The 244,010-nt window shown below is 50.5% G+C and overlaps 1 protein-coding gene across 12 annotated transcripts; it reads left to right on the plus strand.

Annotated features, from left to right (window-relative positions):
- The first annotated feature begins 86,640 nt into the window (after positions 1 to 86,640).
- CTBP2 (C-terminal binding protein 2) lies at positions 86,641 to 243,497 on the plus strand. 12 transcript variants are annotated; one of them, XM_041743242.1, is made up of 12 exons: positions 86,641 to 86,852; positions 87,170 to 87,404; positions 134,936 to 135,037; positions 195,651 to 195,810; positions 231,221 to 231,375; positions 231,637 to 231,781; positions 235,760 to 235,966; positions 238,429 to 238,643; positions 238,962 to 239,092; positions 239,468 to 239,595; positions 240,227 to 240,344; positions 242,085 to 243,497. In XM_041743242.1, the coding sequence occupies exons 4-12, from the start codon at positions 195,753 to 195,755 to the stop codon at positions 242,263 to 242,265; spliced, it is 1,338 nt and encodes a 445-aa protein (XP_041599176.1). In that variant the 5' UTR covers positions 86,641 to 86,852; positions 87,170 to 87,404; positions 134,936 to 135,037; positions 195,651 to 195,752; the 3' UTR covers positions 242,266 to 243,497. The 12 variants fall into 12 exon arrangements, with proteins under 12 accessions (XP_041599176.1, XP_041599181.1, XP_041599175.1 ...); XM_041743247.1 differs by lacking the exon at positions 87,170 to 87,404; XM_041743241.1 differs by lacking the exon at positions 86,641 to 86,852 and having other exon boundaries at positions 87,082 to 87,404.
- The last annotated feature ends 513 nt before the right edge of the window (positions 243,498 to 244,010 follow it).

Consider the following 244,010-nt stretch of genomic DNA (forward strand, 5'->3'; position numbering starts at 1 on the left):
AAAGGTCCTAGGAGCCTGAGGGATGTGCAGCTGCCCTGAAAGGGTGATTGTTGGAGGGGCAGGGAAAGGAGAGGCAGGACAGGGTAGACAGGCAAGAGGGGGGCAAGAGGCCGTGCAAAGCATAACGAGGTGTTCTAGTAACTTCTGAAGTTGTCATATTCATCAAGTGCTGGGTGCAAACAAATCTTTAATGGAAGTCAACAAAGGAGACTGAGCTTTGTGTACAGGTGATAGGGAAAGAAATAAAATGCAATGTGCCAATTCAGTCAGGGATACTGAAGGAAGCTAAGGAGAAGATGCCACATTCTCACAGGTATGGTCCTAGGGGTCAAGCCAGCTTTACCTAAATTCCTGCCTGATAGAAAGGCCTTGCTCTCATCAGGTGACACCAGAATCAGAGCTCCAGGAGAGCGGGGGACACATCTGCAAAGGGGGATTTGCCAAAAAGCCAACAAAGCTTGACCTTCAGGGCCTCTCGCTCACGTGGGCCCCTTCAGAGGCAGTGGGATGCCCTAACAATTTTGTATTTGTGAGTGCATATTCTTTGTAAAGAAAGACCCCCAAATTGCATAAGCTTTAGGTCACATAAACCTGGGGCCTCTTCTGCTCAACAGCCTTATTCACCATATATTCTCAGTACCTACTACCGCTGTGCCTGGGTACACAGCAGGGGACTTAAATCTGTGTACTAGAGAGGTGGGTGGATGGAAGGACAGAAACACTATTAGTCAGATAGTTGGATAAAGGAATAGAGGGAGGAAGGAAACATGAATGAACCATAGATGGTTGGATGGAGGGAGGAAGGAAGAGAAAGATAGATGGAGAGATGGACAGATGGACAGAAGGGAGGAAACATGGATAAAAAGAGATGGATGAATAAAATAGAGAGGTAGAGTGGGAAGGAGGAAGGGAGTGAGGGATGGGTGGTAGGAAACATGGCTTCATGGATAGTCAGTCAGATGGGTGGGTGGGTAGATGGATGGATGGGTGGACAGATGGGTGGATGGATGTGTGTATAGGGAGGTGGACGGGTAGGTGGATGGATGGGTAGACAGAGGGGTGGGTGGATGGATGGATGAGCGAGTCAGATGGATGAGTGGGTTTATGTGTGGACAGATGGGTGCATGGGCAGATGGATAGGTGGATGGAAGGATCAAAATGTGGACAGATGGGTGGGTAAGTGGGTGGTAGACAGGTGGGTGGATGGATGGGTGGATGGATGGACAGGTGTATGGACAGATGGTTGAGTGGTTGGATGGGTGGGTAGGTGGATAGATGAATGGATGGGTGGGTAGATGTGTGGGTGGACAGATAGGTGGATGGACAAGTGGGTGGATGGCTGGCTGGATGGAAAGGAGACAGGTATGGATGAAACAGTGGTGGCCAATTTAGAACTAAAGAGAAATTGAAAGCACTTGACAAAAGTGCCATTTTAATCTGATTTGTATAATGCCAAAAAAAAAAAAAATAGCTAGGAAGGGCCTACAAAACATGTAGCTCAAATTCCTCCATTTTCACACACGAAAATACTAAGATCTTCATATGATAGAGAATTTCCAACACAGAACCACCGCCAAGGAGAGAAGTGCTTACAGAGAGGCCTCCACAGCCACAGATAACATCAACTCATATTCAGAGCTGGGGGAACAAGCTACAAGTTCTGTTTATATTCCTGGATTCACGGTTTGCTGTTTATTTTTAAAGTTTCCATCTTGATGAGTTCATTAACCACCATTAGCAAATTTAGAAATGCTTGAATTTCAAGAAGAATGTTTTCTCTCTCCAGCCTACCATGACATACCAGACCTTAGGAGCAGCAGGAAGTGTCTTGTGTTGACATTTTTAATGGAGTTGTAACCAACAGCAGAGGCTTCCTCGTTCACACCCACAGCTCCACGAAGAGTTGAGCCAAAGGTGCTAGGATGCTTGAATACTCTTCCCTGGTTGTTTTGCCCTTTGTTCCTAGGTCTTGAGAGGAAATCTGAGGGTTTCAAGAGAGGGGAAAGACCCCATCTATAGTAACCTTCAAAAGCTCTACCTGGGAAGTTATGCTTCAGTGGATTGAACCATGCATTGCCCCTCAAAAGATATGTCCTGAATATGATCGTATTTGGAAGAAGGGTCTCTGCAGATATAAATAATTAAGGTAAGGATCTCCTGATGAGATAATCCTGGGTTAGTCTTAAATCCAATGAATGTTCTCATAAGAGACAGAAAAGGAGAAGCCATGGAGACACAGGCGAGAAGCCCGCCTGAACATGGAGGCAGAGATGGAGCCATGCAGCCATAGCCCAGGACCACCCAGGGCCACCAGAAGCTGGAAGAGGTAAGGGAGGATTCTCCACTTTGGAAGGAGCACAGCTCTGCCAACACCTTGACTTCAGAATTTTGGTCTCCAGAACTATGAAAGAATAAATGCTGTTTTGGGGTGGGTAAGGGAATGGGGTAATTGAGTGATGGGCATTAAGGAAGGCATGTGATGTGATGAACACTGGATGTTATAATACACAACTGATAAATTATGGACCACGACATCTGAAACTCAGTATGCACTGTATGTTGGCTAATTGAATTTAAATAAAGTAAATTAATTAATTAATTAAGCTGTTTTAAGCTGCCTAGTTTGTGGTACTTGATTGCAGTAGCCCTGGGAGGCTTATACAGATATTTTCTCTAAATTGACCCAAATGAAAACCCTCTTTCCTCCTCCCCTATTTCCTTCTTTGGTGGTCAAGTGTCTGTCTAAAGGAAATGGAAATTAGATAAGTAAAATGGCGATTGTGATCAAATTCCTTCTTCCTCTAAGAAAGAAAATCCCAAGTAGGTAGACAAATGTCAACATTTGGAAAAGATGGTTCTGTCCCTGTCTTCCCTAGATATTCCCTACCGCCCTGGTCCCTTTTCATATCCGCACAATCAGGCTGATTCTTATTTGAAATGTGCATTGATGTGATTGTATCTAATAAAGCATACATTCTTACAGAGTAGTTGCAAGCCATATGGTACCTTGTGCCAGGTAACTACTCAATAATTCTGTATCCTACCAACCATGGTTCAAGTGACAGTCACTTCAGAAATGGTATCTGCCCCTTCACCTTATTCACCAGGAAAAGAGAATCCAAAATTTTAATTTAAAACTTAGGGAAAATACATATTCCTTTGTAGGAAAACAATCCCATTTTACTGGAACCATGCTTTCCAGGCTTGAAATTAAATACTCTGATTCGGGGGGAAAAAAAAAAAAAGAAGAAGAAGAAGAAATCTGAGATAATTTCCAAGTCATCATGCATTAGGTACGTTTAGCAACAGCATTAGGCCTGAAAGCAATCATTAGAAGATTCTAACAGCAGTAACCAGAGTCGGAATAGTAGCTGCTATTGTTCGATCATGAGTTCCACAAAGTGCAAAGCCAAATGCTCTACCTATACAAGGGTTCAGAGCTGGGAGGGACTTTGCCCCAACCCCCAGGGGATATTCAGTAATGTCTAGTGACAGGTTTGGATGTCACAACTGCAGGGTCAGGGGTAAAGGGTGTGCTAGTGGGTACAGGTCAGGGATGCTGCTAAATATTCTGCAATGCACAGGACAGCCTGCCATAACCCAGAATTATCCAGCCCACGGTGTTCATTGTGTGAGAAACCAAGCCTCCCTGTGTCCTATAATGTCAACACAGGCCCACCAATGGTCCCCAACTGGCCTAGTCAACAGATAAGGACACTGAGTTTCAAGAACAATAAATAATATGCCCAGGGGCACCCAGTGACACAGTTGGATAAGTGTCCTAACTCTTGGTTTTGGCTCAGGTCGTGATCTCAGGTTCGTGAGATCAACTGTGGAGTCTTCTTAAGGTTCTCTCTCCCTTCTCCCTCTGCACCCTCCTAAAATAAATAAATAAACCTTTAAAAAAATAATAATAGTAATAGGCCCACATTCCCATAGCAAGTTTGGAAATCAGTGGTTTACTCCACAGGGATAGATAACAAAATAGCAACTATTTACCAATAATAGGAACCTGGAAATGGATTAAAGACACAAAGACTTTATAGGGATTTTGGTTAAAGAGACACAGTAATTTTCATGGCTGTGCATGTTTCTGGGCATTGACCAGGAGCAGATCCCGATACCAACAGGGGAACACATTCTTTATAACCTGCCGACCCGTGTTTGCCTCTTTTCTGATTTTTTTCTCTGCTTTATCATCCATAATTGGATAACTTTTCTCCAATTTTCTCCTTGGAGCAGTGAAGATAAGGTTTCTGTTTAATCATCCTCCTCGAAGCACTTGCAATCAGGCAGGATATTGCTGCTTTTAAAATAAGACAATGACATTTAATGACTTTCATTTCTTCCTATACAAAAGATTAATTTATATGCTGGAGCCATCGTTTCATTGGAAAACTCAGCCTATTCTTTGTGAAATGCTGCAATATGATTAACAGCTCAATCCCACCCTTATATTTTTAATTTTGTGGCTTTCTCTGCGTCTATTTACCTTCACAGTCTAATTGAGCCTTTGCTTTTGCATTAGGATAAACTTAGCCAACGGAGCAGAGCAGTGGGTGCCTCCAGGAGGTGCCTCAGGAATTAGCCTTCCCATCTCCAGGCATTGCTGCACATCGAAGAGACTAGGACAGTCACGGTGAGTAGATGGGGCACCTGGGACCTTGCTAGAGGCCTGCTGAGCCCAGCCTCTGTGATCTGACCCTAGCACCCCCATTGCATCATTCCACACACCCTCAGCTCTGGCCACACCAGGCAGCAGCTCCTTTTCCCCCACACATCCAATGTAGCCCCATATTTCCACATCCCTTTTCAAGATTTTCCCTTTTACCTGAACACTCTCTCCATCTCTTCCAGCAAAATCCTGTCTACCCCTAAAAGTCCATCTCAAATGTCCTGTGCCCAAGACCTTCACTGACTCCCCAGTAGAAGTGACTCACTGCCTCCTGGACCCACAAGGTCCCTTTCTATGGAGGATCCTGGTTCAATTATGTCTTTTATCATGGTGCAAACAGCCGCCACTTGCAGGTCGCTCTCTTGGTGGCCAGCTACCATGTTATCACAACAGCCCTGAGCTGCTGAGTCATTCGTGTCATGTTACAGATGAGGAAGTGAAGATTTAGAGAATGTGAATGTTCTAAGTTCACACAGTTATTAAGAGGGTGTGGTGCCCTGTGGAGTCAAACTCCAAAACTTTTTTTTCTTTATAAAACTCAAGGAAGAGGAGCACCTGGGTGGCTCAGTTGGTGAAGCATCTGCCTTTTACTGGGGCATGATCCCAGGGTCCAGGGATCAAGCTCCATGTCAGGCTCCCTGCTCAGTGGGGAGTCTGCTTCTCCCTCTCCCTTTGCCCCTCCACTCATGTGCACACGTGCACACACACACTCTCTCTCTCTTTCTCTCAAATAAGTCAATAAAAATCTTTAAAAATAAAGAAATAAATAAAACTCAAGGAAGAGCTCCTTGCAGTAATGCAAGAGAAGGGTGTGAATGAAAATTTCCCCAACAGAGAGAGGCCAACTTGGCTGCAGCCTGATGCCTCCATAGGCAGTGTGGGCCACCTCTCCCAACACTGCAAAAGGTGGGCCATAGTTCTCCCCAGGCTCCCCGTAGACCTGTCTCCAATTAGAGATTGCCACATTAAACATGCAGTGGAAAACCCTCTAAGACGGTGCGATGAATCAATATTAATGTGTTTATCTCTCACCCACAACGAGATTTTCCCCACCAAAAACATCACATCACTTCATGTCTCAAGCAAAGAGAAAGGGTTCAGCCGATCCTCAGGCCAAGTCCTGGCCTCAGAAACTTGCTTCTAATTCTTCCTGATATTAATAGTTAGTGTGACCTGTTTCCTAAGAGAAAAGATGCCCTTTTGGAATGGAGTCTTATAGTTCCCGTGGTCCCTTGTGCTCACAGATGACTTGATCCATTGTGACAACTTCTTGCTGCCCCCAAAGCTATACATTTCAGAAACCAAGAATTCTTACTGCAAAGGGTTGAGTAGATGCTGTCAGGAAAAAGACATCAGAGTTGTAACAGTTTTGCCTGAGAAGAGTAACTGACTCATCTGTGCTGCAGAAAGCCCCCACCCGCCTCTCTCTGCTCATTCCCGGATATGACGTAACCCAGTGATTACAGATGGGAGAGTAGTCCCATCTTGCCTTCCAATGCCTTCCCACCCCCCTCCCTCTCTGGCACAGAGACAACTTTAACTACACCCTTTCAGCTCAGTGCCACCCAATATAAACTACGCCCTCCACCCGATTGCCTGTGGCCCAGAAAATCATGACAGGCAAAGCTATACTGCCTTTGGAATTATGTTTTCAGTGACTCTTAATCTTTTTAGGTTCCAGACACCTTAAAGAATTTGGTAAAAAAAAAAAAAGAAAGAAAGAAAGAAAGAAAAAAAAGAAAAGAAAGAAAGAAAAGAAAAGAAAGAAAGAAAAGAAGAAAGAAAGGAAGAAGAAAGGAAGGAAGGAAGGAAGGAAGGAAGGAAGGAAGAAGAAAGAAAGAAAGAAAGAAAGAAAGAAAGAAAGAAAGAAAGAAAGAACAGAAAAGAAAGAACAGAAGAAAAGAAAAGAAGAAAAGAAAAGAAAGAAAAGAAAAGAAAAGAAGAAAAGAAAAGAGAAAAGAAAAGAAAAGAAAAGAAAAAAAAGAAATGAAAAGAAAAGAAAAGAAAAGAAAAGAAAAGAAAAGAAAAGAAAAGAAAAGAAAAGAAAAAAGTTCTGGTCCTCTCCCCAAAGGCACACATACATACAGGCTTACAGTCTACAGACCTACAAAGCCCAACCACAAAGGTCCATGGTTGAAAACCCATGATCCAGTCCAAGAGAGACCCAGAAAACCATCACAACTGGCCAAGATCTTGTAGCCAAGGACAGAAGTAAGGCAAAAATTCAGATCCTATTCCCTGGGGCAGTACTAGTAAAGCTGCTCTGTGCTGCCCCCAGTCTCCCACCATGGTCCCTCCCAGCACCATCCCCCACCCTCATAGTCCCGTCAGACTGAATCAGGCACACCTCTTCATGATCATACATGGGGTCACTTATTAAGCTCTTTAAAGTAAACTCTTTTTTAAAAAATTATTTATTTATTCATGAGAGACACAGAGAGAGAGAGGCAGAGACATAGGCAGAGGGAGAAGTAGACTCCCTGCAGGGAGCCTGATGTGGGACTCCATCCCAGGACCCCGGATCATGACCTGAGCCAAAGGCAAAAGCTCAACCACTGGGCCACCCAGGTGACCCTAAAGTAAACTTTTTAATGAAGAATTATCCACATGCCAAAAAGGACACAGCTCAGTAAATGTTCACAAGACAAGCACACCAACCAAATCAACACATAGCACAGTCCGGGCATTCCACAGTCTTCCTGACAACCCCTGGCAGTCACCCCCGTTCAGGAAAATAAACACTATCCTGATTGCTATCATTCTAATTAGCTTAGCTTATTTTTGAAACTTTATGTCAATGGCATCAAATAATATGTGCCCTTCTGTGTCTGGATTCTTTCCCTCAAAATCATGTTTGGGAGAGTCATCCATATTGTTGTATATAATTATAATTTGTTCTTTCTCATCACTGTAGAATGCTCCATGGTATGAATATGCCACAATTTAATTTTCTGTTCTATTGTTGATGGACATTGAGTTATTTCCAGTTCAGGCTATTACAGATTGTTCTGCTGTGAACTTTTTCATGCATATCTTTTGATGAATAAATGTACTTAACTATTTTAAGCATATACGTAGGTATTGAAGCAGGGGGTCACAGACTATATCTAAGTTCAAATTTAGTAGGTAATGCCAAAAACTATTTCCAAAGTGGACATCCCAATTTACATTCCCACCAACAATAAATAAGAATTCTAATTGCTTCACATACTCTCCAACACATGGTAGTATTGGTCTTTTTAATTTTAACCATTCAAATGGTTATTTCACTGTGGCTTTAAAATCTATTTCCCTGATAATTAATATGGTTGAGCAACTTTTCAGATATGTATTGGTCACTTGGATATTTATTGCTTTTTTGTAAAACATTTTTTCAAGTCTCTTTGCTCATTTTTCTTTTTTTCTTTTTTTTTAAACAAAGCTCAGAAGGTATTAGGGACAAGCTTGACACATTTGAATTTTTTTTTAATTTTTATTGATGCTCATTTTTCTTTTTTTCTTTTTTTTTAAACAAAGCTCAGAAGGTATTAGGGACAAGCTTGACACATTTGAATTTTTTTTTAATTTTTATTGATTTATGATAGTCACACAGAGAGAGAGAGAGAGGCAGAGACATAGGCAGAGGGAGAAGCAGGCTCCATGCACCGGGAGCCCAACGTGGGATTCGATCCCGGGTCTCCAGGATAGCGCCCTGGGCCAAAGGCAGGCGCCAAACTGCTGCGCCACCCAGGGATCCCTTTGTTCATTTTTCTCTTGAGTGGTTTATCTTATTGGTTTGTGGGGTTTTTAAAAATATATTCTAGTATGAGTCCTTAGTCAAATATATGTATGACAGGTATCTTTTCCTACTCTGAGGCATGACTTTTTATCCTTTATTAGTGTCTTTTGGTGAGCAGAAATTTTTAAATTTTAATGTAGTCCAACTTATTAATCCTGTTCTTTATAATTAGTACTATTAGTGTCATATTTTAGAAATCCTTGCCTAAGCCAAAGGTCATAAAGATTTCTCTACATTTTCTTCTAGAAGACTTATTAATTTATTTTTCACATTTAGATCTATAATCCTATCTATGGAATTGTTTCTCATGTACAGTATGAGATAGGAGTCAGGTTGGGTTGTTTTTTGTTTTTTGTTTTTTTTCAAATGGATATCCAGTTGATTTAGGATCTCTTGTTGAAAAGACTTCTTTTTCCCTAGTGTACTGCAGTGCCATTCACCTTTGACATAAATCACTAATCTTAAATGCATGAGTCTGTTTCTGGACTCTATTCTCTTTCATTATAATTTTTTATCCTTACCCTAATGCCATGCTCTCTTAATTATTGTAGCTGTACAATAAGTTTTGATATCTAATAATATAAGTCTTCTAACTTTGCTCTTCTTCAAAGTTGTCTTAGCTCTTCTGGGCTTCTCCATATAAATATAAGAATCAGACTGCAACTTCAAAAAAGTCATACTAGAATTGGATTCAGATTGCATTGAATCTATAATTTGGGGAAGATTCGATATCTTTATAGTAGTGAATTTTCTAATCCATGAAGATGGTATATATACCTTCACTATTTGTCATATTTAATTTCCTTCATTAACATCTGATACTTTTGGGGGGCACCTGGGTGGCTCAGTGGTTGAACTTCTGCTGTTGGCTCAGGTTGTGATCCCGGGGTCATGGGATCAAATCCCACATCAAGTTCCCCATGGGGAGCCTGCTTCTCCCTCTACCTATGTCTCTGCCTCTCTCTGTGGGTCTCTCATGAATAAATAAATAAAACATTTAAAAAAAAAACTTATACTCCTCAGTGTTGAAGATTTACACATTTCTCATTAGATTAATTCCTAGAAATTCAATTTGGGTTTTTTTAGTTTGAGATATAGGGGTGAAAGGGGCTGGTGCTACTGGAAGTGATTATTTTATTTTGTGATCTTCTCTTCTTGCTGCCGGAGAAAAATACTATATATACATATGTAAGATCTGGATATATGTATATATATATCCAGATCTTGCTAGGCTAATTTGTTAATTCTAATAATTTATATATTATTTTCGTTTTCTACGCAATCATGTTGTCTATAAATAAGAAGCATTTTATGTCTTTTTTTTTTCTTTTTCTTTTTCTTACCTTATTATATTGGCCTGGACCACCAATAAAATGCAGAACTTGTGTTAGTGGCCATCCTTGTCACTTAGACTATTTCAGAGAGAAAAATGTTTATATTTTACCATCAAATATGATGTTTTACTATAGAGTTTTTACCCAGCTTAAGAAGTTCTATTCTTACTCCCAGTTTTTACTTTTTTGTCACATGCTTTTATTGCATTTTGTTTTTCTCCTTTATTCTGTTAATGTGGTGATTACAGTGATTAATTTTTTAATATTATACTAACTTTGCATTCCTAGATAAACCCAACATAGCTTTTATACATCATTGTATTCTCCTAGATAAACCCAACATAACTTTTATATATCCTTGTATTCTATTCAGAATATTTTGTTTAAGATTTTTATGTTCATGAGAGAAAATAAGCCATAATTTTCCTTTTTTGTAATGTCTTTTATCAAGCTTTTGTGATATTATGCTAGCCTCATAAAGCAAGTTGAGAAGGGATTCTTTATCTAAATTTTGGTACAACTAGTTGGCTATATCTTCCTTGAATGTTTGAAAGAATTCACCAGTGAAGCCATCTGAATCTGGAGCTTTCTTGGTGAGAATAATTCAATTACAAAATAAGTTTCTCTGATAGACATAGGACCATTCAGATTGTCTATTTGTTTTTGAGTAATTTGTAGTTAAGTGTTCTTTTTCTAATATTGTCTGTTTTGCTAATTTTCAAATATATTGGAATATAATTGTTCATATTACCATTAATATCTGTAGAATCTATAGTGATTTTTCTCTTTTTTTTTTAACATTTTATTTATTTATTCATGAGAGACACAGAGAGAGAGGCAGAGACATAGGCAGAGGGAAAAGCAGGCTTCATGCAGGGAGCCCGATGTGGGACTCGATTCTGGGACTGTAGGATCATGACCTGAGCCAAAGGCAGGTGCTCAACTGCTGAACCACCCAGGCTTCCCTATAGTGATTTTTTTTTCAATCCAAATTTCTGTACATTGTGCTCTCTCCCAGTCCTGCTAGACAGTTGTCAATTTTATTAGTCTTTTTGAAAAATGAATATATGGTTTTATTCTATGTTTGCTTTCTATCTTGTTAATTCCTGCTGACCCTAGACTAAATTATAGTCTTTGTAAAGTTCCAGTTTCCTCCATCTAAGGTTGTAGCCTTCCAGATGTCCAGTTCAGAGTCTGGAGTATTTACTAAGACCACCACCACCACCATCCCCCACCTTCCACATGTCTCCTGTGAATACATACATTTCTCACCCTAGTACCACAAAACTGCCAATAACTTCCTATTTTTTCAGCCACCTCTTTGATTCTTAGCATCTTGCCCTGTGTAAATACCTAAAGGTGAATATTGGGCTTACTTCTGTTCACTTCTCTTTGTGATCTTTGTGATCTTGACTGTCTAGTTCTGGCTGCCTAAGCAATCTCAACCTCTAATGTTTGCCTTCCCAGCTCTACAGGATTGCCAAATTTTCTGCTGGCTTCTCTGCCTCTCAGCAAGGGCCTTTTAGCAAGCATCTCAGCTTCTTGTCACAACCAAATATCAACAAAGCACCCAAAAGGAAAAGTGGCAGATAGAGTGTTGACCTGCCCTCAATGATCTCTTCATCCTAAGACCTCTTCTGGCTGCCTTCACAGCTTTATGATGCCTCCAAACAGATGCTTTGGGGGCTTTTGTTTTTTTATTTAATTTTGTGTGGGCTTTCTAGCTGTTTCCATGGGTCTGCTGGTCTGATAAAAGCTACTCCATCAAACACAGAAGAGGAAATCTTGTTTTTAGCTCAGCCTGGAATTCAGGATCTAAACAACATCCAAGGCCCCCAGGCTTCCTGCTAGTTTTATCTCCTAGTTTCTCCCCAAATGTGAAAGTACTCTACTTTCCCTCTCAGCACTTGGTCCTGCTATGTTCTTTACCTGAGATGCTATCACTTGCCAGTTCCACCTATCAAATTCTTGGTCACATCCCAAGACTTGTCAGAAATGGCACTTCCTCGGGGTGCATGGGTGGCTCAGTCATTTAAACATCTGACTCTTGGTTTCATCTCAGGGTCATGAGCTCGAGCCCTGCATAGGGCTCTGCACCCAGTGCAGAGTCTGCTTGAGATTCTCCCCGTCTTCTGCTTTCCCCCTATTCACATGCTTTCTCTCAAATAAATAAATATAATCTTTTTAAAAACAAAAAAGTAATGTCACTTCCCCATGAATCCTGTCCTTATCCTGCCAGTTGAATGTGATCTTTTCCTTCCCTGACCACCATCCTACCTCTGCCTTGTCTGTGGGACATTGAGCTCCTACCCTAGACTACAGATTCCTTGAGGGAAGGACTAGACTCATGTATCCACCTGCAGTCAGTGCTAAGCAGAGATCTTATCCCATTCACATAGGCTCAATGGCTACATTATCCATTTAGATCCCTGAATTGAGTTGAAATTTAGTATTACTATAGTAGTGAGGACTCTTGTATCTAAGTGACAGGAACCCAAATCAACCTGGCTTTTAAAAATGTATATATTTGTATATATAATATATTACATATAATTTATATGATATTACATTACATTATATTACAATGTATGCATGCTGAGAAGGGAGAAACCAGAGCCTCCTGTTGAGGTGAGAGCCCAGAAAGAAATATGGTGTCAAAACCAGTTCACGAATTATACCTGGGGACCCAGCTGTTCCCTAATGAGTTGAAAAGAAACAGCTTTGCAGCCAACCTACTGCTCACCTTCTAGGGCTGGTATCCCACAGAATGACACTCAATGAAAACCCAACACTCTGTAAACTGCCTGACTGAATAAAGCTTCTGGAGCCTTCTATGATCATGGTTCCTGCCACAATGCTACTACAACCAGCTCTGTACAACAGCCACTTCTTTTATAAAGCTCCAAATCCTGTTACTCTATCTTGACTAAATCACCTTCAACAGATAAAGAGTCTTGGCTGGCTGCCCTCCCCACTGAGGATTAGCTGTGGTTTGGGGAGCAGTTGGCAGTTTCCTCCCCAGGGAGCTGTGACTCCAGGGTCCTTTCGTCATTTTCTGTTTCTGCTCTTGGGATGGAGGCTGGTGTCAGCACTCACCTTTATCCCTTCTTGCCAAGAAGATGTTCTACACAAATACTACAAGTGCAGCAGATTTGTCCCAAAGCAATTCACTTGTTTTACCAAGGAAAATGCTATTCGTAGGAGGAATAAATGGTAATGTTTATGTGCATAACCTTTGACACAGTATCCCCATATCTAAGAATTTATCTTAAGGAAATTATGAGACATGGGCAAAGATGCGTGTAGAAAGATGTTCACTGAAGCTTCATCCTTAATAGCAGAAAGAAAACAGGCAAAGAGCCTAAATTTTCATTAGTAGTGAAAAGACTAAAGAAATGGTGGTCTAAGCTGAGTGATAGAATCTTTTTCAGGCATTAAAAGTCACATGCTGAGCTAGTTGCTGACTTGGGAAAGTATTCAAAGTAGAGTAAGTGAGGAAAGGGCCAAAAAGTAATAAAGTCCAGTTTGTGTTTTGAAAGATTAATCCTTATGTATAAAATACACATCGAGCTGGTCTAAAAAGACACACTGAAATATTCCTGGTGGCTATTGCTGCGAAGCATAGCGATGGTTGACATTAAGGTTTGTATATAAAGAACCATCATTTCATTTCCTTCTCAGGGGGCAGGGAATCTTCTACACCCATCTGAATAGCCAGTGCCTCGTTCACATCAACATTGGACCACAAACACATCTGTTTTAAAGACTCTGCTTCTGTTAACTGGGCTCCTAAGGACAATTGTATTTTTTAAAGCATTAATATTAGCCTTGAACATGGTTTTATTGGCAGCACAAAAAAAAAATGTAATGCTATAATGTTGGGAAGGGACCAACTTCCAAGACCAGAAGCAAGCTTTTGAGGCCAAGAGTCCCAGCTTGGACATAAAAGCCAGAGGCAGGCCTCCCATTGGGCTAGTATTTGAGACAGCTTGTCTTCAGCTGCTAGAGTGATGGGTGATTTCCCTCCTGTTTCCCAAACTCTAAAATGTTATTTCATTGTCTCTACGATAATACATTTCTAAAGGATAAAATATGTGACATAGATGAGGCTCCAAAGGTCCCTTCCAAGCCCACGGTCGGCTCAGAGATGATGCAAACCCCACCAAACTTGGCCAGAAAGCCAGGGAAAGTGAAGAGGGACTCAGAGTATCTAGACAGCTTTGTGCAGGAACCTACAGGTGATGAAAGGCACCAGGCGGGAATTTCCTCCTCATTTAAATATGTGATTTGACTCTCCCTGGATGCCTTTATTTGTTTTTCCTGCTTCTTGCTACATCTTAAATTTGAGCATTATTTTAAGCAAAGTTGTTGTATGTTAATTTACTTTACCAAATGCACACAGAGCTGTCTCAGGAGCTGGCATGATAGATGGTAACTGCGCTGGCTATTGGCCCCAAAGGCGGTAATTTGTGTTTTGAAATTCCTTAATTATATATGTACACAGCAACTCTAATAGCCCCCATAGAGGCACTGGGCCCGGCCAAAGTCCCTAAACACTGTCACAGAAACAGGAATAAAAACTTATAAAGGAAGAGCTTTAAATCAGTAATGGGGATAAATTGTATAAAAGAAAATCTGTAATGTAGTGTACAAGACATTCTAACCACCACATCTATAATTACAAAGAAGAATAAATCACTAAAAGAATTAAGTGTCCTTGATACAATAAAAAAGAATAATTAACTTCTAACTCGGAGCTACCATCCCGATGCTGGATGACCCCCACCCCAGCTAATCCTTGGGAAATGTAAGGGTGACAATAGAAATCAAGTTTCAGAACTATGAGGAGAGTGCTAGTAGCTTCCATGGGGGTTCATATCTTGTTTTTACACAGCAAGACAAATAAATGCCTCTGAAATGATCATGCATATGAGAGTGCCTCTATGTAAATACTCAAATTTTAAAAATAAAAAAGCAATTCCATTTTACAATGTACATACAGTGTAGAGTGTATGTCTATTCACAATGCACAAAGCATTTTCACATAGAACTGTTGGTGTGGACTTACGACAGCCCTATAGGCCCAGCTGGACAGACAGCATTGCCCCATTTTTACAAAAAGAGGAAACCAAGGCTTGGTGAGTCGGTGTCTGGCATACAGTCCCATGGTCAGAAGTGATGGAGCCAGGGCTAGAAATCCAGTCCTCTAAGCTCTTCCCCACTGCATAAAGGCCTTCAACGCAAAGAACAGAAACGAAGCCGTGTGTGTGGTGGGGGGTGGGGGGGGGTCAGCTGTGTCCCTGGGGACTGGTCTAGGCAGGATGACAGGCAGAGAGGCCCCCAAAGGCTGGAGTTCAGAACCGCTGGCCAGTGATGATGAGGACCAGTGAGAAAAAGCAAGCCCCCACTCCTGCTACTGGTCCCAACTCTCCTCCAGGGAAGTGGGGACATATCCCAGTATTGCCATTGTCCCCTAGGACATCATGGGTGACACACCTTACACTTCTCTAAATAACAGGTTCCCCTTCTTTGCAGGCGAGTAACTCATAAAATTGTTGCCCTGCATAACTCACAGATTGCTGTAATGATGACATGCAGAAATTCATGCCGAGTACGTAGGCCCAGAGGAACAGTTGGCTCCGTTGGAAGAAGAATGGTGGGTCCTGAATTAAGCATGTGGAGGTGATTGTGAACCACAGTCTTCAACAGCTGAAAGGCTGTTGTTATCATTTTGTCAACAAATAGCATTGAGAATATATCACTTGCTCTGTCCTGTGCTGGGTACTCTAGGGGATGCAAAGGATCAGACAAGGTGCATTCCCCATCCTTGGGGAGCAAAGCTTAATGCAATGAAACAAAAGTCTGTAGCCTGTGAGTGTCGACAACAGCAGAAACCAAATAAAAAAAGACATGGTGCTATATAAACAAATACCCTAAAAGATCTCCAGTTCCACATGTAAGGAGCTTGGATGTTGCCACTTCATCATCACAACCAGCAAAAAGTTGAACTTATTGAACAATCCACAACTCTTCTCAGATCTGTAAGAGAAATGAGGTCACAGAGCCAACCGCTGCCCCCAAAACTGGAGACACAACCAGATACAGAGAATCCCAAATTAATGTAGCAGAAACTGCCACAGAACCCAGGGCAGTTAGGGAAATAGGAACTGTCACCAACAAACTATCATCAACAAGCGCCGGGGGCTCAATGGGAACGAGTCCCATTGACTTAAAATTCCAGAAGGTCCCTATCATAGGAAGGGTCCCATGCTTTCATGAGTTTAATCTCCAGGAGCTCTACCAGGTTCTTACAGTAAATATCAGAGAAAAATCCCCTCATGTTTCTGGGAGGTAGAGAGGAAAATGAAGTTTTTCCGAAATATGCCAGAGCACTCTTAACAAGGCCAGCCTTCAGGAGAAACTAGTTATCCAGTACTTAACTTGCCGGGGGTTTATCATTTAAGACCTACAGAAATAGAAATTCTTAACTCCAGTCCAATCAAATATCGTGTATCACCTAAGCAGGGAGGAGTAAACAAACTGAAAAACACTGAAGTTCACAGCCCAGAAGCACAGGCTCACTAATAGGCCTTCCCTCTCCCCTCACAACCACATTACTAAAGACCTATTTACAGCAATCCTTTTACCCAGTACATCATATCTGAATATCAATTTAAAAATTATAAGGCATAGAAAAAGACAAAAAAGACAGTTTGAAGATACAGAGCAAGCATTAAAACAAGACATGGCAGGGATTATCACACTGAGAATTTAAGACAACTATAATTAATATGCTAAGGGCCATCATGGATATAGTAGATAGCATGAAAGAGCAGATACACAATCTAAGCAGAGAGATGGAAATCCTAAAAAGAGCCCAAAAGAAATGCTAGAGATCAAAAACACTGTATGAGAAATAAAGAGTACTTTCAATGGACTTAAAAATATTTAACATGGCTGAGAAGAGAATCCTTTATCTTGAGGATATGATGACAGAGATGGCAGAGAGGCCCCCAAGGGCTGAAGTTCAGCCTTTGGTTTTCACCAAAGACAAAAAAAGACTGAAAAAAGAACAGAATGATTCAAAACCTGTCGTATAGCCTCAAAGGTATAACATATGCACAATGGGAACACCAAAAGAAGAGGGAGAGAGAAAGTAACAGAAGGGATATTTGAAGTAATAATCACTGATAATTTCCCCAAAATTAACAACAGACATCAAACCACAGATGCAGGAAGCTCAGAGCTCACTGAGCAGGAAAAATGCCAAAATACCACACCTAGACATATCATTTTCAAATTACAGAAAATTAAATATAAAGAAAAGATCCCAAAAGAAAAGAGAAGAAAGAAAACCTTGCCTACAGAGGTGAGAAGATAGGAATTGTATCCAACATCTCAGAACCACGTAAGCCAAAAGAGAATGGAGTGAAATATTTAAGTGTTGAGAGAGGAAAAAACCCCCACCAACCTATAATTCTGTACCCTTTGAAATTATCCTTCAAAAGTGAAGGAGAAATAAGACTTTCTCAAATAAAAATTGAGGGAATTACCTGCCTTGCAAGAAATGTTAAAAGTTTTTTAGTGAGAAGGAAAATAATATATGAGAAATTCAGATCTACACTAATTAAGGAAGAGCATCAAAGAAGGAATAAGTGAAGGTATAATTAAAACATATTTTCTTATTCTCAATTGACCTAACAAATAGCAGTTTGTTCAAAATAACAATAGCAGCAATGTATTTAATTATGTATATATCTAATGTATCTATTACCACATATCTATGTATCTACTATTTAAGTAATCAAAAGAAACTGGAGTAGCTACAGTAATTTCAGACAGAGAAGAATTTGAAACAAAGAAAGTTATCAGGGAATAACAAGAGTATTACATAATGATAAAGGAGTCAAATCCCAAGACCTAACAATCCTTATGTGTATGCTCCTAGCAACAGAGCATCAAAATATATGACACAAAAACAGATAGGACTGCAAGAAGAAATAGATTAATACACTGTTATAGTTGGAAATTTCAACACCTCTCTATCACAATGAAAAAATCCCACAGGCAGAAAATTAGTAAAGACATAGTTGAACTCAACAACATCATCAATCAACTGGATATAATAATTCTCTATTGACTATACTATTTCATTCGACAACAGCAGAATATGCATTCCTTTGTTTTGGGGGGGGTGTTTTTTTAGAAAGAGAGCAAGAGCATGAGCAGCAGGAAGCTGATAGAGGGCGAGGGAGAGAATCTTAAGCAGGCTCTACACTCAGGGCAGAGATCTCATGACCCTGAGATCATGACCTGAGATGAAATCAAAAGCCACCCAGATGCCCCCAGAATACACACTCTTCTCAAGCTCATATGGATCATTCACAAAGACAGATTCCATTCTGGGCCATGAACCACATCTTAACAAATTTAAATATATAGAAAATATATAATATCTGTTCTCAGACCACAATTAGATCAAACTAGAAATCAATAACAGAAAGATAACTGGAAAATCCAAAACATGTGGAAATTAAAAAACATACTTGTAAATAACATGAGTCAAAAAGGAAATTTCAAGAGAAACTAAAAATACGTTTAACTAGATAGATATGTTTTGTGGAATGCAGGGAAAACGGTGCTTTGAGGGAAATTTATAACATTGAATGCATATGCTTTGGCAAGAAGAAAGATCCAAAATCAATTATCTAGGGACACCTGGGTGGCTTAGTGGTTGAGCAACTGCTTTTGGCTCAGGGTGTGATCCCAGAATCCTGGGATTGAGTCCCATATTGGGCTCCCCCCATGAGGGGCCTGCTTCTCCCTCTGTCTATGTCTCTGTCTCTCTCTCTGTGTCTCTCATGAATAAATAAAATCTTTTAAAAAAATAAAATCAAATCAATTATCTAAGCTTCTGCCTTAGGAAACCAAAAAAACCCACAAGTTAAACCCAAAGTAAGGAGAAGAAAATAAATAATAACAATTAGAGCAAGAAATCAGTGAAATTGAAAATAGGAAATCAATAGAAAAAATCAAAACAAAAGCTGATTCTTTAAAAAGATCAATATAATTGATAAGCCTTTAGCTAGGCTAACCAAGGGAGGGAAAAAGATTAAGGACACAAATTACTAATAACAGAAATGAAAGAAGAAACATCACTGCAGATTCCATGGACATTAAAAGGATAATAAAAGTTACTATAAACAACTCTATGGCCACAAATTTGATAACCTAGATGAAATGGACCAATTCCTTAAAAGACACAATCTGCCAAAACTCACACAAGAAGTAAATAATCTGAATAGATCTATATCTATTAAAGACATTGAATCAATAATTAGTAACTTTCAGAAACAGGAAGTCTAGGCCTAGATGGGTTCAGATCTATATCTATTAAAGGCATTGAATCAATAATTAATAACCTTCAGAAACAGAAAGTCTAAGCCTAGATGGGTGAATTTTATCAAACAACTAAGGAAGAAATTATACAAATACTCTACAATCTCATTCAGAAGTTAGAAGCAGAGGGAATACTTTGTAGCTGGTTCGGTGAGGCCAAAATCATCTAAACACCAAATCAAAGACATAACAAGAAAAGAAAACTACAGACCAATACTTCCCATAAACATAGAAGCAAAAAAGTCCTCAAAAAATATATTAGCAAATTAAATCCAATAATATATAAAAAGAATTATATATCATAACCAAGTGGCATCTGTAAAGCTAACCCAAAAACAAATCACTATAATCCATCACATCAGAAAGTTAAAGAAGAAAATCAGAGCTCCTCAAAAAGTTGAAAATAGAGCTATTCTACAACACAGCAATTGTGCTAGTAGGTTTTTACCCCAAAGATACAAATGTAGTGATCCAAAGAGGCACCTGCATCCCAATGTTTATAGCAACAATGTCCACAATAACCAAACTATAGAAAGAGCCCAGATGTCCATCAATAGATGAATGGATAAACAAGGTATGATGTATATAAACACTGGAATACTACTCAACCATCCAAAAAATGAAACCTTGCCATTTGCAATGACATGGATGGAACTAGAGGGTATTATGCTAAGTGAAACAAGTCAATCAGAGAAAGGTGATTATCATATGATCTCACTCATGTGGAATTTAAGAAATAAAACAGACGATCATAGAGGAAGAGAGGAAAATAAAACAAGATTAAATCAGAGAGGGAGACACACCATGAGAGACTCTTAACCATAGGAAAAAAACTGAGGGTTGCTGGAGGGGAGTGGTGGTGGTGGTGGTGGGGTAACTGAGTGACGGATATTAAGGAGGGCATTTGATGTTGGAGAGGATGTGGAGCAAGGGGAATCATCCTGCACTGTTTGTGGGAATGTGAACTGGTGCGGCCACTCTGGAAAACTAGGTGGAGGTTCCTCAAAGAGTTAAAAATAGATCTGCCCTACGACCCAGCAATTGCACTGCTGGGGATTTACCCCAAAGATACAGATGCAGTGAAACACTGGGACACCTGCACCCTGATGTTTATAGCAGCCAAACCGTGGAAGGAGCCTCAGTGTCCATCGAAAGATGAATGGATCAAGAAGCTGTGGTCTATGTATCCAATGGAATATTCCTCAGCCATTAGAAACAACAAATAACCCACCATTTGCTTCGACATGGATGGAACTGGAGGGAAATAAGTCAATTGGAGAAGGACAAACATTATATGGTCTCATTCATTTGGGGATTATAAAAAATAGTGAAAGGGAATAAAGGGGAAAAGAGAAAAAATGAGTGGGAAATATCAGAAAGGGAGATAGAACATGAGAGACTCCTAACTCTGAGAAACGAACTAGGGGTGGTAGAAAGGGAGGTGGGTGGGGGGTGGGGATGACTGGGTGATGGGCACTGAGGGGGGCATTTGATGGGATGAGCACTGGGTGTTATTCTATATGTTGGCAAATTGAACACCAATAAAAAATAAATTTTTTTTAAAAAAAGGGCATTTGATGTAATGAGCACTGGGTATTATATAAGACTGTTGAATCACTAACCTCTACCTCTGCAATTAATAATACATTATATGTTAACTAACTGATTTAAATTTTTTTTAAAATTTAAAAAAAAGAAAAATCAGGGGCACCTGTGTGGCTCTGTCCACTGGGCATCTGCCTTCAGCTCAGGTCATGATCCCAGAGCCCTGGGATTGACCCTCTCATAGGCCTCCCTGCTGAGCAGGGAGCCTGCTTCTCCCTCTACCACTCACTACCTCTTGTGCATTCTCTCTCTCAAATAAATAAAGTATTTTTAAGAAGAATAAAAATCATGTGATCACAATAGATGCAGAAAAAGCATCTTTTGACAAAATCCAATACCCATTCATGATTTAAAAAAAAAAACTCTCAGTAAATTAGGAATAGAAGGGAACTTCTTTAAATTGATAAAAAAAAATATCGATGAAAAACCTACAGCTGGGGCATCTGGGTGGCTCAGTGGTTGAGCATCTGCCTTTGGCTGAGGTCATAATCCCAGGGTCTTGGGACTGAGTCCCACATCAGGCTTCCTGCAGGGATCCTGTTTCACCCTCTGCCTATGTTTCTGCCTCTCTCTGTGTCTCTCATAAATAAATGAATAAAATCTTTAAAAAAAAAAAAAAACTACAGCTAACATCACAATCAATGGTAAGAAACTTGAGGTTATTTCTACTAAGATTAGGAACAAGGCATGGATGTCCCTCTCAAGACCCTTTTCAATATCATTCTGAAAGTCCTAGATAATGCAGTAAGACAAGAAAAGGAAATAAAAGGTATACTTATTGGGAAGGAAAAAATAAAACTTTTGCAGATGACATGATTGCCTATGAAGAAAATCTGAAAAAAATCAACAACAAAAAAATCTTGGAACTAATAAATAATTATTGCAAGGCCATTGTTACAAGATGCAAAAGTCAGTTGCTTTCCTATTTGCCAACAATGAACAAGTGGAATTTGAAATTAAAAGCACAATACCTATTTATATTAGCACCCCAAAAATGAAACACTGAAGTATATACCTAATAAAATATGTATAAGATCTATATGAGGAAAACTATAAAACTGATGAATGAAATCAAAGAACTAAATAAATGGAAAGGCATTCCATGTTCATGGATGGGAAGACAAAATATCGCCAAGATTTCAATTCTTCTCAACTTGAGGTAGAGATTCAGTGCAAACAAAATCTCAGGAGGACAAACAGTGTATGTTCTCATTCATTTGGGGAATATAAATAATAGTGAAAGGGAATATAAAGGAAGGGAAAAGAAATGTTGGGAAATATCAGGAAGGGAGACAGAACATAAAGACTCCTAACTCGGGGAAACGAACTAGGGGTGGTGGAAGGGGAGGAGGGCGGGTGTTGGAGGGGAATGGGTGACGGGCACTGAGGTGGACACTTGACAGGATGAGCACTGGGTGTTTTTCTGTATGTTGGTAAATTGAACACCAATAAAAATTAATTAAAAAATAAAAATAAAAATAAATAAAATGAAGTGAAAAAAAAAATCTCAGGAGGTTATTTTGTGAATGAGCTTATATAATGGGGCAAAAGAATAACCAGCACCATACTGAGGAAGAAAAACAGTCAGAAGACTGACACTAACTTGACTTCAAGACTTAATATAAAACTACAATAATCAGGGGATCCCTGGGTGGCGCAGTGGTTTGGCGCCTGCCTTTGGCCCAGGGCGCGATCCTGGAGACCCGGGATCGAATCCCACGTCGGGCTCCCGGTGCATGGAGCCTGCTTCTCCCTCTGCCTGTGTCTCTGCCTCTCTCTCTCTCTCTCTGTGTGACTATCATAAATAAATAAAAATTAAAAAAAAGTGTAAAAAAAATAAAAACCTTATTAAAAAAAAAAAAACTACAATAATCAAGACAGTGTGGTTGGTATTAGTGAAATAATAGACAAATAGCTCAATGGAACTAGGTAGGAGAGAAACAGACCCACGTAAATATAGTCAATCTATCTTTAATCAAGAAGCAAAGGTAATATAATGGAGAAAAGATGATCTTTGCAGCAAATGGTGCTGGAACTGGACATCCACATGTAAAATAATAAGTATAAAAAATTAAAATTAAATAATAAATATAGACACAGCTCTTACACTCTTGACAAAAATTAACTCAAGATGGATCATATACCTTAATGTAGGTGCAAAACTGTAAAACTCCTAGAAAATAACAGGAGAAAATCTAGATGACTTTGGGTTTGGAGGTGACTTTTTAGATATGACAACAAAGGCATGAAAGAAAGAATTGATAAGCATAACTTCATCCAAAGTAAAAAATTCTGTTCTGTGAAAGACACTGTTAAGGGAATGAACAGACAAGGCCCAAACTGGAAGAAAATATTTGCAAAGACACATGTGGTAAAGGATTGTTATCCAAGATATACAACTAAACAATAAAAAAACAAACAACCCACTTAAAAGATGCATCAAAACCTTAACAAACATTTCACCAAAAAAGATATCCAGAGGCAAATAAGCGTACAAAAAGATGCTCCTTATCATGTGTTGCCAGGGATATATGAATTAAACCAATGGGATACCACTACACACCTACCATAATGGACAAAATCCAGAACACTGACAATACCAAATGCCGGTGAGGATGGAGAGGCACCCTGATTCATTGCTGGTGGGGATGCAAAATGGTGCAGGCACTTTGGAGACAGTATGGCAGTTTCTTATATAACTAAGCATACTTGATCCAGCAATCAAGCTCCTTGATATTTACCCAAAGGAAGTGAATACTGTGTCTACACAAAAGTCTGCACTTGGATGTTTATAGTGGCTTTATTCATAAAATAGTGATAATTAAACACTCACTTGAAAGGGCTATTAAAGAATCCACTGGGATAATGCAGAATCATACCCCAAAATTACTGCTATCAACTGTACCCCACACTGGCCAAGAGGGAAGCCAGTGCTAACTTACCCATATAGGTCCCATAGGGCAGAGTTGTCAGCTGAAGGGTCACATCTGTGCTGAAGCCTGGGGAGAAGCATTGACAACGGAACCACCTGGAAGCCCAGATGATCAGCTGAGGTCAGGGGCCAGAGAAGAGGCACCAATGAGGAGGTTCTAAAGGTGAGGCCAGGGTAGGCACTGAGGGAGGCCACCAGCCACTGAAATCCTGTTGGTCCTCAACCTCTGAAGGGTGCCACTCTGACCTTCCACCTAGAGTCCCCACCCTCAGCTCTACCTCCTTCTACCCAGACTGCACACATGGCAAAGCCAAACCAGAATACAATGGAAAGAGCAGCAGACGTGGCCTTGAGGACCTGGGTTTGCAGGCCAGCTCTGTCCTGAGCCATCTTTGAGGCTGTAAAGGTCAAGGCCAATGCCAAAGTCACACTCAAGTCAGTGCATATACCAAGATCCACCCAGCGTGGACCCCAGAATGGACATCTTCCTTCAGACTGCACAACAGGCCATGCAAGCTCACTCGTGTGCTCTCACTGCTTGGACTGGGGGGCTTGTGCCCACTCCTCTCAGACTCCCTCAGATGCAGCCCTGTGCCCACAGTTCCTTGTACACAGACGACCCGCCAAAGTCTCGGTAAACAGAGGCATGATGGCCTATGCCCGAACACAAGAATTCGGAGACAGGACAGAATGGGGCCCAACTGGCCACAGAAGTTGTCCCACCCGGAGGTTCCATAAGCCTCCCCACACCCGCCCCCAAGCCTCTCCTCCCTTCCCACCAATGCTTCCAGGGGCCTGGCTCTGATCTGACCCAAACCCCGAGACCCAGTGGCCCAGAAGGCAGAAGGTGCCGATCAAAATTGCTATCACAGCTCATTTAGTCTAATTGTGAGTCTTTGCAGAGAAGGGGGGGCTGAGGAGGGCGCTGACGTGAACAGTAAATCTTTTCTGCAGAAAGGGGAGAAGCTTCCCTTGGAAATTAAGGGACGGCTGTTGACAGGCCGGACCATCAGAACGCCAGCTGCCTAATGAAGCAATAAAGGCCTTTGTTCCCCCACTTCTCGCTGCCCTGCTCTTACATGTACAATTATTACAAAAATCAAAGAGAGGAATGTTGCCTTGAGATATGATTTCCATATTGGTATGGATTTTATTATACAAGCCGTACAATACGCGCTATTATCATTTTGATTATATGCGCCTTTCATTTGCACTATTGGACCATTATCTGCAGTACATTCATTACATTATAAGAAACTGGAACTCCATCCTTAAGATGAATTGTAAAAAAGGATTTCTATTTTTGCAGATTGATATTTCAGGGGAGAACATTAAACAGCAAACATTATTTGTAAAGTTTGGGTTTTTTTTTTTAACGTAAACTCTTAAAAGAAGGAAATAACCCTGATATTTCTAACAGACAGAAAAGCCCCAGGCTAGATGCAATAAATGATTGCAATTTAGAATGCGTGTACTATTAGGGACTCCTGATTAAATTGTAAGTTCCTTGAGAGAAAGGAAGTCAAACAGATGAAGCTGGGAATTCAGTCCGGTGCCCGGGTGAGAGCAGATCTCATACTTGGAGAAAGGAAAGATATACCTGCCGCTCTGGCCTCCAGGCTGGGAGGCTAGGCTCACAGAGAGCAAGGGAAGTTTTGGGGGACGGCGGGGGGTGGGGTCCTCATATCCCTGAGTCTAGATGGAATGTTGGAGGTCACCAAGTTCATTTCTCTTCGGGACGGAGACCCCCAGGAGAGGGGTCAGCTGGCTGTGATGGCAGGAGAGCCTGCTGAGGTCTCTTGGAAGGGCTCACAGCCTCACTTGCCCCTAAAGTGCCCAGAGCATCGGCCAGAGAGGTGCCAGCAGGAACACTGGGGTGGGGACAGCTGGAGAGGGAAAGCAGAGGGGAAGAGCCCTGTAAGGTCGATGCTTGCCCCCCAAACCCTGGCCTCACCCCATCAGCCAGAAGTGAAACAGAGCCCAGCCTGGTGCTTCCTGCCTTGGGGGCCCAACGGGGCTGCAATCCAGCCAGACTCAAGCCCAGACTGGGTTCTGCTGAAGTCTGGGAGCTGTGTGTCCTTGGGCAAAATCCTTTACCGCTCTGACTCTGTTTCCCCCTTGATAAAAAGCAGCTAATATCTAACTTGATCAAGGGTTTGCTAGGACGATCCAATAAAACTATAGGCTTGGAAAAGCCCCTTGAGAAGAAGAATGCCGTTTACCACATTAATAATATCATGTATACACTATTACAAATATAGTTACTCTTTCCGGCTCAGCCTGTCTAAACTGCAAGCTCCAACCATCATTCAGGGCCCAGCGTGAATGCCACCTCCACCCTGAGGCCCTCCCTGATTTCCCCCCAGCCAGAACAGCCCCGCCCTCCTCTCTACTCTCACCCGTGGCACTTTCTTGCTCTTAAATCACTTTTCACTTCTGCCCTCGTATTAGATCAGAATTTTCAAACTTCAGGTCACTGTGCATGAGTAGCGGGTCATGAAATCAATTTGGAGGGTAGCAACCAACTCTTACTCTTTTTCAATAAAATAGGCTAGAATAGAAAACAGGGTGCATCACACGAAGTGAGAATAAATATTGCTTCATGAGTTTTTTTTCCAGACCATGTACGGATGTGCGCTGGGCCACATGCCATAACGTGCGTCTTCAGAGGGGCTTGGTTAAAAAATGTGAAAGCCACCCCCTCAGAGTGTGGGCTCCCCAAGGGCAGTGCTCCTTCCTCGTCAGCTTTCTGTCCGGCCAGGTGTCACCGAGCCCAGCCCCTGACCCACTCGAGGCACCAATCCCACACGTTTGTTGAATGAATCTTCGTTACTGTAGTTTCTATCGTATCTACAGATTGGACCCGTTTGGGGTCAGGGAGAGTGTGCAATTACCGTCTCGGCTGATGGGAAGATCCAGCTTTTTATCATCTGTTCCTGCAGAGGCAATTAGAACTCTTTAGAAACAGTTTTTGCACGTGCATCAAGGAATCACCCAAATACTCCCGCCTCATTAGCTGCACGCCGGAGAGGATTAAACACTCTCCTCTTCTGTTGCTTACTGCTGCCCACTTGGCTGTGGATGGGGCTAACTCAATCTTTAGAAGATCCTTTTATACGCTGTTATATTGATTTTTAAAACATTTTTAGTAGACACAATGAAAAGCTCACCCAGGGGTCTTCCTTCAACTTTGAGTTGAAATCCATACCTTAACCCCTCACTGCCCGGATCCTACCCTGCTGTACAGTGACTCTGGGGGCTGCAGCCACACCAGATTTTCCTCATATGGTTCTCTAACCCCTTTTAGGGTAAATACATTGATTTTCGAGTTAACATTTTCATTTCCCCGTTCTCTCCAGCTTCCTAATTGCTTGACACGGAGCCTCACGGGGTGTGTTGCATGTTGATCTTCACCTTATTTTAAAAAATAAATAAATAACTGGTGTTATTTTTAGAGCTCCTAGCTCTTTATTTATGTGAACCTGTGTCTCAAGTACAAGTTCATCAATTACTTTAATTCCCAGTAAATGTGGAGCTGGGTTTCCAGTGGTGCCGCAAGGTTAATGCACCCTTTTAGCTTGCTTTAAATCTTGATGGCGGTTGGAAGTAAAGGTTCCCACCCTTCCTCTGCTTTAGCCCATTGCCAGGCCCCAGGGCCCAAACCAACACGGCTTCTAATTCCTCAGGGAGGACAGGCCAGCCTCAGGGACGAGGAGAAGTCAGGGAGAAGGCAGCCCTGTGGAACCTCTTTACCTTCGGGGCATCTGGTGCAGCTTCCACCCTGCCCCGGGGCTCAGGACATGTGGCAGCCTTGCAAATAGTGTCCCCAGCCTTCCAGCCTGTGCAGATGATGCTCTACCCACACCATCTACGTTGAGTGGTGCACACCACCTGCCCTGTTGCTAGCCTTCCCCTGCTCTCCAGAGCCTGCCTACCTGACAACCTTCTCTGCCCCACCTGCACCTCCATCCCCTGGACTGAAACCCAGAAATTATAGACAGAGAGGGAGAGAAGACTGCAGTGCATAGGTACTGAGCGCCTACCACATGCCAGGCTGGAGTGGAGCTGAAAGGCATGGTCCCTTCCTCGAGGGGGAGATGGTCATGGCACCCCTGACTAAGACCAGTGTTCAGGTAGAGGTAAATACAGGGCTCCGATGTGGGGCTCAGGGAGGATCCTGGAGATGGTGACCCTGAACTGAGGGAGAGCAGGATGGCAGGGGGTTGCATCAAAGGCCTTTCAGGCACTGCCAGCGGGATGATGACTCAGTTGGGAGGGTGCCAAGTCAGAGGAGTCAGGGCTGGGGCAATGGGAGACTCAGTAGACCAGCCGGATCTCAGAAGAGATGGTTGGACCCTGGACTTGGGCTCATGTGCATAGAGGAGGTCCTCCCAAGAGATTAAGCAGAGGGAACCAAGAGAAGGATTCAGGGCAGAGGCAGGATGGGCCCAACTTTAAAGGGCCAGCCTGGGAGGGGAGCCTGGGAAGGGGCAGCCACAGAGGCAGGCAGCCTGGGGAAGGGAGAACAGGAGCCAAGGAGAAGGAACACTGTAGAAAGCTGCTGGCCTAAAATGGCACAGACGGGTCAAGGGACACAAGAGCAGAAGAGTCCCCTTAGGTTCAGCAATCATGAGACAAGAGCGTACGTCTCTCCTGTTCAGCAGTTTGTCCATTTTGCTGATTTCCTTCTCTCTGCAAAAGCTTTTTGGTTTAATTTAGTCCTGGTTGTTTATTTTTGCTTTTGTTGCCCTTGCCCGAGGAGACAGATCCGTAAATACTTTGCTAAGATTGATGTCTAAGAGCTTACTGCCCACGTTTTCTTTCAGGAGTTTTATGGTTTCAGGTCTCACATTTAGGTCTTTAATCCATTTTGAGTTTATTTTTGTGCATGCTGTAAGAAAGTGGTCTGGTTTCATTCTTTTGCATATGATCATCCAGTTTTCCCAGCATCATTTGTGGAAGAAACTATCTTTTCCCTATTCTATATCTTTGCCTCCTTTGTTGTAAATTAACTGACCATATAATTGTGGGTTTATTTCCAGACTCTTTATTCTGTTCCATTGTTCTATGTGTCTATTTTTGTGCAAGGACCATGCTGTTTTGATGACTACAGCTTTGTAATGTATCTTGAAATCTGGGATTGTGATTCCTTCAGTTTTGTTTTTCTTTCCCAAGATTACTTTAGCCATTTTGACTCTTGTGATTCTATGCACATTTCAGTATTATCTGTTCTAGTTCTGTGAAAACTGCTGTTGGTATGCTGACAAGGATTGCACAGAATGTGTAGATTGCTTTGAGTAATGTGGACATTTTAACAATATTAATTCTTCCAATCCATGAGCATGGTATGTTAATATCGAAAATATATAATGAACTCATACAACTCAACAATAAAAAAGCAAACAATCCAATTAAAAATGAGCAGAGAACCAGTTTAGATATTTTTCCAAAGAAGACATACAGATGGCCAACATACCAACAGCAGTTTTCACAGAACTAGAACAGATAATATTAAAATTTATATGGAGGGGCGCCCAGCTGCTCACTTGGTTCAGCTTCTGACTCTTGGTCATAGTCTCAGAGTCATGGTATTGAACCACATGTGCAGCTCCATACTCAGCAGGGCTCTGCTTCAGATTCTCTCCCTCTCCCTCTGTCCCTCCCTCGCTAAAATAAATAAATAAATAAATCTTTTTTAAAAAAATTGTATGGAACCAGGAAAGACTCCAAATAGACAAAGCAATCCTGAGAAAGGAGAACAAAACTGCAGGAATCACAATCCTAGATTTCAAGATGGATGACAAAGCTGTAATAACCAAAGTAGTGTGGTACTAGCACAAAACATGAAAAGATGCTGAATGTCACTAATCATCAGGGAAATGCAAAGCAAAACCACAATAATATATCACCTCACACCTGTCAGAGTAGCTAGTATCAAAAAGACAAAAAATAACAAGTGTAGGGGGCACCTGGGTGGCCCGGTGGTTGAGTGTCTGCCTTTGGCTCAGGTCATGATTCCGGGGTCCTGGGACATGTGTCTCTGCCTGTGTCTCTGCCTCTCTCTCAGTGTCTCTCATGATTATGTAAATAAAATCTTTTTTAAAAAATCAAATGTGTTGAGGATGTGGAGAAAAGGGAACCCTTGTGCACTGTTGGTGGGAATGTAAATTGGTGCAGCCACTGTGGAAAACAGTATGAATGTTCCTCAAAAAATTAAAAACAGAATTACCATATGATCCAGCAATTCTACTTCTTTTTTTTTTAAGATTTTATTTATTTATTCATGAGAAACACAGAGAGAGAGAGAGGGAGAGAGAGAGGCAGAGACACAAGCAGAGGGAGAAGCAGGCTCCACACAGGGGGACTTGATGTGGGACTCGATCCCAGGACTCCAAGATCACACCCTAGGCCAAAGGCAGACGCTAAACTGCTGAGCCACCCAGGGATTCCCCCAGCAGCAATTCTACTTCTGTGGATTTACCCTAAGAAAAGGAAAACACTAATTCAAGAATATATATGCTCTATTTATTTATTGAAGTGTTCCTTATAATAGCCAAGATATAGAAGCAACCCAAGTGTGGTATAAATGAATGGATAAAGATGTGGTGTACACATATATACAATGGGATATTACTCAGCCTACAAAAAAAAATGAAATCTTGCTAACATGGATGGAGCTAGAGAATATTATGCTAAGTGAAATACAACAGAGAAGTGCAAATACTGCATAATTTCACTTACACATGGAATCTAAAAAACAAAACAAAGGAACAAACAAACAGAAACAAACTCATAAGTACAGAGAACACACTTCTGTACACACAACAACTCTGGTGGTTGCCAGAGGAAGACAGGTGAGATAGCTGAAGGGGAGTAAGAAGTGCAAACTTCCAGCAATTAAATAAATAAGTCACAAGGATATAAAGCACATCATGGGGAATATAGTCAGTAATATTGCAGTAACTTTCCATGATGACAGACGGTAACTACACTTATCGTGAGGAGCATTTAATAATGTTCATAAATGTCAAATCACTATGCTGTACACCTGAAGCTAATATAATGTTGTATGTCACCTATACTTCAATTTTTTAAAAGCTAATTTTAAAAAAGGAGGCAATCGTGACCTTTGACCAGTTATTTGACCAAAACAAGGAGAGCAAAAGCTGTGTTGTTGTGTTGGAGAGAAGACAGAAGCAATTCAAGGTGTATTGAAGGGTGGTCATCCCACCAGCATGAGGGGAGCTGACCGTTGGAGCACCTGGTCACCAATCATTGAACTACCTCTGAAAGGAAACGTGACCTATGGTTCACCCAAAAGATTGGCTGCCGCTCCAGTCCCCTGACTGGCCTGGGTCACCCTCAGCCTCAGAACTCTGCCTTCTTGCCTTCATTCATTCATTCACTCAACAGATATTTGGTCATTTCTGTCCATGTGCTGGGAAGGGGACAGACACAGTTGTGCCTGCGCAGAACCCACAGGCTACAGGGACTGCTGCTGGGAACTAAAGCCAGGTCAACAGGACCATAAAGAGAGCCCAGCGCAGTGACAGGTAGGCAGGCCATGGAATAACAGGGAGCACCCACTCCAACCCAAGGGACTCGGAGGAAGCTCCCAGAAGGCCAAGTGCATGAGCAAAGGTGCAAAGAGTGCATATTGGCCAGGGAGAGCATGGCTGGGGGAGGGGTCAGGTGTGAGAAGCGGCGGTGTTTTGATGTCCTGGGAGGAGTTCTGACAGCAGAGTGGGACAGGGGGGTAGCTGTGATGAGGCTGGAGTGGAGAGTGAGGACCTGGATCTGCCAAGGTTTGGATTTTGTCCCCAGAACATAAGGAATCAGCTAAGGGCTTTAAGATGCTAGGTGACGTAGTCAAATTCACATTCTTTAAGTGTCACTTAGACCAGAGGTCAGCAAACTTGTCCTATAAAGGACCAGCAAGTAAATATTTTAGGCTTTATGGGCCGAGAGGCAAAATCAAGGTTATTATGTAAGGATATATAAACATGAAAAGAAACACGTTCCACAAAATGTTTTATTGATGAATGTTTTGATATACTTTTGTAGCTCAAGTCTACAACTGAGAAGAATGGAATTCTTTGGGAGAAGATAGCATTTTGCTTAATTGAGGTTCAGAGCTAGTGTTCCCTATTTTATCGATTGCGTATTTTCATCTGTGAAAATCATTCTCAGCTCACACAGGAACAGGCAGTGGGCCCAGCGTTACAGCACGGGCAGTGAAAGATGGGAGAAACTGCTCGGCCCTCTAGGGGAGAAGGGGCCACGAAGCTGCAATCCTGGGACCGGCAGAGTCAGCCAGAGGAGGTGTCCAGGAAGGCTTCTCAGAGGAGGCAAGATTCAAGCAGAGGTTCAAGGTCAATGAGGACAGTGCAAGGCCAAAAAGGTGGGAGGTGGAGACAGGGAGAAGGGACAGTCTGCATCCAAGTGCAGAGTGAGTTGGGGGTTGCAGCCAGAGCGCCAGGGGCTCATGAAGAAGGGACTGGCTCTGCAGAGTTCTCAGAGCAGGATGGGGACCCCGAGTCCCCCCGAGAGCTGAAAAGCCTACCTCCCTATTGTAAGCAGAGAAGGGGTCCGCTCAGATGGGCACCTTGGAAAGATCTCTGGGGCTGCAGAATGGTCAAGGAACCGAGGGGGCTGGGGCCAGGGTGCAGGAAAGGCTGCGCCCCAGTCTGGGTGAGCGGCTAGAGCCTCAATGATGGCAGGGGCCTCGGGGCTGCAGAGGAGTGTGTGCTCCCCAGGGAGAGGGCAACCGTCTCCATCTCCAGCGGAGACCCTGGGGCACCAGGGACACCAGCTCAGGGGGTCCCAGTGGACACCTGGCCATGCAGGGCTGAAAGTCAGAGGAGAGAACTGGACAAGAGACACCCAGCAGGGCCCTTCAGCAGAGAGGTGACCAGTGACACCCCCCCCCCCCAGGAAAGGCAGAGAGCGTGGAGGAAAGAGGCAAGAGAGCCAAGGGAGGCGAGGGGGCCTCGGAGGGCACCGGAGAAACCAAGAAAGGGAGGTGAGGGAAACAGGAGTTTGCCAGAGGAAGGAGCTGCCAGCAGGGCTCCCTCCACAAACAGGAGGCAGTGTGGTGCCCAGCACCCAGGAGGCTGTGCAAGAGGGGACTGCCTCCAGCGGGAGGGAGGACGCGGAATCATGACGGGGGCCAGGCCACAATTTCCAGAAGCTTGCCTCTGAGAGTAAAGTAAGATTCTGGTGTGTGGAAGGGCGGGTGTAAGCGCTGACGGTAAGCCAGGAGAGAAGGAGGACAGGCCATGGAGTGTGTGCCACATTGTTTTCTTTTTTTCTTTAAGATTTTATTTATTTATTTATTTATTTATTTATTTATTTATTTATCTATCTATTTACTTATTTATTGAGAGTGAGAGGGGGAGGGGCAGAGGGAGAGAGAATTCCAAGCTGATTCTGAGCTGAGCGTGGAGCCTGACATGGGGCTCGATCCCACGACCCTGAGATCATGACCTGAGCCGAAACTAAGAGTCAGACACTTAACTGACTGTGCCCCCCTCAAGTGCCCCCATGTGCCACACGTGGATGTTGGGCCCTCATCTCGTACTGGAGGATGCCCAAGGCTCCACCAGCCCAGCATGGCCATGGGAAGCTGAAGCACCAAATCTCACGAGATCTCCTAGGTAGCTGAGTAGCATGTCCTCCTTTTGGGGGGTTGTTGTTTTGCTTTTCTTTTGAGACAGTGAATTTTAAAACTCCAAATGCCCCCCTTTTTGCTTTGGCCACCGGGAAGCTCAGTGCTAACTCAGTGGCACAAAGTAACAGTAGGCGGAAGAATGAGGCTTGCAGTTAGGTCTCGCCCCCCTTCACCTTACACACGCTTCTGCTTGTATTCTCTGTGGTCCCTGGTTCCATTTCTTTTATTTTTTAATCTGTGTCTATGTTCCCCTGTTTTCTTCTACTGTGGCTACTTCAGATGTGTTGTTGGAACGGGGCAACGTACCTGCAAGGGATCTTGTTTTCACCAGGACCCTTCCCCAGAAACCCCAGTGGCCTCAGAGTGAGCCGAGGCCCGAGCTTTCCTGCCCGCGCCAGGTGCCCTGGGGACAAGCTGTCTGATCCCGGCCTGCGTCCCCATGACCCGCCTGCTCTCTGAGCAGAGCTGCTGTTCTCCTATTACTGTGGACATGTTGCTGAGCAAAAAGAGGGATAAAGCCAGCGCAATTTCTAACTAATCTTCAATAAGTCAGATATAGGGTTTTTTTTCCCCCACCTCTGGGAAGATTGTCAAATGAAACAATGTGGCTTTGAGCTTCTGACAGATGCTAATGAATTGTTGTTTACATTTTTGATTTACTGCCTAAACAAAGATAAGACATGCTCTTGAAAACACATTGAATGCACAATCCAAACACATCCATTAAATCTGTCACAATAAACATGACAGCTTTCTTCTAACCTAACAACTGGCATGCCTCATTTGCATATTAATGAGAAAACTGGGATCAGCCTGCACAAATTACTTATATCTCATGAAGGGGCTGCTCCTGATGACAGCAAAGCACTTGGGGTGTAAATACACCAAGTTAATACCTTTGCTGTTTTGATGCCTTTCCCGGCTCTTTGCTTGGGCAGCCCTGGAGTCCTGGACGGCTTGCCCCTGTCAGCTCTGTGGGTCCAGGGATCAGTGAGGAGCATCAGTGTGGGCTCAGAAGGAGCTGCATCTACCTCTACTTCCGTCAGCACTCCAGGGATCCTTACTGAGCATCTACTATGAGCTGGTCAGGGCTTCCCAGCTGAGGTGTAGCTTGACCATCAACTGTATCAGAATGAACCGAGGGAAAAATATGAGATGTTTATCGAGTACCAACTAGGTATAAGGAAGCTTCACACGCATCATCACATTTAAACATCCACAGGAAGCTTCACAGAAGCACAGGGGTGCATACTCCACCCTGCCCTCCCTCACCGGCAGCAGGCATGACTAATCAGAGCCAGACCCCTCCTTGGGTGTGTAATCAAACTTCTAGTCCATCCACACAAGCCTCCAGGAGGCTGCCGCCATCCACAGTGGTCCACGCAGGCAATGACACCCATCAGTGTCCCTTAGAATGGGTATGATTGCTGCCTTTAGAGAAACGAGGCAAGACACAGTCAGAGAACACAGGTTATCTAGAGGCCTGTCCAGGTAACCCAGATGGTAAGAAAAAGTTGAGATTCCAGCCTGGATCCTCCAGCTGCTGGCCCTGTCCTCTCTTCCCTGATGTCCCATGGCTTCCATGAGCATCTCACACCTCCACTCTCTACAGGGCTCCAGCTGGCCTGCACTTTTAGAGAGAAATTAAGCTGGTCATGATTGAGATCTTAGCAACAAGATAACTCCAATTTACGTGGCCAGGAAAAAAGGATCCTTCCAGGAGGGCATAGTCCAGGTGCCAATACAACACTCCAATGACTTCTTCAGTGTCACCACGGCTGAAAGTCTGCAGGAAGGTCTGCCCTCCCTGCACATCTCGGACAGTCTTGGGTTGGCAACCTCAGTCTGGGTGACCTTGGGCAATTTACTTCATTATTCTCAGCCTCACCTGTAAAAGGGAAAAAAAGAGCTCACTTCCTACCACTGTTGTGAGCCTACAAGAGATCTTGTTCTAGAAAAGGGCCTGGTACATGGGATGTGCTCAATGTGCTAAAGCCAAACCATCAGAATCTACTGACGACAAGATCCCAGGTTACAAGGTGGATCAGGCCAAAGGGATTCTGCAAGAAAGGATTCTCTGGGGCTGTTGCCGCTGGGCATTTAATTCCAGACTTTTCTATCCATCTCATTTCACAAGACAAAAAAAAATTATATTCCAATTAAACTAAGATGCAAATGGAAACATAGCTAGTGATATTTCTCTTCCCCTTCATTAATTCTCTTTACCATTTTCTTTCTCTAAGATTTGTTTATTCATTAGAGAGATAGATGTGAGCTGAGGAACGGACAGAGGGAAAGAATCCCAAGCAGACTCCGTGCTGAGCAGGGAGTCCGATGTGGGGCTCAATCTGAGGCCCCCGAGATCATGACCTGAGCCTATTAAAAGTCAGATGCTCAACTGACTGACGCACCCAGGCACCCCTTCTCTTAACTATTTCTTGAGGTCTGTGTGCTAGACTCTGTGCTGGCTGCAACATGTTATAGAGGGAAACTCCTAAGATGGACCCCAATGTCCCCCCACCTCCTGGTTTTCACACCCTTATGTAGTAATTCCCTTCCCTTGAGTGTAGGCTGGACTTGAATGCTTGCTTCTAACAAGTAGGACACGGCAGGGGAGATGAAACATCACCTCCAATATTAGATCATCAAAAGACTGTGGCTTCCATCTTGGGCTTTCTTGCAGATTGCTCACTCTAGAGCAACAGCTCCTGTGTCCAGAGGCAGCCCTGTAGAGAAGTCTACACAGTGGGGAACCCGAGGCAGCCTCCAGCCAACAGCCAGCAAGGAATTGGGCCTTCATTCCATCAGCTCCTGCCAACAGCTATGGATGAGTGCATAGCGATGTTGCAGCCCAGCTGTGGGCCCCCCTCAATCGAGTCTTCAGATGAAACCGCAGCCTTGGCATCAGTTTAGCTCAGCCACACCTGGATCCCCGACTCACAGAAACTGTGAGTTCATAGATATTTGTTGCTCTCAGTTGCTAAATTTGGGGGTAATTTACAATGCGGGAATAAATACCTAATATATATTAGGTGGAACTACGTGAAATTGCTGTTTATTAAGTTTAAAAGATAGGTAAATACCAGCAATTTTCTATAGGTCAAACTCAATGCTGTATCCTATTCATTGCATAGAACATCCTGCAAGCTACAAACCTACTACTGAAACTCACTCCAAAAATAATAAAATGGACTCTGAGAGGCTAAGTGATTTCCCAAAAGTTACAGTCTGTATGGGCTGCAGCCCGAACGCAAACCCCTGACATCAAGACCCACCTTCCCAACCACAGCACGGGCAGACAGACCCAGCCCGCCTCCTCTGTGCCGAGCGTCACAGTAGGCACCAGGGGACAAATGAAAGGGCCACTGTCATTGCCATTCAGAAAACAGAGGGGCTCCCGAACAGGCTTTAAACAAAGAGAAAGCCAGAAGCAGTGGAGCAGAGTTGATTTGGGGATCCCAGCAACAACCCACGGACCGAAGGGTGGACATAAAACATACAAACATCTGAATGTAATGATCCTGAACAGATCAGACCTGCGACATTTCTGCAAGGAGGCCGATCCTGCCTCGATCTCTCCCATCTATTGCTCACTATATCACAGTTATTTTGCCTTTTCTAATCAGCAAGCAGGCCTTTGAAGCCCGTTCTTGAACACATTTATCATCCAATACTATGTGGAGAGAATCAATTTTATTTTCCCTCGCTGAGCCTACCAGCACCTCGTTTGTAATTAGAGAAGTGCACGTGAGGAAAAGGATTTGTTGTTACTAAATTAGGTCAAATGTGCTCATCCTTGGAGTGTCTGGCATGTTTGGGATGTGCCCTGGATCGCTGGCTGTGGGCGGGCTCACGCTGCCCACCGCCTTCCTTCCCTAAATCAATACCCATCATCACTTTTCCTACTCAAGTCACTTCCAGAATTGTCTCCCTGGCCCCCAGCCTGTCGGAGGGATCCACCGATGGAAGGAGATTGTTCCCGATATGCCAGGGCTAGCTGTGACGTCGATCTTGCCAAACCCTAGTAGAAGCTCTGCTGGCAGGAAGAAATCAGGAACCGGTGACAAAAGCAGACTCAGTGGCCCCAGAACAGTGACAAAACGCTGGGAAGCAATGCCACTTGTAATGCTTCAAGTATCCAAGTGGTCACGTCCTTGGGGACCAAGAGGGCTCCTCTAATCACAGTCAGATCCCCCAGGGAGCAGAGAGGAGGTTCCATCGCCTTGAACCCTTGATGACACAGAACTCCTCTGCTTTGCCCTGAAAGGAATTGTAAAGAGCTGCTCGGCTCGGGGTCAGGGCTGGCCCACAATATGACCCAATCTGTGTTCTCACTGCCGCCTTTCTCACCCTAACTTCCCACAAAGAGTGGACAGCTGGGCTCGGGAGCCACACCTCTCATGGCTCTTTATCTGGGGAGTGCGCCAGGGAGGAAAAAATGGGAAACACGTCCTCAGACATCACAAGAGAGGATGATCCAGCAGCAGACATCCCCCCACCCCGCCCCCGTTTTCACATTAAAGTCATACCTGACAGCTTGCCCCACGGAGAAACCTCATAAAAATTAAGATATTCCAGATATTCTTAGGAAAATGAAATATTGAAGAATGGCTCCCTGAGCTGATAATGGTAGTGCATTTGAAAAATAGACCAGAGCACCGTGTTTAAAAGCCTGAAGTCATAAAAGGTATTATGAATGGATGGATTGGGAACCTCTACAAGCAGACTTCATTGATGTCACCGTAAACGATGAATGCTGTCACTCTTTTTTATATATAACAAGAGGATATGCTGCTGCACCCAGATCTCATTGTAGAAACTGTCAGACTCACTGAAATGGCATTGCATAAGCTATTTATGACGATATGCGGGAAAATACAAGGTTAAGAGATCTTTATCTGCTGTCTATGGAAATGTGCTTCCACGCTGAGGCGGGTGCACGAAATAACCTTCGGGATAACCCATGACATTGGGGGAACTGAAAAGTGAGATTAACCATCGGAGACACAGCTGCATCCAAATTATGTTTCTGCTCACCCTGGTGCCTTGGTCTCGGGAACACAAGGGTTCTAGCTTTCTCTGTGCATCACTCTCTCGAAATTTTATAACATTCGTTGGGTGACAGATTCACAACAAAAAGTTCATGCTCCTCCCACCCCCTTACAGAAAGCAGAGAAGGGGACACCTGGGTGGCTCAGTGGTTGAGCGTCTGCCTTTGGCTCAGGTGTGATCCTGGAGTCCTGGGATCGAGTCCCGCATCAGGCTCCCCACAGGGAGCCTGCTTCTCTCTCTGCCTATGTCTCTGCCTCTCTCTCCATGTCTCTCATGAATCAATAAATAAAATCTTAAAAAAGAAAGAAAGAAAGAAAGAAAGAAAGAAAGAAAGAAAGAAAGAAAGAAAGAAAGAAAGAAAGAAAGAAAGAAAGAAGAGAGGTTTCTGGGAACAGCTGTCCAGTTGGGAACCACATTTCCTGACTCCCCTCACCTCAGGCATAACTACAGGACTGGTTTCAACTGATGAAATGTGAGTGGAAATGTCGGGGCGGGAGGGGGTCACTTCCAGGCCACAGTGTTTTAGAAGCAGGTGTGCTTCTTTCACAGCCTCTCTCTCTCCTTCCAATGTCTGGAGACAGAGAATTCCCAGGCTCTAGAGGATAGTGGAGTTACAACATCCTGAGCCCCTGGATCACCCTATGAAGAAATGGCTGCAAACAACCTTAGGCCACCCACATTGTCCTTTACATAAATGAGAAGTGAACTGGCACCTCACTGCTAAGCCAAATGAAATTTAGAGGTCTGTTTGCGACAGCAGCTAGGGTTATCCTCACTAATATAATTTAGGACCTTTTGAGGGGTCTTATTCATTCATTTGGTAACTGGAAGGAACCATGGCACAGCAGCCTCCAATAGGCAGGGAGTTAAGTCTTATTTCTGCCACTGACCAGTTTGTGACTTGGGGTAGCTAGGGGAAATTGCTTACTTTCTCTCAGCCACCATATCCTTTGTTGTAAAAGGAAGATTTAAAAAATCCTGACCCTTTAGTATCCATTAACAGGTAAATGGATATGGGATGCCTAGATGGCTCAGTTGGTGGAGTGTGCAACTCTTGATCTCAGGGTTGTAGGTTTGAGGCCATGTTGGCTGTAGATTACTTAAAAATAATTTCAAGGGGATCCCTGGGGTAGCTCAGCGGTTTGGCGCCTGCCTTTGGCCCAGGGTGCGATCCTGGAGTCCCAGGATCAAGTTCCACGTGGCATGGAGCCTGCTTCTCCCTCCTCCTGTGTCTCTGCCTCTCTCTTTCTCTATATATATCTATCATGAATAAATAAATAAATAAATCTTTTTTAAAAATAATTTCAAAAAAAACAAGTAAAGGAATAAACAAAACGTATATTTTCATATGGTGGAATATTATGCAGCCATAAAAATGAAATTCTGAAACATACTACATTGTGGATAAACCTTGAGGACATTTATGCTAAGTGAGAGAAGCCACACACAGAAAAACAATATTGTACAATTTCACTTATGTAGGGTCCCTGGAGGAGTCCACTTCAACTCTCCGTTTCTGGAGAGTTCTCCGTAACTTCACCAGAAACGGAGAGTTACTATTTAGTGAGTACAGTTTTTGTTTGGGAAGATGAAGAAAGTTCTGGACATGGATGGTGGTGATGGCTGCACAACGATGTGAGCATGTTTAATGCCATTGGACTACGCACTCAGGGTTGAAATGCTAAATTTTATGTTATGTGTATTTTACCATAATCAATTTTAAAGTCTTGAACTTCTTGGGGCACCTAGGTGGCTCAGTTGGTCGGTTGAGTGTCAGATTCTTGATTTCAGCTCAGGTCATGATCTCAGGGTCTTGGGATCCAGCTCTCCAACCCCAAGTTGAGCATCTTGCTCAGCAGAATCTGCTTCCTCCTTCTCCCTCCCCCTCTGCCCCTCCCCCAGCTCCCATGCACACACACTCTCTCTCTCTCAAATAAATAATTTTTTAATGAAATTTATTTTTTTAAATTTTTCTCTTCTATTTATTTTTATTTTTACTTTAAAATTAATTTAAACTAAAATAAAGTATTGAACCTCTGGGGTCAATGTGAATACAAATTCAATAGTATACGTAAAGCGCTTGCCAGAGAGTGTGGGAGCACAATTAAAGCTCTCTTTAGAGCGGTAATTATTGTACGCATTAAGTGCCTACTACCTGCCCCACACCGTGCTAAATTCTGGGGACGCAACAGTGATGGAGACAGAGATGATCCCCACCTTCACAGCTGGGGGAGGGCAAGGCCAGGTCAGTGACAGAGCACAGGCTGTGCGGCCTGGTCTGAAAGAAGCAAACACTGGTTAAGGGCTGGAAGCTCGCAGCAGGGGACCCAGGTCAGCCTTCCTGCCTGGGAAGGCTTCCTGCTGAGGCCTCAGCACGCATGTACCTCGGAGCATTCCAGAAACAGCAAGCAGCTTGCTGGAGAGTCCCCAGGATGGCTTCAGATGTGCACCTGTCACATGTTCTGGGGCAGAGGGGCCAAGCATCCCTCTCACCCAGGGTCCCCAGCCCTGGCCCAGCACCCAGGACACAGCAGGCTCTCTGAAGTGTTTCTCTCCCTCAGTTTATTTCTCGGTTGCCCTCAGAGTCTTCAAGTTTGTGGCATTCCTTAAAAGCAAGATTTCTACCTTCAAGTTGAGCCTTGAGAAGCCAGATCAATATACAGATAAACATTGTAACACACAGCATCCATCAAACAACCTTCCTAATCCAGGACTCAGAATTTCCTGGGAGGAGAGAGAAGTGCCTGTGCGCCACTGGAAGGCCTGTCCCTGCCCCCCGGGGCCTCCTGGGCTCCCAGGGTGGGGGGAATGATTAAAATTTCGCAGGAAAATGCTTCACAGGGACTCGGAGGAGGGACCAAGGGAGGCGGGGAGGAAGGGGGAGCAGAGAAGGCAGGGTCCCCGGGGAGCCGTGCCTGTCCCCACACCCTCACTTCCCAGGGATGCCCGAGGACGCACCTGCTGGCAGAGGGCCCCCCTCCTGGAGCCAACTGCGCCCCGGGCTGCGAGGATGCGGAGGGGCCTCCCGCCACAGGGGACTCTGTCCTCGCAGGAATGGGAGCCGCCCCAGCTGCACCCACACCCGCACCCGCACCCGCACCTGCCAGTGGAGACCCACGGGAGGCCTGCACCCCACCTGCCCGCGCCTGTGGGCTCCCCTGTTTGCCCAGCGCCTATTCAGAGGGAGTTTCCATAACTTCCCAATCCTGTTTCTCACCCCGGGCAACCAGCTCGGAGAACTTGGACTTAGGAAGCATCACAATGACTTAATATTCACATGTGTGGGGTCACCCTGCGCCCACCCCCACCCACCCGCACCCACCCCCACCACCACCACCACTCTTCCTGGGACTGACTGAGGGGTTTCCAGGCTAAAGCCGGGCCAGCCCCGGCAACTCGGGTGGGCTGTCACCCTGGATCACTCCCACCTGCCCTCACCCCCTATTCCCAGCCGGGGCTGCACCTGCTCGCCTTCCCGGGCAGAAGCAGTGGACCCTGGGGAGGTCTTCGGGCCCTCCTGTCCCTCCTCCTGCTGCTGAGGGCACTCAGCCCGCCACCCTGGTCTGTCGTCACCCTCCCGGGGACCCATGACCCGCAGAGCCCGGGGATCTGCAAAACCAGAGCTTCCCAAGTGCAGGCCAGGGCTGCCGAGGGACCATCAATCACCCCGCGGGACCGTTCCCACCCACCCCCGTGGGCGCTCTGAAAGGGGCCACTGACCAATATTTTCCCCACACAACCAGTGAGTGTTGTTTTTTTCCTGGTGATTCACAATTTGCTATTTGATATCGAGACAGCAGATTGTGGGCAAGAAGCTTCTAGAAAACAGGGTTCTTTCTACCTTCCCATTCCACCAGCCTCCATTAGGTCTCGTTGATTGTGGTACAAGGGAAACAGCTCATTTCATAGTCTCTTCTGCAGCCCCCAGAAACACCCGGCCGTGCCTCCATCCTATGACCAGGGAGTCAGCCTCTCAGGGCCAGGAGACAATTTGTTTAATGGGAGAAGGAGTAGGAAGGGGCAGATGCCATTTTAGCAAGAGGACAGGAAATGAGTGTGGATTTCCTGCTGGAAACCTCTGCAGGCGGACAGAGCTAAGCTCTCCCACTTTCAACCATCTCTTTCCCTTGCTTTCTCTGTCAATATGCTATTATCTCCAGTGACTCCTGCCCTCCCAAGAAAAATGAGGCAGGAAATAGACAATATAATGGGAAATATGGCAAATGCACATTTCCTGTCAACAATATGCCTTACTAATAGATCGTCAGATGAGTATTTTATTAGAACAATGATTATGACAGCTACAATATTTCCAGGGACAAACTAGGGCGGGTCTGAGTTAGAGGAACGTGAAGGAGCTTTGCCAAGACACAGCATGAGTTTGGGGCTTCGCTGTGTATCTGGAGGCCAGAAACCTACCCAATCTAATCTGAGATCTGGCTCTGATCGCTGCGTGGCCTTGAGCGGGGACGCAGACGCTCTGTCACCTCCCTCACTCCGGTCTCTGGCCTGAGGTATAGGACCCTCCAAGAGGCTGGGAGATGGGGGAGCCCCAGGCAGGTGACCCTGGAGACGCTGAGGGCTCCAGAGGCAGCTGGGAGGGGTGGGCTCCCGCAGGCCGGCTGTTCTTCCTGGCTCTGACTCCTGGTTGCAGGGTGGCTGAGCTCTGCCTCAACCAGACAGGTCCCCCGCCACTGTCCCGCCCAGCCGGGGCTCCACGCCCGGGCCATCTCAGCCTGCTCGCAGCCCACGCAGAGGGATCCCAGCCAGGAACACAGATGTCTCCAAGTGCGGTGGGAGGGGCTGGAAAGGGCAAAGACTTCATGAAAATGCCTCTGTTTTGTGTGTGCTCCTTTCCCATCCTTGGCACCCCGAGTGCCTCAGAAAGCAGCTGGCGTTGTCCCCATTTTATGAAGGAGGTTGCAGAGGCACGATGATGAGGGACCCACTCACTCCCAGAGCTAAATTCGGAGCCCGGGCCCTGGTGGAAGTACTTACCACAGTTTAAAATATCACTTGTGTGTTTTTTTATAAATGCCCCCATTCCTGTCACCCCTCATGGGACTGTGCTTTCCATGAGGGCAGGAGCCGGCTTCACTTTACTCATCACTTTTCTCAGAGCCTATAGCAGCACCTGGCACCTACTAAGTGCTCCATAAACATTGACCGAATGAATGAATCTGTGAATCCATGAAGGATCTAATGGAGCAACAACCCTGTGTGGTTACAGTTGGGAACAGAGAGTCTCCTATCATCTCACAGAAGGGACAGCCATCTACCATGTGTCCCCAACCTTAACACTCAGAATACAAGTTTTCACCTTCCCAGAGGCAGGGTAGGCTTCTTTCTCCACCCTGGAGGAGGACCACATACCCAGAAATCAGTGGATTTTTTTTTTTTTTTTTTTTTTTTTTTTTTTTTTTGCCTCTGGAATTAATAAGGTGTAAGGTCCTTTGCCAGGGAGAGGCAGCAGTAGGTGGGGCAGAGTGTCGGCTCACTCCCATCAGAATTTAGAAGAATGAGCAAAAGGAAATGACTGTGCCCAGGATTCAGAACCGTGAATTGAAATGAAGAATTCGTCTCATGAGTACAGAGCCAAGAAGAGAGCAAAGGGCAGAGAACTATTCAAGTCCGTGGGGATCTTAATTTTCCTAATAGCAAATTTATTTAAAAGGCTTAATCATAAAGTGAGGATTGCCTATGCATGTTCAATTTCAAACTTCATCAGATTCTGAGACGATAAAGCCGTCCTCATCAGGTTAGCAGAAATATAAAAATGAAAGAGACAGGGAAGAAGGGAGATGGTCTGAGGGTTTTACAAAAAAAAAGAAAAAAAAAGGAGAAGTGTAATCTCCAGAGCAGAATCTATAAATAGACCCAAAAAATCAGCAAGAAATGAAAATCGATAGTTAAGCAAAAGCAAGAGTTAAGTTCTTAAAGAAAAAAAAAAGATTTTGTAGAGCAATCAACCATTCAATTTATGGAACCATTTCCAGATGAGCAAATGGAATGACCAGGATTGAGTGCCTGCCAAGGGCTGCTTGCCCCTCACTGACCACCTGTGCTCTGTGAGGCTGCCCCCTGTGTCGGGCATCCCCTGCCTGGGTCCTTCTGAGGCACAAGGATCCCACAGCCCGCCCCTAGAGCTGATTTCAAAGAAAGCTAATCCAATTCCTTTAACTAGTTAACAAGGCCCTACACTATCTCCAAAGATGGACTAAGCTTTTAGGGCCCCCAAAAGTGAGCTAAAAAAGACAGTCTATGTCCTTGAGGGGTTTATTACCTGATAAAATGGAGACAAGTATCCCCCCAGATTGTAAATCAGGGCAGGAGAATTTCTCCATAAGAGATATGCAGAGCTCTGTGCTTTCTTTTGAAGAGAAAGCAGTTTAATCTCAATCAGAAAGGCAATATGAATAGAAAGCTAGAAAAAATAGAGATCATGCAGGAGAAATTTTAAATAATCTGTAAACTACCGACTAGAGATAATCACTGCCTACCTTTTAACCTATTTCCCTCCCGCCTTTGTGCCTATATAAAATAACTTGTTTTATAAATTGCCTACGCTGTTCGGATATTATACCACAAGCAGGTTCCCATGCCATTGGATACTCTTTGGAAACACAATTTGTATGCAATTGCATATTTCATCACAGGGACACGCTGTGATATATTGGGCCACGACACTCTCGATGAACATCGAGAGTCGAGAATGTGCACCGTTTCCATTTAGGGAACATACAAGTAACACTGCAGCACATCTTCTTATGTAGGAGTCTCTGATGGCATTTCCAGTGCTTTCTATAAAATAGACTCTTACAAGTGGACTTACTGGGCTTATGGAGAGAATTCTAAAATCTGAATCACAGGCCAAATTGGATTTCTGAATGATTATATCAATTTAGACTCTACAGGCAATACAAGAGACTGTCTGCCCGCTGCCTGCTGGCCAAGTTTAGGGGCTATCGTTGTTTTAGAATCCTGGACTATGAAAATTTTAAAGTAGAAGAGGTTCTTCCCGATTTGCATCATCAGGAGTTTTCTTGGAGAAAGATGGATTCAAAGTGGGAGGGTATCGTGGTGGAGACATGCGGAGGTGGTGCTCTGGGTGGAAGATCCTGTAAGCAAACGGTCAAGGGTGGAAATGGCATTCACATCCAATGGTGGGTGTCCAGTGTGGCTGTTAAGGAAGGCATAGAAGGTGGACTGGACAAAAACGCTGGACAGACAGGAAGGGCCTTTAAGGAAGGGCCATCGTAAGTGGGCAGCTTGCAGTTCACTCACAAACAATGGTGAGACATGGAAGCTTGGCAGGGCCATGCAGTGAATGGCACTTCGATCTGGAAGCTTCGTCTGGCCAGATGTGCTGGAGAGACCGGAGAGGAGGGGAGCTAACGGCATGGAGATCAATCCTGAGCAGCTTCAGTGGTCCAGGGAGGAGGTGATGACAACCACGTCTTTGGGGACGGATAGAGACCAGGAGCATGTTCATGCATGCGGACATACTGGTAGATTGATGTGCGTGTTTTCTCTCTGCCACAAAGCCGTTAGCTCCCCAGGGTCAGGGATTGGGTCTCACTCTCTTTTATAGAGTTCCTAACACCAGGCACACAGGATGCATTCAATACATCCTCACTAAATTGAGAATGATGGCTCCATCTGGTTTCATTCACTCAAGAAACACATAAGAAACATCAGATGAGCCAGACACTGTACCTGGACCTCTGAGGACCCAGTCACAGGCTCTGCCCCCAAGGAGCCTCCAGAAGGGGATGGCATCTTGAAGCCTAAAAATCTGCATCTGCACTTCTACCATGGGCTCCATAGGCACAGGCAAGAATGGGGAGGTGGGGAGTGATTTGGCTGGCTGGCCCCTTGTGATGGTGACCACAGCCATTGGCAATCAATACATTCTTTCTCTGGGTGAAAGCCATGGTCAGAGAGAAGCAGGGACTCATGTGGAGGTTTTGGAGGAGAGGAGTGTTGTTCAGTATTTGTTGGTCAAAGGGGGCTGCTACCTGTCCCGAATGCAGGCAACATGAAAAGGGCCCTGAATTGTGGGGGTGATAGCATAGAGCAGAATGGAGGATGGCTGCCACGGAAGGGAGTGGGAGAAGGTGAGTTACAAAGAAACAAAGGAAAGAAGAGCAAGCAGTTGTCCAGTGGAGTCAGGTGCAGCGTGGACCTGGGGAGAATGTGCTAGAGATATGAAGGATGGACTAGAGAGGGGATAGCGGGCACACAATGCATGAGCCAGCACAGGGCAGTGGCAAAGTCAACCTGAGGGAGCTCAAGAGGACCCAAAACAAATCTCTTACTTGAATTGCTTGAGGAAGTCACCAGCCTGTCAGTCCTGGTTGCCAGTGGGGCCCTGCCCACAGAGGAGTCATGCATTCTGGAGCAGAAACCCCACTGCATGGGCCCAACCTCTTGGAGAAGTTCTTAGGAGCTCAACATGAAAGCAGAGAGGTAGGACTTCCTTCCTCCTCTACTCTGGCTAGCTCCAATTCAGTGACCCATTTCTGAATCTACACCCCTGGACCCTTTTCAAATCACATCATTGTCTCCCGTCGACACCGTCTGTCTAGTTGACAAGTTGAGCGTATGCATTATCTCAGTGAGGCCAGCATAGCTGGCCTCATTTCTCAGATTAGGAGACCAGGGCTCAGAGTGGAACCAACTTGCCCACAGTCCCCCAAGGAGTATGACAAGATCCAAACCCAGGCCCTCAGACCCCAGATCCCATGCTCTATCCATGCAACACCCCACCTACTGGAACCCAACCAAGATCTGATCTCCAAAGGAAAAAGTACCTTCGGCTCCAATTTTCCCTAGAGGAGGACCTTGTGAGATGTCAGAGGAGCGATCCTGTTCCCAGGAACCAGACTGGGATGTGGTGGTAGTGGCAAGAAGCCTTTGAAGAGAGAAAGGAAGACATGCTAAATCCTTGGAGTAAAACTGACAGAAAGTGAAGAACACATCATCAATATACAATAGAATCAACTTGTTGTCTCCAAACCCGAACTTGCCAGCTCCCCTGGTCTTCCCCTCCAGCAAAGCCTCCTCCACAGCAGGAGCCCAAGCATCTTCCTTTCTTTCTTGTCACTACAGCAAGCTCACAGGCCAGGGGGTTTCTAAGTCTACTGAGTACCAGAATCACACGGATTCTGAGAAAAATTCAGATCCCTCCCTACCACCTACCCACCTCCAGGATTCTACCATTTTTAATAAGGTGGGGGACTCAAATTTGGAGAAATATTTCCCTGGTCTCCCCACTTTGGGTGACTTCTCCAGTTAAAACCCTGCAGGGACTCCTCTCCCCTAAAGGTGAAGTCGAAGCTCCAGGACACAGCCTACAAGGGCCCCATCTCTCACCACTAAGAAGTGGTGCCCCTAATTTCTGGCCAAACCAAGTTGCTCCATCACATCCCAGCCTGTCCTGGCCCCAGATCATCCATATTCTGTGTGTCCATGTAGGTCTCAGTTCAACGGCAGCTTCTCAGAAGGCCTTCCCAGACTCGCCACCACCCCAACGATGAAGACACCCACTCCCTGTTCCTTTCCCCTGTGTGGTCCTCCCCGTGGGTGTGGTTGGAGTCTGTCCCGGGGGGCCTCCCAGTCACCTGCAGGACTGTCCTGGGCCTGTGGGTAGGCCTGGCCTTGGCACGTGTAACAAGCACTTCAGGTGATCCTGTTGGAAACTCAAGTTTGAGAATCACTGCCCTTTGCCCTAAAAGGCAAGACCCTGTTTTAATAAGAAGATCTAGCATTCATTGAGTATCTACTATGTGCTGAATGTTGTACTGAGCACTTTCTGTAAATTAGTTTCTGGAATCCTCACGATAGCAATTTATTATCCCCCGTGTACAGGTGGAGAAACTGACTGGAGCCAACCACTTGAGTAGAATCACACTATCACTGTGTCCCATCCCCCAGCAGGGCAGATGCCACCCAAAGTGGCCATGTCAGGAGAGTTAGAAGGGGCAGTTCACAGACATGGGGCCACGATTTAAGGGAACCAACAAGAGATGTACAGTATCTTGGGCTGGTGACAGCAGGAAGACCTGACCACCCCTAGGCCTGAAGGACAGAAGGGTAAGAGCCTCTGGGACCCACAGCGGGGTAGGTGTAGACAGAAAGCCTCTGGAAAGCAGCTTTGGTCTACAGTGTGTGGGAGGAGGGGAGCACAGCCAGAAAGGAGAACCCGAGGAACCTTCTCCCACTCTTGTCGCATGTCACATCTGGTCAGTGCCTCCCATAGGCTCAGGTTGACCAGAAGCTAGAGCACAAGAAAGCCTACAAATGTGGCCCATTCAGGCCAGCGCCCCAGGGCACAGAGCAGAGTACAGTGGGGCAGAGTGGATCAGGAGAACCAGCTAGAAGGTCCAGCCCAATCCCACCGCCAGCAAGTGGTAGTCAGAGCCGGATTGTCATCTGTATCCTTCCTCACTGCCTGGCCCCATCCTGGTGACTCTAGAAGAATGCAGTGCCTGGGATTCCGTAGAGTCTCAGTGACCATTTGATTTGAATGAATGAATGAATTGCTAAGTGGAGTGCATATGGATTTAGGAATCAGACCTCAGGATGGAGCTTCACCACTTCGAACTGTTGTGACCTCACGTCTCTGAGCCTCAGTCTCCTCGTCTGTGATTTATGGGTGATCATACCACCTCCCTTAGAGCCCTGGTGTGAGAAGCATGCGACCTGATGCATACAAAGCACCGGACACTGAGCATCGATAAATGCTAACAATAGTTATTATTGGTGATATAATACATAATTAAATGCAGATATTGTGTCTGGGGGATCAGGACTTAGCTGGTCATTTGCTCCACTCATCTGCTATTTGACAGAGGGGAGGTGGGGAGAGAGAAGAGAAGGGTAAGTGGAAGGAGTCCCCCCAGGCCAGTGTCAAGGGCGGGCCGAGCCCAGTGCTTTGTTCTATGTATGAAGAGCCCCCTCTAACTTCATTAGTCATAAGCGTGGCATCAAGCAATAAGTTAATTTCTAACTGTGGCACTTGATAAATTTTCCATTTATCTCATTAGTTTTTACAGCCTGCAATATTGGTGAGAACACTTCCAATTAACCATATGGGAAGCTTCAGTATGGAATCACAACAATTTTTTTTTAAATGTGTTATTTAACCAAATAAGAATCACAGCCCCCAGAAATAAAGATGCTTGGTACCAGCATTGAAGTCCCAGGGAAGAAGTGCTTCCAGAAGGCTTGTCAGTCAGGGTCCTGAGTTGAGGGGCTTACCTGGAGGGGAGAGGTCTGAGCGGGGTGTTCCCCCTCCCATTCCCTCAGGGCCTCAGGGAAGGAACCAGTAAAGGAATTCAGAGGCCTGGCATTGAGGCCAGACGGTGAAAATTGGGTGTCAGGGGACTCCATTCCAAAATCTAACCGGTAGCTGGAGAAACTCCTTGGTTTAGCTAGTAAGCATTTCTCAACTCCTCATCTTATGTGATGATCACAAAAGTCTGTGCCACAGGAAGTGATCTCCCAGTTTCATACCTGGGGACATCAAGAACCAGCCAGATTCCAGGGCTGCCAAGATCACATGGGAGTCCACGGTCAAGCCGGGGTTCATCTGGACCTTCCAAAGCTGACTCCTCTTGCTGCATCAAGGAACCTAGGACAAGTCCAGACCTGTCCCCTGAGGGACCTGCCCCATTCCCCAGGGACTCTGACTGTGGTGCCTGCAAATTCTCTGGTATCAACTCCCCGGTCCCAGACAGAGTTTTTGGTGAAGGCTGGGCCAGCAGACATCTCAGTCCCATGACGCCAAGAGTGGTCCCAGCTGCGGGTGTAGGATTCAAGTACATCCCTAGGAGTCTTCATCCGGGATGGAGAAAGGAGCATCTGGAATTCTGTCCTTGGGCTAACCTGGAGAGGCCAGCCTGAAGACAATGGAAGCCTCATTCTTGGGGATCCCTGGGTGGCTCAGCAGTTTAGTGCCTGCCTTCGGCCTGGGCCGTGATCCTGGAGTCCCGGGATCGAGTTCTGCGTTGGGCTCCCTGCATGGAGCCTGCTTCTCCCTCTGCCTGTGTCTCTGCCTCTCTCTCTCTCTCCCTCTCTCTGTGTGTCTCATGAATAAATAAATAAATAAATAAGTCTTTAAAAAAAAAAAAAAGGAAACCTCATTCTTGACCACAAAAGAGAATGCAGCAAGCTTTGACAAAGCCGCCATGCAGGGGCCAATGGGTATGGGGAGAGAGAGAAAGAGAAAACTGTTGATGCCAAGGATCCAGACATCCCTGAGACCAACTCTGTCCCCACCTGTCCCAGTTTTACCAGATGAGCCAGTCAGCCCCACCTCCCCCATCACACAGGCTACTTTGAGTGGGATTGAGTGGGGTTGAGTAGGGTGTCTGCACTGCAGCCAGCTAAGAGGGAACCTACTAGTCTCAGTTTCCTTGGCTCTGAGCAGACTTGGATGAGCAAAATCAGTTGTCTTCAAATCATGCTCCCGGAGTGCTGGGAAGATTCTCAGCCTTGGTAAAGGATGGAGAGGGGGGTACTTGGGGCTCCCAACACCGCTTTGGGTTCCCAAGCCAACTTTTATTTGATTCTGAGTCTTAACAAAATGTGAAAAACACTGGCCCAGGTATCATCCAGCTGATACCCCAGGAAAAACCCTCTATCAGTGGTTCCACTGGGGGGCGGCTACGCTCCCTTCCCTCGCCTTTCACACTCTGCTGTGAGCTACTCAGAGCAAGTTTTCTTTTCAAGAATTTGGGGCGTGTGGCCTCGCCAACTCAAGACCGGAGTTCCACTGTGACTCGTTCATGTTCTCACTTTCACTATTCTGCCGAAATGTGGACACCTTCCCCTGCAAGTGAGCCGCAGGTTCGGGTTTTTGAACCCTTAGCTGTCTGCTGCCGGCAGAGTGGCCGATGGGACTCCAAGGTGAAAGGCAGGGGTTCTGGCTCAGATTTAGCTCCAACACAGAGGCTACTTCAGCTGCAAGAATTGAATCTGCTCAAGGCCATGTGGCTTTAAGAATGGAGACCTTTCTAATCTCCAGGACGAGAGATCCAGTAGGAGGTAAGGGGTAAGGTGCAGACTGGTGCATGGCTCAGAAGGCACAGGGGCTCTCCTTTTCCTATGCCCTCCCAACCTCAGTGTGGTGACAGGGTCACTGCTGTTTGCTCCTGCACCCATTCCCTGCTGGAAGAGAGGTTGGAAAAGTGAGTAATCCAGCATTTTTAATCCCTACAATGTGAGACGGGCTTGTCAAGCACGAGAAAGGGAGCTGGGCAATGCTGTGGAGTGAGTGACCAACCATGTCTACCACACTCACCTGGCCAAGTCACTTCCTCCCTCTGGGTCTCAGTTTCCCCATCTGAAAAATGAGGGACTTTGGTGATTAATAGTGTCCATATTCTTTAGAGCCCTTGTCTTCCAACAATGTGCCTTAGGGGCCACAGCAGGGCCACTGCAGGAGACAGGGAAATGGGGTCTGAGCAGGTGTGACTCTGCCCCCACTTCAACAAAAACAGTTTCATTTGAGCTTCATAAAAATGAAAAAAAGAAATAAGAAAAAAAAATCTACTGGGTTCGCTGATTTCTAATATCCTTTGTGGCTCTCTCAAGGACCAGGATTCAAAGTTATAGATCAATTTATAAAAAACGAGAAAATAACCAGGATGATGTTCTTGCAAAGGATGATCCATTAGCTCTGGGGGTTATTCATAATAAACTTTGGAGGTTGATTAAGCTCCTTGGCTTTTTGCCAACTATTAACCAATCCCCATGATGCTGCGGACTCTGTGCCACGGAGCAGAAGACATTCTCCCGGAGATATTCTTGACTCCCTCTGTTCTCTTCAATTATGAAAAGGCAAGCCCCTTACATATATACAATTATTTAAAACTATTTATCTTGCACAGAGGAATTGATCTTTGCAGGTCTTTCTCGCCAGCCTTGACACTGACGAATCGCCTCGGAGATGGTCTCAGAAAGGGAAGACATGCCCCAAATAGATGGCTTTTCTCATCTTAATTTTTCCCCTGGAGGGTCCTCTCCCCTTGGAACCTTCCTTGGCACCCTTTGCGGATTTAACTCCGTGAGTGCCATGCCACAGATAGCACCCACCTTACCTCTGTTACCAAGGGCCTCTTACGGGTCAGAGGTTCAAAGGCACGGGCAGGGAAGATGGGGGAAAGCCTCAGAAACCCCCCAGCTTTTGCCCAGGCTTCATCCTTCACTGATAACTGTCGACAGGTATCTTCAAGGACCAGCTATGGAGCTTATTGCTCTGTTACCTGCATGATCAGAAAACAGTTCTAGCCCCTTGGATCTGTAGCCTTTCACACTCTCTCTCTTACCTAGGTGTGTGGGCTCCCTGAGGCTGTTCTGTTAACACCCCCTTTACAGATGAAGAACCTAAGGCCCAAAGAGGCGAAATGGTTCAATGTCTCCCCCAGTGTCACACAGGTAGTGAATGGCCAGGTCAGCGATCGAACTCAACTCTGGTGATTCTGAGTCGAATGCTCACATGAGGACAGACACAGGAGATTCTCAGTACACCCCACTTCCTCCTCCTCTCTTCCTCTCTCCTCGTGGCTCCGGGCTTCCTCCGTGAGTTCAACGGAGATGGAACAGGTGGACCAAGGGGGGCCCAGCCTTCTTGCAGGCCTCACGGAATTTACTGGAGCCTGTGTTACATGCCAGCTTTTCTTTTTATTTTTTTTAATATTTTATTTATTCATAAAGACACACACAGAGAGAGAGAGAGAGAGGCAGAGGGAGAAGCAGGCTCCATGCAGGGAGCCCGACGTGGGACTTGATCCCGGGTCTCCAGGATCACACCCCAGGCTGCAGGCGGTGCTAAACCACTGCGCCACCGGAGCTGCCCCAGCTTTTCTTTTTCAAGAGCTCATGCAAAACAGAAGTACAGTCTGTCTTAGCTCAGGCTGCTAGAACAAAGTACTAGACACTGGGCGGCTTCTGAACAAGAGAAAACTACTCCACTCAGTTCTGGAGGCTGGAAGTCTGAGATCAAGGTGCCAACATGGTCAGGTTCAGATGCAAGCCCCCAGGGGTGCAGACGGCTGACCTCTTATTGTATACTCCCAAGGTGGAAAAAATAGAGTGAAAGCAAGCTCTGTTCTTAGGAGGGCACTAATCCCATTCATAAAGGCTCCACTCTCATGACCTAATCACCTCCCAGAGGCTCCGCCTCCTAATACTATCACATTGAGGGTAAAGTTTCAACATATGGATTTGGGGAAACACAAACATTTAGCCCCTAACATGATCTCATTATGAAATATTCAAATGACACTGATAAAATAATACAATTAATAGTAAAACAAATAACACAACTAAGTCCTTAAGAAACTTACCTCTGATTCCCGTTCCCTCCTCAAAGTCCCTACTGGCATTTGTGTACCATGGATCCTTGCAGCTCAACTTCTATGCGTTTATGGTTCTGTGCAGATGAAAATAGCATATAAAGAAATAGGCAGTTGAGGTTTTTTAATCTGCTGGGATTTTATCATTTAAAATGGTGGTGGTATCATGCCATACACATTCATCTGCAATTTGCTTTATAGAATGTTCCAAATCAGTATGTACTCATTGGCCTCATTTGTCTTTTTTCTGTGACTGGTAGTCCAATAGTTAGTATGGATGTGTTGTGGTTGGGATAACTAGTTCCTTATTGAGGGACAGAGGGGTTTTTCTAAAGTCTCACTATTAATAACAGTGCTGCAATGGGCATCCTTGTCTTGGTTTCTTGTACATAAATGAGTGTCTCTGGAGAAAAAGTGAGCATTGCTGGAGGAAAAAAATAAACCATAAACTAGGTTAAAAGAGAAGCCAATTGGGAGCACATATTTGCAAAGTATACGACAAAGTATTAGCAATCCAGTTACATGAAGAGGGGCCTCAACTTTATACTGAAAAGACCAACAACCCAATAGAAAAGTGGGTGAAGGATACAAAGAGCAATTCAATATGCATAGGAAAAGTTGCTCTACCTCACGAGTAGTCAGGAAATAGCACAGTAAAGCAACCGTAAGGTATCTTTTCTGACTCACCAGAGTGGCACATGTTTTCAGTTGAGTAAGGTCCGTGACTGGCAGGAGTTTGGGGAGATGGCAACTGTCACCGTCAGAGTGCAAGCTGATCCTGCCCTTTTGGAGGGCAGTTTGGAAGCATCTTTCGGGCCTTCTAATGCCCTTACCCACCCACCCTGCAATATCACTTCTGGAGTGCTGGTCGCTTTATGCTGGTTTGTCCTTGTCACACCTAAGTGTGCTATCCAGGTCAAAGGCAGGCCAACAGGGGCCTGGAAGGGAGCTGCCCAGAACTGCGTGGGTGGTTGAACAGGCCAGGGTGACCATGACCCAAGGGCCCCTCCGCCATCCCTGGCCACAAAAAGCCCAGCAGCATTTTCTACCCTGTGCTGGACCCTGGGCCCTTGAGCAAATGCTCATGGCGCCCAGAGGGGACAATGACACTATAGGATGGAGAGGCATTACCTGGGGTGGATGAGGTGGTTCTGAAGACCACTCACAGAGTGATCATTCTGGCATGTGCTGGGTTTACCTTGCAACGCTGCAATCCGGCCTGAATGATGGGACCGGGTCCAGGGCACCCTCAGTGTGTTTCCCCAGTCTGAGCAAGGCCTCCATGACTCCCACACAACTGCAATCCTCTCGTCTCTGGGCAGTTCCCTGGAATGAAATGCATCCCTGTGGCAGGCCTGGCATCACGTGCTACCACCATGTACAGATGTGGCTTTGGCCTAATGCCCCACGTGGCTCCCAGAGACTCTGCCCCTTACAAAGGACTTGGGCTCAAAGGGCATAGCCTTCAGCTGGCTTTGCCACTCAGTCATTTTCCTCAGGCCTTCAGATCCTCCCCTGGCCAAATCACTGGAGGATGGCAGTCCGGCCCGGGGCCCATGCAACCAAGTCTTGCAAACTCCATATTGTACCACTTGAGTCACATCAAGCCTTGGGAAAGCCATTTAGGGGCCTGGTTTATGAACTTGAAATAATTCAGTGACAGTGACTCAGGGAGCAGAGGTAAGAGCCAGTCTTGCTATTTCTAAATGTTACAGGCCTTTCCAATAGGACGGGTAAAGATAAAAGTCAGCTATGGCCATAAAGTCCATTTATGTGAGTGGAATGACAACCCATAAAGTCGAACATGAATAAACAGCTTGAAGCTTAGCAGGGCTGGAGGTCTCCAGCTATGAGGACATTGGGGTGCAGAATGGACAGACACGGGACTCAGGGAAAGTTCCTTCCTGGGCTCCCAGGACTAGCCTGGGGACTCCCCGTCCTGCCCAGCCCACTTGCTCTGATGTTTCCACAGCCCCGTTCCCTCGACACGCTCCCGTCCCCCGCCTTGACCAGGAGGCCAGAAATCTGGGCTTCAGTTGCACCGCCAATATTAGATTCTCTGCAAAAATAGAATGATTTTGGGCAGCCCGGGTGGCTCAGCAGTTTAGCGTCACCTTCGGCCCAGGTTGTGATCCTGGGGACCTGGGATCAAATCCCGTGTCAGGCTCCCTGCATGGAGCCCGCTTCTCCCTCTGTCTCTCTCGCTCTGTGTCTCTCATGAATAAATAAATAATACCTTTAAAAAAAATAGTGATCTGAACTATCCCTGCAAATATTTCCTATTTTTAATAACATGGTATCAATTTGCAAACGGAGTAATGATCTCTGTTACTTTTCAGGAAATTATGTTTAATATACTTTACTAGAGCCAAGGAAGAACAATTTAATTGAAAGAGCTGCTTTGAACCATATTTAACCTCAGATGTGCTAAATGGAGTGTCTCAGAGATAACTTATGGTTTTTAATTTAATGTAAACTATTCCGCACATAAGCACTGTGTTTTTGCCACTCTAATAACAACTGGTTTGGGTTTAGGAACTAGTTTTCCCATCATCTCTTTCCTCCCACGAATACTCTGGTGACCATTAAGCCCAACCAGGAGGTTTTCCCACGTAGCACCTGAATGAAAGGGCCTGGGAGCTCCGCAGATTCCACTGTCTGGGGACAGCCGTGCCTCAAATGTGACACTTCTCACAACTAGAGAGGATCTGCAGGTTTTTGAGAAGTGCCCATATTTCACTGGCCGGGCTGATCTGGTGCCTGGCTGGCTCCTTCGCTGCTCTGATTAATGGATTCCAGCCACCGTACCAGCACTTTAAATGAAGTTTCGTGCTCACCAAGATTAATTGCCGAATGAAAAATATTGAAACTTTATTATTCACATAATTCATTTGAGGGGATGATCCCAGGAAAATGTAGTATGTGGTTGAAGTTCATCATTTGACAGTAATCGGAGGGAAGGAAGATAGAGAGAAGCACGTGGTGGGATGGCACGGCCCTGCCGCCCGCACTGCTGTGGGCACGGGGGAGCTGGCGCCAGGGTGTTCAAGAAAGCTGGTTACGGGGGCGCCCGGTGGCTTAGATGGTTGGGCGTTGGCCTTGGGCTCGGGTCATGACCTCCGGGTCCTGGAGTCCAGCCCTGCATCCAGCAGGGAGTCTGCTTCTCCCTCTCCCTCTCCCTCTGCCTCACCCGGCTGCTCATGCTCTCTCTCTCTCTCTCTCTCTCTCTCTCTCTCTAAGTGAATAAACAAAATCTTAAAAAGAAAAAAAAAAGAAGAAGAAAGCTGCTTACTCAGACCATCATATGGTCGATCAACACTTGTTCCTTGGGCCCCTCCTGTCCCAGCACAGGCCGTGACGCGTCCTATGGCGACCAGCCTGCTGCCCTGTTTTATTTTATTCATAAATCTTCTCTCGTTTTCTTATGCTTGCTTGTCAGAAAGAGTTTTTATTGTCTTTTTTTGCCACCAGGTCATCTATCGCCCCTCATTTGGGTACGATGGTCAATTTCGCTTTGAGAAGCTGGCGGCTCCGCACTCGGGGGGACTCTTGGGGAGCACGTGCGAGCAGGTGTGAGCCAGGGAGCCCGCGATCTCCTGGCCGCCGTGGTTTGCTCAGTGGCCCCTCGACCGCATCAGGACAATGCCAGGCCTCAGTCTGTCCCCTCTTCCTCTCTGCTGTGAAAGCTGAGCGTGCGGGAGGCTGGCAAGCAGGAGCCCCGGTGCCAGCACGCGGGGACACCAGCCCCGCACGTGGGGGGCGCCCACCGGGGCCCAGGGAGAGGCCGAGTCCAGGTGACCTCACCTGGGCCCGCAGCTAGCTCTGCTTCCATCCGTTGGGCTTAGTTTTGTGAGCCATGTGGTCTGTCTTTGCTTAAGCCAGACCGAGTGACCTTTTCTCTCAGGGACCTTAGGTCTTGAGTGAAATGACAAAAGAACAACAGCAACAAAAAGTCAGCCAGAAGGCATTCATTCCAGTGGCTTCTGACAAGGTGGATTAATTCCTGCCCTCTAGACTCCTGGACTCCTGCCCTGTTACTATCTGTATCTGCTTTTCTCTTATTTTTTTTTTTTTAGATTTTATTTATTTATTCATGAGAGACACAGGCAGAGGGAGAAGCAGGCTCCCTGCAGGGAGCCCCATGTGGGACTCGATCCCAGGACCCCGGGATCACATCCTGGGCCGAAGGCAGGTGCTCAATCACTGAGCCACCAGGTGCCCCTCTGCATCTACTCTTAAACCCCCTCCAATAACTTACACTACCTGATAGCCTGTCGATAAATTCGGCTTCCACTTTAAGTTAGCTGGGTACTGGCTTGGCTGCTGGCCCCTTGAGGTGCCTGATATAACACAGAGGGCGTGGTAGGGACAGTTCCCTGGCTCCAGGGCTCTTTTTCTCTCAGGCTGCAGGTGCCCGGGGCCTCCATCACCTGGTCCATCTGCAGACCAGGATCTGTGTGCATCACTGTGGACACGGCCCAAAGACAGCCAACTGGGTGAAAAACTCATGTTGCACAATGGTATCATTGACGAGTGTATCAAAAACACACAAAATTCCATAAATTGTTTACAGATGCATATATATGGAATAAGATTACTAAGGATGAATGGGACAGAGGCACACCAAATTTGTGTGGGTCACGTTACCTTGGATGAGGGGGGCGGTATATTAAGAAGTTGCTTCTCTGAATTTTTGTTCTAATAAATCATAAAATGAAAAGAAAACCCTCCGAGTACTCAGGCGCAGAGAGCAGTTGGCTGAGATCCTGGCTGGGCCACCGGGGGACCCGGTGGGATGTGGAGAGAGACCCCGGCCTCCAGCAGCTCACAGCAGAAGGACTGGGGGGTCAGGACAGGGCAAACGAGGAGGCAGAGAATGTGGGCATGTCATCCAGGAGGACAGAGAGCATGGAAGAGCCGGGGGGGGGGGGGGCGGATGACCACGCATCGCTGGAGGGTGGGCACAGCAAGGGTCAGGAGCTAGGACAAGACCCTGGACCACGACCAGACCCCTGGTCGTGGTCTGAAGGACACCTTGTGTCTGGACACGCAGATCAGTTTGCAGAAGGATACACCGAAGCGCCTGGAAGCACACACATTATTCTCCTGTCTTGTCTTAACCTTGCACATTTTAAAAATAAAAGTGAAGAAAAACTAATAAAAAAGGAACAAGACTGAAAAAGACAAAGAGGAAAATGACCACCCATAATCTCATCATGCAGATATAAATAACCACTTTGAACATTTTAATGAGGCTCCTCCTGTCTTGGCTACACAAGATAAATATTCTGGGGCGCCTGGCCGGCTCAGTCGGTGGAGCATGCAACTTTTGATCTCAGAGTTGTGGGTTTGAGTCCCGCGTTGGGTGTAGAGACTGCTTTAAAAAAATTTTTTTTTTTATTTTTTTAAAAAGATTTTATTTATTTATTTACTTGAGAGAAAGAGCAAGAGAGGGAGAGAGCACAAACAGGGGGAGAGGCAGGAGGAGAAGCAGACTCCCCGCTGAGCAGGGAGCCCAATGCGGGACTGGATCCCAGGACCCCGGGATCCTGACCTGAGCTGAAGGCAAATGCTTAACTGACTGAGCCACCCAGGTGCCCTTAAAAATAAAAATAAATAAAAATAAAAGATAGATAATTCTCCCTGAGTCAGGAAGCAGCGTAAATAGAAAACGTTTTGCACAAAGCCTGTGGGCTACCATTTGTGCAGCCCTTTTTCCTTTGGAAACAGGTTTGTGGCCATGAAGGACACAAGAGATATGAGAGCAAATTCTTGTCACGTTGACTGTGGATTTGCCTTCTTTATATACGCTGACCCAGACCATCCTCACAACCCCCAAAGGAGGTTGCTATTAGGAATTCCCATTCTGAACCCTCTTACACTGTTGGTGGGAATGTGAACTGGTGCAGCCACTCTGGAAAACTGTGTGGAGGTTCCTCAAAGAGTTAAAAATAGACCTGCCCTACGACCCAGCAATTGCACTGTTGGGGATTTACCCCAAAGATTCAGATGCAATGAAACGTCGGGACACCTGCACCCCGATGTTTCTATCAGCAATGGCCACAATAGCCAAACTGTGGAAGGAGCCTCGGTGTCCATCGAAAGATGATGGATAAAGAAGATGTGGTTTATGTATACAATGGAATATTACTCAGCCATTAGAAACGACAAATACCCACCATTTGCTTCAACGTGGATGGAACTGGAGGGTATTATGCTGAGTGAAATAAGTCAATCGGAGAAGGACAAACAGTGTATGTTCTCATTCATTTGGGGAATATGAATAATAGTGAAAGGGAATATAAAGGAAGGGAAAAGAAATGTTGGGAAATATCAGGAAGGGAGACAGAACATAAAGACTCCTAACTCGGGGAAACGAACTAGGGGTGGTGGAAGGGGAGGAGGGCGGGTGTTAGAGGGGAATGGGTGACGGGCACTGAGGTGGACACTTGACGGGATGAGCACTGGGTGTTTTTCTGTATGTTGGTAAATTAAACACCAATAAAAAAAAAAAAAAAAAAAAAAAAAAAAGGAATTCCCATTCTACAGATAAGAAAACTGAGGCCCTGAGAGCTGACTTGGCCCATCCAAGGTCACCTGGCTGATGGGTCTCTCTGGGTTTCTAAACTGCTAAGTCTGGCTCTGAGGGACGTTCCCGTGATCACCCACAGCATCGCCTGTCAGAGAAGCTGACGTCTGCGGAAAACTCAGTCCGTGTGGCCCGCGCTCCTCCAGCTACGCAGCAAGGGAGGTGGGTCAGCGCTGTTTGCTTGCTCCACAGGTGAGGCCCAGGCGAGGCTGCTCAGCTCCCGGTGCTGACTGGGGGGGTCTGGCCACCCTCGGACCCCAGCCTTCCCCTCTGCCCGACCCAGGGGCCCTCCCATCGTCCTCCCCAATCCAGCAGGCTCCTCACCGTCACTTGAGGAATTTCCCACGCTGAGCCCAGCAGCCGGAGACACTTTATTTCTTTTCACACGTCTCCTTGGCAGCAGCTTGCACAGAGGGTGGCACAGACCCCTTCATTGCAGGCCTCCTTATGCCAGCAAGTTCATCTGAGCACAACTTTGTGCATCCAACCAATGAATAATAAATTTAATAATTAAAGAATAATTAATTACACCTGAAACTTCTCACTTGGGGGTACAATTAGCCTCTGGCACCTTTAGAATGAGTTGCTAGTGACTAATTGTGCCCTCAAGGAGGCATTTGTAAGTACAATTAATTGTGTGCAAAATTGAACCCACAAATACTTCCCAAGTATTTATGTTCCCAACATAAAAATCATTCCCACAAAAAGAGTTTGTTCAAAATCCAGACCTTATTATTATAATTTTTTTTTTTAAAGAGGGCTGTGGTGGGTTCCCCCAGCAGAATCCAGATGTGCCAAGGTCTCTGTGGGAGGTCATCCCTCCCCCAGCATGAGGGTCACCTGAGCCAGAGGCTCTGGTGCTGTGGGAGCCCCGAGGCAGCCACACAACAGGGCACAGCATTGGCCAGTGAGTTAGTTAACTATTTAATACAAAGCCGTGGAAATGGAGAAGCAGGATGGAAAAACCAAAAGTTAAGGGGCCAGCCTTCCTTCTTTGTCTCTTCCCAGCGGGCAAAGTCCACCAACATTGGAGAACTGGCAGCCAAGTCTCCCTGGTCATGCCCTCACCTTCTGAAATGCACCTGCCCACACCTGGTTCTCCGTCAGCTTCTGCAGAGCAGCCTTTGGTTGTAAGGGTTGATGTCGGGTGTCGGACCCACTCTGGCCATGTCACTCCCTTACCCAGAGCTTCAGTGATGCTCCAGAGATGGAGTCCTGGTTCCTCGGCTGTTCACCGAGGAACAAATGAACTCAAAGACTTCCCATGTGCTCCCAAACCTCACACTATTACCTAACCAAGCCCCCACCCCAAAATGGCCATCTAATGATCTCTGTTTCCATTCTATGGTTTCTCGTCCTATGCTGTCCCTCTGCCCCCTATGCCCTCCCATTTACACATACGCATGCATACGTGTGTACACACACAAGACATATACCCACGTGCATGCTGCTACGCCCATACACATATACATACCTGTACACACAGACATGGACACACATACACACAGGTATATATAAATGCATGTTTATATACATATGTACCTGCAAATGCACACTCACCTATATATACACACATTTACACACACGCACACGTGCCTGTATACACAGATGTTTACACACACATGCTCTGCTCACACACATATACACACATACATCCACACCTGTTCATCCATATACACCTATGTTCACACACACATAAAGAAGCACATGCATGTTCATACACACACATGTGCACACATACTGCCATGCATCCTAATTTTAACCATTTTATTAGACTGTCTTTTTTTTTAAGATTTTATTTATTTATTCATGAGAGACACAGAGAGAGAGGCAGAGACACAGGCAGAGGGAGAAGCAGGCTCCATGCAGGGAGCCCGACATGGGACTCGATCCGGGGTCTCCAGGATCACAACCTGGACTGAAGGCGGTGCTAAACCGCTGAGCCACCCGGGCTGCCCCAGAGTTGGGAATATTTAGACAGAAATGTTTTCTATGTCTCTTGATGTGTGTTGCCAAAATAGCTTATAGAAAGTTATACCAACTTATTCTGTCCTCGACAGCATTTGCTTGTTTCCTATTAGACTCTCTTCTAATGCCGTGTTGGCCGTATTGCCTTCCTTCCTCCCTTAGTCAAGCTCTCTCCTCCCCTGGACGACCAAGCTCTCAGGCCTTCTCTTCCTGTGACCAGCTCTGACTCCCCTCTGGCCTGGAAGGCCCTCAGGATAGGACTGCTGACGGTACCCGAGGCTCATCACAATGCCTGACGCACGACACAGGTTCCATATGTGTCTGGCACGTGAATGAAGTAATAACAGAACGAACAAGGAATGAGTTTGGGTTCTTGCATTTGTATGAGAGTCTTTCTGGAATCCCCTTTGGAACACACCAGTGGAGGGCAAAGAGGCAGCAGGCACTGCCTGAAGTTGGCCCAGCGAGTAGGAGGAAAGACCAGTCAGAGAGCCACTAGGTAATTCCCCCAATTTGGTGAGGGGGTCCCAGGGGCTGCTCATTGTTCCCCAGCAAAGGGGAAGGCATTGCCCTCACCCCTGGGGAGCACTCATCCCCAACTGGAGAGATTCCTCCAAACTTCCATGAGCTTCCCCTGAACTGGGTGCCAAAGGGGCTCCCTAGGTGACTACCACCGAGCTCACAGTCTCAGAGGGGAGACAAGGTAGGAAGAACCCCAGAAGGGGTACATGGAGGAGGAGAGCGTTCCAGACTGTGGGCAAACATATGAGGTTGGGGGAAGGAGGAGATGACAGATGATACCATGAGGAGTTACACTGTGGATGGCCTTGAATGAGGAGTTTGTACCCGGCTTGGTAGCACTGAACCAGGGAAGCCACTCCAGAGAGGGGAGCCTTCAACGCCCGCAGAGGGATTTGGACTGACCTTGATAAGTAGGGAGCAGCAGATGCACGACCTTCTGTCTGTGCTCTTATCCTGCTCTTATTCCTCCTTGTCGCGCACGGAGACACTGCCAACCCTTCCAAATTCCACTCGGGTGCCACACATCTTCCAAGATGGCAGGCTACCTCAGAGGCCTTTGGGCTACTGAGGTGGCCCTCCTGTGTCTCCTCCGGGCGCTGGCTCCTCGGGAGAGAGGAACCTGACCTTTGTGTTCTATCCCCTGGGCCAGCCAATGTCTGGTGAGGCAAAGGTAGAAATTTCTGATTCCAAAGGTGGAGAAGAGAGTACCCGGAGGAGGTGGCATTGCACTCACTGCTTGCATCCTTGCCCGCAAGGAAGAACAGCTTTACGAAGCCGAAAGCTTTTTCCTGGTTATTTTCCTATTATTTCTAGAAGGCGAACCCCCTTTGAGGGCACAAACATTGTGTGCCCTGGGTCTCTGCTTAAAGAGATTTGCATTTCTTTATTAGATTTTCTTCTTGATGATCCCTCAGTATGGTGCTCTATTGTCTTCTGGTGCTGGTGTGGGGTCCTACAGGCTGCCAATCATCTAGAAGCCCCTGGAAACTAACCACAGAGCAGAACCATCTGCCATGCTTCTTGTTTGCAGTTTCAGGGCACTGGGAACTTTAATGAATCCTGGGTATGGGTTCAAGTGCATTAATGGGGCCAGCCTGTTTATAAAAGCCTGATATTCTGTGACGTTCTGCTGTTCACCAAACACACAGGACACACCTTTGAGATGACAGATCCTGGACAGGATGCTCTAGGTACAAAGACGGGTAAGATAAAATCGAATCCCAGAAGCTCCCAGGCATGAGGTGGGGATTCCAAAGCAATGGGAACAGTGCCATGGTGACACTGGAAAGCCCCAGACAGGGAACACTGACCTCTACCCAATGGGGCAGGCGAACCTGCCAGAGGAGGTGTTCTCTGAAATGGGCTCCATCAGATGAGTAGGAGCTCAACAGAGGAAAACTGGGGAAACTGGAGATACAGGGGGAGGAGAGAAGAAGGGGTGAAGTTAAGGGCAGGGAAGAGAGGGAGCAAGAGGGAAACCGAATTCCAGATAAACAGTGACAGCCCCAGGAGGAGGAGCTGAGATTGCAGGCGTGGGACGTGGGCACATGTCTACATGCCACATGGATTCATGTCGGCTGTTTCTCAGGTTAAAAGCCGGATCATTCATTCTTGGGTTCGTGTCTTCCTTCATTCATTCAACAGGCATTTCCTGGGCACATCTGTCGGGCCTGCCCGCAGGGAAGCCCTCCTGGAGCCCGTGGGCCCACTATGGGCCGTTTGCTCGGTCACGGCCTCAAGAGCCTCGGTGGGCATTCCGGGCCCTGCACTTCCACTTGCAGACTCTAGGATCAGAACCGGCCACCGCAGCTGAACACCTGTGTGTGGCTCCCTGCCACACTCTTTCCCGTTGCCAGCTCATCCAATCCCCATGACAACCCTGCGGGTTGTGCACTGTGATTTCCATAGAGCAGACAAAGCTGCAGCTCAGAGAGGGAGAGTGCCCAGGGCCAGTGCTGGCTCCGGAACGAGGTCTTCTCGTAGACACCCACGTACTGCATCAGGCAAGACACAGTGGGTGTGTGTGGGTGTCTGTGTTGTGTGTGTGTTGAGACCGAGAGGCTCAGGCTTGTGAATCAAAACAAGACTCCATTGGTTTTGCCAGCTTTCTCGACCATGGCACCCAGGGCAATGGCTACTGGCCCGAAGAACTTTCTTTTCACGGATGCTATCTGCTTTCCCACAAAACAGAACAGAAAAAGGAAAGGCCACAGGAAACCCTTGATGTATAGGAGAAAACCATGATTTCCCGATGGTTCTCGCTCCTAGATGTTGCCACGTGGCACGGTGTCCCTCCTCCCAGGACCTCAGCTAGGAGTAACCGACACCTGACCAAGGACAGAGCGTGCTGTGTTTGCCAGACAGTGCTTTCTTCTGTGTGTGTGCCTTGGAAAAGGAGTAGGATTGAAAAGTTCACAAATTAAGCCCAGTCTTCCAGCCTTTCAAGTGAGATGGTGGGAAGCCTCCCCCAGAACCCCCAAAACCCCCTCCCGACCCCCACCAAATCCCTCCAACTGCATCCCAAGCTCCCCTCCTGGGGTGGCTCAGTTCCCTGGAGCAACAGAGACCGCGGTTGCACTTAGGAGGCCAGGTCACACGCAAAAGCAGGTGATCAGAGGCCCCTCCAGCCCCGTAGTTGGCCTCGATGGAGGTGTGAGCTGGGGTGCCCCTGATATCCTACCCTCCTTGCAGGCAGAGCAAAGAATGCTTCCCTGGCGTGGGTGCATGCCATCCGTACGTGACACGCCCTCCGCCTGCGGGCACAGCACAGATCTGTGTGTCTCCCTGTCTGACCCTCAACATCTCAATTTTCAGTGTGTGTTGGAAGTCCTATGTAATTAGGAGGCTTCCTGCTTCCTGTGAGACTGGCCTTCTGGGCAGAGTTCGTCATCAGAGTGTTAAGAGTAGCACTCTGTTAACTACAAGAATCGTGATTCTTAGATTGAGTTAATTAGAGTATCTGTATGCCATGTTCCCTCAAGATGTTTTGCATCACAGTAAATAAACCCCGATCTGAATTCAGAGACGTGACCATAGGTTTTATAAATACATAATTGTATTTATGGAAAGCCACAGTCCTCCAGGGTCCCTTCTCCAACCCTCTTTCAACCTACTATTCAGAAATAAGCCAACTTCCACAGAAGGTAAGCCACCATGCTTCTTGCCCACTCTTTCAGACGAAGCAGCTAAACCTCTAAACTCACCAGTCAAGATTCTTGGCACACCACTCTTTGCTAGAAATGTCTCAGTAAAAAAAAAAAAAAAAAAAAAAAAGTCAAACATTGCAAATGGCTTTCCTTGGGTGTGAGAGGGATTGTCACATCCTGACAATAGAGTGGATATTATTGGTATAAGCCATTTGGAAAGTCTTTGGATAATAGGAGTCAAAGCCTTAAAAGTGTCCAACCTTGGGTTCATAAAGAATAAGACCCTCCCTACCAAGGTGCGCTATGCAGCCCAAAAGATTTATATAGGTCTCTAGTAAATTATTAGGAAAATATTAATAAGTTAGAGGGGAACAGGTATAATTATTACGTATATTATATGATTATATATGCACATCAGGAAAGAGCTGGAAGGACTGTCAACAGTAATTATCCATGATGGATTTGCCTGATAGGTTTCACTCCTTCCTATCTTTCTTTTACCTGAATCATTTATATTCAGTAGGTTTTTCTTTTACCATTAAGAAATGCCATTTCATCTTGAAAGAAAAAGGAAAAAAAAAGAAAAAATATACCAGCAACATAAAATAAAATTTGATCAAGAAGGGACGCCTGGGTGGCTCAGAGGTTGAGCGTCTGCCTTTGGCTCAGGGTGTGATCCCAGGATCCAGGATCGAGTCCCACATCGGGCTCCCTGCATGGAGCCTGCTTCTCCCTCTGCCTGTGTCTCTGCCTCTCTCTCTGTGTCTCTCGTGAATAAATAAATAAAATCTTTTAAAAAAAATTGATCAAGAAGAAGAAAAAAAAAACAGTGGAAAATGTGCACGCCTTTGACCTAGCGGTTTCATGTATAGAATCAGTTGCAGGGAAACCATCTGAATGCAAATAGAGCTTAATGGCATAAAAATATTAATTGTGGCCATACTAATATTAATAAAATTGCCAACGACTTTGATGGCAACCAAAGGAATAATTTACAGCACAGTCATATGATGGGATCTTATATACCATTTTGGAGGTTTTTGAGGAATATGTACTAACATGAAAAATATTCTTATGTCATGATAATAAATGAAAGGCAAGATGCATTTGCCCTAAGAATGGAGAGCCATTTAGAAAGTACAATATTAACTTAAAGAAGTAAATTAAACACCTGGACAAGTTTAAAACAGACCCCTCCCCGTCTCTGATTTCCTTCAAGATGATCCCGGCACCTTTTGTCAGAGCTGAAATTGTGCCAAGCCTGAAACTCCTGTGATGTCCTTCTGGGCTCTTAACTGTTCCTTTGCAGGTAAAGCCGGTGGCGACTCTGTTTGTGCGGTGAATAGGCTTCTCCTTCAAGTATGTTGACAATACAGTTGTTAGTGAATAATATGAAATTCTTCTTCTGCACACTTGGGCAGCTCTCCAAAACCCAAACACCTCCTTTGGCAAAACAGAAACATCTCCCTGCGTTCTTTGCTGCTCGGTGAAGTCTAGATTCTGAAAATGGACAGCTGCACCCATTGTACAGGAGACCTCCCGCTCGGTGCTCTTCCACGGGAGGTGTGCAGCTCCTCTGCTTGGGGGGTCAGGTCCCTCTCTAGTCCCCCCTAACCCTTCCCCGAGGAAGGGCTTCTTCTGCCCAACCCTGTCCACCCAGGCAATCAACTCATTACCACAGCTATGGATGTGGAGGACACACCACCCATGGCCTGGAACTTATGGAACAGTCAGTGCCAATCACGAGGGCTTCTTTCCTGCACTGTGAGCAGGCGCTTTTTGTACTTGTCCTTGAAGCCATGACCCTGAAAAGACATCTGGTGGGTTTGGAATGGAAAAGATGGCAGCTCCTGCACTTGGACTTCATTTTTTTTCTTAAGATTTTATTTATTTACTCATGAGAGACAGAGAGAGAGAGGCAGAGGCACAGACAGAGGGAGAAGCAGGCTCCATGCAGGGAGCCCGATGTGGGAATCGATCCCGGGGCTCCAGGATCATGCCCTGGGCTGAAGGCGGCACTAAACCGCTGAGCCACCCGGGCTGCCCGACTTCATTCATTTGAGAGAGAGACAGAGACAGAGCAAGGTGGAGGAGCAAGAGTCGGACGTGCAACCAGCTGAGCCACCCAGGTGCCCCCATTCTTTTTAAATCGCAAAAGTAATGTGTACCTGTTTTTATAGAGAAAAGTGTAGAAATTGCATAAAGTAGCCAAGGAGGGTAGATTCTCAACTGCCCCAGTATCACCTCCCCAGCATAATACTTTTAGAAATCTATTCCTCTTCTACTTTTTAAAAACTGTATTTTTAGGATTTTATTTATTAATCATGAGAGACACAGAGAGTGAGAGAGAGAGAGAGAGAGAGAGGCAGAGACACAGGCAGAGGGAGAAGCAGGCTCCATGCAGGGAGCCTGATGTGGGACTAGATCCTGGGACTCCAGGATCATGCCCTGGGCCAAAGGCAGGCGCTCAACCACTGAGCCACCCAGGGATCCCCAAACCTGCTTATTTCTGATTACAAAACTGGTGCATGTGCTTGTCAGGGGATCCCCACACACAGGGATACACAAAAGTCAACACAAATCCTGGTGCCCAACGAGGACTCCTGCTCTTGTTTTGATATCTATCTCCCAGCCTTTATTCTATGCACTTAAATTATTGCAAAATTAGGGTCATACTATAACCCTACGTTCTGATGTGCTTTTTGACTTAATATGTCATCATTTTCCAATGCCACTGGATAGTCTCTTATGACTGAACTCCATTGGATGATATATGATACTTTGTCTTGCCCCTGTTACCAGATATTTAGGTTGATTCTATTTCTTCGCAGATGCACGTCATGCTGTGACATACCACCTGTGCAGAAGACCCTGAAAGCCTCTGAGGACACATTTCAGACACATGTCTCTGAGGACATGGAAGTTCATGGACAAAGGGTAAAAACATTTTTGAGACCTTTCTAAAAAACTTTTCTTTTACTTTTAATGGTGCCCACAAACACCTAGATTTAACTTAAATTAGCCATTTTTAAGTGTACAGTTCAGTAATGTTAAGGATAGGATATTCACGTCGTTGTACAACAGATCCTTAGTACTTCTTCAGTGTGCAAAACTGTCTGCTTCCCCATCCTTCCAGTGTTGGCAACCCCCTTTCCTTAGCATTTTTATGATTTTGACTACTTTATAGATCTCGCATGAGTGAAATCGTACAGTCCTTTTGTGTCTGCCTTATTTCCCTTGGCATAATGTCCTCAAGGCTCATCCATGTTGTAACAGGTGTCAGAACTTCCTATTTTTAAGGCTGGATAATAGTCCATTGTGTGGATGGACCACATTTTGTCGATCTGTTCATCCATCAGGGGACAGCTGGGGTGTTTCTACCTCTTGGCTATCGTGAATAACGCTGCAAAAAACACGAGTATGCACTATCTCTTCAAGATTCTGCTTTCAAAAAAAATTTTTTTTTTCAAAAAAAATTTTTAAAAAATAAAAAAATAATAAAAGATTCTGCTTTCAATCCTTGGGGGGTAAATATCCAGAAGCCGAATTACTAGATCGTATAGTATTCCATATATTTAATTTTTCAAGGAACCTCTATACTGTGTTCCCCAGAGGCCACACGTACCATTTTGCATTCCCGACAGCTCACAAGGGCTCCAAATTCTCCACATCTTTGCCAACACTTGTTATTTTCTGTTCTTTCCATCGTGGCCATCCTATTGGGTGTGAGGCAACCACTCTCATTGTGGTTTGATGTGTATTTCTCTAATGTTTACTGATGTTGAGCATCTTTTCATATGCTTGTTGGACATTTTTTTTTTTAGCTTTTTAGTACAAATTGCTAAAACTTCTTCCAGAAATGTTGTGCCAGTTGAAACACTCACTAGCAGAGTGAGGGCATTTCTCCTTGCTTCTAGCCAACATTGAATATTCCTGAAGGTGTAAACTTTCCCCAAACAATGTAGATGAAATATTAAGCAAGGCATTTGCATTTGCCTTGTAACGGCAGCAGCTAAATGCTATCCTTGAAGATAAAATTTCTGTGAGCTGGGCAATGCTGACCTCAATTTTCTTCTTCTGCCCGTAACATGGGATCCAGGTCTTTGTTTTGTTGGGCTTTCAGTATCCTTTTCCTGTTCTAAACAGTTGCCCGGCTCCTGAGTTTTATCATTAAGATTTAAATTGCAATTGGATTTGGGGCATTTTGAGCATTCACATCAAAGATTGCTCCAGAAAGAAGCCCTCGGGTTTGAGTGACAAGCTGAAGAAAACCTTGCCTTGTTATTTGTGGTCCTCCACACGGGCCCATTGTCTCACTCTGCTGTTCCCGCCAGCTCCTCCATAATACAGGAAAAATCAAAGCCTTAAGTAATAGGAGGTTATTTGCAAATGGTATTCTTTTTTTTTTTTTTTAAATAGAGCAGTTCCTTGTTAATAAATGAAATTTATTGAAAACTCTTTTGAGAATCCTCATGAGTAGGCACAGGCTGGACAGTGTTCCCAGCCACCAGGGGTGACAAGATGAAAGCAAGAAAACGGCTCTCTGTTGGCTACTAACATCCTCCCAAGGAGCCCTCTTTTTAAAATTAGGGTTTTGCACATTTCCCAAGTGTGTCTTCATGTGAAGTTACAAGTTATGGCCACTTTTCAGTCTGGCCATGCACTACGACTTCCACCCATATTTACTTGGGCCAAGCGAAAGTAGAGACTTCCAAAATGCAGCCAAGTGCCAGGCTCTCTCTGGGGATTATTTCCAGAAACAGCAGGGTTGAAGGGTGTGAAGGGCCCCCCAAGAATTCCTGAAATCATTCAGCAATGTGGTAACAGGCAAGAGTGGTAAGGAAGAGCCACCCACCAGGTTTCATGTTATCAGCAAACCTATCATGTATTCATTTCTAGCCCAACTCATTGTGAGAAAGTATGTGAACAGTATTATAGAAATTTGTACAAAAAAGAAACAGTGGATGAGGAAGCTGGGTGCTAGTCAGGGTCCCGACAGCACACAAAGGCACACTCCAAATAGGATCATTTGAGGAGGGTTTAATTATAGGAACGTGGGTACAGGGAACCCGCCATGAGGCGGCACAGCCGCCGAGGACTCATCACAGCAGAGCCGTCACCGTCCCTAGATCCAAAGGGCGAGGAAAGGAGGAAGTTACTAGAACCCAGAAAGGGAGATATGTGGAATGTCACAAGGAAGCCTGAAAGAAAGGAAGTATTGACGCCTGCTGTGACATGGAGAAACCTTGAAACCGTTATGCAAAGTGAAAGAAGCCAGACAAAGGGCCACACACCTTATGAGTCCACGTATAGGAAATGTCCCAAATAGGCAAATCCATGGGCGCAGAAGATAGATTTGTGGCTGCCAGGGGCCGGGAGAGGGGATTTGAGGAGTCACTGCTGATGGGTTCCAGGTTTCTTTTTGGGGTGATGACCATGTCCTGGAACTAGATAGCAGTGATCGTTGCACAACTCTATCAATATACTATAAAGCTCTAAAATAGTGTACATTAAAATGTTGCAATTTATGGTATGTGAACTATATCTTAATAAATCTAAAAAAGGAGCAGGGACTATGACCTCTGGTAGAAAGGCAGTAAGCCCAAGGCCACCTTGGGTGGTGGTGGGAGGGAGGAGGGGAGTCTAGGGAACAAATACACTGATCTTGCTTGCCTCTCTCCCTCTGGTTGACTGAGGCTCCCCATTGGCCAAACCTGACAGGAAGCCCGTGGGCAGGTGAACATTGGTACAATGTATATGGGTCGGCCTGCCACGGTGGAGAGCAAGGTAGGAAGGGGTGCAGAGTGGATTGAGAGGGCAAATGGAAGACATCTGGCACACCAGAATAAAAGAAAAATAAGAACACATAAATGAGATGAAGCCAGGGGTAGTGAGAGTATATAAAATGCACCCTATGAGGTCCGCTCTTGTTAGGATTAGTTCAGATTTGAGATATGAGCTTCCTAGAAAGTAGCACAGACAGGGGAATCTACCAGAAAGGAGGTGTGTGGTGTCCATCGGGTAAAAACAAGCTCCAGAGAAAGACATTCCGCCGAAGAGTGGACACAGTGGCATATTCTCAGTTTATTCTCGCTGTCGTTATTATGTGGTAAAGGTGCAAAAGGAAAGTAGGCAAAGAATTTGCTGCTCCTCTGCTAGCTCAAGACTCACAAAGACTTCCCTCCCTACACTCACCTGGTGGACGGCTGCTCCATTTAAGGGGCCTCCCGAGATGGCAAACACGGAAGGAAGGTGGTCCAGCGCACCTGCCAAAGGGCTGGGTCCTGCGGTCAGACTGCTCGAATTGAAATCCCAGCTCTAACAGTTAATTCTCTGTGACCTATGGAAATGGACTTACTCATTCCACACCTTAGTTTCTCAATCTGTAAAACGGGGATAATGAAAATCCACACCTCATAGGGTTGTTGTGAAGATTAAGTGAAATGATGCGTGAGAAGGACTTGGCACAGCTCCTGGCACACAGTAAGCACCTAATAAATGTCTAGGTTGACTCTGTTGACCATAATGATCTAAGAGTCGACGAGCCCTGCACGATCATCTCGTTTCATTTGCTCATTTTTCCCAGGGAGGAGAAGGAGGCCCCGAGAGGGGCTCGATCTACCCAAAACCACATGGTTAGAAGAAAGGCAGAAAGAAGGAAAGAATCAGGCTTCTGGGCTTATTGAGCCACGGCGATTCTTAGCTGTGGCTCGAGTGTCTATGTTTTGTGCCTGGGAACAATTCTCTGGGCAGGCCATTTGGGCTGCAGATGTAGAAAAAGCAAAATCTCAGTACAAATTTCCTACTGTGCATGCAGTAGGCACTCATGCCATGAACCCGTCAGTTTTTGTCGCCGGTGAGGGCACACCAGGAGCTCTTGGAGGCAAGGCCTGTGCCCAGGTCTCTGTCCCCTAGAGTCCGATAGGGGACCCTGGCATAAATAAGGTGCTTCGTGAGTATTTCACACGTATTAATCATTAACATCTGTGGCTATTAATAAATAGTTACATGGGAAAAGCCCAGTTGGGATTATGGCCTGTATCAGAGGTTTAAATTCTCTACCCACCTATATGGCTGCAGTCTTCCCCGGGGAGTCTGGCTTCCTCACAGTGACATAGATGTGAAAATGCCACATAAGGTGACTCATGAACTGGTCTTAGAGGAACAGAGTATCCTTTGGTCTGAGCTGCCTTATTCTGTCGGTGGCCCAAGGAAAAATCAAGCCCTGGCCCCAAGTGTTATGCGTCTACTTTAAATCAATCCCACTCTCCATCTGTGATGGGTAGAGGGCCGTCCCCTCAACTGACATGTCAAGTCCTAACCCCTGGCACCTATGAATGCAATCTTATGGAAATAGGGCCTTGGCAGGTATAACCAAGTTAAGATAAAGTCATCCTGGATTAGGGCCCTGATCCAATGACTGGTGCTGTCCTTATAAAAAGAGAAAGTAGAGAAGCAGATACAGAGGGAGACAGAGGCAGAGATGGGAGGGATGCATCTATGAGGGACGCCGAGGATGGCCGGCAATTAACAGAAGCTGGAAGAGGCGAGGAAGGATCCTCCTTCCTTGCTTTCGGATTTCTGGCCTCCAGAACTCAAGAGAACACATTCCAGTTGTTTCAAGACATCTAGTTTGTGGTCCATCCCTGTTGATCTTAACATTTCCTGTCGATTTCTGCCGATGGAGCAACTGGACAGGTAAGATGGGGATTATACCAACAGCATCTACCCCTCACTGAGCTCCTGTTATGCACCAGGCTCTGAACCAGATGTTTCCATAACTTACCTCCTTGTATCCTGTCAATAATCTTATGAGCCAAGTGCTCACTTGTTCACGAACACACAGTCGTGGAATGCTCACCATTGAAACTGTCTTAGCATGATGCCTTCCCCAGAAGCAGAACTTCAATGTCTTGGGTGAAGGGATTTTTTTGGGGAAGTTATCCCAGGAAGCAGGAGTGAGGGTGTAGGAAGGAGGAATGGGCATCAGGGGCTCGGTTATCCTGGAAACTCTGCAAAGTACAGAACCCATTTCAGAACGGTATATCCAAAGAGCAGGAGCCCAGAGCATTTACTCATCAGCTCTTGTCCCCCTGATGGCAGCTGCTTGTGGGAATTCCACACACACACACTTTATCTCCCCTGAACTTCGGGGCTGTATTTAAGTGCAGGTGAATGTGATTCTTTGGTATTGGAGAAGGCTTGGGGCAGAATGTAGCCTATGCATGAGGCATGTGCTGTCAGTATGGGGGAAGCCTGAGCTTGCCTCTCCCTATGCACCCATCTGCTATTAAAATCAGAAGCGGGTCAGAAAGATTTGGGGGAAGGGGTGCAGGTCTGGCTACATAATTTGCAGGGCCCAGTGCAAAATGAAAATGCGTGGTACCTTGTTTTAAAAATTATTAGAAATTTCAGGGTGGCTACTGCAGAGCATCAAACCGGCACAGAGTCCTTCTAACTGCTCACATTGCAGCCTTGAAGCTGGCCTGTGGTCAGGAGCCCAGGGGCATCTACTCTAAGTGCCTGCTAGGGTACTTATCTGTCTATAGCTTTTCGAACTGAAATTTCTGCAGGCCCCAGAGACCCTCCCGGATCCAGGGCCCCTAGTACTGAAGTTACTGGCTCTAATCCGGGCACACCCTCAAGTTCCAAAGAGAAGCAGGAAGATGGCTCAACGTCTGCTTAGAAAGCCTGCACACCTCATGGTGACTAGATGGGGTGTGTGAACCTCAACTGGATCCCAGATCCACAAACAAACAAACAAAAATCTACAAAAGACAATTGGGGAAATTTGAAAGCGGTCTGAGAACTAGTGCTTCCCCAACGATCTGTGGTGATGGAGGAGTTTTTTCGCTTGTTGTTTGTTGGTGTGACCTAGACTGGTGCTTTTGTGAGATCTAGTAACTGTGAATTTCTGAAAAATAAAATTAAAAGTATACAAAATGTAAGCTCAGATTTTTATTAAACTGAACAGATCTGAAATTGCCCTGTCAAATCGCTATGCATGTTTCTAAAAGCTGGCTCTCCATTTTGTTATTTAGCTCGCTGCAGACCTGCTACAAAACGTCTGTGGGTTGGCCCCGGTGTGCTGATCATGTATTGAACAGCACTGAATTGAGAGCCCTGGTATTAAAAGGTATTGTTAATTTTCACAGGTGTGATAAGATATTAGGATTTTGTAGTAGAAGATCTTTCTTCTTTAGGACTTCCACGCTGAAGTTTTTAGGGGTGAGACATCAGGATGTCTATAACTTACTCTCATATGGCTCAAGAAAATAGCATCTGTGACCACAGAGAGGAAAAAGCTAAGCAAATGTGACAAAATGCGAACAACGGATTCCAATAGGTGGTGGGCCTGTGGGTATTTGTTGTACTGTTAAAACAACTGTTCTATAGATTTGAACAATCTTGAAATGAAAAGTTGGAGCAGGGGAGAGAAACTAGCAGACCACCGCTTCATTTCTTCCTGGCACAAATTCAATGTGAGGGCCAGTCTCCAGAGAGACACATGGGCCTGGGGTGGTGGCAGAGAGGCGGCGGTGGGGGTCCTGAGCACACTTACCTTCCCACATCCCAGCAAGAGCTGGGCAGGCCTGGCAGCAAGGCCAGGAGAGCCTGGGAGGACCCTAGCCCTGCAGTGTCAACCCAGGCATTTTGTCTGTTGAGAGGCCTTGGCCAGTGACCCAAAGTTGGAGCCTCAGCATCGTCATCTGAAATGCAAGGGCCTCCCCAGCTATGTAAATAACGATGTTCTTCTGGGACCCGAGTACCATGAATGGTGGCTATGGGCAAGCCGGGCTCCCCTGACTAGCTGACCTGATGAACATAGCCCTCATTTGTAGATTTTCAGGGGAAAAAAAGTGGATGAATGATTTTTTTTTTTTTTTAAGTACAGAGTTCCCCAGGGAGGACAGGCTCTTATGGAAGTCAGCTCCATCATTAGAGCATTTTACAGGTGATTGAACTGCAGCTACAATCCAGAGCTTTAGACCCTAAAACCAACTCTAGTTGGAGCTAAATAATTTCCTTTGATGATGGAACTCCTTTCCCCTGCATACAGTAATTCCAGGAAGCTGACTGTCCCCACTCCCAGCCCTCCTTGGCCCTTCCCCTGCCGTGGCCCCACCACGGCCCCACCGTGGGTCCAGAGACACAGGCTGAGTCAACATCAGTGGCTGCATGACTCTGGTGTTAGTCACGGCTGCTCACACATCTGAGGGTCTGGGTGTCATGGGCCTGCCCTGCTGCAGGAAAATGAACATTCCCAGCGGAGGATCAATGCTGGACATGTGACATCACAAGGCCAGGGGACGTTTTAGACTCATGCTGGCTTCAGTTTGATGCCATGGGCCACTAAGAGAATTCTAGGCTTTCCCACGCTGTGTTCTACTGTGCAAGAACTGGGCCTATTTTATCTAGCATTTAAATGAGTTTCCCCAGGTGGTTGAAATGCAGTGAATTCTGAAGTTTTAGGAACCACCCTGTGGGGGTGCCTGGGTGGCAGAGTCGGTTCAGCTCAGGTCGGGATCTCAGGGTTGTGAGATCGAGCTGAGTCGGGCTCCGCACTCAGCACACCCGTCTGCTTGAGGATTCTCTCTCCCTCTGCCCCTGCTGCTGGCGTGCTCCTTCTCCCTCTAAAATAAAGAAGTCATTAAAAAAAAAAAAAAAAGAACCACCCTGCACATCAGATCTGCCCCTTGCTGGCTGAGGGACCTCGGGCAAGACACTTAATCAGGAGTAGCTGCATAATTTGTGGGGCCCAGTGCAAAACGAACACCCAAGGCCCCTTGTTCAAAATTACATAGAATTTCAAGAAGGCAACTGCAGAGCGTTAAACAGGGCGTGGGCCCTTCTGTATGGGAGGTTTGTGTGACTGCATGGGCCACAGCCCGTGGATTTGGCCCTGCACCTAATCCTCTGGGAACTTCACCTTTGTCATATGGCTGTGGGGTTTCAACCCCATCTCGAATTATAGTGAGGATTAAATGAGATGATACTTGGGCCAACACAGCATCCCTGTGATCCTCTATCCTTGGAGGTGGCAACCAGCTCAGGTGAATCTTTGTACCAAGGGCCCAGCCCAGGCCAGGCATGGAGCAGACCCTCCTTCAATGTTTGTTGAGTAGAAGGAGCTCAATATGTTTGTTTATTTCCTCCGTATGTTACACTACAGATTCACTCATTTCTGTGGATCTGCTTGCTTGTTTTTGTTTTCCTAGGACTAGAGACACTGTTTTTTCAAAGAATTCAGGCAAAGTGTGTGTGTGTATGTGTGTGTGTGTGTTTAATTAAAAAATAAAAGTGATAGGGGGGAAAAAAGGTGATGGGCTTAAACCCAAATGCCAATTAAATCTTGAAACGGAGAGCTTCACCCACTCTGATCCGTACCCCTCACCCATAGGGCACGAGCATAGAGTTTGAATGCACAGCTGAAAAGGGCCACAGCATCTGTAAAGCAGTATGTAGTCGCTGATTAGATTAATTATGGATCACAAAGTGATTATATTATAGCCACAAAGAGCATAGCTATGTTACAAAATAGTGTGGCGAAATTCCCACCTCCACTCGGGACAGCAACTGAGCGCTTCAGATAATTGTGCTTCTGAAGTGAGCTGGATCCTAAATAGCCCAGCGAGGTGAGTGACAGGGCAGCGGAGTCCAATCCCCAGCCACTCTCGCTGCACAGACCCTTGAAATACTCAAGTGCACACAACTAGTCCATTTTATTTCACAAAACAGTTGCAGTGAAAGGACCCACGATTATCTAGGGCCACTATCTTTTTTTTCTGCAACCGTTGGTTCCTGGAAATGAAACAGGAGAGAGATAGGGAGCTGAGAAATAGGGACGTCAGTTGGAGGTCTGTGATTATGGCAGAGGGAAAGCTCTAGCAGCGGGTCTGTCCCAGGGGCCTTTTACAGGCCCCCGGTTCCAGAGACATCAAAGCCGCTCCGAGGGAGGGACAAAGCAGGGAAGGAATTATGCCTTCCTGTTTAAAGGCTGCTCAACGGAGAAGTAAGTGCCTTACAAACTCTGCACTTCACGCTGGGGCTGTGGATGTCATTTCACTGCTTCCTCAAAAACTTTGCATTCTGAAATAATTTCTAAATTTGCAGGTAAGGGACGCCTGGGTGGCTCTGTGGTTGAGCATCTACCTTCGGCTCAGGGCGTGATCCTGGGGACCTGGGATCGAGTCCCACATTCCCCCCCCCACTGGGGAGCCTGCTTCTTCCTCTGCCTCTGTCTCTGCCTCTCTCTCTGTGTCTCTCATGAATAAATAAATAAAAATCTTGAAAAAAATAAAAATAAAATTTTGCAGGTAAGTTGTTAGAACTCCCACGTATCCATCACTGCAATTCACCAGTTTTTAAATTTGCTATATTTGCTTTATGTACGTATTATTTTTTTCTAGTTGCAGACGTCCCTTCTCTTTGCCACTTTGCTCTTTAAATTAGAAAAGTAACATAACAAGGGGCATCTGGGTGGTGCAGTTAGTTGAGCGACCACCTCTTAGGTTTGGCTCAGGTCTCCAACTCAGGGTTGTGATCTCAGGGTCATGAAATTGAGCCCCACATGAGGCTCCATGCATGGAGGGTGCTTGGGTTTCTCTCTCCCTCTCCCTCCTCCTCTGCTTCCTCTCCACACACCCTCCCCCGCAGGACACTCGATAGCTCTCAAATAAATAAATAAATCTTAAAAAAATAATACAACACAATAAAGATACAAAATCTTTAAAGATAACACCAAATCCTACCTCTCTAATACCAGTATATCCAGTTAAAATTTGATTTTTTTTCACTTGCTTTTTTTTTTTAATGTAAGCACTTCCATTTATACGTGCTAACTTTTATTTAGGGTTGTTTTTTAAAATTTTTATTTATTTATTCATGATAGAGAGAGAGAGACAGAGAGAGAGAGAGAGAGACAGAGAGAGAAAGGCAGAGACAGGCAGAGGGAGAAGCAGGCTCCATGCCAGGAGCCTGATGCCAGACCTGATCCTGGGACTCCCAGATCACACCCTGGGCCAAAGGCAGGTGCTAAACCACTGAGCCACCCAGGGATCCCAGGTTTTTTTTTTTTTTTTTTTTTTAAGATTTTATTTATTTATTCAAGAGAGACACACACACACAGGCAGAGAGACAGGCAGAGGGAGAAGCAGGCTTGATGCAGGGAGCCTGATGTGGGACTCGATCTTGGGACTCGATCTCGGGACTCCAGCTGAAGCAGACACTCAACCACTGAGCCACTGAGGAGTCCCTAAGATTATTTGATTCTCTTGTCAGTTTGCATATATGACTTTTGTAAAGCTCAGATGTCTTGAAACACATTCACGGAGCCATCCACCTTCCATCCATCCATCCATCTGTCCATCTGTCCATCTGTCCATCAATCAAAGAAATACTTAACTAAGTACCTCCTATGGTCCAGGCCCCATACAACAGATCAAATTATCACATGAGTTCATGGTTACAAAATGTGATAATGGTCACTGATGGCAATTCTTGTCCTTGCCATGCCATTTCACTCCTAAAAAAAAAAAAGTCCTTTGCCCTAAGCCAGGGATGTCAATATGATTGGGGTTTTTGTCATATTTCTTAATAATTTCCCACCAACTTCCAAAAAAGGGTAGTTTAGGTGGTTATAGTAAAAACATGTATACAGGGGTGCCCGTTAAGCATCTGCCTTTGGCTCAGGTCATGATCCTGGGGTTCTGGGATTGGATTCCCTGCTCAGCAGGAAGCCTGCTTTTCTCTCTCCCTCTGCTGCTCCCCCTGCTTGTGCTCTTGTGCTCTCTCACTCTGTCAAATAAATAAATAAAATATTTAAAAAACAAAACAAAAACAAAAACAAAAGCATGTCTACAACCCTCCAGTTAATCAGCAAGTCAAAACAAAAATCAGAAACTCCTTCTAACCATTTCTCAGTCCCGTTTTTTCTTTTTCTTTTTTTTTATAGTATCTGTCTCATACTTTTTTTTTTTTAATTTTTTTATTTTTATGATAGTCACAGAGAGAGAGAGGCAGAGACATAGGCAGAGGGAGAAGCAGGCTCCATGCACCGGGAGCCCGACGTGGGATTCAATCCCGAGTCTCCAGGATCGCGCCCTGGGCCAAAGGCAGGCGCTAAACCGCTGCACCACCCAGGGATCCCAGTCCTGTTTTGTCAAGTATAGGAAGTGTTCCTTATGTTATCTGTGTATCACCACCAAGCAAGAAGATTTTATTCAGTTTCATTTCCCATAATTTGTATTATCAGAACAACTGTCTTCCAGATATAAAATTATATGATGAAAACATTTAAGATGCCTCTTCAAAATCTTAAAAGATTTTATTTATTTATTTATTTATTTATTTATTTATTTGAGAGAGAGAGAGAGTGAGCGCACACAAGCAGGGGAAGGGGCAGAAGGAGAAGGAGAAGTAGACTCTGAAGAGCAGGGAGTCCAACACAGGGCTCGATCCCAGAACCCTAGGATCATGACCTGAGCAGATGCTTAACCAACTGAGCCACCCAGATGCCCCTTACACGCCTCTTCAAACAGCACCCCGCTCCCACAGGAAGTTCAGAATCACTTTTCATAGAGGAAGGAAGATATTTCCTGGAACATGACAATAGGCTGCTTGGCATCCTTGAGCAGTACATTTTTTTTTTTTAAGATTTTTTATTTATTTATTTATTAGGGACACGGGGGGGGGGGGGAGGCAGAGACACAGGCAGAGGGAGAAGCAGGCCCCATGCAGGGAGCCCGATGTGGGACTCGATCCTGGGTCTCTAGGAGGATCACGCCCTGGGCGGAAGGCGGCGCTAAACTGCTAAGCCACTGGGGCTGCCCTTGAGCAGTACATTTTGACTTTGAGCTTCCTGGGAGCCAAGGCAATAAGGAATCATGATGATTCACACTATTTTAATTATCTGTTAAGAGCACACCATTAGTTCTTAGATGAACTTTATTTTCTTTTGAAGGACTGCAGAGCAGAGATCCAGGAAGTCCCACGGATTAAGGGGGAATCCGGACTGGCTCTTGCTGCCTGCTGCCCCCATCCCCCCTTTGTGTCTGCAAAGTGGGGAGGGGTGGCCAAAGGAAGTGACTGGACTGACGGCCTGTGGTAGGATGGAAGCCATGGCTTCTTGGAGGGCACAGAACGCACTTGAAAGTTAAGAAGTCCTGTGTATCCCTGGGGGAAGGTGGCCCTGTGGGAGAGGTCGGGGAGTATGCCCTGGAGGATACTGGTAGCATCTCAGAGAATAGCAGTGCCAGGCCTACCTCAGGAGGGGAATGGTTGTGGCCTCAGGAATAATGTTCCTGCCCTGTCGGTGCTGAGAGCTATACCTGTGTCACTTATACCTGCCCCTACACTGCAGTACTGGGGCTCCCCTGGGCCAGATCCCTCAACTGGAGAACTAGGACCCCTCCCCCAGAGCCTTAGAGTTGGAACCTGCCCCGGGCCCCATCTAAATCCCAAACTCGTACCCAGAAAGGAAGAGAGACTCCTTCAACAGGGGAGAAATCACTTTGATGAGGAGTTTGAACCTGATGCATCAAAAGAGACGGTGAACCCAAAGAGCTGGTTAACCCAGAAGAAACAATCAAACCAGAAGACACGAAGTTACCTTTGTCCACATCAAGTGGGGACGGAGGCTTCTCCGTAAGTGAGTTGAATTCTCTAGAATAAAGAAAAAATTTCCCTACATCCTGGAGAAGTGTGTACATTTCAAACTCCTCCCATTTTGGAAGCTTGATTAATGAAATCATCTGAACAAATGAAGCATTCCAAGAGATTGGATTTTTCTCTGACTCAGACCACCAGGAAAAAGTGATTCTGGCTCTTCTACAAGGAAAAAAAAACCCTGTTAGGTGTAACCTTTTTGAACAGTTTATATTAATTCTTCTTCCTCAGTATTATGTGGAAGCCTTATTTTCAGTAACCCAAAGTTTATTTTCCACTTTCTAGATCACAGCTTCGTGGTGTTGTTCTGAAACTGATTCTCAGGAGCCTTAAAATCCACTCATCTTGGTCCTTTTATTCTGTAAGCAGTGTCTGACAACACATTTAATTCTTGGGCTTTCTTTTTCTTTAACCCCCTTGCTAAAGATTAGATTGCAACCACATTAGTAAAATAAAAACAAACCAAAAAAACCCTTTCTTTTTAAAAAGATTTTATTTATTTATTCATGAGAGACACAGAGAGGGAGAAGCAGGCTCCATGCAGGGAGCCTGATATGGGACTCGATCCCGGGTCTCCAGGATCACGCCCTGGGCTGAAGGCGGCGCTAAACCGCTGAGTCACCCGGGCTGCCCTCCCCCCAAAAAAACCTTTTAAATAAGATACTGAAGATATGTTTCAAAAGTAACTAATTTCGCCTTTTCTGAGTCTGTGCTAATGAATATATATGTATGTAAGAGGAAGCCCTTCTTGAAATAGAGGAGAAGGGTAGTTAAAATAAGGCAGCAAGTGTCCAAGCCTCCCTCCTTGCTCCCCAGCCGCATGACCTTGGGGAAGTCGGTAAGTTTTTTGAAGCTCAGTTTCCTTCATCTGTAAAATGGGAATAATGCTAATATTTCTCTTAAGGGTCTGCTATAAAGTTTAAAGATGCCTGTTGATGGCTTAGTCCAGTGCCAGGTACCCTAGTGAGCCATGGAGGAACATTTGTTGCTGTGATTGTTATTTTTATGACTCCTTTTTTGTGTCTGTCAAAACCCATGTTGGAACATCAGAAATTGAACCTGACAAATAGGATTAGATGGGAAGAGATCATGGAGAGCACTGAAAAATTAACGTTTCAGTATGATATTCTATAATGGGAACACAGATAAAAGTTGGTAAAAGGCATTTATTCTGTAAATTAACTGAAAGGTACTTAAAAATATTTCCTCTGTATCTTAATGTTTTTTTCTTACTGAAAAATACCCTTATATCTAGTAATAAAAATAAACCAAGAGGTTTGTAAGGCAAAAGCTAGTTTGCAACACTTAAAAAAATACTATGGCAAAACGTACATAACATAAAATTTACCATTTTACCCATTTTAAGTGTATAGTTCTGTGGCATGAGGCATATTCACAATGTTTCACAACCCACTTCCATCACCTGTTTCCCGAAGTTTTCCTCCAAACACTGTGGTCATTATATAATAACATCCCTTTCTCCCTCCCTCCAGCCCTTTGGTAATCCCTAATTTATTGTGAATTTGGCTATTCTAGATAGCTCATATAAGCGGTATAATGTTTATCCTTTTGTGTCTGGTTTATTTTCCTTAGCATAATGTCCTCAAGGTTCATTCCCATAGGAACAGGTGTCAGAACTTCATTCCTTTTGAAGGCTGAATAATATTCCATTTCACATACATAAATGTATTTTATCCATTCATTCTTGGATGGAGATTTGGATTATTTCCACCTTTTGGCTATTGTGAACAATGCTATGAACATTAGTGTTCAAAAAAATATTTTTGAGACCTTGTTTTTCATTCTTTTGGGAACACCTAAAATTGGAATTCCTGGATCATATGGCAAAGCTATGTTACTTTTTAAGAAAGTACCCCGCTGTTTTCCACAGTGGGTGCACCAACTTACATTCTCACCAACAGAGTACACATTTGCTCATTTCTCCACATGTTTACCCACACTTGTTATTATGGTTTATAACAGTCATCCCTATGGATGTGAAGTGGTATATACTGTGGTTTTGATTTGCATTTCCCTGATGATTAGTGATGCTGAGCATCCTTTCATATGCTCATTGGTCTTTTGTATATCTTCAAGAAATGGGTTTGCCCATTTTTTAGTAGGGCTGGGTTTTTGGCTTGTTTTTTTTTTATTTTTTATATTTTATTTATTTATTCATGAGAGACACACAGAGACAGAGAGAGAGAGAGAGAGGCAGAGACACAGGCAGAGGGAGAATCAGGCTCCATGCAGGGAGCCTGATGTGGGACTCGATCCCGGGACTCCAGGATCATGCCCTGGGCCAAAAGCAGGTGCTAAACCGCTGAGCCACCCAGGGATCCCCCTTGGCTTGGGTTTTGGATCATTAGAAAACAATTTGAGTTTGAAATAATTCATATGCTGGGGATATATGCGTTTTTATTCATTTATTTTTAAGATTTTATTTGAGAGAGTGAGAGAGATAGCAAGAGAAAGCATGAGCAGGGAGGAGAGGGAGAAGCAGGATTCACGCTAAGCTGGGACTCCAAAGTGGAGCTGGATCCCAGGACCTTGAGATCATGACCTGGGGGAAGGCAGAGGCTTAACTGACTGAGCCACCCAGGCACCTAGTAAATGGGTTTAATATCTTAAAATACAAGGTGTCCAATTAAAGTGAAAAATACTTTTTTGGCTCCAAGGATGCTTTCTTTTTAAACACTCTCAAAACAAGAAGATTCAGGTCATATTCGTAAATGAGATCGCATTCCTGTTAGACAAGAAAATGAACAAGTTATAGGAAAAAACCAGCTGACTTTTTGTGGTTTCTGGGTAAGAATAGAGGACCACTCAGAACCAATGATCATCTGGGAAATAAGGAAGCAGAAAATCTTTAGTTACGGTTATTTATAGTTTATGCCTAAGAAACAAAATCACCTGCTGGCCGCCCAGTAGCCTGGTCTTGGGCGGGTCCCACAACCCAGAACTATCCTAGGCCCCATGATCTTTCCGAAGGACAGCTGAGGAGCCCCCCTGACGATGTCTGTGACGCTTTGGGATCGCCAGAAGATGGAGACAACTGGGAGGGCACATCTGGGAGCTTTTTGACTGAACCACAGACCCAAGAGCTACGCAGCTGGCCTGGCCGGGGCCTACCATTCAGGCCAGGTGATAAAGCGGCCCGGGACACCTTAGCATCTCAGTTACTGAGCCAGCGGCTGTGAAATGCCGGGGCCGTGCTGCCATCACGTGTGGGAGGCCTTCCATAGAGTCTGAAAACCTTAGTGTTTGATGATCAAACAATCATCAGGAGTCAAGGCCCCCACAGGGCCAGCCGCTCTTGGACATCGGGGTGCGCTTTGGCAAACCGGCCGCGGGCACCTCTCCCCTGCTGCGGGCCGGAGCAGGAGTTTATTTTTTTTATTATCATTATTTTTAAATATTTTGTTTATTTATTTATGAGGGACACAGAGAGAGAGGCAGAGACACAGGCAGAGGGAGAAGCAGGCTCCCTGCGGGGAACCCGATGTGGGACTGGATCCCAGGACCCTGGGATCATGACCTGAGCAGAAGGCAGATGCTCAACCCCTGAGCCTCCCAGGTGCCCCAGAGCAGGAGTTTAAACCTGTTCCTAGACGCACAGGGACAGGCCTGGCGCAGCTAGTCGCTCGGGCGGGCAGGAGGGGATCCTCGGCTCTCCCTCTGGCCCCCGGGGCCCACCTTGATTCCTCTGCTCAGTGGGGTGTGGTGCCCTCCCGGGGCGCCGGAGGCCCTGCACGGCCCTGCCCCTGCCCGCCAAGGCCCCACCTCACACCCCTCCTCGTGCCTTTCCTGCTCAACATCTCAATCCAGTTGGTAACATCTCAATATAGTTTTAAAACGTCGACACTGGGGGCTCTGTTCAGCCTCCGCCGGGGCTCTTGCAGGGCGCGCGGCGACTTCGGGGGGAGCGAGAAGAGCTCGAGGGGCTCTGGGGCGCAGGGGGGAAGAGCCCTCCCGACCCCAGGCCGGCTGCAGCGCCCCGGGTCGCGGGCACTGAATGCAATCTAGGTGCAATCTAGGTGCAATCTAGGTGCGGCCTGACCCCCGGCTCTGGCGTCCGGACCCCAGGCTGGCGGCGTCGGGGGCCGCGCGAGCCCGGGACCCCCTACCCCTGGGCCCCCCAGGCCGCCGCGCGTCTGTCCCGCGAGGCCCCGAGCTCCCACCCAAAGCAAGGCTTTAAAAATAGCCCCGGCGAGATCCAGGCAACAGGAAGGAACATTTTTTTCTTTTCTTTTCTTTTTTTTTTTAATGTGTAAGAAATGTTTTGCCTCTTGTAGGGAGCACAACCGCTGCAAGTTCCAGCACACGGGGCCCCTCCCGCGCACCCGCAGCCGTCGCCGCCTCTCGGGCACGGCGCGGGCCGCGGCTCCCGGATCCGGATCCGGGGAGCGCAAGTGCCCCCTGTGGCCGGCCCGCGCCTGACCCCGCGGGCCCGGGAAGGCAGGAGCAGCCGGCGCCGGGCCCGGGAGGAAGTTGGCGCCGCGGGCCCGGCGGGGGCCCGGGCCACCCCGGGGCGCTGCGCCCAGGCCGGCCCGGGCTCGCGTCCCCCCACGTGGCCGGCCGCCCGGGGCCCCACGTGGAGGAGGTGGAGGGGGTGGAGGGGGTGGAGGGGGCGGAGGGGGAAGGAGAGTCGAGGGAGGGCCGGACTCCCCGCCGCCGCCGCCGCCGCCGCGGCCCCCGGGCTCCGCGAGGGCCTCCCGGGCGGGGCTCGGCCGGGGAGTGCCCGCCGCGCCCGGCCCCCTCGCCCGCCCGCCCGCCGCGCCTGTGTGCACTTTCGCGGAGCCACTAATCCCCCGAGAGAGCCGATTTGTAGTGAGGAGTATCTGTAGGGGGCGAGGCCGGCCCATGTGGGGTTGTGTCATTGGTTTGCAAAGAGAGACCCCGCCTTTGCCCAAAAAAAAAAAAAAAAAAAAAAAAAAAAGGGAGCGAGGAGTGAGCGAGCGGCGACCCTCACCTCCCTCCCGCCTCGCTCCTGCGCAGCCGGCGGGCACCGGGCGCCGCTTCTTTCCCTTTCTCTCCGCTTTCCGCCTCCTTCCCCGGAGGAGAAAACAAATAAAGAAGAGCAAATAGCCCGGAGGCGCGAGGCATCCAGGACGCTCCCTCCCCCGGTCCAAGTTGGAATTAGCATCCTCGGGGGTGAGCGCGGCGCGGGGCGGGCGCGGGCGCGGCCGGGGACCCCCAGCGCAGCCCCCTCCCCGCGGGCGCGGGGCCGGGGCCGGGGCCGGGGCCGCGGCCGGGGCCGGGCGCGGAGGCTCGGGAGCCCGGTGGGCGGAGGAAGGGGGTGGGGTGGGTGGGGAAGTAGGAAGAGGCTCGGCGGCTCGGGGAGGAGGAGGAAGGGAAGGGGAGGGGTGGGGTGGGGAGGGAGGGAGGGGAGCGCGGGGAGGGGGAGGGGCGGGGAGCTGGAGAGATTAAGTTTTTGTGTGTGTGTCCCTGTGTGCGTGTGTCATTTTAAGGTGGCCCGGGAGCGGCCCAGGGAAGCCGGCGGCGGCCCGAGGAGCGAGGGACCGAGCCGGGAGCCATGCCGCGCTGAGGGGGGGCCGCACAGCCGCCGCCACCGCCACCGCCGCCGGGTGGGGTGGGAGGGGCGGGAGCCGCCGCCGCCGCCGCCGCCGCCGCCGCCGCCGCCGCCGCCGCCGCCGCCTCCCGGGTGGGCGCCCTTCACCGCGGACGCCGGCGGCCCGGGACCAGGTAAGAGGGGCCCCGGGGGAGGGCCGGGCCGCGGCCGCCCCCGCCTCACCTGCGGCCGCGGGCTGGGGGCGCCGCGCCCGCCTCACTGCGCCACTCGCGGGCGGGAGGAGGGCGAAGGACACGGGGCCGCCTCCGAGGACGCCTCTGCCTGCGCCCCCGGGTCCCCGCGCGGCGGCCGGGGGCGGGGGCCGGCCCGGAGGTCCCCGCCCGCCGCCCCCCGCCGCCCATCGCGCCCGCCGGCGGCCGATCGTGCCAGGATTTTTGTTGTTGTGATGAGAGTTGATGAATGCGAAGTAGGCGGTCACCTTCCTTCCCATCAGGATCGGCAAAAAAAAAAAAAAAAAAAAAAAAAAGAAAAAAGAAATCCCGAGCGCGGCGGCGTCCGGAGGGCAGCGGCGGCGGCGGCGTCTCGGCGACGGTTTCCTCGGCGCCCCCGGCTCCTGCTCCCCGAGGCCGGTGGGTGCGCGCGCGGGGGCCGGCGGCGACCCAGGCCGAGCGCGCGGCGCGCCGCGGGGACAATACGGCCGGATCCCCCGGGACCGGGAGTCCGAGCGCGCGGGGCCTGGGCGTGCGGGGCGGGGGCGCGGGCGCGGGCGCGGGCGGGGCGCGGGCGGGGCGCAGCGGGGTCCGCGGGGAGGCCGCGGCGCGCGCGGCTCGGGGCCCCCGGGGGAGCGGCCCCTGCCGGCCGGGGCTCCCGCGCGGCGCCCCGGGGGCGCGAGCGAAAGCAGGGAGAGGAGGCGAAGTGCAGCCCTTTTGTTTTGCCGGCCCCGCATTGTTGGCTCCTCCGGGCGGCCGGGCCACATCTGCCGCCGCCGCCGCCGCCGCCGCGCCGGGCTCGGCCCGCCAAAGTGGCCGCGGGGCGGGGGCGGGGGCGCGGGGCCGGCGGGCGGCGGGCGCGGGCGCGGGCGGGGGCCGAGCGGCCCGGGCATTTCCTCTGCCCGTCCGCGCTCCCGCGGGCACCACTTCCTCCTCGCCCGCCGCCGCCGCCGCCGCCGCCGCCGCCGCGGACCCGCGCTGCCCGCCTCCCCCTCCCGGGCCGCACTTTTCGGGTGGGGCGAGCCAAAAAGAAAAAGTTTCGCAGGAGGGGCTGGCGAGGGCGCGCCCCGGGCGGCGGGGACCGAGCGCGGCGCAGCGACAGCCGGGCCGCCGCGGCCGCCTCCTCCTCTCCTCCTCCTCCTCCTCCTCCTCCTCGTCCGCGGCGCAGGACTGACCCGCGAGGCCGAGGGGAAGCGCCTTCCTTTCTCTCGCTCCCGCTCCGCGCGGCGCTCCGGGGCAACTTGGGCAGAGGCGCGCGGGAGCCGGGGCGCGCCGGGGCCTTCCTCCGGCCCGAGGCCCCGCAGCCCGCGCCGCGTCCCGGCGCTCGGAGGCCGCGGGCCCGGGAGCTCGGCGCGGTCACCGGCGGCCGCGGCCAGACACCCGCGCGCTCGCTCCCGGCCGCGGCGGGTGGACCCGGACCCCGACCCCGGGTGTGCGGGCGCGCGCCGGCGCGGGGGCTGCCCCCTGGCGACCCCGAGCGCTCGTCCCGGAGGCGGCCCGGAGCAGCAGCGGGCCCCAGGGGTCCCCACGGTTAGTGTTTTGCAGGGGAAAGGAGAAATTCTCCGTGGAAGCCCCCGCTCGCTCCGCGCCCTTGCGGTGCAGGCTGCTGGCGGTGGCCTCCGCCAGAGTCAGGCCGGGCTCCCTGGCCCCATCCAGGGTCAACAGACCTTTCTGGATTTTTTTTTTTTTTCTCTCCACCCCCCTCCCCACCTCTTTTCCTTTAAAGATTGGAGATCAGGTTAAGTTCTTAGAGAGTCAGATGTGAGTGGCTTGAAGGGTAGACAAGAGAATTGTATTCTATAAATATGCATCGGGAATTTAAAATGCTAAGTGCCTTATTTGCAATTCTGTTGGATATTCTAGAGACTGGTATATTTTTATCTGACATGGATAATTTGGAGGGGACGTATATTTTGGTTAGTTTACAAAGTGATTTCTGCCTCCCGACTTTGGCGACACGTATTAAACTCTCCTACTACTCTTTCAAAGAAGAGTCTCTCTGTCTACTGGGTGCTTGGGTTCAAAGCCGGTTTTAAAATTACCTCGTGTTCAGTACCTAAGACTGCTGTTCTGCCTCTAGGGCTCTCATCGGAGAACTAGTTAGTTTTCGTGTACTTTGGAGAATTCCAGTGTTTTGAGAATTTTTTTAAGTAAATCCTTTACGTTTTGAAGTAGTGGTACTTTAAAGGATCTTGTTTTTATAGTCGTTTGATTTCAAAGAGTACTTCTTAGAGCAATTATAAAGTGATATTCAGAATGCTAATTAAACACTGTAAGTCAGAGCAGCTTTAATATTGAAAGAATTTCTTCTTTTCTTCTTTCTTCTTCCTTCCTTCCTTCCTTCCTTCCTTTCTTTAAGTATCAGGGACTATATCCTAGAGTTGAAACACTAAAAAAATCCTTTTGTCTGCCATCAGATCTCTGAACTGCTGTGACACTCTCCTGTAAAAAAACAAAAAAACAAAAAAAAACAACCCTGGTGCCCTTTTTATTGCCCCCAAAAGAAAAGTTAATGAGATGGTAGGTTTCAAGCAAAAAAGCAGGCCCTCCTTCTTGCAAAATATGCTTACAGTTGCCATTGAAGTTGTATGTTAGCCGTGAATGCACTTGCCTTTAATGAAGCCAGTTTAATCGTTCACACTTGATCAAGTATAACAGGACCAAACAAAGGAAATAAGCCAGCATATTTCTGTAGAGCGTTGAGGGGTTTAGTGTAAGTGTTGATGTCGGGTCAGTCCCTCCCCCCACTCTGCCCCCAGTGCAAGGGAGTGAGGGTTGAAGGCAAAATGGGATTTATGGCACTGATTGGTTTTTCTGTGCCCCAGGGGTAGGGGACCCCAGTTTGTCCTTGTAGAAAGCAGTTATTAGAGGGAATTTTAAAATCTTGGCTTTGGAGCTTGTTTTGAACCTGACAGGGTGCTTTTTGGTTTAATCCTTTTTCCTGTTTGGGAAGATAAGGCTAAGGCTGGGGGTTGAGGGGGGGCATGTTGTCTCCCTCATTTCTAATTGTACCTTAATAAGGCTGAGTGGTGAGTGGTGTGGCTTTGCAGTTTGAGTTCCAAGCCCTGTGTTATTTATGACTTCACTTGGGATCTTTTGAAACTGGCCCTTGAATGGGTGTTCTCTTGGGGGGAGGGGCAGAGTGAATTACCTTTTCTTAACTGTGATTTTTCTAAAAACCCTCTTTGTCCCTAAAATGTATTTCTTTGCTAAGCACAAGTTGCAACTTTTCCTGGGACTTAGTCATCAACTCGAGGAAGAAATATCTGCCAAGTGTGTCTTTTTAAGGTTAAGAAAGTAGAAAAAGTTTGGCTACTTAAAAACAAACACGACTAGCCTGGTAAAAATACACCAGTGACATACTTTGTGAGATATTTTGGCCTTTTAAGACTCAGGGCACACCTGTTCCTGTCCCTACAGGGTCGAGTTTGCTTTCCTTGGCATTGTTAATCTGGTCGTGTACACAGATGAAACAGGAAAACTTGGCTATCTGTATAATCATTAACTAGCCAATCAGTTATCCTTTCAGGGAATAATCGATAACTTTACTCTCGACGTTTAAAAGCCCCCGAAAGAAGTGGCATCTGTAAGTCTGGCAAGTGTTTTAAAGGGAGAGGAAACACAGCCACCACCACAACAAATAAATAAAACTACAAAATCAACCTGCAAACTCTTTCAGCGTTCCGAGTAGCTAGCTTACAAGGTCAGTAAATGATGAGTGTATAAAATCGGTACTGAACAAGCAGTGCTCGGCGTTTGAAAAGGATATTGTTGGAACTGTTTAAATACTATAGCAAAGGGAGCTCAGGATGGCTCACACCACTTGAAATCCTTGAGATTCTCGGATTAAAAACAAAAAGTGCCTGCATCTCAGGCTCGGGGCCCCCTCTTTGAGATCTAGCATCAGAATGCCATTTGCCAAGTCCTTTTCCTTCGTGAATCACTTTTTGAATGCAGAGTTACACCCTTTGCTTTGAACGCTTTCTCTAAGTGGAACAAATTTAAAGAGTTGCAGCAACGGTGGAATGGCCATCCCTGTTGTCATTTTTTTTTTTTTTTTTTTTTTTTACCACTGTCACTTTAATCTAGGAGGGCTGTCATCATAATGTATGTGAGTGCAGCCTGGGTCCCTCTGTGAATAATCTTCCTATCAGTGACAAGCAGCAGGCTAAGTGTCCCGCGTCCCTGATATAGGCCACAGACCATATATTCATAAAGTACATGATCAGGAGAGGAAATTTATCTGGTGGGCAGGGCACACAACTCAGGTAATATTTCCACTGGCTGGCTGATAGTTCCATTACATAGGCCGCAACACGGTTTAGTAGTCATTAAAAAAGGGGGAGTGCGGTTTGCGTGACCCTTTGAAGAGAAGTACTTAGCAGAAGTGACACCGTCTAGGGAAATATCTGGGTGCTTTCTCTTCCAAGATCTTCCCATGAATTACTAGCTAAGGAGTGCTCGTGTGGACTACTGAAAACTTTTAGTAGGCTCATGAAAATGCTGGAATGGATATACAGTCTGAGGCCGCACTGCCTGGGTAGATATATATCAGTTTTCTCCCTTACAGCTGGTGAGCATGTCCCAGTTCACACTGCTGCAGTTAGAGTTACAGCACACTGGGGAAGGGGGAAAACGCAAGCCTTCTCCCCACAGAGGGTCTCCAGAAGTTAATTTCATTCTTCAAGTCTGTGTCTGATGGAATATATATCAAAGACATATGAAAGGTTTGGTTTGGATTTAAACCCTATCTCTGGATTTGGAAAATTATATTTAATCATCGCTAAAAACTTCAGAACCATTTTCAAGGTGGTCAGTGTTTGTTTTGATCGAGATTGAATGGATGGCATCCAAAAGCAATCGATGTGACTCGAATGATACCCACAAATTAATGTTTGGGCCAGCATCTGCAGTTGGTTTTTGGATATCATTATAGATGTTTAAAGCCTAAATTTATGGCTGCACTTGGGCATTTAGGACTTCCCCGGTGAAAAGGACTTTGCACATTGTGCAAAAAAAAAGGGGGGGGGATTCACAAATGAATACAGAATGTACAATAGGGAGAGAGCCAGGCTATTGTTTGTGTGGAATGTTGACAACGGGAGCCAAGGGGCAGTTTGGCCTTCATTCTTCCAACTGCTCGAGAACACAGAAACTTCAGGAGCTGCAGACAGGATGGAAACCAGAGGCACATTCATCTGTCTTTGCCTGGCATGGCAGTCTGGGCCACTGGTCTACTCCCTTTCCAGAGTTTTCTTAGAAGGTGGTCTTTTTTTCGGACTGTGGGGACCTTTGTGCGCTCTTCTCAGTAATCTGCTTTTTTGAATCAAGATTCTAAAAGCAGAGAGAAGCGTTCTTCAAAGAAAAGTGTAAAAAGCAGACTCCCCCCCCCCCCCATGCAGTTTTAGGGAATCCGATTCAACCCTTACCAGAAATTGAGGCATTTGGAGTTGCAGGAAGCTGTTGTGTTTATTTTTATTACTCCTCATGTTGAAGTAGTTTTTAATCCGTTTGTAGCGTTAGGGAAAGTACAGCTAAAGTGAGTATTTGTTGGGTTTTCGTGTTTGGTTGTACGGCCACTGCCTTTTCTGAAAACCCTCCTCTGTATGCATCTTTCTCCCCATTCACAAAGCCCTCCTGCCTCCATGTGACAGCTGAGGTTCCAGAGCGGAGCCAACTCTGTAGTTCAAGTGACAGGCATTACTGTGCCCTTTCTCCTTAGCCCCTATCCTAAGTGGAATCCGTATAGACATTGACTACCATTGGGGGCTGATCCCTGTTTGGATTTTATCGAGGTACACTTGGCTAAATCTGGGGGGCCAGTTGACCTTTCCATCCGTATCAAGCCTCTCCTGTCCCTCCTGGAGTGTTTCAGAGATGATCTGCTTTAACTGTTTCTATAACTTATTCATGGGGCAAGTGATGCTTTTGATTTTATGAGGAATTGGGACTTCTATCCTGGATAATAACAGAGCCTTCGGTTTTTCTCGGTGGTGTTAAGAGGATGTTAATCCCCAATAGCTGTTGTTGTCTGAACTTGGTGGGCCGGACTTTGTTGTTTTTGGGGCGACCAAAAAAGTCAGAGGGGGGGTTGGAAGGTGGGGGAGGGCAGTGCTTTTCATCCGTTTGGTTCTTAAAATCTTTCCCACTTGTAAAATGCAAAAAAAAAAAAAAAAATGCACCTTCCTTTGTGTTGTTGCTTTAACTCCCTTCAAAAGCAATCTATTGATCAGCAGAAATGTGCTTTTTGCATTAAAATAAGTCCTTAATTACGACTTGAAAGACACTGTTACTGGCTTGAAGATTGATTGGAAATAGTGGCAATATTTCTGCCTCTCATCCCAGCCTACTTCGTGGCAGGGAGTGGAAGGGCCTTTTTTAAAAGATGTGTTAACTTAGGTGGCGAGCGGGTTCTTCTGCAGCGCCGAGGCTAGCCAAGGGGTTGTAAACTCACTGCTGTGCTCCAGCCAGGCCTGAAATCTGGCCTGCAGCAATCTGTCCAAGCCCAGGACAAACAAAAACTTCATTATGGTGTCAAGGAGTCCCAGGAAGTTTCTTTGGAAGGAACTGTAGACCAAGACCACAGAGGTCAACTTCTCTGGCCTAGTGGGATGTTTCCCTCCAGTATGGCAACTTGAAAAGCCTTCCTCATGGTGTGGCCTCTCAGAGAGCCCGTAGAGAGAGGAGTAAATGGCCGGAATCAACCTGGAAGTGCTCCTAGTGTGCCTGCCCCAGGTGTGTGGGAGGGGGACTGAGGAACAACAGGTGAAGTTCCTTTGCTGTAGGGGGTGTGTGAGGCCAGGAGAGGGTTTGTGCACCTTTCCTGTTGAACGAGCTCTGTCTGGGACTTTATTCTTTTGTTGATGGATGTCTTTAGTGTGGTAGGCCTAGAAGCACAGAGGCATAGTTTATTCTCTGCGTATTCAGCCCCAGGTGGGCCTCAGGAGGGGGTGGGGACAGTGCTTTTTTGGATGGTGGAGAGCCTGTGGCATGTTGCAGCTCCCAGGCTGTGCCAGCAGTGAGCAAGGGAGGGTTCTCAAGAGCTTTTGACACCCTGTCCAGGAATTGTTGAGGGGACTGGGAATGTTCCACCTGGAGGGGAACAGCCTCACTTGGTCACATGGGCTTGCTTTGCCAGGAGGGACTGAGTCCTGGTGACACCAGGGAAGATTTGCTGGAGAAGCTGCCAGGCCAGATGGCTGCATGGGCTCCTAGCACCGGCTGAGCTTGGCTGACCGCTGCGTGAGATGTGAATAGGTGGGACAAAGCTTTCTAAACACTGGAGACCACCGGGACAGCCCTCACTTGGGGACACTTGCCTAATGTACTGGGTGGGGCCTGGGAGAAAATGCTGCATTTTCTTCCCAGTGGGGGTGACAAATATTTTAAAAGTTTTTTTCCTATTCCTTCTCCAGACGTTGAACTGTGGTCTGCAACGCTGGCCGATTGCTCCATCTGCTCTTCAGGGACTGGATGGAGCAGGAGGCCCAGCGTGGATGCCAAGTGGGAATGACGTTTCTGCCCAGGAGCACTCAGATGTACCTGATTCCTTTTTCTCTGCGCTTTCTGGTTTTGGGCTAGAAGTCCCTCCAGGAGGGCAATGAATAAAGAGTATATGTTTTGCTGCACGGATATCAGTATGCACATATAAGTGCCTACAAGTAGAATCTCAGAATGTTTTTGATCTTAAAACCATTTCGCAGTCATTAATCTTCACGAGGCTCCTGCGGGCTAGGTAAACAGCAGCAGAGCAGTCGCTGTGCTACCCGGCGCAGAAGTAGTGGATCACCTCCCCCAACTCCGAGGAGGCAGGTGTCCGCCTCTGGCTTCCGTGGGGGGGCGGGGAGGGATGGGGGGGCCCGGGAACCCCCGCGTTCCGCCCACACTGACCACAGGGCGACTTCCTGTCTCCTGCCTGACCTCCTGATGCGGGAGGGCCAGGCTGGGCCGCCGCACCTGGCCGCCCGCCGCACCTGGCCGCGCTCTACCTGGAGGGGCGGGGCCTGGCCGCCTTGCCCCGCGCGCGCCCGGCCTGGCGGCGCCTGCGGTTCCGGGGTGCGGGGACCCCCTGACCTGGGCGCCCTGACCTCGGGGCCCGGCCCGCCCCTCCCGGCCCGCGCACCTGTGCCCCGCCCCGCACCTGCGCCCCCCCCCGCCCCCGTGACACCCCCGGAAGCGCCCCTCCCCTGGCGCTGGCCCTTTCACTTGTAAATGCAGCTGTTTCCCGCCGTGGGGAAGCCTTGGAGAGGTGCGAGAAATGGCCCGGCCCCCCGGGCCCACTTCCTCCTTCCTCCCACAGGCCATTGTGTGGGGTCCGATCCCGGGCGGCGGGGGTCCGGCCCGACACCGCCCACACCCGCTGGGACGTCCCCCCCCCTCGGAGCCAAAGCAGGTACCTGGCGGGACCGAGCCCGAGACCCCCACCCCCAGCCCCCCAGCGGTCGTAGGCTCCAGGGATCCCCACCTGGGGTCTCCTTGGTCCTGTCTGCCCCCCCTGCTCTGCGGGGGGCCCCCCAAGGGGCCAGGAAGGTCTGCTGGTTCAGGGCAGTGGCCACATCCTCGCCGCTTGGCTGGCCCAGCATCCGGTCCCCTGGAAGGTGCTGGCTGGCCCTCCTCTTGGAACCTTCCAGGCTGGGTGTTTTACTTGTGCTAGCAATTGCGCGGTGGTCGTTGCTGCCCGGAGCCGCCAGGGCCACGCAGGCCTTCCTCACCTCCAGGACAAGTGACCTTGCCCGGCTTGTCACACTGCAGCCCCCTCCAGTGAGTGTAGCCGGCGATAGCCTGGGGCGTTTACAAACTTTGCACCTCTCTTGCTGGAAGAAGCTCTGTGTGTTGACCCTTCCTTTCCTGGCTGGCTTTAATTTGAAACTCCGTCCACCCAGGCCTTTTAAATAATACTCTTATTTTTAAGGTGACATTACAACTGCAGTTTCATTGAGCATTTACTTAGTATCTTTGTTTACTCCTTAGCTTGGTGTATGTTGCCATCAATCTTGACGGTGAGGTGGGGCGATAGCAGCCACAAAAGGCCCTTGGGCGACTTGCCTGTCAGCCCCTGCCCCAAGCGGCAGAGCCGGGACTCTAGGCTGGGCCGTTGGCGGTGGGGTTCAGGCAGGATTCCTTGGCAGACGAGAACCTCCTCCTGTGTTGGGAGCCTGTCTTGTCACCCTGATTGCAGAGGGGAAGTGAGAATTCAGGCTTACCCCAAATCTGGCATGTTCTCCCCAGGATTCACATGAGCTTCTCAGAAACAAACCTCTTTCTCAGGCCCGGGGTGACTTCCAGATCACATGGGGCTATGAGAAATCTGGCTTGTTTTAAGTTTCCGTCTTTGATTAGTGATCTTTTGTTAGGATCTCACAATCTAATGCCGGGGAGGAATTTCTAGATAGTTTCCTGGACTAGGCCTGTTTCAAATTCCCTACACTTTTTGGGTTAATGAACAGCATGGCTCCTGATCAGAAGCCTCAGGCAGGCTTAGCAGTCAGGGGCCCCCCGTTGGATGCGTGGGGGGGAGCTCTGCCCTCGGGATCACAGGCTCTGTGTGTAGGCGGAGAGCAGGCATCCGGAAGCACCTCAGGAGCCGGCACAATGCTGTTGCTCCAGCCACGTTCCTTCTCTCCCGGGTAGAAGTGAGGGTGGTGGTTTACCAGTGAAGAACCCGCCGGTCAGGAAGGCTAAGGAACCAAGGGAGCCGGAAGCTTAGTTTCCCGGTGCATCTTGAGCTGGTGTCTCTGTAATTGATTGAGATGTTTGGCTTTTGGTTGGGACTTGGGTACAGTTGGGGATGGCTTTGCCCTGATAGCCAGATTAGACCCCTTCTGTGCTCTCAAATCTCATTTTCTCCCTTGCTTCCTTCTGGGTGTCTGATGGAACCACCCCACCTCCTCCCAACACACACACACACACACACACACACACACAGGGATTATGTGGATAGCTTTCACAGTGCTTAGGGTTTTTTTTGTGGTAAAATTGGATTTGGTGGCCACATATCTTTATCAGACTCAAATGTCCAAGTTTGTGGTCTAGGTTAGTGATCTCAGAGTTTTTTTTAAAGCCAGTCCCCCTTCCTGGTGTGTGCCCCTTTGGTGGGGAGGGGCTGGAGGTGGTGGGTGGATGCTCCCTTCCCTCACTGTACTCTGGCTGCTGCTCACTTTCCAACTGGATTCATTATGCCATGGAGTTGCTTTCTGTGTTCGACACAGGGGCATCTGGGAAGAGAGGCAGGAAAGATGGGGAGGATTTCACCTAATTGGAATAGTCTGTTTGCACCATTCCTGTAAAAACCGGCCAGAAACTTGATTCTGCTGGGTAAACCTCCTTTGGGTTGCTGCCCTGCGTTTGTGTTGGCCTTAGAAAGGAATTTGAAATCATACTCCGGAACAAAAGGAGCTGCCTTCTTTTCAAAGAGTCTATCAGAGAACTGAAAGGGAATGACACAAAGTTGGGTGTGTCCTGAAATCTGGAGAGGAGCCTGCTTGGGTGATTAACTCACCTGAAAGGCACCCAGAGCAGGTGACGCGAGAGGGCTGGCTGACCTTGGCTTCCTGCAGGGTAAGGTCCCCACAAGGTGGAGATTTTCCTGAAAAACAGGCTTTCCTTTACTTTCCTACTCTTCCTTTCACCAACACGTGTGTGCTTGGGAAATCCCTGACATCTTTGCTGGTGCTCCAAGGCCCCCTGTGGGGGCTGCGGGTGGTCGGGGTGGTGGTGGGGGTACCCCGCAAACACCCCGTCTCACTCAGCTCTTGGGTTCGGCCTGGTCTAGAGGGCTGAGGGCAAGGCCAGGAAGCAGGGGGTGTCTTGATCAGCTGGTCCCATTAGCCACAGAGTGCTGGCTCAGCTCTAGCTTAGGTAGTGATTGTATTATTTCTATTTTAAGTCCTCCATGTGGTTTTCAGACAGGTCTCCATTGGGCTTCAGTCCCCACCGCAGAGGGCGGTGGGGCTTGGTCAGACACCTGGATGGGACAGGAGCAAGGGAAAGGCTGCTTCGGGCTACACTGCCTGGAGAGTGGACGAGGCTGGGGCGTCAGGCATCCACGCATAGATGACGCTCCAATCGATGTCCCTTGTAGCTATGTCAGCCTTTGCTGGCTGGTCCCCCCCTGCATGCAGGTTCTTGATGGGAGCCGGGGGTCATGGGTGGCCTCAGAATCCACGTTTGGATCTGTGCTGTAGAAGGCGTGTGTGTCCCTGTGTGTCAGGGTTCCCTGGCTCTGCAGAAAGGCCCCTAAGCTTAGCATCCAGGGACCTCTGGCAGGACACAAGGGCCATCTGATTAGTGCCCCACATGCCCGTGTTGATGCCGTGGTGAGTACACCAGGTTTCCCGAGACCCGATTTTTCTCTGCCTTGGCCTCTGTGCAGAATAATGTCTATTCTCCAAGATGCTCGTTGCTTATCCGACAGGGCTGAGGATTTTTTTTTTTTTTTTAAATACACATCCTTTCTTCTCATTTCTCAACTAAGCCTGGGATTAAGAACGTGGCTTCAACTGACAAAAGCCAGGAGATTTCAGAATTAAAGTTGGAATTCTATCTGTAATGATGTCTTCCTGAGTATTTAAGGAGGACTTTGAACCGTGGGTAATTTTTTTTTTTTCTCCTTCCTGAACTGGCCAGATGTGCTCCCAAGTAGTGGGCAAAGGAAACAGCTCCACACAATTTGAGTTTTCTTGGTGATAATTGTGAGCTTGCCTTATTTGAGTCTCCCGGGTCCCAGAAGATCGAAGGGAGAGGCTTGGGACTGGCCGTTGTTTGGGTTGTGTTCTTACTGTGTGTGTCACACGGGGCCTGAGAGCTTCGAAGCTGGCCCCCCTCCCCAGCTCAGCCAAACCACTTGAAACGCACTTTGCCAGTATAACTCTAGTTCTTTCAATTGTTTCTCCACCAGGGATTAAAAAGTTTTTTGTTGTTGTTGTTTTTTTTTTTTCCTTTTGTGATTCTTTTCATCATCTGGGGCAGCAGCAGGCAGGCTGGGGGCATGGAGGGAGAGAGAGACTGGTGGGAGTCCGCCCTGGATTCTCTGTTAGTGGGGGAGGGACAGCGGGGTCAGTGCCAGGACCACTTTTAGACCTTGCCTGTAGCGGGGAGTTTTACAACCTGGTGATGATCACCTGGCATGGCAGGCTCCAGGGTCAGATCCAGAAGCTTTGCCCTGGGCCATCCCAGCAGCCCACTTCAGAGCACACGCAGGGTGACCTGTGTCCTCCGCCCGTTCCCTCTGGTGAGGGAGAGGAGAGGCCCTATGGAAAGATCGGGAAGTGAATGTCTTCCTTCCCAGACTGATGCTGGGCCCTAGGAGAGCCACCCCTGACCTCAAGACCTTAGAATAGGCAACAAGATAAATCCGTACTCACCCCCTGAAGAGGCATCAGATTGGAGAGACAGCTCAAGGAAGTGTGTGGCAAAGGAGGGAGGGAAAGTTGCCTGATTGTATTAGGAATCTTCCGAGGCCTTGGAGAGGACTTCTGTCTCTGAGTCTAGAATGAAGGTCAGAATTGTAAACTGCTTAGAATAGGCCTGACATATCATGGATATTTGTTAACTTTTTATTTTTTTATTTTTATTATTTTTTTAAGATTTATTTATTTATTCATTCAGAGAGAGCGAGAGAGAGGCAGAGACACAGGCAGAGGGAGAAGCAGGCCCCATGCAGGAAGCCCGATGCGAGACTCGATCCCGAGTCTCTAGGATCACACCCCAGGCTGCAGGTGGCACCAAACTGCTGCGCCACCTGGGCTGCTCAACTTTTTAAAAATAAATAACTGCTTCTGCCCCGAGGTGCTGTATGCCCACTGGAGCAGGTTCCTCGTGCGTCCCTCACACGGACTGGGTAGAGATCACAGAGTCCTGACCTTGGCAGTGGAAAGAGGGGTTCCCCTTGGGTGTTGGGGGACAGGAGAGAAGGCTTCCTGGGCTTTGAGATGGGGCTTGCTAGTCACAGATGTCAGGCCATGTCCTAGGGGCCATGTCCTAGGGGAGCAGTCCCATAATGGATGGGACACCCTTTGCACGAAAAGGAAGGGTGAATTTTATGGAGCCTGGTGAAGTGTTGGGTGGAATGGGTATGTAGTGGATCCTGTTGAGGCTTGGAGATCCGAATCCTTACGCTGTTTAAAAAAATACAGGGATATGGGGGTCGTGATTGGTTAGGTTAGGGAGCAACCCATCGTCTCCATGATTCCTGGGGCCAGAGTGATGCTCTGAAAACTAGTTGTTTTTAGACTGGAATGTTCCTCTGTATTAGGTCACTGAGAAAGGCCCAGAAAAATATTTACTTTCCATTTAAGAGCTACTTGCCCTTACCAGAGAAGGAAGAAAGAGTCGCGTTGGGTGCTGCCTACCTCTGCCTGAGGACGGCCTGCAGGGGAGGTCGGGGGCCCCTGTTCCAGCTGCCCTGGACAGGTGGGCCCGCTGGAGACCCAGCCCCGTGTGTAAGTCAGCACCACTGAGTGCTCCGCACCTTCTCTACAGAGTTGATGGGGCACAGTGCCCGTGGGCCTGGCTGGCCACGTTCCTAGGGGAATCTGTTTAGGAGAAGGCATGACGGTCAACCCCCTTCCCTGCAAGCATTTGCCTTCACGTGCTCCCATCCGATCTCCAGGTCCTGAGTGGACAGTAGGAGGGTCATGCCGGTCCCAGAGAATGGCTTTGTCGGGGTTGCCTTCCTGGCAGCGGTGGACACGGCGGTCAATAGCAGCTCTGGTGACCGGCCCAGGTCCCGCTTAGTGACCAGTTTGCTGCTTGGTGTTTCCCGACCGTGGCCCTGAAAATAGGATGGTACTTGGTCATCTGCTCCCAGGGCGGTCATCCGCTCGCAGGGACTGACCCGGTGCCCACTGCCCAGGTGCGGAGCGGGTGTGCACACGACCACCCGGCCCGTGCTCTCGCTCTGCACTTCGTGTTGGGCTGCAGGTTTCGAGTAGTAGGGTCCTGTGAGTATGAAATGGTGAGGGGGGTCCCTGGGTGGGGGGACTATGTTCAGGAAGATGTCCTCCTGGGGTCTTGGAAGGAACAGTTTGTTGCCTTCAGGGCGGGTGGGTCATTTTATGGACTTTGGGCTCAATTTGTGCCATTAAAAAAAAAAAAAAACAAAAAAAACAAACCTCACTTGGAAAGCAAGATGATCCTTGAAAATGCCCTTAGGAGGCATCTGGTGCTGGAATGAGAGGGCATCTTGGAGGTCAGGGGCCGAAATGTCATATGTCCATGTTTGCAGCTCCTGGGGAGTGGTGTTCAGTGCCCTAAAGGCTGATCCGCGTGGGAAGTGCTCTGATGCCATCCCTGTAAAACATAAAGTTGGAAGTAGGGGCTCTCCTGGGATCCCGGAGAGGTCTTGGTGCCCAGCCCTGTTAACCAAAGTGCCTGCACTCCTCCACCCGCCTCACCCCACCCCACCCCACCCCAGGCCCTGCTCCGCTCTGGGAGGGGAGGCCAGGGATCCAGTGCGTGCGTTTAGTGGTAAAAAGCTGGCTGTGGGCTTGGTGGTTTTCACATGAGTGATTCGTGCCCTCCCTGGGGAGGGCCTGCGCTTAGGTGGTTTAAGAAGAGGGTGGCCTCTGGAGCAGGGCTTCTCTGGGCACACCTGGCCAAGAGTCTGTCTCCTGGAGCTCGACCCAATACACCGTGGGAGAAGCTTCAGGTGGGGCCAGAACATCTGTATTTTTAGCAAACTGGTCCCTGTGGTTCCTAGTGCAGCCAGCCCAGAACCTGCCAATTGCACACAGACCCTTTTTCTTGAAAAACAAACCACTCCCCAGCACACATCCATACACTTGAGTCTAGTTATTGAACATTTGGCACGACAAATGATTGAAAGATTTTATATGTCTTGAATAACCCCCTCCCCCTCAGAATCTGAATGAATAGATTTGGAAATGGAAATATGGATTTCTGCCCAACCCAGTCTTTTTTTTTCTTGGTTTAAAAGGGATTCTCCACCCCCTAGAACAGCACCAGGCTTTCCTAGGGATGGGCGGGAAATTCTGCAGGTACCTGTTACTAGGGGACCTGGTTCCATACACAGATGCACGCACTTGACCCGAAGGGGTTATTTTTATTTTTTTAAAGATTTTATTTATTTATTCATGAGAGGCACAGAGAGAGAGAGGCAGAGACACAGACAGAGGTTGAAGCAGGCTCCATGCAGGGAGCCTGACATGGGACTCGATCCCGGAACTCCAGGATCATGCCCTGAGCCAAAGGCAGGTGCTAAACCATTGAGCCACCCAGAGATCTCCTATTTTTTTTTTAAGATTTTATTTATTTATTCATGAGAGACAGAGTGAGGCAGAGACCCAGGCAGAGAGAGAAGCAAGCTCCCTGCGGGGAGGCCAGTGTGGGATTCGATCCCAGGACCCCGGGATCACGCCCTGAGCTGAAGGCAGATGACGCTCAACCCCTGAGCCCCCCGGGCGTCCCCAATACGTATGCTTTCGACCAGTCAACAGAGTTCACTGAGGGGGTGGGCTGAATGTCATCACAGCATGCTAGCCAGGGGAGAAACTTTTTGCAAATTAAGTTTCAATCCAGTCTGAGTCACTTTTTAGGGAAGCACACTCCTTGTGTCCACAAGTCCAAGACGGGCGCGGCGACTTTCAGGGTGGCCTGTGTGAGCGTGACGAGGGGGCCTGTACCACCAGGTGCGTGTGTCCTTATGCAGGTGAACAAATCAAGCTCCGGGTGCCGATGGCATCATTTCCCTGTGTTGCCAAACCCAGATTTGGGAGCAGCACTTTCTGTTTTAGAAATGTAAGTAAACACATTTTTGTGGCAGATCCTTTTTATCTTGATCAGTGAATTTATTAATTAGTAGGCTTCACTTGAGGCTGGTAGCTTATGTTTTCCATAGAGATGACAACCCACCTTTATTCTGTTTGTAGAAACTCCTTATCATACGCGAGCTTACTTTGTTTTTAGTGACAACCCTGATAGGAGATAGTGAGGAGGTGTGGTTACTTTCCACTTGTGGAATCCCCAGAGGGGGTCTCGGGAAGCCAAGCAGATGGGCTCACAGTTCATAAATGGTGGAGCTGGGTCTAACCTGCCTCTTCTCTACCAATACTGAGCTGACTGAAGAGTGGCTTTCTATCCAAATACCCCAACTCTTTTTTTTTTTTTTTAAGATTTTACTTATTTATTTGAGAGAGAGTATGCACACATGTGTGCATGGGGTACATGAATGGGAGGGAGGAGGAGGGGGAGAGGGAGAAGCAGACTCTTTACTGAGTGCAGAGCCCAATGTGGGGCTTGATCCCAGGACCCTGAGATCATGACTTGAGCCGAAGTCAGGTGCTTCACTGACTGAGCCACCCAGGCGCCCCTCAGATAACCTGACTCTAAGGATGAGGATGTGTGTACAAATTTAAAGGCAGGGTAGGGATGTGGGCAAGTCCACCCAGTTTGCAGAGTCTGGAGCCTTTGGCATGAGTTCTAGGTGCTCGTTTCAAGGTGAACTTGAGGGACATGCTTGGTGTCCTCAGAGGAGTGATTTACGGGGCCCCTTAACTCCTTGAGCTGAGGTTAGGTCGTTAACTGGTCTTGAGCAGAAAAGATCGACCCTTTCTGGACCCTTTCTGGTTTAGGTAACTGCTTTCTGGGGGAAGTTTGGGATACCCTTTGAATTGCACACAGAGACATTACTTTGAGAGAAATTCTAGCCATTACCTTAACCGTTACCTGGCCAAGTGGCCCAGAGATAGATGTCTGGGGCCACAGGTTAAGAGACCTCCAACTCTGCTTGAATATGAGAAGTGGATTTGGGTCCTAGCAGTTCCTTTTGGGGCTGCTTTTGGACTTGGGTTAGCAAAGAAATGACTATGATGTATGGTGTTTATGAAGACTAGCGTACCTATCTGTTTTCATATAGACATCCTAATAGAGATTAAATGTAAAATAAAGCAGAATGCATGAACAAAGATATGCCCATAAGCAATATTGTAGTGTTAGGCAGTGTAATTACGTTTTGTACACTTCCCAATTAAGCAGTTATGCATTACTGGAAAAAAACCACCTTTAAGAGATTTAGGAAAGCTTTATAATTTTGTAGATCAAATAAAAATAGATGTATCATATTTTATGCATAGGGTTTAAAATTTTTACGCTATATGATAAAGGAACTCAGTTTGGATTGATTTGTGGAAATTTATGCAGTGACACGGAAATGAATTTGCTTTTTCTGAAAATGGCCTGTTGAACAAAAATCTGCTTCTTCAGCAAATAGAGCTCCTACTGTGTGCCAGCCTCCAAGAAGGAGCAAGGAGGGTTTATCCTGACGTTCAGCAAAGCCGTGGTGACCATGAAAGAGCTGGAATGGGCTCAGGATGCTGCACCAGTGCATGGGCGGAGGGTAGGTCATTCCTGGGCTGAGGGCCCAGGGAGGTTGGCCCGCTGGAGGAATTAAAAGACATTTGTAGTGCTCTCTGACCACTGTAGACGTGCTGTGTAGAGCTTAAGAACATAATCTCCAGGGGCACCTCAAGTGGCTCAGTTGGTTAAGCATCTGCCCTAGGCTCAGGTTATGGTCCTGGGGTTCTGGAATCGAGCCCCACATTGGCACCAGGGAGCCTGCTTCTCCTTTTCCCTCTGCCTGCCGCTTCCCCTGCTTGTGCGTGTTCTCTCTCTCTCTTTCTCTCTCTGTCAAATAGATAAATAAATCTTTAAAACTAACAAACATATGTGGACTTCCGGTCCCAGGACACCAGCCCCCTGGTGAAATCCTTGGGAAGTGACCCCACGTATGTGCCTGAATGTCTTCACAATGGGCCGATGGGTGCTCAGGGAATCTGTGAGGGTTAAACGACTTAATGTATGGCAAGCCCTTGACATGCACCTTGAGGAAGATCTCCCATGTGGGCATTATTACTATTCTTATTCGTAGTCGGAGCAGTAGTGGTTATTGGAGTTGGAGTAGAGAGAATGAAGTGTGGTGGGAAGGACTCTGGGTCTGAAGAGGCAAAGAGAGGGCCCAGAGGGTTATGGGGTGGCCCTGAGTTCAGATCAGTATCGCCAGGCATGGCCTTTTAGGGCAATGTCGAGGGTGGAGGAGCTGTCAGAAGAGTGTTTGGTACTCAGACTAACAGGCCCAGGTGCCTGATGGGTGGTGGATGGACAGGGGGACGGTGGGTCAAGTACTTGGGCTACATATATGGTAGGTCACTCGTTGGGGGTCTGCTCAAGTCCTTGGGCTACGTGGTGGGTCTGTCATCCTTTTCACCCAGCATATGTTACACCAGAGCTTGAGTGTCTGTTTCACTCTGAGCTCCTGGACATGAGCCTGCTGTGTCCCTCCACAGAGAAGCCCAGGTGCCAGGATAGGGCTGAAGGCAATTTTGTCACTGTCTCTTTATCTTCTGCCCCACACTGGTCATCTTCAGGGGCAGGGGTGGTGGTGATCCTGTTTAACGAAGGAGCAGCAAGGGAAAGCTCCGGTCTTGTCCTGGCTCTGATCTTGAGTGACCTCCAGGGCTGCTCTTCTCTCCTTCAGTGGGGGATCCCTGGCTTCTCTGGATTGAGGCATGCTTGCAGTCCCAACACCTACTGATGGGGACTTGTTGGGCTGGGTGTGGCCTCTGGGGGCTCTCAGAGGGCCATGGCCTTGCCCGTGCATGCACGTCCCACGCTTCCCCAGGATGATTACCACGGGTGGGGCCACGGGTAGCCTGTCCGTTCCTGGCTTGATCGGATGGGTCCGCAGTTAGAATAAAGGGACCGAGACGAGGCTGCCTGGGATGGAGGAGACTGCAGGGGCAACCAAGGAAGGGTACTTGAGGGGAGTGTCATTTCTCCTTTCCTGGCTACCGAGCTGCTGGAGGTAATGAAAGGGTCTCCCCTGACAAGATTGTGTGATGTGCAGCTGAGTTTCAGAGACGCTCTGTGGAGACGTCGACACTCTGCTGGGTGTTGGGATTGGGACTTTGGGATTGGGACGGAGGTGCCTTCCTGGGGAGAGCTGGAGGCTGAGGTCACCGCCTGGGACTACAGGAGAGGATACCTTGTTTTATTATTTGTTTTGGTCCTTCGTGGGGATCGATGTTTAGAAACTTTCACACAGGTGTAATTTCCATACAGCTCCGATTCACCCTTTCCACCTGCAGTCCTGCAAGTTTTGACAAAAGATATGTAAACACCAAGTGGCTGCAGAACCAGTTCCATCACCAAGGAAAGTTGTCCCATGCCCCTTGGTAGTTATGTCTCGCCCCTGCCGGCCACTGATGAAATCGCCCCTTTTTGTCGGCAGAAAGGCCAGCCTAGGAAGTTTGGGGAGGTAGGCACCGGTGTCCTGTGAGGCGCCGGGATTTCCCAGGACATCCAGGGGTCTCACTTGGCTCAGGGGGACTTCTCCAGTCCCAGCAGGTAGACTTGCTTGGGTGTGGCACTGCCCGTGCCGTCCCAAAGAAGCCCAAGACTTAAGCATTTAGCTGGATCAAAGGCCAGTCCCTGTAGTTGGAATCTTGTCTTTTCTCTGCCCAGAGGGGCTGGTTCCAAAGCCATACATACAGGCCTGGGTGCTTTCTCAGGCCATTGTCCCCGGGCTTCCTGGGGACACGCACGCAACAGCTGCTCACCCTCCTCCACACAATGTCCTGCCAGCCCTTCTTGGAAGGTGTCCGGAGACAGGTGCTTCTCTGTCCACCCAGGCTGCTGGCTCCAGGTCCAGAGGGATCGCGAGTGACCACCACGTCACTGGCTGCTTCCTCCTTTCTCCTCCTTGGGGGAAGTGGCTTTGCAGCAAGCAGGCAGTGTGGCCATTCGGTGTTCTGTGACTCCGGGGGGCACGGGGCAGCAGTGGGGTGCCCTCAGGTTCCCATTTGCCTTCCTGCAGGCAGAGGCCAACCAGGCCAGCCACCTTCCTGTGGTCAAGAAGGGCAAGAAGGGCGGCGTGGGGAAAGCCTGGAGGGACCAGAGGGCTTTCCGGTGGGAAGGTCAGCAGCTGGCGGATCCAGCAGTGGACCACCCGCTCAGCATCCCACCCTAGTACCTGCACCCCAGGGTCAGGGTCTCCCTGATGAGGGATGCTTAATGAGGTGGGGCTGGACGGGCTGCAGAGCATTCCCTGTCACTGCATGGGCGCCGACATCGACTGGCTTTCTTCATAGTATTTAATATTCTCCTGTTTCCGTTCAGTTGGGGGGGAGTTTTATGAAATGAATCTGGGAGTTTTTAAAAGTGCTAGCTGGGGATTGCTGCATTTATTGACTTTTCTGATGGCTGCTGGAAATGTCTTCAGTGCTGGTTCTGTCTTCAGTGCCTCCCCGCCAGGGCCCAGCTCTGAGGGTGGGAGAACGCGCTGCTCGAGCCAGAGTGGTTCACAATGCTTCCTGGGTGTGTTAGGAAACCCCCTGAAGCCTGTGAGCTCAGACTGAACCTGACCTTGTCCTGGCCTGAAATTCATGTCTAAGCATCCTTGGCCTCTTGGAGGGTGGTCGTGTATGGGCTGCCATTCAGGGAGGGAGCAGATGGAGGTGCAGACACGTGCATATAGGACTTTGGGGGGCTTCTCAGTGCAAGGAGACTGGAGCCAGGGTCAGTAGCAGAAAGGTTGGCATTCCGTGTCCCAGGACGGCTTCAGAGGCCAGTGGGACAAGGGCTGTTTGAACTGGCGTCCGGGACCTTGAGCAGAAGTTGTCTGTATGCGGCCACCAGTCCACTCTGGCCATGGTGATTTTGGAGGAGTCGCTTCTACCCACAGGCAGGGGGAAGGCCCAGATTCCCCCAGCCTGGAGAGCCTGCGAGACGTGGCTGCTGTGAGGTGCCCGGGCACATACCGCCAGACAGCCTTGTGACACCAGTTCCCTTGCCTGACCCTTGCCAGGGGGAAGAAACTTGCTCAGAGGCTGGAGTTTCTTAGGGCAAAAGTTGAAAGCACAGAGATAAGAGAGAAAAGTGTTTTATGGTCCGAAGGGTGTCAATAAGCATCTGCTGTGCTATGCACAGCAATCAAAGCTTTTCGTGTGGCTGTGGTGCCCTGCTGTGACCACAGTAGGACCGCGGTTCCAGGCAGCCCAGCTCCTGCTTCTGTCCTGCTCTCCGGATGCCTTCTGTCTCCACAGGGCAAATTCTAGGTGAGAAGCCGCTCCCTTGGGTGGATCCTAAAATTCCAGCTGACTTGGAAGGAAGTGAATGGGGAGCCACTCTGATTTGCCTGAGGGGTGAGCAGCTTGCTGTTATTGTATGCCTAGGCCCAGCTGGAAAAGAAAGAGAACATTCTTGAGGTGTGCACATCGTCAAATGACTCTTTCAAAGGGAGCCAGCTAAGAAGGGCCTTTGCCTGTGCTCAAGAATACTAGAAATACATTCATTTGGTAGATAAATAAGAATATAGCTGCTTTTTGTTGAGTGCCAGGAATGGGCCAAGGAGGACAATATAAAAATAAATGGATCTGGCGCATCCCTAATAATACAGCTAAGTGCCTCTCACGGGCTGGATGTTCTTGAGTTGGGTTAAGCTCGGGGCAGCTCGGTGGCTTGCAGGGACACAGTTCTTGGTGACAGCTGCTGCACAGGAACCTCAGGGGGAGTTGAGACCAAAGCCCCGTCCTTTGCAGAGCTAACTGTCCGAGTGAGCCTGTGGATGTGCACAAGTAGGTTTGGGTTTCCTGAGTCATGCATCTCACACCCAAGAATCGAGGTCTTGCAGTGAAGCTTCGAGGCTCTGGAAGCAGACAGGCATTTCAAGGGGGTGGTGCTTTCTGAAGACACATTTCCATTTCCATCTGGGTAGTGGTTTGCTGGTCAAATTTTTTTTTTTAACCTTTTGGCTTGGAGAAATTTTCCCTCTGGTTATGGTAATTTTACTTTCCTGATATGTAAATTGATTACAGCAGCTCTTTCAAGTCTTGCACATTTGATTATCCACGAGCCTCCTCCTGCCTCTTATTTAAACTTATTTTTAGCATAGTCCTTGAAACCTCAGTGTGAGACTGTCCATCTTCCCCGCTCTCAGAGCTGCCGAAGGTCATTTTAATCAACCCCATCCACCAGTTGCCTTGCAAGTCCTGCGAATGTGGTGGCAGTGGGGCCTCGTGGATGGGTTTAGGGATGCCAGGAATCCGTGAACCTCACCGGCAGGACAGGGATGCATGAACTTGACCAGCAGCTGCCTGCATCCTGCAGCTCTGGCCGATGCTGGGGTTCTCAGGGCTGGCCGCAAACACAGCCAGCGTTGACACCAGCTTACCCCCAGGTGGGCCAACAGGCCACAACTTGTCAGCCTGAGCATGATCTTGTGTCATTAGGCGTCTGTTTCGGGGTTCGGCCTATGGTGTGCTGGAGATTAATGCTGAGTCCCTGGCTCCGTTTGTGAAGCTGACTCCTGACCTGGATTTGGTGAATCGGGGGGAGCTGTGTGGCTGCATTTGGGGGGTGCAGAGGTAGCCCTCGGCCTGCCCCCTGGGGCCTCCCCTGCAGCGGATCCTTCTTACAGGCGACCCCAGTCAGCGGCCCGGTGACTCCCGGGTATTTTCTGAGCCTTACCTCAATAAGAATAAAAATGTCTCTTTTTTTTTTTTGGTGCTTGATTGGATTTGTTTGCTAGAAGATTAGTACAAAAGCAGGAAGGAAAAAGAATGTGTGGTGGAGGTGATTGCTAGAGACTGGCAGAAGGTTATTTACGGATTTTTGCTGACAGTCCTTGTTTAAAGACTTCCCTGTGAGATTTATGAAGCCTTTCCAATTTATTGTCTTTCCAAGTAAGGTAAGCAAATAAATAGGTAATTCTCTTTTATTATAAACCTAGCCAATGCGAGATTAAAAATAAGAGGAAACCGGGCTCCATTTTTCCAGCCCAGTGTGTTTCTGGAATTTGGAAAGCATCTTGGAAAGGCTTTTTGTTTTGTTTTTGGCTCAGGCACACTGTGCATTTAAAAGATAAAGTCTGACCCTTGATATTGTGTGTGTGCTGTTCGCCATCCTTGAGGGGAACCGGCTGCTCGCTGGCTGCCTGGTGGGGGCTGGAGACCGTGGGGACTGGGGGCTGGATGTTGGGGGGCAGGGGTTCCCAGGCCCTGCTCTGGGTTTGGTCTCTGCAGCTGCACCCAGAGGGGGAACACCCGTCTCTGTAGGCTCGTATCGTAGCCCCTTGTAAAACACAGAACCCGTTCTGATCCAGCAGACCCGTTCCTCCTAGACCGTCCTTCTAGTGCCTGATTTCCACGTCCCTTTTTCTTTTTAGACCCTTCCTCTGAGATCGTTGGTGCTTTCGAGGTTTTGGTGAGTTGTGATTTGGGCACCACTGGTATGTGAAGACCCAGAAGGGGAATTTATTATTTTAATTAATTAATTAATTAATTCGAGAGAGACAGAGAGGCAGAGACATGGGCAGAGAGAGGAGGCTCGCTGCGGGGAGCTCCACGTGGGACTGGATCCCAGGACCCAGGGATCACGCCCCGAAGGCAGAAACTCAACCACTGAGCCACCCAGGTGCCCCCAGAGGGGGAATTTAGATTTTTAGCTAAGCAGGAACATGAGACCTTGTTAAAAATAAACATCCCATATCCTGGAGGTGATGTCACGCGGGTGGGGAGAGTTTGGTGACCTGGCCCCTCCTAGTACCCCCCTCCTTCCCCCCGCGCCTGTGCCCGCAGCCCATTTGAAATCATTCCGGCCTCTTTCAAGGCCACGGGCAGCACCTCCGCGGGGACGTCCTGTTAGCCTTTGGGGAGGACGCGCTGTGTGTCTCTGTCCCTGGGTGTCCGTGGCCTGGCGGAGGTATTTTGGAGGGATTCGTAGCCTGTGTTCTGGACGGTGCCTTCTAACCGATTGTGGGTGCCAGTTCCGCAGCCCCGGCCTGTGGTAGGGACAGGGTGGGGGTTCAGGGAGCTCTGCAGGGGTGGTTTAGGCGTGAATCACCCCTGGCTAGGGAGGCTGGGAAGGTGCTGAGCACCCTCATTCCTGGCAGAGGGGGTTCGCTTTCCTTCTTGCCTCTTCCTTGTCTGGCCACACCGAGGGAGGGTGGGGGCCTTTCCTCCTCTCAGGGACGGCAGCGGGGACAAGCCTGACGAGGTCCTGCCTGCAAGGAGCAGACCTCCCACCCAGAGGGCAGCCCCAGCAAGGGGACCCGGGCTCCGGTCCGCGGACACTGAGGTCAGGGAGGGCGTCAGGAAGGAGGTGGGCTGTGCGCTGCGGGTGGCGCTGGGGAGGGGCGGCCTGAGTTCCCTCCAGCATCCCCGTCTGGACCTACATCACCTGGGGGCTTTGAGGAAAGGGTCTCAGCCCAGCCCCACCCTCAGAGGTTCCGAGTCGGCGGCCTCGGGGTGGGACCTGCCGCGGGTAATTGGCGAAGCTCCTCGATGATTCTAACGGGCAACTGGAGAGAGCCACTGCCCTGCCTCGCCGCCCTCAGCTGAGGCCACTTGGCCCTTTCTGCCCGTGGGCCAGATGCCCTGGGAAGTCATGAGCCAGAGGATCAAGCGAGTCCCGACCTCCCTGCCCCACAGACGGGGGCTCCGGGCAGAGAGAGGCTTCCGGGGAGCCCAGCTCCTCGACCGTGTGTCCGATGCGACAGGTCCCAGGTCCGACGGTGCTGCAGGGCCAGACAGCAGGTGACCCAGAGCTGCTCACGCCCAGTGTCTCCCATCAACAGGTGAGGGCCTTTGGGGCTGTGCCGTTTTCTCTGGGAGTGAAAGTGGGGTCAGGTTGGCAGGACAGGTGCCTGTGAGCACGTGAGGCTGAGGGTGGGGGTGGGGGAGCCCTAGCTGCTGGGATCCCATCGGCCTCAGGGCCCCTCCTGCTTATAAGTCAGGAAAGCTGCGTCTCCGGCCTCCTGAGAAGTCACTTCGAGGAGCCTCCCGGTCTTCCTGCCTCGGTCAGTGGGAAGGACAGAAGCTGGTGGCAGGGCTCGGGCCCTGGACCTCTCAGGGCTCCATGCTCCGGGGTGGCTGTGAGCCCCAGGGGTGGCGCTAGTCAAGGGGATGGGGTGGGGAGGGTCCTGTATGCATTTTTGTAGGACAAGAATCCAACTCTTGGCAGTTCTTGCAGCAGCCTGGGAACTCATACTGTTCAGAGCCCCTGCCTGGGGTTCTTTGTCATCTGGGGTGGGGAGATGTGTTCTGATCCTCCAGGACAGGAGGGAGAGGGAGGAGGTCAAGGCTGCAAGGGTTGCAGGGTGGGTGCTGAACGGGGAACAAAGGAAGCCCTGGAGGAGCTGCCAGGAATTGTCTTGCTTTCAGGCCACCGGGCTGGGGGCGGGGATGAGGGGTGCTGGTGTCCCCACAGAGGAGGAAGTGAACTCATGGTAACTGATTCCTGAGTCAGGGAGAGGCTTTCTAGCTGGCCTGAGTGGGTGGCAGCGCCCCACAGCCCACTGTGGGATGGGATCCAGCTGCCTCCCCTTTATTATGAAAGGGAAAGGGTTTGAGACTCTAAACATCACAAGGTCCTGGGTGACTGAGTGGCGTTGGGATGAAGCCATTGGGGGTTCAGGGGTGGGGCAGGGGCAGCTGGCCAGCAGGCTGGACTGAGAGGCCCCAGCTGGGGTCAGGGGGAGGGCTGTGCCTGACTTGGCTTCCAGGCTGGGGAGGGGAATGAGGGAAAGCCTGGAGGTTCAGATGGGATGAAGCCCTACCGGTCTGATCCTGTCGGCTGATTGCCTCCCTGAGCTCTCGTGGGTAAAGAGCTGGCACCTGAGGGTGAGGGTGCCGGGGGCTTCGCCTTCATCAGCTGGGGACTCCTTGCTGTGCAGAACTGGGTATCTGGGACTGCTGTGGCAGGTGGCACAGTTTTCTAGCCGAGTGTTTTGTGATCTTTCGTCTGCTTTGGGAACCTGGCCAGCTCCCTTCTCATTGAGGAGTCGCCAGTAGGTGATGGACCATTAGGGTCATGGGGTCTCGCGGATTCCCCAGTCCCTGCCTGGGGTTCCTGGATGGGCCCTGAGCTCAGAGCTGGAACCGTGTTGTCTGCTACCCCCTCTGGCCACCTGGCTGAAGGGGGTGGGGTGGCCAGAAGCACAGAGTCCTAAATTCTCCATGGGGGGGGTCCGTCTTGAAGCCTGATCCCATTTCACCTTATTCTTCCTGTCCTGTTGGCCTTCCGCTGGTTGGGTTTGAATCTGCTTTTGCGCTGTGGACTGTGGCATAAGGCTCAGAGCCTCCACCTCCCTCTTGACGAGTTGGGAGTCATAACAATTACTTGATGGAAAGGCTGCAGGCCCAGAATAGGTGATGGATTTAAGAGCTCCAGCTGCATGAGTCTGGCCATTGGGGGCTACCTTGATCCTTGGACTCACAGCAAATGAAAAATAATGTGTTTGTGGCTTTCACATGTTTTTATTTGTTCCTGCTGATGACATGCTTTTAAAATCAGATCTTGTTTCTTGCTTAAAATCATACCAGTGAAGTCTTAAATGCTTTTCTGTGCCTTTCTTTTTGGAACCGAACTTCATTGTCCATGCAAAAGAAAAAAAACAAAACAAAACACAAACTCCTATAATCTTGGGGCCACGGCCAGGAAGTATCTGTCAGACACTCAGAATCCAGGTAATCGTGTGTTGATTCCCACATGTGAGGCTCCAGGAGAAATAGAGTAATAGGGGGCCACTTCCTTGTCCTCACAGAGCTCGCAGTCTGGAGAGACGGGTACACTTGTTTTTTAAAGGGAGCTTTTTTTTTTAAACGATTCTGAATTTGTTAATTGTCCAAGCTAAAACATCATTTCAAAAGACCAGTCCAGCCTTTTATAGTGGTTTATGGTTGACAGTTGTGTTTAGACATGTTCCAAGGACAGCTCACCAACAGCCGCCGTTTTCCGATGGAGAAGACAGGGGCCCAGACGCCTCTTGGAAGAGATGGCTCTGCCTGCGTCTCTCCAGAGTATCTGTTTCCCTGTCTCCTGCTTGCTCACTGCACTCTTGAGTTTAACCAAGTGCTAGTAAAGTCACTGCTGAGGTTTAACCTGGGCACCAACCCCTTTCAGAGGGCCCACGGGATTCAGACACACCGTAGAGGATGGTGCGGAGCTGAGTAGGGCTGTGGGGGAGTCTGGGCCTGTATCCTCTCCCTATCCTCAGACATTTCCTGCCCTTGATTTGATGCTGGGGGCCCTACTGAGTTTGATCTAGAGACAGGAGCCTGCTCTCGGCAAGAATATGACCAGAAATCTGTGCAGTGTCTTTTGTGACGGCTGACCCACCTGCTGTACCCATATTTGCATGTGCCAGACACCTGGTAATCAGATTGAGCAGTTTGAGTAGGATTCAGGGGTCTAGAGTTCCTCCACTGGCTTCACACACAGTCCGGGGAACTGTACATGGGCAGCATGCCCAGGGCCAAGTTTCAGACCCACCAGCCATAAGTGGACCTTTTGCACGGAGTCCTCTGTTTTGATTTTTCTCTTGTGGTATCTGTCACTTGCTGGGAAGAGTTTGCTTTCTGGGGCTGTCATTCAAAGAATCATTTTGTGCCATACCATTAGAATTTTCAGAGCGTTTGCTGATTTGCGTTTATTGAAACTAAATTCATTAGGATGATGTGAAAATAGCGCTCAACTGTTTACCAAATCGGATTCTTGTTTTTGATGTTTCAGTACATCATCTGTTCTCACTCGAATGTTGCGGAATTTGTTGGTAAAGTGTCATGCAGATGAAAATCCGTATTTTAGTGGAGTGGGTTTTTTTTTTTTTTTAATTCAAATGAGTTTATAAGAATATTCCACCCAGGGTGCTTGATTTGCCATTTGAAGGAGAGTCTATATGGATGTGAGGATATTGGAGCGTGACTGGTTCTGTGAGAGTTTGCAAATGGGCTGGGGCTCGACACAGGTGTAGGTGCTAAGCCAGGCTGGTTGGAAACTGACTCCCTCTCCCCAACCGGCTACGTAACCTTTGGCAAGTCACCCAACCCAGGACAGAGGCTGGGGCTCCCCGTCCATGAACTGGTGATTTCTGTGCTGCTTCCTAGGCTGTTGATGTTCACCATTGAGCATGTCTGGGATTGAGCAGTCACGAAATCGATACATGCCATAGTTTAATGGACAGTATTATTTTCTTTCCTAGTGACTTATGAAATAATGCTCGGTGTCCGATTTGATAGTATCTTAGACTTGGTGGACTTGAGAGCATTTTGCAGACTTTAAAAGTTTTAGGGTTGGGTCTTTTAACTTAAAACTTTCAGTTGATGAGTAAAAGTTGAGTTGCGATCAGACTTCTACTTTACTGCTGTGGCAACAGGAATATTTAATAGATGCCTTTCTGGAGTGGGCATCTCTTTTCAGGTTAGGTCCTATGGTCAGATAGCCTTGGATTCTTGTGTTCAGAGAACCAGAGCCTATATTGCTTCCAAAATAAGCCTGTCCCAAGGCTGAGTTGGCAGGTGTGTGCGTGGAGGTGACCAGATGTTCATTAAAGGCCCACGCTTCCCTTCACTGGTAGGGACTTAACACTGGAGCGGCTGCACTGCTGCCATCTGGGCATCTACCAGAAGTCCCAGGACAGTTCGTGGCAATGGAGTCCTGGTTGGAATAGGTGGCCCTTCCTGGCAGAAGTAGTTAAGAAACCAGTGTCTGTCCCTCCTTCCCCTCCCACCCCCCGATTGTCCAGCAGAAGGTAACCTAGCATCCTGGGTCCCTGGATCACCCTGTGAAGAGTTGCCCATGCTCAGGAACACTGATCTTTGTGTGATACAGAAATAAGCTTGTGTTGTGTTGAGCTGTTAACTCCGTTCTGGGTTTGTTGAAGCAGCGTTCATGTAACTAACGCCCTAGTTTGGGAAATTCATTACCTTGATGGTCAATCCAAGCCAACCCTGCGACACACTCTGCCTCAGTGAGAAGGTGGCCCTTCTCCATCCCCTCATGTCCATTTAGGTGCTTCCTCCTGGAGACTGTCTCCCACTCCCTTCTTGTTTGCTGTTGGGGTAGCGGGTGGAGGCTCCCACTAGGCTGTGAGTCCCTGAGGGTGGGTGTCCTTGCAAGGCTCCCTGCCTCACGCTGCCAAATGCCATCCACCCCAATGCTTTGGGTGCAGCCGGGTGGCCCTGAGAGGGGATCATCAGTCTTTAGAGAAGTTCACAATAAAATCTTGGGTTGTAAAACTGTAGACGTGATCTGGTATGGGGTGGCAGCCTTGAAAACGTGCCTCTCTGGTATCTTCCGCTCCTGGGAATGGATTCGACTGGTGGCCCTAACTACTGTGTTCTGCATCTGGAATCCAGCTTGGCACTCATAGAGCCTCTGTTCTCACAGGCTGCCCCCAGCTGGGGCCTGAGCATGGCAGGGATGCCAGGCCAGCTGGCCTGGTTGGCTTGCTTCCTTGCTTGCTTTCTTCCTTTCTTTCTTTCTTTTTTTTTTTTTTTTTTTTTTTAAGGTTTATTTACTTGAGATGGGTGGGGAGAGGTGCAGAGGGAGAGGAAGAGCAGGAGAATTTCAAGCAGACTCCCTGCTGAGCGTGGAGCCCAACAACAGGGCTCAATCTCATGACCCTGAGATCATGACCTGAGCCAAAATTACCAGTTGTGAACACTCAAGCCACTGAACCATCCAAGCACCCCCAGGCCTTTTCTGTAAGAGTTGGGACTCCTCTGAGCAGCCAACTGATTATGCCTGAGCATTCTCCTCTGCCTTGAACTGTACACAACAGGCGGAGGTCACCCCCCCCGCCCCCCATCTCCTTTGCCAGAGTCTGACCCATATCTCCCTCTGACTGCCTTTTCGTGTTCCCTGAGAAGTTTCTTGCACAGCTCATCTTGTCTGGCGTTGTTTTTGGAGGACTCTTCACACACTTTGAACTTTATGAAGTAGGTCAGAGGGATAGTGCCCAGGAATTTCTTCCAGTTTGGGCAGCAAGCCATATGTCCTCTCCCAGTGCGGTTTGTCTGACTCTTTAAGTGCGGGGCGCGTGCCTGGTGATTGCCAGGAGTGGCCCAAGTCCGAGCACCAGGGTTCCATCGGGGTCCTGACTCCCTCAGCCTTGCCTTGCTGCTGCTCATGCCTCTCACATGTGCTTTTATTGTAGTTTGCCCACCATCTGGGGGGAGCAGCAGGAATGAAAGGGGAGTGGGCGGCCTTTCAGAGGGTCCATGCTCTATTTCACCTGGGAGCTTGTGGGCCCTTTCTATATATTTAATTCTTTTTATTTATTTATTTATTTATTTATTTATTTATTTATTTATTTATTTATTTATTTATTTATTTATTTATTTATTTATTTATTTATTTATTTATTTATTTATGATAGTCACAGGGAGAGAGAGAAAGGCAGAGACACAGGCAGAGGGAGAAGCAGGCTCCATGCACCGGGAGCTCGACGTGGGACTCGATCCCCGGTCTCCAGGATCGCGCCCTGGGCCAAAGGCAGGCGCCAAACCGCTGCGCCATCCAGGGATCCCTATATTTAATTCTTTAAAAGTCTCTTTGGTGATATGTGGGGCTGGTATGTCCAGCCCATGTGGGGGCATACCTTGAGACTATTTTGATAGGACATGATCCTTCACAACGTTGTGTTACAGCCGTATGGCATTTACAGTGTGCTTCCAAATGGGCCCTAGCTAATTGTTTTGCTCTTTGGAAGCTATTTGTTGGCAAAAGGCTGTACTGGCCCTGAAGGGGCTTGGAGAGGGAGGGTCTGAAACCCTGCTGGCTGCTCCAGTGGCTTGTCCCCTGGGCAGGGGCTTCCTGATTTATCAGTCTGCATTAGCACCTGGTCCTAAAAACGGCCCTGGCCTTGGCTCCTTGGATTCATGTCTGTTCATGGAAAGAGTGGGCGTTATTTGGGTGCATGGTGATCCCACACTTGGATTGGGAGTGGATCTCCTACCTGGGCTGCTGGGATTCCCGCTCTGGGTGGGCGAATGGCCCCTGCCTCTCTCGGTTCCCGTGGGCCTCATTCCAGAGACAGGACTTGTACGGATTGCCATGAGCGAGAGGCTCCCCATGTGGACGTGATTCTGCAGCGAGCCCACGCTTCCACCCCCGCCTGACTGCTGAAGCGCTCTCCTGCCCTCTGCCCATCAGCCTGTCTTTTACTTGGCAATGTTTCTTGGCTACCTTTCCGGATCCTGCTCACCTCTACCCCTGAGTCTCTCAGCGTGCATCTCACTATCTGACGTTGACTTGCTTGTGTTACCCCTTTGTTTTGTTTTCCTCTAGAGGTAAAAATTAGGGGGAGGGAGCGGGGGGCATGCGGTAAAACGAAAGGCTTAGATCCCTAAGTGTGCCGATCACTTCGCTGGCAGATTGCACACACCTGTGCCCTCGCAGGAGCTAGAGCATGCCGTTGCTGCAGAAATTTCTCTTCTGGCCCTTTCCAAACAGTCCCCATTCCTGTCTCTGATCACCTCAGGCAACCCCAACCTCCCCCCCCCCCGTCCCATGATTAATTTTGCTTGTTTGTGAATACCATACTATATAATATACATACCTATAGGTTATGCATTCATGTATGTTATACCCCATGTACCTTTTTGCAAAAGCTTTTTCTGATTCAGCATAATGTTTTTTGAGCTCCTGGCATGTTTTTGCTTGGATCAGTCACCTGTTCCTTCTTAATGGCTGTGTAGGATTCCACTGTAGGAATCGGTCACACTGTTTACCCATTTACCTGTTGATGGATGCTTGGGCTGTTTCCAGCTTTTGGCTGTTCTGAATAAAGCTGCTATGGATCATTCTTGCACATGTCTTTTTATGGGCCTACATTTTCATTTCTCTTGGGTAAATTCCTAAAAATGGAATTACTGGTTATAGAATAGGTATATTGTTTAGTTTTCTAAAGCAGTTATAAAATGTTATGGAGCTACCCATCATGGAGGGAAAGGGAGCTGTTTTTGAAACCATTTAACTGAAGGCTGGCTTTCTGCTTGATGGTGGTGCAGTGGGAAGGAGGACGAGTGGGTGGCTGGGGGGGGGGGGCATCCTCCCCTCCCATGGTCCTCCACTAACAGGACAGATGCAGAGTCTACACCATTTGCTCTGCTGACAGTGGGCCGTGGAGTTCACTGGCTCTGGAAAAAGGAGCCATGGGCCCACTTGGCTTGGCTTGGCTTTCCCTGGATATGTAGAAGGATCATTGATTGCCCCTCTCCTGCCTCTCCCGTGCCCTGTGGTCTCCCCTCCCTGCCAGATACTCAATGAAGCATGGGGGTCAAGGTCTTTAGTTCTTGGGTCTTAACATCTATGCCAACTTGTTTGCATTTCTGACTGCCAGAAGTTGATTTTTGGAGCCCACTGATAAATTACGTGGTAGCACATGCATTTCTAGTCTTTTCAGTGTGAAGATACTGGTTAAGAGGATATTCTGGAGCTGTACCTGCATATCTGCTGCCTTGTGGGCAGGGCCTAAAAGACCCAGCAATCTGGGTGTGCTGGCTTTATTGGCCTTCGAAGCTTCTCCAAGTTTCTCTCGGGCCAGTGCTTTGCTTTTTTTTTTTTTTTTTTTTAAGATTTTATCTACTTATTTTGAGAGCTAGAGAGCACACAGGCAGGAGAGAGATGCAGAAGAAGAGGGAGAAGCAGATGCTGAGCAAAGGAGCCCCTTCCACGTGGGACTCAATCCCAGGACCTCAGGATCACGACCTAAGCTGAAGGGAGACACTTAACCCATTGAGCCCCCCCAGGTGTCCCTGGGGACAGTGCTTTTGAAGACCTGGTTTAAAGGGCTACTAATGTGTCCTTGGGCAGATTCCATTTACTTATTTATATCTTACCTCTTTTGAGAAAGTACTTGGACTCCAAAAAAAAGAAACCCAACCAACCAATAGGCTGTTGTAAGAGGGGATGAGAGCCAGAGTTGGTAAGAAATGCAAATACAGCAACCGTAAATTTCAGGACAGTTGGCCGTGAACAGCTGAGTTTAGGGAGACCATGTGCGTCCTAGAGCTGACCACAAAGAGAAATGCTCCAATACAGGGAGTGGTGTACAGGGAATAGTTACCATCACCCAAGGTCTGGTAACCCCCACACCTGTCAGGCTGCGGCTTGTGCCTGGGTCCAGTGGAAAAAGTCAGAAGCCTGTTGAGGGACAAATTAGAGGAAGCTGTTCTGTGAGGAGACCTTCTAAGGTTGTCATTTGATTTGGGATGGAATTTAAAATATTGAAAGGACAAGGCCAGTGGATATCGACCAGTTGAATTGGACTGTCGTTTTCTCCAAAAAAAAATACTAATTCTGCTGGGCTTCTGACAGATGTTGTAGAGATGATGCTTAGGAGTTTTACTTCCTGCCGCAGAATTGGTAACATTGGGATTACTCTCCAGTCCGTCAGACATCGAGGTGAACACACATTAGAGGCTGGCCTGGTTGGTTCCAGGAATACGCACTAGAAATCAGGGCAGGTCTGGGTTTGTTTTACTCAGAATCAGGAACTCTCAAGTGTCAGGGCAATGACGTGGGTAAGCTGAGTTTGAGGGGCAGGTGGGACATGCCGATGGGGAGGAAGCGACTAGAAGGCAGGTGTGCGGTGCGCCAGGAGGTTCTGGGGGAGACTGACCTGGGAGCATCTGAATGGGAGTTCAGGCAGAGGGACCATCTACTCTTTCCTTCTTCCATGCCTGCTTCTCCAGCACGAGGCATTCTATTCTTGTTCCTTGTTGGAACTCCTCGAAGACAAGGGTAGGTTTCAGTTATCTTTAAATCTTTTTTTTTTTTTTTTAGACTTAATTTATTTGAGAGAGAAACAGCAGGAGCAGAGGGAGAAGCAAACTCCCTGCCTGATGTGGGGCTGGATCCCAGAACCCACCCTGAGGTCATGACCTGAGCCAAAGTCAGCTGTACTTAAACAACTGAGCCACCCAGGTGCCCCTAAATCTGCCTCTTTTAATAGTATCTGCTTCAGGTGGTGCAGTATGAGCGCATAGGGGTGTGTGTGTGTATGTGTACACATGTACACACGTGTGTGTGCTGTCCTGGGTGTGTGGGGGGGTGTATACCAGCCAGGAAGATAGATGGCAGCTGAGAAAGGGCTGTTGGTTTTTGTTTTTTTTTTTTTTTTAATTTTTATTTATTTATGATAGTCACAGAGAGAGAGAGAGAGAGGCACAGAGACACAGGCAGAGGGAGAAGCAGGCTCCATGCACTGGGAGCCCGACGTGGGATTCGATCCTGGGTCTCCAGGATCGCGCCCTGGGCCAAAGGCAGGCGCCAAACCGCTGCACCACCCAGGGATCCCTGGGCTGTTGGTTTTGACCGTCAGGAGTCCACACCAGATTCTTGGGGTGTCCGTGTTAATATGCTGTCATCCTTGCTGGCTGCAAGATTGGGTGTCAGTCCCTAGTGCCAGGGTTTGGCAGTTAGGGAGCGCTTGCATCCCCTTTGGACACTTGGTAGGCCACATGCTTGTCACCCGCGCTTAACTGGAAGTCATTAGCCGTTTTCTTTCTGAGCACTTGCTATTTGTCGGGGAGTACTGGGGAGGCAGAGGAGAACCAGGCTTCCTCTTGCTTATGTTCCAGCGGAGATGCTACTCACAGTTGCTTTTAACAAAAATGACACTTGCTCCCTTACTAAAATAATGGAGACACAGACCCACGCGCGTTCCTTCGGAGTTCCACAGACGGGTGATGCTGACTGGGGTTACCCTCTTTCAGTTGAGGGGAGGAGGCCTGGGGTGGAACGCTTATCTGCATCACTAACGTTTCAGGAGAAAGCTATATCCGTGCTCTATGTTTAAATATAGCACGGTGTTTGCTACGGAGTTGGATAATAAGCAATTGAATATGTAGGTCATTGACTTAAGAGAATGAGTTTGGAGTTTTCTTTGTATCTGATTAACACGGTCTTACAATTGGGCCCTTGATGCTTTGCCAAAATTGGGTTACCTGGAGTTCAGCGAGGTATCTGGGAGGGAAACCGTAGAATGGCAGGAAGATACCTTTGCCCCCTTAAGGCGTTAGGGGTGTGACTTGGTGCTGGGCCCAGTGGTTTGCAGCCGGCCGGACACTGAGCATGCACCCCGGGGTAGTATGGGGGGGAAGGACAGAGGGACAGGTGCCGGCTCCTGAGCAAGTCCATCAGGAGCAGGGGTGCGGACGCTGTCCTTAATCAGGATAAATGCCAGCGGTGTGTTTTAATAACGTACTTGATTCGGAACGCACTGCTTGGAATTGCATATTTAAAAGGAAACTGCCATCCCCTTTTGAAGGTATGTGACATTTAGAAGATCTGTAGCAGAAGGTAGGTTTGACAGCTTCGAATTATATTTGAAAGAGTTTTTCTTTTAAGAACGAAAATGATTGCTTCTATTTTAAATGTCATCACAAAGACATAAACACGTTTAATCAAATTATATATTTAATTTATGTAGAATGTAATTTTTTTTATTTCCGTGGAAGGGTTGCTGGTTATTTCTTTAGCAGCGTTGAAGCTGGGCAGTGTTGGAGATTTGAAAACATTCAGGTTTTTTAAGTAAGTGGCTATTTAAGGGTTTCTAGAAGCAGAAGAAAGTGGCGTTATTACTGAAATACTTCTCAGCTGTACACTGTATCTAACGGCACGTTTTTGGGGGGAGAGGGAGATGTTTTTGTTACTGTCTCCGGGAGATATGAAGGATAAACTGTCGAAAGAATCAGGGGAAAAAAAAAGTGTAGCCCTGAAGACAATAAAGGCAGAAACAGCAAAGACGCTCTTGCAATTTTCTTCCTTGGGTTCTTTGAATCAACAGGGAGGTACCGGCGAGTGTGAGGAGTGAGTGTGCCAGCTTTCCTTAAAAGGGAGGCCACGGGGGATCACGGGAGGACAGACAGGACGCAGCCAAAGACCTTTCGGTTGATACAGTGTGATTAAGTTTTGTCCCAGAAGGCTGCTGGAAGAGCAGGAGCGCAGCGGTGGGTCTGAGCAGGCAGGTGGCTCGTCTGACCCTGGTGATCTGCCCAGACTCTTCAGCTCCAGAACTTTCTTTGAGCGAGGTGGGTGCAGGAAAGTAGCCAGCCCAGCGTACAACCGTGTGTGTGTGTGTGTGTGTGTGTGTGTGTGTGTGGGTGCGCGTGCCAAGGACGGTCTTGGCCTGTTCCAGCCTGTTGCCTGTAGTTTCGATTTAGCCAGGCTGGGTTCAGGGAGGCCTGGGTTTAGTTCCCCCCCCAGTGTGCCCACTCACCCAGCACAGGCCAGCTCAGGGTGGGGGTGGGGGGGTGGTTTCTCTCCAGTCCTTTCTAGGGCTGCTCCGCCAGGGAAGGCGCCCTGGTCACTTGTGACCTGGGGAGCCCCGGGCGTCCCGCAGCAGCTGGGAGAGGGAGAAACCAGTCAGGTGTGACTATTCCCAGGAAAGAACTTACATAGCAAGCATCTTTGCCGACTGCGGCGGCGAAGGTCAGGGTTCAGGAGCTGGGAGCTCTGGCTTTTGAGAAGCAGGCTGGGCTCGTGGGCCCAGGCAGCCAGAGGAAGCCGATTCCAGTTCAGTGTGTAAATCCTGTTACTAGGGTTGGTCCTCATGGCTCCTCTTCTTGTAAACACAGCAATCCACAAAAGAAAGGAATTACCCTATCTGTGGTCCACATGAGCCCAACTAAACCCCCCAAAAACAGGGCAAACCTAGTTGTTAAGTTTGTAATTAAACTTATTTTGAAGTAATCCTCAAATCACATGTAGTTGTAATAATACCCTATCTAGGCTCCCGCAGTGGTAACATCTTCCCAGACAATAGTACCAGTTAACCGGGAAGTTGATATTGATGCAATCCCCAGATCCCCTTCAGATGTCCCCCAGGGTTCATGTGTTCGTTTGAGTGTGTGTTTACTTCTGTGCCATAGTGCACGTGTTGGTGCCAGCATGCCCCACTGTGGTCAAGACACGGAACACTTCCACCGCCCCAGAGATGTCCCCTGTTGCCCACTGACAGCCACACCCTCTTGAGGTGGCCGGCGCCTAGCTTGCTCTTACACTGTTCTAGGGTTGGCGTGTCCTGCCCCCTTCCCAGTCCCTAACCCTGAGAACCACTAATCTGTTTTTTCATCTCTGTAATTTTGTCACATGAGGATGTTAACATACGTGGAGTCAAAGAAGAGGTGGTCTTTTGGGATTGAATTTTTTCACAGCGTAATTCCCTTGGATTTCCGTTCAAGTTCTTTTGTGTGTCCCTGATTTGTTCCTTTTATTGGTGGGGAATATTCCATCCCAAAGGTTTCTGACCCAGTCTTAGACCAGAAGTGGGGAAGAGGAAACTCTAGTGGGGGACCTGCGTGCTGAAAGCTGCTCCCGACGCTCCTCCCCGCCAGGTCCCCCACTTGCTTGATGTCAGGAGGACCTGGGCATCCAGGCCTCCTGTCTCTGTGAACACCCATGGAGTGATGCGTGAGTGGCTGGTGCCAGGTGGGCTTGGCTCGGGAGTTTTGTCTGGTGTGTGCTTTTGCATAGTGCTCGGTGACTGCAGGATGTGAAGAAACAAAACTTGGGATACGGGTCATCAAATTTTGAGGTTTTGTTTATTAGCAGCTACACAGTGACAATAGTGACGTGTGGGGCGCAGGCCTGATGCGTGAAGTGGGGTAAGGCAGCGTCAGCAGGACCTCAGGAGTCTGTGTGGGCACCTGGGGCTTTGGCCTGTGTTCGTGACGACACACTGACAGGTTCTGGGAACCTGTGTTCGTGACGATATACTGACAGGTTCTGGGAACCTAATTTCAGAGTTGAGGCATTTGAGCTGCTGCCATCCCTTCAGGAAGCACATGTACACTGTGCTGTGCACATACATAAGCGTGTATTTACACACTCATCTTGTAAGACAGGACAGCACTCAAGAATTATTGCCCGCATGACCATCCGTGCTAAAAGGTTGCCTGTACTTTGCAAATTAATGAAACACAACTGAGGAATCAGGGGTGTGGAAGTGAGTTCAGGATTCCCAGGGTTATTGACCTGATGTATATGAATCGATAGGTAATTTAGGGGCTTTTCCTAAATAAGACTGCCCTGTCATGATGCTGCTTGATACCTGGGAGGCGCCTGCACTGAGATAACCCCTGGCTCTTGGGATGGGGTCATACAGTGTGGGGAGGGGGCCCCTGGGCTGGGCTGGGCTGGTATTTGGCTTTTCTCTCCTGGTCCTGGATTCCTTGGGATGAAGAGGGTCTGATGTCTGTATCAGGGATCTAGTCTGAGCTGGGGTCACAGGTGAAGAGGCTATCCACCAGTTGAGGGGCTTTACCCCACTGCCAGGTGTTCTGATGGCGTGTTGGGGTATGAGTGGAAAGGACCACGCCAGGGACCCCAGTGGGGGCTCAGTGGTTGAGTGTCTGGTTGAGTGTCTGCCTTTGGCCCAGATTGTGATCCCGGGTCCTGGGATTGAGTCCCACATCGGGTTCCCCGCAGGGAGGCTGCTTCTCCCTCTGTGTCTTTGCCTCTCTCTCTCTCTCAGGAATAAATATATTAAAAATCTTGGGGGGGGGGGGAAGGAAAGAAAAGAAATAGGAAAGGAAAGGACCAAGCCGAGCTAGATTTTTGCCTTTGTCCCTGATTGGCCAGGTGATCCTGGGTCTTGGCTTACCTTCGAGAGGATCTCATCTGACTCTGCTTTAGTCTTAAAAATAAAGGTTGTTGTCACTAGAGGAACTAGATTCTGGACCCATAAATTCTCAGACCCTTGGTGCCTCACTTGTGTTTATCTGTGCAGGGTTTCCCCACGTGCTAGTCTGTCACATGCCCAGCCTTGTAAGTGGATTTTAAAATGTAAGGTCCTCTCCTCTGTTGCAGGTACCGCAGCTGCTCCATTTGATGGCAGTGATGTACTTCATTTTATACTTAAATCCTCCCTGAACCTTGAGGTTTGGGTTTGAATAAATTTGCTTTGAAATAAAACAACCTAATTTCCTGCAGGCTCACCCTTTATTTCCTCTGTTCCTCTCCTCTGTGTCTCTCCTCTCCTCTCCTTCCTTTCTCTCCTCTCCTTCCTTTCTCTCATCGCTTTGACTCTGGATTCTTGAATTTACCCAGTCAGGTCACTAAAGACAGCATTTGTTAAATGATAGGCCCGCTCCAGTGCTTCCACCCTGCTCCCAGCCCCCTGTACCCAGCCCCACAGTATCCCAGGAATCCCCAACAAACGAGGTGCTAATGGTTACATCCTGGGCTCATGGGAGGAAGGCATTCTGAGGATGAGCAACTCTTCCAGGACCACATACAGCCTCCTTCTACGGCTCTTAACTCTTGCTTAAGTCTACAACAACGTTAAAATCCAACGTTAAGTTCTTACTGGCATGGAGCTGACCAGCTAAACCAGTTACAAAACAAGCACAGCAGTGATTGGCTTCTCTGGTCTATAAAGGGGGTGAGGAGGGACAGCAGGGGCCTGACGGGCTGTTAACTGTCCGCATGAGTTTTACCCACTCCACTGCCCTGCTCAATATTCCGCATGGAGCCCATTGATCAGTAGTGTTGCTATTGAAAGCTGATCACTCTTCTTGTAAGTAATTCTCTAGGGGTTGAGGACTCCACTCTAAATTCTCCAGTGCTTCTCTGTTCATTCTTCCGTGGTCTGATCTGTGGCCAAGACCTTGGCGGAGCCTGCTGAGCAGTCTGCCCTGCTCTCCCGGCCAGTGCTGGCCAGTGCTGCGTCATTCTCCAGAGGCCCGGGTGGGTGGGGGTGGGTGGCCAGCTCCCCGCTGGAGCCCAGGGACCCCCGCTGTGCTGGTGTCTCCCCCACCTCCTTCCATGGATTCTCTGGCTTAGGTTGCTTGGCCATTGGAATTCAAACTTACGTTTTGGAATCCCCAAGAGGGACACCCCGTTGCAGGTTGAACTTGCACCAGGATGTGGGAGCGACCTTACTTGCTTCAAAACCCACCTAGATAGTTGCTGCCATGACTTGGGGCCTCCTGTCCTATATCCCCAGCTCACTTCCCAGCATCAGGACACCCCCCCCCACCCCCCCATCTTGACAGAGAACCCACAGCATCTTCACTATACATGTTCTGTTCTTTGCAGGAAATGGAAAAAAGCAAAGAATGAAGAAAACGAAATGATTTTCATAATCCGAAAGACTTAGATTTAAAAAATCACCTCAGTCGGTTAAGCTTCTGCCTTTGGCTCAGCTCAGGTCATGATTTTAGGGTCCTGGGATCGAGACTCTTCTCCCTCTGCCTCTGCCTGCTTGTGTTCTCTGACAAATAAAATCTTTAAAAAAAAAAAAAAAACACCTTTAAACTTAGTGTAGCTAAATAACATTTTGAATATAAATTGTCTCTTATATTAAGTATATACAAAAAATGAAAATAACTATTTTTAAAAAGATTATTTATTCATAAGAGACACAGAGGCAGAGACACAGGCAGAGGGAGAAGCAGGCTCCATGCAGGAAGCCCAATGAGAGACTCGATCTCGGGACCCCGGGATCATACCCTGAGCCGAAGACAGACCCTCAACCACTGAGCCACCCAGGTGTCCCAAAAATGGCTATTTAAAGAATATTTTAAAGTTATGATTGGATTATTCTATGTATTTCATATTTCTTTTTCCACTTAACCTATAAGTATTTTTCCTATGTTAAATATTTAAAAATATTTTTTGAGCCAATCTTTGATACAGGTGGTGTAGTGCACAGATACAGGCACAGCAAATATAGGTGTGTATCTGTTGTGTTTCATGAGCGAGAGTTATCTAGCTGTTGGGGGCATCTTAGATGGTTTCTTATTTTTATGTAAATGCTGGAAATGGAGTGAAGGATGAAATCTAAACCTCTCAGAAAAGGAGCCCTCATATTCCCACAGCAGCATGTGGAGTTGTTTGGCTCTCTGACTCTTCAACATTCTGCTTTCTCATCGGTGGATTTTATTTTAAAGACTGTCAGCCTGTAAGTTCGATGTTGTGGTGGTACTGAGCCTCAGGAAACCCCTCTGCTTCCCCCTGCCCTTTCATCACATGGGGTTTTTAGATGGGGTGCCTGGAGGAAAGGCATTTAGATAGAACCTCTTCCTCTTCGGAGCCTGCCACCCTACCAGGGAGAAAGCTCAGGCCTAGGGTCTCCCTACCAGGTGCCCTGATAGGTTAGTGGTTCCACCAGGTGGGCTCTGTCCTCAGGGAGCCCATGTCTGCTTACACTCCTGGCAGGTTCCAGGCCCTAGAATACAGAGGAGTATGTGCCTTGGCCTATAGTTTCCTGTTCACTTAACTATTTGGAACCACGGGAAGCCACCTACAGGTGTCTCTGACTTGCCACAGGGGGTCATCATCTCATTTCCTCCCTTGCTGGAAACTGGGTCCTGGTACTTTTCAGCAGAGGCCTCAGTGGCCGGGCTTCCTTGTGAGCCAGGCTGATCTGAAGGGGGTCCTGGCCCCCTGGCAAGGATTCCTTCCGCTCCTCTGGTCTTTTCAGAGTTAACAAAGCAGCTTCACCGCTTGTCTGACTTTTCCTACGGGCTTCTGTGAGCTGAGAGGGTCAGACTGCTCAGGCCAGCTGCCTTCCCTCCCCTGGCCAGCTGGGCAGTTTGGGGTGTGGGAACACAGCTTGAATTCACAAAATGACGTCATTGTGTGTGGGGGGTTGATGCTTATGGATCTACTTTTTTTCCCAAAAAAAACCTTGGCCTGTGCCAGGCCTGATGAGCACCCATTTATTAATTTGCTTTCCCTGGTCATTTTTACAATTGTTTCCAAGTACCACCCCCGCACCTCACCCCCCACCTGGCACCTTCCTGTCCTTGCTTATTTCGTACTTCGTGTTCTTGTTTATTTCTCCTCTTGCTTATTTCTCCAGCGCACTAGCCTTGGAGAGAGCATTGTGCAGCACCCAGCTAATGCTACAGGCCTGTGCTCTCCTGCTCACCTAGCCCGTCTCAAATCTTCAGGCTTTATAGGATACAGAAGTTAAAAAAAAAAAAAGAAAAAAAAAAGCTGAAAACAAAGCAGAGAAAGGGACAAATTAATTGACTACATCTGAGACAACACTGAGAAAATATCCTATTTTGTTTTCCTTAAAAAAATGGCAGAGTTCCAAGGCTTCCCTTACAGTTTTCCACTGGCTGCCCTTATATTTGAAGACAAGAGTTTTAAAATCTTGGCTGTTGGGCCTTTAACTTTCTTAAAACTTAAAACCAGCTTGAACATATTTAATATTACAAAATTTCCATAAACATTCTCCACAAAGACTGTGTATGTAAAGTTTCGGCCTGGAGGGCATTTTTCTTATTGAAGCTGAAACTCTTGGACATCGTGGGATTATAACGAAGTGTTGATTTGACCTTAAGTGTCTCAATGCCAACGTGGGCTGTATGGGGACCTGGAAAGAATTAGCTTTCAGGGTTGTGGGTTTTTTTTTTTTTTTCTTCCCATGAATAAAGGCTAATTGTTTCAAAGCTAATTAATATGGTTTATTTATTATTAGGCAATAGTGAGTGGAATTGAATCCTGGGGAGGAATAACCTGGCTGCGCCGAGGTGATGGCATCTCAGATCACACTGTGTTAATTCTGTCGTCACCGATGTGAAGGGAACATTTTGCTCTTGGGTGAATGTTGTCCTTTCCTTACTTTTTCCCATGTAACAGCTAAACCAGAATTCTGTACTGCTTCATGCCGGGGGCCTCATGCCGGTGGGCTGGGCCTTTCTGGCATGAGTTAACAATTGAAGTCTGGGCGGGCAGAGGGGTGGGGGTGCCATCCTGGGTCACTTGGGCTGTATATTGCAGTTGGCCTGGCATCCTGACGGGAGCGCAGATCCCACCTGTGGCCCCGCGTGCTCAGAGGCAGAAGGCTGCCCCCCCCCCCGCACCCCCACTGCTGGCCCGTCCTGCCCCCATGTTGCTCCCCAGCAGCTCCCCAGGCATGTAGATCGATCGCCTGGCTCTGCCCAGGCTGCTGGGGGAGCCCTGATGCCATCTCGTTAGTCTTGGCGGATTGCTTTGCCCCCCACAAGCTCACAGTGACCCTGAAGAGAGTGGGCCAACTGGAGATGGGAGTTCTTGCCCTGAGAGAACAGCTGAGGTGGCCAGGGTATGAACCAGGGGCTGGTAAGTATAGGACCCGGTGTGGAGACAGAGAACCAAGTGCCCATCCATTGTCATCGTGGAACAGGGGCCCAGGGCGCTCATGGCATCCTGTGAGATGCTTTCCTGGTGTTGGCATGTGTTTATCCACCTGGTCCAGAAGGACTTGTGACCCAGGCAGGTCTGTTTTACAAGGCGTTCGGGTTCTCCATGAGCTTCTAGGTTCCACGTCTGCCTGAGGCTTTTCCTTGTCTGTTGCCTTTGAACTTGAGACTGTTGAGGGGACCTGCTGTGTATATCAGGGAAAGCCCCTGGCTGGCACCCCCTTTCTGTGCCTTCATGTCACTATTACGGTCCCATCGCTAAGGGTCACTGCCCTCTCACACTGAACAGCAATAGGGGCCTCAGTCTGCAGCAGGAGGGGAGAGTAGATTGAAACAGGTCTTGCATGAGGAGTGGACCCACGGATCTTCGGGTCATGAGGGGCTCCCCGGGACCTACCCAAGGCCCTTAAGAGAAAGCTTACGGCTTTTGTTTCTGTTGGTCCTTCCTGTAGCCCCCACCACCCATGGCAGGACAGGATGGGCATTTTAAAGCCTCGATGACCCGAATATGAGGCAGAGCAGAGAATCCAGATGGGGTTCAGGTCGGCCCCAAGTGGTAACACGAGCTGGCGTGGTACATCAAAGCTGAGATGTACGAAGTAGCGTGCGAAGTAACATACAGAGCAAGTGCAGTCTGGGCCTTTTCCGTGGAGGATGCGGCAGGTGGTGGGAGAGCCCAGGCTGAGCCGCCGTGTACTCCCCTTACTGCAGTTTGGATGCTGGAGGGCAGGACACAGGAGCCCTTGGGAAAGACACTGAAGTTGAGGCAGGACAGGTCCTTCTGGAATGAGGCAGGACAGAGCCTCGCGGGCCCACTGCTGCACCAACCTTTGTAGAGCTTGGTCTGGCTCTTCGCAGATTTCCCAGGTTTCCATCTCATTCCGGCTCAGAAAAGTAATCTTACTTAACTGTATACCTAATAGTAACTTTCATAGGCCTGACTTCCTGTGGAAGGAACTAGAAATCCAGGAGGAGAAGTTCCTTCTAGGCCATGTGTCCTGAACTGTCTGTTCCCATCTGTAGGCAGCCCCAGGACATGGCCTGGCTGACGCTCCCCCAGATTTCTGGGTGCTGCTGTGCCCTCCGGTGTGGGCGGGGTGCTCGCGAGTGCATGCCCCCGTGACTCCCCAAAGGTGGGCGGAACACACTTGCCACGGGATGTAGAATAGCTTCGCCCAGATGATGGCACAGGTGAAAAATAGGAGCCTTTCACCCCGGCCTGATGGGGGACCTGACTGGCATTCACCCACCGTGGCCAAGGCCCTCAGTGGGACCCCTGCTTGGGCCCGAGGTTGCCTGTGTAGGAGCCGTGGTGATTTTACGCTAAGTCCTTCCTGTGCCTTCATGCATCCTCCTGAAAGTTCTAAATCATGACAGGGTCTGCGTGGCACTCTGGTGCGTTGTGCTGTCCTCGAGTATGCATGGAAACGGGGGTCTGTGGATTCGTAGCCTTTCCGCGGCTCATGGTTGTGTGTTTTTTTTGTTGTTGGTGGTGGTGTTTTTGTTTTTGAAGGTTTTATTTATTTGACAGAGACCGAGCCCAAGCAGGGGGAGCAGCGGGAAGGAGAGGGAGAAGCAGGCTCCCAGCTAAGCAGGAACCCTATGGGGGACTCGATCCCAGGACCCCTGGATCATGACCCGAGTGGAAGGCAGACACCCATCAGAGCCACCCAGGTGCTCTCTGGGGCTCCGGCTTTTAAAAGTACTTCTTTCCACCTCCAAGTAACAGAGGGCCCCAGCTTTCAACATCCTGGCAGTCTTCCAAGCCTTTTTTTCATGTTCTCGATCTGCTGCTACTAAGCCGTCCCTGTCGGCTTGGGCCATCGCAGGCTCTCCTGAATTTGTCACCTCCTCTGTGAAGCCTTCTAAAAGGGCAGAGTTGTCTGTTCCCTTTTTAGTTTCACTATGAAGTATCTCAAAGTAAAAATCTACCCCCCCAGGTAAAATGTTACCTTGTTAGTATATTTTTCTTCAGACCTTCCTTTAAAAACAAGAAGTCTTTTTACACCCTGCTCAATTTCACCTCCCCAACAGCTTTTCTTTCCCTCCTTCCTTTCCAAAGGGGAGCTCTTCCTATTGTTACATAGTCAACCCCTGAACTACTTGGGGACACCCCCCCCCCCCCCGCAGTCAAATCCACATAGAACTTTTGAGTCCCCCCAAACTTAATTACCAATAACCTATGATTGACTAGAAGCCTTAATAATGATATAAACAGTCGATTGACACGTTTCGTATGTTACTTGTATTATGGGCTGTATTCTTCTAATAAAGCAAGCTTGAAAAAAAAGTAAGAAAATCATCAGAGAAAATAATGTTTACAGGACTGTACTCTGTTGAAAAAAATCCACGTATAAGTGGACCCGCACACTTTACTCACTCCCATGTCATCCAAGAGTCAGATGTGTGTATAATTTCCCCACGTTTTTGGAAACGCATCATTTATATGTATCCATATACATTCAGTTGTCTGTTGTGTAAGTGCTGGAAACAGGAATGAAATGGGAGCCTGTGACCTACTAGGACAAGCAGTACTAGACTGAGGATATAGATTCTGTTACACAGTTAAATATTTGATTTTTTTTTTTTTCAGCTATGGTCCACACCTGGAGAAATTTAGATATGAATCACATATCAAGACATTTAACACTGAAGAGACTTGGGATGGTCAGGGTATGAAACAGCCTGGCAACTGGAGCAGGAAGGTGTTACAGAAGATAGATATCTAGGAGATGGGTTTTGAAGGGTGCACAGGAGTTAGCTAGGCAAGCTCTGGCCTCCTGAAAATTTCAGGATAGTTCCTAGGTATGGTAAATCATACCCTGATTATAGAGGTCCCCCTTTTTCCGGCTAGTTCTACAGAACCGTGCCTGCCCTTGACTCAGTTCTAGTTTTATTGTGGGATCTGGCTGATGTTGGAGCACCCAGATCCTCTGCTATGTTGTGCTGAATAGAGAACACAAATAGGTTCTTTTGAATGGGTAGTGGGGGGATCCCCGGGTGGCTCAGCGGTTTGGCGCCTGCCTTTGGTCCAGGGTGCGATCCTGGAGTCCCGGGATCGAGTCCCGGGATCGAGTCCCGCGTCAGGCTCCCGGCATGGAGCCTGCTTCTCCCTCCTCCTGAATCTCTGCCTCTCTTTCTCTCTATGCCTATCATAAATAAATAAATAAATCTTTAAAAAAAAAAAAATGAATGGGTAGTGGATGGACTTAGGAGGCCCAGTGGTTCCTTTCTCTGACTGGCTGTGTTATTGAGCAGGTTATGCCACAGGATTGGTTATGCTAAGAGATAACCCCATTGTTTTAAAGGAGGAGAAAGTGAGGAACCTGGGTGTCTTGGTTGAGCATCTGACTCTTGACCTTGGCTCAGGTCTTGATCTCAGGTTGTGAAATCAGACCCCTCGTTGGATTCCATGCTAGTTGTAGAACCTACTTTAAAAAAAAAAAAATTAAAGGAGGGAAAAGTATATTAAGAAACTCTTAACACACACACAAACTCTAGCTTCTCAAGACTCGAATGGTTTGAAAGTAGAATGTAGCCGGGAAGCTGGTTTCCGTGATATCATACCCTTTTTGAAATATTAATCAACCACCTGAATCCTGATTGATTTTAAGATGGGCTTGGGAATGGTCAGGGTTGGCTGCAACAGTTCATTTCCAGGACGCGTAGCTCTCCTTTCTCACGGGACTTGAGAAATACTACCTTGAAACATGGACAGTCAGGTTGCATGACAAGTGCAGTGTTGAAATCCTGTCTGTTCTTCATGGGAAAGTCACCGAAGAGGCACTTGGACACACTCGTCCGGGTGCTTGCCTGTGCTGCCTGCCCCAGGAGTACCTTCCCCACCTGCCCCTCTTATGACTCCGTGCATATAGGAAGTGGTTCAGATAAGCGATGGTACCGCAATAGATTTCCTCTTCGTCCCTTGTATAGTAAAATAAATGTGAGTGCTGTTTAATGCATCACCTCATTTCATATTGCATTTGCCAAGAAAGTGCAATTTTATTGAACATTAGGATTGAATTCTTAACTGAGTAATCAATTTCAGTAGTAAGTTAAAATGCCTTCTATTAATGGACAACTGCAACCGTTAATCAGAGTTACAGTGGATTAACAGTTGTCAGCATTTATGCTAATAGCACTTATAAACCATGGGCTTATGAATTGCACTTTATACTTCCATATTTCTCAAACAGTTGCTAATACTTTTTGCTTGCAGGTATTGATTGTGTTGTCCTTTGCTTGCTACTTGGAGATGTAAAGAGATGTAAATGACATTTTCACGGTGATGACACAATATCACCTTCTGGTCTTGCACACTTGGCTTTGTGTCAAAATAGATGGAAAGGGTTCATTTGTTCTGGTGCTCTACTGTTTAATTTGATCTGGTGTGTGACTAAAGCAAGACAAATAGTATTTTTAATGAAACCATTTAATAACCTCTGGTAGCTTAGAATCGAAGGCATTGGAAAAATGCAATTAAGGAATGGCTAGATGTAAACAACAGGAAAAAAAAAATCACTGCTTCAGCTCCACTGACCCAATTCATTGTACTTTCAGACTTTCATCGCCTTAAATGGTTTTGAACCAATGAAGCTGGATTCCCTTACGAAGACGGACAGCCCATCGTGTGAACTATAGTTTGTGGACAGATTTATATTGGTGAGTTATTATAAAATATCTCCAGGTAAAAGCTCAGGTTTCTTAAAACCCCTCTGGAATGCGTTTTCAATTAGTTGATGACTATGGATTGCCAGCAGGCTCTGGATGTTTCATTGCGATGTCTAATAGCAGGATCCTATTGATTGTCTTTCAATTAATTGCATCTGGTATTTTCATTTATCAAAAGCAAAATACATGTAATTAACTCTGAAGCAATATAGTTCAGTGTAAAGTGATTGTTTCTGCTGTCGCTGCTGCTACAGAGATAAGTCAACGGAAATTATACTACTAGGAAACTCAAGGCAGAATGGAAGTCGTGTTAGGACTTCTCGACGTATTAATTACAAAGAATAAAAATGAATTAGGGAAATAGTCTCATGCCACCCCAAAGACGCGTGAGTAAAAAGGTAGATGGATGTCTTTAGAAAGAAAGCAGTTTGCTGATGAAGGCATAGCTCTAATGAGCTTAGATTTTTAGAGTTACCAACCTCTAGAATGTCTTGAACATGAAATGATTTTTTTTCTGGTGCAGTTGACTGGGGGTGTGGGGGTGTGCAGAAGAGAGCATTCAATTTTGCCTGTGCTCACTCCGGAGTGTGGCTGAGAAAATCTCGATCGATGGTAGTTCAATCCTTTACCCAGAGCAAGGTTTGGAGGTCCAGGGTCTAGTCACAACACGCCACTTGCCATTTTTCACAAAACCTGCATCTTACTCAAAGTCTCAAAATGGCAACTTCTCAGAAGTGATTGATGTTTCTCTTGCTGGAAAAAAATGTTTTCTCCTTGAGCTAACAGCGTCATTTAAAAGCAAGAAAAAGAGTGTGAGAGCAAATTTTCTCGGTGTCCTTTCTGTCAAACCCCTGGGCGTGTTGCCCGAAGTGTTAGGGATAGCATCAAGCCTCTGGTTTGGGGAATGGGCAGGTGTACCCCTGTGGGCTTGGCCCAGCTTCCTCGGAGCTGGGCTCTGTTAGAGACCTCCAGGGCAGTATTCCTCTATAAGCACCAGTGGGTGGGAGGTTGAACACAACCACAGCCTGAACCTAACTAGCAGGGAGGGTTGTGGCCCAGGGAAGGGTCTCCCTGTGTGTTTCTCCATCCGCCTGTGGGATAGAGTCAGGAGGAGATCCTGATGTGAGCCGACCTGGGACCTGGGCCTGCTTGCCAGCGGTTACCTCTTCCAGGCATTTGGAGGTCGTAGGTGTGAATTCAGTAGTTGGACTCCGATGATCCCCAAGATCCCCCTGTCTTTTATGACTAAACTTGGTGTGGACGTCTGGAAGCCACTCCCGAGAGTGACCCAAGAGGGCTTGCCCGACCAAAGGCCATAGTAGAGTATATAGTTCAGAGGACTGCTTATCAGAGGAGACTCCATAGTCTTGGAACAATTCCAAGAATCTCAGCATCGGGGAGGACGAGAGACTAGAAATACCGAACATTCTTTGGGGGAAATGAGTGTATTTATTATTAAGTCATGATAGCCACTCTGAACTGTAGACACTGAGTTTTGCCTTTGGGGCCAATGTTAATTCCTTTCTTTCGCCCATTCTTCTAAGAGAAACTTTTAAGATCCTGTCTGCTGGATTCTCAGGCAGAGATGATGTTGTTACAAAATCTTTGTGAGCCTGGGGTTCCTGGGGTGTTGGTTTCAGTATTGGGGGCTGGGGCCAAAGGTGGTTTTGGGGTTATGGTAATAGTGATGCAAATCCATTGGACTTGCACAGGTGTCCAGTTCCATATCCAACCATTGGCAGTGCCTTGTGCCAGGTGCTTCACTGCAAGGTGCTTGACCCTTACCTGTTGGCTGGGGGAGCAGAGCAGGGGGGTGGGGTGGGGGGGGCAACATCTCCATTAGATAGCCAAAACTTGAGCATAACACCTAGTACGTTTTGTAGACACCACAGGATTGGAAAACTATTTCCTCTAAAGATAAGAATGTGGGAATTCATTGTAAAAGATGAAATGGACTTTAAAAAATATCAAAAATGTTGTTGAGTAACAGCATTTTCATTTGACTTCGCCTGATAGTTGAACCATGGCAGGCTCCTGTTTGTTGATGGTCTTGACCTCCAAGAGAAGAACGGTTAGCATTGCATCTGTATCAGAATGCGATTGCAACACGGTTCCTGATAACCCATTTTTCCTGAGAACTGAGCGTGCTCAGACATTAGCCTGATATATCAGCTCGTTCCCACTTCTGTGTTTGGGGCATAATTTGGGGAAATGCATTTTGATAACATCTTGGAGGAGCTCGAGATGTTTGGTAGCACACTGAAGTTGACCATAGTTGGAGCATGGCTGTTGTGCCGGGAGGATGCTCTCCGTGTCTAGAACCAAGCCCAGTTGGCCTGGTGCCCCCAGCCCCGAGTATCTGGCAGTGGAGTTTACCTTTGCCCCAACCACCCTCACAAGTACAGGGTGGAGTCCCACACGTCCCTAGGGGCATGTGTTCACTCTTGGAACTCTTCTCTATGGCTTGTCACTATGCCCAGTAGATTGTAACCCCCCCCCCCCGCCTTTTTTTTTCTTTCTTTTTTTTGGGGGGGGGGCACCTCCCCAGTCAGCCCCACCTGTGGTCTATACATAGCAACATAAGAGGGACAGCTTGCCTTGCAGCCTGAGGAAAGACCACGTGTTGGTTTCAACCCAGTAACTCACCTGCTGAGGTCTCTGGTCTAGACAGATCTTGTTTAATGTGGGCAGAGGAGAAGGAAGTTAGATGTTTTGCACAAAATCTCATGAAAAGCCACAGCCTCAGGATGGCAAACCTCTGAGGCTCTAGAACCATTTGTACGTCCTTTTTGACCTTCATATTTTTTAGTGCGTCCTCACTTAAGAGCATTATGTGCTTCTTAATTCTAGACTTCATTATTTTGGTTTATGACCTTTTAAAAATAAATTTCAAATGAAACCTTTCAGTTTTCTTCCTGCAGAGAGTCTCATTTTGTCATTATGAGTGAATAATGGCATGTGAAGTTTTTATATCTTGCATTTTTGTTGTGGTTTTGCTCTTCGTCTGTGTGTTGTTATTTGTTAAAATGACAACGCGGAGTGCCCTCTGGTTTGCCGATTTCTCCTAGAACCGGACCGTTTGTTCTCCGTCGGTTCAGATGGATCATTGTTGCTCTGGTGCCGTTTTGTTATTAAGCGTCACCATTTGCAGCAGCGCCCAGTTACCTCGCGATTGCAACAAAGGTGGTTAGGGAAGAATAAGCGTCCTTTCTGTTGAATGTCTACAAATAAGTGGAAATGCAAATCAAAGCTCGTTGCCTTTATTCTGTAAGATGATGGCTGGGTAGCGGTGGCTGTGGTTTGGCAAAGACGTGGCAACGTATCCAGCTGCTTGCACCCAGAGAAGCTTGTGCACGGTGTTATTTTGACAGAGCGTAATAATAATGATGTGAAAGCTCAACCCTTTTCATAAGCTCCCCCCACCCCCTGGAAGGCGGCAAGCTGAGGTCTCCAGGGGACCGGTGACGGATGTGCCTGGCGGGTGGGGAGAGCCTCACCCAAGCCTGCCGTGGGCACCGGGCTGTGCTGGCCATCTGCGGTGTGGCTTCAGTGGGCCAGCAGGGTTCCGTGAAGCCCTTTGCCTGGTCTTTGGGGCCTCTGCCCTGTTTCTGCCAAGACCGATTTCCTTCCTGAAAAACAGAAGGGTAAGTATTGCCCTACTCTATAAAACCAGCAGCTACACTGTGGGGTGGCCGTGTTGGTCCTGGCACTGTGGCCTCCAGGGTCCTCCTGAGCTCTCAGCCTGCACTGGGGACGTGTGATCCTCCTCCAGTTTTTCGGCCAGAGGCAAGACTGCCAACATCGGAAACCACAAATCAGAGAAGGCTTCGCAGGGCCTTCTATCTGCAGGGGAACTCTCTCTAGATGAGAAACAGCCAGGAGGCTGGGCTGGGGGGTGGGAAGATGCTGCTGGAGCTCCAGCCAGCTCTGTGGAGAAGGGAGGAGGGCCCCAGCTGGGCTCTGGGTTCTTGGGTCTTGTTTGGATTTTATTTCCTGAGCCGCAGATCTAAGCTCACTCGGGAGCCGTTCTCTGGGAGCTGTTGATCCATCCGGGCCTGTTCTTTCCTCCCGAGAACCTCAAAATCCTAGTGTGGCTTCTGCGTAGAAGCCAGAGATCGGTTTCTGTTCTCAAGAGTTTCTCCTTGTCTGCCCCACACGGGTCAAGCCTCCAGCCCCCGGCTCGTCCTGGTGGATTTGTTTCCAGCTGTCGGTACTGCTGCCCACCTCCCACTCCTCAGGACTGCTGGTTCCAATCACAGCCAGTTGGCCAAGCCAGGGAGGCGCGGAACGAAACACAGGGTCTTAATTTTCTCTCTGTCATCGTGTGTTCAGAGTAAGCAAGCTTGTCTGTACTTCCCGGGGTTCCCGGCCAGGGTAGGCCTCTGCTGAATTGTGCTCCCGCTGGGGGGGCCCAGCTGGGGAGTGATGGTTCCCTGTGACCCTCTCCCCTGCTGGGGCAGGAGTTGTGACCCCACGGAACCCCATCTACGTGTCGTGCTGGGAAACATGGATGTGTGGCCCACCTGCCTTTCCAAGATCCCTGTTGTATTAAAGTGAGGAACTTGATGGTCCGATCTCTTTGCCAGCACATGGGACCTGTGAGAGGATAGGGCTGGAGACCCTAACCATGTGGCCCAAGCTCTGGCTTCCCTGTGTCCCCCTGAAACGCTGCAGTAGTGTGACGTGCTTTGCCAGCAGCATCGCAGGACCCCATTGTCGTTGGTGACAACTCCTGGGGCCCCTGATCTCAGATACGTTCCTCTTCTCTAGCATGTGACCAGCCTGTCCCTCCCCGGCACATGGTCCACATGGAGTGGGGGCTGAGCGTGGCCACGGTGCAGGGCTCGTGTGCGCAGAGCAAGCCCCTGTGCGACCAGCTGTTTGGATGTCCAGACAAGCCCCAGACAGAGGTTCTCCTACCCCTGGTCTCTCCCAGTGGACGGCGGGGAACAGTAGCCCACGTTCCGGGACATCCAGAGGCGATCGGCAGCAGACAGATCCATGATGTTTCCCCGAGGCTTGGGGAGTGTTTGGAGATTATAGGGAGGAGCTGAAGGAGGTGATGGCCTGCAGGGTTAGAGCCCTGCTGGTCCGAGGAGATGATACTTTATGTTGACGCTAAGTTTCATAAGGATTGTGTATTTTGCTGTGTGAGTGGACAGGAAAGTGAACTGTCTTCTATAAAAATGTTGGCACCTCTCATCCGGCATTGTGAGGGTGATTAACAGCAGAGGGAAAGGTGGGTTTTTTTTTGAATTTTTGTGTAGGGCTTGTGTGTTGCCACCGTTACTACAACTTCTAGAATGCATTAGACCAGTACCTTTATTTAATGTGGTCTGAATTGTAACTAGTTCCTGCCGTGCCCCCAACAAGGATTTTATGGAGGGACACACGCTGTCAGCCCCAGGTTCAAGTGTGATCTGGTGTGACTTTAAATTTAGCCTCCGCTCCCCCTGCTACAGATGCTAATGAAACACTCCACATACAGTCCGTGTGACACCGAAAGAGCCCTGGTATTTTCAGAGTCTGTCATAATCCAGTTTCTGGATCCTGATTTAAGCATTTTCTGAAGTGAGGTTTTGGGTAATGGCTGGAGAATCCAGTTCTCCTTGGGCCTATTGCCTGGGCTTCCTAGCTAGCTCCCAGCAGACTACCTTTGCTAGATTGATTGGTCCATCCCTCCATCCCTCCCTCCATCCATCCCTCCATCAATCCATCCAATCAAAGCCATGCCCACCACCCCCTCATCTCCTTTTGGCAACTTGGCCACTCCTACCTGGTCCTGTGCTATTAAAAATAAAGTCTTGGTTCACTTGAGTGCATTTGCAATTCATTTTTTTCTGCATAGCAATTAAGATCATGTCCCTAGAGTTGCACCAGTTAAGGATAAATAGGAGATTTTGAAAGAAAATGCTATGTAATTCGTTGGTTTTTGGGTAGGGGCCATGGTTATACATGAGGATGTGTACCATGAGTGGGGTCCTGTGCAGGGGGGCTGAAATGAGCACTTTCCTAGACTTCTCAGAAGCAGCCTGATCAGTGACATTTATACATATTTTATTATGTGGGTTCTTGAGGCATGGGGAGCAAACAAATCAATTTCTCAGCAGTATACTATTTAAAAGAACTGCCACCAGCCTGTGGGGTGAGTTGGAGAGGGCTGTTAAAATTAATCCTATATGGCCAAAAGATAGAACGTTAGGGGGGAAAAGTTAGTGTGCGGGGGTAACCACCCAAACCGTGCATGAGGAGCAGCTCTGAGCATCTGATCGCCGTGTTTAATTTCCACTTCTTCATAAATGTGCACTCACGACAGTGGCTCCCACAAAGGATCCCGATCTTTTCTCCAAGCGGACAGGATCGGGTGTCCCCGCGTGAGCTTCTAATTGCTCCGTGTGGAGTGGGCCTGGATTTCTCGGACTGTGTCGTGCTCCCTCTTCATGGGGGAGATTTGCAGAAAAGGAGTCTTGGTGGTAAAGCTATCTGGTTCCTGTGCCTTGTAACCCAACACGTTTTCTGTGATCGCCTCCCCTCTTCCGGTTCAGCTATACATTGTTTAACTCAAAGGAAACCTTTGTTGGCCTGGACAGGGTGTAACCTGCAACTCCTTGAAAAATTCAGCCGGAGCAGGGCAGCGCGGGCTATCGGTTTCCATGGGGCGCGGGGTGAGGCCATTCAGAGGGCTGCTGCTTTGACTCTCTCTTCCCGGGGCAGCTTGGGACGAGGGCATGGCAGTTGAGGGTCACGGGACTGCCCCTCCAGTGCTGGCAGCTTCTGTGGACTGAACATTCGTGTCTGTTTCCACTGCCCGGGAACTCAGGACTGGGAGGCTCTGTGTTCTGGGAGGTCTAGACCCAGTCACGCTGCCCTTCACCCCTTGGCCTCCTGTGCGCCTCTTAATAGGATCGCCTGCTGGGACTGGCTTTGCTGGGTCCTTGCGTGGGTTCCCTGAGTGCAGGAGGTGACCTGTTATCTGGGTTCCCTGAGTGCAGGAGGTGACCTGTTATCTGCTGTGAGCCCTTTAGTCATTGTGAGTGCAGATTTTCCGTGGGATTTTAATCTCTGATGATGCCAAGCCTTCAGACTCTTATCAGGTGAAAGGAGATCATAAAGGTTAAGGAGCAGTGCTCTAATTACGTGGAACCTTCCAGAGTTGATGACCGCAAGCTTCCTGAGGTAGAAGCCTTGTGCCCTGCCCCTGTCACCTTTATTTCTCCATACACGGTCCACATGTAATAGATTCAGCAGGACTGTTTATTGAACGAGTGGATCCCAGGCTGCGATGGAGTCAGGGGTGTGGAATGGCTGGGCCTACGCAGCAAAACCCATCCCAGCATCTATCTGGAAGGCAGGGTTAGCTTGGGAGTGTTTTCTGCAGACAGAAGGCCAACCAGCATGGTACGCTACCTGTCCAGGGGGAGGTATATGTGTTCCTGAGATAACAGAGCCATGTTCCCAAGCTCTCTGAGGCAGGAAGGCAAAGGCATGCCTTGCCCTCCCCTACATGAAGGTAGGGTGGGGAGTCTGAATTCAGTGTGGCTTGCGGATCCAGCTGCACCCTCCTGTCCTCTGGGGTGCTGTGCTTGCAGTAGCCTCATTGGCAAGAGGACTTGCAGGTCCAGCTTCCATGACCACGTCTGAGCAGGGGACTCAGGACAGCAAGAAGGCCCAACTGTCTCCCAGAGCTTGGTGGCCCCGAGTCCCTTGGGACCGAAGGACAGATGGCCTGGGTATCAAATTTCTCCACGGACCCAGCATGGTGGCCGCCTGCTTTGCCTCCTTTGGAGATTTGCAAGCCAGTATTTTCCTGCATGTGGAACTGACACCCCTGGCCCCACAGTTGTTGAAAACCTTCGAGAGTCCTGGCTTTTCATAATTCGGTCAAAACTCCCTGCTACTTCCTAATTACAGCAGAAGATGACCTCTAAACCGCGACGTAGGATTGCAACTTCCTCTAGGAAGGAGGATTCTTATTGATTTGTACTCTGATCTCCCACGGGCTCAAGTGGCAGCACCGCAGAGGCCTGTTTAAGGCCGGAAAGCCTTCTGCCTGTGTGTTTAAACAGAGCAGATTGATGCAGTGTTCGACTTGGCCAGGAAGCAACCCAGCTCTTTAGCATGGAGCTCCATCGTAGCAGCCGCTCCCTCCAGCAGCCTGATGGCTTTGGCACCTCTTCCGCATGTTTGTACGGGGAAGGTAAAGAAAGAGTCCAGTTACAGAGGCAAAGACTTGGCCAGGGCCCTGGTGATGGATGGTGGGGGCAGGGGTGGGAGGGTCCTGTGGGCAGGGCCAGGAAGTGCTTACAGGGCCACCTGATGGCCTTGACTTTGGGCAGACAGGAGCCTCCTGTGCAGAGTGCCCCAGGCTTCCCCCTCTGTCAAATGGGGGTGAATAGTGGCGCTTAATCTCAAGAGTTTGGGCGTTCAGGGAAACTCTCACTGAGGAGGGCTTAGCCAGGTGCCTGGTCCACGGTAAGGGCTTCATGGGGATGACTGATCCTATATCCTCCTCATTACTTGCAGCTTAGGAAATGAGCTAGCCATGCTATGGCTTGAGGGGTGGCTCTGGGGACTTCCCCATGGCCAGAGAACACATACTCATGGTCTAGGTTACTTGGACATTTAGATGAAAGGTGGCTAGAACACTAGACCTCTCGCATGTGACTTTTCTGTCGTCGTTGCCTCCTGGGACTTTGGAAGTAAGGCGTGCCTCCCCATCCAGTCAGCCTCGCGGTGACGTTTCCTCTTCAAGGGCTGAAGGGTGTAGGGTTCCCTGAAGTCTTTCCCACATATGCACGTTGGGTTTGAGTTCTTATTTTTGCGAGGGTGAGCCGATCTGAGCCACAGGGAGAGAGAGGTGTTGGAGTCCAGGTTCTGTGCCCAGATGTGACCAGCAACCTGGAGACCCATTTAGTAATGTGGTTTATCACTGGGAACGGGTCATCACTCTCCTGTCAGTGGCCCAAGGTCTCTGCGATTTGCCTGTACGTCAAGCGTGACCGAACATGGAGTGTGAAGCCAGCGGCGGTGGGTCAGTCGTGGAGAGGGCCGGCACCCAGAGCGTTGCTGGGAATGGCCCATGAGCACGACGGCTTCTTCCCACGAAAGGCTGTTCGATTCAGGTCACCAGGTTTGGACTCCTGCGTTTTATGGCAAAGTCTGAAAATGCAGATTTGTAGCAACCAATGTTAATGAATTCAGACTGTTTGAATTTCACACTGAATAATGGCTGGAATTATCAGAGCCAGGGGCTTATGAGATCCTTGGATCGTTGTAATCTTTTCTCAAGATTCAATTGATAGCATGATGTAATATCACATTACTTTTATTAACGGTCCTGGTCATAAAAGAAACACACCTATTAGGATAGGAGAATTGAGTAAAAATAGTGGTAATAACAAGACAATTTGGAATATGTAATATATTCAGTAAATTTCAAAATGCCGCATCTCATTTGAAATGCAATGTTGTGCCCATAGATATTGAACGCAATACCTCTGTACCCTAGGGCTTCCTCTTTTCTACATTAAAAATATTCTATTTAAATGCAGATTTTGATTTGCAATCTAGGAAGAAAATTCAGAAAGTATGGGAAGAAGGACAACTCTGCATCTATTATCAATTTTGGTTCTGTATTATTCTTGCTCTTACTCTGCTGTGCTTTTCTCTCACACCCTCTTCTCCCCCAGAAGGTAGTTTCTGAACGTACAAGTAAGGAAAAGGCACCGAGTTTCAGAGGATGATCCTGTTGTTACACTTTGGTCTGTCTGAGAACACTCTGCAGCTTACACCTTCCCTGGCCAAGTGGAAGAAACCACAAAGGCCCCCCCAGGTTGCTTGACAGGGGGCAGGAGCCTGGGAATTTCTCCTTCTGAGCTGAGCGAGTGGCCACAGGAGGGTCTGTTAATACTTACCTGTGTTGGTAGCATTGAAGCGGTTTTCATTTCAGAATCTACTGCTGCTGCTTCTGTGGGTGTGTGTGCGCGTGCGTGCACGGAAGTGTATTTATTTCTGTTGCTTTTTCACCTAGAATCGAGTACCTTCCCTGGAAAACCTGCGGGACAGCCTATTGCTGGATGTGAATGTCGGGAAGATGTTAGGGCTGCCCTTCTCAGCACAGAAGTGACTTGTTTGATGTCGAGCTTCGGGTACCAAAGAAATGGATTTATAGCTTTTGACATTCTACTCTTAGAATTAATTAGGTGGCTAATCATTATAAATACCATTTACTTTTCCTGTTGTCTGCATTTAATAGAGCATCTTCTGCTATATGCACTTGTCAGTTTCAAACTGAGAGTTGTGTTTGGGCTTTTATGATCTGCCAAGGGAAAATGAAAGTAAATTCTTTATAATATGCTAATTGATCTATTTGGGAATTTTTAGATATAGACAACATCTGTGCTTGCCAGTAACATAGTTAATAGCTTCCGTTCTTCAACATTGGAGAAGGTTTTCACGGTCTGTATGTGACCTTGCTGAGAGACATACTGTGTCTTCTCCAGGGCTTCGCGGTGTGGAATTTGGGGGGCTTTTCTCCGTGCTTTGGAACTAGGCCTGAGCCTTTGTAGAATCCTATTTTGAGGGTGCCTCTGGCTGGAATGTGTTGGTATTAGTCTGGGAAGAATCCAGAATGGTTGGCCTTGATCTCGGGGCCCCCATCACTCACATACCTCTGTCCTAGACCAGACCGGCTAGAGGGAGCAATTCAGAGCAAGTGACTTTGGGCCCGAGGAGTCCTCAGAACCCACTTCTGTCCTTAGTTTTGCTTCTCCTTGGGCAGTGGTTTTGGTAATTCAGGAGCCTTTATATATATAAACACACCTGTTGATAGTTTGCAGAGCCAGGAAGTGCTGTCTTTCCCTGTTGGAGAGTGAGAAGCTGTGCCTTTCCACGCTGCCTGTAGGAGGAGGAGATGGTTTCTTTCTTTACTTTTTTTTTTTTTTTTAATTTTATTTATTTATGATAGGCACACCGTGAGAGAGAGAGAGAGGCAGAGACATAGGCAGAGGGAGAAGCAGGCTCCATGCACCGGGAGCCCGATGTGGGATTCGATCCCGAGTCTCCAGGATCGCGCCCTGGGCCAAAGGCAGGCGCCAAACCGCTGCGCCACCCAGGGATCCCGAGGAGATGGTTTCTCCAGTGAGCCCAAGTCCTGGGACTTCAGGCTTATAAGTGCCGGCTTTCCCTTGCCTTGGAAGGCAGAGCTCAGAGTGACTTTATTTGGGGGCCAGAATGGCCCAGCACTGGTGACAACTGAAAAGGAAGTCGTGTGAGTGGCATCCTGAGCATGCCCATCACTCTCAAGCACATGGTCCCCAAGTATGTGGCTGGTCCTACGAGGGCTGCAGGGGCCGAGATATCCTTATTTATTCGCAGGATTTTAATGGATAACGGAGGCTAATTGACTTCTTTTGGGACTTGGCAGGAGCAGATGTGGGATTTGAACCCCGAGTCCAGGACTGCTCTGCACACCTGGCCTGTTCTGTACCATCAGTGTCTTCCCAGACTGTTCAGACATTGGGTATAAAAAGGTTCGACTTTGGATGTTCCTGATTTGCTGTTGATTTGATAGCCGTTCTACAATCTCTGTACACCCCCAGGTTTACAGACAAACCATCTCTAAGAAGGGGTCTCCCATCGGGCTAAACGCTCACAGGCCGGTGAGCACATTGACTTTTGTGTGTGGGATTTGGTGCTCTGATCCCTGACAGACTAAGCCTACCGAGGGGATTGGCCCCAGACAAGGACAAGCCCCTTGGACTTGGCAGTAGCTGGGACCCCAGGCTAGACCAGTGTGGCGGGGCGGCTCAGACCCCAGCATGTCTGTCTGTCTGCCTGTGTCTCCCTTCAGCAGAAGCAGACCACGAGGTGGCTCACCAGAGCTGTGGAGGTGCTGCTGGGATGTGGGCCGAGGCAGGGAAGAGGCTGGACCGGAGACTCTTGTAGCCCTTCCTCCTGCCCCACTCACTCCCCAGCTTAACTACGAGCTGTTAAACACAAAGATGCCAACTAAGTGATGTGTTGCGAGCCAAGCCTATCCAGGTGTCCTGTGTATTCTCCTGTCTCCGGCGTGTGGAAGCTCCCTTACCTGCATGGGTAAGGCTCAGGCTTTGCCCAAGCTTCGGTGGCTGAACAACACCGCCTGCTTCCCACCGGTCCAGTGATGATGGCTGAGACCATCTCACTGCAGTTGAAGGCACCTGCATGGTGGGTCCTTCGGATCACTCCTTGACTGTTGCCACTGCGCTGTCATTTTTGGCCTCTCTTCCCTTTTGTTTGCACCCGGACCCTTGGGCAAAAGATAATCCCTACAAAGGACCAACTCTTGAATCCCTCCGAGAGTTGTCCGCATGTCTGACCTATTCCGTCTGGCTGAACGTGAATACTCACCTGCACGTATGTCTACATGCATACACACATAGGGATGTGGACCCCACTTGTGGCATGTGTGCCCCCAGGGGACACCTGCAGCTGGACCATCAGGCCAGGGATTCCTTGGACCCCTGTCCTCACCTGGCTGCTCACCCTTGCTGCCTCTCGGGATGGGCTTTGACACATGCAGCCTCTTCTTAGCCTCCATGGCCGAGAGCTGAGGCCTTAGACAAACAGCCGTCCGTCCTCACTGTTGGCTGAAACGTTTATAGAAATGGAGCGGAGGGGAATAATTGTACGGCACTGCCACCTTCTCATTTCCCCCAGGTTGATGAGTGGGGGCAGTTTAATTTGAGACTAGTAAATTTTGTAATTGGATTTAAAAGAGGAAAACGAGTGGCCACGGTTTACGCGTTACCTTTACCATGGTGGCAATGGGGGATGCTCTCATCAAGTATGGATCAGATTATTTTATTATGCCAACATTAATATTGGGAGCACACACATAATCTAGAGTCAGCAGGTTCACACACTACTATCTCATTAAATTTTCAGGCAAAAGCTGCAAAAATTAATTGGAGGCGTGTAATAGTTTAGAATGTGAGCCGGCTTATGGTAATATAAATTATATGAAGAGAAGACAGTTTTATATACTGAGAGAGAGAAAACTGGTTTACTTTAATGAGAAGAGGCAGAAATGTAGAGCTATTTTTTCATTACAGATGCACTCTAAAGTGTTTGGACTTAGTTGATGAATAGAGTTAATTCGCTGCTGTGGTTCCTATAATTCATGTTGCACAGTTTAATGACTTCTAGATAAAAACAGGATTGAAATGTTAATTTCTCTGAAGAAATTGGGGCACTCTTGTATATCAGGCTTTCCCCCCTATTAAACCACTAGTTAATTTCACTAAACAAGTCTCTTGGAGATATTTCATGCTACATAGACTTTTGTATTTCTTACCTGGGTTAGCTTCCTTTCTTTTTTTTAAACCTTAATGTATATGATTGTCTCAGATGAGAGGATTTGTCAGGCAGAGCTGTGATAACTTGAACTAGCAGAGGGGTCTCTCTACAGTGAGCTCTGTAAACAACCACATGCCTTAATCTAATGGCCTAATCTAGTGGCTAATAATTTTTTTTCCCCTTTGCTCTTTATTTGGCTTACGAGTTTGGGTGTGTGGATCTGTTCCTGCTTTTGAGCTGGGAAGGAAGTCAGCGGTATTGATCAGTCACTATTGGCTTCCTAAGTCTTTGGTCTCCAATCATACAGGAAATTTTATCATTACTATATATATATATATATATAACTTTTCATTTTTGTTTGCTTTTCCACTTCTCTAACTTTGGGCTTTTTTTTTTTTTTTAAACCCATAGTGCAGATTCAAATCTGTGTTCAGTGTCTCTCTCTACTCTCAGAAGAAAAAAAAGAAAGGGCAGGAAATATCAACTGTGGTAATGAAAAGTTAACTAATAGTGGTGCTGTGTAATTAAGGAATGTTCAGATGTTCTTATTTATTCCTGAGTTTGTTATGATAACCGTGGTTTGGTGTTTTTGTTTGTTTTTATATTGGGGACCAAGAACAAAGTCACAAGTATTTACAGGGGAAGGAAAGAAGTGACCCACCTCCTTTGTTTGTTCCCCTGGTTCACCTCTGGGTGGCTGTTCCAAGGGCTTCCAGGAAAAGACTCCATGAAGACCTGAGGGACCTGACCAGACTGACCTTTAACTTCCTGGGGGATGCAGAGATCCCTGCTCCCCCCACCTGGTTAGTGACCATTAGGCTCAGCCAACACTACGTCTTGAGGGTTGGGACATTGGATGCCAGTTACTGGTTTTAGGGTCTTGTCCGTGGAACTTGGCTTTCCGGGACCGTCCATCCCTCTCTGCCTGTGTCACTTAGGGACCTTCTTACACGGAGCGATTTGGTACTTATTCTGAGATCTTGTTGGTAGGTGTGCAGCTGGGGTACAGAGCCGTGGGTGGCACGGCTGGGAAATGTGAGGACCCCCGCCTCTTCTAAACGCCCACCCAGGCTGCTCCCCTCCTCAGGTCGCCAGATGATCTCTGGGAGTCTCCGTTTCTGTGGCAGCAGCACTGGGCTGTGGGCTGGGCACTGGGTCAGATGGTCTCCTGGCCCCAACTGCTGGGCATACCGAGGTCTCGTCTGTGGGGTGGCAGGGCTCACTCTCCATCATCTCTGCTCACTTGATGCACTTAGTTGACTCCATTGTCTTGCCTCCAATGGTCCCTTCCACCTCACTGAAGTCTCTTCTGTCCCATGTTGGTGACAGATGAACTTGTGTGTACTCGACCCCAGCTTATTTCTTAGCATCCTTAGTCCTTTGAATCTCTGTGGCTTTGGTTTAGGATTCCCTAAAAGGGAGTTCCTCAGCCTGGCACTGTTGATCTTTTAGAGCAGATCATTCCATGTTGTGAGGCTGTCCTGTGCATCGGAGGATCTTTCTCCCTAGCCCTGGCTTCTGTGCACCCACCCTCCCTGCCCCCACGTGACAACCAAAAATGTGTCCAGACATTATGAATTGTACCTTGGGCTGGGGGGTGGGGGTGTCTGTGTGTCCCCTGTTTGAGGTCACTTCCTTAAAGGGTGGATGTTTACTCCAGCATGTGGTTGCATTATGCTTGAGCCTCGAGGACTGAGCCCGGGGAGGTCTTGAACTCCCCACCCTGCCCAGGGCGTGTACTCCACGCCTGTGCCCTCATGTGCTTGCCCCCTTCGGTCCCATCCAGAGAGTCAGGGCCCAGTGTGCAGGTGGCTGCTTCAGCAGACGTAAGGGGCCTGGCACAGACAGGTGGGCTCCTGCCTCACACTCGGCTCCATTAGACTCACACAGGGTGCTCGTGACTGTGCATCTGACAGGCAGATTTATTTGTCGCCTTGTCGTGGTGACCTGTTAGGATGGCTTCACCGCTCGTGTGCCACTGATGCTGGGCCGTCTGAAGTTGGGACAGAGCATCCCTTGGTCCCCACCGATTGAAGTCTTATCAGCACTAGGCATAACTTACTGCCTGCTTTTCCCTGTTTCTGTAACTTTTAATTGAAACCATTTAGTTACCACCCCTGCTGCTAGGAATCTGGGGACAATTAGGAGAGTCCCATCTGTCCTTTGAACCACGTTATATTGCCTTTTTCTCGCTATCTCAAGAAGACGGCGAATTGTAACAGCAACTGTCTCTGCTTCCCACTGGATGGCTGCTCTCTCGCTTGAATGAGTTACGGCAACTCTTTAATTCAATTATTTTCTCCAGTGCAGGCTTCGAGATGATTTAGCTGAATCAGAGGCCCGGGTTTTCCAATGCCAAGCCGTGCCTCGACGTTGGCTGTGGGTGGATTGTAAAGTTTTCACATAGAGTGAGGGGTGCGTCCTGTGCCCCCCCCCCCAGCCTCCTGGCACAAGCCCCTGTTCACCATCTCAAAACATAGATTGGAAATGGCAGATGCCATGGGCTTTGCCAGTCTTTCCCCCAGGCAAGGAATTATCTGTCCGGTGCTATTAGGTCAGTGAATTCCTACCCAGCTGTGTCTGAAAGAAGGGAGGGTGGCAGGGGGAGCAGGGCGGCCTGGGTGCCGGTCAGGAAGGCCATTTATAAATCTATAAATGTGCTAAACAGCCCACTCTCCTGCTTTGCTATTCGACTTTGAATTAAACAACGTGTCATGAGTGGGAGGTGTATCTTACAATGATTTTAACCAATTTGCTTTCTAATGTGGAAAATCTGCCGAAAATAGGACCCACTGAAGTGGTTTGTCCCATATACCGGAGGGGTGGAGGGCATGCCCTCGAGGGTGGTGGCGTGCGGGGTGAGGAGGGACGATTCGGGCGTGAGCCTTTCAGGTGGGAACTGGGATACTGAGCCTGCATTCTGTTGTCCCTGTGGGCCCCGGGTTCCCGTGGGTGTGTCCTCCCCAGGTCACAGGGTACATGCAGCGAAGACTCCCTTTTCCAACACATCTAGGGTGTTTTGAACCCAATTAGAAGTACACAGTGTGGGCAGCCCGGGTGGCTCAGTGGTTTAGCGCGTGCCTTCTGCCCAGGGCCTGATCCTGGAGACCTGGGATCGAGTCCCATGTCAGGCTCCCTGCAGGGAGCCTGCTCCTCCCTCTGCCTGTGTCTGCCTCTGTCTGCCTCTCTCTCTCTCTCTCTCTCTCTCTCTCTCTCTCAATAATAAATAAAATCTTTGGAGCGGGGGGTGGGGGAAGTACACAGTGCTTGCTGAGAAGGCAGGCAAGGTGAAGGCCCTGGCCCATACAGTCTGTCCAGCGGCAGGTGGGGCGGAGAGAGACGGGAACAGAGACACTGAGCTAGCTTCTGGGGCCCGGGAGTGCCTAGGTGACTGGTGTGTGCAGCGCCACCATATCTGGGGGCCCACCCATACTGCATCGTCGTGGTCAGGTCAGGCCGAGCCTGGCCGAGCTAGGCTGCACACTGCCTTTAAACTGCCACCCGTCTGTCCTGAAGGTGGACTGTGATCCTGGGGCCTCCCAGTGCCCCTGGCGTGAGCATCTCACTGAAGGGCGCTCTCATGTAAAGGTGGATGTATTTTCAGTGCCCTGACTCACAAACAGAGGCCACCACCTGCATCTGGCGCTTATAGGAAAAGCAGCAGTCTCTTCCGACATGTGCTTATCCAGAGGCTGGGCGCCTGCCACTCAAGGGGTCACCACGTCTGCTCTACTCCAGGGACCTGACTCTAGAACCAAACCCAGTAGATGGGGAGACTGCTGTGTGCACATGCGCATTGATGTGTCTGAGAGGAAGGTTAATAAGATAGTGTCAAAGGTTGTCAGAATCTTCAGACATGGAAACCAGTGTCGGCCTTCTAAAATAGCACACGTGCCCTTTGACCTAGTAATCTCCCTTCCCCACCTGGTGCCAAAAAAAGCCTTATTCCATCAAGATGTTTCATCGTGGTGTTATTTAATGGCATAAAAGATGCCTCAAGCATCCAACAGTGGGAAAATAGCTAATTCTTTTAAAAACGATGCCTTCACAGTTTGAAATAACATAAATAGAAGGCTTGTCTCAGAGTGGGAAGATTTAATATTGAATGTACATTTGCAAATTAAAACCATAGAAAATACTCATGGGAAATCTGATGAATATTTCATACCGGTTATCTTTAATTGGTAGAGTTTGGGTGATTTCCCCCCCCCCCCCCCCTTTTCCCCATGCCCCATCCCAGGGTTCTGTAATGAATAAATGTTGTTGTTTTTTAATAGGGGGAAAAAAGTGCTGGTCATCTGTTTCCAGAAGGATCCTCCGCTTGGGGAGGAGGGGGCAGTGCAATGCAAGATTTATGGAGGCAGAGCTGACTCTCAAGATGCTGTCTGTGTTCTTTCTCCTTATATTTCTTAGAAGATGCAAGCATGTGTGAACATACAGAGGTTTCGTGTTGGCTTACCAAAAAAGAATCCTACCCCGCTTGCAGCCCCATTTGCTACGACACACCGTGCCTAGCGCTCTCTACCCTTCAGCAGCCCTGTCCCGTATCGCCCTCTGATCGTCTTTAGGGCATGTGTGCAGATACAGGGGTTTGTCCGTGGGGTCTGTATACCTGCTAGGTTTTAGGTTTTTGTAGGTTGCCCCCATGCCCACTCCTTTTTAAACTGTCTTTCGTGGCAGAGCAGTGTATGCTGGCTTCCTGCTGCCATTAGGGAGCTGTGTGGCCTTGGGGAATGGCTGGCCCTCTCTGTGCCTGTTCTGTCCTTAAACACAGAGACAGCAGTCCAAATCTGTAGGCTTCTTAAGGACACGGTGAGTTAATGCTTGTAAATCGAGCGAGCCAGCACCTGGAGACCCACCTTCCTATGTGTGCTGGTTTCACGTGTTGTTCACATCATCCTGGTCTTTGTCACCGTCTGCTCTGTGTTTGTAATCACATAAACGCATGTGATACTTTAAGCATATTATTCAGTTCACGTTACATATTCTTTGCATCTAGCTGCCCAAATACATGATCCCTCCATGTCCTTTCCCTCCAGTACACGCCTCTGATAAATTTCTGTTGTGAAGGGAAAATTGTGTTCTGTTTGTGCCCGCCCCCCGCCCACACAAGCAGATGCTGTCTGTCTGTAGCAGGCAGGGTTTTGGTTGGATCTTCAAGGACTGTTGCATCGGAGCTGCCCCCCCCCCCACGAGTTCATTAACGAGGCTGCTGAGCCCCCCCAGGTGTCCCACCAGCAGAGCAAATGCAGAGGTGGGGCCCAGCCAGAAGTGTTTACAGGGCTGACTGGGGGGCAGGGGGCGGGGAGGTTCATGAAAAGCCGACCCACAGGCCAAGATAATTTTCCTCTGATTCCATCTCACGCAGCAAGGCGTTCCCCTGAACAACCAGTCGGCAAGTAGTGGTTTCTTTTCTTGACAAGGCATTTATTAAGCGCCTGCTGTATGTCAGGGGTGAACCTAGGACTCTGTGCGGGTCAGTCTGGGAGGCTGCCAGGCTCCATCCCGCTTTGAGACCTTTGCTTCCCTGCTCCTCTGTCTGGAGGTTCTTGGAGTTTCCATCGGCTCCCTCAGGGCATGATGGGCCCGTTTGTCTGCGGTGCCTGGTGCCTACGCTTTGCATCGATTCGGAAGAGGGAAGCAGACGAAGCAGTGGTCAGAATAGTTCCAGGGTGTCTGTCTGTTGGTGGATGACGGGCTCTGGATTGACCGAACTGTCTTGTGATAACTCCCTGCTAGACCAGGGCCCTCCCCGGGTCAGGCCTCTATGGCTCCAGTTCACCCTTCCCCAGATGTGGTCAGCCCGCACAGAGTAATTTCACCAATTCTCTTGGCATTTTTGTTATCCTGGCTTAATTTTTTTTTTTTTTGCTTCGACCCCTGATTTGTCAGAAACCCCCAATGTTTAAAAACAAAAATCCCATTAGTACTGTTTGTTTGCCTTTTAATACTCTGGTAAAGACAAAAGTCATTTTTATTCTGGTTCTAAAGTTTGTGTCAAGAGCAAATGTTTTTTAAAGTTAAAAAAAAATGTTTTGCAGCCTAGTATCAGGCTCAGAAATAATTCTGTGTGGGTCTCTGCTTCTTTGAGGCTTACGTGATAAATACGCTTTGTGGGAGCTCTCATTCATATCCCATTGAACGTTCAGGGGGAAGGTATTAGAAACACAACTTTCTAGCCTCCGCTACCGCTTTTATATATCTGCAGCCAGGCTCTGAGACTAAAAAGGTTTATTTGCTATTTTATCCCATGGATAATTTTGCTTCGTGGAGTTTGGAGTAGACTAAAAAGGTTTATTTGGTATTTTATCCCATGGATAATTTTGCTTCGTGGAGTTTGGAGTTGACCGCTGACCTCTAGGATCAGGTGTGAGAGCGGAGCCTGGGGCTTCTTGTCGGGGGCATTTCCTGAAGGTGGATGGGCTGACACAGCAGTGAGAGGTGGGAATTATGAGGGATGCCAGCTGCTCCCTAATTTTATATTTTAAAGAAATTCACCATAGTTGGCCTTATAAAGGACTCTTGATTTCTAGCATTCAGAAATCGTAATTTCTAGGAGAGAGACATTTTCAGATGCTTTTACCTCATTGCATGAAGTTGCGAAGGTAACGGGCAGCAGAGAATAAGTCCTGCGGTTATCCGGGTGATTTAGGCTCTTTACCGTGTTGATTGATGAACAGTGCTCCAACCCTCGTTGGCTTATTTTGCCGTGATTAAGGAGCAGGCGCTAGCAAAGCATGTCCTTAAATGACACACCCGTTACCAGAAGTGGCTGAGTCGGTGCTGCTGGTCACCTGTTGAGTGGTAAAGATACACCATTGCCGTATTTTAACTCTTCCTTTTTTGGGTCGTAGGTTTTCATCTGCCACTGCTCACCTGTGCAAGTCTTGCCTTCCCCTCCCCTTACCCCTTTTTTCCGTAACCAGTAACACCGACCCCCATGTCTCACCAACTTTATTTATTCATGAGAGGCACAGAGAGGCAGAGACATAGAGAGCCCAATGTCGGACTTGATCACCAGACCCTGGGATCACACCCTGGGCCAAAGGCAGCTCAACCGCTGAGCCATCCAGGCGTCCCTCCCATCAACTTTCTATTCCATTTGTCTTGGTTCTTTTGTTACTCCTGCTCGCTGACAGATGTACTGTTCTGTGAGCTTCTTGAGAGACTTGGCCGCAGCCGACACACAGTAGGTGCTGGTCATGTTTGGATAGAAATTAGTGTGGCTTGTAGTCCTCATTAGGCAGAAGGGCAGGAGACCACGAGGCGAGGTCTCAGTGGGCTCTGAAGAGCTCATGGAAGCCAAGTTGAGATGGGGCCGGTGAGGGGGGCAGGGAGCTGGGGCTTTTGAGGGAAGGGGAAAATCAGCTGCCCTCAGACCTCTGTCAGTCAAAGGAGGGAGGCAGCTTGTTCTAGAGAGAAGACAGAAAGCATAGAGTTTTTGCAATAAAGAATTTTAAAAATAGCGCAAGTTGCCCAACCATGAGTCGGACCACCTGTGTCCTAGTGGACAGGGCCCTGTGCCAGCATAAGGAGTGGCTGCACGATGTGAGAGTCTGCTCTGCAGCGTCCTAAGATCTGTGCTCAGACACATCTGAGTGGTCCAGCACACTCCTAGACATGGGATCTCCCTGGTTAGTCAAACAGAAGGACTCCAGAGGAAAATATAAAAGAGGGGATGGGAGTTCTCTGGTGATGGGCTAATGAAACTATTATTTTTTAAAAGATTTTATTTATTCATGAGAGATAGAGGGAGAAGCAGGTTCCCTGCGGGGAGCCCGGTGTGGCCTCCATCCCAGAACCCCGGGATCACGCCCTGAGCCAAAGGCAAACGCTCAACTGCTGAGCCACCCAGGTGTCCCATGGGCTAATGGAATTATAAAACTAGTTGGCTGGGGGATCCTCTAGCAGACAGACTCACCCTTTACGGGCTGGTAGGACATCCCCTGTCGTGCATGGACATTCCATGGCTAGGGGCTTCTTCTTCCTTTTTACCTGTGTTGGAAGGGCCCACCGACCCTCAAGGGCAGATGCTTCTGCCCTTAACAAGGGACTGCCCAGGCCAGTCTTCTCACAGTAGAGATTGGGGCTGGCCCACTCTTGCTCTTAACAGACTCAGTTGTTTTCTCATTCAAAAAGTGTGTGTGTGCACACCCACGTGTACGTGTGCATACCAGGACTGTTCTGGACTCAGCGGGTACAATGGAGAAGCTGTCACTGGCCTTTTATTCCTGAAGAGGAGACCCCCCCCCCCCGGATTGTTTTCTTGGGAGGTGTGTGTCAAGTTGGGAATACGTCGAGTCACCACTTGGCTGGGAGTGTTGAGCAGGTTTCAGGGACCCAGGGGAGGTGACCAGCCGTGAGGTGAGGTCTAGGCCTAGGCCAAGGGAGCAGCTACTGCAGAGCCCCCAGGGCAACAACCCATGAGGCTGCGGCCACAGGAAGGGGGGGAAGCAGTGAGCTAGGAGCCTTTGGCCATCCTACCTTGTCCTGATTTTTAACCCTAACGGCAATGGGAGCCATTTGGAGAGATTCAAAGATAATGTGATAGGATCAGATTTAAATTCCGGAAAAAGAGCCAAGCCCTGGGCGTCTCTGGACGACGGCTTAGAAAGGGGCAAGAGTGGAAGCCAGGAGCAGCCGCAAGGTGGACCCCCGCGCAGAGCTTCCTACCTTGTACCTTAGCCCCGCGCCCTTAGCCGAGAAGGCCCGTGCTGTCCAGGAGGCGGCCGGTGTGCAGCGGCCAGGAGCGGACCTCCCCGAGGCTTCCCGCTCAGCGGTGCGCACCCCCGGGGTACTTCGGGGGCCCTTGGCCTGGCGTCCGAGGGAAAGCTACCAGCCCTGCCTGGACTGCGATGGAAACGGTCTCCGTTAATGGGATCTCAGAAACGACTAAATCCTCCACCGAGCACTTTTCTGTGGCTGCTGGTGCACACGGGGGTAGCCCCCCTCGCCATCTGTCCCCACGGCCTCTGTCACTGTCACTAAAGAGGCAGGCGCGTACAGGGAGGAGCCGGGCCCCGGCTGTGATGACTTTGTCTACCGTCTTTCCAGCAGCAGAAATTGCCGTCGGGGCAGCGTGGGAATCTTAGAAGAGGGAGCTTTCCCTGATATAATTATGCTCTTAGTGAAAACGTTGGCGCCTTTTCTCCACTTCCCCCCCTTAGCCACTAAAATAAAACTTTATCTTGGAGCTCGGCAGCTGTTTGCAGCCTGCCTCGGGTGTGCTCCTGATGAAGTGGCATCGCAGGCGGGGTGGTGGGGATGGGGGCTAGCAGGGCATTGCCGCCGTGGTCCAGTGGGGGCCGGGGCGGGTCCCGGGCAGAGACCCGGGCTGCTGGAGCAGTTCCAGGCCGGGTCGTCTTTGGATTTTGCCCAGTGAGCTGTTGCTAAGGAGAGGGCTTTGTTTGCATGGAGCTGGGGGCATGTTCAAGGGAAGTGCGCTTCTGCAAAGATTTGCTGACGTGGCCAACGGAACCCTCCAGGCTTGTGCGTCCAGCCCCGATGGTAGCAGGTGGCTAAGTCCGCACCTGTAGGGGCGCACTGGCAGCCGCCGGGAGATGTTTCTCGGGCTCATGAGGTGCATTGTCGGGAAGGAGCCCTGGTCCTGCCACAATGCAAGGAAGGGAGGGGGTGACAGGTGGGAGGGTGGCGAGCTGGGGCTGCTTCTTGGGCGGGGCTGGGACCTGCCCTGTGTTTACTGGACCCACCTCTGCCAGAGGACGAAGGGTGGCAGGGAGGGGGTTGCTTTTGAGACCTTGACTGGCTGGGACATGCTGCAGGGCTGGGGTTGTTATTTGGAACCTGGAGTCTGAACTTGTGCTTGGGCCTTGGGGCTGGGGAGGTGGCTTTGGGAACCACTCCCAGCAGCCTCCCCTCCTGGAGAGGAGAGGCTTAGCGGTAGGTGTCAACAGGACACCAGTTGCTCCAAGGAGGGTGGCCCTCCTGGGATGGGCAGTGGCCTCCTGAGCACCTCCTTCTCCGCCAGCTCTTAATCATTAGTCACCTTTCCTCGTTGGCTGTGGGCTCCAAATAGAAGGATGGCTGGACTGGCCTCCCCTGCAGTGCCCTGTGCCTCTGGCCTCGGTGCCCTGAGCTAGGGGACGCGCTGAGCATGGATGCGCTCCTGAGCAGCCCCTGGTGTGGCCGGGCGCCTTGTTCAGTGCAGGATATGGGGCAGAGGACTTTGAACGCCCTGTCCTCTTCCCTCCACCTAAGCGGTGGTTTTGTCAGGGCTGTCCTGCTAAAGTGCTGTCCTTTCGTCATCTTCTGCACACGGGGAAACTGAGCCAAGAGAGTTGGGTCCTTGCTCAAGGGTCAGAGCCTGAGGCCAGCTGCCTGGCCTTGTGTCCACCCTGGTGACCTCCCTGGTACAGGGTCCGAGGCTTTGAGATGCAGCCTCATGTTGTTCCTACCGGCACATTGGGGAGACTCGTTTGCCCCAAAGCTACATCAAGAGCTCTTTCTCTCTTCTCTCTTTCGATTTATTTATTTATTCATGAGAGATACACAGAAGCAGAGACACAGGCAGAGGGACAAGCAGGCTTCATGCGGGGAGCCCGATGCGGGACTCGATCCCAGAACCGGATCACGCCCTGAGCCAAGGCAGATGCTCAACTGCTGAGCCACCCAGGCATCCTTCGAGAGCTTTTCCTGAGTGATTGGCTCAGCTGTCTTCAGTCTGGGAAAGTATGTTGGGAACGTGTGCTAACTCCCGTGGTCTTACATCTAGGGATTTGGTGTCAGATGGAAACCTTCAGTTTGAGGGTAGGGTAAGAGTCCTGTTTAGGGTTCCCTTTAGCTGACCTCCACCTAACAGTGTTCAGCTTCATTCAGCTGGCGGATGCCGAGATGACGGAGGCTCCCCTGCCCTCTGCTAGGTCTTAGAGGCTGGTGGGGACGGCTGGTGGCTGTCCGGAGAACTGTTCTCTCCCCGGTGTCCCAGCAGACCCCACCCTGTCTGATGAGAGGAAGGGGCCCTCAGATCTGACTTGCTGGAGGCCCTGTCCTGGAGAAGTGGCTTCTGAGTCAGACTTTCTAGCAGCCAGAATCTGAAGAGTAGAAGGTGATGCTGAAGCCACTGGCCTTGCCCTTCTGAAAACGGGCGAAGAATTCGGATAGAATGCCCCAGAATTGCCTTGCCTCCCCACCTTAATCTGGTCACGAGGGGGAAGCCGAAGTAGCTGACAATGTTACCTGAGGCAAGAAGTATGTTAGATTTTTATAAGGTCAATTGAATAATGGAGAAAGTTGAGGTTAGTTACAGAAAAAGTTTTTGGGGGAACCTACACCAGAGAGACAGCAGGCTGCATTTGTTTTGTTTTTTTTTAATTCAAATTTAAATTCAATTTGCCAACATACAGTATAACACCAGTGCTCATCCCATCAAGTGCCCTCCTCAGTCACCCAGTCACCTCATTCCCCCCGCACGTCCCCTTCCACAACCCTGTTTCCCAGAGTTAGGGGTCTCTCATGGTTTGTCTCCCTCTCTAATTAGCGGGCTGCATTTAAATGGGGGTGGGAGGGAATGTCAGTTGCCTCTGAGGGGCTTGGGATTTTTAAAAGGTGTGATTGCCCCAGGGAGGAAGGGAGTGCTGGGGGGGGGGGGGCGGGCAGAGGGCCTGATCAGCTTTGGGACCTGGGCTGATTCTGGCATTGGCTGTGGCCCCGGAGAAACCGTGTGAAGTGGTGTTTGAGCGGAGGGTTGTGCATTCCCGAGCGCTCCGGCCTCCCCGGGCGTGCTCTGCCCAGCCGCACTCCAGCGCGAAGGCCAAGGCTTCACGGGCCACCTTCAGCGAATGCCAGCGATGCGACCAAGGGTTCCCCTGTTTCCCAGTCCGAGGAGGGGGATGGGCCAACCCCTGGCTCAGACAGAGGGAAGCCACTCAGGAGGCGGATAGCCCTTTCTGGTTGATCTCTTGAGGCCTTTCTCAGAGCACTGCAGTTCTTTTGGGGCCACTGGACCCCAGTCTGCAGATGGCAGGGCGGGGAGGCCTCTCCTGGCTTTGTCTTAGCTCATCACAAAAACTGGGGGTGCGGGGGTCCTTATTCTCTCTGACCCCACCTGTCTTTCTACCTCAAGCCCCAGACATGCTGGGAATCCTTATTTTTGGTAGTTTGTCTTTGAGAGAAATAAAACCACATCGCAGTAATTTAGGTCCTGTGGGGGAAACATTGATCTAAACTTTTGATTCGAAAAAATAAAAAAAATAAAAATTAAAAAAAAATAAACTTTTGATTCGATGTAATTTCAGGCTTACAGAAAAGTGGTAAGAATGGCTGTCAAAGAATTTCTAATCCTCCTACCCCCGGACACCCCAGGATGATACTTTACCGCATCTCTGTTCTCTCACACAGACACACGCACTGTATTTTTTTTTTTTTCCTGAACCCTCCGAGAATGACCTGCAAATAGGCAACGTAGAGGTATTTAGAGATGAAGAAGCTTTCCCCAGGTATCAGCGTAGTCCCAACGCACGGCGCAGGTGTCAGAATCGAGAAGCTCACGTTGGTGATCGTATTGTCTGATCATTACACCTCGCGCAGGTTTTGCCAGTTGTCCCAATCACCGCTTATTGCAAAAGGAACCTCTTCCTGCCACGCTTCCTTAGCTCGTTTGAATCTGGAGCGAGCCGAGCCGCTCCTCCTCTGCCTTTGTTTCACGGCAGCGATGTTTTCAAGAGAACAGACGAGTTATTTTGTAGACTGCGCCTCCGCTTGGGCTCCTTTCAGGTTTTCTCCTGATTAGATTCGAGTTATGCGCTCTTGGCAGGAGCGCCTCAGAAGTGGGCATGTGTCCCCCGCGCTTCCTGTCGGGAGGCCCAGGGTGATGCCAGCGTATCCCGTTGCCGGTGACGTGAACTCCGCTCATTGGTTCCGCCGGCGTCCGATGTCCCCGCTGTGATTGACAAGAGTGCCGTGGGGAGGTGCTGGAAACCACGCAAATGTGCTGTTGATCTTCGGACTTTTCTACCCCTGGTCCTGACGTCCACTGCTAACTCTTGTCCAAATCCGTTACTATGACGGTTGCCAGTTGGTGATTCCCTGACTCCGTCATTTCCTCCGCATACGTCTGTCTGTGCTTTCCGCCGTCCGCAAGACGTTCCCCCTTTCCCTTTGCAGATTACACATGGGTCTCGATGAAGACTCCAGGGCCCTCAGTGCTTCCCTGGGTTCCACCCTATGACTGTCATTACGCACGTTGATGCCCACAGTGCTTTGTATCTGGCCAGCAGGTGCCTCTTTGGGTTGGCTGCTCCATCTCGTGCCTCTTGGACATAGTCTCTGTGATTGAGCGTTTCCTTCCTTTCCAACCCAATCTTTTTTTTCTCTTCCCTACGTCCTCCCATAATGTGATTTTTGTCTGTCTTTCCCTTCTGTACCATGTCCGGGTATGGACTTGGGCATAGGCAGTGTTGAGTACGTATTTGTGGGTGGGATACGTTTGCGATTGCATAGTCTGAAAGTAGAAGTGTGCTCCCCTGTCCATGCATCCAGAGGCCACTGCCTTTGGCTTCTCTCTGGCCGGCAGAGCCGCCTCCGTGTCGACCTCTGGGGCACAGCATGAGACCTAAGTCTGGCCCTCCAGATGGCCTATGGCTAGGGTTCCCTCAATTCAGTAAATAATTTATGGCTTCAGCTGCTGTGGGCATAGGTTTCTTCTTCTTCCCACTTTTTTTTCTTTTTCATTTCTTGTGTGCATCTGGAGACCTTTTTGGCATTGGAGCTTGGAGTTCATTTTAGAAAAGATCCATAGGAGATCATGTTTCTAATGACAGTCAAGATGGCACAGATGTCAGCCCCTGTGGTGGTAGGAGTATTCTCAAGTCAACAGTGGTCAATCCCTGTCCTTCCAGAGAGGTCAGGGGAGCAGTGACCGAGGGCAGGGAGGAGGCTCATCACTTACTCACACCTGCCCTGGCCCAGATGTGCTGTTGGCTCGTACATCCTTGGTTAGAAACGGGGGAGGTAGGCGACAGAGGTGGACCAAATGGTTGGGAGTGTGTGTATCTCTGATGCCAAGGAGCCTTGGGGCGGGGGTGGCATTTCTCTTTAGAAGTTTGACTGCTGTTCCCTTAAGTAGAGTTATATAGAAGCCTGATTTATCTGCTCCAAAAATACGGGCCCCTTAGAGAAGTTAAGCAGAGTATAAAATGCTTTCATGGTAGTTAAATTTACACTCTGTTAAAATGATTTGTGCGCTTTGCAGTAAGCTGTGATATTAAATGCATAAATATACAGCAGAGTTAACTTGGAAGAACGTTTTATTTGACATGATCACTCAAACGCTCAGGTACAGTATCAGAAGCATTTAGCGTGGTGATAGGAATTTTAAAATTCTGCCCAAAACATTCAGAATCAAAGGGAAGGAATGTGAGTGAGTATTTCTCCACAGAGTGCTTACTACTGAAGTGGTTTTCATCACAGGAGAAAGGCCTGTGGTTTCTAAATCCGTCTCCTGCTTTCCATCTGAGAAAACGCCTTGTCAATAAACTCACCATTGAAACCGTTGTCCTAATTTTGGAACTGATTCTATTCAAATTAGCAACCCATTATAAATATTTTGGTCGTCTTTTGTCATGAGAATAAGTTTTCCTCTGGGAACAGGCCATTTGGTTCTGGTTGGGACATTACGGGAGAATTAATAATTAATGGCATGCTTGTCTGAGGTCCACCCTTCTATTTGGAGCCTAGGACTTGATTCAATTTTCTAAATATAATGGGCTGTTTCAAAATGGTCTTTCCCCATTGTTTGTTCAGATCTTACTGAAACCAGTCCACTGCGTGCGTTTGTCTCCGTCTATAGAAGGAGGGTCTGAAGGGCACCATGTCCACGAGACTGGTTGCACCCCAAGTTTGGAAGGAGGCCCAGCAGGTGGATGAGTTGATCAGTTAAGAATATTCTGTACCACTCCTGCCACGCTTATGTGCGCTGCTGGAGAATGACTGCGGACGTTCTCGGCGGCCACTGTGGGACAGGCTGTATGCCCAGGTCCTCTGCTGATTTCCAGGGACCAGGTGACCCAGCAAACCTCACTCCTAGCTTTCAGACTCCCCGTGGAGGGCGGAGACACCCAAACGCACCAACGGCTGGAGCTTGGGGTGCTTTTACCCCAGCTTATTGATTGGCCTAGAAGGAATATTCTGGCCACAATCCATGTAGGAAAACGTAATTCGAGAAAGAAAAAACATGGTTGTTGGAGGGTCAAATTAAGTTGTGGGGGAGACACCTGGTGCCCCAAGGTATCTAACGCAGTGCTCTTGGGTTCTCCCTCACTGGCTGACTCGAGAAGCACCCCCAAGAAAAACGTGCTGCCTCTGCCCCCCCACCTGTGCCTTCAAGTCTCCTCAATACTTTGTGGGGGTACTTGGAATTGACCCTAGTAGAGCTTGTCGGGACCTGGTCAGGACAGGGTTAAAAGAGCTGTGGAAGTGGAAAAATCTTCGGGTGGCTGTGGAACATCTAGCTCTGGGTGCCGGAGTGTCCTTGGGAACACACCAGGGTTCAGCCGCAAGTAATTGATATAATTGATAATAAGACCTGGCCTCTGGCAGACTGGGGACAATGACAACAGCAGGATCTTGGGCAATCTCTGGGCCCCGTCATCACTGCAGTAAGAAAGAGTTCCTAGAAGCTCCCTTGATTGATCATCTTCTTCTTTTTTTTTTTAATTTACTTACGATAGGCACACTGTGAGAGAGAGAGAGAGAGAGAGAGAGAGAGAGAGAGAGAGAGAGAGAGAGGCAGAGACACAGGCAGAGGGAGAAGCAGGCTCCATGCACCAGCAGCCCAATGTGGGATTCGATCCCGGGTCTCCAGGATCGCGCGCACCCTGGGCCAAAGGCAGGCGCCAAACCGCTGCGCCACCCAGGGATCCCTCCCTCGATTGATCTTAATACATGAGGCCTTCCACGAGGAAGCTTCTAGTTCTCTTCTTGCAGGACTTGTGCTGGGGTCAGAGCACGTTCTCCCCTGTGGGCTGGGGAATATATAGCATCGGGGTGACCATCCCTCTTGAAACGGCACATCCGCACAGAGATGACACCTGTGTCCAGATTCAGACCTGGCCCTTGAATCAGCAGCCCAAGAAAACGTCGATCCCAGGTGTCGAGGACACAGACGAGGCTCCAGGTGGTGTGGTGACTGAGTGCTGTGGGGGGAGCAAGGTGCAGGGGGATGGAAGACCCGGAATACGGTTGGGTCAGGTTTGGCTATTTGATAGGTGACGTCTGCAGCTGACCCACATCCCCTTCCTTCCCAGGAGGCTCCTCCCATTTGCCCCCCAGAGAGCCTTTTTGTTGGAAATCCCAACACAGCTTCATTCTTTGATCCCTTCAGAGAATGAAAAGTGCCTACCAGTGTTGGCCTCCGGGTCTCGTGAAGGACACAAGTACCTGTCCTGCGAGCCCGTGGACCTGGGGGGGGGGGGACTTCCTGCCCCACCTCCACCTCCATCACTCTGAACACACAGAAGATGGGGGGGGGGGGAGCTGTCCTTTCCCACATGTGTCCGTGGCACCCATAGGTGCCTCAGTATCCCCGCAGAGGTCAGAAACAACAAATTCCACCTCGTGTCAGCTCACACATGCTCTAGAAACACTGGGTGTCCTTTGTACCCTACATCATTACGTGTGTCTTGAAAATGTGGCTTTTCTTTATGCATATAAACCTACATTCACGGCTTTACACAATCGGTGGCCTGTTTGCCCCTCACAATAGCTACATTTTGGTGGTAGCTGTGCCTGACACACACTTTATTTTTATTTAACTTATAAAACCTTTGGGGTGAGTGCCTCTGTAAACATAAAAGCTTTCATGGAGTGCAACAGCCATGGGTTTTGGGTTTTGTTTTTTTGTTTTTTTTCCCTTCCTTTTCCAAAATGGAGGCATGACGCAGCTGGCCTCCGAGCAGTTGGGCTGACCTGTTCCTTCACTACAGGAAGTAAAAGTTTGGATGACATCACCGCAGGGTTATTTCTTGTTATTGTAATTAATGGAGCAGCAGGAAGCAGCAAGACAGATGATTCTTGGCAGAAGTGGCAATTTAAAGGGGGAAGGATGAAGAGGGGGTCTGGGAAGGAAGAAACCTTTCTGGACGTTCGAACTCTCCTGGGAAGAAATCTGGAAATCCGTAGGCAGTTCCTGAGAAATGAGCTGCCTCTGGCCTGCGTGGATCTGAAACTCCTAACCCTTGCTACAGCTCCCGGTCAGGGTTTCTCACCAGCAGCTCAAGCAAGGCAGGGCCGCCCTGGCTGCCACTGGGTGTCGGGAGGTTCCTTTGTGCCCAGCGTGTCTTACGTCCAGTGGTGGGAGGGCTCGTAAAAGTGAGCTTGTGCTTTGTGGACAGGCTGAGGCTCTCAGACCCATGTGTGTCTTTTGCTGAGGGGTAGAGGGAGCTGGAAGGACTGGGGGGTGAGGGAGCGAGGAAGGGCAGCCTGGCCAGCCCCCAGGGAAGGAGCAGGGGGGTGGCCATCCTCAGGACGCATGGAACCTTCCAGACATGAAAGAGAGGCTGGGTCTCTGGGTTAAGCCGCTCGCTCGTGGTGCATGAGCTGACCCAGGTGGGATGGCTTTGCTAAGGATTTATGGCGAGGGGGCCTTGGTGGTGGGGCTGGAACCCAAGAGCCCTGTGCCATGTTCCCCCGAGGCGTTACAACACCTGGGTATGTCCTGTCGTGTCCAGTCTAGAACACATGTGCCTGCGTCCATCCTTCATCTGGGCTGGGGAGGTGGGAAGTGGCCCCGTGGTGGGAAGTCTGGTGCTGGGGGATGGGGATCTGGAGCTTGGAGAGGAAGCCAGAAGGAAGTTGCCCCAGGGAAGGAGGGAGCCTCTGGAATGAGTGGTGAGACTTTGGGCAGCTTTATCCATCTTTTAAAATTTTAATGAAAATAGAATATGCAAACAGAGCAGTGCGCAGACCTGAAGTGTGCAGCTCGATGAGTTTACACAGCAAATACACGGTTGGACCCCCCACTAGGGCAAGCTCAGAAGTCTTCTGGGGGGAGCCTCCTGCCCTGTGTCCCTCTCCTCAGAGGTACTCTTTGGACTTACCTTGGATTACCTTTGCCTGTTTTTACTTAAAGCGGAACCATATGGCTTGTACCTTCTTGCATTGTGTGCGCGCCATTCGTCTGTGTTGTGTGAGAGGCAGTTCAGTTTTGCCAGCTGCCGTGTAATACTCCGTTGTATGAATGTACTCGGGTTTATGTACCCATCCTACTGTTGATGAGCACTTGGGACTTGGTAGCCTCGGGCCATCCCCAGGTGAGAGCCGTCCCCACCTTGGCCAGCGCTGACCTTCCAGTTAGACCTCTGCGGTGGCCGCCCTGCAGTTGAGGAGGCCGAGCTGCCCGGGTGATGGAGGCACGAACTAGTTTAGACTTAGGAAGGGCCAGGGTGGTGGGCCGTGCTGCGCGGGGATGCTTTGAGGAGCAGAAGATCATGGGAGGACAGAAAGGAACACCCTGCAGCGTGTTTCACGGTGTCCACTTGGTCCTGCTTCGTGGGTATCCAGAGGGTGGTGCTCACCGTGGGCTTTGTGGCCTCTTGATGGGTCATGGCTGGCAAGACTTCGGATGGTCTCCGTGGTCTCTGTGGCTGATTGTTTATATGGAACCCCTTGTCTCCTTGGGTGGTTCTATCACATTCCGCATGGCGAGCACCGTATTTGCAGTGGAGCCCACCACCCAGCACCGCTGGTGTGTAATTCGTGTGTTTGTGCCATCAGGCACTTTGGCTTGTGACTTTGATAGCCTGAAATTGCAGCCACCTCTGCAAGAAAAACAACTTTTTGCTAGGATCTGAGTTCTGTGGTATATTATCGTAAGAAACTGGAAAATAAAAAGCATGGTGCCTTAAGCTTGTCTTCCAGCTACTGATGTTCTGTCTCTAATTCAGAATCATGAAGTGGCGCTCAGGCTTAGAAGGTCCCAGTATGTGAGGTTGGAAGGAAGCTTCTGGAAGCCCCTGGTGGTTTTCTAGATGAAGCAATGGAGGCCGGAGGTGTGCCTTATTTCCAGAGGTAGAAAAAGTGTCTTAACCGTGAGGAATGTGGGTTTGAATTATTGACTAGATGGCCTTTTCCCTTAAGATTCGTAGTGAGTCATTGGAAGGGAAATGTTTGGGGGAGAGGTTACCTTCGTAGCTTTTAGGGGAAAGCGTGAAGAGCAGAAGCAGGGGGAGCTGAGACCAGCTGGCCAGTGAGAATCAAAGCTCATTCGCCCAGATGGTGGACACGGCCTCAAGACCATAACCCCCAGAGACCAGCTCTAGCTCCTTGCCCACTGTCCCGCAGTAACACGTGACACAAGCTGACCCCATGAGAGGCTTCCAGGCTCCAGAATCATCAGCAGAGGATGTCCTTTCCCTGAGTCTGGGGCAAGGAAGGGTTTCATAGACTGTATCCTTAGTCCTATGAACAGTGCTGAACTTGTTTTCAAGAGTGATTATGTTGGAAAGAAAGAACGTCACCTTGCCAAAGAGTTTGGCAGAGTAGTAGATGTCACTAGACGATTGACATTAAAAATACACGTGTGGATGTTTATGTAATGCTTTTTTTTTTTTTTTTTTTTTTTTATGTAATGCTTTTTAAGGACAAGTGATCATGGGGCCAAAATTTCCTTTTGTCTAAAAACAGTGATAATTAGGAGAAGTTCCCTTATTTCTATGCAGGTGCCATCCTGGCCCAGCATCCCCCACCCCCACCCCCATGCTGTGCCAAGGGCCTGTGGTTGTTACAGCCTTGCATACCCGTGCTAAGGGGTTCTCCGACCCAGGGGACTCATCCCACCCTCACCTGAGAGGTCCCTGCTGAAAGGACTAGACCAGACTTCTGCTTGGTGGGAAAGTTTTGTCCTTCTGGCCACACAGAGAAGTCACACGTGAACCATGTGTCAGGCTTCGGTCTCAGCATTGCTCGTTGACTACTGTGCTATGTCCTGCTGAGAAGGACCGGGGCCAGGGTCACCCAGCAGCTCTCCACCCAGGACTTGGCACCCCCCACCCAGGGGACCTGTGCAATGCCTAGAGATATTTTCTGTTCTGTTCAGGTGAGGGAAGCTGCTGGTGTCTAGTGGGTAGAGGTCAGGGATGCTATTAAACATACGAGGCACAGAACAGCTCCCCACAATAAAGAATTCTCCAGCCAGATGTCAGCAGTGCTAATGCTGAGAAAGCCGGAAGTGGCTCGTGTGGCCCTCAGCATCCTGGGGTGTTGGACAGGTTTGAGGAAGAGGAGAGAGACTCCTGCGGGAATCCTGATCCCTCAGGCAGGCCCCTGAAAGCTCCTTGAGGCTGTTTGCACTTATAAACTGGGGGGGGGGGGGGGGGGTGGGATGTGTGAGCACAGCCTCCAGCCCAGCACATGGCCCTGGCTACATACACCGAGTTGTCTCCAGTCACCTACCTGCCCGCACCATGTGTGGACCCGGCGGCAAGCTCAGGTGCTAGCCCTTGGGTACGTCAAACCCTAATGAACCTATATTCTAAAAGCAGCTTGATTTTATTTTTCTTCTAGGAAAACACGTCTTAGTCACCATATTGCGTATCCAGTGTATGAAACGAGGCAGTTGACACGTCACGTTAAATACGGTTTCTGATGCCATTAATGGCTTCGTTTTATGTAAAGAGCCGATTTGAAAGAGCTGTGGGAGCCGTTGAAGAAATGAGATGCTTTGTTTTGAGCTTCCTTGTGGGTGCCTCCAACACAGAGATTTAGGAAGGACCAGACTTTGCAGAAGCTTGACACAGTGGTCCCTGTGATGGGAAGAGCAGGAAGGAGTCCTCAGGATGATTTATCAGGCAGGGTTTGAATGTGAGGGCTGGGCCAGCCCTTCTGGAACTGCCGGGGCTGTGTTCTTTTTCTGACACAGTGTTCTTGGGCTCTGGAGGTGGAATCTCAGCTGCTTACCATTCTGTCCTAGCTCTATTTATTGCATCCAACGGTCTAAGTAGTGGCTTAAGTAACGATTGCCAAAACTGTAATCAATGTTTTTGTTAAAGATTTGGGGCCCTGCTTGTAAGATAAATAGCCCCAAAGCCCATATCCAGGGAGATCTACTGAACCTGTGACTGGCTTCTGTATGGCCTTGGGTTTTCAGGCCCCACAAGGCCAGGTCAGGGGGAGACACCTGTCACCCGTGTCTGCTCCGTTGAGTCCCTCCAGAGATGTCCAGACAGTCACTTGGGGTTCTCAGCAGCCCCATTTGGCAGCCGGAGGGGGCTGGGAAAGGGGGGGGGGCTGCTCTCCCTACACCCCACGAGGATTGCAAGTGGAAGGCTGGTGTGCAGTGGACGCAGAGATTGGCATCTTTGCTTCTGCCCACCCCGCCTGCTTGCATTTTCTTGCAGGACAGATAGGGCCACACCTGCCTGGGTTCTGGTCGGGGGTTGGGGATCTGGCCACGGACACTCGCAGCCAGGCCCCGAGGGGGTTGTGCGGGGTGTGGACGTCCAGGCCCGCAGCCGGCCACCCTCCGAGCGGGGAGGGAAGGTGCCTGTCCTGACCGCCCGTCTCCACCAAATGCGCTGACTTCTGCATCTGTATGCAGCCGACTGTTTTGGCTCATCGTCCTCAGTAAATATTGCCAGACTCCGCTTCCTGCTCGCTCTGTTTCCGAAGGCACAGCATTTGGTAGACGTCTTTGCAAAGGTGTGGTGTCTGTCTGTTTTGGAAGCATTTGGCAGCGTGGTAACCGTTTCTGGGTATCTACGAAGGAGATTTTCTGCTGATCGTTTTCTTATTGAGGGAAAAGTTATTGGAAAAATATTGGACTGTTAGCTCTGGTTTCGGAGATTTATCGTCTAATCTGTCACGGATTTTATTTTGCCATCATTTCCCTCCTGGCTCTGCCGAGCCCTGCTTCTCCAAAGAGCCCTTTAAAAGCGGGCCGCCTGGTCCCGTCCTCGGGCTCCCCGGCCGGCAGTCCTGGCCGTTAGGTCTGTTTTAATTTGAGTCTCGTGAGTTTTTACTGCTGTGTTTCTGGTCTTACTTCACTTTGGGGAGTGGGCTCCCCCCCGCCCCCCTTGCCTGGTTCCAAGAATCGGATTGCGAGGCTTCAGCATGTTGGATTAATTTCCTGTTCCACATCAGCTCGAGCTCACTACACAAACGACCGATTTGTTAGCGGCCTTTACCACTTCCTCCGTCCCTGGCGTTCCACATTTATATCCTCGTTTTTCCATTCATCCCCCCGAAGCCATGGTTGGCCCTCTCGAGTCTGGTGCCAAGGACTGGCTGCCCTCAGCAGGCCCATGGGTTTATGGAGCTCCCACCCCGCACCCAGGCCCCCTCACCTGGGCTCAGAGCCTGCCCTGTCCACCCCTCAGCGGAGGTGGGTGCCTTCCAGCGGGTGGGCCGTAGCAGCCACAGGCCCACAGAAGCCTCTGGATGCGGACAGAACATCACTTGAACACACAGAGCAAGGGGTGGGGGGGGCAGGTACTCGCCACCAACAGGGCATCTCTTCTTATAGGAATGCAGCGTCTGGGACAGCGGGTCACTTTTCCCCTAGGATTAATGTTTTTTTTCCAATATATTTTACATTTACATTTTAGGACAGGTTTAGACTTACAGAAAAATCGAGAGGATGGTAGAAAGTGTCCCGCATCCCTGCACATGGTTTTCCCTACATTTGTTCCTTCCATTAATCGTTGTAATTAACGAACCAAAATTGATACATCATTATCAACTAAAGCCCATAGTTTTCTATAGAGAGGGTAACTTTTCGTCTTTATTATTCAGTTCCTTCAGGTGTGTGCCTGCACAAACTGTAATAAAGGAGATAGTCCACCGCTGGTTTATATTCAGTTTCAGGGTGGTGTCAGGAGCAGGCAAATGACAAAAGATTCTCTTCTGAGAGCCTCCATCGGAAAGGGGGTTTGGTCTGCGGAGTCTCCCATTTCCTGATTAAATAGCAAAACAAACAGAAGTGACCATGTCCCAGCTTAGGAATTTCGTCCTGGAAAATAGAATTGTCTACATGGAAACTTTGAGCAAGTGCATGCTGGGTGAAACTCATTGTTCAGGATGTTTTATAGTTTAGACTTTACCCGATTCTGATTTTGGAATTTAAAACCTCCCAGAACCATGATGTGGGTGCCGTGCAGTGCGGGTGTTGTTGGCAGAAGGACCTTGATTGTTGGGAGCCTGTAGGGGGTCACAGCACAGCCAGGCTGGGAGTGCCCGGCCCTGGGGCTGTTGTTGGGAGGATGGTGGGCACCTGCTCCGCCTGGGCCCTTTGTGGCTGTCCCTGCATTCCATTCTGGGGGATCAGAGAGACGAAGTGAATCATCTGAGGTCAAGCAGTGGAGTCCAGAGGAGAATATAAGCATCATGCAGAGGGAGACTGGCCTGGGATCGCAGAGACAACAAAGCAGCCCCATTGGAGAAGCCCAGGGACTGGTCCTCCCTTGCTGGGCCAAGTGAGCCTGGCCCCAAGTTACAAGGGAGTTGGTGGTGCAGTAAACACCTCCCAAACCCTCCTAGTCCTACACTTCCTCCTCTCCAGGGGCCAGGCACTCGGGGCCCGACAGTGGTGGCTCCCAAACCCGTCTGTGTGGCAGCCGCTGGTAATCCAGCTCAGCCTCTGTGTGCAAACAACCAATCTGAGGAACGTGGACAGTTGTCCCTGCCTGGGCACTGAAGGTCTCAGGGGCCTTTCCTCCTCCTCCTCCCTCTCCCCATCCCCGGATGCTGGACATCTTCAGTGCTGTCTGCAGATGAATTCCTGACCCTTCCAATAGTTGCTTCTTAACTGTGTTTCATGTTCCATTAAACTTGTAGCTTGTCTTTTAGGAGGAAATACTCTGCTTTTCATCAGTCACTAAACCTTAGTTACCCAAAATGTAAATAACATTTTCTTTGCATCTCAGATTTTTACAACTTAACTATTTTGAGGGAAATGGGATGCAGGTTTCTAAAAGTACAAGAATAACTTTCCCTTTCGTTTCTGTTATTCACTCTGTACATAACTTGTGTGCTCGCAATGCAGGCGAAATTTCAGATTCCTGAATTTGGGGACAGCCCTTCGGTGGTGCTTGTTGGTATGGAGCAGGGGCTCCATGGACATTTGTGGAGAGGACAGATATGTCCTTCACACCCCAGGAAGGTCACTGGGGCAGGATCCTGCTTTTGCCATAAAGCACCCCAGATCCCCGGTTGGTGGGAGCTGCTGCCGGTGATGGGATTGACCTTGAGACTCATTCTCCTCACTTTCTTTTCTGGTTTCTTGTTGGTCCCATCAGCCGAGGTGAGCCATACCTGGTTATTTTCGGTAGCAGGTGTCCTCTAATGTTGCTGGAGTGATGCATCCTAAGTGGGCAGTGATGCCCACCAAGGAGTTTGGAGGGCCCAGCTGGGTCCAGTCAGACATTTATGGGGCCTGTAGCTCACCAGCTCTCAGGGGCTGACCCTGCCCTTGGCGGCTACAGAGGTGGGGCCCCTGGTGACCCAGGTTGGGGAAGGCAAGCTTATGCCCTTGGCTGAAGCACATCACTTTTGAAGATGGCACCGTGTTTTGGTAGCTAAAATGGGCCGAGTGTCGAGGTGACCAGAAGTTTGGGAAATGGCACTTAGAGAAGCAATTCTTTTTATGGCCCTTAGGCTTTTTAGAACACTTCGATTTCCAGGTAGGTTGAGAAAGTGGCATAGAGTTCCCATTCACTCCACACCCAGGTCCCTATGACTAACATTTCACGTTAGCATACTACATTTGTTGCAGTTAACGAACCCGGGTGGATTCTTACCTGAAGTCCACCTTTCGGGTCTTTTTTTCCGTTCCCGATTCCCGCCAGATACCACATTACATGTGGTCGTCCTGTCTCCTTCGGCCCTTCTTGGCTTTGACAATTTCAAGGCCTGCATACGTGTATTTTGCAGAGTGATCCCTCTGTTGTGGGTCTGGTTGTCCTCTCGGGACTAAACCAGGTCATGGATGGCGTGGGCTTTGTAAGTGAAGAATGGCAGGACTCTGGGCAGCCCATAATGAGTTGTCCCGTCGTTGGTGAGCGTAGGGTGTGAGGTGCTGGCCCTCACACCTTGCTGTGGACTCCCCACTGCCCTGGGTCTGCGGACTTCTAGGAATCCACGTCCTTGCTTGTGTTCAGTTCGCCAAAGACTTTTCCGTGGGAGCTGGAGAGGCTGTAGGGGCAGGGCACTGCTTCTCCACCGCAGCTGCCGTCCGCAGCCACACACCCAGAGTGTAGGAGCGGTGTGATCTCTCTCGGTCATCCTGAGGTGTACGTGAGCCATACACAGGGCACCCTGCGCTAGACACTTCCTCTCTTGCATCTTAAAAATCCCAGTAGTTGCTTTTATGGATAAGGGACCAAGGTGTAGAGGGCTGAGGTGACAGGTCACACGGCTCTCCAGCTAAGTGGCAGACATCCGGTGCTCTCCACGGCACTCAGACCTGGAGTCGCGGGACAGAAGAGGTGTCACATGAGGTTGTCTGCATTTCTTGGCTACTTCCAGTGCCTTTCCATGGCATCTGTACCCCAAAGGCAGGGAGCCCCGCTCCCCACCCTTTTCATCTCCTGACACCACTCAGCACCATGCGTGCACCTAACAATTGAGAAGGACGGAGCATTCTGACCCGAAGGCTTTTAGACTGTCCTGTCAGTGGCTCTGCTTGCCTCCAGGGCATGACTCACCTGCTGGGGTTGGGGTTTTGGCCCATTGTACACTAGAGGGGTAGCTAAATGTGCAGCTGTTGGACAGCCAGGTGTTCAGAGCCTGGTGGATGATGACCCCCCTCTTTTTTTTTTTTCCACCTTACAAAACAAGCCTACAAAACAAGCCTACAAAACAACCTTACAAAACATCACCCAAATACCTAGAAGAGGGAAATGAGCATCACTGTCTTCAAATGGAGGTTGAATGAAGATTATCTAGTCTTAGGCCTTGGTAGGATTCCATTTCTGCTGTGGCTGGCCAGATCCAGCGGGTGTGGGTGCTGTGGACTCCTCCTCTAATGGGACTTTCCACTTTCTCTGGGCCCCCCCACTTAGTTCCCAGCTAAGAGACCCACAGAAGGAAAACCCAGGGTGAGCGGGGGCTCCTTGCACAGGGGTTGTGGATCCGCCATATCACTGGTGTAGCATCCTTTAACCGGATCCATGCCACTACTCTCCCCAGCTGCCCTGCCCCAAACCCCCCAGTCCCCTAGGGCTTTAGGGAGAACAGCTGGTGAGACCAATGGCCTCATGGCCATAGTTCCTCTACAGTATTTTACTGGAGTTACTTAATAGCCAGACAGAAGTTGAATTAAACTGTTGACCCTCCCCTGGGTTGTTAAAAAACTTAAAAAAAAAAAAAAAAAGTGTTCTTATACCCGCGGAGAAGCATATAAACTCTGAATGTACATCCCAGTGAGTTGTCATGCCAACCGGGCCTTGTTGGGTTTTGCGCTCAAGCCAGTGCCACAGTTGCAGGCCTTCCATTTGTGGTTCTGATGTGGGCTTGGCCTTTCTGGAAGGGTCAGATCCCCAAGTCAAAGAACATTCCAGATCATAGCTCATGGCAGGGAGAATGGCTTTCTATGTGAATTCTGTGTTAACAGGAGCCTGTTTTTCTCCCCCCAGCAGCTGAGCTGGTGAGAGCTCTGGGTGTTCCGTGAAGCAGCAGCCTCCTGACTGACCCACAGCTTACATGGGGGGCGGGTTCCTGTCGGGCCAGCGGGGACTGTTGTCTGTATGCTGGTGCCAGACATTTCCTCGCCAGCTCAGGCTGCTTTCATGTTCTCCACGAAGCTGCAGTGGTTACCTGGGGGCAGTATCTCAGAGAATCATTGGAGAATAGGCTCTGCTCATTAAGTAGTAAAACCAGTGAGGTAGGGACAGTCCTGAAACCCAAGCCCTAAATATGCAGAACTGGGCCAAGAAAGAAGAAAAGAACAAAACTGGCTTTGAGCTAAGTCACCAAACCAGAAAGGTTTCATTCTTTTTCTGTCTTCCTGTGACCTTGACCACAGACCTCAGGCTGCATCCCCACTTCCTCACTCCTGGGGCAGGGAGGGGTCCAGGGCGACAGCAGACAAATTGGAGTGGCCGGAAATGGGGAAAATCAGCCAGCTGGATCTACTAATACCTTTTCTGGTTTTTAAGAAGCTAGTTTCTGATTTTTGTTTCAAGTTCTCTGTTTAAGTTGGGGTGCTCCTCCCGTGAGGGTTGGAGCTCCCACCTTGTTTTGTTTTTTTAAGATTTTATTCGTTGGAGAGAGTAAGTGCACTGCACGCATGTAGAAGGGGGGATAGGCAGAGGGAGAGAGAGAGAATCTCAAGCACGCTCCTCACTGAGCACAATGTGGGGCTCAATCTCGTGACCCTGAGATCATGACCTGAGCCAAAACCAAGAGTCAGACACTGAACTGACTGAGCCACCACCCAGGTGCCCCTGAGCTCCCACGCTTTGAAGGATCAGTGCCTCTCTAGTGCTCACTTCTAGCGTTGAGAGAACTCTTTTCCCAGGATGTGCCCAAAGTTGATTTTCCTCCAAAAGGCTGAGTTTGGGGGAATTTGGAAGTTGATTTTCTTCCAAAAGGCTGAGTTTGGGGAGTTTGGAAGTTTGCCTGTCCCTCTGATGAGTGTAGACCAGAAGGAAGGAAACCTACCTGTTTGTGCTCTGCTCGATTAAAATTAGAAAAACACACCAACCTACCACTGTCCAACAGCGCAGGATTAGGGTGACGGAAGCCAAAGCAACTCCCGGAGTGGTGGGATCCCCAGGCTCGCAGGCAGAAAGGCTCCCGCTAGCACAAAGGTGTCTTCTGCCCTGGAAAGCCTGGCACTGCCTGCCCCTGGTCGATAACATGTGGCCTTCACAGAGTTGTATTCCATAATTGCGGCACCATACAAGCTATTTATAAATTCATTGCCCTGGATGAAAATAAGCAATCGGCAGTGATTTCTTTTTTTTAATGCATTTTAAATAACTGGGCTCCTACAGGAATGGCAGGGTTGGTTAATTAAATTACAATGGGCTCTGAAGTTTGGGGTGTCGGAGAGCAGTGCCCTAACTGTACATACCGTGGTGCCGTGGCCTGAGAGTGGGGTGTGGGACTCTGCCGCAGGTGAACATCCTGGGGCCCCCACCCCAGGCCTGGTTTTAGGGAACCTATGTCTTCCAGACACTCTCTTGGCCTTTGAGATCTTGGATGAGAGCTGCGGGGAGCTCTGTGTGTCTGCTTAGTGCCTTTGTTTCCTCTGGAAGTTTGTCCCACCTGGCTGAATTGGCAAAACTTTCATTCCCAATAAAGCTGTCCCTGATCCCGAGCACAGCAATAACTCGGGTGATGAAGTTGAAGCACTATTGAGTTTGCGCCATCCGTGAGTTGATAAATCGTAGAGCTTCATTTGGTAGGAATCAGCAATTTTATGTGGCAATTAATTGTTAACTCCTGGCGGGGAGCCAGAGGCCTAGAATTTTACCCTGGTTTTTGTGTAGGGCGAGAGGAGCGTGGTAGCTTTGCGGCAGCGAGGAAGGATCGGTGAGGCCTGCGAGGGGATTGGCGGGTTCGGGCATTGCTGGCACGCAGTGCCCTGTCCCCTCTTGCTGGTTCCTCACGTGGCCGAAGCCAGGCTCGGCGCAGATGGTCACCGCCATCGGCACACGAAGGGCCTCGTGACGTGTGCCCACCGCATGCTTGCACGCCATGGCTTACGGATGAACAAATTACCGGAGTTCTCTAAGCATGATGTTTCTCCCACTAGAGCTATCCACCTCGCTGGTTCCACATCAGAAATAAAGATGTGCTGGGAGAAACGCATAATTAGCTTTCCAGATCTCTTCGGAAGGAGAAGGGTGATGTGATCATTTGCTCACTGTTCTTCTCGCTTCCACCGCCGTGGGTCTGTGCGGTGCCAGTCCAGGTGGGGCCTGCTGCCAGCGTGGTGTATGCCCAGTGCTGCTCTGGGAGGCCCCCTTTGGGTCCCCAGCTGCCGTGTGGGACCCCAGAACCCTCCGCGGAGCACAGCTGCGTCCACGCCGCCCCCCTCGGGGCCGCCAGGAGGTTGCAAGGTGCGCAGCGCGTCCCTAACAGCATCCACCGGAGCGGGGCTGGCGATGCCCACAGCAGCCTGTGAAGTAGATGACACCGTCCCCATTCTACAAAAGGGGAGCTTTAAAACACACACACGCACACACACGCACACAGAAATTTTCAAATCTACAGAAGCAGAGAAAATTGCGTGCTCAACACCCACGTCCCCGTCAGCCAGCTCGGGCCCTCGGCAGCTGATGGCCCCTCTCGTGGCGTGTGCACCCCCCGCACATCCCACCAGGCTCTTCTAGGGCACACCCTGGCCGTCGTCTCGGTGCCTGGGTAGATCCTTCCCTGTAGATTCCCGAAGGATAAAGACTCCATTTAGAAATACAGCAGCAATAGCATCATCGTGCCTAAAGAAGATTCAACAATTTCGTGACCTTTATGAGCCACCCCTGTGCCCACCCACCCCCTTTTTCTTGTTCGGGGTGACCTTCCTGATTACCTAGAGGTGAAGGGTGTAGACTCCAGGCCCCGTTTTCCCTTTGCAGACAGTTGCAAGTTCACTTAGTTCTGGCCCTGCAAAACCACAAACTGAAAAGGCTAAACGAAACTGAAAAACGCATCCGTGGAGCTGCTGTCCAGACGCCACTAGTGTGGCCGGGACCAGATGCGCCGCTGCTTGAGTTCACGTCCAGACAGCACACCTGCTGTGCCCCCCTGAGCCCACCTCAGCTTTCTCATTTCAAATGATGCTGATAACTGGTTTTCCAAACCGCTGGGGAAGATGAGGAGGTCCCTGCCGAGTCCGAGGCTTAAAGACTGTCCCCGGGGCTCCCCCCCCCCACCCTGAGGGTCACCGCTGCAGCTGCTCCCAGGAATGACCCCACTCGTCGTGGTAGTGGCCACCTGGGGCCGCTGGCCTGGCAGTGATGGGTGCCGGAACCCAGGTGAGCACTGCCACCCCCCCGTTGTCCCTGGCTTGGCAGGGCTTGGGGCCTCACTGCTTTGCTCCTAAAGGACCTGTGCTTCCCGGGCACTGTGTCACCTGGTGTCCGAGTCCTGTTCCTCCGGTAAGGCCTGGGTGTGTCCTCTGCAGCACCGCTGAGAATCGGTGGTGGTTTCAAACCGCGGCTGTGCCTTGGAGCTGGCAGCCGGGAGAAGGGAACCCTGCACCGCCCACTTATACTTCTTCTTGAAGTGGAAACCACCCCCAGCAACGTGTGGGCGCCCCGCACCCCGGGGTCTGGAGCCAGAGCCTTTTCCCTGGACAGAGTGTCTGGTGCAGGCGGGTCCAGCAGAGGGGGCAGTTCCCCTGGAATTCCTATCTGGAAATGTTACAGTGCTTGGCTGTCCTTGCAGACAAAAATAAGATGTTTGCTTTAGCAATTTGCTTAGTCCTGAAAACATTCCTAGACAATGCCAGGGCCTTAGTTGAAAATAGTATGCTCAGCTTGTTGGGATGGTCCCAGGAAGGATGTTTTGAGTGAAAATAAAATGATACATACCGCGGCTGTTCGCCTCCGCAGGAATCCCGTGAGAGTTCAGGATTTTAAGGGCCGCGGGTCCCCTTGGGCATGCCTCCTGGAGAGGCAGAAGATTCTAGAACAACAACAACAAAAAAGCACCTACAGATGGGACACAGCGTGTGCTTCCTTTGGCACCCCTGCCCCTGAGGGAGTCTCCTGATGGGGCTGCATGCAGCCCGAGGACGCTCCCAAGTCCTAGGTTGTGGGGCGGGGGCAGTGGGGGAGGGCCCCCTCTGCAGGGGGCCTGGTTCACACCCCCGGGGTCAGCCTTTACTAGACTGTGAGAAACTTCTTTATCCGCCCGAAATCCCCTCTGGGCTTCCTCCCCCCTCCTCGGTCATGGTTCTGCCCACACAGGATACACTCAATCCTCCTTCTGCATGACTGCCCCGCATAGAATCACAGGCCAGGATCGGCTCCAGAACTTTCTCTTCCAGGGCACGAGCATGGGCAGTTCTTCCCCAGCAGAGTTTCGGTTTGGTTGCTTGCTGAGAACCAGGGTTGCAGGTGAGCGCGCTCTCTCTCTCTCTCTCTCTCTCTCTCTCTCTCTCACACACACACACACACACACACACACACACACACACACACACACGGCAGGGTGGGGAGCATCACAGCCAGTACTGGCATTTCCAGTTAAAAGCCACTTGTGACCTTTTCTTCTTTGAAACAAAGTACTCAAATAATTTCAAATGACTTATTTTACGACCTTTGCTTCTGAGTCGAGATAGCAAGCAGTGTGCCGTGATGGTCCGTTCTGTAAATGATGGTCCGTTCTGTAAAAGCAGGAGGCCCGAGTCGCCAGAGCGGCCGCAGCGGACTTGTTTTTTTGTGGACTCCCTTGGCAGGGTTTCGGTGGAGTATAAACATAGCACACGACGCCTTAAAAATAAGTGGCTGCGTGAAATGCTTGTGCGCATCAGCGGCGTGCTGCCACATATGTTCAGATCCTGCACATCGCTCCCTCTTCAGAAGGATGACTCGGATAAGTGGCTTACGGCGGCCAGCACGCCACAGCTCTGGGATTATGTGGACGAGACCCCTGTGCCTTTTGCCCTATAACCAAGGACCCAGGGCCGGGGCAGCGGAGCAGATCACAGGGGGCCGGCCCTGTGGCTCACCTCCAAGGGCCTGGGTAAGCCCCCCTTCTGTCCTGAACCCCATTTCACCCGCAGCAGAGCCAGACCCACACAGGCTCCCAGACGCACCCTTTCCTGGCTCATCAGCCCTCTGGCTCCCGATGAGCCCGGACAGAGGTTGCATCTTCCTCTCTGACCCCTGGTAGTCCCTCCGGATGGTGGGCAGGGCTCACACCATCGTCGGTGCCCTCAGAATGGTGTTCTTAAGGGCATCGGTAGAAATGATGCAGAATACTCTCGTGGATGGTCACCTGGAGGGCCATGCTGGCCTCAGGCAGTGGTGCTTTCAAGGTTGGGAATGACTGTGTAATTGGGGTGGGTCAGGGGTGGCGAGTACTGGATGCAAACTAAATTCCATCTAAGTCCTGTTGGGGTTTTTTGCTTGTTTGGTTGGTGTTTTTTGTTTTTTTTTTTTTAAGATGTTTATTTTGTGAGAGAGAGAATGCATGAGTGGAGGGATGGGGGGAGAGAGAGAGAGAACCCCAAGCAGACTGTGCAGAGCTTGATCCCAGGACCCTGAGATCGCGACCTGAGCCAAAATCAAGAGTCAGACGCTTACCTGACTGAGCCACCCAGGTGCCCCCAAATCCTGTTGTTTCCTGAAGTTAAGTATTTTGTTTCTTCACATATTCTACTACAGTCATCCACGTAGCTGAAACTGAAGTTGAAATTCTCACTTCCTAAATGAGAATGCGCGTCCTTACTCTTTGTGTAACGGCAGCAGATTTTCTCAATAATAAACCCAAACCCTGCAGAATCCTGTAGCAATGTAGCATTTCTACTTATACCTGGACCTTTTTTTTTTTTTTTTTTAAATTCCCCTTTGGGTCAGCAACTGCATAGAACAGTCACTTAACGTATACAGTTGTCTGTGTGTAAGTAATCTCTACACCCAACATGGGGCTCGAACTCACAACCCTGAGATCAAGAGTCGCACGCTCCACCGACCAAGCCGGCCAGGCGCCCCTATAGTATACAGTTTTTAGGCTGGACTGTATAAACCTCCTGCCCTCCCTGGTAATGCAGAAGCTGTTGAAGGATCACAGAAGACCCAACAGATCCGGGGAAATGAGAGTTTGGTTGATCACGGTGTGTGTAAGAATTTGGATGACTTCATTGATCTTTCTGTGCGCATTGTGTGGTTTCGCGTGTTAACAAGGGGATAATTGTGATACACGCTCGCGCTGTGCTGTGCTAACACGTCCATCCTCCTGCTTGGAGGTTAGTAAGGAGAGGGAAAAATTGGCAGGGGAGAGGGTGGGGCTGGTCCTAGCAGGGAAGGACATTCGGCGCACAGCAGGTGTCTCGTAGACACGGTGCCACGTGTGCAAATAAATGCAGGTTCAAGCACGGGGATCGCTTTCCCTGCCAGTGGAAGAAGTTTCTGTATCGCGTCTCTGGGAGTTTCCTTGCGCCTGTATTCCTGAAAGTTGGATACCTCTGGGAAGAATGGAAACAACAGTCCATTCCTGGCTTCCTTCCCGCCTGTTCTGAAGAAAGAGGCTCATTCTTTCAGACGTGCGTGGAGCCGGGCGCCCTGCTCTGCCCGCTGCCGGGGGTTCCGATCAGGTGCTAGCGCGGGCTTTGGGCTCAACAGTCGGGCCGCCTGTAAAGGTCTGTAAACTCTGTAAAGGTCTGTAAACTCTGTATCGGGCCTTAAGGAGCAAGCAGAGCATGAATTCCAGAAGGCCCTCCCGTTGTGCGAGGTTCCCAAGAGCGGCCTGAAACGGGCCCCCAGTGTACGGAAAGCACCAGGCCTGACTCGTGCAGTGGCCGCGGCTTCTCCTGAGCGTGTCCCCGGGGCCCGCCGACAGGAAGGCCGGGCTCCAGCGCCTGACCTATGTCACAGCAATAACAAAGACCAGGCCGGCCTGTCGCCCGAGGCAACAGGATGGGCTTCTCAAGGCGGGATTAAAAGGTAAGTTGGATCGCGGACAAATCAGGCCAACAGGCTTCGGAGGCTGAGGCTTTGTCAACAAATGAACTTGGCTCTATTTTAAGCCATGTTATGTACCAGGACTTCCTGTTTTTCCAAAGAAACCTCTTGTTTTGGTTTTCGTAATGATGGATTTATTGAAACGTTTTGCTATTCGGGGGACCCACGTTGTTTTCCAACCAAAAAGTCAAAACTGGAGATTTTGCGGCCGGAGAGGTGACCCGGCCGCGCAGTGACAACGTTGCTGCCCCGAAGGCTGCTCATTCAGGGCCCGGTGGCCTCGGTGGCCTCGGTGGCCTCGGTGGCCGGGCAGTGAGCGAACAAAGAGCTAATTGCCAGGCAGGGTCCTAGACGGATCTCGTAGCTCAGAGTTCGGCCTCTTGTTGCGAGGGCGGTGGGGGCTGGTCAGAGGACAATTGAAAGGGGCTTTTTGTTGTTTCTCTGGGCTAAGTCGAGCCATGTGTGTCTGTCTTTCTAGGAGCGCGGGTCTGGCCAATCAGGCCCATGTAGATCCCACTCGCTTCCTGCCGACCTTTCGACACCGACAGATGTTTTTTCTTACAAGTGTCGTTAGGGCTCTCTCCACTCGCTGACCTCATCGCGTTTTAGTGAAGCCACTTTCCTACAGTTTTGTTCCTCAAATTCCCTTTACCCCATCCTGAGTTCCCCTCTGAGATTAAGATCACCCAGCCTGCTCTTTCTGCCACCTGCCACCTTCTCTCCTGCCTCTTGGACCTGGCATGGGGAGCTGAGCCCACCTCAGGTCCTGCAGGGCTGGGCTGACCCACAACAGCTGGAGGCACCCTGTGCCCCATGAACCGAGGGAAGCTTTATGGCTTGAAGAAAGTGTAATGGAGGCTCATGAGCCAGGAATGCACCAAACGACCCAACATGTCAGTGTGAGAGCCTTCCAGAACCTGTGGATGTGTGCCATGACCGTAGCTCATCAAATACTGTGGGCCATGGTGTGACTGGGAGGTGGGTCCCCAGTAGGTGACATCATGGCAGCCTGTGTGACCTGGACAAGTCACTGCCCATGGCAGGGGCTGGGAGTGATCATGTGGGAGGTCCTAAGCCCATGAAAGTGTCTGTAGCTGACACCCCTAGTCCAAGAGAGCGGACCACCATTGGAGCCGACATGGTATCTGTTCTGGAGGCTGGAAGATGGTGTTGGTATTTTAGCCTTTCCCTGAAACTGTGACACAGCAAACGCGGCTAGGACACTTGAGCCATAGTCTCCGACCCCTTGGGCCCTGATCTGGGTTTCCTCTGCGTCACTCTTCTGAAACGTCTGGGCCAGGAGTGCCTCCCCTGTTCTGTGATCACCTGGGATGTTGGGGTCTTGCCCAAAGTCAACCAACCAAAGAATACATTTGGCAACTGAGGTGGTGCTGGGTGTGTTCTTTGCAGTGTAGACTGAAAAATTGTTTATAGAATTCAGCAGAGTGGAGCCTGGGGGTGAGCTCCTTCTGTATGTGTTCGGTGACTTCACACCCGAAAGCCCCTAGAACGGTGCCTGTTACACGTGAAGCGAGGGTTTGCTGGTGCTAAAGTAACGAACATCCCAGTCATCCGAGACTATCCTATACTCCGCAGGTTGGCTGTGTGTGTCCCTGGACTCTGTTTTCCTTATGAGTTTACAAACCAGTCTCTTTGTTGCGCTTACTTGCTTACTTACACATGGGTATTGCCTCTGGGGCCTGGCAGGGCGCGTTAGTTGTGGTTCAGGGACCGTGGGCATAGCTAAATGAGATGGAGCTGTCACATTTTCAACCTGGCGTGTGGGGCTCAAGCTGACTTCCAGATTCTTGCCCCAGTAATGCCTCTGCACAGCCCCCGGGTGGGGAGTGCCACGGGGACCCTCAGGGATAAGCAGAAACATGGGCTGGGAGTGACCCAGAGTCATTGAGTCTCACGTTCTTCATCTGCGAAGCCAGCAGTTTGGATTCGGTAACTTCTCAAGTCTCAGAATGTTCCAGAAATGCTGTGGTTCCAAGAAGACGTCAAGGCCCACACAGGCGTGTGTGTTCATGCCCCACGGCGCCACTCCGAGCCTTTTCTGCCCTTTGGGCTCTGGGTGGGCTTGCTGATCTCTCAGAGCTCGCATCTGCTCACGTCGCAGGAATGGGCCGTGTGTTTGCTCTGAAACTCTGTGCAGGCTGCTTTCGTGTTACCTGCTTTCTGTTTTTCTCTCATTAGAAGAGCTCAACTTTCATAGGAGCTGCAGTTCAAGGACCACTTCTAAGATAGGGAGCAAGAGGGCCTGTTTATCCAGTGAAGTGCCGTGGGGAGGGTGGCCGGGGGCTGCATTCTTAACGTGGGGCCTGGCCCCTGAGAAATCTTCTTAATGTCCCCAGATTTATGGGTGTGTGTGGGTCAGAGTGGAGACCCTGGGGTTCCTCAGTTAACTCCGCGTCCGCGTGGGTGTGGATTGCAGCCTGGGGACGTACTGAAGTGTCCGGGGTAAGGGAAAATCACAGCTGGCTTTCTGCTCTCCGGGCCCATCGGCCTTGCTGATGCACAGTGTCGTCTACCCCGGGGTTCACGGCAGCAGGAATATCACCGACCTCGGGTCAGCGTGGGCGACTGAGGACTTGCAGCATTTTGGTGGCTTTCTGTAGTGTTCCCTGTCTTGGAGGTCATGGAAACTTTGTGCCAGTGCAGCACAAGGGTATCCTTGTTTTTTTTTTTTTTTTTATCTTTTCTGTTGAACTATCGGATCAGTGACTGTAACGTGTTCAAAGCAGATTTGGGGAGCAGGGCACAGTTTAAAGGGAAGGCTAGATAGCATTTTTCTCTTTGTGTCTCTCCCTGAAAACACATGTCTCTGTCTTTCAGGAGGCAATGGTGGGATTTTGGGGAGGGGATGGACTGGTTGGCCGGCGTAGCAGCCACTGCGGCCCAGCACCTGGGCAGGTTTGTGTTGGTTGAGTTTATGGACACACGGCTGGACTCCTGTTGACTTGGCATTGGTGTTGTGTAATAAAGCCAGGATTGTTGACAAATTGCACCCCTAGGGGCCACCACCCCTTCACCATGGCCGGGACCCCCGCCAAGGTAGTCCTGAGCTTCCCCGAGCATCACTGGTGCAAGATCCTAGAGGATTTCTTGGGGCGGCTATCCCCAACATCATCAGTGTGCTAGTACCACCGACCCAGTGCTTGAACAACAGAAGTGTGTGGTCTCGTGGCTCTGGAGGCCAGAAGTCTGAGAGCGGGATGTCAGCGGGGTTGGTTTCTTCTGTGGGCTGGAAGGAAAGGCCTCTTCCAGGCCTCTCGTCTTGGCTTATACATGGTCATCTCCTCCTCGTGTCCTCACACGTGGCCCCTGTGTCCAAATTTTTCCTTCTTAGAAGGACCTCAGTCCTATTGGACTAGGGGCCACCCTAATGACCCTAGTTTAACTTGATTACCTCTCTGAAGACCGTACCTCACCACATTCAGAGGTACTGGGGCTTCTGACTTGAATGTCGTTTTTTGTTGGTGGGGAGGATCCAGAACTCAGTGCGATAACAAAGCACTCACACCTGATGTGACTGTGAGCAGTTAGCTGAGAATGTGTGTTGAGCTGAGCTCTGGGGTGTTCCGATTCGGACAACAGGGACCATAAGGCAGTTTGGGTCACAAAGGTGGGCGTCCAAGAAACTGCCTTCCCCTAGAATGACATCTTGTGCCATCTGTGCATGTTGTCCGTCTGGGGACATAAATACTCTGTCCAAATAATCCTACCTTCTCCGGGCCTCCCTTCCCCTGTCTGCTCTTTGTCTGGCAGGGGCTCCAAAGTGTACAGCATCCCCGTACATTAGCTCCAAGCGGATCTTTAAACGGCGATCACCTTGTCAAGAGTTCTTAATAGGATTTCATGTAAAATTAGGATCTGGGGGCATTAGCACATGGTGAGCTGTAATAATCTAAACAGGTGATTGTATTCATGGGAACCATCCCATGTTTGCCCTGTTTGTGAAGCATCCAGGTCATTATGACAAGGATTCACACCTCTGGAACATTCTCATGGGGCATGTTGCAGCCTCCTCCCCTATTCCAGCAACCTCTCCACACTAAGGTATATTTTATCCATAGTTTCCAACACTCTGGGCTACAATAAATGTAAAAATGGTGTTGTTTACCCACCAAAGAATTAGAGAACAAAACTGGGGGCCCCTGTAACACCAGGGAAATAATTCAGGAAGACCATTTAACTCTAGGAATACCCTAAAACAGAAAAAAGGAGTGCTCCCGTGGCTCCCTTCTTGAATTTGATCAGCAGAGATGAATCTGTGTGAAGTAGAAGTGTCATCCGCTTCTCCTCCGACTGCCATCCTGGCTTCCCTCCTTTGGTTGAAGTCATGGATACTAAGCCTGCCCCCCTGCCCACCCCCATTTCTGGTACCCACCCCCATCCTCTGTATTAAAACTGAGTCAGGGGATCTCTGGGTGGCTCAGCGGTTTAGCACCTGCCTTCGGCCCAAGGTGTGATCCTGGAGTCCCAGGATCAAGTCCCTCATTGGGCTCCCTGCATGGAGCCTGCTTCTCCTCTGCCTGTGTCTCTACCTCTCTCTCTCTCTCTGTGTCTCTCATGAATAAATAAAATCTTAAAAAAAAATAAATAAACCAGGTCAGACAAAACAAATAGCGGCACAAGCTGTTTTATTTCATGTTGTTAAATAGCTACATCTGAGATGAAGATTTTCCTTTCTGTGACTCGGGTTGGAAAGATAAGGTCTGGGAAGAACAGCTTTGCAGACAAAAGACTTTCTGGAGTTGGGGGATGTCTGGTTCCTGCTCAACACTTAACTCTGTCGCCTGAGGTTACAGATGCCTCCACAGCTCCACCGCGGTGGCTGTTCTTGTAGAGAGATTTGGGTATTTGTAAAGCTCCAGATGTGGAATATCTGTCGTCATAAAACAAACTTATTACTCGGTTCCCGAGGTCTGGGTTGACTTTGCTGATGTCTGCCTTTGTGTAAGCAACACCTCATATGAAATAAAGGACGGGCCACCCCCAGTGGCCACTCGGAACGCTCCTGTCCCACGATGTGCCTGCTGGTGATGCCCTGACGTGGTGGCTCCTCCAACGTGGGCAGCTGTGGGCTGAGTTGTGTGATGGGGCCTTCCCCGGGCGTGGTCCCTCCCGGCTGGGCTGGGCTGCAGGTTGCTTGGGAGTGTATCTGGTTTGTTCCTCAACTGGCCACTGTACCCCATCCGGCCCCAAACTTGAGAGGCTCGGTTTCCCTGCTCCTTTAGGCAGATGGGCAGGTTCAGAGTGAACTCTTCCAGCTGTTTCTTAGAGATCGTCTTTCTAGACACTAGCCTTTGAAAACCAAACAAAGGGACTCAGCCATCCATCGTTTACATTGGGATAACCTTATCTCCAACAGACCAACTTGAATCCCCTCCCCTGCCAGCGTTGGACCTGGTGGGCCATCGGGTGGTCGTCTACCCCCAACCTGGGCAATACAGAGGATCCTGTTCCAAATCTCTGTGTTTTGGAATGTGGTGGCGAGGGACTTCCATCAGATGCAGAGAGAAAAGAGAGACTCTTAGGATGCTTCCTGGGGAAGGCGGAGTTGGGGGTGAGGTGGGGTACTCAGGCGTCCTGGTGTGGTGATCTTCAAAGACCTGCCCTGCCAAGTCAGGCCAAGAGTCAGCTGTGCTGCCCAGCGGCATCCTGTTGCTATGGCAACCCGGGCTCTGAAATGGGGCTGGGAGAGGATGCTGGTCTTAAGGAGCTGTGGAGATGGGATGAGGCATGTGCGTCACCCCTACTCCAGCGTCGATGGACAGACCAGTCCCCCTCTCAACCTGAACTATCTGGGTGCCCACAGGTGTGGAGAAGGGAGCTTAGAACGCAGCGATCAGGAAAGACTGAGGTCAGCTCTCCCTCTGCTGGGTCATTTAAGGGGTCCAGGGAGAAGTGCCCTGGCTCCAGGCCACTGCTTGCTGGTCAGAATTTATTCCCAAATATGGTTGGGAAAAGTCACTTTTCACCTCCTCTCTGTTAATGTCTCCTGTAAAGATGGTGTATCCTGAGGTCATCTGTTTCACAACACACTGCTGGGGGTCAAGGAGAGTTGCACAATTACCAATTAGCCAGGTGGAGATGGTGCTGCACCCCGTGGTGGAAACCCTGACGCGCCTTCGCTCTGTATCCGTCTCCTCTTTCCTCTCCTTAGAAACTATATCCCTGCCAAGTTGTTTTCATTTTTCATCACTATGGCTCATTCCTCACTGATGTGTCTTTAAACAAGAAGCATGGGCGTAATGGAAAATCATCCTTCAGGGTGGCCATTCCCTTCCTGATCAGGGAGCCTCCTGCTCTCTGACCCACCTCCTTGACTTACCCAGCTCTGAGAGGGGCAAACCTCAGCTGCCAGCCCAGGCCTCAGGTGACGGGGTGCCTGCCTGGGTTCCCTTTCACCCCTGCTGGTCATGGTCCTAAATCTGAAACCATCTGAGGTTTTAAGGGTGATTGGAGATGTCGGTGGAGACTGACGGAAGGTGCGGTGTGCCATCCTGAAATCCATTCAGGCCTTTCCTTCTGGAGGGTTCTTGTAGAGTCCACGGGATTGAAATGAACTAGGCGAGTGTCTGCGCAGTGGCTGAGGGCTCTGTGGCCTGGGAAGGCCACGCCGGGCGTGCAGTGCCCTCTGCTGGCCAAAGGGCCCCATCGCTGGGCGCCAGGCCTGCTGGAAAGGCTTAGGACCCATGAGGTTGGCCCCACACCAGTGGTTTCCTACCAGCTCTGCAAAGGAGCCAAGACTGCAGAGAGCCCGTCCTCCTCACCCACGGATTCCAGACTGTACGGTGTCGAGAGACGCAGGCTGGAATCTTCAGGTGAGCAGCAAAACTTGTGTCCCGTAAGGAAGGCCGACGCTCCCAGGAGGGCAGCTGAGGATTCAGGGTCTCCTGGTGGCAAGAAATCAAGAGGCAGAGGTCTTCAAAATCTCACATTGATTTTTTTCAGAATTCAAGATCTTGTCATTTGCCAACTGGTTGCTAAAAAAAAATTGTCCTTATTAGACATGCAAATACTAATGCAATTCATAAAAGGTTAGAATAAGCAAAGAAATCCAAACTGCCTTTAAAGTGTTAAATCTTTACTCCATCTCCATCCTGTTCCTCCCCCACCCCACCCTCCATTCCATAGGCCATTTTAAAGTTTATTTTTAAGTAAGCTCTACACCCATCGTGGGGCTCGAACTCAAAACCCCATGATCAAGAGTCACATGCTTCTTTGGGTGAGCCAGCTTGGCGCCCCTCCGTAGGCTATTTTTAAGTTTAGCACAGCATTTGCTTACAGTCTCAGCGATCCCCTGGTGGCTCCTGCCTTGGCTGACCTCCAGGTCCAAGCCTTGGTGGCCGTTAGTTATGGATGCTTTTACCCTGCACTGAACCACGACAGGTGCACACGGATGCGCCGTCTTATCACAGGCTGCAGACTGCACCCTCAGGTGACCTTTGGGACGCTGCAGTGGCCACCCCAAAAGCCTCACCATGGCCACAGCCTCTCTGCAGGCCTTTCGTGAGAATTCCGACCGTTCTGGATGCTTCCTCCGTATGGTGTTCACTTTTGCTCGCTCGGATGCACACCTTCTACAGTAATTCCTTGCATTCAGTATGTAACAGAAGAGGAGTTACCTGGTCCCATTGAACTTCCTCTGTCCGCAGAGAACGTGAGGCTGCTCCTCCCTTCATCCTGTCCAGGCAGACTTGTCAGCTCCAGATCCAAATTGTCATGCCAAAGGAGGGAAGGGTCAGAAAACTGAGAAAGAAAAAAAAAAATTAGTGTTCCTACAGTTCTCGGTGTCAACACCATGGGGATAAAAGGTGATTTTTTTTTACGTTTCTTAATTTAAGGGAAAATTTGTTTATTCGCCTTTATCTTTTTTGTTCTGTTTGCTTTTGTTTCTAAAAACCATTGTATTATAAAAGTGAAGGTATTAATTTTTGAAGCATACTTGTAAGTCGAGTGCTCTAAAAATATGTGGAAAATTCTGAACATGGGAAGTCTCCTTTTCTTCAGCCTGGGGAAACCAACGCTTAATTTTCATTATGACACAAAACAACCAATTAGGAAAATCATGAATCGATGCTTTTCAAACTCTGTTCTTGGTGATAGTTGTTAGCAAGTGAAAACATTGAGAATTCTTGAGTCTTGTATTTAACACCCGGAAATGTATTTTCACGTGCTAACAACCCTACACCAGGCAGAAGGGCTCACGCGGCACCGTTGGCCAAGGAGTTGGTCTTAGCACAAGTGTGGCTTTGACATGTGCTCCCTCCTGGTGGCATCTTCCACCCATGCAGGACTCCCTCCCTGGCACTGAGCTACCTCATGCTACAAGACTTGCTTTCTCGGTTTGTGACCTTCCAGTCTCTTTACTCTTCATCTCTCTCCCTCCCTCAGAGCCACAGATAATTATTTTGCATAGAACTCCAGGCCCATAGTTTCTTAGCCTCCCCTCCAAACGGTAGAAAGCTCTGAAAACTTTTAATTCTTTGGTAACCCATTTGGCAGCAGGTGTTGACCTGGCCTGAATGGTTGAGGGTAATTTTTGCATCTTGTATGTTTATCCAGTTGGGTGTGTTACTGTTCCTGGTGCAGAAATTTGAGTGATTGACCTGGGGGTCCACCATAATATGATGTAAGTCCTGTATTGTGTCTTTAAAACCCAAATGCATCTGACTTCTGAAGCTTGCGTGGCCCCTGGGTGCTGGAAAAGAAGTGTAGTGGACCTGTGCTAATGGCACCTGAAGCTATCCATGCACATCTGTCCGGTGATCACAGGGTGGCGCCCATGGAACTGATGGAGGGCACATGACCAGGGTGTGGCCTTGTCATCCACGGGTTGGGCTGCTGCTGGGAGTTCCCTGGAGAAAAATGAGCAGCCTTGCCAAATAGTGTAGGGTCCTGCTGGTTACATCTGGGGCATGGGGTGGGCGTTGTGGGGCTGGGAATCACCTGTACACCATATTATATGCCACTTGAGGTCTGAACCTGGGTTTCCCCTTTCAAAAAAAAAAAAAAAACCTAAATATGCCCCAAAGCTTCTGAGGAAAAATCAAGGAGCAACTGTAGCTTTGAGACCATTACAAAATTGACTTCAGTAAGCCTTTTTCCCCCCACAATCAATCTTCCCCCAAAGCCTCATTTTCTTCCCTCAAAAAAGTTTTAATAATTTGTAGTTAACTGTGGGATCATGTCAACCATTTACCAAAGGCTAAGCCAGTTTTTTTTTTTAACCCATTGATCCCTGACCCCTGTAGAACATTTCTTCTGATAGACTTGATCAAACAAACCCCAGATCTCCTATTAAGGGGATTCTCTCCAGCTCTCTTCCCAGGAAAGGAACCTATTGTTCTTGTTTGGCTTCTGAAAATGCTTGAACAGGTCATTTTGTGATAGCCTCAAGACCAGTGACTCTTGGGTCTCAATGAAGAATGAGAGAGAGATGGGATCCCTGGGTGGCACAGCGGTTTAGCGCCTGCCTTTGGCCCAGGGCGTGATCCTGGAGACCCGGGATCAAATCCCACGTCGGGCTGCCGGTGCATGGAGCCTGCTTCTCCCTCTGCCTGTGTCTCTGCCTCTCTCTCTCTCTCTCTGTGTGACTATCATAAATAAATAAAAATTGAAAAAAAATTAAAAAAAAAATGAGAGAGAGATTTCCGGGCAGTTGTTCTTGGTGGGCCAGCATTGCCAAGGCCCTAGTTAAATACGCTGACCTTGCCCATATGCTGGATGCCACACCCTCCCTCAGAGTCTTCGCATACGCCAGCAGGTGCTCCTCCCTGTTGCCTTGGCCTCCCCTGCTGCTCTGTTGGGTCACTCACAGGTTTGTTGAACAAGACTATGGACACATCATTAGAGACTTGTAGGATGGGGCGAAGGAGACCTGAGGAGTGGTGCCATTCCCTTAGGATCCCAGGCTCGGAAAGGTGGGAGCCTTTGTCGTACCCACGCTGCCAGGTCTATGGGGGCCTTTTCTCCTTGTACTGGATCATCTTGACCTCGCATACTGAGTATCTAGCCCCCTTGTGGGCACAACGTGCAATATATGGAAGAGGGCACAACAGTGCAATATATGGAGGACTCCAAGGGTTCGTTCAGAATTTGGCAGCACTGGCTTATGGTCATATGAATTCGTCAGCACATCCTAAAACTTGGTGTCTCTTTATCAACACAGTGTTTAAGTAGATTTCCTTAAGAAGACTTTTCACGTGGAAAGACCTCAATTACTTGGGGTGAGTTCTTTCATCTGCCTAATGTTTATGAAGACTAGGAATTAGAATAAACTATGAGGGCATTTTTTTTTTAAACTTGTGATTTTTACAAATGTAAATGAGAAAGGACTGAGGGTTTCTGTGCGTTGTGGAGTCTTGGTCCTGGCAGGTGGGCTGCTAATGGTCATATTTAGCAAAGTCAGTCCATCCAGATTTCAGACCTCACTGGAGGAGGAGAAGGACCCATTTCTCTCGTACTTCCTTTTGGGTGTGTGTTTTGTGTTTGATATACAAGTGAGTGGTCATAAAATGCAGTGGTTGTCCTGTGTGCTGCCCTTTTAAATCTCAGTTTTCTCTTGGAAACCCACGTTGAGACCTCCCACCCTCACGGCTGCTTTCTGGTGCTGACAAGAATCTACGGATCTCATGCAGACATCTTTCCCCTTCTGCAGTGAGCTAGATTCCTTGACCCCAAACCTTTCAGCCCTGGATCACCCCTCACCTCAAGCTAACTAAAGGTCAGGTAGGTCTTTCTGTGGTTTGCCCCACGATTTTAGGATCTCCCCTTTGGAGGAGAAGATGGTGGTAGTTTTCTTGTAAGGTTTGGCACTGGTGACCCTACTTCTGAAAAGACCTGTTTTGCCCTCTGACCTTTCTTGAATTCCACTGAGGTCATCCTCCGGGCCTCTGAGCCAGAGGGAAAGGTATCCACATAAAAACATCCTTTTTTTTTTTTTTTTAAATAATTATAAACATGGAGCCTGCTTACCCTTGGTCATTTGCAAGTAGGTTCTAGAATTCTCCTCCCTCGTGTGACACCACAACCATGGTTTGAAGTTGTATGCTTTGCGCCAAAGAGGGACAGTGGGACACAGTCCCCCCCTCCTTTTCCTTCCCTATGTGTACCTTCATTTGTTGTTAAACACTTGACTGGATAGTGTCAAGCGATGATAGTGGTGATAAATTCGGTGGTGGAGAAGGGCCTGATTGTGAGTGGAGGCTGGTATAAGGCAAAGGGGGATGGGGCTGGCTTTCTGAGCAGGTGCTGCCCAGGGACCCCAGGGCCGGCGCAGAGGGTACGGGGTGCTGGCCTGGACACCAGCCAGAGACCGGAGCTCACAGCTCCGCTCGGAGGAGGGCCTGTCCCTGTCATCGGGAAGAGGGTTATGCTAATTAAGTCTTCATAAATAGCTTGCTCCCCGGGAGAGCCAGGGAGGAAACTGTGACATTTCATACATTTTTGCTTCAAAAGAGATACTGGGAGGAAGGGGATGGAGCTTGGAGAGTCAGTGGTCACTGCCACTGGTCCCGGCCAGCCTCTGCCTGGTGGTGGCCTGGTGAGCCTGGATTCACTGGTGACGAGGGAGGTGCCGCAGCCGGAAGGGCCAGCATAGGGGTCTGCTCCCTGCACCCCCCAGCCTAAAAAATACCCAGACACAGGAGTCCGTTGCCCGTTTTCTTCTTCTTCTTTTAAATAATAGGACGCATACTATTTGTGTAAGCCAATGCCTGATCTTTCCCTTGATTGCATAATCGAGATTCTGCTTATCAATTTTTCAGGACGCCATCTAATTATACAAATTAAAATTCAAAGGGAAGCAAAAAGAATGATTAGGCCTCACTTGGGGGATTGGAGGAGGAGGGTGTGAAAGCCGGCTTGCCTCGGATGATAATGCTGTCATTTTTCATCTCTAAGGCACTTTACAAATATTAACTAATTAATTCTCTCACCCCTCGGCTACCATGAGGTTCTGACTTCACGCCAGCGTGGAGAAGGACCACGCTGCTGCTTGACGATCAGACCTCAGGACCCAAGCAGATGGAAATTTGCCAGCTGAGCTCTGGGGTCCGAGGCTGCCCCGTGGGGGTCTCACGGGCACCAGCCCTGGCATCCACCTGGCTGCCCCTCTGTCTGGGACTCTGGTCTCCGCTAAGAACCCCCTTCTCTCCTTGCTGTTGCTGCCTTTCCTAAAGCCCAGCAAAAGCAGGGTGTTTTATGATGCATCGGTCACGTCTGCGCCGGGGACCTCCCACATGTTGACCCGCATGGTTTAGGATGGCCTTCACCTCCTCCCTAGTCTGGTGTCATCAGATCTCAGGTTTGGGGAACTCTCCGGGTTGGGAAAGGGCTTAGTATCTCTGGGATGTTGTGTTAATTATTTATGTGATTGGAAATTGTGCTTTTTTTTTTTTTTTTTTCCCTAGCTCTTTTTAAAAAAAATCGTGTAATTATTGCCATAAATCTTTGGGGTGCGCCTCATTGCTGGGAAATTAGCCATTAAGTACCAGGAAGTCTGGCTTCTCCTAGTCAGACTTGCATTCTGACCTTTGATAAAGTAACTCCCAGCGTTTTTGCATAATTGATGACCATACGTAATAATCCTCATGATTAACCCTGGAGCCTCACTTTTGCCTCCTATCCCCCCTCATTTGCTGGGCAACTAAGGGCAACTTTTCCCGTGTGTGCATGTGTTGTTACAATAAGACGGCAGCAATGAGTCAGAGCTCGGACGTTGTGGGGTGCAGAGAGCGACTTGTGGCTTCAGCGGGCACATTGGATGAGCAGGAAGGTGGGGGTCAGAGCTCCCAAAACACCCCCTCCCGAAGCCGCCCTCCACAAACGAGCTGGGCAGCAGCCCCCCGCTCCTCAGGTGGCACGTGGCTCTCCCTCCCGAGAGTCCCGCAGCCCCCAGCCCAAGTGGGAGCCACTCGTCTTCTGCCTCGTTTCTGCCTGCAACGCTGTGGGCGCACTGGGACGGGCACGGTCGCCGCTCCCCGGTGTCTAGGCCAGCAGCCTGGACCCTGCCGTCACCGGTGCCATCTGTGGCTCCCTCCAGATGCCAAGGGGGCCCTGGAGGATGGCAGTGGACACCCTTGGCTTCAGTGGTTAGGTGGTGTGTGGCTTCCTGCCCCGTTCTCCTGTGGTGGGGTCCTGGGCATATGTGGTGCTGAGCAGCGCTCTGGCTCGTTCCCCCCAAAGGGGCCCTTGGGAGTTTTGTGAACTGCCTGCCCGATGAAAGGCCTCCAGAGAACCTGTCCTGTGGCCATGGGCCTGGGCCCTACCCCCTGATGGTCCGGGTCGTCTGGAGTCTGCCCCCCTGTGTTGGCAGAAGCGGGCAGGCCCAGCTGGCCCCGTAGCGTGGTCGCTGGCCTTGGAGTACAAATCACTAACAATTCAGGTTGTTGGCAATTGGTGTTTACAAAAAGCCAAGAGCTCTAGATGCTGCTGTTTACTGTTTTCAGAAACAAATAACAACTGTCTTGTGCGTACGTTCCCTTGAGACAGGGCGGGAGCCTGGCCTACTGGACTCCAGCAACCTCCGCGTCCCATGTTGGAGGGAGGAGAGAGCCCGCGCTGGTGGCAGGTCCCCTAGTAGGAAGTGGCAGTAAAGTCCTGCATGACCTGTTGTCCTGTGCCCGCAGGGTGTCCAGAGAGTAAGGATTCTTTTCTCCTTGTTTCAGGGTTCATAGTGGCGTAATGCCCGCAGACTCCTGCGCGTTCCCCTAAGTTCTTAGAGGACCGCTTTGCCTTTTGAATCAGAGAGTTGCAAAGTTCGATAAAGAATGGCCCTTGTGGATAAGCACAAAGTCAAGCGACAGCGATTGGACAGAATTTGTGAAGGTAAGAGCCAGCGTCATTGGCGGGTTTGTGACCAAAGGCGCGTAGTCCTGCCCTGGAACCCTCGCCCCGCTCACCGCTGACCCCCGCGGGGGGATCTGGTTCCCTGTTCAGACCGAAGCCCCCCGGCCCGAGCACCCCCTGCGCGTGTCCTGGGCCGCGTGGTCGGTCGACCTGACCCGCGTGCAGGGCTGCCCGGCTCCCAGGGTGTAGGGGTGGGGCTAGGACAGCTGGGGAGGGGGTGGCCCTCGGTCTGTTTGTTGCGCACACCCTAGGGTCACCCCTGCGTACGGAGGACACTGGATAACAGGGTCATCTTTTTTCACTTCTCTGAGGTTTCCGGACTTTTATCTGTTTCTGATTAAGATATTTACAGTGATGAATTCCAAGATATTCCTGAAGAGCCCAGCATTGCCCCCTCATTATGTGTTCACATCCCTGGTATCTTTGAAAATGTCTGGAAGTGTTTTATTCATGAAAGGAAAAATAAACATAATTAAAATCTAATGGAAACCTGGGGACGAACCTCTGAGATGTTGATTAAACACCATCCCCTCCTAATTAGGGAGCGGCGAGAAATCCAGAGCGCGGCTCTGGGCCTGGGGTTGAGTGCTCTTGCCAGCCACGTCCGCACTGCCTGGTTCCTGGTGACCTGGCCGTGGGGTCTGTCACTGGGGGTCACGGAGGGGAGCCTCGCAGGCAGGGTGGTCACAGCTCCCCCGCCCCACCCCGCATGTGCTCACACCCTCCTGGGCCTACCTGCTGCCCACGTGGACTGGATTGTCCTGAAGGCAGATGTGGCTCAAGCCACATGGGGTGGAGGCATCAAAGACGTGTTGTTCCGTGTCACCGTAGGCCTGGCGAGCGCTCTGTGATCCGAGAGTGTAGCAGTACTCACTGTCCCCCCTACATCCCTGGGGTTCTGCAGCTGTGTAGAGGGTCTGGGATTTAAAAGTTTGGTTTGGTTTTGATAAACATGACAAAGTTCTCAAACCTACAGAAAGCTCGGTGGACTTTCTGATGGACACTGATATGCAACTTCATTTACCAGCTGGTAACATTGGCTGTCACTTGCTTTCTTTTTTATTGATGTTCCAATAGAGATACGTGTGTGTGCACATGTATGTGTGAATGGATGGGTGGACTTTCCAGAACCATCTAAAGGTTGTAGATGCAACAGTTCCTCCTAAGTACCTATGGCATGTGTCCCCTGTGAGGACCTCTCCTGATGTAAACACGGTGCCATAACCACCCCCCGACGCAGGGAGCTGACCCTCCCCGCGTGTCCTCTAATACAGACTGCATGGTCTCCCTTGCTTCCGCTCATCTGTTTCCAGCTGCTTGGTTTGTGCAGAAATGAATCAAGGGACACATTTAGTTGTCCTGTCTCCTTGGTCTCTCCTTCATCTAAAATTTTTGTCATGGTCCTTTTGACGTTCAAAAGCATTGGTGGTCCTTGAAAGAGCCCAGGCCACCTGGTTGGAAGTATCCCACAATCTGGGTTTACCCGATCAGGTGGGGATTTATGGAATTTACTTCTGACCTCTGGTGGCAGGGTGTTTCGTTTAAGGTTTCAGGGGCCCCTGCTTGAAAAACTAGTGCATCAACTTTCTGGGGTTGGTGTCCAGAATGCCTGTGGTGCTGATTCTGCCCCCCCTCCACCTCCCTGGAATCCAGGATCCCCATGTGTTTCTGGACGTCCCACATCAGAGACGTGATCGGGACTGGAAAGCCCGTGGCCTTTCCCCTCTGTGTTTTAGAGCTGTCACAGGGGCAAAACCATTGATGGCTCTTTCAGGCCCTCTCCCGCGCATGGCTCACCACCCTCCCACCCACTCTTTATGACGGGAATTTCAGTATCTGCTTCACCCGTGAACGGCATTCCTGAGATGGTCGCAGGTACAGTTTTTTTTAAATTTCTCAATAGGCGCCATCAAGATAGACGTGGGAAATTCGGTGGCTCGGATGTTACTTGCAAAATCCACGATCCCAAATAATTCGCTTGCTGTCCCGTCCAGTCTAACAGCTGTTCCAAGGTGCTTCATTGGTGGCCCTCGAGTTTATACACCGAGTTAGCATCGTTCATGGGCCAGGACAGGTGGTGCCCATTTTGCAGCTGCTTACCAGCAAGGCACAACGCGGGCAGTATGTGTGTCCATGGACCCGGGCGGACTCCTGTTCCTTACTTGGCCTTTCCCTCCAGTGAGCTCCATGGAATCCGTTCTTTCTCCGTCTTGAAGTCCTCCTGCATCTGCATCCCTGGCTTCGGACTGTCCCCAGTATCTTTTCTGTAAACTTGAACTAATTGCTCTTTAATATTCTTCCTGAAACTCCAGCGAGCCCAGCAGACTGTTGTCTCCTTCCCACTGCCAGTGCTTCCCCCCGCCCTCCCCCAGGACTTCCTATAGCCCATTGTTTTTGATTTTTATGATTAAAAGCATGAACGCTGCCTTGTTCTGTTGTAGCCGCTCTGGGATCAGAGGAGCTTTGTCATCTTGGCTCTTGTTCTCTGGGAGCAAACCTCCTCCAGACTGCTGTCCTCCCGCCTACCTCACAACCCCAGCACAGCCCCTGGCGGTGGGATCTCATGCCGGGTAGGCCCTCCTGGGCCCCACTCCTTCTCCCTCCCTCCCTCCCTCTCTCTCTCTCTCTCTCTCTCTCTTTTTTTTTTTAAGATTTTATTTACCCATTCATGAGAGAGACAGAGAGGGGGGCAGAGACATAAGCAGGCTCCATGCAGGGAGCCCGATGTGGGACTCAATCCCAGGTCTCCAGGATCACACCCCGAGCTAAAGGCGGTGCTAAACTGATGAGCCACCCGGGCTGCGCACCCCCCCCACCCCCACCCCCTTAATGAACACTTTTGCTCCAGCCTAGCCAGTCTGGTGGGATCTGAGCACCATCCCGGCCCAGATACTGCTGCTTCCAGAATTCCTGCCTGCCCTCCAAGGCAGCCTCTTCCCCCTGGAAACATCAAGGTCTCCTCCTGAGCCCCAGTTCCCTGTGGCCACTCCTGGCCACTCTCCCCTTTGTGGCTCCCTAGTTAAAGCCCGGGTGGAGGAAAGAATCTGACTCCGGCGCATCTTTGCAATCCTCTCCCCCACCCCCTCCAAGGGATGTTTCTGCCGCGATTGAAGCACAGTGCAGAGCATAGCTTTGCTTCTCACCAGCCAGTCTTTGGGACTTCATCCAAATCAGTTGGAATAATGGTCTTTCAAGCTGACTTAAAAGCCAGATTTTAATTTTTCTTTCTAAAGCACTATTTTGATATTTTTAATTTGCTCTCTGCTCTTTCTGATGCCTGTTATCCAACAGTCCTAGAGTGCTGTTGGGTAAGAATTCTCATGGAGCAGGGACTGGTCAGGGCCAGGCTGCCATCTCCTCTTTTTGGTGTGTAATTTAGGTCTTGGTTTCCCACTCTGTTAAGTTTGCTGGCATAATTGATCTATCGCATCTGCAAGTTGCACCGTCAGAGCCTCACTGTGTTCCTGCAGCACGGCCAAGCTGGTGTGATTTGCCCCAGACATCTGTTGGTCAGAGAAGAGGGCTTACTGTCGCTCAGCATTGCCAATAGTAACCCGGAAAAGCATTCTCTGGAAAGGATTTTCTGGGTTTGTAGAAGGGTAATATGCCAGAATGACTTTGCTGATGACTTTTGTGAGAACATCTTATTGTGGGTTATGGTGGAATAAATCAGTAAACACCGTCCTTTTCTGTGGCTGTGGAGAATGTAATTTGGAAAAAGTAGATATTTCATTTTACTTTATTTTGTTGGAACGTCTTATACACGTGGAAAAATGGTCGTGGCGATTGCATCAGTTGAGCTGTGATTAGTGCCCCTTTATAACATAAGTTGGGAGAGGACTTTCCCTTTCCTCTGCAGGAGAAAAATAAATGATGTAAACCTCCTTTTAAATAAACAGTCCTATTCGATGTTTCTTGCCTCGAGGATGTTCTCATGAGCACAGAGGGTAGGAGGAGGTGAGAAGGTCGGCTGGATAAACGGACTCGGGGAAAGTAGAGACCAACTGATGAGTAGTCAGTTGATCTTGAACCCGAGTAGTTATAAATTCTGGGAATCTTTCTGTGTCCACTTTGTCACCAAGGACGAGTCAGAAAATGCTGCAGGGACGAGGTAAAAGACCTTCCTCTAGTTGCATTCTGCACTTCTCAGTGGTTTGAGCGGGACACGGTTAGAGGACATTTATTTCAGTACATCATTCCCCTGAGAAAGATTATTCATGGTCCTGGTATGTTCCAGAAGCAAAGATGTCTCCGAGCCTTCAGGTTTTCTGGATGGCTGAGGTGGTGGATTCATTGGGGCAACTGGGAGCTCTTCCCTCATAGCAGCCTTCATTGCCTGGCTCACACCCACTGGAGCCCATGGAGCAGGGTAGAGAGTAGTCGGCGGACTCGGGCCAGAATCACTTTGTCGTTTATTCGTGTGCTGTTCTCTTTTACCTGTTTTTGTCTCAAAAGCGCTTACGGCACTTTATACAGGAAACATGTTGAAGTTGGCCATCTCTAGGTAGCCCACAATCATTTCTAATAAATATCCTTAAATAGCCCCAAAATGTGGATTTTTAAAAAGGGGACTCATAATGTTGCTATACATTATAATTATATGTTTGGATCAGGCAATTATGCATATTTCCAGTAATTATGTGATTAGCAATAATTACATTAGCTATGTAAATATACAATAGTCAGCTAGACACAACTTTAGACTCTAGGCATAAACGAACATTCGGCAACAATGTGCTTGTGTAAAGGATCAGTAAAGGTAGGGAGCATGGTCAAGTTGACGCTTAATGGAAGTTATTTGCAAGGGCTGAAAATCGACATTTCCCCTCCTCTGGTCGTGGCTCCTCCCCTGGGGTGGTCCCCACTGTCTTGTCAGCTAGGGATTGGGTTCACAGAATTGCCCATATGCAGTCAGGCCCTCACTCTCTGCAGAGGAGAATCAGGTTAAATGTTTTATTCTCTATTGCTACTCATCTGTAAAATGCAGACTTCAGCTTCTCTTTGCACTTGTCGTTTCACTGAACGGCCTCCAACTGCAGCTGGCAATTTCTGTTAACTCCCCGTGTTTCTAAGAGCAGCGTGTCAGGGCTGCCCGTCTCCACCTGGGGCTCCAGGGGGTGGGGTGTGGGCGTGCTCAGCCAGCGGCTGCTATGTCTGCTGTGTTCCCCACCACGATGCTTTTTTTTTTTTTTTTTTTTGCCCTCCCGAGTGCCCTGGAGCCACCTGACTTGTCTTCCCAGCCTGCTCTGCGTTGGATGCATTTCATTTGGTCATGGCACCTTTGAGGAAAGGCTATCTGCTTTCGGGCTCAGTAAACACTTCATGGGAGCCTGGGTTCCAGTGGACCCAGGCCTGGTCTCCTTCATCAGAGGAAACTGTCCCAGGGCAGCAGAACAATCCTGGCTTTTGAAGAGCCAGACACCTGTACACAGTCTCTCCTCCCCCGCCGCCCAGATTTGGAGGATGTCTTGGGCTTGAGTAGCTCCTCAACACAGCTCAACCCAATTAGAGGTATGGGGGGGGCGGGGACTATGAAACCAGAACCCCAGGATACACTTTGCTGCCAGCTCTTTTTGGAATGAGGCTCCTGTTTCTGATCGGTTTATACTCAGGACCCCAAACCATGATTTCATGAACATCCTCATATTAATGGGACTCTTGCTTCAACAGAGCTTGAGGTCTTTGGCAAGCTCTCTATCTCCAGGGAAGCCTCGGGTGCCTGTCCAGGTCCAGGCAAGAATCGGGCTCAGCACCACCAGCTGGGCTGGGTGGTCGTGGGAGTAGCGGGGCGTGTTCTGGGTATCTGTGTGCACCTGCTCAGTGGTCTCTACTATGCCCTGTCCCTCTTGCCATGTCACTTGCTCATTGGATGGGCTGGGCCCTCCACTGGGCTTGTTTCCCAAGTACTGGTTGGAGAGTGATGTACCTTGAGGGCAAGGACTGTGGCTGTCCCCACTGAGTCCTGTGCCCTGTACGGTCACACCAGCCTGGTCACGTTATGATCCATGTGTTGAACAGAAAGCACGTGATGGAGAAGAGGACATTTTTGCAAGAGACAGGGCTCTGTCACCTTAGATGAGGAAACCATGAGCTGTCTCTGCCAACTGATGCATTCCCTGGCTTATTTTGGGGGTGGTGTCACTGTAATGGCCGATTTCTTTGAACTTACGGATAGAGTGACAAAGAGTGAATTGAGGAAGCTTCCTGGAAGTGGGTTATTTGAGCTAGACCCATGGAAATGGTTCGGGCATCTCAAGGGTGAGAGGAAGAAATTTCTAGAATATTCTGAACCCAAAATAGGGGAAGGGACATAAAACATGGAGTGTGATGGAGTGAGGGGGGGTGGCAAGGTCGAGGTGGGTTGGGATTATAATCCGAGATGCTGAGATTTGGTAGGATTTTTGCTGTTATTGGACTTTTTTTTTTTTTTTTTTTTTTTTTTTACAAAGAAGAAGGAATGAAGTGGTTTTCGTCCAGCACCTTGCCTGAGGCTGCCCTTGTGCCAGGGGTTTGTCAGCTTTTCCTGGTAGATTTTTGTCCTGTGGCTTGCCCAGGCCTACATCTGAGCCTGGGGTTCCAGCTCATGCTTTTTTTTTTTTTCCCCCCTTTTTTTCAAAACATGCCCTAAAAGAGGACTGGACTTTCTGCCCCATTATAAATGGGGATCAAAGCCAATTTCCGTACCACAGCTGTCATTAAATTTTATAATCGAGGAAATCAAGTCAGGAGCAACATGCAAGCCTTTGTTTTCACTTCATTTTTTATTTTTATTTTATTTTTTATTTTTTAAAAGATTTTATTTATTCATGAGAGACACAGAGAGAGAGGTAGAGACACAGGCAGAGTGAGAAGCAGGCTCCCCACAGGGAGCTCGATGTGGGACTCGATCTCGGGACTCCAGGATCACATCCTGGGCTGAAGGTAGCGCTGAACCACCAGAGCTGCCCTGTTTTCACTTTTTTAAATGGCCAAATCTTACGTTACATGCTGGCTGGGACTGTTTAGAGGACCACTTATCCTGGGAGAGTTGGTTTCATTTACAAGGCTGTGTTTCGGGTCTGGGGTCTCCTTCTCACGGAGCGCTGACATTCCGAAGCCTCCGTCTTTCTACTAAGAAACGGGGAACACATCCCAGGACATTCGGTGCGGTGTCATTCCTTTAATGACTGAAGTGATGCCCAGACATTCTAATTTTCTCTTTGCATTTGTGAAAATGTAGATACAGGCTGCCTTAAAACCTCGCTACAATGTCCTGTTTGCTATTTTACCAGTGCGCTGGGCCCCCCGCCCTCTCTGATTTAGACTCGCCAAGTAAGTGACTTTGATCGGGGCACTGGGGGAACAGGACAGAAAACATTTTTTAAAGGCAGGAAGCTGTTGTTCAACATAAATTGTAAAACACTTGACAGAAACAAACAACCAACACTGCCTGTACACATTGAAAAGTAGGAAGCAGGATGTTCTAGGCCTATTTCTGGCCCTGCTTCTGCCAGAAAAACAGCACGTAAACCACTAACGTCCGTGGTGTCCCCCTGGAGGCGTCGCCTGTGGGAGGCAGAGGCGTGGGTGCTGCTGCAGCTCCATCCTGGGACCCAGCAGGCGCAGGGAAGCATCTCGAAGCCTCCCCTTGCCACCTTCACTTTCAGAGCTGCCGTGATTTTCTGGCCCCACGGGCTAGGGGAGGACCAAGAAATGGAAGGCCGGCCGGAAATGCTCCAGAGCTGGGCCTGGCCGCCCCCCAAGAAGGAGCAAGCATTTATGACTACCAGGCGGGCTGGAAACAGCACAGCTGTCAGGGGACAGGCAGGCAGACCCAGCTCCCTTCATGTGAGTCCAGATTTTAGATTGTCCGACTCCACCTCGCGCTTGATATATATGGAATTCATTTATGAACTACTGTGAGGCGTAGACCCCCAGAGCAGGGTCTAGTCTTCTGTTTCCCATTCTTTTCTAGCAGTTTTCTAGGTCACCAATGTGATTGGAACATGAAATGCTTGTTGGTGATCCGCCCAACGACTGCTCCGTGGAAGGGCTGGCTGGTTGTCTCCTCCTTGATTTTCTTCCCTGTTCTTCTGGAACCTCCTAGATCCTCTCTTGGCGTTTTTCTGATCCGCATTACTTCACACAGGGAACGAAGAATTGGCTCTGGGAGGGTGCTGCGTATGGCCTCAGTGTTACCGTTCGGGTTATTCAACACGGTCAGCTTTTGCTTGGGTTCATTATATCTGCAAGAGAGTTTGAGTAGTCTCTCAATTTTCAGGAGGTGGCTTTTTTACTCGATGCAATTTTCCGTAGTGATGCTCTTTGCAGGATTAAAGAGTTAAGTCTGTGAGACTCATTGCTCTTTCAGAAATTGGTCCCATCTTGCTTTATTTAGTCAACACGAGATTTTCAGAAAAGCGGCGCTCTCTAAAAGACTGCAGTGTGCTTAAAAAATAAATAAATAAATTCCACCAGAGCGTTTAGGAAAGTGTGAGTCCAGTTACAGGTGTTTTTACCTAACACAGGAAAACATCTGTCATAATATTTGGCAGCTTGCAGAGCCAGGGTTGCGTGAGTTTGGGTGGTTTCCAAGCAGAATGGGTTGGGTGATGGAAATGGAAATGGGCCTCCTTATTCTGGTGCGGGGGGTGGCACCCACCCTGCAGCCTCTCCCCCACTGCTGCCCCACCTCTGGCATTACACCTTCCGCTCCTTCTAAAAAACCTGCTCCTGGTTTCTTAGGAGCTTTTGGGCACACCTTCTTCTAGACAGTCCTGCCTCCATTGGAGAACTTGAGCCATGAACGAGACGTGCGGGAGCCGGGTGAGTCCCGAGAGCTACCCTGCTTCTAAGAGGTTCTTGGCAGGTGCAGTTCATGCACTCACCTCGGAAAGGGTGTGTCTGTACCATGAGCAGGGCCTCTTAGCCACATGGGGTTATACTTTATTACAAGACGAGAAGAAAAGGAAATGGCCCAACAGGCTAACCTGAGGCCTCAAGGCAACGTCCGTCAGCAGCGGGGGGGTAGGGGGAGGCTCTAGCTGCAGGAGCAGCCCAGTGAGCCCCACTTGGAGGGCTGGCACAGTCCAGGTTCAGGAATTACTTTCTGATGCTCACGTGGTTAATTTTATAGGTGATCTATTCCATAGTTGGGAGTGTGGGAAAATCTTAAGCAAATAACAGAATTACTGTGTTGAGGGGGTTTCCTTTTCCAGCACCAGGGCAGAGCTGTCCGGGGTCAGCACAGGAAATTCTGGAAAGTGGAGCGTTGGCTTTAGAGTTTGACCTGCGTCCCACACCCTGTGGCCCTGGCACCCAAGGCACCCAAGTTCCATCCCCAGCATCTGGGATGCAGCATAGTCATACCTGCTGATAGAGTCGCTTACGGACAGAGCACCCGGAACGGGGCCCGCCTGGTTTAGACGTTAGCAGATGTAAACATCCTGTGATGACACGTGGTACCAAAGACGCCTGGTTTCTGGTCACCTCTGGAGGAGATAAGGACTGCTGTTGTCCATCCTGCCCAGCCAGCCACGTTCTTTGGCCAGTGGTGGAAGAAGAGGTGACAGTAGGGCGGAACTTCCACTGAGAGGTCATCCCTTTTGCCCAAAAACTCAAGAGTGGAAGAAGGGGAAGAGAGGTAGAGGTAGATGTGGGCAAGGGCTTCTCGAGAGTATCTGGTTGGCGTCTTTTCTCCACCTGAGATGTGTCTCGCCCCAACGTACAGGCTTGTGTCCGTGCCACCCTGTCCCTGTGCTCCTTCTGAAAAGGGTCCCCCGCGAGACGCCCGTCCTGCCCAACCTGCCCCTTTCCAGAGGGGAGGAGGCTCTGAGCGGCGCCCAGAGAAGGGGAAACCCTACGCAAGGTGGGCCAGCTCCAGCTCAGCCGAGCCGGGAACCGATCTGCTGAAACCAGATAGCGCTGTTTCCATTTGGTTCCTCCTGTCCGTTTTGATGTATCTCCTAAGTGAACACATCCTCGGGCTGCCGGCGTGACGGGTAAATGCTGTCCTGGTGTGGCCAGGCCTGTTTCGTCCCCTGCCCAGCCAGGCCTCGCAGCCCATGGTGGCGATTGTGCCAGCAGAGGAATTATAGAAACTGGCGCCAGCAGGCTGCTTTGATACATGGAAACTCAACGTTTGGCAGTGTGGCTTGCTCGTTTTTTTTTTTTTTTCTCCCTCTTTCCTTCCATGCATTCTAGGAGGTGGAAGGGTTTGGGGGAGGATTTGGGTTTCTTCTCTGGCTGCCAGGGAATTTTTCCAGATAACTCAAGGCTTTGTTGGTATTTTGGGGTCGGAAATGGGTCCGTGTTCTGGTAGCAAGCAGCCTGGGGTCCTGGGCCGCGTCCCCGAGCCATTCTCAGGCCAGCTCCTAACAGTCAAGGGGTGGCCACAGCTTTGGGGACTAGTGTTGGTTTAAACAGAGCTTGTCCCAAAGCTTAGGATGTGTGCTCATCGGGACACGGAGACACAGGGTGGCGCGCTGCCCTTCCCCTGAAACGGTCTTGCTTTATACCATATACATCCAGCTCCTGGAAATGGATTTGTACCTGCTTTCCTCTCTCACAGTAAATTTTCAGTGTTTCTCATTTTTAAAAAAAAATTTTTTTTTGAACAACTGGTACTTTTCTTTTTTTTTTTTTTTTTTTTTTTTTTTTTTTTTTTTTTTGGTACTTTTCTTAAGTTAAAGATTCTCCTTGACTCCGACACAGAGATGTAGGTGAACACACCACGCCGGGGCTTGACGGCTGCGGACGGCGCATTATCTCCGCTCCACACGTTCTAACTGGACACCGTGGTCGGAGCTCCTGTTCAGCCGTGGATACGGTGCTGCGGCCAGAGGAGCAGAACCTGCAGCCTTGGAGGGTTGCTTCTCTTGCTTGGACCCTTCTATGTTGATTTAGAAAATGTTTTAATGCTCCTAGTTGGGGCATTCCTTTATCTAAATTAAATAGATGCTGTTCTTTGCATTGCTGTGCCCAAAGTCCCTAGCGAGGGGTGGAAAAGTCTTAATCCTTGGGAGTATTGGAAAAGCGTCCACAGAACCTAAGCCGGCCGGAGCCTGCTGGAATGATGCTTTCTCTGTGAACAGATTTAGAGGAAGGCGCGCCTCGGTTGCAGCCACTTTCTGGTTTTGCTTCAAAATGTTGGGGTTTAGTTGTTGACCTCTGCGGCCATCTTAAAATGGTAAATTCTAGATTACACGTAGAGGTGTGTGTGTGTGTGTGTGTGTGTGTGTGTTTATCCCAGGCAGCAGGAAGGGGTCTGTGTTTTATGATAACAAAGTAAAAAATCCATTTGGACTTGAGCGATGTAACTCATTTGATTGGTAACCAGAGTCCTCGGAGCCAGATTTAGATATTGGCGGAGCATCGGGCTGCAGACCTGGCCCATTTTCTCAGGGCAATTCGTGTTCTAGAATTGTGCACGAGGGTAGTTTTTCTCTGCCCCCCCCCCCCCCCCCACTTATCCTGCCTTCCTGTTCACATTTAATTTGTTCTTAGCCGTGTGCAATGGATTAACATTTCATCAGGGTGGATTAAGATTGAATTGACATTAAAGCGGTCTTTTCCTATTTTCCTTCTGTCACTTTTAGGCAATCGCAGGCAGGGGTGGGGGGAGGCACCGGCAGGAGGGGGAGGCAGTGCTCATCCCAGAAGTACCCTGGTGAGGACCACGGAGATAAGCCAGAGCTTCGGTGTGAAAATAATTGCCAGTTGCGGGTCGGGAGGCCTGGCTGGAGCCCTCGGCCGCCGCGTTCCTCCGTCTAACGAGATGTCACATGGAACAAGAGCTTTAGGGGTTTTATTTAGCTCCTAATCCCCAGGCTGCGAGAGCCGAGGTCCATGTGAGCTCACCCCCCGGGAGGGAGGGGGGCCCCAGAGCCTGGCGCAGCCTCCTCTCCGGGACTGGCGCTGCCGTTGGGGAGCGAGGCGAAGTTACCGAGAGTGTTGTGTTCTGTCTACTAACGTTTCGGAGGATTAATAATTCAGGCCGGACTTTGAAATAGGAAACCCTCAGTCGGTCTTCCCTGCCGTCGGGCCGCAAGGGCTGGAACGCAGCGGGTCTGTCGTGATGGGCGGAACTGAAGATTTCTAGACCGCGGCTTCCTCCCCCTGCCTCGGCCGCCGGCCCTCCTCCCCGATGCCGGTCCCCAGCCGCCAGGTGCTCATCGGCCGCTCCCAGAGCTGGGATGCAGCCGGGTGGTACGAGGGCCCCTGGGAGGTGGCCGAGGCCCCGGCGAGGAGCAGCTCCGTGGCGGGCGGCGGCGCGGCGGGACCGTGGGACGAGCCGCCCGGCGCCGCCGAGCCCTACCTCTACCGGGAGGCCTTCCTCAACTCCGTGGCTGGAAGGAAGAGCCCGGGGGCGGACTTCCCCTTCTACGACAGCAGGCAGGCCCTGTCCGTGATGCCTGGCCGCGGTGGCCTGCTGCCGCGGGATTACTACGGCGACGCGGCCGGAGCCGCTCGGGCGCCCAAGGAGGCTCGGCACCCCCGCGACCCGGGACTCGGCCGGGCGCTGCCTGGTTACGGCGGGACGGGCGGCAGGATGCCCTGGGATCAGGTGCAAGGCCGGGGCTCCGCCCTGCAGGACACCGGCCCCCTGTACCGGGATCCCGCGGGCAAAGCGGTGGCTCCAGGGCCGCGGACGCAGAGCAGGGCCCCGTCGCCCCCGCGGTGTGCCGGGGAGCTGGCTGATGGCAGGTACGCCGCCGAGGCCCCCGCCTACCCCGCCGGCCAGCTCTACAACGACGTCGGCGAGCGGCCGGGGGAGTCCGGCCCCGCCAGGCAGGCCGCCCCCACCTGCCTGGTCGTGGACCCTGGCGCGGCCGGCACCTCGGATGGTGGCGCGGGGGTGGCCCCGGGAGCCCTGAGCCGGGGCTACGGGCCGGCCCGCGGAAGCGTGTGCGCTCGGATGGCCGAGGAGAACTACGAGGCCGACCTGCTCGGTGGCAGGAGGAGCGCGCTGCCGGAGTTCCTGGCCTTCCTGCGCGCGGAGGGTGTGGCCGAGGCCACGCTGGTGGCCCTGCTGCAGCAGGGCTTCGACTCTGCAGCCGTCCTGGCCACCATGGAGGACGCGGACATCAAGTGCGTGGCGCCCAACCTGGGCCAGGCCCGCGTGCTGAGCCGCCTGGCCGGCGCCTGCCGGAGTGAGATGCAGCTGCGCAGGCAGAGCCGGCTGGGCCCCCCGCCCCGGGCGCGCTCCAGCAGCTTCAGCCACCGCGGCGAGCTCCACGGCGACGCGTCTTCTCTGGGCGCCGCGGCCTTGCCGCCCCAGCCCGTGGGGCCCCTGCAGGCGGCGTCCCCCCGAGCGGGAGACCTGGCCCGCCGCCCCTCCAGCGCACCGTCCCAGCACCTCCTAGAGACGGCGGCCACCTACTCGGCCCCTGGGGTGGGCGCCCAGGCCCCCGGCTTCCCCTCCAACTCCGGGTACAGCTCTCCCACCCCCTGCGCCCTGACGGCGCGGCTGGGCCCCGCGTACCCCGCCCCGGCCGGGGTGGCCTTGACTCACCCGGGCCCCGCCGGCCCGCTCCCCCCGGGCCCCAGAACAGCCTACTCCACAGCATACACGGTGCCCATGGAGCTGCTGAAGCGGGAGCGCAGCGTGGCCGCGTCTCCCCTGCCCAGCCCCCACGGCAGCCCCCAGCTCTTGCGGAAGCCCGGTGTCCCCGCGGAGCCGCCCGCGCTGCCGCCAGCCAGCCAGAGCCTCCACACGCCCCAGCCGCCCTACCAGAAGGTGGCCCGGCGCACGGGGGCCCCCATCATCGTGTCCACCATGCTCGCTCCGGAACCAAGTAACGAACCCTCCCTGCCCTTCCTCGCTCGGGACGTGGAGGGGACGGTGCGGGCAGAGGTCTGAGCCCAGGACAGGGGTCCTCGCGTTTGGCGCTCTCCTGCCAGGCCCGGAGAGGCCGGCCCTACGCCCGATGCACGCACACCCTCGCACGCAGCCAGCTGGCCAACCGATACGGGGTCCCTTGGGTCAGATTGGCCGTTCTGGCGGGGGCTGACCCCCTGGGACGGCTCGGCCTTCCCTTTCTCTGGTTCAGCTCCAGGTGATGTGACGTTCCCTTTATGGTGATGCAGCACAGCTATGTCTCTGGGAGGAGAAACCCAGAAACCAGAGCAGAATGAAACCGCCCGCTCCCCGGGGTGGGGGGGGGGGGTAGCGTGTTCTCCAGGTGGCCCTCGGTGGCTCTGGAGAAGGCGGGGGTATTTATCCGGTGCTTCCACAAATCGCGCTTCATTCATTTGCCGTTAGAAGCGCCTGGTAGCGTAGAAACGCACCTCCGAAGGGTCCGCGCCTGGATCAGAGGGAGGAAGCACCGTAGGGCTGAGTCGGGGACGCTTCCAGGCTCGTGGGTTAAGCAAAGCAAGATGACAAAATCCCTTAGAACTCCCCGTTTCAAAGACAGACTTAAGTCTCCTGTTGGGAAATACAGTTGGGAATTCTGTTTAATTGTAGGAAACGATGTATTTTCAAGTTGAAGAAAGAGAGAAGCATCCTAGGTGGCTCTTTTCAAAACGTGAGACAAGTATAATTTGTTACGTGTGTTTCTTTGGGTAATTGTGGGTAAGATTCCAGGTGGACGTCCCTGAACACTTACTCCGTGTTTTAACTGTAGGATCTTACTGACAATTGAAGCTATACATCAGGGTTTTTCCCCCCCTTTCTTCCTTCCTGCCTCCCCAATTTAGAAAACTTGAATCACTTTCAAGTGATTTTTTTTTTTTTTTTTTTTTGGATGCATAAGTAGAATTGTCAGGTGGAGGGACTGGTGTGAAAATAAGATGTACCTTTTAGTTTGTGGAGCTGGTGACCTAGGGGCTACCAGGAGGCCGAAATGGCGAGTGTGGCTTTGCAGATTGACCCACAGGCACTTGGCTTTCTTCTTCCCGAAGGGAGACTGAGTGGTTGGATTTTTCTGTTGTCTCCCACTATAGATTCTGGTTTTGTCTCATGTATGGATTTTTTTTTTTTTTTAAAGTTTGATCATACAATGTATTGGACTTTTTCCTTTTTTCCCCCTCTAATCAGTATGTGACAGGAGAAAAGTCAGATGGGCATACGGAAAGCGGATGCACCTTCTCCCTCACAAACATTCCTTCTTTGCAACCAACTAATTTGCATGGCGATGACATTTGTTGCTCTAGTAATTTCATCTGATAATGGCCGGGCTTGCAAAGCGGATCTGAAAACATATTCCTTAATTATGTGTTGCTAAGCAACGGGAGGGTTTGGTCATAATCACAGAAAGATTATCTCCTCATTGAAGTCCTGGAAAGGTTTTGCTGAAGGGGGACCTGTAAAATTGCCTTATTTTCTTCTCTTTTATGTTTATTTTGCACTGCCTTCTAACGGAAACATTCCCCGTTATTTGGGTACGGGGTGAAGGATATTATTTAAGTTGTTTGGAGTATGATTGTTAACACACTGTGTTGCAGACCAAAGGATATTGATTTTTGTTTCCTTTGCGTGGCAGCCAGCCAGTGCCAAGGAAGCCTGCAGTCGGAAGTCTGCCAGCAAATAAATTTCTCTGTCAGATGATCTATCCCGTGGCGGTGGTTCTCCTCCTCGATCCTTCTCGTACATTCGGTGTGTCGTTATGACCGTCCCTTCCCCTGAAAGGAGGGTGTTGGGGACCCGGCCGGGAGGGTGGGTAGGAACTTGGCTTCTCTCGGAGCCTTCCACCTGTAGAAATGGCATTTTGTGTGGCAGCCTTCACAGCATCAACAGCCAGACCTGGCTCTGTGGTCCCTACAGGGAAGTTCTGGGCAGCCGTTTTTGCCCCGCAGAGGATAGTGTTTACGTTGTTTAAGGGAAACCCCACAGATCTTAGAGTCTGGAAACCCAAAGCTTCCCTGGGGCAGCCCCAGCCAGCCCGGGCTGGGTGATGGCCATCGTCGGATCTAGCTGTGGCTTCCGCCGTCACTTCCAGCACAGCCAGCACGAGTACATCCTCACTTTGGTCTTCACCTAGCTCCGAAGGTTTCCCTCTGATCTCGAGGGGAAGGGGATCCTCAGGAAGGGGGGGACTCTCTTCTCTCTTTGGAGAGGCCGTCTGTAGGTTTCTAGTGGGTTGGTTGGTTGGTTGGTTGGTTTTAAGTGCCTGGGTTTATTTCTACGTCCTTTGGTGTCTAAACACCCACTTGTGCTTCTTATTCCACAAACTACCTGCTTCGCCTTGGTTGACTTTGTTGGTATAAATAACAGGCTGTTTGCTAGTTCCGTGGGCCAGGCAGTCCTGGGTGACCAGGTGAGGAGGGACCCACGTGACAGGGGATCAGTGGGGCTGGATGTCAGACCTGGGTGAGCATCGGCATCTGGTGGATCTGCTGTCGCTTACACACGATGACCTGGTTGACTGTGGCCCAAGCTGCAGAACCTTCCAGCAGTGGCTACGGGCCAGCAGTGCCCCCTCCCCCCGATCACATGGTGTCAGTCGAGCCCTCTCTGTGACCGAGCAGCGGGGCGCATCCTGTAAACAAGCAGCACGGCAGCCACTGTCATATTTTTGTCTGCAGAGTGCACAGCCTGCAGAGGGCCCGCTGAGAGCACGCCCAGTGCTCACAGTTTCAAATGAGAAATGCAGCGCGGCCTGCTCTTTCCGCGGGGTCTGTTTCCTTCCAGGCATTTTTCCGGATGCAGTTGGATTCATTAAGGGTTGTGACCCCCATCCAGTAGCTGGGGGGGTGGGGCACTGCCCAAGGGCCTTTCGGGGCACATCCAAGGTCCATTTACACTGGGGCTGTGGGGAGATGGGTGGTTGTCACTGTGTTCTCGGTCATCAGAGCTGGTCATGCGTGTGGCAGCGTTTGATCTGTCAACACATGATGTGTGCACCTGGCCTCCTGGGCAGGAAGCTCCCCCCCCACCACCACCACCACCAGGAGAAAACTCTAGACTCCTCAGATCAGAACAGAGGATTGGGCACATGCACACCTGGTATTCCTTCCCTGTCCTTGGCTTTCTTGGAGGGACCCTTGCACAGGAGGGTCTGTGCTGGTAGGTGGATGGAGGGGTGCTCCACGTGGTTTGTGGGTGAGGACTCTCAAACTGTCAGGCTGGAGGGAGGCCACCACAAGGGCCCAAAGGCACCCAGAGCCAGCCGATCACACCCACCCCCTGCCTGAAAGTAGAGCCAGCCTGGAGGGATGGGATGGGGGATCTGCTGACCATGACCCTGAGCTGGCTCTACAGGACGGCAGGGTGATGGCACCAGCCCTTCTGCTGAAGAGCGTTACTTTGGCAAGACCTTGCCATTTGACTGAAGAGACGTGTAAGGGCAACCCTTACGCTCCTGAACACAGAGCACAGACTGTGTGAGGCAGGCTGTGAGCTTGGCACTTGGTCATTGGCTCTTGAGCAGCTGTGTGGTGGGCCCAGCTCGGGTGTTTGATGCTCACTAGTTTGTGGGACCTGAGCCTGGGGTAAGGTTGGGGTGGGGCATGCTGCCCTGTGATACAAGGGACACACACCGGGGCCTTCTGGGAACCCCCTGCGGTGGGGATCACCTAAGGCCATGGTGCATCCTAGAGGGAAGGGCTGAGGGCAGAGCACAGACTCTGGAGCAGCCATCAAGCCGCAGCCCTCGTGTGCAGGCCAAGGGAGAGGACACTGCCCCACCAGCACCAGGGCTCTTAAAGTCCTGGCTGCTCCTTTGGGACTCCCTGGGGTATCGCCCAGGCTCCCCCACCCCCACCCCTGCCCCAATAAAGTGATCTGTACCTCCGTGGCTGAGAAATTCCCAGTCCCGTGGAGCAGGCAAAGGACTTATCTGAGGCCACTCAGCCAGAACACTCTCTCTGGCCAGAATCCTCTTCTCTACTCACCTCCCTTACAGATCAAGGTCAGGGAGAAGCCGGGCGTTTCAGAGGTGCTGAAAGCTCAGCCTTTCCCAGCGAGTAAAACAACTACAGCGTGTTCCATGCCCATAAAATTGGCAAGCTTTTGGTTTGCTTTTGCACTTGGTGGTCCGTCTTTCAGGCTGGCCCCTGTGCAAGTATTTGGAGTCAGATGTGGCTCTTGGGTTCATTCTCCTCCAAATTCCAGCTGACCCCTTGGCAGTCACCTCTTCATGGCCTCTGCATTCAAGACTCCAGACATAGCCGTTCCCCACCCTGTCAGGGCTCCCACGATTCTTACCCTTGGTCGGAGGTCATTGGATTCACCTGTCACTCCTGGCCATCACAGTTGACTGCTCTTTTCCCAGAATGGGACTGATCATCTCCTACCTGTCAGCACCCAGAGGCATTTGGACCGTGGTCATTTTTTCCTTGCTGGACGAAACTCCGAGCCTGAACTCAGTATCTCCCTTTGTCCTTGTGGCTGGTTTTACTGGACAGAGTCTGAATGTCTCCTTTTGTACTGGGCTAGAAATCCCATGCACCCTGGGGATTAGATTAGGACCTTAGCCCAGGAATATAGGTAGTTGAATGTGTGTCTTTGAAGCGTGCGGCCTGCTGAGTGTCTTTTGGCGAGTGTATTGAGTTCCCTGTTTCTACTCCCACATCTGTCAGAGGAGGGTAGGAATTGAACACGCCTCACGGGCGTGTGGGGATGCAGCGAGCATAGGAAGAAGGAACTTGAGTGTTGAGGTCATTAAACCTGCATGGCCTTGGCCAGAGGCTGGGCCTGCTTCGGAAATGGTGCTTTACTCATCGTCCTTATCTCAGCCCCTTCTGGGGCCACAGTACTCTGGGCTGAGGGACACTGGGGGACCCGGAGGCCAGGCCTGTCCCACAGCTCTGTGTGTCAGAGCAGCCACCTCCGACCTATTGGGTGTGGGCTTGGCACTTCTCTGAGTGGACTGTGGTCGGGTAGCCTGGAGAAGACCCTGCTGCTGTCTTTGTTGGGGTGCATGCTCTAAAGCTTAATGGGCCTTTCACAAACTGGGTGGCTGGGAATTTCTATCAACTTCTCGTACACTGTACCGTCCACCCCCATGTGGATGGCTCAGACACCCTCTGCAGGAGTGTGGTCTGGGCACTTGGGTTTGAACTCCAGTCCTCTGCCTAACGGGCCAGGCACCCCCCACCCTTTTGGGTCAAATGGGCGCTTGGCCCGCTCAGAGCACTCCAGGGTCACCAGCAAGGTTTCTGCCCAGCAGGTGGGACACAGAGAAGGTGGTTAACGAGGTTAGTCCTTGTGCTTTCCTGCAGAGCCAGTTTAAAGGAATTGACTCGTGTTCTCATAGGAGGCGAAGCCCAGTCCACGCTGGGACACTGGCCACCTGCCCGAGCTCCTGTCGTCAGGCCCTTTCTCGTGTGGCCTGGCGCAGGTTGGCCGTGCCTTCCCTCTAGATGGGCTTTCTTCTGTCTTCCCGTTGTAGAAAGAATGAGGCCTCGCCTGCCGTCGCGGTCCCTGCCTCCGAGGAGGGACCTGGCAGGCTGGGCTTTGGCTTCCAAAGAATAGCTTTGCGTTTTAGTATCTCTTCCCTCCCTGGACTCCTCCAGGGATGGCTGCCTCTCCAAAATCTTTAAAAGAGGCAGGAGTTCCGACCACACAGCATGGGCCAAATTTTCCTAGGAGGTTTGCAGAGTTGAGGGCACGGTGGGGGGGGGGGGGGGGGGCTGACCTGAATCAGTGTATCGGTAGGATTATCTGCCCAAGGGAACAGGGAGCCGATTCAGCCCTTCACCGACCTACTTTCTCACCTGATCTTTGTTCTTTATTCTAACTGGTATTTTTGATCTATAATATTTCGTACTTTTAAAGTATACAGGATCTTACTTTGATAGATTTATAGATGGGAACGTGATAGCGGATGTAGCGACATTTGTCACGTTACGTAGTTATAATATGATGTGATGTCGTTGTCTGTATTCGTTGTACCGTGGTGCATCAGGTCTCTGTGGTTTACTTGCAGGTTTGCATCTCCTGAAGCACTGTCGCTCTTGTTCCCCACTCCGGCCAGTCCTTGGGAACCACCAGTTGACTCTCTGGTTTTTATAGGTTTATTACCCTTTTTAGATTCCACACATAAGTGATCTTGTATGTACGTCCGTCTTTCTCTTGCTCCGTCTGACCTCTCCAGCGTAGCATGATGTGCTCAGCATCCATTCATGTTGTTGCAAACGGGAGAATATCCTCCTTTCCTGTGGCTGAACAATATTCTATTGTGTGTGTATATTTGCCGTCTTTTTTATCCATTCGTTTGTTGATGGGTGTTTGGGTCGTTTCCATGTATCTTGGCTGTTGGGAATACTGCTTTGATAAACAGGAGGGTGCATATATTCACTGAGCTCCTGTTTTTTCATTTCCTTTGGGTATATAGCTGGAAGTTGAATGGCCGGATCCTATGACGGGTGTGTTTTTAGTTTTTTGAAGAACCTCCATACTGTTTTCCATGGCGGTCGGACCAATTTACATCCCCACTGACAGTGAATATGGTTTCCTTTTCACCACTTCCTCACCAACACCTGTTGTCTCTTCTCTTCTTGATGAAGGCCATTCTGACAGGTGTGAGTTGATACCTTGTTGTGATTTTGATTTGCATTTCCCTGATGAGTACTGAGGCCGAACATATTTTCGTATCTGTTAGCCATTCTGATCTCTGCATGATATTTGCTCTACGCTGTGGTTCTCCCAACTTCCATTGGCTTCCTTGACCTTCATGCTTGGATCGTGCATGGACCATGGGGCCTGGGAAGCAGACAAGAAGTCCTCACTGGCTTTTGGTATCACATAATGTGCTTTGCAGATATTTTCTTCCATTTCGTGGCTGTGTTTCTCACATTCTTGGTATTGTCCTTGAATCACAAGTTTTAATTTTGATGAAGTTTGATTTATTTTTTTTAAAGATTTTATTTATTTATTCATGAGAGACACAGAGAGAGAGAGAGAAGCAGAGACACAGGTAGAGGGAGAAGCAGGCTCCATGCAGGAGCCTGATATGGGACTCAATCCTAGGTCTCCAGGATCAGGCCTTGGGCTGAAGGCGGCACTAAACCGCTGAGCCACCTGGGCTGCCCGAAGTTTGATTTATTTTTATTTCCTTTTCTTGATTTGTGCTTTGGTATCATAATCCAAGATCATGAAGATTTATGCATGTGTTTTCTAAGAGTTTGACCACGTTAGCCCTTAGGTTCAGGTGCTTGAATCATTTTGAGTTCAAATTTGTATGTGGGTGTGAGGTAGGGATCCAGCTACAGTCTGCTGCATGTGGAGATCCAGTTGGTCCACCACCATTTGCTTCTGCTTTTGCTTTCAGGGGGAGCTGAGCTAGATGAGGGGGCCTAGGCCAGGACAATGGGAAAGCCACACACTGTGTATTACATTTGGCAACCAACCTATCATCCAGAGAAGATAAACCTTTTTTTTAAAAGAAAACCAGCATATATTAAAAGAGAAGATTTTTAGGCGTTTGGAGCTAATTCTTGTCCCCAGGATCATACAAAGCAAGAATTCTAAAACTGTTTCACTGGAGCCTTGCTGGTACATAGGAGTTGCGGCGGGGGGCGGGGGTGCTTGTTAAATTTATGAAAGAAAAATAATGCTTGTATTCCATAATTGATTAGCCCATGTTATCAGTCTAGAGCCTAAATGTCATTAAACATGCTGCTGTTGAGTGTTTTCCCCCCCGTTCTGAGACTGACTTACACAAAGAACTTTCTAGTTGTTTTTCATTTGAAGGAAAAAAACAGTCTGTTCACTTTTACTTGCTCCCTCCACCGCTCAAGGAACAGGAAGGTACAGTGCAGTTAAATTTAGCCAGATAGCGGTACGCAGTGTATGAATAAAACAACTTTTTGCCAAATCGTTAGGAGAGCATAAAATCAAACCTGTACACGCCCGTCCCCACTGAGAAGGTGGGCGGCTCTGGGGACATGTTCTCCTGAGAGCAGTTGAGAATTGATCCCGGGAAGGGTTTGCCAATGTGAGTGGGACAACTTGTTGTTTAAACAAGATTGCCGTGGGAGGAGGAATCCTGGTAGGCCGAGTTCGTATGAAGAAATGAAGGCTCAGGACAGGAACGCTGACTTTTGGGTCCTAAATGCAGGTACCTGAAGTGCTGGTGGGGCCAGGGGGTATTGAGTGTTCCCAGTGCCGATGATACGAAAGCTCAGCTTCCGCGGGCTGGGGGAGGTGGTGGATGGAGATGGCTCACCAGTGTTGAGAGAATCCAGGCCTGAATCAGCCCCGTAAATAGAGTGATTGTCACCATTCTGGAGCAGATGACAAGGATTATCCCATCTGAAGTCCTGAGAAGACTCAGAGTAATTCCCTAATAAGATGAACCATCTTGAGGCTCAGAGAGGTTAGTACTCCTCCCCAGGTCACACAGCAGGGCTGGGACTCGAAGCCCCCCTGTCTGGCTCCAAACCAGCGATTGGTCGTTGTGCCATGGTGAACCACCAAGCACAGTGCTTCAGGGCCACCTGGGAAAATCAGTGGTGTCAAGCTGGGAAAGGGGACACCAGCCCAAGCTGGGGTCTGTGTCAGCGACAAAGTGGGTGATGCCAGAGGAGTCCCCGTGGTGCTCTGAGGCTCATTTCTCCGAGTAGGACATTGGGGTGATGGGCTCTACTCGTCCCCAGACACCCAAGGAACCATGTCACACAGGTCCTGGCCCAGGCTTTGCTCATAGCCAGACTTGGTGCCCTGCCCCCTGCCTCTTAGGAGAGCCGAGGAAATGAATTCTTCCCTGTGCTTAAAATGGAGCATAAATGTTCTTTTGTCCCGAGGGGATTAAGCCTCGTTGTGGGGAGAAGCTCTAACACACAAGGATGAAATTGAGGAAGGGAGAAGTAAGCCTGTAAGGAAAGACGGAGCTGGGTGGGAGGCCAGAACGCAGCGCTTTCCCTGCCCTCTGCACCCGGGCTTCCTAGCAGCCCAAGTAAGGAGGGAAATGAGATCACTTCTCACCCTGTGCCCCAGGTGGGAGGTGGGAGCGGGGAGCACAGCGCCCTCAGGCTGCTGCTTCTGTCCTTGTGGCCAAAGAACCCGCATCAGCACTAGATGCACAGTGTGCGTTCCCGTTTCCTCCCCACTGTGGCCCAGCCTGCCCCTCTCCACTCAGGGGCTCTGTGACTCGTGACCACTTCCTGCGTGTCGTCTTCTAGTTTTTAGAAAACGTGAGTGAAAATTTTCAGCAGGCCTCACCAGGCCGCAGTTGCTGAGGTCACACGTGTGGGTTGGGGGCCGGGGGGTGCGGGTGGGGGGAGCTGTTCCTACAGCTGACCTCTGGCTTCCTCTCCAGGCCGTCTGCGTCCTCCCCGGGCCAGCCCCACAGCGGGCACTGCCAAGTCCAAGGGGAAGTGGCTGGAGAGGTGGGCAGGGTCGCCGGCCGCGTACGGTGCTCAAAGCTGACCTCTCCGCCTCACCAGCTTCCCCACTGGGGATTTCTCTATTAGATGCTTTTTATTTGATGGAATAAATATGACTTTGCAACGGGTTCTAGTGTTTCCCTGTGAACTGGGCTTTGAGCCTGGAACACTTTAGAAGTCATTAGGTTTCCAGAAAAAAAAAAAGTTAACAGAGGAGACGAGCAGGGAGGGGACAGCCCAGCAGCTGTCGTGCTTGGGAAAATCAGCTTCGCGGCCACTCTGGGGCCCTGAGGGCGGCACGCTTGGCTGCTGGCCCGCCGGAGAGCCGGCCTGTGAGGGGGTCTTCAGAATCACTTTCCTTGTTGGCTTTAGGGTCACGTGAAAAAACTCGAGTTAGCCGAAAGCCTTGGGCTTCCTCCATGTCCCATCCCGGCCTTGGTGGCCGTCGTAGCTAAGAAACAGGGCACTATTTTGTTTTTATGGGCACGGGGCCCGGGCAGTGTGGTCAGAGGAACAAGTCCGCCAGGGGCCTTTCAGGAGGACAGCGTGTCGTCGAAGGAGTCCCATCTGATTCCGGGGGAGGATCCAGTGACTGATGCGGTGAGCCCCGGGTGCCCGAGCTGCAGGCCTGCAGGGACAGCATCCTCTCAGGGCTTCTGGGTTCACGGGTCCCCTGAGCACCTGCCCTGCTGCTGGCTGCTGCCTCCTGTCCTTCGGAAGGAAAGGCCCTTCCAGGCACCGGGAAGAGTGCGGGGTGTCCTCAGCCAGGTCAGGGACCCACCGGTCCAAGGGCTTCCCTGGCCCCGTGGGTCCCAGACAGTTGTCCCCTCAGACTGTGCCACAGCCCCTGCAGCGTGTGATGCTCCTGTGCGTGCTCCCGCGGGGTGGGAGGGGAGGTTGGGGTCAGAGAGTCCCTGCCGCTGGTGGGTGACTGCGGCCTCCCAGGCTTCCTGCAGGTCCCGTCAGCCTTGCGTGAGCCGGTGACACACGCAGGCCGGCACGTGGGCGTGCAGAGCTTGCCTCTGCCAGACTCTTCTGGCAACCGTCCCTTCTTTTCTCATCTTTATTTCATTTTTCTCAAACATCCCCTTCTGTTGTTGCCATGGGCACATTTTTAGAACTTGAGAAGTACTTGGATGAAACCCCCAGTGGCTTCTGCCGGTGGTCCCCACGCTGCGGGCAGGTGGGGCCTTCGCGGGGAGTCAAAGGAGGGTGGGAGGGAGGGAGGGTGCAGCCCTCCTCGGCCTCGGTCCGCAGGGAGACCAGCGGGGTCAGGGCTGGCACTGGACGCATGGAGAAGGCCCAGGAGCCAGGCCCACCGCCCCGCGCCCCACGTCTGGGTGCTCCAGGCACACGGGGTGCACAGCTCCCACGTCCTTCCATGAGAAAGGGCTCTGTTGTGCAGAACAGGCTCTGCGTGGCTGGCTTGCAGCCTTTGGGGTGACTGCTCGGGGTTTGCACCCCCATGACCAGCAGCAGTTGCTCTTCCATCTGGGACGTGGCTCTTGCGGTGGCAAAGCGCATGTCCTAGAGAGGCAGCGACATCGCCCGTGCCACGTGGGTTGTTGACCGTTCTGTGCTGGTCACACAACGTGTGAGATTGGTTTTGCACGGTGCTGACGTGATGTCCGGCGCCGTGAATGAGCTAAACGGGCCGGGACCGTCGGCGGGACCCGAAGGAGGTGAGCAAGGCGGCTTTCTTAGGGGCCGCCCTCTGAAGCTATTCCGGGCTCAGCTGGGTTGCCCAGAGCTTCTGCCAAAGGATGTGGAACACGCCCCGCCCCCCCCCAGGCTAATTGAAAGCCCAAAGAAACAGACATATGGTGACTGGTAAACACCCTACACACTCAGAGTATTTTCTAGGAAAAATACTTGGTGTGGGGAGCTCTGGGCGGCGAATTCTCGCTCTTACCTCCGCGCTGTCGACGAGGCCTGATGGCCTGACCATCTCCCCAGTTACTATTTAGAAGGCACAGAACTGTGTCCCGTCCCCCGTCCCCGTCCCCCTCACCCCCCCAAATCTGTCCAGGCTGGTGGAGACTGGCTGTGAGAGACGCAGCATACAGAACAGCCACGTCGGCCAGGCCTGGCTCTTGGTCTTGTCCCTGTAGCCCCGAGCTGGTCAGAGCTCACTCCTCTGGGCTCATCCAAGGCCTTGGGGGAAGCACTTCTCTTCCTGAGCCCGCATGTCTCTGACACCAGAGGCCCACGGACTCAAGGCGCAGAGCAGCGGGGACACGTGCTGGAGGCCACCAGTGGGTTGCTTCCTGTCGGGGTGATCTTGGAAAGCACGTGTCGGTGAAGTCCAGGGGTTGATGCATTTAGGGGGAGAGGTCAAGAGCCAAGCCGGCATTTCCTGGACCAGGTTTCCTACCAGCCAGGCCCATGGTGTATGTTGGGTCTTAGGGCACTTTGGAGAGTGACCTTGTGTCCCTGAGAGTGGCTTGGGGAATGGGGACCGTGCACCCGCAGGTTGCTCACCATTCTCTGACTTGTCTGGACACATCCTTTCGCTCTCCAGCCCTTTCGGTTCTGAGGGCTCTACAGGCAATCAGCAGGAAAGAGGGACTCGGGTGGGCCCCGGGCTAGGTCCCAGCTTGGAGGGTACCAAGGAGAGAGGGGTTTTTCTTCTTTTGGTGCCACAAGATCGGGTTGAGTGATACCACCAGCCTGAGGTTCATCTCTTGGGCCACAAAATCCACAGTGACCCCAAAAGGAAGAGTCCGTTCCTGCTGAGAAACCCCAGGTGAGGATGCTTGCTTTTTGTGACCATATATAATTGACAAGCGGCCACTGTTGCCGTGGAGAGAGGAACTTGATGGCCTTGCCTTATCCCCTAAGCTGGGATCACCCGTCATCAGACTAGATGGGGCCCAGGCCAGGGATTTGTGGCTCCGTCCAGTGCACAGAGCATGTTGGGAAAGTTGGGAGGTGAAATGTGACCTCACCCAGATGGGAAGGAAGCCAGTGGCTCCTTGAACCAGGGGCTCAGCTGTTCCCAAGCCCAGCGGCTGCCCAGACCACCTCCCCCCCTCCCTCCGCACTCCAGGACCACCCACACGAGGCTGGCCTTTGGGGAAATCCAGAACATGAATCACATTCTACCACAAACAGAAGCAGCTCCTGGCATCCTTGGCTGCTTTGCTGTGGAAATGTGTCCCGCAGCGGCCTGCTCAGTTCTCTGTCTTGTCCCTGTGGCCCTGAGCTGGGTGGACCTCGGTCCCCAGAGCCCATCCCTTCCCCGAGGCCGGTCAGCCAGGAGGCGCTACGTGGGTGGTGGTCAGCGTCCCCCCAGTGGGAAGCAGAGGGATCACCAGACACAGGGGCTCCCTGGGGGCTGGGGGGCGGCAGGGCACAGGTGCTCGCGGCCAGGCAGCGGTATGAGGGCTACCCAGCGGCCCACGGGGCCAGCGTGTGAGCGTCCCAGGGAGTGATTTCCAGCAAGCGATAGATGGTTTGGTTCTGGGTTTTGTGTTTAAGCCCTGGTAGAAAAGAAAAGCCTGTCCCTTTTCTGTTCAAGGTCCCTGGTGTGGCGTGGACACTGAACAGTTCAGGCTGCTGGGACAGTTGCTCTGGGTTGCTCTAAGGAACCAGTTAAAGCAACAACAAATGCTGGTCTTTCTGGAGGTACAGAAGTTCTTGTTTTTTTTTTTTTTGAACTGGATGCTGTGGTTCCCACCAGTGTAGACCCCTGCTTAGACCCCTGCTTCTTCTATTCACACGTGTGCGCGCGGGTGTGCACACACACCTTGGGCGGGCAGTGGTCACCCGGCAAGCCTCGGGGGTGGGGGCACGGCCCAGGCTCCCAGGAGCCTCTGCGCCTCCTGCTTGGCCGCTTTCTGTCCAGCTGTTACCTGAGCCACAAAGGAGGTGGCCTGAAGCCACCTCCCTGTGAGGCCACGACCCTTTAAGATCCATCTTTTATTTAAGAAGCTAATCTACTTACCCTGTGGCCATCTCTCAGCCGAACCTCTGGCCGACTTCAGAGGACGCTAAAATCAGGGCCGAGGAGTGGCTTCAGCCGGGCCCCTCCGTGGGGTCGCCCTCAGCAGCCCGGCCGTGGGTGCTCGGCGGGGCGGGGGCGGGGGGCTGGCCAGGCCCGGTCTTCCCACACTCGTGGTGTTTCCCGGCAGCTCTCTTGAGCGAGAGCTCAGGCCTGTGCCTGTCGACTGGTAACGTGTGCGATGCGGTGGTCACTAGTGTGGTCCCAGCCCCGGAGGAACACGGCCTCGTGGACCCGCGTGCATCCGGGTGGCCCGTGCCTCTGCTGGGCTTCCCTCCTGCCTGGAGCTCTGGGGCCTGACGGCACAGCCCCGGCCAGTCTTATCCTAGAAAGTTCTTCCCTCCTCCTTATCCTCGAGGGCCATTTTCAAGCCAGATGGTTCTGTTTTGTTCACCTGGCCTGGGGGAGCCCTTGGTGGTAGGGGGTGGTAGTGGTGAATTGAATAGCCTTCTGCTGGGAAGGTCCTCGATGGCCCGCTGCAGAGCTCAGGTCAGCTGGGCCCTGTCCCCTCCCTGGGTCTCGGTGCCCATGGAGTGAAAGGTCGAACAGCTCCCTTCTTGACACAAGGCTCCCAGGGCCCCAACTGGAGCTTAGCATCAGAGAGAGGTTCTGGGGTGTTCCAGGGTAGAAGTCCAAGAGCTGGGGGCTCATCCAGAAAGTGACAAGACGGGAATGCTGTTTCAAAAAGCCATTGTTAAGGTCTCACCTGCAGTGGCCGGGCCTCGGGGCGGTGCCCCCCTGGGTCCGCGGTAGGGCAGAGCAGCCTGGCCCTTCCCCAGGAGAAAGGCACCCTGACCCTCACCCAGGGCTGCCTGTGATCTTGAGTCCCATGAATGAGCTCGGCCCTGGGGGAACTCTTCTGGGTTTTAAAAAAATGAATTTGATCTATCCTAGTAAGACCTGGGGACAAGTTTCCAGGGGTTTCTGCAGCATCAGCATGGGTCACGTCCATGCTGGTGTCATTGTCAGGTCGCAGGCACACCATGGGCTCCGGCACACATGCACATGTATGTGCACACACGTATGCTGACACACAGGCACACCCACCCTTGCCTTCCTGAGCACACCAGTCTGCTATGCCGACTCTCCGGGGCCGCCTGGCCCGCAGACAGCTCTGCGCTTGGCTGTGGCAGGGCAGCCTGCAGGGCCCCTCACTGTACCCCCTCATCTGGGCTGGCAGGGCCTGTGCTCTGTGGTCCTGCCTCCCAGGTGCCACGCACAGGCTCTAGTGTGAGTGTGGAAGGCCGGATGCTCACCCCGGGGGGCCTTGCCTTGGAAGTGATGCTGCATCATTATTTCTGCCACTTGACACTTGACGTTGTTCAGAGCAGAGTCCCAGGCCAGCCTGTTTCCGGGGGTGGGGAAGTGTGCTCTGCCTCTTGGGGGCAACAAGGCCATGTCGGGAGGGGGCTGCGTTCACAGAAGGCAGGTGTCCCGGGCAGTCATCGAGCAGCGCCAGGTGCAGCTTGAGGCTCTCCAGTGTGAAGGAGGCTGATGCAAACGAGGGAGGCCCCCCCCCCCCCCAGGGAACCCAGCAGAGCACAGGGCCATCCAGGAGCCACGGAGGAGGTCATGGGACCCCTGGTCACAGGCCTGGAGGGGGGAGTGGCATCGGAGGTCCAGCTGCACACCGAGCTCTGCTCCCTCGTGACTGTCACCTTCCTTCCCCAGTTTTTAGAGGGGATTGGGCTCACTCAAGTGTGGCAGGCAGATGTCACCCAGCCTTGCGGAGTGGCTCGCTGGGGCACCGTGGTGACCACGGACCCTGAGGCTGAGAGTCCCGAGATCCTTCCGTTAGTGCCGTCTGCTGTGAGTGCAGGAAGAGGAGCGTGTGAGTGCTTGTGCGTGCGCGTGCGTGCCTGGGGCAGGTCTGCGTTCTCCTCTTCAGTCCTGACTCCGCTGATGTTTGCTTGAGGGCGGAGCTGAATCTCGAGATGCTCGGATTTAATTTCTGTGCCGCAAGAGGTGCCTTCCACCTTCCACCGTTGGCCCCGGTTAAAACTCAGTCTGTGTTCCTGGTGGTGAAGCAGCCGGAGGGGAGAGCTGGTTCCCTGAGCCTCGGGAGCTCCGGGGGGAGCCAGGCCCGCCTGGAAGGTACGCGGGTGGGAAGGAGCGAGGCTAGCCCCGGCTCCGGGGGCCACTGCGGAGAGGCGCCTCTGGCCTCGGCTTCCTGGAACCGACCTGACCGAGGCCTCGGTGGGATGCGCGCTGCGTGTGCTCCACCCGAAGCCGGAAACTGCAAGAGAGACGAGCCGAGAAAAAACCGATCGGGTTCTCCGTATGGGGGGGGGGGGGGGCATACCTGCACATCGCCAGGTTCTCAGGATCCTCCCCCGGTGGAGAGGCAGGCGGTGGTGTGGACACGGAGATGAGGTTTCTAAGGGTAGCTGCGTGTTTTTTAAGCCTTAAAACAGTGTCACGCTTAGCAACACGTTTTATCACAGTCGCTGCCTCGAAACCGTTCATTCTCGTCGGCTCCTGTGTTCTTTCTCGTGAAAGGCAAGAGTAGCTGCCGTGGGCGTGGGTGGTGCCTCTGGAGACGGGAGGCCACGTGCCTTTGCTGACTTTCCAGACCCACTTTCTGAACAAGCTCCAGCCAACTGCACGACAGTTGTGGTCGAGACCCTGTGGCTGGCAGTTTAGAATAGTTTTCACTACGTGGATAAACGTGTTTGCAAGCAAGGGGGGACCTGCCACCTGGTCACAAGGCCCCACAACAGCCTTCCTGAAGGGGTTCTGGAAGCCCCGTGCCCTGGGGTAGATGCCCACCCCTCCCAGCACGGCCATGTCTGCCAGTTGAATGCTGCGTCTCGGGTACAGGTTCATTGATCACCCAAGGTCAGCATCTGGTCCCCAGTTTGGCTCCAGTCAGGAGTTTCAGCTCTAGATTGTGGAAATGCAAGCCTGTGAAATACGCCCCTTATCAGACCCTAGATCTGATCCTGTGTCTGGCCTTCTAGAAATCGGGACTGCTGAGCCCAGCCGATGAGGGTTGGTTTGTGCAAGGTTGCAGGAAGTGACTTTTCAATTGGGGAGCCACCTGTATTTAAGGGGAAGCTGTTCCTGGGGTGGTGGGCGACACGCTCAGACCCTTGCAAAGTGGTCGTGGCTGGAGAGGCTGTCAGGGCAGACCTGGGGTCCTTTCCCACCCACTCGGGACTCCGGGAGTGGCTGCGTCTCCTCTCCCCACCTCAAACCACTTGCCCACAAACACGGGAGCCACAGGTGCTGCCTTCTACCTTCCAGACCACCTTACAAGTTCTGGGAGCTGGTGACACATTTGATTGGTCCCGAAGCCTCTGGCTGAGCGTGCAGGACAGTGCGTTTTGTTGCAGATCGTTCTAAGGCCTGCATGGATCTCTCAGTTCTTTCCAGGTACTTACCCTGGTGTCAGCTGCCAGTACAGCTGGTGCTGGCCCAGAGGGTCCCAGCAACTGCCTTCGGGCCCCAGAGCTCCCAGCTGGTTTCCACCCGCAAGGGCTCTTCGGCCCCTGAGCAGCAGTGAAGATCTTGGTGCGAATCCGTGCTGCTTGGCAGCCCTTTCCCCGCTCGGTCCCCACATGCTTGGCTGGTCCCTGCCGGGCGAGCCAGGGGGTGGCCCTGACCAGGTGGACTGTCATCCCAGATCCTGGCCAGCCCAGCTTGGGTGTGTTCTGGCTGCTACAGCATAGCGATGCTTCAGCAAAATCTGCTCAGGTGTCAGAAGAGGCCTCTGTCTGCTCCTCAAACACGTTTATTGCAGCCACTTTGCTTTGGGGTAAGACTACTTAGTTTCTGAAATCTTGAAAGAGCAAAATCAGAAAAGCCTCCGGCAGTTTGGTCCTTGAGTTGGCAAGTGGCAGATCTTCAGAAACAAGGCAGAGTTGGTTCTAGAGGAAGCACATGCGCTGAACCTAACGCCGTGTGTCCGGGAAGGCCCGGAAACGGGTCTTCGTGCGGCAAGATCAACCCGTCTCCCCCTCAGTCCCTCTGCTCGGGGAAGCCTGTCCCGTTAGGACAGGCACAGGTCACCTGTGTGGCCCCGGAAGAGGCGGCTCCTGAGCAGTCTGATGCGATTCGGACAAGGTGGCATCGAGGTGGATGACCGGAGAGCCGCCGGTGTCCTCCTCCCTCCCTCTTCCCCCTCCGAATCCCGAGGGCCTGTATGGGCTTGTCTTTCCCTGGACCGTCGGCCACTCCCAGCACGACTCCAGCAGCGTGGCCGGGTGTCGTCTTTGCTTTTCCACCAAATGTCTAATTTCGCAGTGTCCTCGTGTGCAGCTCCGGCTGTAGGGATGCCGGGCCCGGGGTCGGCCAGGGGAGCCGGCCTCGAGCCGGGGCGCCGCATCCCTGCTTTTGCAGAGTTGAGCCTGGGACCAGCAAGTGATGCCACCAGGGGCACAAGCTCTGCCCTGCGGAGTTCATGCTGGACACGTTGAAGGGAATGTGCTGATAGACTTGTGTGCGCGTGTGATGTGTCCACCTGCAGCTGGAATCGTTCTCGAATAGAAGGCAAGGTTGCAGAGAGGGAGCGGTCGTTTTGCCCAGGGGGCCGCCAGGACCCTCGGCGCCTCGTCAGCAGGTGTTTTCCTTGGGCTCTGTTGGGTCCCTGGGTCTTTGGTGTGCTCTGTGGTCTCCCCGGCAGTAAAGTGGGGCTGAGAGGAACATAGCCGCTTCCGAATGTCAGGCCTGGGGTTTCGGCAGCGTCTAGCGATTGCTACCCTAGCTCTTGGTTGCAGACCTCAGGTTTTAGTCCATTCTCGTTAAGCATTCACTGTGCCTTGGCTTTCTCCGCCTAAATTCCCCTGGCTGGAGAGGTCATGGGGGACTCCCTCCTGGGCCAGCCCTGCCTGGGTACCCCATTTCCCACGGCCCCTTGAAAGGTCACTTACGGTAACATGTCAGGTGTATCCTTATATACTAGAAATCCCTCAAATTGTCAGAAGCGCTGAGAGACGCTCAGTGGATGTGAGGCAAGATGGAGAGTCTGTTTACAACCTCACCTCGCTGGCGTTTCCTGGGTTTTCTGGGAACCTCCACCCCAGCTTCTGCAAGGCTGCAGAGACAGCAGGTGCTGGGCAGGGTGTGGCTTGGATTTAGCTGCATTCTCTGGTGTGTGGGTACACGAGACCCCTCTGGGACTGAGGGAGCATGTGTGGCACGGTCCCCTGGTCAATAGAGGCGACCCCTGACAACGTCCTGGCCGGGCTTGCTGTCGTCCTCAGTACTGGGGTTTTGTGCGGCTCCTTGGGGCTCATGCAGGACGCACGTGAATCTCACCCACTCCACCACCCACGCAGCTGTCCCCACAGCATCCGTCCCCAGCAAAGCCCTTTCCCGTACAGGGCTTGCGGCCCCTGTCTGAGCCCAGGGCCTCAGCTGGGAGCCCCTGGGTCTCAGCTGCCTTCTGCATGGCCGACCTGAACGAGGGCAAAGGGTGGGTTTCGCCAAAGAGGAGGCCACCCAAGCCAGGGAGGGGGGTGATCGCTAGGCAACCTGGAGCTTGTTGCCCAGGTAACGGGATCCATGCACTGATGCTGTGGATGGACATCTTGTGACGAGGCCCCTCGGCCTCTCCAGATGTCTTGGATGGCTCTAGATGCCTGCCTTGTGCCTGCCCATCGTTTTCCTCTGTGGCTGCTTTTTAAATTAAAAACTTGGATTTCTTACCATGATCATGAACCCTGTGAATGGTGTCGGATTAACACTTTTGGCCAGCACCTTCGGAGTCCAGTCAGGGTGCTCTGCACCCTGTAGGAGGGACACCCTGGGGCAGGCGGGTAAATCTGCCCACATAGTCCAAGACCGCGGGTCCCATGGGAGTCCGATCTGGGCTTGGTAGCAGCTGCAGGGTGGGGCCGGAAGAATCCGGTGGAAGAAATGAGGCTTTCGGGATTTGGTCAAAGTCTCACCTTTTTCTTGGCGAAAAGGAAGGACAGAGGTATGAGCTTTAGCATTGGCACATCAAGTTGGCACTGGCTGTGCCCATCCGCTCCAGCCGCTTACTCCCCAGGGCCCTCCCCACGCTGTGCCTCGGTGCCCCCGTCTGTTACGGGAGAAGGGGTGGAAATGAGAGGCTATAGGCCACCGTGTGAATTACCGGCCCTCACCTCCCTCTGCAGAGTCGGGGGTAAGGTGGTGCCCGGGGGTCCTGATGCAAGATGGCACCCTTGGTCTTTGGGGAAACCCCTTCCATTTGCCCACAACCACCCTGACCTCTTATGGGGCCCACCTGCCAGTTAAGCCAAGGAGAACGTTGGGGCCTCGGCTTTGCTTGGATGCCCTGCTTTGGGGATCCAGGTTCTGGGTTGGGCAGTGGTTTTACCGCCACTCACAGGCCGGGAGGGACCGTGATCCCTTGTGAGTCCCAGCCCGGCCTGGAGAGAGAGGCGCCCGGAGGAAACCTGCTCCCTGGCCCGTTCTGAGGCCGCGACAAAAGGCTTCTCTCTGCTTCTTGTTCAAAGAGAGGATTGTCCGAGCTGCTGCAGCTGTGGCGCGGGTGCTGTCCCGGGGCAAGGCCGCTGCAGTGGCCGTGTGGGCACCACGGGGACAACCTCCCCGCCTCCACGGCCACAGCTCCAGGTGGGGATTTCGCTTTCAGCTTCCGACACCCAACGTGTCGCTGAGCGATGAGCCAGGGGGCCAGATAGGGGCTTCAGTGTCCGGGGCCCCAGCCTGGGCTCCTCGCTGGCCATTTCAGGGCTGCTGGGGGACGAGCCCTTCGGGACACCACACAGCTGAGTGCGGCCCAGGCAGGTGGGCCCTGCTCTTGTCTGCTGGAGCCTGTACCCGATGCCTTGCGATCACACGGAGGCCACCTGGGCTGGAACATCACAGGCTCCTGGCAGGGGCTCCCCGAGCCCAGTCACGCCAGGGGGGCCAGGGGGCCTGCCAGACGCAAGGACAAGTAGATTCTGTGCAGGAGGAAGAAAACAAAACCGAGCCTGGCCTTGGTGTGGCGGCCGCTATCTGAATCCCTTCCCACCTCTGAAAGCACACGATGCCCAAAAAGCTCCCATTTTTACTCGTAGCCAGGGACTCCACACATGAGATTTGTCCGGAAAATGGAAACTGTCCCACCCTGGCCACCTGGGTGCCACGGTCCCCCTGCAGGGGCTACGAAGTCCCAGACTTGCCAGCATATGTATTGGAAGGGAAGGGTTCTGCTGGAGAAAGTGCAGGCAGCCTGGCCCGCGTACCTCACGTGGCCAAGTGGCCTGGGGCACACGCTGCTGCTTCCCCGTTGGGGCTGGAGATGGTCCTGCCGCCCCGTTGAGCGTCCTGCAAGCAGCTGCGCTGGCCTCGCGGAGCAGCTGGGGGATCTGCACTCAGGCACGAGTAGGGAGGACTGGCCTGGCCCTGGGCTCCCTCCACCCCCCTCCCAAGCTGTGGGGACAAGTGTCCTTTGTCTCTGCCAGCAGCCCCAGGACACATGACCGCTCTGACTGGCCCTGGTATCCGAGGGGTGCTGCTCGCTCTGCAGCCCTCTGAGAAATTCCGTTGCTCTCCCAAGTCCCCGGCCAGCAGCTCGCCGTCGCGCTCACCTGTGCACCACCTGGCCCGGGTCTTCACCTGGGCAGGGGCTGAGCCCAGGAGGCCCATTGCCAGCAGGGTTTTCTCCAGGAAGCTCCCACGGGGTGTGGGAGCCATGACATGTCCTTCTGGTTTCATTTTGCAGCCCTTCGTGTTTGTTGGGAAGGGGCTGGGGGCAGGGGCAGGGGCAGGGGCGCGGCTTGTAGGCCCAACTGGCGCCGGCGGCAGGTGCGTGGTGAGCAGATTCCTGGCCTCAGTTCCACTTGGCGATGGAGTTAGCGCCACTGTGGTTCCTGTTGGCTGCACTTGAGATTGCTCACCGAGACCCGGGCCCCCCTCAGACCTCCACCCGATAGACCCGGCAGACACGCGCCCTCTGGGTCTCCTTGGCTTGTCCCAGAATGGGCCTCGGCGACTCAAAGGAGCCTGTGGTGTTTGAGCCCAGGGGAGCCCGGGTGACTCTGTGGGTTCATGGTCCCCTCGGGGAGTAGGGAGGGAGCTCTGGGGTCCTGCAGATCCGATGCATATGTGGGGGGAGAGCCCCTCGCTGCACTATCCCCCGCCCCATGTGGGACAGCCGCTGTGCCCACCTACAGATCCTCCTCCTGTCCTCACTCCTCACAGGTATCCGCCCCCAGATCATGAACGGCCCCCTGCACCCCCGCCCCCTGGTGGCGCTGCTCGATGGCAGAGACTGCACCGTGGAGATGCCGATCCTGAAGGACCTGGCCACTGTGGCCTTCTGTGACGCACAGTCCACTCAGGAGATCCACGAGAAGGTGGGCCCCCCACCCCCAGGCCCGGGTTGCCCAGGTCAGGTGGCGGCCACTGCCGTTCAGCGAGGGGTCCCTCCCGCTTTCACCCTCGGGTCTCCCTGGGTTGGGCCCTCTCACCGCCCCCCCAACCCCCAGACGCCACCTCCCTGTCCGCCCTCCCCCTCCGTGGTCACCCGGGGTCACGGTCATGCCCACACCGCGTCCTCCGCGGCAGGTGCAGGGGTGATGGGGGTCTCCAGCCTGGCTCTGCTCACCCCGTCGCAGGTTCTAAACGAAGCCGTGGGTGCCATGATGTACCACACCATCACCCTCACCAGGGAGGACCTGGAGAAGTTCAAGGCCTTGAGGGTGATCGTGCGGATAGGCAGCGGCTACGACAACGTCGACATCAAGGCCGCCGGCGAGCTCGGTGAGTGCGGGGGGCTGGAGGGGGCGGCCATTCGGGGGGAGCCTCGCGGGCTCACGTCCAGGTACACAGGCGGGAGTGCCTGCTGGAGCCTGGCGAGTGGGGGCCCGTCCCTGCAGAGGGGACCCTGTGAGCGGCCGAGCGGCCACCGGACGGTGTCAGCCCAGGAAGCAGGGGCGCCGGGCGGTCCTGGCGTGGAGCCGTCCTCCCCGGGGCTCTGTCCACCCAGAAACCTGCGCAGGGCAGCACTGACGTGGGTGGACCAAAGCCCGGCCCCTCCTGCACAGCCCTCGTCAGGGCGGGAAGGGTTTCCACGGAAAGCAGGGCAGCAGGTGGCCTCCTTGAGGTCGGGTCCCTGTCCTGGCCCCGGCACGGACGCCGTCGTGAGGAGCGTGTGCAGAGCCTCGACGGCAGCGTCCCGGGCTGGCCTGCTCGCTGGCCTTGGCCTGTGTCTGCAGCATGCCAGGTCCGGGTGCGAGGGCCCGTGCCCCGCCTGCTGAGGACTGGGTGCCCCGAAGCCACCGGGCTGCTGGTGGGTGTCGAGGAACGCAGGCCTCTCTGGACCCCCACCCCTGGCTGTGCTGAGGCCCTGGTGGGCCATCTCCCTCCCCACCCCCACCCCCACCCCCACCTCCCAAGTCAGCCTCTCGCCCCCTCGGAGGACCCTGTGCTGAGCCTCGCACCGTGAGCTGCCGTCTACGCCAGCAGCGCCGGCATCGGGCAGTTGGGGCGTTAGCTCTCAGGCACCCACCTGCTGCCTTTTCAGCCAGGGGGACCCCGGTGGGCTCCAGCGTCCTCCTCCAGGTTCCTAGCCTGGAGTTTTACAGGAAGGTCCAGGTTTCTCCGAGTGGGTTAGTTCCCTCACTTGAACTTGGGGCGGCACCCAGGTACTGAGCCGCAGGGTAGAGGGAGCCCGGCCACGTGAGGCCTGTCTGGCGCCCAGTCTGTGTGCTTCCTCGAGGGGTGCCCCACAGGTGGGCCCCAAAGGAAGAGGCAGGCGGTGGTCACTCCCCAACAGTCACCTTCTCCCCACCCCCCCCCCCCCCATCCTAGAAGTGGCAGGTGGCCTGGAGGGTTGACCCTGATTTTTCTGGGTCCCCGTCATCTCACACCTCCTTGGGTGGAGGGTCATTTGGCTGTGGCTGAGGAGGAAAAGGAGGGGGTGGCATCAGATTCCAGACCCGACCGGGGCCTAGGGGAAGTGATGGCTTCCTGTGTCCGCCCCGAGCGGGGCCGCGGTGTCCCTCGGAGCCCGCCTTGGTCGCAGCAGAGAAAATCGGCTGGTTGGGAGTCTTGGGAACCGCGTCTAGCATTACCTCAGACTTTCCATCTCTCTCCGGCACCAGCAAGAATATTTTTGTTTGAAAACAAGTGTTCTTTGTGTGCTTAGTAGAGCTGAGACCCCAAGTTCAAATACTGACGGGGAATGTAGTTTAACACACACAGGGGGGTGGGGGAGGCAGGAGGGGGTGTCCTCCGAGGTGCTCCCCGTCCCCCTGGGTGTCCGCCCCACGCAGCCCTGCAGCCCGGCTTCAGGGGGAGGAGGCTCGTGACCGGCCACTGCTTTCCAGGGAGATGGGAAGTTCTCCCGAGCGAGACTTGGCCATCCCTCCCCCTGCAGGTGCTCCCCACACAGCCGGCCTGGGCCGGGGGACCTCATGTCCCTAAAACCACCGGTGCCCTGCTCACCCCGCCGCACATCTGCCCTCGGCCGGGGGCCTGGGTCCAGGAGGGGTTGGCGGTGGCGTTCCCAGGCACCTGCAGTTTTGAACAAGGAAACGGATGTCCGCCCGTGGCGTTCTCATTGATCCTGGTGCAACCCGAGCAGGAGCCGCCTGGGACACTGGCCTCTCCTCTCCCCAAATTGCTCTCCGCACCCAGATCCCTCCGTCCCCAGGCCTTGAGCGAGTCAGACCAGACAGCGGCTGTGGGTCCTGTTGGGGTCGGGGCCCGCAGCGTGGCGTCGGTGAGAGCCGCCAGGGACCCGGGGCTCCACGCAGGCAGGCCTGAGTCGATACTCTGAGCTGAGGTCAGGAACAGTGTCACCTGTGTCACCTGCCCGGAGCTGTCAGAGGGACCCGGCCTGTCTACAGCGTGTCCCCGGGAACCAGGGGGCAGCCGGGGGACAGTGGGGGTTCCTGGTGGCCTCTCCCCCTGTGTCCCTGTCTAGCAAGCTCCTAACTGGTTTCCAGTTCAGGAGGGGTGACCACAGAGGGAGACCATTGGCAGGACCAGCAGCTCAGCCACCGCGCTCAGTCCTTGGGGCGAGGTGGCTGCTGGAAGCCTGTGGGGGGTCGCCCTGCTGCAGACCCACACCCACTGACGGCAAGAACGAGCCCCTCGAGCGTAGTCGGGGCTTTGGGTCTCTGCAGGGCGGTGCCCTTGCCCTCGGGGCAGGACGGTCCCGGTGGTTGTGGTGCCAGCAGCACCCCCTCCAGGGTCCGGTCTCCGCACCCCCAGGCTCTGGAGCCAAGGAGCCTCCATTTCAGGTCCAGGGGTGCAGGCTGAGCAGTGCCCCCTGGTGGGTGGGTGACGCGGCGCTTTGCGTCACCTGGACCACGGGTGGGCCTCTCTCCCCCAGCATGACCTGCGGGGCCCGGGGGCTGGGCAGGGAGCGGCGGCGGGTCCGCTCCGACGGGCCTTCCTGCTGGGCTTTGGCCAGAACACGTGGGGTTCCTCGGAGGAATGAAAACCCTTCCCGGACGCCACGAGCTGGCCTCGAGCCCTGGCTTCCAGTGCGGCCAGATGCAGGCTCCGCGTGGCCGTCCTGCACGGTGACTGACCTGCAGCTCGTGGGAGGTCCGGCCGGTGGATCGGTGGGTGGGGTGTGCTCATGGGCGCCTCCACCCTCCTAGCGGTCTGTCCTCCTGAGGGGGTCCCTGGGGTCCCGCGTCCCATCCCACGGAGCCCCAAAGGGGACGAGCGCTTGTCCTTGCTGCGGGGCTTGAGGAAGCTAGGGGAAGGCAGGGCTGCCTTCTTGGTGGCCCTGCCCCCGTGTTCCTTGGGTCCCAAGCCTGGGATTAAAAGGCGGCTGAGCTGCCCTGACAGGCTGCCTGGATTCCTGTGTCCCTCAGAGCTGCTCACCCCGCTTCCCAGCCTCCTCCGCAGGCCTCATCTCCCCACCTCCCAGCCTGGCCCTCTCTGCTCCCTGCCCCTCCCATGTCTGGGAAGCATTTGCCTTCCTCCCCCAGACCCCCTCCCCCCAAGGAAAGCCTCTCCTGACTCTTCCTGCCTGAGACTTGGGGTAGTTCTAGCAGCTTCTCTGGCCACAGAACCTGAGGGCTCCTCACCAGTGACCCCAGCCCTCAAAGCTCTTCCTAGGAGCAGGGAACACCCCACCCCACCCCTCTTCTCTGCCCCAGTAGGATTGTGGGTGGGGCCCTCTGACTGGGCAGGGGCTGACTTCAGGCGTCCCCTCCCTCTGGCCCCGCATGGGGCCCGTGCTGGGGGGGGGGTGGTGCTAGTTCCTGATTCTTCCATCTTTGCTCTTTCTCAAAACGAGTATTAATGTGGTCATCGCAGTAGACTTCAAATACCGTAGATGAGGGCAGCCCGGGTGGCCCAGTGGTTTAGCACCGCCTTTGGCCCAGGGTGTGATCCTGGAGTCCCGGGATCGAGTCCCGTGTCGGGCTCCCTGCATGGAGCCTGCTTCTCCCTCTGCCTGTGTCTCTGTGCCCCCCCCCCCCCATGTCTATCATGAAAAAATAAAATCTGTAAACAAGAAAACACCGAGGAAAAGCCAGCCCCGGGGGGAGGGTGCCCCGCCGTCAGGAGTCTGGTCTTCTGGAGCCCACGACCGGGCGGGGGGAGCTGTACACTGGGTTCCTGCTGTTCCTGCGCGGGCCCCAGGGCAGGTTTCCAGCCTCCTGCCCGCTGCGGGACGGGGGGGGGGGGGCAGGGGGGGGTTCAGCGGGGCCGGGGTGTCGGGGTGAGAGGCCGCCCCCAGGGAGCCTGACCTCGCGGGCCGCCCGTCCCCTCCAGGGATCGCCGTCTGCAACATCCCGTCGGCCGCGGTGGAGGAGACGGCCGACTCCACCATCTGCCACATCCTCAACCTGTACCGGCGGAACACGTGGCTGTACCAGGCGCTGCGGGAGGGCACGCGGGTGCAGAGCGTCGAGCAGATCCGGGAGGTCGCCTCGGGAGCCGCCCGCATCCGCGGGGAGACGCTGGGCCTCATCGGCTTTGGTAGGTGCAGCGGCCGGGCCCCGGGGGGCGGGGTCCCCCTTCTCGAGGGGGCTGCAGCGGGGGGGCAGCCCACACGGCTGGGCAGCAGGACAGCTGTGCCTGCTTGCTGCCCCGGGCAGTGGCCAGGCCAGGGGACAGCAGGGCGCCACTGGGAGATTTTGAGCCAGAAGGTGGCAGGTCGGGCCTTGGCCTAGAAGGTTGCCCTGGGGGCGCAGGCAGGAAGGGTCCCCCGGAGTGGGCGGTGGCCCGGAGCCTCTCTGGCGGGTTGCCAAGGACATGGGGAGCCACGCGGGGAACAGCCTGGTGCACGCAGGACCTTGCCCTCCTGCTGCGTCTCAGCCCCGCCCCTCACCCTTCTGTGACCTGGAGGACTCCTGACCTCCGTGCCCTCTATGCCGGGAGGGGAGTGATGCCTCCTAGGACCCAAGGAAGGCCCGAGAATAGGCGGGAAGTGGGTGCTAGGCCTGGCTTCCCCAGGGCTCCCCCAGCAGTCCCTCGGCCCTCAGCTCAGAGCTCGTTTCCAGAAAACCAAGGGTCGGGACCGGCTTGGTTGAGGCAGAGGATCGGGGTTTGTTCCAGGAGGACGTCCTCTTCCTCCCCAGGATGAGTGTAAGAACCCAGGCGTTAGGGGCATCCTTTCTAGAAGGACCTACAAAGGCTCCCACCCTCCTGCTCCCTGTCGAGTGGACGCAGCGCCCTCTGCTGGCGCCGCGGGGCCTCCTGTAGCTCCCGTGCGCCCCGAGCCGGGGGCAGCCCCTCCGGTGTCCTGAGGCCAGTCCCGGGGTTCGCGCCCCGTCGGCCCGAGCCTGTGAGCCAGCGCGGCCGCACGCCCGGCCCCGTGTGCCCTCGGGTGTGAGGTCGGCCTGCAGCCTTCCAGAAGTGTAGACGGACAGGACGCGGCGCCCGCCGTGGCCCAGGCCGGGCTGGTGCCCGAGGGCCGCCACCAAGGTGGGAACGTACTAGAATTGGAAGGGAAAGGCAGCCAGTGGCCTCGGGACTCTGTGTTTTCAGGCCAGGAGGGTCGGCTTCCGCGAGGCTCGGTGTCGGCGACGTCAGTAACTGTTAAGGGAGGCGCTAGGTCCCATAGAAACGTAGGAGAACCTTGTGGCCGACGTAGACGCCAGTGAAAGGATGAGGGGTGGGGGCTTTACGAAGGGCAAAGACCGTGGAAAAGCCAGGCCCAGGCAGCCATCCTGCCCTCACCCCCGGAGCCGCAGCTGGGAGGCCCCATCTGCAAGCCACGTGCCGGGCGTGGAGGTGGAGAGGGCGGCTGAGGGCCCCTGAAGTGGGGCAGGGGTGCGCGTGCGCTGGCCCAGAGCTCCCTGCAGCCCCGTGATGGGGTCGGGAGTCCCATCCTCGAGGTCCGCCACGGGGCTGATGCAGCCGATGGCGCCCTTCCCCCCACCTTGTCACCGTTGTCAGGCCTCCCTCCCCACCGGGGTGTGTGGCTTGTGTGGCTACGGTCCCTGGTTCCCTGCATCCAAGTGGTGACACTGAAGGGGGCGGGCAGGGGGCAGAAGCACCCGCGGATTGCCCTGCAGCTGGCCCTCTCCAGCACAACGACCTCGTTAAACCTCCGCCTCCCGCCCAGGCCGTTGCCTCCCTGCTGCCCTCCTAGATTGAAGCGCAGCAGGAGCGGGAGACAGTCCACCACCTTGATGCCCTCGTGTGGGCTGCTGGTTTGGGAAGGGACACCTCCTGTTTCCCTCTCCCTCCCCCGCACCATTGAGCACTGGTTTCAGATAAAGGTGGATTCCACACACTTCCAGACGGGCCGTCCCAGCATCACGCAGACTACTTTGTTTTCAAGCCGAAAACAGCGCTGGGAAGTAGGGGGCGCTGGCCATGGGCTTCAGTGGGTTTGTGCAGGTGACAGCCACTTGGGAGCCCGGGGGCACGGGGCTCCTCCCCTGGCAGGTCGGGGCCAGCCTGCAGGCCTGAGGGTCGCCTGGCCTCCCTCCCCGTCAGAGCGCCACCCCGGGCCCGCCGTCACCCCCCACCCCGGCCCCGTGCCAGTCAGTGCTCACGCCGCTCTGCGGTGCTCAGTGCGGTCAGTTGTGATCACTTCGCCCCTTCCGTGAGCAAACCCAGTGCTGATTGGCAAGAGAACGTTCTCTGCTACTGCCCTCGGCGTCTCAGGAAAGGAAGCTCAGGTGGAGAAGCCTGCTGCGCACGCAGGGACACGGGGCCGGCACGCTGATGGCCGGGACTGGGCAGGAAGGGCACGTGGCTTCACTAGAACAGTGTCTAGCTGTGTTGACGTTGGCACACGTACGTCATAGGAACGTCCGCGCGCTCACACGCCCAGTGCAAACAACAAGCCCGGCCTCCTCGCCCAGGAAGCTAAGGAGACACGCCGGCGCCTGCACCTCCGCGCCCCGGGCACGGGTTCCTCCGGCAGGTGCAGGCCGCGGCGGGCGGGACTGCGGACTCGCTCACCTGGACGCTCTCTCTCTGCACAGGTCGCACGGGGCAGGCGGTTGCTGTTCGAGCCAAGGCCTTTGGATTCAGCGTCATATTTTATGACCCCTACTTGCAGGATGGGATAGAGCGGTCCCTGGGCGTGCAGAGGGTCTACACCCTGCAGGACTTACTGTATCAGAGCGACTGCGTCTCCTTGCACTGTAATCTCAACGAACATAACCACCACCTCATCAATGACTTTACTATAAAGCAGGTAACTGGACAGAGACGCCCTCAGCCCCTGGAAACTTCCATCAAAACAAAAGGGGGGGATGGGAGGTGGCCTGCAAATGCTCTGGTGAGAAGGGAAGGACGTCGGTGAGGAGCCAGCAGGGACCCGTCTCGATGGGGTCTGGCCTCCAAGAAGCAACGGGCCGGTGACCAGTCACCGCTCCAGCCTGCCGCCCGCCTTAGGGCCTCCAGGCCCTCGGGGACGCGCTGCGGGAACGGCCAGGCCCGGCCGCCCACGAAGGAGCCAGACCGCAGGCCTCCCTCCGTGGCGGCCTCTGACGGCCTTCCCTTGCTCCCACAGATGAGGCAAGGAGCCTTCCTGGTGAACGCGGCCCGCGGCGGGCTGGTGGATGAGAAAGCCTTGGCCCAGGCCCTCAAGGAAGGCAGGATACGAGGGGCCGCCCTCGACGTGCACGAATCGGAGCCTTTCAGGTGGGTGTGCTGGGCTGTCGCCGGGCGTGCGACCCGAGTGGTGGCCTCCGTGCTGTGCCTGGAGCCCTCGGGGAAGGGCCAGAGGGCCACCAGGGGCGTCAGGAAGTGTCTGAAAGGAAGGGCAGCCGTGGGAGGGTCTGGAGCGGAGGGGCGCCTCCCGTCTGAGCCCCCGATCACTCCCGACACGGACTATAAACGTTCTGATGGGTAGGTACGTTCTTCGGTTCCCAGCCTCGCGGAAGTGTCCTACTGCCCGCGTGCCTCTACGCCAATACCCTGGCCGCTGTCTGCATGGCCACGAGCTCCCTTTAGATGAGCAGGGTGGGGAGGCCTCCTCCACTCTTCTCATTCGCTTGTTTTTCTGCACTTCTCTAGCTTTGCTCAGGGTCCCTTGAAAGATGCGCCGAATCTCATTTGTACGCCGCACACAGCGTGGTACAGTGAGCAAGCCTCACTAGAGATGAGGGAGGCAGCCGCCACCGAGATCCGCCGGGCAATCACAGGTGAGCCCTCCAGCCGGCGCCGGGGGTGAAGGGGGGCGACAGGCTTGCTGTCACCCCCACTGCAGGCAGGTGGAGTTTTTAGGGATCCTGTTGATGACATTTTGAAGGAGCTGGACTGTTAATCCAAGCCCTGACCTTAATTTCGGAGGAGACGGATTCTCCCTTTCTTTGTTTTTAAAGACTTTACTTCTGTATTCAAGAGAGACACAGAGAGAGGCAGAGACATAAGCAGAGGGAGAAGCAGGCTCTGTGCAGGGAGCCTGATGCGGGACTGGATCCCAGGAACCCGGGGTCACGCCCTGAACCCAAGGCAGAGGCTCAACCGCTGAGCCCCCAGGCGCCCCTGGATTCCCTTTTCAGGCAGCCAAGCGCAAGCGCCCCCACTGTGGGAGCCGGAGGGAGGCTCCTTTCTGCTCCCGCTGGGGGCCGGTGTGAAGAGCGCAGTGCGTGGGCCCTGCCACGTTGCCCCTTCCCTGCAAATGAAAGGGCCAGGCCCCTCACTGCGGGGGAAGAGCCGGGACTCTGGGCTCAGACACTGACGGGGGCTCCCCAGCAGCAGCTGCTGAGTGTAATACATCACACACTGTGACCTTAAAAACATACATGATTAATTTTAATCGTCCTATTCCAGGTCGCATCCCCGAAAGCTTAAGAAACTGCGTGAACAAGGAATTCTTTGTCACCACAGCTCCCTGGTCAGTAATAGACCAGCAGGCCATCCATCCGGAGCTCAACGGCGCCACGTACAGGTGAGGAGCGGGACGGCAGCGGCCTGGGCCGGAGCCTCTGCTCTGCCCCGGGAGAGGGGAGCACAGAGAGGCGCAGCCCACGGGCGTGCTCCGGGCCCCGGCAGTGCAGTCCTCACCTCTTCTGATGCCCCATTTCTGTGGAGCAAACACAGCTCTTGGAGTACAGCCTAGAATCGGGGTTCCTATTTATAAAGGTGGGAATGGGAGTGCATTCCCCAAAGGGTGAGAACACTGCGAGGAATCCCCCGGCATGCCAAGCCGCCCCTAAACCAGAGGGCTTCTGGGTGAGAAGTTCCCGAGATTTCCGGGGGAAGGGGCCTGTTGGTGAATGTGTTCTCTAGTCTGACTCTCCTGGCCCAGAGCCCGCAGAGCCCCTAGAAGGGAGCAGGGTTTCAGGGGTGATCGTTCCCCACCCCCCCCACCACTGCTGGGCTTACAGGGAAGTCCGTGTTCCCGCTTTCTAGAGGAGCTGCAGCCTTGAATTCCAGAAGGACGTTTTTGTCCTGCTGTGGCCCACGGTGGCCCCATTGCTGGCAGGATACATGTCCCGGGCCAGATCGTTCTCCCCTGGGGGCCCAGCCTTTGCACAGTGGGACGTGCGACCTCCACCAGCACCTCACACTCCCAGCTGTAATAACCAGAAAGGGCTGCAGCTGCTGCCTAACCTGCCCTGTTGTGAATCACGGCTCTGACCAGCCCAGGGCCGGGGAGGTGTAAATGGAGTTAGCGTGACAGGACCCATAGGTGAAAGCTCGGACTCTGAGGAAGTCGTGGGGTTTTCTTCCTGGGTCTGCTGGCTTTGTTTACATTGCGGTTTGGAGTGTTCTAGTATAAAGTCCCACCCATTTTGACCCTTCGAATAGTACTTCCGTATCATTAACTTGAACCTGCCTCCGCCCCAGGTTCCCAGTTCCTTATCGTTGGCAGCCTGTCCTTTAAAGGCCACATCTTAAGTCTTTCCATTGACAAAGATTCTGTGGCCCTTGGTCTTGGGACTGTAGCTCACAGGATCCCTGTTCACCCGCGTCCTGGAGAGTCCTTGATTTCTGACCAACCAGTGAATAGTTGTGACAGGCGGCAGGTTGGGGAGCCAGGGGTGAAGGGTTCAACTTGAATGGAGGAGTCTTTTCTAAGGCAGGTGCTTTAGAATGAAGTCTGTTTTATCCTAGAAATGTTTAAATACACGGACTCGCATTTGCATAGGAGCCATATGTTCTGTGGGTGGCTTAATGCCACGTGTCCTTGCACACACAGCAGCTCGTGTGCCTACATCGTAAGACGAGCCCATCGCCGGCTCACCTCTCCCCCTGCTGCTGTGTCCTGTTTCACATCTCAGGCCACGAGAGCACATGACTTAGCTCACCTAGGGAGCCACATTTAGTATCGGGACTTCATACTGTCTGTTGGGAAATCATTAAAAGCATCGATAGAACTAATGAGTACTTTTAGGGCAACTGGAAAACTTGGGACTGGGTCTTTTTGTACAAATGCAGTACAGTGTCCATGGATATAACCGGGGCTATTCTTATTGTCTGAAAGCTACAAAGTTTGTGCTAGATTTTTTGTTCTTTATGGATTAAAATATCAGCTTTTTATTAGGTTTTCCATGTAGATTTCTTCTTGCTTTGGGGGTAAAGTGACAAACTAACCCACTAAAAAAATGACCTTTAGTAGGCAGAGCTGAGAGCTTGGCCCTGCCTGGCTCTGGACTCACCGGCCCTCTCTCTCTCTGCTCCTCAGATACCCGCCAGGCATCGTGGGTGTGGCTCCGGGAGGACTTCCTGCAGCCATGGAAGGGATCATCCCCGGAGGCATCCCTGTGACTCACAACCTCCCCACAGTGGCACACCCTTCCCAAGCTCCCTCTCCCAACCAGCCTACAAAACACGGGGACAATAGAGAGCACCCCAATGAGCAATAGCAGAGAATGACGAACGGTCATCATTCAGATAAACCTGGGACCAAGAGACAGTGAAAAAATAGATGAACTGAGAAAAGGACTTGGACCGTCTTTTGAACCGATTCCGGACATATGCATCATTGACGTTGCAGTGTTGAGAGAGCTCGAAGCCGAGGCGTGGGAAGGCTGAAGCTGTCATCTGGTCACGGAAGTGCGGAAAGACTAGGACGTGATTTATTAACGACCAACTTCTGTTCTTGTGTGTTACGTTCTTCATCTGTGCATCAAATCACAAAGAATAAATAGATCCTTTTCCTTTATCAGCCCCTTGGGCACAGCAGGTCCTGAACACCTTGCTCTAGAATGTTGCATCAGGAATTCCAAACGTCAAATAAAAAAAAGATACTAAGAGGATATCCCCCTCCTATGACTCTAGTCCCTTTGGTCCATGGGGGCTGGTGACCTCTTTTGCTTATAGGAAGATTTAAAATTACTACCAAATGGGGAGAAAACTGTTTGCCCGTGTTAGACAACTGCGTAGGATCGAAGACCGTACAGGCTCCTGTACAGAAGTCTCTCCAATCTGAACTGCATACTGAGCGGGCGAGTTGGTTCTGAATTCAGTAAAACCCTCTTGATGATGCAAAAAAAGGAAAAAAAGAAAAAAAAAGAAAGAAAAAAAGTATTAAGTTTCACAAGCTGTTTGTACTCAAATATATTTTCTCAGTTTCAGATCCTCAGCTATTTTATTGAGTGGAAAGTCTTGAGCTAAAAGAGTTCAAGAAAAATAATGTTGCATTTCCTTATGTCTCAGGAAACACTTTTTATGGTAACTTGTCAGATTGTCTATGAACAAACCCACTTTTTTAGACATTGATAAATCTTCTTTTCTTCACGTGATATTTTATACAAGAACACTTCAGGTGTGTTATTAGATGTGACTGATTTTAACAAATCCTATTAGATTTGTATCAACTAGTTACATGTTATATTCATAGTCTTTTGTGAATCATCGCCTTTTTGTTTAAAAGATGGCCTATTTTGAGCCTTTGTATAGGTACATTCCTGTTTTTTGTGACAAAAAAAAAAGCAAAAAAAAAACAACAAAAAAAAACCTTTAAAACTGTCCCAAACAGAAAAATAATGGCTATCGGAAGTGTTTTGTTTTAGTGTGAGTTACCGCTACTGTGTCTGTTTATTGTAAAGGTGGACATTTAGCGTTCAGTGCAGTTTTCAATAAAAAGTAATAAAAATTTGTTAAGTTCTGAAATTCAAGTACATCTCACCCAAGGTAAAAGTTCTCTACTTGAGATGTTTTAAAGGCAACTACCTTCTCAGCCAGTTTTCAACTCGTGTTGAAAGATGCACACTCCTCCATCTGCCCCTTCCATAACCAGACTCAGGAATGCGGGTGATTACCTGTGACACCAGAAAACTGCCCATTAAGTCCATCGTTATCAAATCATGCCATCCTTAAGATGAAATATAGTGGGTTGGAATGGAACTAAGCGATTCAAGAAACAAATTGGTCAAGTTAAGAGTTTTGATTTTAATTTACCCAAAAGCAAAATTACCTGGCTCAAGCATTAATGCAGGAAGGGAAGTGAATCTCAAAATTCTTTTAAATGATATTTACAAAGAAATGTTGCAAAATACTTAACATCAGCCATTTCCATATGTTAAGAACTCTGTTGATTTAAAGGATTTTCCTTCTTAAATAGCATTAAACCCCTCTGTACTAGTGGTATCCGCAAGTATCCGTCAAG

This window comes from Vulpes lagopus, chromosome 2, assembly GCF_018345385.1.
Source record: "Vulpes lagopus strain Blue_001 chromosome 2, ASM1834538v1, whole genome shotgun sequence".
In the NCBI taxonomy this organism is placed as follows: domain Eukaryota; kingdom Metazoa; phylum Chordata; class Mammalia; order Carnivora; family Canidae; genus Vulpes; species Vulpes lagopus.

Bases quoted from the DNA above. Each gene is read 5' to 3' on its own strand.
- CTBP2 (XM_041743242.1), top strand. From the start codon at position 195,753: ATGGCCCTTGTGGATAAGCACAAAGTCAAGCGACAGCGATTGGACAGA. The intron at 238,644-238,961 runs GTAACTGGACAG...TTGCTCCCACAG, and splicing joins ATGACTTTACTATAAAGCAG to ATGAGGCAAGGAGCCTTCCT. The intron at 240,345-242,084 runs GTGAGGAGCGGG...TCTGCTCCTCAG, and splicing joins CTCAACGGCGCCACGTACAG to ATACCCGCCAGGCATCGTGG.